This window comes from Oenanthe melanoleuca, chromosome 14 (genome assembly GCF_029582105.1).
Source record: "Oenanthe melanoleuca isolate GR-GAL-2019-014 chromosome 14, OMel1.0, whole genome shotgun sequence".
Lineage (NCBI taxonomy): Eukaryota > Metazoa > Chordata > Aves > Passeriformes > Muscicapidae > Oenanthe > Oenanthe melanoleuca.
The window spans coordinates 9936153-10201723 of record NC_079348.1 but is presented as its reverse complement, the minus strand read 5'-3'; the positions used below and the strand labels follow the sequence as shown (position 1 = coordinate 10201723).

At 40.4% G+C, this 265571-nt stretch overlaps 7 protein-coding genes and 2 long non-coding RNA genes across 15 annotated transcripts in view; 5 read left to right on the top strand and 4 right to left on the bottom strand.

Annotated features, from left to right (window-relative positions):
- EMP2 (epithelial membrane protein 2) overlaps positions 1-9421 on the bottom strand; it is a 21300-nt gene extending 11879 nt beyond the window's left edge. Inside the window, exon 1 of one of the 2 annotated variants that reach the window (XM_056503119.1) lies at positions 9130-9421. The gene's annotated coding sequence lies outside the window, so the exon portion shown is untranslated. Of the gene's footprint in view, positions 1-1383; positions 1460-9129 lie in introns of those variants that run through there. The other variant, XM_056503121.1, reaches the window with a different exon arrangement.
- Positions 9422-52792: 43371 nt separating this feature from the next.
- Positions 52793-58038, top strand: LOC130259272 (uncharacterized). Its single transcript, XR_008841604.1, has 3 exons — positions 52793-53243; positions 55090-55228; positions 55643-58038. It is a non-coding gene; the product is annotated as an uncharacterized LOC130259272 (long non-coding RNA).
- Positions 58039-64750: 6712 nt separating this feature from the next.
- Positions 64751-70313, top strand: NUBP1 (NUBP iron-sulfur cluster assembly factor 1, cytosolic). Its single transcript, XM_056503400.1, has 11 exons — positions 64751-64849; positions 64929-65030; positions 65301-65437; positions 65633-65701; positions 66218-66250; positions 67126-67216; positions 67384-67538; positions 68492-68602; positions 68724-68826; positions 69521-69604; positions 70110-70313. The coding sequence occupies exons 1-11, from the start codon at positions 64822-64824 to the stop codon at positions 70160-70162; spliced, it is 966 nt and encodes a 321-aa protein (XP_056359375.1). The 5' UTR covers positions 64751-64821; the 3' UTR covers positions 70163-70313.
- An 814-nt stretch (positions 70314-71127) lies between these two features.
- TVP23A (trans-golgi network vesicle protein 23 homolog A) lies at positions 71128-79761 on the bottom strand. Of its 2 annotated transcripts, none has more exons than XM_056503401.1 (6): positions 79323-79761; positions 76150-76294; positions 75108-75197; positions 73341-73466; positions 71702-71831; positions 71128-71303 (listed from the first exon to the last, which is right to left on the bottom strand). In XM_056503401.1, exons 1-6 carry the CDS (start codon positions 79472-79474, stop codon positions 71245-71247), a joined length of 702 nt encoding a protein of 233 aa, XP_056359376.1. In that variant the 5' UTR covers positions 79475-79761; the 3' UTR covers positions 71128-71244. The 2 variants fall into 2 exon arrangements, with proteins under 2 accessions (XP_056359376.1, XP_056359377.1); XM_056503402.1 differs by having other exon boundaries at positions 76258-76294; positions 79323-79753.
- Positions 79762-89611: 9850 nt separating this feature from the next.
- CIITA (class II major histocompatibility complex transactivator) lies at positions 89612-117332 on the top strand. Of its 2 annotated transcripts, XM_056503646.1 has the most exons (20): positions 89612-89690; positions 94782-94923; positions 96605-96718; positions 97154-97213; positions 98585-98668; positions 99212-99274; positions 101985-102134; positions 103304-103444; positions 103579-103635; positions 105591-105656; positions 106104-107811; positions 107925-108098; positions 108925-108996; positions 110298-110378; positions 111376-111468; positions 111802-111885; positions 112627-112710; positions 113180-113263; positions 113939-114031; positions 115271-117332. In XM_056503646.1, exons 2-19 carry the CDS (start codon positions 94797-94799, stop codon positions 114009-114011), a joined length of 3315 nt encoding a protein of 1104 aa, XP_056359621.1. In that variant the 5' UTR covers positions 89612-89690; positions 94782-94796; the 3' UTR covers positions 114012-114031; positions 115271-117332. The 2 variants fall into 2 exon arrangements, 1 of the variants encoding a protein (XP_056359621.1); XR_008841630.1 differs by lacking the exons at positions 113180-113263; positions 113939-114031; positions 115271-117332 and having other exon boundaries at positions 111812-111885; positions 112627-112640.
- Positions 117333-119152: 1820 nt separating this feature from the next.
- On the bottom strand, positions 119153-128066 carry DEXI (Dexi homolog). The gene is made up of 2 exons (XM_056503568.1): positions 126655-128066; positions 119153-119799 (listed from the first exon to the last, which is right to left on the bottom strand). Exon 1 carries the CDS (start codon positions 127195-127197, stop codon positions 126916-126918), a length of 282 nt encoding a protein of 93 aa, XP_056359543.1. The 5' UTR covers positions 127198-128066; the 3' UTR covers positions 119153-119799; positions 126655-126915.
- Positions 128067-128607: 541 nt separating this feature from the next.
- On the top strand, positions 128608-191299 carry CLEC16A (C-type lectin domain containing 16A). 4 transcript variants are annotated; one of them, XR_008841583.1, is made up of 24 exons: positions 128608-128816; positions 134974-135102; positions 135727-135860; positions 136604-136752; positions 137416-137521; positions 139361-139484; positions 140395-140569; positions 141513-141566; positions 143853-143966; positions 148853-149081; positions 150429-150558; positions 154618-154718; positions 155461-155586; positions 156929-157038; positions 157556-157600; positions 158829-158879; positions 159573-159701; positions 163305-163425; positions 167692-167843; positions 168556-168760; positions 169385-169552; positions 174585-174731; positions 180337-180543; positions 184336-184417. XR_008841583.1 is itself a non-coding variant. In XM_056503168.1 (24 exons), exons 1-24 carry the CDS (start codon positions 128737-128739, stop codon positions 184668-184670), a joined length of 3234 nt encoding a protein of 1077 aa, XP_056359143.1. In that variant the 5' UTR covers positions 128608-128736; the 3' UTR covers positions 184671-191299. The 4 variants fall into 4 exon arrangements, 3 of the variants coding, with proteins under 3 accessions (XP_056359143.1, XP_056359140.1, XP_056359142.1); XM_056503168.1 differs by having other exon boundaries at positions 180341-180460; positions 184336-191299; XM_056503165.1 differs by lacking the exon at positions 180337-180543 and having other exon boundaries at positions 184336-191299.
- A 46831-nt stretch (positions 191300-238130) lies between these two features.
- Positions 238131-241160, bottom strand: SOCS1 (suppressor of cytokine signaling 1). Its single transcript, XM_056503170.1, has 2 exons — positions 240974-241160; positions 238131-239103 (listed from the first exon to the last, which is right to left on the bottom strand). The coding sequence occupies exon 2, from the start codon at positions 239026-239028 to the stop codon at positions 238405-238407; it is 624 nt and encodes a 207-aa protein (XP_056359145.1). The 5' UTR covers positions 239029-239103; positions 240974-241160; the 3' UTR covers positions 238131-238404.
- A 342-nt stretch (positions 241161-241502) lies between these two features.
- LOC130259453 (uncharacterized) lies at positions 241503-262392 on the top strand. The gene is made up of 4 exons (XR_008841635.1): positions 241503-241514; positions 247194-247261; positions 253780-253849; positions 262311-262392. It is a non-coding gene; the product is annotated as an uncharacterized LOC130259453 (long non-coding RNA).
- Positions 262393-265571: the final 3179 nt, after the last annotated feature.

The following is a 265571-nucleotide window of genomic DNA, read 5'->3' as shown; positions in this document are numbered from 1 at the left end:
TCAGAAGCTAGCTCACATTTTGCCTGTACCATTGTCTCCAAACTTGCACAAAATTCCCTGGTTTATGAAGAACAGAGTGATACTATTAGCTTTCTGCTTTTTTTTTTTTGCTTTGATTTTTTTTTTCTTTTATCAAGTATAAAGGATTCTATTTTTCTTGTGTGATTCTCAGAACTGGAACCACAAGTGAAGTTTAGACAGCAGACTTTCTCCAAAGCCTGCAAGAGCTTTGAGCATTTCAACAATCCTCTAATGCCTAAATATCAGATGTTATAAATAAATATTATGGTATTGGCTTTTCACAAATATTAGGGTGGATACTATATGTGTGGTGCTGAAATGGTTTTTAAGATTTAATTTTCTTTAGGAGTAACATAGGCTGATAAAGTGTCTTTGTGGTAAGTGAACTGCCTGCTTGGTTAAATAACACCCAGTGAAGACACCTGCTACTGATACACCAGGTACCAGCACTGACCATCTGTCGAAATTGAAGACCACAGCCCAAATTAAAACTGATAAGAAAAATTAAAACCACAGCCAAGGAACATGCATGCTCTAAACAGGTGGACTCAAGGAGAGGCCATGTAAAATGGTTCTTGGAATATGGAAAATAGTTTATAGAAAAGTTTGAAAATGCATGATAGGTCTATGAATATGTAATAGGCTGATGAATTTAAGGGGTGCCTCCAAAACAGCAGGTGTGCTCTTGGCTGAATGCCGAGCACCCGGCTGTTATAACCTTTTGCTTTATTGTTTGTCTCTTATTGTCTTTTATTAAATCTTTTAAAATCTACCAGAAAAGTGAACCTTGTTTTTCACATCAAACAACATAAAGGATGAGAAAATCAGGAAATGTAAAATCAAGAGAATAATCACAGCAGTTGAAACAACTTACTCCAGTTTCTTTATTTCTTTTGTCTGAGCTAATTTAACAGTCAGGAACACCAACACTCTTCAAGTGTACATTCAAATTGTGACCTGTTTTCATGCTCAGGTGTTACCCAGCTAGCAGTCAAAAAAGAAACTGAATGTCCTCCTTCAACCAGTCTCTGCAGCCAGTGTGGAGACCTCCAAGAAGCACTGGCTGGCTCTGACTACACCTCTACAAAACTGAATGGGGACTCAGGAGGGAAATGCCAAGTACAAGTAACAGTCTGCATAGCACATGGGCTCCTCCTCAATTTCTTCTGGTGTGAAGCTAAGCATGAAAAACGATGTGTATTCACAGCAGGGCTTTGGAATCAAGAGGGCTAAGTGTCCTGTGAGCCCCTAGATGGCACAGAGACCATCAGCTCTTTTTGTTTGCTTAACTGAGAACACACTCAAGCCCACAGCTCTTTATGCTACCTATTTTATGTGGAAGAAAGATAACTTTTCACTTACACTTCCACCTGCTTTCAAAGTCTTTCCTCACAAAGCAAGGAAATCAGAAGGAAATGAATCAAAGTTCCCCGCACCCAACCACTGTATGAAGAAAAAAAAAAAAATCAATACAGAAAAAAATTAATCCACATTCTTTTCTAGAGGTCCATTTGAATGACAACAATTTTTTTTTTAACACAATGGCAGAAAATAAAGTAGAGTCATCCTATCAGGTCTAGATATATTGGTGCCCTCGCAGCAGGCTGTATTAAGACCCAGCAACCTCCAGCACAATTACAGCAGTCAATTTATTGTGTTTTGATAATGAAATACAGGGGCTTGGAGGGAAACTCATGAGACACAGTATGACCTAGTTTTTATCAATTTTCTTTCAGAAAATCATGCCTTGCAACCAAAGCCCTGAGGTCTGCTCTTTGTGTGCACCACAACTAATACAAATGTGCACCTTTAGCTTAATAAAACTTTTGTTTATACAGTGTTTGGATGTCTGTCCATCCTGCTGGTAGTGATGGGACTGCCTGAGCAACAGCAGACTTAGAGTGAACAACTTATGTGCCTGGCCTCCCTATCACCTGGGTGTGAGGGGATGTTCAAGCACCCTTTCAGCTCTTTCTCAAGCAACTTCATAAACACTAAATCTGGTCTCCTCTTCAGAAACCCCATCTAGTTACTAAAAGTGAAAGAGACTCTGATTACAGGTGGGTCTGGCAGATCATCTCCACACTTCCTCCCTTCTCACCCTGTCCTCCTCATTAAATCTATGCTACCAAACCAGAACTCCAAAGTCCAGAAAATTCTAACCCTGCTGCTCCATACATTTCCAAACGAAACCAAAAGCAAATTGCAGCAAAAATACAACATGCTAGCTTTGAGTATCAAGACCCAAAGAAGCTGATGTTTCTAATTCCTTAGGAATGCTTTTAATAAAATTTTGACCTAGGGATGCCAGCATTGCTGCCACTTCTGCAACTCTGTCAGTCATTTATTTGCAAACAAGTTTGGACTGGGTTTAGACTTGCCCTACCACTCCTTTCACTGTGGCCCTGCTGTGTGCACTGCAGAGCAAAGTCACTCTGCCATGAAGCCTTTGTGGGCAGACTCAGCAGAAGAAAACCAGCAGGACCTATGGGAACACAAGGACACAATACCCTGTTGTGGGGTGGGGAAGTGTCACTGACTGGGAACATGAGCCTTGTGCCATCGTACCTGAAAATCCTAGTAAATAGCCTGAAGCTTAAAAACTTCAAGATAGGTGTATTCAAATACACCAGCAAAACCTGGAAGAGACATTACTAGCCACTAAATGCTAAGAAGACAATTTAGCAGCTACAGAAGTCAGCTGCCTACACAGACAGACATATTTGAAGTAATGTCTTTAAGACTTCATCTTCTTAAAACTGCTTTTTAGAGAGTTTTGTGTGGTCAGCAGAAAGAGATTGTCTTCCTCCTCCAGCAGCACAAATCACACCTTCCTCAAAGTAAATCTTTTACACATTCTGGAGCACTTATCCTTGTAACTGTACTTTTGTACTAGATAATAATAATCTTATATTTAAGAGGTTGTATATCTTCATCTAACCCAAACACAACCCACAGTGGTGTAAGGTAGGCTGCCATATTACTAAATAGCACCTAAAAAGGTTGCAATTAATCTCTGATCCCCATCATAGTCATCCACTCTTCCATCTTCAGATTATGCTGAGCATCACATGCCTTTGGCAAATGCTAACAAAACAGTCTTTAATCACAGACACCCCGTGGTTCAAGGGTCAAAGGGCACATATTGTTTGAGAAAACCCAGCAGTAATCTGAAAGAAGTAACTGCTTTTATATTGCAGTTTCTGGTTTCTTACAAAACATAAATGTATTCTGTCAGTTTTTACAAAGGCATGTGCATGTTATAAAATGTTTGCTACTTTGATACTTATGTATGGGTAGAGCTTAACTGTATTCTTGAAAAATGAAAGAAAGCACACATCTTTTCAGATTTTTTTTTGTTCAATGCATGCTTTCTGTTCAGCTAGTTTGCTTGTGCACCAGATACCACTTCAGTATAAACAAAGCTGTGGTGTACATTAAAACCTTCTTAACAATCAAGCTGGTCTAAAAGTACTTAAAGCTTGTTTTCCTAAGCTTAAAAAGACAAGAACTTCTCGTCCTGACTTGCTCATTTTCAGAGATCAAGACAGAATGGGGATATACTTGCTTGCAGGTCAAGGCAAACACATGGAAGGAAAAAGAACTGTTTAACCTAGAGATGAAAATAAATGGCTATAAATCAGATGTGAGTACATTTAGGATGTAAATTACAACTCTCAGAGCTGTCATATTCTGGAATGGCCTTACAATCACCATAACATAGGAAAAAGAGAGCTCCCCAAGACTCTCCAAGAAGGGATTTCTGTGATGCAGGGAGTGTGCTAGCAGGGCGACAGACCCGCTGTCCTGGGAGGACCCTGCAGCTCTGCTCTCCTGGGAAGCCTCTCAACAGCTTCATTGAGGTCTCTGTGTGTTTCACAACAGGCTTTCTGCATGATACCCCTGCCCTTGGTACTCAGCTGGATTTTCTGCCATGCTCCCAGGGCTGCTGGCAGTGCTGGGAGCAGTGCTGGCTGTTGGGCAGTGCAGTAACACCGTGGTCATCGTGACACACAGCCAGCTTGGAGGGACCTTCTGTTTCTCAGCTGGGCAGCAAAGCTTCCAAGAGTGAGCATGGCCTGTGCCCCTTATCTGAGGGTGACCTAAGGGCCACCACTGCCTGCCAGCCCCCCAGGGCAGTGGTCAGGGAGCACAGAGCCCTTTGCAGCCCTTGGCACAGCCCTGCCTCTGGCTGGGGAAGCAATGGCTCCATGGAGCCGGGACAATGACACAGGGCTGTTCTGATAAGCTATTCAAGCTATGAAAACCCTCCTGGGAACCTGCTCCTGAAACAAACAGCTGAACTGAGGTGTGGCCTGGCCTCACCCCTGCTCAATCACTGTGTGGCCACATTTCAGTGTCGAGGTGTCCCTGTTCAATACTTTGGCAGGGCAGGGAGTAACAGACCAAGTTAAATACCAGACCTTTATATCAGGTTGACAGATAAAATGTGTCCTCAGTCAATGAAAATGAAGAAAAAAAGCACACCTGCAGCACTGACTACACGTTAACATAGTTCTGAGTGAACCTCAGACACTGGGCTCTACTGACTACAGACTGCTGCTTATCCAGAGATTATTCCAGATACAACAGAACAGCTCAAGTGATTTATGATGTTCCACCTAATTAACCAACAAACAAAGGCAGAAAAGATCTGTCTGTCCAGATTGAAAGCAATGCATTTAATTCTGAAGAAATAAAAGCTGATATTGTTTTAACTTTGGCAGATGCTCTGTGGAAATTGCTAGCAATTAAATGTGTTGCGTTCACTGTTGTAAAATTTTCAAACTGCTTGTTTTGATTTGGCTTTGACTAGCTCTGTGTTGAGAAATTTTGGTTTTTGTTATTTCAGAGTTTACACATCATCTATCAAGAGTGAAAACACATTTCTATTGGTGGTACAACAGTTGGTTACAAATAAAAAGCTCAAACTCTCCACAACTACTATTACTACTTTGTTTGTAGAACAGGATTACACTGAATACTCAGCCTACCTCCAGAATACAATTTTTACACCATAATTTGTAATCAGTGCAACTAAAGTTGTGGACTCTGCAAGTCCAGGTAGCAGGATTTCTATGCCTTTTTTGAGCACACTCAGTGCATAACTCTTCTACACTGGCTGCCCTATGGAACAGCCCAGTCCCCTCAGCCCCTGGGTCACTCTTGCTGCACCTTGACCAGGCTGGACAGTACCACAGTGCAGGGTCACTGCACAGCCACAGTGCCAGGTAAGGGTACACCAAACACCCTGACAAATGGGCAGGCTCAGACAGAGCCCATCAGTTGTTCACAGACTGTTCTGCAGTCTCTGGACTTGGGTTTGTTTCTGCCTTTGAACTAAACAGCGGGTTTGTTGCTTCAGTGGATTGAGCACTGCAAGCCCTGGAGAACAGGTGAGTGTGCAGCACCCACCTGGCAGCACATGCACCTCAGCAGAGACATCCAGGGCCTTTGGAAGGTCTTTTTCTGTCTGGAAGGAGGCCAGAATTATGATCTATTTTGGGACACTAAACACCTGCACTAAACACCCAAGGGAGTGTTCACGCTGCCCACCTCGGCTGTTTGCGGCCCATGCAATTCCAAACATAGCACAGTGTTTAAGAATCACTGAAGCAAACCATAAATACATATCCTATAGCCATCTCTAAGGGATGTTTGAGTCAGTCCACTTTCTGCTCCACCTACAACTCCTGTGAAGATCTCTACACAGCCAGAGGGTTGTATTTTAAGGTCACACCCAAATTATGAGGCTTCACCTGGCATGCACATACCATCATTAAACCTGCCCATGAAACTTCACTGGCAAAATAAAAAGGTGCAATTACATTTTCCCCATTCAGTGGAGAAATAATAATTCCTTTGATGGATGAATTCAGGCTATCAGGTTTTCTTTTGAGTCTCACCCACCAAGATATATTTTCTAATAATTATGATGCTTATCTTCCTAATGAAGTCATAAGCATCACCTGACATTTTGAGATATATTTTATGAAATTATCTACTCTCTAAAAAGTGAAGTTTTTAACAAAAAAATCACCAAAAACTGGAACTCCACTGCAAAGATAATTATTTGCTCTGAGCATCCAAAAAACAAGCAAACCCTAACAAACACTGAACAGCTCCATGAATGGAATTCCTTAGCGCTGTGCTTATGTTCCCCCTGCATTCCCTCTGAGACTAATGTGATGTCAATAAAAGCTGTGCATTCCTTTCTACTTTCAAATTTGGCTGTGCTGAAGTACCGCATGGATTTTACATAAGGTGTTTGCTTCACTTCAGAGTAAATCTCTTTCTTATTAGTTCCTGTATAACCCAGTACCTCATTCTGCTGGGTCTTCTTCCAACAGGAACATGGAGGAGGACCTGGAAAGTACATCTGCCAGCTAGCAGTATAAAAGACCTTGTCCCCAGACACCTATTTATCTCTTTAATTAAACACATTCTTGTCCTAATTTACGTGGGGATATCATGACTTACATGATGCTCAAGACACAAATAGAATGTGAAGTGCCAGTGGAAAATCAAAATATACTGAAGCCACTGAGATGAAAAGGGGAGTCTCCTTGTGCTGCCACTGATCTCATTTTTAAATGACAGGGAAACAGCATTATGAAAGGAGACAGCCTACACCTAATATACTTAGCAAAAGTAGAGGAAGGTCTTGCTTCTCTAAATACCCATATGGGACTCATCAGTACGATATTGTTCTAATCACTGAAGGAATGTCAAACCTGAGATGCGAACAGCCTTGAGACAAACAAGACAACAAAATAAAAGCCATAATAATGGAAGTAAAAGAAAGACACAAAGCAACTGTGAAGTAGGAGATGCTAATAAATCAAGATGAGTTAAGTGCAGTAACTGAAAGTGGGTGTAAGAGGGAGACGTTCATTTCTTCTAAGCAGTGTTGGCCAGCAACAATTACTCCAGCATCTATGAACAGAGACAGAAACTTTGTCTAAGATAATAATGTTGCTGTAGTCTTCAGTCTTGACCTGCTCAGTCTGTTGAACAACTTCCTTTATTAACAAGGTTTTAAATCTGTGTAACCAAATAAAACTCACTGTTTTTCCTCACTGGCAGATCCACAGCATAAGCAACACTGTTTGTGTGTTTACGATAGAAGTCTTTCCAGACCACAAATAAAGAATACAACACCAGTAGTGTCTTGTCTACTGATTAGAGGTTGTTTTTATTTGAAATTACATTAATGCACCATTTACCTTCCCAAATGAGCATACTAACAAGAAACTGATCACCTCCTAAGAGTGTTCATGGTATTGCTGCATTTCAACTCGTTTCAACTGCTGCATCGACTCCAATGTTGATGGCTATTGGCAGAGTAATTCTTGGATTCCTGACTGGGCAGACGACTACCTGGTAACATCCCTGTCAGCCACGAAGCTGGCCTGATACAATCTGTACACTTCTTTATTCAGCATGGAGGATGAATCTTCCCTCAGGTATCCCAACAGTCTGTTTCCTAACTCAAGTCTACAAGTTCACAAAGAGATTCAGAGAACAGCAGGATTGCCTTCTTTCAACGACATTGAAGAAAAGGTGAAGTCCTTAATAAATCTTATGCTGAATAAACTCATATCAGCTTCTGGTGCCCATGTTTACCATATGCCTTTGTTTCCACTCCCACTTTGATTTCACCAGCTGTGGCAAGTACCTGTACCCCAGCTGCATTCCTTAGGATGGCATTTGTCACGAACTCTCTTACAAAAAACTGCAGCAAACTCTCTCCAGCAAACTGCAATTCCCGTTTCTCCCCCCAGTGAAACTCATGCCCAATAGTCCCCTACTATTTGTGTGGATTCCTGCCCGCCCATGTCTGCAGCCACCTGGCACCTCAGTCCCAGCAGCCCAGCCTCACAGCTCTTTTCTGAACCACATGGACAGCAAAGCCTTCAACATTTGAGAGCAGGTCTGGATGAAGGAGTCACTATAGACTATTTTTATTTGACAGAGAAAACATCTGCTCAGGCAGGCAAGAAGGCTCATTTTATATAGTTAACACACCAGCACTGTATATACAGAGTCTGCAAGTAAATGAAGAGAAAGAGCTACTTTTCGTGTTTCTGATGATGAGCCAACCATAGCTGTTTACTTCCAAAGTTCCTAAAGAAAAAGCCAACAAAATTCAGCGTGGATTTCACAGCTATTTGGTGGGTTTCTTCACAGCCCTCTATCAAGTCAGAAGATACTTCTAAGATGCTCTACTGGAATAATTACTGATCATTCATCTACTATTCCCAACTGCTAGGAGGGGAAAAAAATAATAAAAAGGACCTTCCTGCACCATGGATTCCTGCCAAGAAATTGACGGAGAGGCTGAATTGCAGGTTTCTTGATGGCAGCACTCTGTGGGTAACAGCAAGTCGTGGATGAGTCTGTTGAGGAACAGACAGCACTGCACTGTTCTTCCTAGAAATGTCCAAACAAGGAGCTGACCTCTCAAATTCAATACTCAATATTGCAGACAACCCACGTTACTGAGAGCTGCCTATCCAGCATCAGGCACACAACGTCCCCGATGTAAGTGGGGCATTACATATAGAAAAAAACACGAGTGAGTAAAATGGCAGTTTGACTCAAGTGGAAAAACGTTTAATGCTGGCAAAAGCTTCATAAACCGAAATCTGCACTGAATTACATCTAAGTGTATTTTCCTTCCACTGGGGGGGAGCTGCCAAGAACTGCTACAACGTTACTGCAACACACACGAACTCCGCTGAGAGTTCATTACAGAAAAGAACAGAAAGAAACTATCCCGTCAAGAGCGCGAACTTTCTGCTGGCTTGGCCCAGGCTGGCCTCGCTGGCGCGGAGCCCCTCGTCCCGCCCCGTCCCGCACCCCGACGCCCGGGGCGAGACAGCGGGGCCGGGGCTCCACGGGACCGGGACCGCTCTCCCCGGCCGGCCTAGCGACGGCGCAGCACCGCGGCCACCGAAATGAAATGTGCTTCGTAGTAAACAAACACTTGCTTTTAATTTTTCCCCATTTCTGGCGGCTTTTTCCTGCCCTGGGCGGCGAAGCTGCCCGCTCCCCCCGTGGCCGCCCCGCTCCCCCCGCGCCCCCCGCCCGGCCGAGGCTACTCACGGGCGCGGGCCGGCGGGCAGCTCTCCGGGGCTGCGACCGTCTGGCGGCGGTGCCTCCGCCCGCCCTCCTGCGGGAATGATGTCAGCGCGGCTGGGTGTGGAACCAGAAGGGCTTTCAAAAGTGCCCCCCGGCCGCTGGCGGCGGGATAGGGGTGTGAGCGTGTGTGTGTGTCTGTGAGAGTGTGCGGGCGCGGAGGGAGGGACGGACGGACGGGGCGCGCACAGAAAAACTTTCCCCGCCCGTTCCCACTCGGCGGCGGGCGGGCATCCAGGCGCACCGCCCGGCCCTCCCCGGGGGCGCTCGGGCTGCCGTCCCCCGCGGCCGGGGCTGGTCCCGCAGCGCTGCCCCCCGCCCGCCGGCCCCCTGACAGGGCGGACTGAGCCCGGTGCACGGGATGCCAGCGGCCGGGCGCTCGGCCCGCTGCCCGGGCGGCCCCCGCCTTCCGTCTGAGCTGTCCCGCCCGGAGGAGCGGGCGCTGCGTACCGAGCGCGGGAGGCGGCGGGGCCCCGTCCCGCGGAGCCGCGTACAGCGAGGGACGGCGGTGCCTCCCGTCACCGTGGGCAAGGGACGGACGGCAGCTGCCCGATGGTAGCTGGGCGAGGGCTGCTCCCGGGAAGGACAGGGCGAGGCCCCGGGCGGAGCCCTCTCACGGGAGCCAAAGCGGGGCAAAACAGCCGTGATTCCCAAGGCGGCCGGGGACAGCTGCGGTGGCCGCGCCCGGCGGGGAGCCCGTCCCGGGGAGGGGGCCGGGGAGGCGCCATTTCCAGCCGGCCTTGCTTGAGCCGCTCCAGCCAGGGCCTCTCGCCCCTCAGCGCCGGGCCCAGGGCGGGCCGAGCCCCTGGCCCCGGCGGGATGGGCCCCTGGCCCCGGCGGGACGGGCCGAGCAGGACCGGCCGACCCGAGCCCTCGGCCCCGGCGGGACGGGCCAAGCGGGACCGGCCGCCAGCGGCGCCGCTGAGGGGCGAGCCCGAGGCAGCAGCGAGTGCCATGTTAGGGCAGAGCCGCCCTGGCCGAGAGCCCGGCGCGCCAGGTTCGGCTCGCTCGTGCCTGGGCATGTTCGTCACGGAGGAAGACGTGTGTGTGGAGCTGAGGAAAGCTGCTGCACACAGCCGGCCCTGGGCAGCGCAGGTGAGAGCGGGGTCACTGCCCGCGCCTCTCGCCCGCCGCTCTCTGAGGGGTGCCCAGCCGCCATCGCCAGTGCAAGCGTCAGGCACCAGATCTGCCGCTTTCCAGCTTGGTTTTCACATGGCCTTCGTCAGCGGGGCCATGGTATTTACCGTGGCTCACGGTCAGGCTGAAGACCGTAATTCCGCTTTTTTGGCTGCCTTGCAGGTTTGGGTGCTGGTACATCCTCTTTGCTTACTCAGAGGGCTGAAAGGTCTCACCTACCCTTACCACAGTGCGATGTTGGCGAAGACATCTGGCTGTTTCCCTGTGACTGCCAAGCTGTCTGCTTTACGTTGTTTTCTTTTGTATCTTGCCCTCTGTTCTGCAAAAGTTGCTGTCAACATTTGTTTTGGATGTTACCTAAAAATCCAGCAGACCGTGACCCTTTCGGTTCACACTGTACGTGCAAGTTTATGAGCAGTGTTTCCCAATCCCAGAGATTACCTGTTCTGTAAGCACTGTAGTGAATTCCAGCAACACCATCCCTATTCCTAGAGTCTTTACACAAATAGCAACTATTATGCTGAGGAAAAACACTACTCAAAACTCAGCAGCACGGCCCTACTTCATTGCTCCTTCATTTTTTCTGAAGTGCAGCATTAATGCCTTTGTACAGCTGTTAGGAATCTTGCACCTTGCTAAAAAGCAGAATTACAGGAACACTATGGAAGGGTTGCTTTGTCAGTCTGTGCACCACCAACTCCACCAAACACTGCAAGCAGTTTGACTGGGGTGGCACTTGGTGGCATGGTAGTCTCCTATGGTATCTTTGACACTCTGATATTAGCTTTAGCTCTGTTGTAACTCCCAAATACAGTGTGTTCACAATCACTTCAGAATTATGCACAAGAATCCAGTGCCATAAACAATTCCCACTGTTCACTAAAATACACGTTTCTCTATGCTCATGTATTCCAAGTTTCTGGATAGGAGGGACTAGCACTTAAAGCAGTGGCTGCTTCTTCATTTGTACACTTAGTTTCTGCTAATTGTCTTGAGGTTAGACTGGAGTGGGAATTCAAAGTGGCTCTCAGGGGAGATATTCACAGCTCTGTGGCTGAACGAGCAAAAATAAGAAGCTTATGAGTGAGTATCTGTGGAGGAGACAACCCTGCTTGTCAATTGCCAGGGATTTCAGAAAGTGATACCTCAGGCTGAGCCAACCTCTGTAAGCATGACAGCCAGACTTCCACTGAGCAAAGTATTAGAGCTGAAGTCACTTAAACATTCCCCTCACACAGAGGTAAGTTTGCAAGTGAAATATGACAACAGAACACTTGATTTTTAAACCAAAGATGTTGCTTACTACTCAAGGAACTAGAAAAAGGTTAATTGCTTCATCATGCACTGCATTTGAAGTGCTCCTTGCTAATTAGTGCAGAATATTGTCCCTATAAGAAAACATTTACTGTTAAAAATAGTCTCCTTTCTTTTCCCTCAATGTCTCATACTTGCATTTTTAATTGTTGAATAGTCATTACCCGTATTTTATCTTAGTTGGAAGCTGAATAAATATTTTAAAAGCAATATTAACACACTGCCAGATGAATACAAACTTCTTCTGGAAACAGATTCTCTAGGTTCTGCTTTTCAGGCTTATGTTGGACTGAGTGCTTTGAGTGATTTTTTTTTTTCCACTAATGCCATGCTAAGTATCTGAAAGAGGAGTTTTCCTTTTTCCTGCCTTTCTCTTCTCTAATTTGCATGAGGGATGCATGAGGGAAAACGTTATATCCTGATGGATAAGTACCCCCTTCTACTTCACTAAGTTGACAGCAAAGCTGTTTGAAAGCAAAGTCACTGACAACAGAATTCCTGGTGTGTAAACACAAGATAAGTCATGCCATTCCGTGCCAGTTCTTCCTGCTAGTCTTACCATGTCCTAGACAGTATCTTTGAAAGTAGCCAGAATTAGTAATTGAACAAGATGTATCTCCCACTTCCCACTACCAGCTGCTATGCAGTGAACACAATTTACCTGAGAACCACAATTTATTTGAGATAAGCCTTTTTTCCCAGTAGTTACAATTCCCTTTCACACAGAGCAAAGTCTGAAAATGTAGGCTGAGTAGCTATCATGACCAGGAGAGGCTGTATAATGGAAATATGGGCTCAAATCTTACTGGCATTGGATTGCAAAAGTTCAATGTGAAACATTGATTTACAGACAATTTGCAGATATGTAAATGGACCAGCAGTAGAAGTGTTGATATCATTAATTTGTAATATGTCAAGTGGACTAATAATTTGGGTTGGTTTTTTTTCACTCACAGTGATTACATAGCTACAGTTTATGCTTTATTATGTATCTGTCAAGATGATGAACATATTCAGTATTTTTGTAGCTAGCAGGGCTCAGGGTATGCTCTGTGCAATAAGAGGCTGTAAGTAAAACCAAGCTAACAAGATCTTTGGATTTATCTGACCAGGAATACAAGTGACCCTTGAAGAAAAGAACCTCATGATTGCCACTGACTCCAAGAAAGAGAAGCCTTCAGACTGAGGGAGCTGCTGATCAGTAGGGTAATTGTGTAATTACTTGTCCAACTGTTAAATGGCTTCTGATAAAATATCTCTGCCTAGACAGGCTGTAATCTGACTTCTCCCAAAATGGAAAAACTGTGACAAAACTTCTAATAAGAGGAATATAAGGCACTATCCTCTGTAGGCATCCTTGTAATACCAATCTGTTAGTTTGTCACAATGAAAACCAATGTACCAAGGAAAGGCCTCTAGCACAGTAACAAAACTGGCACTGCATTTTTCTTCAAGAATCTATGTAAGAATCCTCCAGATTATTGATTCAGAGTATACAACACTACTAGACAGTTTCTGTGCTTACTTTTGTACAGTACAGAACTTTTCTCTTACATAAAAAGAAGTCACATTTACTGCCGTGCCTGCATAAATAATACTGATGAACTGGTGCTGATTGGGAAGTGGTTTCATCAATGAAACTGGGTTCAAATGTAGGCTTGTGTGGCAATGCTGCCATGTCTATAATTGAATAAATAAGAACGGTGCTGTAGGATGATTTTACCAATGGACAGTTTAATGAGGGGCAGGATGGAAGAAACAGTGAGAAAGAAAAGAGTGACATGGACTTTTCCTGTTCATGGCTCTTTTAAAGTCCATCCAAAGGAGCTGCAATGCCACAATTTCATTAGTCCCCTAAAAACCACTGAGCCATAACAAAGTTCTCACACCTTTGTCTCCCTGTTCCTTTTCCTTTCCCTCTGCAGGGATCAGAGGGTTCTTTGCTTTCATCCCTAAGAGCCCTGGTGTGCTTGTAGAAAGTGTCTCAGATCTGTACAAACCTTAATGTGCCCTTGGTAAAGAAACTGACTTACATACCCCTTCCTACTCCAGCCTTGGGAATGTTTCCTCCTCCTCCTCCTCAAAGACACATTGGGAAGTTAAGCAAGAGCAGCAGCTTCCCAACAATTCTTAACTCCTTGAGAACTGAAGTCCTTGTTCAGGCTTGCTGAGTCTAGAAGAAGGAGCTTGGAAGGAGTTCTGACAAACTTATGAAATCCTGAGGGATGAGAAGACATTCCCTTCTTCTCCTTCCCTGCTTCCATCAGTTATTGTTCTTCACTGCCTCTTGCACAAGTCCAAAACATCCTGAAAATTAATGTCTGTAGTTGGCTGCAGTTAGGCTGTGCCAAAACAAGTGAAAGACTTGGGCATAAACAGCATAGCTTTTCAGGGACCTAGTTCCATGGTTTAAACAGCAAATGTATATAGGAGATATTGATTCAAATGTTTGGTTACCATGTTCATCTGCAGGATATGCAAATCTGTGGAGATGGTATTCAATAAAAAGGAAGAGCATACCCTTCCTTCCCTTCTTGGGTGCTCTCCTGGAACATTCTCTTTTTCTGTATTCATGTTATAATTACTTTAAGAAAATCAATGACAATTTCTGGCAAAAAGTAGCCAAGGCAGACTGTAGTGCTGCCTCTGGATCAAACAAAGCTCTTTGCCAGTGCAGTGATCATACTATGAGAACTTCCTAAAACCAGTCCTTCAGAAAGTGGTTATGGATGAGAGTAGCAAAAGCATTGAGTCCAGGGACCTTTAAATGAGAGGGTGTTTTGATGCTATTGGCTACTGGATCATCTCTTTAGCCCATTTGCAGAGTTTTTCTATTTAGTCAAACTTGGCCAGACAATGTTAAATTAAAAATTAGCTTTGTAACTGGATCTAGCTATTAAAATGCTTTAACATTAGGATTTAACAATCCTAGCTTTGTTTGGAAAAGAAAAGGAAATAAATTGGCAAGGACTAAAGTCAAGCTAAAAAAAAAAAAAAAAAAAAAAAAATTACAGAGCCTCTGAAGTTCCATGCAGTATGTCAAGGGCTTAATACATTACAAATAAACCTGTGTGTTGCTTACCATCCTGCCAAAACAATTGCAACAGCAACCCAACCCTCCAAACAGAGCTTTACAAATCAAATACCATAGAAAAGAGCTTCTAACTCATCCCTCTGCTAGAGATAGGAATACAGGAGACTAAATAGTATTATTATAGAGGGGTAATAAGACCTTGGCCACAGAAAATTTGCTGTTGTTTGAAGTCTGAAGGAGTGTACAGTTGGAGTGGCAGGACCAAGATTTAATTGTACAAACAAAATACAAAAGAAGGTCAAAGTACCCTACAAGAAGGCACTGTTTTGAAAGTAGACACTTGAATTGCTTAGAGGAAGAATGTATTTTGTCACTTTGGCTATTGACCTTGTAATCTAAAAAAAGCACAAATCTTTAAATCATTTTAAATCATTTAGAATTAATTAGAAAATATGGTGTTTGCCCCTCCAAGAGAACTCACTCTCAATACACTCCAAACAACATCACATATTTAGAATGCAAGGAGTTAGTAGATTTTCATCTGATCTGTAAAGCAAAATAAGCTACTTAGCATTTTTATTTCCTATAAGTGGCCAAACAAGAAGACTTACCCATTTGCAGCCGAAGCTCAGTGACAAGCAGCCCCACCAGTGAGGACACTCTGTATGGACCTGTTCTGCAGAGTACACAGGTAATAAACAGGGACTCTGAGCCATCAGTGGGATGGTTCTGCTTCCCTCCCATGGAGCAAACCTCAGCATTCCAGCAGAATTCTCACTCAAATGGCAAGCCTGACATGCAGATGCACTTCTCTCCATATAAATGTGTGCACATGTACATTGTACACTATCAGATATGTACACATAGAAATTCAAATCCAGGAACTGGATAATCTGAAAAGAATTTTTGGGTTAGCATATTTTCTGAGGACTGGCCCACATTGCAAAGATTCTAATTCTATATATAATTTGGAAATCCATCTTTGTTTATTATTACTATGTCTCCATGCATGCTGTTTCTAAGTTTTCATTAGAAGAACACAATATTGTTACTCCTACTGAATTCTTATGTAATTTTAAGTATTTGAATGGCAATTTAACTAAATCCCACAGGAAAGCAGCACAGAAAAGGAAGAAAACAGATTCGGTTATGTCAGTGGAATATGCATTTAACTCTTCATGAGAGCATTGAGGTGCTGTATGGGACATGGACATGGCAATGGACCAGATTCTGCCTGCAGATATACATTCTTTAATCTCATTTACTTAAGTGGATGTTGCCACAGGCAAAATTTGGACCTGTGTACTCTTGAACTAGAAATTGCTTTCATAGTGATTGCAAGTGTCAATACTATATGTGCACAGCATGAGCCCTATCGTTACTAAGATCTAAGCTTTTAGTGTGTTAAAATTTTAATAAAAACATAAATTTGAAGTAGTAATGATTCTTACAAATTTTGCATTTTAAATCCAGCTAAGTAAACAGTGTATAAGGGTATCAGGAAACAGCAGTGTGTTGTAACTCTTGCAACATTATTATGTCTCAGGCATTTACTGTTTTCTCAAAGGCAGTTATACAAATATGAGAAAGCCTTTTACCCTCATATTAAAATAAAAACAAAACAAAACAAAACAAAAGCAACAACAAAAAAAAACCAGAAGAAAATGTATTTGTCATCTAAAAAAAGCTCAAAATTTATTTTTTGAAATCTATATTTTTTTATCATAAAATATGCTATGGCCCGACACAATGTTTTTGAATGTAGGCATTTGCCAATACTAATATGTTATCATAAGGGTCTCCATAAAAAAAGAATTTCACAAAGCATCTGCATCTCTATTATAATAGCTGGGATTTGTAAATGTATTCTGGTTTGGGGACTTTGGGAAAGAAGCAAAGACTAGAGCATTGTAGCAGACTGTAAAGATCTGGTTGATATAAAGGGAATGAACAAGAGATACTGATTAGGTTGAACAAAGGATCCTTCAGTCACTACTGGAAGATTTGAAGCTGAGGAGAGGACTGTGGGGAGTCAGATCAATCTGTACTGGGCTTGTGGAGCTGGGTGTGTGCAGCCCTCCTCCCTTTTCCTTCTGGCCCAATTCCTACTTCCACAGGAAGGAAGCACACACAAGTCAGTCAAAAGGAAATCTGAGTGTGCTCCTCCAGGCTGGCCAGTTGTCCAGAACTGACATCTGCTCTTCATTACAGCAATGGATTAGCTGGGCAGTTTGAACAGCATCGCTGGGAGTGATCTCAACAGTATTAGTATTTAGATCAAGGAGCAGGATTTTGTTAAAGGAAGGAGCAGCATTCTCAATTTTAAATAAAAATTATTAGAGTTGTATTTTTATTTTTTTTTTTTACTTTTAATTTGTAAAAAATATTATTAGGATGTTCAGGAAGGGAGATGGCATCTGTCCAAATAAATTTTAGATAACTGAAGATGCATCAAGTACTCTCCTAGCTGGGGAGAGCAATAGTTATAAGGGCACAATCTCAACAGTTTCCTCATTCCTCAGATTGTAGGTTATAAAAAAATTAAATTATCATATTATCAATATATGGGGCATAATCTCCTGCTGATGGGAGTCAAATTCTTCTCTGGAAGCAAGTGTTTTTCTGCATATTTGTCCTGCAAACAGGACAAATCAGCTCCTTCCTCACTTCCACAATCTTGTAGGACTGCTGCAGTTTCACTGCAGTGCTGCTCTGCAGGAGGTGGTGGAAGGTAAAGGTCTTGTCCTTAGAAGCCTTTTATGTATGTGGACACTTGTAGTTACCAGATCAAACAGCCTTTAGCTGTTGTGAAAATACAGACCTGACAACACTTTGTAGGTGCAAATGGTTGTGGGTTTGGTGGGATTTAGCAACATTCTGTCATCAGCACTGAATTGCTTGAGTTCAAAAGCTGTACAGGACTTCTGAATTGTTCCTGAAAGAATATGTGAGGTCTATTGGGATGAGTCGTTTATCCAGTGTGTGTTCTCATCTGAGCTTCCCCATTAGTCTTATCCACTGCTGTTTTTTATTTTGAGTTTTTTTATTCTAGTTGGGATGGTGTTGTCCTGGGCAGCTTGTTACCACATCATAAGGAAGCATTGCATTGACTCTTCAGTTTGCATACTTCTGGTTTTAGGTATATTTTTGTATATTAGCAAGCTTTGTCTATTTGAACTTATTTTCTCCAGTAAGGCTGTACTCTAAGCAAGGAACTTCTACTTATTAGGACAGCCATCAGCATTTTAAAAATCAACTTCATCTTTGGAGTTAGTTACACTTAGTGTGTGCTTCAGGTACAGACTTAATCCAAACATGCACAGCAAGGACCTCTATCTCTTTTTTGCAAACCACAATGTCCTGTACAGTGCCCGTTTAATGTCTTTAGCCCAAAGCATGCTGCTTATGTGCTAACAAAGTGCACTTGCAAATCATTGCTAACACCTGAGAACAAAAATTACTTTGGTTCCCCCACTAAGTTAAAAGTACAACACTGGTATTAGGGAAAAAAAAAAAAAAAAAAAAAAAAAAAAAGCTTTAAATTAAACACTTTTTTACCCGTAAATAAGAGTCCAGCTTTGAGTGAGGGTATTGTGAAGATCTGAACCCATATTCATGTGCATGTTGAATGCCATAAACTGCTCATTGCATTCTGTGCAGGATGATTCACTTTTTCCAACTACTTCAGTGTTACACATATGGAATCTGTTGTATATTGTCAGCCAGTGCTGCACTTTGCTTCATCCCCTTGTATATATAAGCCATTCTGAGTAGTTCAGTCATTCCTGTAATATCCTTATTTCTGCACTGTTCCTCTCAGGAGAGAGAAGGCAAGGCTTTTTGATACTTTGTTTTGCAGTCTAAGTATGGAATCTAATAATATATTTAACTTTATCATAACAGCTGCTCTAAGAACACAGGACATTATTTGATGCCATGTTAACTTGGACAGTTTAACTTCAAAGCACTTAGATTGTGATCCTAAAATTGTTCCCTTTTGAGATTGTGTGTTCTGCTTTGGGTTTTCTTAGATATAACAAGATCATCTTTGAGCTCTTTAATCCCTTACAAGTTTTGACCACCACATTTGTGGAAGATAAAAGCATCTTCCTGTGGCATAAGGTCTTCTCATCTGCCTTAACCTTTCCGTGTTTGGCAAATGGGATGAAAGCTTTTATTTGCATCCAAACAAAGGTTTAAAGCAATCGACTGTCAATGAAGCTGCTGGCAGCTATTCCAAAATCCTTGGGACAGTTTATAGATAGCCAAGGCTGATTGGCACTGCTGCTGAATTCCTGAGAAGGGTGGAATTGCAAGTAGAGCTAGTGGGCGTGTTGTGAGGAACGAGGGGGCCACGTGGATGTGCATCTTCTCATTTCTTCTGACATCTAACCCAGGACTACAGCAAGCTTTCATTTTGTATTCAAACCTTTAGATGTTGCAGTTTATGGGGTTTTTGCTTTTTTTTTTTTTTTTTTTTTTTTTTTTTTTGGGTTTGGTTTGGTTTGGTTTGGTTGTTTTTTTTTTGGAGGGGTGTGGGTTTGGTCTGTACTGGAAGCAATAGCAGCATCACCTCTCAGATTAAGCCATTTTTCAAACTCTGTGTGAATAGCCTTTGCAATCTCCTTCCTTTGGTTATGTTTGTGACAGACAAAGCACTCCCCGCTTCTTGTAGCTGTGTCCAAACAGAGAATTCACAAATATTTGCCATAAATTAAGGCATAGCATAATGAAACATTCAACTTAAAATGTTGAATCACTTGTGCTGAAAACATTGAAGACCAGGACTGGAGAGTCATTCCCTCACCCTCCTCCCGCACATGACCTAAAACCAGCCTGACAGGTGAGAAACAGGCTTTCTGGTGTGGTTTTTTGCCTGCTTTGATAGTGCCTGCAGCCCTGCCAGGTGCAGGGTGTGGCTGCATGGGAGCTGAACTGCCTTGTGCTGGGTTGTTTATCTTTGCTGGGAAACCTGCCTTTACCAACCTGTGGTAGGGAACTTTGGGCTCAGACATTGTGCTCAAAGAAGACCACCTGTGGTGAAAGGAGTCCCATCTGCTGCAGTGGAGGTGTATCAGTTAATACAGAATAATTATACCCATAATGTAAAAATAAGGATCTATCCATTTGGAATATACCTTTTTTTTTTGTTCTATCCTAATGGCTAAGTGTAAATATTATGGGCTCCAGTAGCACCAGAGTGAATAATGCTCTCCACCCTTCCAAAAGCAGAATTGTGACTTTGTGAACTTCCTATACTTCCTACTGTTTTCTGCATTTTTAGAAGAAGTAGTGATGTGGGCTTTGGAGGGTTTTTTGTGTACATCTAAAGAATCCCACAGTGCTACAGCCTTGAAGGCCACATTTGCCAGACCCATGACCAGCAGTACAGCCAGCTGGAAAACACTGCCACTGTATTAAACCCTGTACTAAAGTACTGCAAGACCTTTACTGTTAAACAGGGTATTTGCATGTCAGTAGATGTTGGGATGCAAAATTTTTATTTCATAAACAAAATAAGTTTTAATATAAATAGACTTCCAGGTTTTGTTGTGTTAATGGACTTGAGGACATTGATACCAGCCCTGAGGAAGAAGACGTGTGGATGCTGGTGGAAGAGGAGCTCAACCTGACCCAGCAATGTGTGATCACAGCCCAGAAAGCCAAACAATAGGACAAGGGGTAATGGCTTTAAACCTTAAGAGGGAAGACTTGGATTGAAATATAAGGAAGAAATTCTTCCCTGCAAAGGTGGTGAGGCACTGACTGGCAAAGGTTGCCCAGGGAAGTTATGATTGTCCCATGCCTGGAACTGTGCTTGTTTCAGCCTGGTCACATGGAAGGTGTTGTAACTCGATGATCTTTAAGGTGTCTCCCAACCCAAACCATTCTATGACAGGAATTTATTTTTTTGTTTTTGTCTTCTCTGTGTTATTTGTGTCCCATCTCCTCCTCAGTGTCTTATTTAATCTCTCATGGAAAGTTAGGAACACATTAGGATAAAAGTTTTCATTTCAGAAAAAGGAAATAATTCCTTTTTCGTTTCAGAAAACATTTCATTTTTCTTTTCAGAAACATGGGGAAAGCAGCCTTATAAGTTAATCCGAAGACATAAAAAACTCCTGCAAATTACTTTATATAGTGTGAGGAACTGCAGGAGGCTGTTTCTTTTGAAATCTTGCAGAATGCAGTATTGCCTTTCAGATCTTGATCTTCCAGTGGAATACTAATGTGAACTCTTCTGGGGAATTTTCCTAATGGCTTTACCTAAAATGACTGCTTTACATAGAATGCATAAGGGAAAATACTGACTTGTCAAAATTCAAATCATTTTGTGGGAACAAATAATTTTCTTGAGGTTTTTGACAGGGAAGCAACTTCTCAGTTGAATGAGGAATCCACTGAATGCGCCCCTGTCCACTGATTTTGGCTGTCTTTAAGTCTCTGCTTGCAGTCCTGTGGCAGCCTTGCTTGGTAACTAATGTGTGTCAGGTTATTATTCTCACCTATTGAGGTTGTTTCATTTCTTATCTGTGCTAGAAATGCTTCAGGACAGAACTGAGATGGAGTGTTTGTAGCCTGCTTAAGCAACTCCACTGGTTCAGATTGCTGCCCTGCTATTCCCAGTGTCTGCCAGGTATCTGCCTTGGGAAGTGTTTGCCAACCACCTGGGAGATGCATGGAGACAGGCTGAGGATAAGGCTCCTCTTCTGAACTGATCCACCAAATTCTCATTGCATCCTTCCTCTGAGCAGCCTCTGAGGATGTTTTTCCTCCAGGCTGGATCAGCATATACATGTTTTGTTTTCTTTCCTGTCTTCCATTTAAATAAATAAATAAATAAATAAATAAAATAAAAAAGAGTTTAGTGTAGTGACACCTGGTTCATCTGCATGGAGAACAGGGCACTCAAATCATGTGGTGTGAGACCATTGTCCTCTCTGCAAAAAGCATGATGCCACCACCTCTCCAGTCTTAGGCAATTTAGTAAGATGCTGTAGCAGGATGCTTTCAGGATGCTGTCAGTTTATTTCTGTCTTTTTGGACTCCATCCCAGAATCAGAGGCTTGAATATTCAAACCTTTTCATACAGTGCTTGTTTTCAAGTTCACAAAGGTAGTAGCTAGTACTGTTTTAATTGAAGTCACATGGTAGAATATGTTCAATAATTTGGGACTGCCCAATACTTTCTGGTCTTTCAAGAAAGATTCAATCTCTTGGAACCATTTGCCTTGCTGTCAGGAGAACTTTGCCAGTAAGCTGGTTTATACATTTCAACATTTCCATTTTGCAGTTCTTCCAGAAGATGCTGATTTTTCCCCCCCTTTCTTAGATGAATAGAAGTGAAACACTTGAAATGAAACCAAAGCAAAGGAATTTTAAAAGCTGACTGGAGCAGGAATGTTTGCTTTCAGTTTGTTGCTTCCTGTTCTGATCATGAAATTTGATTAAAACTTGGTTTAAAGATAACAGCAACCCCACAAATCAATGTATGGTATAGTAATGTCTGCTAGCACTTCTTTTGAAGAAGATATGATTATAAACTCCGTCTTTTATGGGTTTTTAGTACAGAGGAGGCATTTCAGTTGCCAAGACTCTTGTTCTACTTTTTCTCTTTTCCTGTTTTTCCTTTTCCTTTGGATCAAGCAAAGAATGAGTCTATACTGTGTAGTTCTCACTGAAATTCACAAACTAAGGGTTCCTTTTTTCCTGGGGGAAAGATGGTGAAGGTATTAGTCTGAAAGAACAAAAAATTATTCTGCTGTACTGAGACTGATTATACTGAAAAAATAGCTTAAATAGTTTTGAGTAAAAAGACCTATTTTATTATCATTTGGAATTTAAAACTCCATTGTTGGTTTAGTAAGATTCCCCTACGCACAACTTTGTAATCAGAGAAGACTTGTGAGGAGATTTTAAAAGAAATGCTAATGTTTGTCACAGAAGAGTGAGAATTCTACAAAATGATTGGTTTGGATTGGGCTTCTTTCCCCATAAGTCATAGGAATCTTTCTTGTAGGATCTTCCTTTTTTTAATGTATTTGTGTTTCATGATGCTCAGCAAGACATGAATTTAACCCCCCTAAAGGCATGTGAACCCAACATTTACTGTTTTCTAGGTGTATGAGTCAATAAGGATCAATAATTCTTTTTCGCAGTACTTCCTTTGGCAGTGGATTTTAAAATTCTGAAACTTAGAATGAAAGATGAATTTGGCCACAACAGATTCTGCTTTCAGAAACTTTGTGTTTCTGCAGGGTATGTTCACACTTCTGTCTAAAATTCAGTTGACCTTGCTTGGTTTGAGAAAAATCCTCACAGCTTTGCCCATCTCTAATCACTGACTAGGAGAAGTTTAGTTCAGTCTTGAATTGTTGCATTGTAATGTCTACTGGCTGCAAATCAAACGTTTTATAGTGATAACCACCAAAAACTCATTATCAAGCTTTATGCATGTAGTGAAACACTACTTTGTTGTTGTTGTTGTTGTTCTTGGTTGGTTGGTTGGGGGTTTTTAAGTGGAAGAGAACAGGGCTGGGCTCCTGTTTGTGTTGCAAAGGCAAAGTGTGGCTTTGATTGTGTGTGTGACTGTTGAAGGACTGGCTTGGACAGCAGGTGTGGAATTCCTTCAGGCAGGAACAGCATTAGCATGAAGACTCCTACTGGTTGGTTTCTAGATATAATAATTACATAGTGAAAGTTGTCTGTGGTTGCAGGAGAACAAAGAATGCTTCCTTGCTCTTTGCCAAAGCTCCCCCAAAATACCTCCCTTGAACTTAATACAGATATTTGTTCAAAAATAGGCTTAATTTGAACTCTCAGCAAAGAAGCCCAAGCCATGTGTAGCAGTGCCACCTAGTGTAGACTATTACTCCTTGGTTTCCCAGAATTTTACTGTTCTTGTATCTTGAGTCTATAATGTTCATGAAAATAAACATTACCTCTGCATTGTAGAAAATGCTTTAAAGGTGAGTCGCTTGAAACGTGGGCCAGAATATCTTCTTCCATAAAACAGCTCTTACCTGATGGCTGTTTCACTCCTCTTTGCTTACTTAATGACAAAAATAGTTTTAAGTTATCCATGCACAACAAATTATTTTATTTATGTCATGTTTAGATTTTAAAATGAGATGGACAGGTAGAATAGAGCAGCAACTGGAAACTTTTGCTCAGGAAATACCAGCTTACATTGTGGATTTTTCATTGAGGATTGATAATACATTAGAATGATAATGGAATAAAGTAGCACTTATTATGACAAAAACTGGTAAAATATGTCTGTCAATCTATATGACAGACTTGATTTGGGAAGTGGAGGAGTAGAAATTAGGATTATGTTACAGATTCAAGCAAGTAAATGGTTTATCCTGTGTGAGAATTCAGAAAAGAAATGAGCTTAAACTTGCTGTGGGTCTTAGCAAATTGTTGTTATTTATAAGTCTCAGCCAAATGGCTGTTCCTGCTGTTGAGTTTTGCCTCCTGACTGGCAAAGAATAGTCCTCACAAGTCTGAACTTTAGTTATGACAAATAAACAAAGCCATGGAATGGATTTTTATTTTCACTATGATTCCTCTAAAGATAGAGTAATGAAATCTAAAGAAGTTTTTCTAGATTTTCACTGGGATTAGAAAAACAGACATTTAGTTCTGTGCACCTCTAACCTAGAGGAAGTTTATCACTGCAGCTGGAGCTGCTGGGAATTGCATGTTTTTTCTAGATTCCCAAAGGAAACACTGTCAGCCAAAGTCAGAAATGGCAGGAGGACAGAAAGCAAAAGGCAGAACGGCTGGATTGATACTGACATAGTATTTGCTCTGCTCTCCCTTCCAAATCAGCTGCTGAAGCTCTTTTCCAGTTAAGAATTGTTTATCTATCACTGTCTAGCTTAATACACAGAGGCACTTCTGAGGCCATCCAGGGAATGTGAAAAGCCCTGTCTCGAGTTCAGGTGTGCACATGTGCCCTGTTTGACTGCTGATTCCAGACAGAGGAAGTGGAGAAGATCAGCAGGATCCTTGAAGGAACAATTTATATGAAAGGCTGTTACTGAGAGGATAATCTATAGTGCATTGATACTCAGTGTCTTGAAAAGTTGTGCCGTAAAACAGCGCACTACACAAAGATCTCCTCAGATAATGCTGCCTTGGAGTCCTTTCTTTGAGGGGAAAATGAGGTTGTGACTACTCCAGTGCCAAGGTCCGATATCACTGACAGGGTATGATGCAAATTAACCAACATGCATGGGCATATCTCATGTTTCTCAAGAAAATCAGATTAAGACTTGAAAATTTGGGCACCCATTAGACTGTTTTTATTCCTAGTGGATTTGAGGCAAATCTCTTCACAGGACTTCTCTACCAACAAGGGTTTTCCATTATTTGTGTTAGTTGGACCAAAGTGCTGTAGAAACAAAGTTCCAAATTATATCAAGAACATTCTGTCTTCAGTACTCTGAGCTGCATAACTCTCAAAGGGAATTAATGTTTTGGCTGTTATCATTGAAGGGAATGGACAATGTTTCTGACTGAGATGAGCTTGGTATTTCCTCACATCATTGTAAGGGGTTTATATTATTAGCTATAATTCGGTCTCTTACTGTATAATTTTGGAAGCCCTGGAGTGGAAGGGCATTCAGGTAGCTCTAAGTTTATGGTAGCCTAAGTTATATTTAAAGTGCATATCATATATTAAGGCATCCATGGCCCTTTAGCTGGTGATTCTGAGCAAATGTTGTCAATGGCAGGAATATTTCACAGTGCTTCCTGGCACTGATTGACAAGAAATGGCTTTGAAAACCAAGGTTGTTGAGTGGAATCTGGAGCATTTTGGAAGAAGCAACACCTTTGCTGCTAATGATTGTGAGTTATCTCACTCTGATTTATTTGCTAATCTAGTGGGGAGTCATGACTTGTACAGAAAAGCAAGTCATCTGATGTAATTCCTCCCATTTATCTCTGTTAATATGCTTCTGTGATCTGTGGTTTCTCTCACCAAGTGGTAGAGGAACATTTCAGGGACTCCATGTTAAAATGTTAGCATTGCATCACAGGCACCTTTTCTGTTTTCCTCCCTTGGGTTATGCAATAAAAAGTTTTGGAAGTGCAGCAGAGGTGGAGATATTGATGTCGATGTCTTCCCAGCTCTGTATTAGCCAACCTGGTTTGTTTTGGTGCTGCAGTCTGCATCAGGTCCTTCTGCAGACCCCTCCAGGGCAGTCTTCTGCCACAGTCAGCAAAGGCAGTGAGCTTTGGAAGGGGATTGCTTGAAACCCCATGTCAATGCTTTGCTTTAATTCTCAAGGGGCAACCACTTCAAATGGCAACCATACACAGTTGCTTTAGATCCAGGGCAGATCTGTGGATGCCACACTGACAAACACAATCAGAGGTAGGTGTTTTGGCCCAAGGAGAATCAAAACAAAACTAAACTGCAAGGGCAAGGTAGGCAGCATTCCAAGGGAGTCCAGGATAATGACTGGTGTGTCCTGTATCTCACTGGCCTTGCATTGCCAGCAGCAGAACATATAAGCTACTCTGAGCTGGCCTTGTGCTGAGGGCTGCACTCAAGATTTCACCTGGTGATATATAACTACAATATTTGTTTTATTGTTTTGCAATAGTAAAAAACCTTCATGGGAACCTAGCAGGAACCTTATGATTTGAAAAGTCACCACTGTTGTCAGGCATACATGAAAGCTGGAAAATAGGTTTTTCATTTTCATCCTTTCAAATGAAAGTTCTCTGACCATTTAATTCCTAATGATGTGTTGGGCCTTGTGGCCTTTTCGCTTTTGTTATGCTGTTTTAAATGAAAGCAAAATACTGATGTAATCTTAGCAGCAGTAGGACTGTTTTTAAGGATTTTAAAGGGAAAGTTCAAATAATATGCAGAATGAAGATGGTAGAGCTGGATTGGAGTGGAGCTGAATCTTTGAGGCATTAAACACGGAACTTGTAAGGAGCTGGAACTTGCCACAAGCAGTTTGAGTGGCAGCGTCTGAAAAGAGAGGCCATCCTTCCCAGAGAAGGGAACAGTTTAATTCTGACTACAAATGAAATAAAGCTGTAGGAAAATAAATGCCTATGTCTATTAACAACTGCACTTGAATATTTCACAAGCAGATCAGAATCTGATTTATCATTTGTAATAAACTTCCCCTCATGGTCCTCTGAAAATCAACACTTTGCAGAGCTGTTAATGCCCAAAAATCGAAGTGAATGGTCCTATGAGGCTACTCATGTAGTGAGTACTACTACTCATGTATTGATTTTATAATTTTATGAATTTACAGCTGTGCGTTACTGTTACACGTTTCCTTTCCCAAAAGCATATAAGTTACTCTGTTCTGCTCTTGTCTGAACAGTTTTTTGCCTTTTGAAAATCTTACTCATCAACTCAGATATGCCAATTAAGTAATTAAAAGTTTTGACAGACTTCTCTTTGTTCCAATTCAAATATTAGGGGAAGCAGTGAGAAAGCCAGTAGATCACACTGAGCGGGAAAGCAACTGCAAAGTATAGTCTCAGATTAATGCCCTGCTTAAAATCCTTGTGGTTTCCTGTATGAAACAGGGAAGGTGGATTTTCTGGAAGAAAATTGCTTGCTATTTAAAAATTCATTTTGCAACAGCAGTTTTCTTTGTCTGAAAGCTCTACTGCATTTCAATGATGATAGAGGAGGTCACTGTTGTTCAGTCCCTGCCATATCTTATTCTGTTGTAGTATAAAAACCCAAAGCTTCTCTAGTTGTTAATAAATTAGTATAGACACAAAACTCCTTCTATTTTATAAAGAACTTAGGGTATGATATCAAATAAGGCTGGAAAATATTTTACACTGAAAACCAGATTTTTGCTCTCCCACTTGTGAACAGCAGAAATATAATTGAAAAACTAGACTAACATGTTCAACAAAAGGCAAATATTCCTTGCCTATCATGACAGAATTGGGCATCAACAAAAGGAGGCAGTGCCAGTACCTAGAATGCACTTCTTTCCTCTGACCACCTTTGGTTTTTTTCCTCTGGCTGATGCTTTGATAAAGATGGTTATAATAAGACCTCACTCTGACTTCAGAGGGAGCTGCCACAATCCTTGTCTTTGGCTGATCTCCTGTTGCCCCATCTGGGCTGTGACCTGAACAATTTGACGATTTAATTTTTTTGAAGCGAGCCCAGCTATGGCACTGATGTTAGAACTTAACTTTATTAGCTTTGTGTATTGGCTCAAGCATCAGTATTGCCTCAACATCAACATAAAAGAGCAGAATAAGGTGCAGTGAGTAATTCTTCCCACTGAGCTGGCATTACTTGCTTTCTATGATATCACACTCAACTTTATACTGCCTAACTTGGGCACAGCTGTGCTTTGAATATTTTTTTTTTTTCCTTATGGCATTACCATATCCTTAGTCACAGCATCTTAATTTGAGATGCTGCTATGCATTCCAGTTGGGTGGAATTTAACATTTAGATTTTTAGCTAAACTTAACATCCCTAGAGGGTTTAGAGTTTGAAGGCTTTTTTTTTTTTTTTTTTTTTTTTTCTTAGTTAAAGAATTACAATGCCAGTCAAGCAATATTTTCCCAGGCTGTCTGCTGCAGATGCAAAGTGGAATACTCAGTTTGTTGATAGCATAGAGCATTGCCCTGCTCAAGGAATTGCCCAACTCAATGGCAGAAACTGAGGAGCACCTTGATTATTAGTCAGCTATGTTATGGAAACTATTTGAAATCTTGGCTGCTACTCTAAGGAACTACTTAATAAAAATAACTATGAATCAAACAACAACACCCCCACCAAGCCCCCACCACTCCCACAAAGAGAACCCAGTTGTGATACTGAGAGTGTGGGCAAGGTAAATGTATTTTGACTTCTCTGTCCTGAATAGGTCACAGAACTGCACTTCCACTTCTTTTTAGTTAGATAAGCACAGTTGCGTTTATTATTCTGAGTACAGAAGTCAACACACTTCACCTTTCTGGAAAACATTCAAGGATTTGTATTCCGTGCAAAAGGGTTTAAAACAGAATGTGCTGCTTGTAAAAAACAGCCTATCCCAGTTCCCTCTCCAGCCAGCACTCCAGAGCAGGGGAAGCCAAGCCAGAATTGCTGAGAAGGAAAAAAAAAGGAGGAGAAATCTAAATAACAGAAATGCATCCGCACGGTTGTCACATGATACCACTGAGAAACATCTGTGCATAAAGCAGAGTTCAGCAGAGAGTCTTAATGATTAGAAATCAATCCATTTGTGAAGGAGGTTGTTTTCCAGTGTGTCAGGCACTGAATAGTACAGCAGGGTGGGAAGTAACTCCCATTGTTTATTCTGATATATTAGCCATAAGTGCAGCCTTCTGTCAGTTGAAATTTTTCTGAAAAAGTGCAACTTTGTCCAAACAATCATGAGTAAAAGGAGAAAAATGGCAAAAAATGGGAGAAGTCATATAATCCCACACAAGAATTTGGTCTGTTTCACATGCCCTAACAGTATTTATGCTACTAGAGGTGGGTAAATGCTGCTGAGTCGTATGAGACCTTCCATGGTTGGTGGGAAGCTGTGGCAGTTCTCCTCAGGTTTTAACCCAGTGGCTTGCTTGCCTCTCTTCTTACAGATAGAGAGTATATTTCTGTGGGAAGTTAATTTTAATTTTGATAACTTTCTGCCACAGTGCCAGTGAGTCATGAAATCAATGTCATTAGCATTTACAGGAAACATGAACAAGTACAGAGATAGAAGTATATTCAAGCATTGAGTCAGCGATTTTCATGTCTTTTGGGTTTTTATCTTGCATTGTTTAACACACTGGCAAGACATGCTGTGTGGGGGTGTTCTCTTTATAACATGTCAGAAATCTCACAACCAGTGAAGCTGTCTAAGTTTGCAAAAGCAGGCAAGCCTGTGTAGAAATGTGTGTCATAAATGAGATTTCCATATATCACAAGTAAGACGCGTATGCTTGTTAATGATAAAAATTAATCAAATAAAGGTGACTAATCTAGCAGCATGCTTTCCCAAGGTACTGAATGCTCTCATTTGCCTTTTTGAGTGTCTCGTGGAGAGCAGCAGGAAGAATGTTAGGTAAATCTAGAATGGACTAGAGCAGAAAAATAACTTAAGGGGTTTCTAATTCTTTTACCATGAAATACATCTGGACAATGTGCCTAGGTAAGTTTGGGAATTTTCACAATTCTTATGTTCTGAATATTTTAGTGGTAAAGTTCCTATAACACAAGTTTCTTCAAGCTCTGTGGTTTAAAATGCAAGTAGCTCATGGCTTTTAAAAACACATATGAAATGCTATAATAAGATTTGTCCGTCATCATGTGTACTTAAGGAAATAAGAGCAAAGTAACTGAGGTTTTGAACTTGGATTCCTGTTTCTGTTTATTGTTGTAAGTTGACCAGCCAGTGAATAGTTTAAGTTCATTATGCTGATGTATGGCATGTGTTGAGAAACTCCTGATGCTGTATTTCAAACCAAGGCCTGAGTAATGCTAAAATTTCATCATCATTTTTCAACAGGGGATCAGTGGCAAAGAGCTATAAAAAACTTATTGGTAACCTGTTGAAGAACCTGAATGCATTCAGGTTCCAACAGCACTGCTAATGCTGAATCTCAATCCCTATTTCTGTTTTATGGCAATGCTGTAACCTGGGCTGGTTATTCTGAGTGCTCAGACTGGGCCAGTTGAGATTATTAACAGATTTCAGTAAATTAACGTGAAACCAATGATCTGTGTTCAGTATGGTCTAAGAAATGGAAGGAAATAAAAGATAAATTAGCAGTAACTACTCTCCATTGCAAAGCAGCCTTGAAAATCAATCTAGAATTTGGCTAAGGGGACTGGTTTGTTGTTGGATATCGCAGTGAGGGTGGCTGTGACAAACCTCTAAGGTTCCCTGACTTCAGGTGAGGGTGGCAAAAATACAGCAGCAGGAACGCTGGAGTTGCCCAGAAAAGAAACTCTTTAATTGAAAACAAAACAGGGACAGCGCCCAGAAACCGAGTGCAGTGTGGGGATGAGCTCCAAAGACCAGGAAATGGGATAGGAACAACAATGTATAAGGCAGGTCTGGGGAGGGGCTGAGGGTAATGGCTCAATCACAAACTGGGATTAGGAATATGTAAAACAATGAGGAAAATAACAAATCAGAGGAGAGAACTTGGGCTACTTAGCATAACAACCTCAAGACTTCTGGGAGGAAATCTCTGGCTCACCCTGACTTTGATGTTTCCCAGGCTTTGGAGTTAGTCCCTGGTTTGTAAGCGGTGTAGTCTGGCTGACTCTAAGTCCCAGCAAGGCCCACTCCCTTGGTTGTTTGTTTCGTTTTGGTGCTTCTATTGGGGATGTGGTTCCATGGAAATACAGTGGATGTGCTCTAACCCAGCAGTTGTCTAACCAGGCATCCCCACTACTGAGCTTTCCGACAAATCTGTCTTGCTTTCCAAGCTGGTGTTTTTAGGATTATCTCCTGTTTGGACAGCCCTCACTTTCCCACATAAGCAGAAACATAGAAGCTTATAATACTCCCACTTTCCCACATAAGCAGAAACATAGAAGCTTATAATACTCCCCATGGGAAATGTCTCCAGAAGTGCCATGGTTGATAACAAAACATTAAAAATTCTTGTCTGAGTTAAACAGGAAATTTAAATATAAATAATTTTATATTCTTCAGTAGAAAGAGGCTGTGATGGAACTAAATGTAGTTTAAAATAAATGCAGTTCCTCCCAAAAATTACCTAGATATTGTATTGTCTGTGCAAATGCATAGTCCAGGTCCTGTGAGATCATCTTAGAATGTATTACTTCTGTCACACCCACCATGCTTTCTTCTCTTATTAAAAAAGATTTCTAGATTCCCCAAACTGCTTCCGTATGTTATTTTTACTTTTAAGCACTCAAATTAAAAATTTGGCTTTAACACAACACTTAAATCTAGGAGCTGAAAGGAACGGGTGGGTTTGCTTTCATCAACATAGTAAATTACTTTTTAATTTCTGTATTTCTTATCTTGCAAATTTTATCACTCAGATAGAATTTTATTATTGGATTGGTGGAATCAAGTCAACATATTTAATATACACTAACTTCTTCATATGATATGTGGTTTAATGAACTATTTAGTGGTGACTCATTTCTCTGCTGTATTCCTTTGCCACTGATCCTCTGTTGCTGTTGTTGAGCAAGACAAAAGAAGGCAGCAGTGGTTTGGATACCAAAGCCATTAGGGAATAGTGAGGAGGGTGTGCAAGGGTATCCAAGTAGGAGCTGAGAGTGGAGGCCAGAGAAAAAGCTCCAAAAGCAACTGAACTTGTAATTGAGAACATAATAAACCCTTAAATAAATCACTGTGGCCTTGGTACTTAAATGGGACTCTGAACTGCAATTTTAAAAATCGTACTGCTTTAGACATATGTATCAGTCATTGTGATTGCATTGACAAAATAACTGTGATGTTCATAAACTGCATGTTGTAAAGGAAAAGTCAACCAATTGCCAATGAAAATAAATTGCAGTGCAATGAGATAAAACCCCTAAAGTCAGCGCTCCCTCTCATGAAGATTAATTAGTTGCCATCAAAAACATCAGAGAACAATGTGCATGGGCTCACTTAGGTCTTCAGGGCATGTGGGAGGATTAGTGGCATACATTAAGTGTAATCATTTTCATTGAGCAAGCAAGAATGTTCTTTTCCTTATCAGAACAGTCATCCACCCCTTTCTTTACACACTCTACCCATGTGGACTCTTCAGCTGTTTCTTCCATTAGTCCTCTTCCACCTCCGCTGAGGAAATGATGAGTCTTGCTGCTCTGTCTCCTAGCATGGAGCTGGAGCAGACAATTCTCATATGACAGCCAGTAGCTAAATAGCTTCTCAAATATAACTTTTAAAGTCCACCCACTAGTGTGCATCCAGTGCATTTGGACTATCAAAGGTGGAAACTGCTATATATCCACAAGAATCTGTTTAGATTTTTTAGTATGTAATTAAAGATTTTTTTAATGGTTAGAGGATCAGTAGATCAAATTATTATTTAGTCTTTCTGTCTCTTGACAGGTTCATTCAGTATTAAACTGCTGTATTGAACCTGTTCATGCAGATACTTAGGTAAGGAAACAGAAAAGGTAAATACTTTAAAACTTCAGATTTATGTTATCCTTCATTAATGAACTATTAAATAGCTTTAGATTTATTCTTCTGCCAAGTGATATGACTCATGCCAAAGAGGGTTTTCTGCACTCTACATCTGTATGGATACAAAAACAAGTTTTCATCATCAAATAGAAGCACTATGAAAACTTGGGTAAAGTTTGTCTTCCATGAACTCATGATTCAAATGAAGATTTGGATTCTGGTTCGTATTCTCTTTGTTGGCTCCTCTTGAACACAAATCCATCCCAGGCCAAAGGCCTACAAGATAATCTGCCACAGGGTTGGTCTAAGTGCTTCAGTGTTCAAAGATCCAGTGGTGGCTGCATTCTGCTGGAATTAGGGAACTGCCAGCCATCATGGGGAATGCTAACACAAGGAGGGAAATTAATTTTCCAGGTACATACTTAACCTGTGAATAAAAGAAAAGCAACTGGTTCTGTAGCTTTCAATAATGAATCAAAATTTATTTCTATCACTTTCAAATAGAAGCTTTATTGTCGACACTAATTTTAAAAAGCAGACCTATCTCCATATTCTAATAAAAGTTGATTGTGCTACTTCAGGCGACTGCAATAATGCTGTCTTAACTTCATTTCATTTAATAAAAAATGGACCTTGATTAGAATAGAATAAGATAGAATAGAATAGAATAGAATAGAATAGAATAGAATAGAATAGAATAGAATAGAATAGAATAGAATAGAATAGAATAGTACACTTCAAAATTATTTAGTGTTAGCAGGGAATAATAAATATTGTGGCTGTGTATACTGTATTGTTGAATTCTAAATGGCTTCACTTCCTTTTTAAATTTTAATTTGTTCATGTTGTTCTTGGTTTAGCTACTGTTATCTTTGTTCAGTAAAACAGTCCCTTATTATGAAAACAATGTAATGGCTTTTAGATGAATGGGGGGAAAAAACAGATGTACAAAATATTACCAAAGAGCTGTAAATATTTCATGAAAGGAAGACGAGGTTCAAGTGGAATAGTTAATGAACCAGGCCATGATAGCATTAAAAATACAGAACTGTGAATGTTGCAGTGTGACAGCAGCCAAAACGTTCAGCTTGTGGCAGTGCCAGTAGTGGATGTAGAACTGCAAAGTGGAGTGAAACCAATGGCACAAGGCACTTGACAGCAAGATCTTTGATTTGCTGGATGGAATGAAGCACACTCATATTTATGGGACTAGAGATATGAATGGAAAGTACTACTGGCCCAACCTCTAATGTGAAGTAGGACTATTGCTGTCATCAGATCAGATCTGCCACAGCAGAGTCTTGAAAATTCCAAAGGAGATGTTTCTCCTTTCCCTCCAGAGAAGAGAGTCCTGCTGGAGCAGGGGGTTTGGACCAGATAAACCAGATCTCCCTGCCAGCCTCAGCCATTCTGTGTTAGGGGAAGTGGGACACACTTTATTTGAAGGTTCCTTCCCTTAAATGTTAGATTGGGAACACACATTCACATCCAAGTATAAAATCTGTATGATTAACGTTCTATTGTGACCCTTTGAAGATAAAATTACATATTAAAGTGTGTTCAGTTTAAAGAGCAGGTATAGAGATCTGACTTCAAGTGCTGTATGAACCTGGAAGAATATTATCCTTCTTGAAGATTGGTTAAGCTAAAAGTATGTACAAAAACACTCTATACAGCCAGAAAATCACCCAGGCAGAGAAAATGTTAATGCCATTCAAGAAGGGGAGGAAATGGATATTGTATGAAGTGAAGAGAGTGGTATCTTCAGCTCTCAGCCACCTTAAACTTGAGTTTCTGTTTTCGCAATAATGGCAAGTTATTTCTAAAAGTCAAAATTTGTAATGCAGTTGTACCAGTTCCCATCTTCTCCCATATCTGCTCCTGGAACATGACTCAGAGAAGTCTTAAGACAGCTTGGAGAATTGAACTGTTTCAAATATGTTCTGTGTCTTGTTTTGGTTTTAATAACTTTTAATTTCCTACTTTGTAATCAAGAATGTAACCCTCTGCCTTGCTAGACTAAACTCAATTGCCTTTTTGGATTTGTCTAGCATTAATGATAGCCTCATGCAATAGTGCCAAGTATAAAGCATCTTGTCTTTTTCCCAAAACAGTGCTATTTATATCAGGTCATGGAGAATTTGAAATCCAGAAAATGTTCAGGAAGGTAATTCAGGGTGACTTTCCCACTGAACTGCAGAGTTTGATTTGTTAGTTAATAAAACCCAGGTTTGAATCTGAGGGAGAAATACCAACCAGTAATCATTCTCTGATAAGGCCAGGCAGAATACAATTCCTCTGACTGCCACTTCGTGGATCTTACACATCCCAATTTTTCCTACACTGTAAACCCCAGGCAAGGATGTGCAGAAGGGGAGTAGTTGTTTCTATTTCCTATTCCCAAAGATTTTCCAACATCTTTGCCTGATATTTTACAACAATGTAGACACAATTAAGACTAAATTAAGCAGAATATTCAGGTAAAGACTTGTTGGGAGGTCTAGAGGAGCAAGAGGTACTGAATGATCCTATCACTGAGTGAAGCAGCCCAGGAAACATTCCTGTATGTGTGGGAACAAGTGTTTATACCCCTGTATGGTGGTCTTCCATGTAACATCTACCTCAAGGCAAGACTAAACAGGAACAATCTGGAGAGTGACAAAGAGGATGGTTCAAGAAAGTTGTTTTCATCCCCCTTCCTTTCCTTCCCTCTTATTAAGTTTTTTGCTTAACCTTTAATTTCAAGCCATGTTTCAGTGGACAGAACCTGTTGTGGGAAATAAGCAAACATGCTTAGAGCTTGCCTGCAGTTGTGCATTCAGTGGTGCTTATCAGATCAGTCTAGGCACCCAGGGGTTTTATCACTCATTAGAATGACGGCCTATGTCTAAAAATAAACATAGGCATTGAGCAGGAATGCAAATTTCTGCTGCAGATGGGAGTTGAGGGAGGGATGTCCCTGTAGAGGGAACCTGCTAGATAAGACTGCACTGAGTTTTAAATAATAGGGGAAGCATATAAGAGTCTGAGATGTGTTTAGATGCAATGAATCTTAGTTTTTCTGAGACCTAATCCTTCTATAGGAGAGGACTGAGTAAATCACATCAACAGATACAGGAATTTATTCCTGGCTTTCTGGATAAGACTGTTGTTACTTTCTGTTGTCCCTTTAACCTGATGTTAAAGGTGACAAATTTCTAGGTATCAAAGAAAAGCCCATGGGCTACAGATTGAAATCCTGAAAGACAACCTGTCAAAAAGGTTATGTGAAAAAAACACATTTTTTTCTGTGTTGCACTTCTGTGGGGATATTTACAACTGGAAAAAACTCATACTTGTGGTATCCTACAGTATCACTAAATATATTGTAATCCTGTTCTCTGTAAAATCTTGTGTGCATTAGTGCTGCTAATGCAAATTAAGGTTCCTGCTCCTTCCTTTTAAGAAGAAATTTAACCCATTGGATTGAAAGAGAACCCCTGCATCAGGTCAGCCTTGGAGTTACAGGTAACAGTGCAGAAGTTCAGGTCAGAGGGTATTAAGTAGTTAACAATATAGGTCCCTGGACTGCAATGCTGCTTTTCAAAACCATTAAACAAAACCTGTATAAATAAAGAAGATGGCAACACTACAGACACCACATGAGGATGACGTTTCCCACAGGTTCTTGGACCATTGCAATAATTGTGAAATTTGCTAAATAAAATTTGGAATCTTACCAATTTCCTGTCCTAGAAAAGGCATCTGTATGTTTATCTCAAATCTCATCCTTAACTTCCAGATTTTTAACTACAGAGCAACTTCAGTGGCTTTTCTTTTAATTATTATACAGGTAATTTCTTGACTTGCAAGTGATCTGCTGTATGTCAGAGGTCTGTATATATTTTGACTACTTTTTCTCTTTTCATCTGAGAAGAAGGAATTCAATCCATAATATTTCTCTCACAGCACCTCAGTTTGTGTCCTGAAAACTGCATGGATTTCCTGCCAAGTCATGCAAGTATAAGATCATGGCAATCAGCAACAATACTTCTGTTGTTTGAAGCATGAGGTTTTCAGACTGTTAGGAATGCTGGTGGTGCTGCTTCTTTTAGTTATTTAGCTTTTTCTAAAGTCAAGATAAAGTTGATATCTATAGTATACTAAAAAGGCAGCTGAAATACAATCTTAGTCTCTGGTTTGAATATTGTCTTAGTTTGTGATTCTCATTTGAGTTTACAAAGATGGTAGTGTCACTCTGGAAAGAAAAAAATTGTATTTTAAATTTGTTCTTCGCTGATCACTGAGTGACGTCATTTCATGGTTTTCTTTCAAGTACTGCATTTGTGATTTGTTAAGTGCTTTTGTTTTGGGTGAGTAGAACCTCCTTATGATCAGAAAGATATAGGATATAGTAGGTAGCTGGAGTCAGGCCCTGCTTCTCTGGATGCTTCTTCAGATGTCTTTGGAGGTTCTGGCTCAGTGTTTATGTGTTTGCTCTTTTCTATTAAAACCATTTGTCCCTGCACTTTCTCTACCAAATCCTGCTGTACAGGGAACAGCAGTCTGTAATTTAGTGGACCCAGAGGGAGAAGTTAAGATTGTAGAAGCATTAGGTTATAGGATTTGTCAATCTAAGTAGGCCAGTCATCACAGCCTGTCAGTACAGACTACCCCAGGGGTTTAATTTGATTATCTAATGTGTGTATGCATAATTGTACCACTGACCATGCTAATTTTGATGTAAGGTTCTTCCAGTGGAAAAATAAAAGATCTAAGAGGTTGCTTTGCTTGACAGACTATGGTTAAGTGATGTGCTATTAGGATTTGCATAGGAATGTATAGGTAATATGCCAATGGAGGTTGCTGTGCCTGAAACCATCCAGTGGTATGTACTGACTCACTGTCTCACCATGCTGTTAGTAAGTCTGCAAGAATTGTAAGGCTATGCCATGTTTCTCACCTCATTATTGCATATCGAGCAGGGCTCAGCCTGTAAGCAGTTTTATCAAAGGGAATATAGGTAGCAGTAAGGTTCTACTTACAGGTAAACAGAAAGGAGAAAACCATTGCTTAAGAAAGGATAACTTCAGGTATACTGAGATCTGTGAGATGTCGGACCTGGAAGACACAAGTAGACCCCAAACAGTACAAGGGATTGGATTTATTATGGGTTTTGTGTGTAAAAATCAGATTTTAAGCCCAATCTAGGCTATATAAAGTGATGTTTTGAAAAACTGGATGCGTCATTTTAGTGTTAGCAAAAGCAAAAAGCAATTTAACTTAAAGCATATCCAGACTCAGTCTCATTGCTGTTCTCCAGAGTGATGATAGCCAAGAGGCACAGATACCCCCTGCCCCTTTGCATACAGCCAGGGCTGCCATCTTGGAGAGGTGGCAATGCCCCAGCAAGTGCAGACAGAGCTCTGTGAGCAAGGGGCTGCTGGGGGAGCACAGAGTGCCCAGCTCCTGAGCAGGCTCCTGCTCTCAGTGCTGTGGCCAGGGCTGCAGGGCAGGCACAGCAGCCTGGGGAGGAGTGGAACCATGCCAGGTTCTCCCTGCTGCTCACTCAGCCCTGACCTCGGGCTGGCCAGGCTGCAAGCTCTGCTTTGGTCTGAGGGCAGCCCCAAGCAGAGAATCACTTTAAGGGCAATGAGTACTGATTTTATTTTCTTTTCCTTTTTGTAAGCTTTTAATGCCCTGTGTATTTCCTTTTCATTTTCATTTCTTGGTGTAAGTAAAATAATTGTCCTTTCTGCTTTTCTTTTCATGAGTGAAGCATCATATTAAATTAGATATTAATTTTAAAAAATTAATATCTAGTTTAATTTAAGATGATACTTGGGTAACAGTTAACAGGAAGAGCTCTCTTAGAATCATAGAATCATGCAATCATCAAGGTTGGAAGTGACCTTTCAGAAATGAGTAAAACTTCAGGAGAGTTTGGGGTTTTTTAGGTGTAAAACAAAATCCTAGTTAGTGGAAGGTGTGAAATACATAACATTTTGATTAACTAATCTTAGTTGTGAGTCTTTTCTAAATATAACCAGTTGTAATACTGGACAAAAAGGTAATGGTATACATGGTGTAATAGTCATGAACTTGAATCTAACCTCAAGATTTTGTCTGGATAAGAATTATGAGATACTCTTCCTGTAACCTTTGCCATTAATACTTTCAGCTTTGTGGGTTAATACCAACAGAGCCCAATCAGGCTTAAGACCTACAAAAACATTCCAAAATAAGCAGAATGTAGACAGTGTGAACCGGGAAGCGGAAGGACAGGCTTCAGCTCTGTATGAAATGTTGATTATATTAACTGCCCCAAGATATAAGGCACTATGATTTTTAATAAAACAGCACAAGTAGTAATCAGTTAGATGTGAAATGGATGGCTTGTATTTTGTCAGAGGAATGCAAATTTTAAAAGAACAATAAAAGGTTTGATTTTTACTTTTGCTGAAAGGCTTTAGCAGAAGACTGGAAAGGTCTGAAGAGGATACAATCCAGTCTCTGGACTAATAGTACTAGAGCTTGCTTGTTGTTTTCTGAACTAACCATATGAAATACTTTTTGTTTAGAAGCTTCTCATACACTTTATAGATGAACCTTGGCCAGCGATTCTTTTGAACAGTACATTTTGAATGATAATTATAGCATAGAATCAGATCACCTTTTCTTTGGTTTAAAATTCTGGAAGAGTTATAGAAAGCTATAGAAATCCAGTGGGATAATATGATTTTACTGGTGTATATGTAGTGGGCTGACTTCTGTTCCCCTAGTCTTGGACAGAATTAAGTGGCAGAAAAAATAAAACCTTCAAAATCCTCAACAAAATACACTTTATACAATATTCCATGAGAGTATTGTAATTATTAAAAGGTAGATAAGCCTAATAAAAAATGAGTGAGTGGACAGGCATAATATTGCTTTGTATGTTAGCTCAGTCTAAATCCTATAAATCCCGTTTTTCTTCTACTGAAAGAGATTTTTTTTTAAATGTGTCTGGAGGTTGTCTGTTCCCCTGGCCAACAGATGACAAACAGCTCTTGGAATTTCTCTGTGCAATGTTAGATATCTTTCTGTTACTAAGTTTTTGTCCAGTTTACTTGACCTGGAAAAGGACCCAAATCCCACCATGCAAAAGTAATCTGGTAGCAATGCTGTTGTCGATCTGAAGCTAAGCTCTAATCAGGACAGAATGCAAAGATGGGGAGATAAATTAGGTAGTGAGTAGAAGGCAATCAAAGAAAGCGAAAGAACATGGCAGCCTTCTGTGTCTAACCTCGATTGTTGGAGAGGCAGTGAGATACTTCTGCTGTGTGAGAGTCACCTGGAAATTGAGAAGCAATAGCCTGGCATCACAATGGTAACTCGGTCTCACCTAATTACTACCGCTAGCAAGAGTAGTCAGCCCTTCAGGAAGAGGAAAACTGATTTCTATTTGTAATTTCTTTTGTTTACAACTGATGGGAGCTGTTAACATCTGTATCCTCAGGCTCTGATAGTCCATTAGAGAGCAAGGAGGAATGGCTAAAATGGAATTGCAGCTGGGAGGAGCATGTGGCAAGACAGCGAGGACTGCCAGGCATCCTGTAATGGCATCAGCACGGCAGCCTCCACAGATCGGCACTGCATTCCAAAATAGATCCTTCAAAACACACTTTAGCCCTTATTATAGATCAGAAATGAAAATGTGGACGAATCACCCCAGACATTTCTTGGCTCACAGTATTTCGAGGACTGCTTTGTTTTCTTCAGTGGTGTGACCTTTCCTCTCAGTGAGTAAATTGCTTGCTGCACAGCTGAGCCACCCAAATTTCAAGACACGAGGAGACAGCATGACAGCCTGAGAAATCCAGTCTGATAGTGCTAAAAATATGAAACTACCTGATAAAAAAGTGCCTAATGCTTTCTCCCCCATCTCTTTTTAGTTCTGGATTGCAAGACAGCCAAGAAAGCATTCCCAAGAGCTCTGCTTAGTCTGAGTCATTTGCAAATCTGTTTTAACTTCTTTAACAGATTTAAAATAATGTTTGAGACTATTAATCTGCCAAAGAATATAGTGCAATAGTCATATAATATGTTTTTAAGAAAGGTTGATTTGTTTTTTCTTATCTTGCATGTATGTACATCTTACATGTTTGAGGAAGGAGTGAGAAAGCAATGCTGTGGTCACTTTGGAGGAAATGGCATTGGAGCCCTTGTATTTTTCATTGCAGGAAGCTGCATGAATCCAAATAATAGAAAGAGTAAAAGCAGAGAATTGGGATTTTGATATATACGCCATAGTAATTAGGCAATTTATACTGATTTAGGTTAAGTTTTCATTCTGAGGAGAATTTGATTCCTGACGATACCTGAAACCACAGAAGGGAATTGGGTCCTCAGAAGTTTGCTGAATGCTCAAATTCTTATAAACCGCCAGCTTCCAACTTTCCAAATTTCCAACAGTGGTCAGCTATTTGAAAATTAATCTTTTCCTAGCAAAGGACTGTCCTAAATATTTCCCACTTAAACTGTTATATAAATATTTGCATTTCTTCCATGATACATGTTCAAATTTGCATGCTGCTGGTTTGATTACTCTAGTGTAATCATAGCATTAACATAAATATGCATGAAAGGCACCATTATTTCCTCCCCTGTGTCTCACATGCTTCAGATTTATCTGCCAGGGGAGAGATGTACACTGTGCAATTTTGCTTAAGGAGGGTATGTTGCCTGCTCTGGCATCACTTTCAGGATGGAGGCAGTATTTATACTTGCCCTTCATCTGTGTTTATTTGGACAACTCATTGTGAACACAGCTGACCCTCTCTCCTGCAAGTTTTACTAACCTGAGTTTCATGCAGCCCTTCCAGAGAAGGCATTTATTTTTATCTGTGTATTGTGTGCTGTATTCTCATCTTTTCAAAATGGCAAAAGTACAAAGAGGATGTGCAATTAGTTCAGAATGTGTATGCTCTCCAGTTTCCTTTTAAGTCTGTGTGGACAGATAAAAGACTTTTCTAAACTATCAATGGATTTGTTTGCCAGATGCTTTCCAGATGAGTACAGTGAGGGTGGAGAAAGCATGACTTTTGGCTCAACACAATTCCTTTGGTTCCTTTCATATTTCTTTCAAAACAAGCTTTTGTTTGTTTTTTAAGGAACAGGAAAAAAAATTGGCAAGTACAAGTCATTTTAGGTGGAAGATTAGTTTGCATAGTATTGTATTGAAAATCAGGCATCTTTAGTTCTAGAGAGATGGAGGAAATCGCTCAAGGCTTTTTCAGACTTGGAAAGATTTTATTTTTTAAATACATGGGTTATAGTTTTGCTAATGTTGCAGAATGTTTTGTATGTAAGAAGTCTGAAAATAATAGAAGCATAATTTTTATTACTTTTATCACTTTTTTCTCCTGTCCACAGTATGTAAGAGGGCACTTATTCAGTGCACTCTGGGAAGCAAAAATGGAAACAAGCTACTACTTTGTTTTCTGTTTACACCCTGACATTTCTAAACAAGAGAAGAATGCAGAACATTTGTAGAAGAGATTATTTTCTTCTAATTTTGCAAGAAATAACAAATAGGAGTTTGATGATTTTGATTTGGTAATGATGTGTTATATGAGAAATATGCAGAGCAATTAGAAATGCCAAGAGAGTCAAGCATTTTAAACCTCCCTACCTGGTATAAATGGCTAACTGTGCTTCTTTCTGAAGAAAGAATTGTCACATTTTCTGTGTGTGACAAACTACTTCAGCATTTGGACTACTGATAACTATAGCACATAAATCACAAGGATTGAAGGCTCCAGTGGGTAAAGAAACAATTAAAGAAGCAATTGACTTGTCATCACTGTCACTAGTGAAAGTGGAGGACAATTAAACAAAACAACCAAGCAAAAGACTCACCTCATTCCTGTATAGCTTGTTCACAGGTTTGGTGCTGAGGGCCTGTAACAATATTAGAACAGGACTTTCCATCACAAAAATGTGTTTCCATCATGGTACTCCAGCCTATTGCACCCAGAATGAATATTCAGCAGCCAGGAAGAGAGACTTCAATAACCTTGTGTGTGAGTGATTCTCACTGATGAGCCAATACTGTCATCTCATTCTGCCCACAAAGGAAGGATATATATTCCTTTTTAAAATTTGTACTTCATATCATTGGCCCAGTATATTATCCAGATCTTCAGCTTCAGCATGCCTTGGAAGTGCTTTAAATTCAGAAAGACTGAGCGTAGAGGTTTGGCACAGCCTGATTGCTTTGATGTGAGCAAGTTTGCAAAACCAAATCAAATGTTAGTTTCCCCCCTGAACATATTTTTCATAAATCTTTCCAAAGGATAGATTAGTTTTTTTGGTAGTGGCCTGGGAAAGAGCTGTGCACCACCTCAAGACAAAGAATCGTGGGCTAAGGCCATGGTCTGCTGTTTGCTGTACAGAGGCAGGCAAGTGAGGTATCAGGGTGGACATAATATAGCACATATGGGTTTGCAATGAGCATGCTTAGCATACCTCTATACCACAGAGTGAACTGCAGGTCTGGAATATTTCACTGTCAGTGCCTAAGACTCAAAAATCAGTATATTTATGCTTGACATAAATAATGCAGGCTAACTAATGCCGTTCACTGTCACTCTTTCACTTCATTACTGAGACAAGTTGAAAAGCAAAGGTCAGCTTTGCTTCAGGCAGGAAGGAAATGCCTTCTGCAAAAAAAGTATGTGGATGGTAACTATTGCATGACAAGGTTGGAACAGAGATCCTTGATGTTCCCTTCCAACCTGGTATTCTATGATTCCCTGCTTCTCTCATGTATGTGGTAAAATGATGCAGATTCCTGTATCTCCTCTGAGCATCTTTCCCTGTCCCTGCATTGCCACTGTACTTTTTCCCCCATCTTGTGCAACTTGTTCCAAGTTACTCTTCCCACTTGGTAAGAATCTGTTTCTTTCCCACCACTTGTCCTTCAAAGGTAGTAGTGCACATGTTTGCTTCTCTCCTAAAAGCCTTCTCAACAGTTCCTATGCTCTGGCTGGCAGTCACTGCTGGCTTTGGCAGGTCCACATGCCGGGGACCTGCAAATCCATGATGGAGAAGTGTGTTTCTATTGGGTGGTGAAACCATTTGATCCATGACTCCAAATATACTACCCCACTTTTAAATGAGTAGGTCCCAGTAGTCTGTCCTAGCACCAGAGATAAAGGGAGTTTGCAGGAAGATGCTGAGGAAAGCCATGGATGGGCAGTTCAGAGTTTGAGTGCACTTTAATGTCAGTAAGAAAATTGCAGCTACTGAAACAATGGGAGGCAGATACAAAAGCAGACTTGTCCCTCTCTCAGGCTACTCCAGACTTCATGCTGCTTAATGAAAAACTTCCAGTTTCTGTTCTTCTAAATCAAAGAATCTGTCCCCAGAAAAAACAAAGCTGTAAGGATAATGTTTAGAGCAGCTTTAGGAAAGTTCCAGCATGTACTGGGGTGGGTACTGGTGCTGTGGGGAAGAGGATGAAAGGGGGGATGTTTCCTCTAAAGCCCTGTACATTGCACAGCTCAGAAAAACAAGCCTGTCACTATCTCATCAGTTGCTCTCCCTTCCCTTCACTGCACCTTGAATGAGTGAGAGTCCTGCCTCTGCTTTGCTCAAGATATCAAACATCCTTGACAGCAGGCTCAATGCCTCGTGCCAGAGGACTCTGCATGGCTGCAGCAGCTCTAAATACAAAGTGAGGGCCTTAAGTAGGCAAATCTGGAGGCATAAACTCTGTAAATGTTGTCATACTGGCATAGTTCTTCTGCTGCTCTTGAAATATGGAAGATAAATGAACATTAACATGCTGGAGCTATCTACAAGTAATAAATCACAGTGCCTAAATGTTTATGTATGGAACTTGTGCTCACCAATGCATAGCTCTGATTTATCTGCCCTTGGGGAGAACCAGGTAGCAGTTCTTTTGCCTAAGTGCTTCCAGTTGGGGTACCAAAAAAAAATGTATCATTCAGGGCTGTTTGCTTAGACAAGACTGTACAAACTGCAGATGAGGAATAAACTAATATTTTTCCATCCATATCTGGAGGGCCTGTTTAGCAGCAAAGCTTTGTACTTCACTCTCAGTTAACAAACAAGCTGAACCAACTCAGCAGTCTCCCCCGACACAACTTCTCTGCTAGGCAACATTATTCCCAAGTTTTTCTTTTGTATAGAGTTGTGCCTTTAGTAATGTGCCATTGTTTGCTTAGGCACTTCTTGTCTATGCAGTGTTCAGAACACAGGAAACCTCAGCTATGCCAAAAATCTTTAATGAAGTATTCAGAGTACATTTTTAAAAGGCATTACCCTATCTAGCTGTAAAACTGTAGTCTCTCTGCTCAGACTAACAGCCACGAGGACAAATATATATATTGATAATTTTGTTCTGCAAATCAATTCATATGTACTCAGTCCAAGGCATAAAACTAATTCTGCAGTAGGTACTTGTCCAGATGAAGTCTTCCTTTTTTTCCAATAGACTCAAGGAATAAGCTCGGCTTTAAGGATCTGTACAAGGGAGAAATATTTGATAATTTTAGTACAGAGCATCCATTAATAGTTAGTTATAAACTCCCTTATTTTGAACATGGATTTTGTGTCAATTAATCCCTGAGCCCACATAGCTCGGAGTGACACTTTCTAGTTACAAATTTCAGCTGGAAAGACAAACACTCCTTGGGACTTTTCTCTTCATAGGAGTAGGTCCGTGCAAGCCTTGAGAGGCTGTGTTGTGCAGACAGCTTTTGTGACACTGGCATGGGACAGCTTTGCCCCCAAGTCTGTTTGGTATGTCTTTTCCTACCTGAAACAGAGGCACGGAACTGCCTTTTCTTTTTCGTCTGGGATGTCAGTAGGGAGGGGCCTGCCAAGGGTTGTACTCAGCCTTAAATGAGAAAGGTGAAGTGGGGACAGAGAGCCTGAGCAAGCAGAAAGGAGGAACTGCGGGATGGGAAGCGCTCCCAAGGAGAGAGGGCAGGGCAGGGTGCATGGAGAGTGGCACGGAGCAGAGCTTGCCGAGTGGCAGAGGCATGTTAGAACAAGCAATTGCCATTTCAACAGCCAGTTCGGCAACTGATGGAGGTAATGCAGCAACCACAGCAGCACGGAGCTCAGTTCTGGCTGTAAAACGTGTACAGAATCCTTGGTCAACACGTAACAGCTCAGTCCACGGGCTGGAGTCACAGCAGCATCTGCAGTGCAGGAGCATCTCCAAGTGCCTGGGCAGAGGGCTGGGCTCAGCTCAGGGCTGAGAGCAGCACGGTCCTTCCCGAGAGCCTGGGGGCACGGCGAGTTTGGATCCCCGCGCCTCTGCAGCGCGCGCAGACGAGCACAGGGATGCAAATCGCTCTCCCGAGCCCGATTTATGTTTACCTTGTTTTCCTGCATGGCGTGTTTGCAAATGCTTGCGAGTTAAACACGGCTAGGACTGCGTAGGAACACGAGGGGATCACGTACACAGCCCTGGCAGCGTGTCAGGCTCCGGGAGAGCCTGGGCTGAGACAGTTCTAGGTGGAGCTGTCTGAGATAGCTGCAAGTACAAGTTTCACAGACTCCTCTCAGAACATTGCCTGCAGGGCACAGATGTGATAGGAGGGGATGAATACACTCCTGTCTTTGTTGCATGTTTGTTTTTGAAGCTGAGCTTTTAAAACAACGTCACTCTTCCTCCTACGGTGCTTCAACTACACCACAGAACACCAGTGCCTGGGTATTGAGCCTGAGCCCTGCCACATCAGCTGCCTGTTCAACCAATCTTCCCTTCGTGCCTGCTAAAGCAAGGGGCCAAAGCAGGGCGCACGGCAGGAGCGCTGTGCAGGGGCTCCTGCGGGGTGTCCGCGCTCTCGGCGCCAGCAGTGTGCTCCTTGTGCTGCTCTGTGCTGCTCTGTGCCCCAGCACTGCAGCTCCTGCTCTGCTGTCCCGGCCCCTCTGGCTGTGAAAACTGTCCTGCTCTTTTAGACCCTGCGGAGTGGGGACCCACAGACACTCATGGTCCCACCACCTTCCTGACCACACTTTGGCTGTTGCCCTCCGTGGAGGTTATTTTCATCACCATCTTTTGTTGCTGTAAAGCCTGGTTTTTCTCAAGCTGAGTTCTCTTATGAATATTTGTTTCTCAACACTAAGAAATTTCTCACAAGAATACAAACTCTGTCATGCTTATTTAGACATATTTCCCTTCAATATTTTCCACTTTAAAAATTCCATTTGATTTTGGAGAGTTTGGTGATAGTCCTATGTAGCATATGCCTTTAAAAAAATTAAAAGTACCACACAACAAAAACCCTACAAACAACTGGTGGGAAGTCTCTCTTGTACACCATAGGTCTGCCTTATATTAAATGCACCACATCAGCATGGGTATTTAGTATAAGTTTGAATTTCTTTGCATTGGAAGCCAATGATGGTTTGCTTTGGTGTTTATAAACACTGAGGGAAAATCCAAACAAAGGTTCAGATCACTGTGTCATCTCTTTTACTTATTCGTCCAATATGACTACAGGAATGTTATCTGCGTTTTTAAAAATAAAAACCCCTAAGAGATCAAAGGACATCATAGGAAGACTGGATAAACATTTATGGATTCCAGCTGAAAAAACTAGAGCAATAGTCTAAAAACTTAGGAGGGTCTTTCCTTTCATCAAATAATACTTGTACCAGTCTGACCTGTATCTTATTCTCCTTATTATAAGTTATAAGTTTTAATAGAAGGTTTGGTTTGCAGCATGGTTTTCAGCAGCCCTGAGGCCAGGGAACAGATCTGAACTGGTAGTGCCAGCAGTTATTTTATGGCTTGAGCAGGCATGTTCTCACATGATGTGGGACCATAATGCAGTGATACTGAAATTTCTCCCATTCTTTAATACTTCAAAACAATTTGCATCAGAAAAAAGTTTTATATCCTCTCTAAATTCAAATTCTTTATTGTACAATAAAGCATTGGTTATTTGCTATTGGTTATTTGTTTTTCACTGTTGGAATTGGTTGTGCCTTTGCTTTAATCCCTTCATTTGAAAAAGAAGCCTGTAATCCACTTGGGATGGGTCTCCTTCTTAAAAGAATTTGGGCCTGCAGAACTGAGCTGAAAATGTCATAGTAAACTTTGTAAACTACTGCTTTGGTGTCAGAGTCCAGATCCAAGTCATCTGATTTGCTTGTGTTTGTCACTGGTGCATCTATCTTCACTGTATTACAATTCTCCTGAGCCTCGTCTGCAGAATGGGTTGCCTGTGCACTTTCCCTTGCAATGAGTCAAAAAATGTGCCAAAACCCTTGTGTGCAGTGAGGAGCAGTTATCAGAGCTGCTTATGGTTAAAAAATCAATCATCAGACACACAGGTCTCCTATTCAAAGGTACAGGGATTTGAAATCTCATCTCTGCTGAGAATAGTTTAGATGCACTTTGTCATTGTTTCCAAGAGCTGCCAGTTTTGTTGTACTAGGAAATGCATGATCATGATACTTTAAATTCATGCCTGTGATGTTATGGATGGGAGGAAAATCCCAGAAAATCCTTTTTTGTCAGTTGTATTAACCATCCTAGTCCTGGGCTCACCCTGTCTGCAGTCACTAACTGCTCCAGGTGTTGGCTGACATTGCCCATTTTTAAGAGGGAGAGTATCTTTAGGCCATGTACTGATTAATGATAGTGACATTATGTCCGTATGAATGTAGATCTCATTGGGCTTTTTGTGTGCTTCTGCTGCACAATAATAGGCTTTGCTCATATTCTGAGACAAAGGTAGTGTCATGGATTGGGGATGTGTAAGAGTTCAGATTATCTCTTGATTCAATTCAAATTTAAAAAGCCCAAGCCCATGTGTTTGAAAAGGTTGGACTCAATATGGTATCAGAAATGGATCTTCTGAGAGGTTATTATTTTTCCAAGTAGCTAGTTCTTAGGGTTTTATACTAGAGAATGAGCAATATTTCTGGTTAAAAACTTCCAAGCTGACACATGAGAGGAGGAAGGTCTTTGAAAGTCCTGTCATACAAACACCCTCACATATATTGATTCACTGTGCACACCACCTGTACAAATTCTGCTGCTTTGCTGTTATTTTAAATTTTATAAAAAAGTGCTGCTAGCAGAGTTGGGTAAAATAAATTGCCTTCACTGCAATCAGTAATGTTATTGCACCCAACTGCTGTTATCATTAATGAAGATACTGAGAGCCATTGTTTTCTTACTCTATTTGGAATTTGAGTCCATAAACTTTTATGAGCTATAGTTTAGATAATGTTAGGAAATGGCTTGTCTGGAACTAAAATTATCTCATTGTTTCAAACAGGCAGGGACAGGTTTTGGTCTTTTCTACATTACTTTATTTGCTATAAAACAGATCTTATCTTTCAAATGTTATGGAATTGCACATTAAATTTCTGGGTTTATACATGGAAATGCAGTAGATCTGGCTTCTTGATGTCTGTGGCTCCATATGAGTACAACAATTAATGATCTAGTTCCCAAAGAGAGATATCTATGGAAAAAAAAGTGTTATTTTCTCTTGGGGGGTTTTATAAGAGATTCTCAGGTTTATCTGTGTGAGTATCTTTATGATTGTTAGAAATGTGTTTCCTTTGACGTATTCCCATCACAGCTGGGATTAACTGCATTCTGGAGGCTGAGTGTAAATTTGTTTACTCAGTAAATCAGTGGCAGAACAAGATTTTTCTGCATTATCCATCTATCTTGGCTTCTAAGGAGCAAATAATGAATTATTTGTAGTCTCTTGGGATTTATATAGCTTTATTGCCAAAGTCCATGAAGGTTTCCTCTTTTTTGATAGCCTAAAGAAAGCCATTTACTTTTTTAAAAAGGATTTATGCTATCAACAAACTGAAATGTGCTGCATGTGTGGATACCACTTAAAAAAAGACAAGAGCACTTTTTTCACTGAAGGTTTGTTTTCACTAGGATAATACACTTCATATCTTCTGCTCAGTTATATTTAGGGAAGAAGATGATTTTTGTAGAGTGTTGGTTTTGCAATTCTCACTGAAGATTTGTTCTTGCTGCTGGTAGGTGAATCTCAGGGGATTGCTGTATCTGAGTGATGCTCTCCAAGAACAGCACAAGCTGTCGTGGCTCCCTGGCTTTAGGCAGCCACTCTGAGTAGGAATTCACACTGTGAGCAAACTTTAGTGTTGTTTGCACTGACAATGTACCAAGTGAGGTCTCCACCCAAGAGCAGTCAAGATCTTGGAGAGAACATTGCTGAACAAAGGCCCAGTCAGGAAGGAATTGGAATTTTTAATGTTAAGAATTATTGTTCAGCCCTACAGTCTTTGGGATCAAAGTACCCGGATTTTCAAATTCAGGCTGGCTCTTCACTTGTGTTGATTGCTTTCAGACAAAGATTTTTTTTCCCTTATTTTTTTCTTCTGTTAAGAATGGAAAAAAAAGTGAGGTCCCTTAGAAGTGCCTCCCTTCTGCTATATATTTCTTAATTGAGTTCTTGGCATAAGGAAGGGAGAAAATATGTCTAGCTATTAGAGTAGCTGTGTGAACTGGGAAAGCCTCCAACTTCCAGAAATATATTAAAGGCTTCAAGAAGATCCAAATTTCCAAATAATTTTTACTCCTTTGCTGGGTCAGCTGTCAGTATTTGATAAATAGGGTGGGACTATTGTCAATATTTAACAGTTCAACGCAAATATTATTCTTCATACACTGTAAAAATAGTATATGAAATGCAAATAAAGTACTTTATTCCACAGTTTGGTAGTAACACAAGCAAGTGATAAAATCTCCCTTGCCTCCATACAAAGGCATAGAGAGGGAGAAAAATGTTACCAGTGGAAACAATCTTCCCGCTGGGAAACAAAACAGTGAGATTCCTCACTCCTCCCTAAAGTCACATCCCAAGGGGCGTTCTGTGATAGAAGTTTGTTGCAAAGTGTTTCTGAGCAAGAAACAACAAGGTAGGACTGGTAATTCAAACCAGATTCCTGTGAAGTCTGCAGAAACAGAGCTCCTCCTGTATCCAGCAACACATCACCAGGACCCCTTGAATTGCTCTGCAGTCAAATATTGCAATACAAAACTCAGTTACTTCTGGAACTTTCCCTACATTCAGAAAACTGCCTCCCAGAAAGCCACCACTTAGCATTACATTGCTGGATGGAGCAGCCTACCCTCTCCATAGCCACGTGCAACCTGTGGCTTCATCATGGGAGAAATCAAAATGCAGCATGGTCTTTGAGAGATGGGTTTAATGAGTACCAGAAGGAAGCCTGGATGTCACTTTCCAAGTTTGTGTTCTAAAATGGTTTCCTATTATTTAAAATCTTTAGGGACTTCGTTGCTGCATGAATGGCTTGACACAACAGCCCGAGATGCTGATTTTTCAGCAGAAGGGAGAAGCTGCGTGTCAGGCACACTGTGACAAGCTGGGCTGGCTGCAGGGATGTGTCCACATGGTGCAGCCCAGCTGCCCCTGCAGGGGCACTTGTGTTGGTGGCATGATTCAGCCACCACCAACACAAAACAAAGGATAAGGAACAGAGCCAGTTTATTCAGAAAACTTTCAAATCTCTCATTGTTTTGGATTTGGCTTCTGTCCAATGCAAAATGCATTTTGGTCTTCCTACAGCTGCCATGTAGAGTGGACCCTGAGGTAGTAGGAAACTGCTCAATTACTAGAACTGTAGTGTGCCATTTATTCTGTAAATGAGTGAGTAAATCCAGGAAGAAATACAAACACTAAAATGTTATTATTTTATTTTGTCCAAACCAGCCAGGATGCTTTACCAACTAGCTCTTCCTCTAATCCTTTACTATGATTACTGCACTGTTAATGTGTTTCAGCTGTCATCCAGAAAAATCACATCTCAAAGCCAATTCTGTCCTTCTCCTGTCCCTCCCACAAGGTAGAGCTCCACTGAAAACCAGAAGTCTTGACTGACCAACCAAAGGACAATTTCAGGGCACTTTAAGAACATCTGTTCCTGTATTTTGTCATGGACTTATTCTCTTAAAATAAGAGAATAAGCAGGTTTCCCAGGCCCTGCATCCAAGCCTCTCACTTGTGCAGCCTCTGTAGGAGCATCATGGCTGGTTTGAACACTTGGAGAATACATTTGGCATGGATGGTACCAGCCAGTCTTGTAGTTCATGGTAGCTTAAATTTGTGGGGCAGGATGTGCTGAAGAGTTTAGATTTAGCACACAAACATGGTAATCACAACTTGTCAGAAAAGCCCCTGAATATGAAGCTCTGAAATCAAGAGCAAATATTGGCCACAGTGCTTCCAGCAGTTTATCAGTGGAGATGTGGCAAATCCTTTCAGTTGCTGATCTGATAAACTCTTCATACTGACAGAACTGTGCTTCTGTTATTTTCTACATGCACTATGGACTGTAAGAAAGATTGATTTTTCCAGAAACCACTTTTAACTGATTTTGGGACAGTCACAGTTGTTTAACTACAGAAAAGTAGACTTTAGTAATTTGTTTTCTGTCTAAGTCCTTCTACTATAAAGCTGGCAGCACACACAGAGAACAAGTGCCAACATCAGCACTTCCTTTAAAATAAACAGCAACACAGATAACATTTACATGTTACAAAGAAGTGGTTCATTTGGTATTTTCTTTCTCTATTGTAGCCAAGCTATAAGGCTGAAATATTCTTCCTTGAAACCATGAGAGAAATAAATTATTTAAAAGTAAAAAATCTCTAGAAAGTGACGTAGCAAGTGGTTTTACTTTCTCAGAATTTTGGCTGTAAGAAAACACATTTTAAGCGGTCAACTCAACCAAAAATTCTGATAGGAAAAAAGTGACCAAATTTCAAATACCCTGTCAGGATTACAATTTCTAATTTAAGATCTGATGAACATAGCTTGCAAGGATTTGGATCAGCTAAAGCATCCAACAGAACCTGATCTGGATTAGGGAGCTGTAGTAGAGTAAAATTCATATGCATTTCAGGAAGGACAGGATATGCTAATTATCTGTCAATATGACTACTTCTAGTAAACACTGTACTTATATAAACATTTGGGTTAAAATATTAGAAATCATATTAGACTGACAGAAAACTTGTAGCTATGTTAAGCCTAAAATAATTCTGAGTATCTTCATTTTATGAAGCTCTTACATAACCTAGGAGCTGGCAGGAGTTAGACTGACTCAGAATCCCTGGGTACTTCTGGGTTTTAAGTATGTCATACTAGTGTCCTTTCACTCCAGCTGAAGAAAAATGATTCTAATGTTCCAGTGACTTCAAATGAAGTTTCCTTTTTTTTTTTTTTTTCTAGACAGGACCCTTTAGAACAGGACTAGCAAATGTGGGAAGAAGGGATAAGTAACACTCTGCCTTTTTTATCCCTATTAAAACATGGTTGGTATTTTAGATATATGAAATCCTGATGACCAGACTCATATCAATCCTAATGCTGCTGACAGTTTTGTGGAGGAGATCTTTGGAGATAACATGGAAAACAAAACTCAGAGTGAGTATAAAACTAGAGTTGTCTATTAATATTTAAGACCATCTTGTTTTGTTCTGTTTGTTGGAGGTTTTTAATAAAATCATTTTACTGGCTAACTTGCCAATCTAATTGATTGTGTGGTGGTACCAGAAGTGACAAATGATCTGCTTCCACAGTAAATGTATCTGCTAAGTGATTGCTCCAGAAGAAGGGGAAACATGTTTATATTTCCTAACCTATAGATTATTATGTTACCCTCACTGATCAGGATGCACTGTACAGCCAGTGGTGAACACATTCAAGCTTTCCTGTAGGTAGCTTTAGAGTGGAAGAGGTCAAATTGAACTAATGTAGTTTCTCAGCCAGTCTACTAAAATCAATGCAACTCGAATTTCAACAACCACTAAAAAGGGCATAATGTGATTTAAATTATATTGTTATTTAGATCTTGTCTACACAATAAGTTGTACCAGATTTGCTAATGATGTGTGTGGTTTGAAAATTGAATTAGTTTCTGCTGCTGAAAGATTATTTATAGACAAAACCCAAAGAGTTAAGAATGCCAGGAGTCTGCATCCCAGTCCAAATCCTTATGGGCTTGTTGACACTGTGTAGAGGAGCAATGGGAAAGATCTCCTGGCTGGCACTGCCCAAGCCCACTCAGCCCTTACAGCAAAGCAGTTTTGCAGAAGATGAATCACCTTGGACCCTGGAGTGGCAGTCTGTGAACATGACTAAACATTTGAGGCCACATTTCCACATTGTACTGAGCCCTTTGTGTCCAGGGTATTCTCACAGAGATGCTTGAGAGAGCCTTCACCCAAAAGGAAACCTTTACAGATTACAGACTGCAGGGAAAGAAATCTGGTTTGATATGGGGAAAACACAGAATGGAAGAAAGTGAGTATAATGGCAGTAAATTTATCCTTATAATTTAATTCTGCAGTGATTCCTTCTTAATCAGATAATCACTGTAAGCTAGCTGTGATTTAGAGGAAATATTTATGTTGGTAACTCAGTGCAGTTTGGTAGCTACTTGCTTTGCAGAGGAACTGCTTATGATAAAAGAGTATTGTTGGAAACATTTATTTCTTGTCTACAATTCTACTGGTTATGGAAAGAGACTTAATGACATTAAATATTGATTATATACCAAGCCCACATCCTTCCTTTTCCCTGAGAACACCAAGGATTTGGGTCTTCTGCTGTTCAGAAGCAGAGTTTGAGAAACCTGTTCTGTTGTTAGGAGTTGATCATTTTATGTGCTCACCTGGACAGCACTGGTGAGTAGATGTCTATCAGGGAGAGGTTTACAAGCCTGTCAGTCCCACCCATTGCTCCCACTGTCCCCCTTCACTGCTGACCAAAGCCTGCAGCCTGTGGGGATGTACCAAGGTTGTGAGGCAAAGAATGCCCAGTGCTTTCAGAGATCACACACTGCTCAGTAGGCTCCTCCTTTCCTGTGTTTATGTTACACCCCCTGTCAGCACAGCCGTGCTTCCCATGCTACGCCTTGATGCCTGCAAAGGAGCCAAAGCCTGCTCTGGTGTGGATCTGTTGTGGGGACTTGTGAGGATGTTTGCCTCTTACATTAATGCTACTTAAAACACGGAGCACATTGTAAATACATTTGTTTTCAATAAAAAAGTATAATTCAAAGCAAAAACAATGAAACAAAGCAGCACATTTGTCAGCCCAGTAAGAACTGGGCACAGTTATGTCTCAGTTTTAGAAACTATTGAATGGGTTATCTATTTTCTACTTCTAGAGGAACAGCAGACTTTTTGTGGTTCAGATTCTGGGTAGGACATTTGTGGTTGAGCCTCTGGTCTGTATTGGTAGTAACACTTTCTTTCTTGGGCGACAGCTGGAAATGATGATTCATCTTCATGAAGGAAATCTGTCAATGAAACAGTATAATTAAAACAGTCCATAGCACAGGGTTAGCAATGAACCAGGACACTGAAACCAACTGCCAGAGCGGTGCCACACATGCTTGTGTTATGGTAAGTGTGTAATGCAGTCACAATGCTGATATAGCCTGGCCTGTGATCATGAGTCTATGAATTTAATTGATTTGGGGGATGGGGATAGGTTACAGGCTCTCTAACACTGAATTATTTCTAATGAAGTTAGAGAAGAGGATGAAATTAATGCTTCTAAATTAATGTTTCTGTTTCCGCAAGAAAATGTCTACAAGCACATTATACAGAACCAAGGAAATTGGTTAGCACTACAGAGCAAACTCCTTTCATTCATTCATTCATTCACTGAAAAAAATATTGTTTAAGTTGGGCTGTGAACTCTAAATTGAAACATGTAAAGATGCACCTATCTTTAAGCCTTGCCTGGCTGCATGTAAGTGGATGTGGCTTAGGTTCATTGTTTGTTCTTGAATTTTTCTTTTTTTTTTTTTAAAGCACCGACATTTAAGACATACAAAGAAAAATGGCCTCAGGGGAACCACCTCCAATGAATCACAGAAGGTTTGTTCAAACAGTTTTCGATTACTCACTCTGAGCACACATTGGCTGAAGAGGTTTAGATAATCTGCTGTACAGGAACGGATTGGTGGGGAGGATCACCAGACAGCATTGCACCAGCCCACGTCATTTCTGGATGCCCTCCAAAGGCAGGACGCAAACACAACTGCTGAGCAGCCTGTTCCTGCCAGAGCGTAGGGAGGCACTGGCCCAGCAGTGCCCTGCAGGAAACTTTCCCTTCCAGGACACGGGGAAGTTTTGTGCTGCAGCATTCATGGGAGCATGGAGAAACCTGCTCCTGCTGCTCTCTCGTTCCACCAGCTGTGGATTTTTGTGGCTGGATACAGTTGGACAGAGAGCAGTCACTCAAGTTCCATCATGTACTCGGGGCAGGCTTACGTACAACATAAGCACTTCTAAAATGCTGCAGTCTGGCTTTGCTTCTTTTTTGGTTCTGAGGTCAGTTCACTGTTTATTATCTGAATGCAAAAAGCAGCAGACAGGTAATGTGGGAGGAGCATACTTGTGCCTTCTCAATTTTAAATCCCTTTAATATTTTGCTTCTCAGTCAGATTTACTAAATAATTCCCACCCATGTTTCCATATTTTGCCAAATTATTTTGTAAAATTTAAGGTTTATTGATGTTATTCTGACTGAATAAATAGTGTACTCATGACTGATTTCACAATTAATTCTAGGATATATGCCACGTTATTTCAAAGTACTATGATAACTTGCAGTATTTAGACTGCAAGCTTAATCCAGATCTGGAATCTGAAATTAATTTTAACCTGATCAGTTTTATTGTCATGTCATAGACACCTTCTGAGGAGTAAGCTACTAAAACAAAATACCGTAGGCTCTTCTGGTAGAGAGTAAAAATACAGGCAAAAAAGAAAGTGAGAGTCAAATTCCCTCATATATTGATTTAATAAACTGCCTTTTCACACCCCAGGGATAAAAAATCCCCAACACAATGAAGCTGTTTCTAAAAGTATTCTTAGTGAGCTGAGTGGAAATACTCAGAATCATGATTACTTGTTTATTGGAGTGGGTGGTTATTTTTTCTTATTTTATTAATAGGTACATGTTTTTCTAGCATCTTTCTGATCCCTGTGCTCCCAGCCTTGGAACAGCAGGGCCTGCAGGAAGGGTGGTGCTAGGCATGGGAACACCCCTGAGCACTGGACAGGTGTTGGAGCTGGAAGGGATAATCTTCTGTTTAGACATGGTACCAATACTGGTCTAGGTAAACATGTCACTTGCTGTCTGCTCTGACTGATTCCCAGAGCTCATGTCCATAACATCCTGGCCTATTGGTACTTCCAGGAGACTGAAGCCAAGGTAACTATTTATGCTAATATTAACTTTGTGGAAAGCAGATGCAAACATATCAATGAGGGCTGACATCATGATTAAAGATTTTCCTTCTTTTCCTAAAGATTTGTGTACTTTTACATCAAATCTAAAATACACTTACTACAACATCTTTTGGCATAAACTGAGTGTTTCTTGGGGCATGTTGATGGCCATATACCACCATCCTCTTCTACACTGACTTGTGCACACACACTGTTTTCTGTTCATCAGTCTGAGGATGTGCTCCAAGAGCAGCTCTGAGTCTGAGCAGAGTCCCAGGCTGTGATTAAACTCCTCAGAATGTTTGCATCCCCAAATGACCACGCGCTCTGAGCCCAGTGATGATGAAATGCAGAAGAGCTGTAATGCCTTCTTGGTTTTGGGACCTAACCCTTGCCAAATACCTCACTAGGGCTTCTAGGCTTCTGTGTCCAGCATCTCAATTTCCAGGGTTCCACTATCCAAACTCTGGATGAACCTCACATTGTTATGACCAAGATTAAGCCCAGAATCAAGTAAGATAAATCAATCATAGGCTTATATGTGCAAGGGATATAAACAGAAGAAAATGTGCCATTTCAACATGGGATCTTTTTTAGAATAGCACCATATTCACACTATAAAATTCTTGCTTGTGTGTCCATGCACTTGTGCTCCCTCCTGCCAGAAATTATTTTATAAAGTGGCACTTAAAAACAACAGAAAACGCCAACTGAAAATGTGATGCAAATGTTCATGCATTTAAATCCATGAGAAACTTAGATGGATAGCCAGTTCAAGCATAAAGTGCTCAGATGGCCAGACCATATACAAGCTTAAGTACACAAAAAAAATTTGTGCTTTGTAGACAGAGGAGGGAAAGAAAAAGAAAAAGAAAATGTATTTATGTGCTGTGAGCTTACACATATTTAACTGGTTAGTCTGAACTTTCCTAAGGGTCCCTAAAAATAAACTGACAACATCTTAAACTACTTATGACAAATAGAATTGCAGGAAAACTATTGTTTCCAAATGTGCATTAAAAAAACAAAAAAACAAAAAAAAAAAAAAAAAAAAAAACAAAAAAAAAAAAAAAAAAACAAAAAAAAAAAAAACCAAAAAAAGAGAGAACATGAGGCTGTTCTGTAAGAGAAAGAATCTTAATGGAAAACTTATAGAACTCTGAGTTCTATATGAACTGTATATGTATATGTTCTATATGAGCTGTATGAAAGGAGTAGATGAGCCTTGCTGCTTAACAAAATTTTATCTGTTGGTAACTTCAGATTAACTTCAGAATATATGTTTCAATTCAATTCAAAAATTCAATTAATATACTTCCAACTAGTGCTTATTTTACTGCAGAGGCAATAGACAGAGATTAATACAGGTCTGTCTTCTTCTTTGCCATTTCTGCTTTGTGTAATAGGAAGACAAGGGCAGAACAAATGTTTGAAAAGTTCACTGTGACCCACTTTGAAATATCAGACTGTTTCTGACCAGAACCAGGCCAACATTCAGGCTAAAGATATGGAAATGTATTTATCAAAAGGCAAGGAAAACTTTGAACTTAGGTGTCAGGATAGACTAATGACATTCTGTATATAAATGCTTCTAAATTTTAGTTGATTTAGGGCTCTTCCCCAGCTGCTGCAAAATAAAAGTGCAAAAGCTTAATCATCTCCTTCCTCTAAAACAGATAAATGTTCTGTTTGTGGGCCTCTTTATTTGCATACTTTCCAAAGTTTGTTCACTGTTTAAGAAAAAAAAACAACCCTAATGTACTATTTCTACATCAGGAAATGGTCAGGGAGTATCATCAATTACTGTAAAATAGAATAAAATACCTTCTAAAATATCTTTCCCCAGTTTAAACATGTAAGTTGCAAATGAACAATCAGTGTGTGGTTCTGGGCAGATGCTGCGAGGTTCCTTGTAAAACCCTGACATCTGTCTCTGAGCAAGCTCCTCTCAGGCTGGGTGTGAGCCACACACAGTTCCAGGGAAGGGAATCCAGGTGTAGCTTGTGAGGAGATGCTTTGTCAGGAAGCATGTAAGTGCTACAGGACATTTCTGTGCCTTTTGGATATAGTAAGATAATATGCAGCAACCAACTTTTAGTGAATCTTACCTCAGTTTTCTTTGGAGTTTGTCCTTGGCATCTGCTACTTCGGCAACATGATTATTAAAGCTCAAGTTAATACAGATTCAATTATTCCACCTCTCCTAAGCTGTGCAGTCCAGTCCAAGTCTGCATGCTTTCAGAGTGTGCATGTTGAGAGCACTTGATATTGTCTCCACTGAATTTAGTCCATGATGCAGGAGCTGAAGCACTCATCAGGGATTTCAAATAACTTGCAGCCTGAACCCCTGGCTTCAAAACTGCTGCTGTGTTGTAAGCTACTGTCTTTGGTCTTAAATTCACCATTTATTTAATGCCCTGCTTTGCCTGCTAGATCATCCCTTTATTCACCCAAGTGTTTAATGTATTCTATGAAAAGTACATGTATTTTACTCACCAAATTGAAAGGCTGAGACAAATATCTGTCTGCATTTAACTTCTTTTGCCACACAAATCTTGATGCTAAGAATCAGTCCTGCACATTAAACTTCTCAGGGATAAGTCACTATTTTTTGAGTTTCACATTTACTCTAGATTTTAATTGAACGCTGAGAGTAAATATTAAAAGATGCAAAAAGAAAATGATAATTTTGGTTATTTCAATGGTGTTTTCTCAGTAGCCTTTTTTCCAGTTATCTGTAAGGTATTTCTGTCTCCAAACTGAAGTACTGACCTTCCTAAGTGATTTGGAGTTCCTTAGTTCTGCACGCTTATTTAGGCAGCTGCCTTGAAAAGTTTCAGGTAACCAGCATGATAAAATAGTAAAGTGTATAAATCAGTGTACTGAACCTGAGATGGCACTGCTCACAGCTACTGAGCCAGACAATCCCAGTCTATTTTCTGCAGGATATTTGGGGTTGGGGTTCTTTCTCCTTCTCTATCTGATGGATTATATTCATTTTCTCATCAGAAAATTAAATTTCTAAGTAGGTTTCCATCTTGACTATCTGAAATACTTAGCACTTAATTTGTTCTTTAACACTGCTTTTTCAGACTGTAATTTATCTATCTGGGTCTGTTGAAGAAGAAAGCACTTGCTCTGCTCCTGAGTGCTGCAGGTATGTCTCAGACTGCCAAATAGTTTCAGGAAAACTTTAATGAAAAATGTCTTTTTCTAGATAATGGATGGTGAGAAAGGCAAAGGTCTGCAAAACTTATCCACATGAATCTGCTTTTTACTAGAACTGACAAGAATAATTTTATTCATTGCTAATCCTAAAAGTAGGTAGTGGTACTAGAGTCAGCAGAATGCTTGCCAAGTTTCCTTCGGATATGCCCTCATTTCAGTAGTGAATGAGGTGATCTTTTAATGAAAAACAGAACATAAATAAACAAGTAATTCTGATTATTTTTTCTCCTTCCAACAAGACAGAGTCGTTATCATTTGAGATTGTGAAGTACATTCACCATTGGAGTCCTGCTGTGTTAGTGATAAGGGAACTGACAAGGCATTAGCACAGCGATACTGCCCTCTATTGCAAACTGCTCTGCTGCTGCTGCTGCTGCTACTACTACATTGACGAGATCAGTGCTAATCAGCAGTTTCAAAACTGCAGACAAATGGGGCATTTTACTTCAGTCATTTTCTATCAGTCTGTAACATTAAGGCTGTGCCAAATGCACTAAGGTCCCAAAAACCCAAGCTTTTTTACAGACAGTACACGAAGTCTGTGGCAGACTTCATTGTGTGCTTCATTGCCCTTATCTGCACCTCAGGTGGATTTTGATTTGATTTGATGTGGGTTTGTAACCTGAAAGGCACAGAACAGAGTAAATCAAAACCAGAGGGGACACTGGCAGTGGAGCTGGAGGGTGGGGAGCTGCTCAGCACAGCCCTGCTCAGTGCCACTGCTGCTCTCCACCAGCAGCCACTGGCAGCAGGCAGGGAATAACTGATGGGAGAAGATCTCACAACGAGGCAAAGCAGGGCCCTGGGATAGAGAAGCCACTTCTCCCTAGATCATTCTCAGATGTGAGGGGAGGGCCTGGGCTCAGGCAGGCTCCTACTACAGCAGGGAAGATGCAAAGGGAAGGCTATAGCAGCCACTCAGTCTCAGCAGCTTTTTCCACTGCACTGATGTTGTCCAACATCTTCCTCAGGTTAAGCACTTATCATTAATAAAATGGGCCAGAGTTTTGTCAGAAAGATCCTGCTTTAGGTCATCTGTGCATCTTTTGATGCTGAGAAGGGGAAAGACCTTAATCTAAACAACATATAATGCTGTTGTGCTAAATAACGAATCGTTTTCATTAGCTTCCTAGAATGCTTCATGTTAGAGTTTGCTGGTTTGCTTGAGAATGCTCAGTGCTGTAATTTTGGCTAGAGGGAGCTGCTCTACCATTCTTCTCCACTGACCTCTAGTGTGAATTCACTGAAGAAAAGTGTTTAACACAAAGCTTTTAATGTTTGTCATTGTAATGACAGACAACCACAAGGGTGAAAAACACCCAGTATTTGTGTGGCATGAGGGAAAGTCTCAATGCAAAAAGGAGGAGGTGTTCAGGGGGAACCTTCATGCCAGCACTGTTGTAAATGAGAAAGAAAACAGCAGACCAGAGTTGTGGTTTCCCATCCCTTCTGTTTTGGGAGACAGATTCACTTAGCATCATCCAAATTTTACATCATTGCAAAATATGTTTAAGCATTTCTGCTCACCTTGGTCACAAGGTGGGCAATATGTTGCTCCACCTCTGCTTTCTTACTCTCAAGGAATTTTTGGTGTAATTTCATCTCCTTTGGCTCTTCCAAAAGCAAGGGAGGCCTGGCAGGCCTTGGGCTACAATCAGAATAATAAGGATTAAGAAATTCAAAACTTTGCTTTCCAAAGCTTCAGGAAGACAGCAGACTTATTGACATTTTTGGTAAATATTGTCATATGGACTTGTCAATTGGTGTTACCATCAGTCTGCCTGATGTGGAGATAGAACTGGATCAAAGATGACCAGAAATGCCACCCTAAAACACTAAAGTCTGTTGTTCATCCAGAGAGCCCTGCACGGGGAGCCTTCGCTGGCTCAGAGGAAGAGGGGTGCTGAGGAAGGAATTCACTTTTCCTTTTTGGTGTTTTTTTGGGGAACATTCTGTATAACCTTGGGAATAGGGAATGATCTGTTAGACCCAAAAGAAAAATATTTGGACATGTACCTCAGTTTAAAATGTGGAAAGTCTTGCTAACATGAGTGAAACTAATCCATATGTTGGACAGGAAGCACAGACCCAGAGTGCTGTACTAGGTGGTGGTCTCACACCAAGACAGTTTTTTCAAGGCCAAGGTACAGTATAAACTTCTCAGATATGTCTTACTGGCCAGTTCCTCCTACCACAAACATCTGAATTTGCTTAAACATTTGGTTCCACTTCCAAACAGCATTTTGTTCATTAGTTTCCCATGGAAGGTAATTACAGAGCAGTAAGTGCAGGGGCTGTACAAATATCCAGTGGTCTTATATGGCTGCTGCAGGTGGTCACAACAGAATCAGACCAGCTGGGAATCCATGGATTAATATATAGAGAGACAGGAACAATGGAGTTGTCTCAAAACAAAGAGCTTTTAATGTAAAAATAACAAACATAGAAACTGCATGATACAAGGGACAACGTCCAAAGACCCCAAACCCAGAAAGCACAGAGGTACAGATGGGATGGAGGGTACAGAATCCAATCAATAATGAGGATAAGGAACAGAACCAGAGATGTAGCTGGCAATTAACCAACCATATATCAAAACCAAGAACAACACCCATTTGTAACAAACTGGTTAATGTTAGTTCCCATGGGACAACCCTGCTCTCTATTCTCTCACCACCATGTTAAAAGATGTTCTTTCTCCTAGCTAGGCGTCTCCCAGGGTTTGAAGCTGAAGCTATCTCCATCTGCAGGTAAAGCCAGCTCCCTGTCCACCTCAATTTCTACCATCTTGGGCTTTTACTGAGATAAATACGCTTGGAAGCTCCTGAAAAACCGTAATGAAATGTATTTTCACTTGTTTTTCTAGGTGGGTCTTTCCGTTTTGTTTTGAGGGGCTTTTGTTTTGCTTTGTATTGTGGATTTGTTTTGGTTTGTTTTTTTTTTTTTTTTTTGGTAGATGGACAGCTATGGGTTTTGTGTTTGGCTTGTTTTCTGTTTGTTTTTTTTTTTTAATTCCTAGAGTGCTGTTTTTAAAAAGCTTGCAGTTCTTGAAGTGCTGTGTCCTAAAAAAGGTAACTTTGCAGTATAATTCACTCAAAAAGACAGATTAAACACTAAGATGTGCTGGTACCTTTCCAAAGATTACCAGATATTCTTTTCAATTTCCAAGGTGACATCACCTCAAATAGTAACTTACACACTTTATGTTAAAACAAGCAAGTTTGGTGACTAATTGGTCAGAAATGGGAGTACTTGGGACTCATATCTGAGAGAACTGTGCTCAGATCAGGAAAATATCCTTTTTACAGCACCTAGGCTGTGATGTTTATGAGCAGAAGAGACGACAAGGCTGTGCTCAGGCAGCTATGGGAGAGAGAGTGAGAGAGCAGTGACTGGGATAAGGTGGTCAGGAATAGGGTCCAGATCGCATCACCAGCTGGTCATCACACACTTCCTTGGCTTGGAAAATTATTTTATTATTTTTTACATACCAAGCACAGGGACTATCTAATTGTTCAGAAGTTGATTGGCCAAGTTAAGGCAGTATAATCTTCCAAATAAATGTACCCATTAAATTAATGGAAATTGTCTCTCAGCAAGATACAGAATTAATATACTCAGAATTGCCATGAAGTACTCCAACAGCGCTATTGTACTGAAATGACACATAACCTGGGTATGAAACCTGTGAAGCACAACAGTGAAGCGTGCTGCTGTGTGATGCCTTCTTGGGCAGCGGGATAGCGCCGTGCCGGGAGCTGCAGCGGCTCCTTCCAGCGGCCGAGCGGGGTGCGGGCGCACAGCCCCGGGCGGGCCGGATCCGAGCAGCCAGCCCGAGGTACCGGCACGGTTCCGAGCGCCCGGCCCGAGGTACCGGCACGGCTCCGAGCGCCCGGCCCGAGGTACCGGCACGGATCCGAGCAGCCAGCCCGAGGTACCGGCACGGCTCCGAGCGCCCGGCCCGAGGTACCGGCACGGATCCGAGCAGCCAGCCCGAGGTACCGGCACGGCTCCGAGCACCCAGCCCGAGGTACCGGCACGGATCCGAGCGCCCAACCCGCGGTACCGGCACGGATCCGAGCGCCCGGCCCGAGGTACCGGCACGACTCCGTGCCCTTCCTCGTCAATCGCTTCTGCCTAAAGCAGAAATGCTTTTAATAGCGGAGAAATGTCACCCTGCCTTTAAAGCACGCCGCTGCCATAGCCGCATCTGCCGCAGCTCACGGAGCGGCCGGGCCCCGTAGCGGGCGCGCGGGCTGTCGGCAGGGCAGAGCCCGCGGGGGATCAGGAGCCCCCCGCGACAGAGCTCCGGGGGTGTCACCGGGTCCATCGTTGGTGTCACCAGGGTTCTCGTGCTGTCACCAGGGTCCTTGCGGCGTCACCCGGTCCCTCGTTGGTGCCCCCGGTCACCCGAGCCCTCAGCGGCAGCGCCCCCTGGCGGCAGCCGTTGCGCACTGCGGGCTCAAAGCCCTGTCCGGGGGCGGTGCGGAAGTGACACGGTGTTATGGCGGAAGTGACGCAACGCTATGGCGGAGGCGCCGGGCGCACCGGAGGGTGAGCGGCGGGGTCGCACGGGGCGGGACGGGCCCTTCGCCCGCCACACTCGCGGCCCATCTCTCGCTGTCCCTTGCAGAGTGCCCCGGGACCGGCAGCGCCCAGGCGGGCAGGGCGGCCGCCTGCCAGGGATGCCCCAACCAGGGGCTGTGCGCGGCCGGCGCGGCCGGGCCGGACCCGGGTGAGTGCCGCGGCCGTGAGGGGGGCGGCTCGGGGGGCGCGGTGCCGGCTCGGGGGGCGCGGTGCCGGCTCAGGGGCGCGGTGCCGGCTCGGGGGGCGCGGTGCCAGCTTAGGGGACCGGTGCCGGCTCGGGGGACGCGGTGCCGGCTCGGGGGGCGCGGTGCCAGCTTAGGGGACCGGTGCCGGCTTAGGGGACGCGGTGCCGGCTTAGGGGACCGGTGCCGGCTTAGGGGACCGGTGCCGTCCCGCTGACAGCGTGGTGTCTCCGCAGCGGAGGCGGCGGAGCTGCGGGCGCGGCTGCGGGCGGTGCGGCACACGGTGCTGGTGCTGTCCGGCAAGGGCGGCGTGGGCAAGAGCACCTTCAGCGCGCTCCTGGCGCACGGGCTGGCGGCGGACGAGACCAAGCAGGTGCGCAGAGGGCGGGGACAGGACGGGCGGCGGGGTCCCGCAGTGGGCAGGTGCCGATCGTGTGCCCCTGCTCGTTAAAGTTCGACTTTCCTGGATGAGCCTTGCTGCAGTGATTTCAGTGCATGAGATCACCTTTAGAGACGCCGCTGTGATACCTTATTTCCAGTGGGGCAGGTTGGCTGGTTTGTTTTCCAGGTTGCTCTTCTGGATATAGATATCTGCGGGCCATCGATTCCTAAAATGATGGGTCTAGAAGGAGAACAGGTGAGCGAATGCTCAAACGCCTTGTTTGGGTTTTTTTTCCTTCGTTTTTCATTAGCATATTCAGGGTTTTTGGATGTAGAACTTCTAAAAGGATTGCATAATGGGAAATGTGAGGAAGTGGGTAGGGAAATGAGGTGAGATGGAGAAGTTCAGCATAATATATCTTGCAAAAGAGTCATCTGCTTTCAGGATGAGCAGTTCTGCAAACCAACATTCATTGCATATTAGCCATATAATGCTGACAGCTTGAAACTTGAGTAGTATTAGCATGATGTGATTTATCAGCCCTTGAATATTTCTTACAAATACATAAAGTAATGAGTAAACTTGCATAATATTTGAACAGTTATAATTCACTTATTATTGGAGATCTTCTGCTCCTGCATTTTTACCTCAGCTGCCCCACTGAAGCAGGATTGTTCCTGCAGGCAGGAGAGTTCTTTGCCCAGGTTTGACTTATGTTCATGTTTTATGTAATGTCTGCATCTGTGTATTTGTGTATTACTTCAATTTTAGGTTCATCAGAGTGGATCTGGATGGTCTCCAGTGGTGAGTTGGTGCAGCTGTTTCATAAAGTTCACTGGGTGTGTTCATTGGGATGGTTGGGCTCCATCTTCTACAATGAAAAATACGTGAGGGAGGAGCAGGGGATACTATTGTTAATTTTTCTTCTAATGACTTAAATATGCAGATTATATAGAATCTACGTATATAGGGTGTAGAATCTATAGTCTATATGTCCAGATTCTGTACATCTATATAACCTATATCCATGTTTTATAGAATATCTAGAGAATGCTATAGAATATATATCCAGGTTCTATAAAATACAGAATTTATCTATAAAATAGGTATGCATAGCATATAAAATTAGGATATAGACTGTGTAGATCAGAGTGTGAAATTTGGTAATACTATATTTCTAAAATTGTTTTATTATATTGTATTTACTGACTTTGCTATATGGGCAATAAATATAAGTTACTCAAGTTTGTTATTTTGGGGTATCATGCAGCTGTAGTGTGTCATCTTTTCTATGACAGCCAAGAAGTATCTTTCACCCAAGAAAAACTTTACTAATCTTTAGAATATGCAGTGAAGATTTTGTAGTAGTGTTTGTCTAAAGATCCCCTGTAGTGTGCATGCTGTTAGAAAGGCAGCTATTGCTGATACAGAAAGCTGCTTTTATCCTTACACTGTCTCCAGCAATTCCATAAACTGCTGCAACAATTTCATTTTTTCAGTCTTAGTGTAGTTGGTGAGTGTTGCACAAGATGCAGTTTTGAATGTCCTATGATAAATGATAAAGTTCTCTGCCTTTGTTTAATTGACTTCTCCTTCATCTGCTTTTTCTGTAAAATAGGGGTTTAGAGTTGGTTTCTCTACTCTTTTTTCACTATTATGTTTCTTTACTTTTCTTTCAGTATGTTGAAGAAAACTTAGGTGTTATGTCAGTGGGGTTCTTGCTTAGTAGTCCTGATGATGCTGTCATCTGGAGAGGACCAAAAAAGAATGGTATGTGTTGACTGTTACCAATGGTAATTTACATACTTGGAAGATTCCAAGTGTGGAAATAACATGAACTTTTTTAGTAATGTAGATAGGGTAGTTAGCTAAGACCCTGAAATTTGAAATACAAGAAGATACTTCTTTCTCTTCTACATTCTTATCCTTTCCTCTAGGGCTGATCAAGCAGTTTCTGCGTGATGTGGACTGGGGTGAAGTGGATTACCTGATCGTGGACACGCCCCCAGGAACATCAGATGAGCACCTGTCCATCGTGCAGTACCTCAGTGCCACCCACATCGACGGCGCTGTCATTGTCACCACCCCCCAGGTGTGAGCCAAAATTCCACCAGAGAAGCATCATGGCACTTAAAGGCAGTCCTTGGGTTACAAGCTGTTGATTTCACAGAAATCTAAGGATACAGAATCTCAGGGAAATTACTTTGTTGTGTTGCCCCTGCAGCTGGCTGGGCTGTGGGTTAGATGGTGTCTCAGTGGAGCTGGATGAGGATCCACATGGGTCACTAAACCACAGCAGTTCCCAATCAAAAGCTTGTTGGGACCTGTGTGGTGAAAGGAAATGCAGTGTTTCACTTCCTCCTTCAGGATCAGTTCACATCATTGTGGATCTGTAATTTACTCACCATTCATTAATATTCATATATTAATATTCAGAAGAATGTTCATAAGAAGAAACACACCCAGTTCAAACAAAGGTTTTCATGTCTGGTTTGGAACAGAACAGGAGATCAAACTAGCACATGACATGAAGTCTTTCTACAATAGGTGAAAGGATAACACATAAAGAAAGCAAAGTGTCGAGGACAATACCAGAGAGGTGGTGAAGGAGGAAGGGAACAGAATGAATGAAATCAGTCATATACATGAAAAGTCTGAGGAGAGGATAAGGTATTTTAAATTTAATTTGAAAAGAGGTAACTAGTGTAAGCCTGGTGGTTCTTTTCCTCACTCTGTGGAGAATACCAAGGGTTCTTATGTAAGAAGAAAATGTGAAAAAGTTGCATTTAAAAAATATACGAGATGAACATAGGAGATAAAAACCATAAATGTGGGTGAATCTTGACTAGAGTCAGATTTCAAAACAGAATCACATCCAGTAGACTTGAAGTGTTGTACCTGCTCTGTTGATAGAGCTTATAGCACAGGTTTGTGTTCCTACAGACAGCAGTGATCATTCATTATAAAGTAGCTCCAAGGAGGTAACTGAATGGATTTGGCATGGGACATTACAGTTGACATACCAGTGTTTGCTAATGTGTGTAGGAAGTGTCACTTCAGGATGTTCGGAAGGAGATCAACTTCTGCCGCAAGGTGAAGCTGCCCATCATCGGTGTGGTAGAGAACATGAGTGGCTTTGTGTGTCCCAAGTGTAAGGTAAGGCTGGCTGTGTACTACAATGTTCTTTCCTTGGCATTGCTTGGATATCAAACATCTCTCCAAAAATGCCTTATTCTCATAACTGCAGTATTTTAATTCTGATTTTCCTGATGTCCAGAATGAATCTCAGATTTTTCCCCCGACTACTGGTGGTGCAGAGAAGATGTGCCAGAACTTAAGTGTTTCTCTCCTGGGTAAAGTGCCTCTGGATCCACAGATAGGTAAAGTCACTTGTTGCACTGCACTTAAAGCAAGTTGTTCCTCCTGTATTGATGTTACTGCTGAAAACCCTGATGTGGGCACTGATGTCTATTAGCACTTTTAGACAGAATAGTTTTTTGAATCAAAAGTTGCTAGAACTATGACATAGTTTGGTGTGGAATGAGGGAATTGCTGGGGTAATTTCCTTAAACTTTCCTTGATCACTTAAGATTATATGTTGCATCTTTTCAGCTCTGTAATCATACTTGAAATACAGCATGTCTTTCTCTTTGGTGTAGTCACCTGGAAATGCAGAGTTCTTCAAAGAAGAATATTTTGTAGATGTTAGGCATTAGAACCAGTGTTTTAACCTCACTGTTACTGGCACTGCCCAAATTCTCTTGTGGGTCATGAGGAGGCATGGTTCTTTGCCCACTAGCTGTTACCAATTAATACCTGAATTAATGATATCAAGGAGCAGTTCAGTACTCCCAACAGAAGGTTTCTATTACTAGAACTAGTAATATTACTAGTACTGTTCCTCTGTCAAACTACACACTGTATTTCTAGTCTTGTTACTGACTTTACGGCTTCCTAAAAGGAATAGATGCAGGTGGCTGTGTGAAAAAGTGTAATTGGGATAGGATAAAAGCTACAAAAAGGAAAATTCATCTCCTGTTGCTTTGTTTCTGTGTTTTTTCTCTGTCCGTCAAGGAAAGAGTTGTGACAGAGGCCAGTCTTTCTTGGCCGAAGCACCCGAGTCTCCAGCTACATTGTCTTACAGGAAGATCATTCAAAGTGAGTCTGAGAATCACTGTGCAAATGAATCCCCTCAGTTCCAAGCACTGCTGCAATATACAAAGGTGTTAAACAGGCTTGTGTTACTGTGCCACAAATAATAAAATCAGGAGAGGTGCACAGCAATTCTGAAAGTAGCAGGTGCAAAGACGGTTTGTTTCTGGGCATCACTTCTGACTGGCGGCTAAAGTGCTAACGAAATTGTATTTGATAACTGGTTTCAATGTTTGACTTCAGAGAAGTCAAAGGTGCTCTCCATAACCCAGTGGGAGGCAGCTGACTGACCAATGCCTCCACTTCTACCTATAGTTACACAAAAAAAACCCCGGCAAAAACTCCCTAAACAGCGGGTCCTGTGCTGTTTAAAAATAATCCTAAAGCCACGTTCAGTGTAAGAAAGGCCCAACTTCAGATATTTGGACCCTCAGGGGACAGATGCAGCAACAACAGACTTCTGATGTACAGCTGAAATGGTACTTACAATTCTTTTTTTCCATCTTTGCAGGAATTCAGGAATACTGTGAACAACACCATTTGCAAGAAGAAAAGATAATGTAATCTGTAAACGGAACAAAAATGTAGTTCATTTTTGTTCATTCATAATTACAGAAAAGCAACGTACGCCTTGATTTATTAAAGGAATGCATTCTTTTTGTATATTGCAAATAAATTCTTAATATAAAGGCCTTTGTTTTTTCCAAAAGTTCAAGATTTTTGTAGTTCTTCCTTCACTAGAAAGCTGTGAGTCAGTCTGCATCTGGATTATCAAGTGCATTATGCCTCCAGTGTCGTGGTACCAATAACCTGACTGTGAAGGTAGCAGTTGAAGAGGTGAGGATACAATCCACATTTTTAGGAGGTAGAATATAAAATATGCTGGGTTGACACTGGGGCATGTGTAGCAGCCTTTGTCCTGCCTGCTGCACAAGGATGAGCTGTAATGCCCATTCTCTCTCCCTAATAATTTAAGTGTCTCCTTTCAGTGGAAAAGATCTGTATCTAGAGTGAAAGCTGGGGTAGTACTATAGTACAAGTGCACTGCTTTATTTATTTTTTTCCAGGTATCAAAATAAGATTGATTTTTAAACTATGCATACTGCCAACTTCACGCAAATAGTGTTTTCTTGTATTTGACCCTAAGCCTGAACATTAAAAAATAAACAATATTTTTAAAATTAAATACAATTTTTCAGGGTTTTATAAATTAAATAAAAAATAAAAATAATCAGTATTTTTAATAACTAAGAGGGCCTTTGGGATTGCAGCTTGAAAGCTCTGAAAAATCAGTATTGTGTACAAGAGGGAAAGACAGTTTGATTTTGTTTATTGTAGTTCCAAAGTTAAACAAATTAGCACTGTCTTTTCATTACATGTAGTTCCTGGTTAAGATAACAGTTTGAGGTTAGTTGACAACTTTTCTGAAAGCAGCGAGCCCCTTGTAAACCATGAGCAATGCCTGTGCTCACATAAACAACTTTTTGGTGAAGCTTTTAAGTAACGAAGACATTAAACCTTCCAGGATGTAAAGACTCAAACACAAATGACTTTATTTCATGCAGGCATAATTCTAGAAGAGCTTTATGTAAATACCTTCCCATGAAGAACAACTTTAATGAATTACTTTTTTTACTGCTCATCCTTTAACTCTTCCTTGTGCCATGTTCTTTTGTGCCATCTTCTGAAATTCTCCTGCTCTGTCCTGTTGAGGGAACAGAGCACACTTGGCTGTAAGCATAACCTGGGACACAGGGATCTCTTACAGAAGCAGGGAGCTGCCAGCTGGAAGCCTGAGGGTTGAAGATGGCTCTTCCAGCTGTGCTTAAGCAGAGGCATTAGAATTATAGTAACTCCAAGGATTTAACTGAAGGACATTCTTCTGGAGCTTGGAAGCAGCTCAGTTGTGGAGCTCATCAGGCTTCCAGGCATGGAGCAAAGTGACCTGGGGTTACAGCTCTTCCACGTGTGACTGCCAGAGAGGCTTGCTGGAGACTCGGGGTCACCCTGGACCCACTGCAGGAACAGACCTGGGAAGAGCCAGCACCAGCCCTGAGAGGCAGCTGGGCTGTGCCACCCCATGGCCTGAAGCTCAGTACTCACTCTTGGGAACATCTGTGGTGCCAAACAACCTTGAGGTTACTCTGCTGATGGTTTTTTGTCCCCCTAACTTGCAGTGGATGTAGCCATATAAATTAGCAGTCTGGAGAGAGATCCCAGCAATCACGAGAGCCTGTGGACAAACAAGAGTTCAGCAGGAACAAATCCATGGCTATGCATTGACTAGGATATACATGTGTGTGTGTACACACTATCCACATAATGGGGGGACATTCCTTCCAATAATAAATGGCCTTCAAAGACATCCAATCATGTCAAATATAATAGTTCCTTCCTACAAAATACCCCTTCTTATCAAAACACCAATACCAGTTTTGTCATTCTGTATCTTGAAAGATTTCATTACTTTCCTAAAAGTACTTATTTAAAAAAGGACCTACTCAACAGATGCCAGAAACATTTCACCTTTTTTAAGTCCCATTCCTATCTAAAATTATTACATCCAGATACATGGCACACTTGCAGGTCTGTTCAGCTGACAAGCAACTTATTATAAATAAATAAGATCTGTAATTTACATATTTACAAAGAACATCCATAGATAGATTCCCTATCCAGCATTGGCAGGCAGTGAAAATAATTGGCTCCTTTTGTGGTACTTTAGGTTTAGCTGCAGGTGGAACCAATCTGTCTAATACAATAACTTATAAAAATGTTTCTCTCAGCCTTCAGAAATAGTTTCCCAGAAGTGATTTTATTTTTATGTAACTTGCCTTTTACAAGCACCTGGCAACCTGCCTCCTATTCCAGTTAAGAGTTCTGTCTCCAAGCAGCTCTTGGCTTAGCAAACAATCTCTGCTTTTCAAAAATAAAGGTGGAGCCATGAACAAAGAGTGCTGGTTTAATTTTAACTATTGCTTGTTTAGGGGCACCAGAAAGCAGTTAGTGATTTGTAATTATTATTGCAAATGCCCATACTGAATTTCTTGTTTAATTGAATGATAATATGCAATCTTGGCTGTTACTGGTTATATAGCTGCATATGTTGGAGGTGCTTTTTATCTTTTCAAACTAAAGTAAGAAATGGTACTGAGCATGGCTGGGAACTTAACATAATGAATAGTGTAGCAATTAGCCACAATGTTTACAGCACTTAATGTTTAAAGGGAAAAATGTGAAGATTTTATAGACAAAAATATCTTAATGTAATGCAAAATATGGGGTAAATTTCCTCTTGTGTTTAGAAAAAAGTGTTGGGTTTTTTTTTATGTAGGTGACTCATAAGTAGAGTAATTATAAAATACTTACTTATAGCTCAATTTATTGAAATTTTAAGATCTAATGGTGCTGTTCTTTCAATAGGGAATGATACCAGATATCCCCGTTTTTTAGAGTAAGTGCATTTAAATTCCCAGGAAACCAACTAAAAACTTGGAAACCAACATCACTGGTTCATTTTTTGTTGTCTCCTGTTAGTTTCATTTGACTGAAGTAAGTTGGGGCAGAGTAAGTTGCTACAGTTAAACAGAAGCCCAGAATTTTGCCTACCACTTGAGGTTCCCTAGGGGAAGGAGATGACATCTGATAACCCAAAAGAAGTGCAGCTAAAAGTTACCAATCTGTTAGTAACAGATCTGGGTTTTCCTTCTACCAGTATTGTCTTCAGTGGCCTCTGACTCACCAGCCATTTCAGCTTCAAGGAGAACAAGGTGCTAAAGAGAAACGTAGTCCAGATCACTGGGCAGATGATGAGACCGAGCCAAAAGATTCGGGCTTCAGCTTCAGTTGAGGCAGCTACTGCAGGTACCTGCAAGAAAAAATTCATTGAGACTATTAGTCACAAAGTCAAAACCCACAATAAATGACAAATGAACAGAAGAGGAAGATTTCACTTATCATATGCATAGAAGATTAACTAAGAAGTAGCTCATGTTGTTTGCTTCCTGATACCCTGGTATAAATGACAGCATTTTCATCCATTGGATTTATCAGTTGGTTCTAGTTCAGACTGGAATTCTCATAAAAGTGCGCATTTTCCTAAAAACATGTCGTATCTTAGCTTAATTTAAATTTTGCATGAAGCTTACTTTCCTATTATATAAACTATTATGTATTCCTATTACATAAATACTTGGGTTTTGCTTCTGAATTCTGCTGACATTCTGTGAATTAGGAACCATCGAAAATGCCTCTTGTGTCATGCTGGATTTGGGCACACTGTAACTGCAGAAGGCAGCCTTATGCCCTGTGCTCTGTCTGTTCTGGGAGAGCAGAAACTTCAGAGCAGGCTGCAAAGCCCTGCTTACAGATTTCTGCAGGTCAGCACAACTCACATGTCTCTATCTACACCGAAGGGCTCATCACTCACCACACTTTGAAAAGAACAAAAAAACCCCTAAAGTAAGATAATTGTTCAGAAGGTTCTGACCTTTCCAAAATTCAAAATCTCACTCAAGCCCTCAGACCACTCAACAACCACTAGTGCCAACTTCTGAAACAAAAGCATCACAGTTGGAAAAGAAAACCTCTGGACTCTTCCTCCTGAAAAGCTTTTGAGTTAATTTTCAGTATCTTGATTTTTCCATGTATTCTTTCCTGCAGAGTTTCCTCTGTTCTGTGTTCAGGCCTCCCTTAGACTCACAGGGAGCACGTTAATTTGTGTTCTGTGCTCGGGACACCCCGGAGCCGCAGCCGAGGCTGCAGAGGGCACTGCAGAGGGCACTGCGGCCCCGCTCACCGGGACAGCCGCGGGACAGCCCGGCCGGGCTGGAGGCACGGCTGGAGGGCTCCAAAGAATGTCCTGGTGAGCAGCACCTGGCTGCTGCTCTGCCAGGCTCCGTGGGGCTGTGGGGAGAATGTCAGCAAGTCAAAGCAAAACCCTGAGTCTTGACTCTGGCAGTGATGCCAAATGCTATTCTATAGTGCTTTGCTTTATTTTCCCCCTCAGTGTGTTTGGAGGGCATTGGCAGTATCAGAATGTTCTGTGATCCAGTTCTCTTTCCTACCACATTCCATGAACATGAATAAAATAATAACTTCAAAATACTAAATCTGAACTATCAGCATGGCTTGCCACGTAGATCTTTCCTGAAGAGGATTCTGTCTGTGTTGGGATTACCTATGTGAAGATGTGTTTGTTACAAGATATTCACACTAGAAAATAAAATAGAACTACCAGAAGTATTTCATACCTACGGCACCACGCTATGAATATTTATTCTGTTGATCCATATGCTGACAATGTTGAGAGACCTGTTTTGCCCTGAATACTTCCCGGATGTGACAAACCAGTGTTTGCACCTAAATACTGACATTGTTTTCTATGGAAGGTGGATAAAAAGTAACTGTTACAAAGGTGCTCTATTTGTTACTTTATTTGACTTGGTATCAGCTTTACACATTTCCTATGGATTGTTTGCCCTGTGCCTCCTTCTATTAATATATTTACCCTTTTTGCTTCAAACACCCAGTGACTTTTTCCATCTTCATCAATCTGGTTCCACCAACGCAAACCAACCAAGAGTCTTCCTGTCACATTCTAGTGATGAAACCATTATTTACATTAATCAGTAGCACAAGTCAGTATAGCAAGAGAAAAAATTTAAAAGACAAGCATATTCAAAAATCATCTCCTTTTATCAAATACTAAAATTACTTCTAAAAGCTTGAGTGCCAGCTTGAATACAACAGCCATTAATGATGGGTGAAGTTACAAATTTAGAGGCTTCTTCTCTTTCAATATGATAATGTGCACAATAGCACTTATTTAAATAAGAAATTACAGGCTCTTTTTCAAGTCACTTAGTTGGACAAGCACCCAATAAACAAATAAACAAACTTCCTCAGTAAAAAAGGAATAATGAGACCAAAACACAATGAAAAATGGGACATTAATGGCAAGCAAGTAAGCTGTGTAGGATGGGGGAAACAAACCAAGAGAATATTTCTGCACCTGCATGAACACCTAAAGCTTTCAGAATACTGGAGTTGCATCAGTGCTTCACTTCTACAAAACAAAAGCCTTGCTCCACATGTGGAACCCCTGGATCCTGAGCTGGCCTGACCCACCTACCTGCATGGGATTAGAGCACCAGAGCTATAGCTGGGCTTTCAGGAGTCTTCTGCAGCCCCTACTGTGGGGTCTGGGCACAGGGTTGCAGATCTCAGCATCCTTGGGCATCCACTACTGAAAGCCAGTATTACTTTAATTTTTTAATTTATTTTTTAAGGGGAAAAGCATACAAACCTACCTATGGCAAAGAAATTTTCTCACTGTATTAATAGACCTTAGTAGTCAGGCATAGAAAACATGTTGCTAAATAACTAACATATGTGAACAGTTTCATTAAAATGGCTAGACATTTAATAACTTAACAAAATGCAATGTTTTTGTCACTTCTGTCGTTATACATATTTTTTTTTTTTTTTTTTTTTTAATTAATGACAAACGAAATGCTTTCCAAGGTAATTACTATTCAGGGTTATCTTACCTTGACAGACCAAAAGTCAAAGGATAGAAGGAGGAGAATAGTGACAAAACAGGCAACAAAGCTGTTGCTGAACCAGTCACAGAACAAGTAGGTAACAATGGCACTCACTCGGAAAAACAGGTGGAAAAAGGTGGCCAATGGGTGCCTAGAAAAGAGAAAACACAGAGCATATATGAGGTTATGAGACTGGAGGGAATGTTACAGTACTTGCTGACAATATAGCACAATGTAGCTGTTTCAAGTTTATAATGGTATTTTGGTTTGCAGCTGCTACTATTTCAATGTTGGTGTATAACTTCATTATCAAAGCAATTTGATAATGGTATTTTCAATAGCCAAGCTTCAGTCTAAAGCAAAAAGACATGTGGCGTTCCTGTCAAAACCTTCTCAAAGACAGAACAAAATATGAAGGCTTTCAGCAGAATCTTTGGTACTCTGTGAAGGAATTTAGTGGTTGTGTGCAACCCAGTACCATAAAATCCTCGTTGTTTCATGAAGTGAATCAACATTGCAAAGCACAAAAGAATTGAGAGAGCTCTTATGCCTCTCAGAACAGTTTTGAAAACAAAATATGAGCTCTAAAAGAAAAAAAAGAAAAAATAGCTGCTTGCTCTAAGATAAAATGAACTTTCATATTTCTTGTCTAAATTCAAACACTTCCTTTTAGACATGCAAAATGAAGGAATCTAACAGTTCTTCTGAATTATTGCTTATTAATTTCACTAGTATTTACACTTTGCTCATTGAAAAAAAATTTGTCTGTAACAAAATAAAGGGAAATTTCACTGAAAGAAGTAACTAAGTATCATGGAATATTGGCCTGCACAGTAGGATGGGGAGGCTGGAGAATGCTGTAATGAGCACAGTACAATGTTCAGGGTAATATGCCAGTAAAAATCTTACTCTGTACAGTTGTTGTGTTAATTAGTTGAAAGTGAGAATTAACTACAGGCTCTTGCAGTTAAGTAACTTCTTCCTTGAAGCTTAGAGAATAAAATAAAATATAAGATATTTAAATCAACAATAGTCTCATTAAGCTCCTACACCTCTGTGAATAATTAACAGTAGAATGGCCAATTAACAAAAGTAGGGCATAATCAATTATTTTACTATTAAATGTTATTCTGTTATTGTGTTTAATAAAATGAGACATATAAAACATACACAATTGCTTATTATAAACTTAAACTATAACTACATATGTATAATAAGTATTATAACTTAAATATCCTTGCTGTTATATTATTAGTCTATAGCTGTTTAACTGCTCTGGTGTTTATCTTTCACTAGCAATACTATGTTTCTAGTAGTACACACATGACTGGAGAGGGAAGAGTGATGCACTGGTGTAGTTTATATTTACTCCTGGTCATGCCCATGTGAACTTCAAACTTTCCAAAAACGTCTTCTGACTTAGAACTGAACATGTGACATTTTAAGCAAAGGGGCTTTTTCTGCCATAAGCAGCCAGGTGGGTGGAGTGGATGCTGTGAACTGGCTGAAACAGACATTGCCTTGCTGCTTTGAGCCTTGATCTTGGTCAAGAAGATCTAAGAGTCAATTATGGAAGTGGTACCCTTGTGTCCAGAGCAGCTTTCACAGATCACAACCCAAAGCACACCAGGGCTGTCTGAGCTTTTCTAATGGATCAGTGCTTCAAATGTGGCAGTAACCTTGGAGAAGTCATGTTTCATTTTGGAAGGCAGATTACAACAGGATTACTGTTTGGATGCTGAATTTTTTCAATGTCAAACATTAAAGGGTATTTACTAAAAAAAAAAAAAACACACACATACGCATTTAAAAAAAAAAACCAAACAAAACAAAACAAAATAAAACAAAACAAAACAAAAGAAAAAAACACAAAAAAAAATCTACAAAAGAAAAAACCCCAAACCAAACACATGAGCAAGAAGCTCTCATTTATTACAGTGCTGAGCACTTACTGAGACCCTGGAAAGGAAAAAGGAAACTGCAACACTGCCCTGGCTCAGCTTGCATACATTTGCTCCTGAAAGTACAGAAATGCACTTGCTTGGACTTCTAGTTTTCCTGTTGCATCTAAACATCCATTTGATGTAGAAGTGGAGCCTCAAGGCTCAATGATTGCCATTTACCTTGTTACAATAACCTCTGTTCAGTTTGTGAGCACCATGCCTGTTAGGATAGGAATGAGCTGTAATCAATCAATTTATCTGCATCCCATGTTAAATAATCAAATTTGGGTCAGGCCTAAGCTATGCCAGTGAACTACAAGAGAATCATTCCAGGTACCTGCTCAGAAGTGCCACAGCAGCACTCTACACTAGTTTTTGGGGTTTTTTTTGTTGTTTGTTTGTTTGTTTGCTTTTCCTGATACTTCAGGATGTATTGTTATCTCAGACAATGTTGTTCCAGGTTTACTATCTATTTTATAATATCAATATCTATTGTTTACACCTACAAGAAATATTATCATTGTAATGGACCAAACCAAACAGGGGCAAGGAAGAAGAAAGCAATCTAAATCAAAGCTGATTATATACATTATTGATCAGTGCATGCCTAATTCCTTTTGACATAAAACTCTTCCTTTCACAATCTTTGATTGGAGATTCTTCAAAAGCCACTGGTTGAACAGCTCTGTCACCTGGGACCTCTGTGTGTCCAGAGCTGCAGAGTGACACCTCTGGTGAGGGTAGACTGCTAAGCCCAACACATGAGATGGGTTAACAGGTTGGGTTTTTTCAGGTAATGTCTACAAGTATAAGGTACTTTATATTCCACACAGCATCACATCCCTGGTAGGAAATCAGGACAGTTTTATTGCAGCTATCTGGCTGTTCAGCCAGGTGTGCACTGAAGTGCCTGAGCACTGCTGCACAGCGGGCTTTGCTGGAGCTGAGATCTCCAGCTCTAACTAAAGCACTGTTTGCTCGCGGTTTGGGATGCTGGATGTGTCAGGTTTTCATTTCCAGTGACCGCGTGATGCCGGGCAGCGGGGCCCGGCCTCGCCTGCTCCGGCCCGGGCATCTCCCGGGCAGCGGCCCCCCAGCCTCCCCGGACAGCCTGTTCCAGCGCTTGACCACTGTCCCTGTAAAAAACGGGAATGAAGCGTTTCAATGGAGTTTTCTGTGCACCGGAACAGCCAGGGCCGCCCGGGCGCCGCGATGCTGCGGCCTCCGCGCCGTTACCTGATCCGCGCTTTCCGCAGCGCCAGCTCCTCCTCGCTGCCGAAATCCAGGGACACATCCTCGGTGTCGTCCACCAGCGCCTGCGGCGGGAGCCCGTCAGCGCGCAGGGCCCGGGGCGGCCGCGGCCCGCCCGCCGCCCCCACCTGCTTCATGCCGGCCGCGGCTGCAGGCCCGCACCTGGAAAAGGGGCCGAGCTCCGGCCCGGCCCTGCGGCTGCAGCGGCTCTGCCCCTCGCACAGCCCGCGGCGGCTGCGCCTCGCCGGGCAGCGCTCGGGAGAGCCCGGGGACACCCCGGAGCGGGGCTGCCTGCGGCCGCCCCCCGCACGGGCCGGGCGGGCTTGAGCAGCGTGAGGGGCCCTCAGCGCAGTCAGTCAGCTGTCCGCCCGCGGGCTCGCCACACGCACCCTCCGGTCAGGGCCGCTGGGTCTCATGCTGAACACAAACCCTGAAAGGAAGAAGGAGAGGAGGGAAAGGTGAACGTAGGTGTACAAGTATGGGCGCACACCTGCCTGTCGCGTTTGGCGCATACCCACAGGCGGGCCAGCGCTGCCCGCGCTCCCCGCGGCCCTGGGCCTGTGGGGGCAGCTCTGAGGGCAGGCGGTGGCACCACAACACCACGGCACTGTGGATGTGCCACTGGCACAGTGGGGATGACACGGCCCCTCAGAGAGGCTGAGGTCACCCGGCTTGTTCAGCCTGGAGAGCAGACTGAGGGAACACCGCAGTGTGGTCTCCAACATCCGCTCAAGGGGAAGTAGAGCGCAGACACGGATCTCTTTGTGGTGATCAGTGACAGGACCCGAGCGGATGGCTGAAGTTGTGTCAGGGGAAGTTTAGGTTGAATATGAGGGAAAGGCTCTTCACCAGAGGGTGGTTGGGCACTGAACAGGCTCCCCGGGGCAGTGGCCACAGCTCCAAGCCTGACAGAGCTCAGGAATTGTTTGGACAAAACCCTCGGGGTGTGACTCTTGGGCTGTCCTGTGCAGGGCCAAGAGCTGGACTCAACAATTCTTCTGGGTCCCTTTTAACTCAGGATATTCTATGATTCCGTGATAAAAATTTTTCGTGCCTTAATTTAAAGTGCAGGTGGATTATGCAGCAGAGTTAAAGAAGTGAAACAAGACAACCAAACTTCAGGATAGGGGTAAGGGTTCACAATAATGGGGGAAAATAGTCTGGACAGCTTACTATGAAGTAGAGGGTGAAGGAGGATCTGATAAATCACAGTTAGGTGTAGATCTAGTTACTAGCATTAAATAGGCCTGCAAAATAATAAATTCCTAGACTTTTCTAAAACATTGAACTAAACCAGATTGTTGAGTAAGTACAGAAGCTACTGAGGTGAACTTTTCAAAAATATCAACTGGAAAGCGGCTTTGTGCAAGACTTAGTGGAAAAAAGCAATACTTAATAGGTAAGAAAAAGTAATAAACTGTTACTAGTAGGATTATAATTGTAAGGGAGAAAAGGTGTATTTTATGACTAATGAAGTTAACATTTTTATATTCATATTTGATGTTAATATTTTGTCCTTTGTAGTGTTAAAACAACTTGTACAGTGTGCTAGTAAATACATTAGACTGCCACTAAAAAAACTGAATAGGCACCTGTTATTTGATGGGATGGCTCATGATAACCTACAGTATGAAAATACTGAAGTGAGCTTCTACTCTCCAAGGAGATATAAAGAGATAGCTCTCTTTGAGAGCTCTCATGAGATAAAATTATTAAATAATTATGTGCATAGCTGAAGCTGACCTCGACTTCAATTCCTGTATCAACATGCATTTCTGCCTACAAGCCATAAATGACAGTAACTCAAACAGAGCTGGCTCTGACTCGGAAGCAGCTCCCGGAACTCAGTGACAGAAGCCTTCAGCAGTGCAGTGCTCTCGCATCCCCCTGGCTGCCAGATCACTCACCTCAGCTCCTGCAGCAGCTCCTGCAGCAGCTCCTCTTGCACCTCCCAGGGCTCTTCTGCCAGCAAATCTCATAGTTCGAATTTAGTCATTCTGTAATGCTGCTGTATTGTCCAAGCCATTGCATTTTCATTCTAAGGCACCAGAAGATAACTGTGTCCTGGATCCCTTACCATATAAACAGCACTTCTGTGGGAGAGGGGCCAATTAGCCTGTCACAGCATTAGGTATCTGATTTATTACTCTGCTGCTGCTAACCGATTTCATGAGTGATGAAATAACTGGAAAAGAAGCAGGATCTGTGTTTTGTGTTTTGATTTTAAAACAGATAAATGTTTCTTAGTTTTCCCTCCTTCCTGTGCTTATCTCCACTGGCTCACTGTAGAGACTATCTATTTTCCTAACAAACTATATTAGATAATCCCATGGGAGATTGTCACATGCAAGTGGTTTTGATAAATTCTCTAAGAAGCTATATGAAAATATGCTGTGTGATTATTCAATTATTATATGAGCCATATATATTATATGCTTATTCTTTTAGAAAAAATTGAGAGCTAGAAAGAATCCTTAGCTCTCTAGAGGAATCATTGGTCAAACAAATGTCTTCATTTGGGGTTTGCTAGAAAAGAATGCTTCCTTGTTTTAAAATTAATACATCCAAAAGAATCCTCATTAGGAGCATCCTGTGTTTTTTAGGATTTTACAGAACAAACTGTCCTATTTTCAACACTTTTTCTGAGTTGTAATTTAACTACAAGTTATGTGAACATTGGGAAAATTAGCAACACCCTAAAGGTGATGTAAGTCCTCAAATACTGCTTCAACAGCCCCAGATGAAGAGATCATTGCACTGAATTTATGAATTGTGGTTTGGTTTTCAGGTTTTTGCACAGGACAGCCTAGACCAATTATAGAATATGTTAAAATTTCACTAATTGCTGACTGAAGTATATAGCATAAAATAGTTCAAAAATATATCACATGCTTCTCTGTCCTTGCCATTACCTTACAGGGAATTCCCTCCCCACAATAAATAGTGGCATTTCTATTGTAGAGCATTATCAGAGTGAATATGAGAATCAGAACTATATGAATATCTGAAAAATCTCTCCCATTCTCTGTTTCAACAATAAATAGAGCCTACTCTAAGATTAATATAGTGTTTTATTCACATGATTTCCAAGAAGTCAGCTGGTTTCTCTTTCTCCTTGGAACACTTCCCAGCATCTTGCAGAGACTTATCTGAGACTTCCCCTGTAAACTGCCTAAGGATATTGTGAATAACTTGACTGGTTTTCTCTGGTTTAGACATTTCAGTGGGATTTACAGTTGAGTATTCTATTCCTCTGAATATTGGAGAATATTGTTAATCCAGTAATAACTGGATTATTTTGCACACCAAAGCAAAGTAATTGGCTGTCTTCCAGCCTGGGGTGCATTCCCAGAGCTTGGATGCAGATTTTTCAGTGTGTTTAGCTTTATGTATCTCTTGATATGTTCAACACTTCAGTCACTCTCAGCTGCAATTCTTGGTAGTTGTTCATTTTGCGAATCACCTCTCTCAGATTGAGAGCTCCAAAAATAAGGAACTTTGGCTGTCAAAAGTCTGGTTTAAGCAACTTCATAGATCTACTTCAGTAAGCAGAGCTTATCCCTGATCCCTGGGATCCATTTCCCAGAGTGGAAGTGATTTCATCAGAAGAGGTGCTTAGAGTCCCATCTCTCTTTTGATACATGAACTTAAAGTGCCTGTACACTCTTACACAAGTATCCAATAGCTCTCCTGCCTTAAGCCTCTATAGTCTTACTGAGAAAAAAAATAATCTGAACCTATTAAATAAAAGACCCTAACAGCTATCAAACAGTTGAGAGGTTTAGTACAGCAGGAGGTTGATAAGAAAAATTGAGCAGTGTTTCTTCTACTGGTTTATCTGCAGAAATAAAACTTAAATTTGATAATGAAAGCTGTAAATTGCTTATTCATTAGATTTTTTTACATGTTTCCTTTTTCTTTTGTTCCCCCTGGCTCCTAGTACCACCTACACAGCCTCACTCAGCTCCCTGAGAATCTTGCTGGACAGTTCTTCAACCATTTTGACTGGCAATTTCCACTTCTAAATTGGTGTCAAGGAGATGGCAAAGACAATTACTTTATCAGAAAATATGCAAAGAGAATATAGACAAAACACAAAGTAAGAAAGGGTTTCTAATCAGGTGATGCAATGAAATGAAAAACCTGTACCTACCACTCTTAATTCTGTAAATTTCTCTGTGAACCTGTGAATATTTTTGAAGCAGCCTGTGGTCCCTACTTCTATAGCATTATTGTTCAATAGTATCTTTCCTAATTTATTAATACTTCTTTTTCTAGTTCACCAAATAGCTTCAGCTTCCTAATATTCCTTATACTGAGGCATGGAGAACTTGAGGGGAAATCTGAGGTATTAAAATTTCCAAACTCCATAGTTTCATGTAGGTTTGAATGGTATAAAGAGGAAAAGGTGCTCCAGATTGGTCTGTAGGTCCCTAGATCACCCAGATAAGCTGTAGGGATATTAAGTGCTTTGGATGGGGTCTGGTACATTGACTGATTATTCTTTACAAGATGCACCAGGTGCTGCTGGACATAACTCACTCTCTCTGGAGCTCTGAACCTCTCCTAGAGGCAGGGACCCAATATTTTGGCAACACTGAAAGCAAGGTTCATGTCTGTGGCCTATGAGCCCATTTTAAAAACAAGGCCATGATTTAAGAGACCACAGTTTCCTCTATGGCCTGAAAGATGACGAGCTTCAACCTCCCAGCCTAGAAGTGGAGGAAGTTCCAGCCTGTGCTGGACATCTCTACAGCTATTCCCATGTTATGCCTGACTTCCCAACTGGAGGATGTTTCTCCTGTGACTGGGCCTGAATTCATGGGGCACACACCTTCAAAATCTAGAAATAATCACCAATTAAAAATACTAGAATAAAGCTTGGATGAAAGGCAAGAACCCAAACCTGTTGGTTTCTTAGAGAATACACTGACTGTCTGTTTTTAATCCTTCATGCAGAGCAGAGCAGTTTCAGCAGAAGGGTGTGAGAGCTCTCCTTTTCCACGGCAGAGCAGCCCAGAGACCACACTGCAGAACTGTGACAACATGGACCTGAAGCTCCTGAAAAAGAAGATGCTGTGACCTTTCCATGATAACACAATCACTATGTGCAGCTACAGTAACAGCACAACTACTGGAATGGGGGTCATGGTAAGTGGTCCTTCACTCAACTGACTGGTGGCAGAGCTGCTGTGTCTGCTGTGGATTCTGAAAGCTTTTGCAGCTGGTGTGTGTTTTAGTTGACAAAGATCATAAATGCTCCAGGGAAGCCCCTAAAATATGTGGTTTCTTCAACTGTCAGTTTATCATTTTTGCCCAGTTTTTTTGCTTCAACCTGAAACTTGACACAGGCTGTGGTTTTTTGCATGCATCCTTTTCCTTGCTAGTTGGAGTTTGCATTTGTGTGCTGTTTTCCATTCTTGCTCTGTTTTATTTCAGTGTAAGGGAAATTACCAGGGATTTATGTTGCATGCTCCAGTGTGCCCTTGTATTGGACTACTCGTATGAATTCCAGTGGCAGTGAAAGGAAAGATACAAATCTCTTTTCTTTTCTTTTTTTTTTTTTTTTTTCTTTTAATGCTCTTAGCTATAGATAAATGAAAAGTCTTTCTGTTAACAGGATGAATAGTGTTGTGCACTGCCTGTCCGAATTCTAATGCTAAGGGATCTGTGTATTTATGATGTTCACAGACTACTTGAAAACCAAGGGAATCGTAAGAGGTTTTCTCAATGCACCTACAGGCCAGGCAGCTGGCACATGCTGGTGGAAATGCTTGCTCAGAGCTCCAGGACATGTGACTGGCTGTGAGGGGATAAACTAATGGGAGAGTGGTAGACTTCTTGTGGAGAAAGAGCTCCACTCCATAGGATAGTTCCCTCCAGAAGCAGACAAGCAACTGAGCAAACAGCTTGTGGTACATCATCATGACTGACACTTAAACATGAGAAAAGCAGATTTTCTGCAAGAGTTTCACCCCTTAAGCAATTTTCACCTGCAAATGTGCCCAGGCAGTGTTCATCATGACCAGGAGATTGTAGGCTTTTCAACCAAAACAATGGATTCTTTTGTCTGTTATGTCTAGATTGGAGACAGATCAAAAGCAAGGTGGACTTTGAATGAATGTTAAGATATAAGAATTTCAAGTTTGTTCCTGTTTTACTCTTCCCATGTATTCCTAAAGAGTTTTCCAACAAGATCTGCAAGATCATAACTTGGGAGGAAGCCTAGTTTCTATAGAGCTGTCCCTGCGTTTTGCTGGGCTATAGGCAAACATACCAAGCAATAACGAGCTAAAAGTACTCTGCCTTTGAACCCAAAGCTGATTATCTTGTAACTGATACAAGATAAGGGAAAGGGGACTACAGAGGCTTAAGCTTTGAAGACTTGTTTCAAGTTCTTCTACAGTTCTAATTTACAATAATCAAATGTGATTTCTATTTCTGGATTTGTTTTTGCATTTGTAGAAACAAAAAAATTTTCTTACTGTCTTGACACCAGATAAAATCTACAGGGTTCATGACATACCCAAATGCCATGTGCTGAAGAACATAATGTGGCCTACACTGATACACTTTCATCTATGTCACTGCCCCTTGGAAAAATAGTGGCATTAATTACTGGCATTTTACTAATATTATTTGGGTTCCAAAATTAGCAGTAGACTTTGCGCAGCACCATATTTACTTAGAAGTGATACTTCCCCTCAATGCAGAGAAATCAAAAGCACAAGTTCTCCTTTTCAATTCACTTTCCTCTTTACAATGTGTCACAGCACAAACAATCTGTGTGAAAAAGAGAACTAAGTCAGGCCATGCATTTTTACTGTTTGGTGCTTCTTATGTAGCTATTGCTTTGCACTTTCCATAGTTAAGGCATGCATTTTCTTTTGGATCTTGAGAACACTACCATGGTAATCCCTAAGAGAGGTCCAGCTGCGATGAAACACCCGTCTTATCTACAAAAGCTGCATGTGAGTTAAAGAGAATCTGTAGAACAGGCAGGGAAGTCATTCAGTAATGCAAAGTAGTGAATTGCTGATGTCCATATATTGCACAGCTTGAATCAGAAAATAGGGAAATTAAATAGACTTTCCAGTCTATGAGAAATTGTTCAATCAGCAGTAGCTCAAAGCTATTCATCCTGGACAGAAAGAATCCAAACAAAAATTCTGCTATGGAAACCAATTTTTGGCCAGAGAGGCTAAAGACAGTAGCTGACTGGAAAACCAGAGCTCAGATACAGAGCCAACATGAAAGGAATTTTCAAGGAAGCACAGTTCCTTGTTCATAAGACAGTACTGAATTCCATAGGGACTTTGCAGCAATGTCCATGAGCATCAGAGAACATGGCCCTCAGTGAATAAGCACCAGCCCATTACTGAACTGTGCAAAGCAGAACTGCAGGAACATACTTTGGGTAAGTCTAAGGAAACTTTGGTTGCCAATGTTGTGCCTTCCATCACATATACACACTTACACAGGATTTCCTCAGCAGCTCCACCAAAGCTTGCAGCTCTTAATGCAAACCTTTCTATGTCTATTGTGAAACTGAATTCCTGTAGGAAAGTAAGGCTGTGATATTTTGGAAGATGTTTTCAATGTGAAAGCTCAGTCTTTTGGATTGCAGGGGTGGGGCTTTTTCTCTAGAGTTTGTTTTAAAAGCTGTCTGATCAAATATTTTCCTTACTTGCTCACCTCAGAAACTGACTGTGCTTCAAAGTCCTCCAGCATCCTTCCAAGCCTACATTTCTAGTATTACCTACTGTATTTCTTCCCAAATGCTATGAGGAACCTCAGTAAGGCAGCATGAAACACTGCAGGTGAAACACACCAAGATAACACTCTGCAATGCTGCTGATCACACCTGCAGCTTCCTCAGAATGTCATTTTCTCAAGTGAAGTTAGGAATTCATAAGGTTCAGAATTTCCAATCAAGTAAATGCAAAAACAGATTACAGCCTCAAATATTTGTGGTCATTCAGTATCTCACCAGACTTTGGACAAACATTCTCAGAGCGCTGATGGAGCAACACTCAAAAGGAGAGTGAGACTGAGAATACAGACTAATTAGCATGAGAAGTGAGGGAAGCTTTTAACTAATAGAAGATAGAATACAAATTAATAAGAAATCTATGTAACTTGCAGCCAATGAATATTCATGCCTTTGTTTGCCAAAACGTATTAATAATGAAATAGCTGTGGTGCTACTTTTGTGAATTTGCCACCCAGTCTCCCTTTCTGTGCAGAACTGTAAATAAATCAAATACCTTGACTCTGTGTGGAGATTGGCCTCTCAACCAGATGAAAAAACATTTTGGGACAATAAAGGCATGGATGAAAATATAGGAGGGAATCCTCAGGATACAAATTAAGACAGCTCATGTGAGGGCAAAATACTGACCTTTATCATCATATCCATTCCAATTAAGGCCAAGAATTAATATTTTAAATGTAGAAAACCATAGAAAGTACCCTAGTATCACTTATGCTGGTGCTTCCAATACTACTAAGCATGTTATGTCTCCTTCTTTGACAATAGGATAGTGTCCCGGTCAACATCAAAGCAAAGAAGCTGATGGTCACCTTAAATGCTTAGGCAGTTCTCAGCTGTCTCTTCTTTTCCAGTCTGCTTTTCCCTCGAAGACCACCCTTATAGACTGCTCCACTAGATGAACTATGATTTTCTCCTTTCTGCACTTTTCAAACAGCTATGAGTGTTGTACAAAAGGTGGACAACCAGTCTTCACTGCAGTCATGAACTGGAATCACAGTAATAAGCTGAACTCTGGTTCCCCAAACTTTTGTTCTTGATGTGTGTAGGGATTGCCTCGTGGATTTCAGCCTCAGAAGCTGGAGAGATGTGCCTGCAGGGCTGCTAAAGGAGTTTATCACTTGAGGGGTTGTGCTGCACATTAGAATAGAGCTAACAAATAACCATGTGAAATTTTGTACAGATTTCTTATACAGTGATTGTTTTATTGTCTCCCATCAAAACAGAGCACTAAAACACAGAATCTGTATTTGTGTAGCCTTTCATTATTTTCTGCTCTGAGTGCTGTTATTCTGAGATGTTGCTTTTCTTTAAAAGTGCACAGAGGAGGTCCAGCACAGCCTGGGTGTGAGAGAGCCTGAAGATACTGATGTTCTGCAGCAGAGATCAGGCCCCATGTCTGGAAGTACTGGGAAGAGATCAGCTGCTCCCAGGAAGGAAACAGCTTTGTCTCTTCTCAGTGAGCATACTCCCTTGGAACCTGGTAGAAGTGGATCTCCTCTGCAAATAGAAAATTCTTACACAGGTCAGCATCTACTTGCTCATAGGAGCTGCTGTTTTGTGCAGAAGCCATTTCTTACTGGCACTGATTAAAATCTTGCTGTCTGAAGCAGGGAGTCTGGATGTCATTGTGTTTATCAAATCCTATTGCCTTTCCCCTTCAGACTCTGGTGGAACTTTTGTTAAAAGCTCTAGCCAGAGGAATAATACTACAAAGAATATCTGTTCACTCTGGAGTACAGTCTCTTTTATGATTAATTTCTAATTTGTGTAGGTCTATGCACAATTAAAAATAGAAAACTAAGCAAATAGGTTTGCAGTTCACCACAAAAGCAGCTATAGGCATCATGAGAGGAAGCTCATGAATGAACTTGGTTTTCAAAAGATTGTTTGTCTTAACACCAGGTAGGCATGGCAAGGTAAGTGATGATTAGATGAACAAACATTCTGTTGGATGCTGCTACAAGCAAACTGTGAACACCATGTGCAGCCAGACACAGAAGCTCCTGTTTCACAGGACATCCTACTTGTCATTTTGGGCCAATGGCAAGAGACTTTGAATGAGATGCAAAACTGATTTTGTGTTGGTAGAGTCTGTGAACATGTGAAAGACACTTTCACTTCTGTTACACCAAGTGGAGCTGCAAGGTAAGTGCCCCACATGCTCTTGGTTGTATTCTTACTGATGAACTGTTTAACAGCATGCTTTTGGGACAGATTTGAACTGGAATGGAAAAGGAGAGCAAGAATTTGGGGAGCAATGGAAACTGTTACTGTCAGGTGTCATCCAGCTCTGGTTTCCAACCAAATAAATTGATCCTTTCCTAATTAGTGACAAGATCAAGCTCTTCTTAGCAGGGACAAGTGACCAGTAAAGGTAACTCTGCTTTTATACTGGGGCTGCTAAAAGGGAGGTTCCTTTTAGTTTTCCTCTTTGGAATTCCCCCTCTGAGTATTCTGATCTATCTTATTTCCTCCTTGCTGCTGTCACTTTCTGTTAGCCCTGGGCAGGGCTGGCAGTTCTTCTCATTTTTTGTTACTGAATCCAGAGTGAAAGAGAAGGAACTGTCCAGTTTCTTAAGGTCAGTTTTTCCTCAAACCTTGAATACATGCTTTTTTTCATGGCAAATTCATCCTATCTTGCTTTTTGTACATATTTGTAATTGCAGTGTGTCAGTATCTGGACTTGTGTTGCTTCAAATATTAGTAGGATGATGTCTGAATGTGGGCGAAATGTTAAAGAATTCTTTGTGATTTTGTTTTGTGGTTTGCCCTGCTACTTGCTCAAAGGGTTGCTGTAGTTTATTTCAGACTTTGTTAAGAATATTCTTTTTTTGTATAAATGTTGTTCCTATGGAAAGTGGAACTGAAAATCACTTAAACTGGCTTATTTCCATTTTTTCACAACTCTAGCAAAACAACCTAGAGCTTTACTTTCCCATGAGGTGGGCTGAAATTCTGTCTTGGAGAAAGCCATTGAGCTAAAATGTAGACAACTGTCTGCTGTGATGCTTTACTTTATCTCACAGCTGGGGTGGGAGACCTGGGCACACAGCTGGGCAGAGCTGTGACACAGGAGGTGATACTGGACATAAAAGGCAAATTCTGCTCTAAATCACAACTCAGACACCTGCAGGGCACTTGTTACAGCTCTGCCTGGGCTTGTCTATCTCCAGGACCAGTCAAGTAACATTGTTGGTTCTAAGCTAAGCTCATTGAAAGGCAAAATCTCCTTTTACCTGATATTTATGTTCTTTTAAACTCCTTTAAACTCATCTCTAACTGAGACAAAGAATAACATGTCAGGATATAGATCAGTTTCTTTTTCAGCTCCGTCTGTTTTTCTTTCATTTTAGACTATAAATTCTGTGGAAAGTAACATCGTTGCATCAGAAAGATAAAGACTCTCAGCAAAAGTAGTGTCTCTTCTAGAGCTAGGTAATATAATACAAAAAGTATTTTCAGTGTATAAGTTTTTCACAGATCTGTAATAGAAACTAAACATTCAAAGCTAAATATAAATTGAGCTCCATTACTTGCATTTTTCAAATAATCAGAGCATTTCTGAAAGGAAAAAAAATCTATGTGGTACCTATGGAGCAGAGGAATTGTTAGTAATTTATTTGGGAAGAGGAAAAGAAGGTAAGTGATTGGAAGGTGGAGGGAATTTCATCCTTCCTCACTGCTGGGTTGCCCACCTCCCAGAGAAGCTTGTCCCGAATCATTGCCTGCAGCAAAAGCCAGGAAACAGGTCTGCCTTTGGGGGAGTGCCTTGTGCACATCGACATAACCTTTGGGGGGGACAGAAAATGAGAGAAAACCTTCTAAAGTTGATGAAAGAAAACAAGCCTATAAAATTGTAGACCATTGTAGCAATATTGAACTTTTCAATCAAAGTGGTTTAAATCAAAGTACTGATGTTTCACTGGAGTCCTTATATACAGCTTGATATAACCTCCTTTTTGTCAGATTGTTTCACTTAGACTCGTGTAGCACTTAATAGGTCTGGGATGTTGCAGGAAAACAGCATTTGTTCAGCAATCTTTGTATTTCATTTTTCAACTTCTTGTCTTCACAGCAATCCCACTCTTCAATTTTTCTGTATTCTAGGACTTGAATGTTGTGAAAGACTTGTATGTTATGTCATCCTCTGGTTAAAAAGTATATGATTTGCGTGTCACTAGTACTCTTTTCTTTGAATTCTCCTCAGCTTCCTAAACTGGTCCAAAAGTTAAATTGGAGGGGAATTTCCTCTGTTCCTAAAATGACTTTACAAATTTTCATTTTCTTAACCTCTATATTCCTGTGGGAGATTTATTGCCTGTTAGTTCATATGTCAACAGAGGTTTGGGAAGGAAATCCCCTAACAGCTCTCAAATCTTCTCTCCTTTACATTATTATTGAAGTAAATGTTACATTTTGGCCTTTACAATCTTTGTTCTCTTAGATAATATTTGATTTCAATTAGCAGCAGACCCCATTGCTTGGAACCTCTAACATGTTGATCCTTTAAAATATAAAGGTCAATTTATATATAATATAAATTGTTTGGGAAAAATGATAAATCAAAATGATCTCCATTACCTTTAGAAATCTAAAATGCCCCATCTAGGTCTTTATGTGATTTAAGTGAACATCTACTCCTTCTTTGTCCTTGTACAATGGTGGTCGCTGTTTCTTTCTCTATTTTCCCAGCATTTTTAATTCATGTATCACTTGAACTCTAAAAGAGCACTGGAAAAAAAGCACTGTGAGTCTTGGAAGTGAACCACATTGTCATGCCATGTATGCAGGATGCAGAGTTGAACCAAATGTAGAGTAGAGACCTGCAGTACCAGATGTGCCCAGAGTCACTGCAGAGGGCAGAGGTGGCACAAGGGCACACAGGGTGCTGGGTGCACAGGCTGTGCTGCTGGAACGTATTGGCTGCTGGGGAAAGGAGGTGTTATTTAAGGATTTAGAGAACAATATTTGTCTTAAGCAGTGTCCAAACCACAAAGGATTGAGCTCTCTGAATGGCATGGAAATACATTTGGAAGTGCGTCCTGTCTTGCCTCCGCCCAGCACGTGCCCTTTGTGCGTGGAAGCCTCGCAGGTGGCCCTGGGGGCTCCTGTCCTGCAGGTCCTTGCTCCTGCTGAGAGCTGGCAGTGACCTTCACAGCCCTAACACAGAAATCATTGCAAAACTTGTTATTTCTCTGGCATGAAACTCTGCCAAGTACCCATTTTGGCAGCATCGAGTCCCATGAGACCCCAAAGGGAACGTAATATCAGTAAACTAAGTTAAAATAGTGTGTGAAACAACAAAGAAATGCTGAGAAGTACAGAGCTTATTCACCCTTCACCTCAGACCAGACTGCTGGGATGCTGGGACAGAAAAAGGGGAAGCTCTGGGAAAGGAGTTGCTGCTGTAAACAAGCTTAGTAAAGGTCTGGTTTCATTCTGTGTGCTTCAATTACAATATACAGCAAAACACTTGCTGTCCCTGATGTGTAATTTTCCTTGCTATGACTCCTCTACTTGGAGAAATTTCCATCTTTCAAAAACCTGCTTCTTTATTCACAATATATTTTCCATGGTGGGACCATGTTTTTAATGCAGCAAAATACAGCTGCGATTAAATTTATTTTTGTTTCAGGTTAGAAAGAAATCCCAGGATCCTAAATCCAGTGTAATCAATAGAGAGACAGCTATATAAGGACTTGTGTCAAAAACAAAACAATGAAGAAAAAAATACCAGAGTAAGCTGAGGGCCATTCAGACTAGTGAAGCAAAAAAAGGCAAGCAACCAAATTTTTCATTTTTGACAGAGTGGCTATCTTCATCTTGTTAAGGTAGAAGAGTATGTTTCACTCCTGTGCACCTGAGCTATACCATCTTTTGCATTCTAATTTTAAGCTCTGTAGCCAGACTTGGCACTTCCAAGACTTTCCCTTGGTTGCTTCCTGACTACTTGCCCATTGTAGCTTCAAACTTTTTGCATTACTTATGTTTTTATCCACAGTGAAATTCTATTGAAAGAAAAGTTTAAAGATAGAAAAGCTCTTATGACTATAAATTAATTAAAGCTTAGTATTTCCATGAAGATTAAGTAGGCCTACTCAGTCTCTTTCCCTAGCACATGCCCTTTTCTTTATGCTGTAGTCAAGCAGTTTGCAATCACTGATCTTGGAGTGATTGATTTGTCTGCCTTGCATTCCCCTTAAGCCTTCTGCCCAATTTCTTTGACTCTAATCCCAGAATTATATTGACTCAGAAGTAATTTTTCAACAGCTTTATTCAGACAGTCTGGCAGCTTGGTCTTCTGAAAGGCCCTATTTAGATTTTCTGTTAATTCAAAAAATGGAAGAGGCAAAACAAAGTGTTGTAACGAACTAAAAATTTAATCTGGTGTGTTTATAACATCATTCTTGGTTTTCAGGCAGGTTTCTCAACTTCTGCTTTCCATTTATAACTGCCAGGCAATAATATCAAATTTTTGTAATCTTGGTAATGTAGCAAGGCTATAAAATATGAAAAAGGAGAACTATCTTAATGCAGGCTATTTCTACTCATGGAGCCACACCATGTTCACCTACTTTTCAAACTTCTGGCTCTAGATTTTGGCATTTTCTGCTAAAAATGCAGAAATATCCATTTCCAAGCTGTTCAGAGGCACAACCCTCTTGAGGGGTAAGAGGAATGAATATGAGTTTATAACAAGGCAGCACGTGGTAGTGTGTGATGGGGTCTGCTCTGCCTTCTTTCATCACAGCTGCAGTGTTAGCTGTATTTCTCTTTTTCCATGTTGCAGGTAGGTTTCATGGGGCAGCAGTTGTTCCATGTTTGCACACCTCAGGAACAGAGAGGTGCAAACAGGGACATCAGTGGCCTTCTGCTAAGGTCAGAGTACTTGGGAGCTGTTTATTAGATATTCTTCATTGCAAAATATAGTGCTTGATGCCAAGCTGAAACTTTCCATGGTTGTGGAGTGTGGACACCTATTTTAACAGGATAGAGTCTGAAAATTTTGCTGGTTGCTCCTTTTGTCCTGGTATCTCAGTATGATGCTGAAGTAAGTCATTTGGATCACCAGCTCAGGTGGCATTTACACCAGTGATCTATAAACAATGAAAAGCAAATATTTGGGTTTAAAATAATGTGATAAAGTTGATGAATAAGTAACACACAGTGTTATTCTATACCTGTGGAATATCCAGGAGGAATGTTTGAACTGATTCTAGTGTCTGCTGCAGTAACTGGAAGGAAATAGAAGGGAATTTACAATGATGTAGAGGAACCGATAAACTTTATGAAGAAGTGTTGCTTCTGATTCTCCCATCATATTCACTGCAGTCTTCTAATTTCCCTGGTACCTGCTGGATTTGTGCATCATTTATATCCTGATAAGATACTGGGGTTGCCACTTACTCAATACTTGCCACTTTTGGTCCAGGTGGTCCAGGAGTATCCTACTCCTCTCACTGGAGTAAAAGAAAGGTGAGTCTCACTGCAGGCTGCCTCTGGATCTCTAAGTAATTATATAATTCAATGCAGGACTTGGTAAGAAATTCCAGCTCTCCAGCCTCAAGATCTGTGTCTTGCCAACAGAAAGTCACAGTGCTGGACTTGTGGATTCGACTAACAAAAGCTGTGGCTGTGTCATAGCTGACTGCTGTGTAATTTGATTTCAGACAAAGAGACAAACCATGGATTCAGTATTCGTGCCTGAAAACGGCTACCTTGATTTACTGCACAGTGATATTGATCCATTGCATCTGTGTACTTTCTTTGATCCTAAATCATCTGGAGATGAAGAAGGTGACTTCTCTACAGGTTAGTAAAACACTAAAAAAATACTTGACTAGTTTATTCCTCATGCTGTAACTTGTTGCTATCTCCTCTCAGCTACAAAGCCACCTCATGGCAGTTTATCATGGTGGCTGAGTTAATGTCTACAAGCACTTGATATTAGGATGTGGTAAGTTTGTCTGTGTCTGTAGATAGAGTGACTGCTTCCAGGAACTGTCATGTTTTTAAATTGTAGGTATTTATAGCATCCTGCTCAGTGAGTCTAACAAAGCACACTGTACTGTCACTCATCAGAGCATGACAGTGTCTTTCATTTGGATATCATTCCTGTAAGTAGTTTATTTGCAAATGTTCCTGTCATAAGCTGGCCAAGTGTAATTGCCAACACCTCCGTGGCTTGAAGCCAGAAGTTTTGCAAAGCAGAGACTTTTAGATGAGTTTGTGATGAAGACAGTCCACAAGCAAACAGCATTACATTGCCTTCTGAGATCCTAAGGCACCAAAACAATGGATTTGCATTACCAGATGCCATTTTCCAGCTTTTTGGGACACAGCGATTTTATAATTCTATTACAAATGAGAAAGCAGAAGGGCAAGAATATAAAGTTGATAATTTCTTGCACATCAGTTCTTACAGGTAATCAGATCAGGAGGTTGCCCTGGATCTCAAACTTCGTCCTCCTGACTTTGTGTGGAAGTTGTGGACTGTTCTGCTCTCCCTTCTCTGAGTGTTCTGTTATAAAAGTATGAAAGTGTATCTGTGCTATGGAGCATTAGTTGAGCTTATTTTAAACAAATGAGCTAAACCATGGATTGAGAATAACAATGAGAGGAGAAGAGCTGGTGTATGCTAGATAGGAAGTCTCACAGCTCTGTGCCAAACAGGTGGGAAATGTTACCAAATTGAAGCATTGTGGCTTTAATGAGTGGAAAATGCCAGCAGGCACATCGGCAAATTAGTGGAGAACTGAACACCAAAATCTGGAATCATCTTTGTGATTGATCATTTTCCTAGGCTGGGCTTTTCCTTCTCAACTTCTGACTGTTAAAAACAGCTGCAGGAGTGTTTTTTACCCATGACCTCACTTGCTCAATGACTGAAAGTAAGATGAATTAGGAGTTAAGCAGTGTCGTGTGCTATCACAGAAGTTTCACTGATTGGCATACTTTTGAGTCTTAGCAATGTCTGAGATGATGTGAGTAAATCTAACATTATCAGGACATGGCACCAGTTACTGGAAGCTGGGCTTTTCTGCTGGGAAGATGTTAGCATGGTCCCCAGCAAGGTTTTAGCCTTGGCCAACTGGCGATTTCACAGGCAATTTGCAGCACAATTCAGGGATTAGCATGGACGCAGTATTGCTCTGAACAGAGCATCTGGGTGATACCACCATATCCTGAAGGATAAAAAAGTTTAATAGGCTGTATGAGTCTGGGCTTCATTGTCATAGAATGGATTCAGGAAGTATTTTATTTGCTAGGAGAGATGAGGTCTCAGAGTTCAGCAAAAGAAAAGTGCTGATTGCCAGGTGACTGTGAATTACTGAGAGTCCTGTTCTGTTCCTTCTTAGCCAACACACAATGAAAAGCCAAAGCCTTCTGCTGAAGTAACAAAACTGCCTGTTCTGCATGTCCTGCTATCTAGCTTTTTTACTGCTTGGTTATGGCATTCATTGAGCCAATGTATATTCCTTATTAACTCTAGATCTTGAATTTGATGCCAGCAACTATGAACAGGTAAATAATGTGGATTTCCCATATGAAAATGGAGATGGGTTCTACCCCTGTTCCAACACCACGGATGCTTATGCTAAAATAGGTATGAAAGCAGTTTTTGTTTTTTAAATAATTATTTTACAATCATTTGCTATAGCTATTTATTATAAATTCTGTTCTCAATCTAAAGCCATGGCATTTACTCAAGTAGCCTTTCCCTCATGTGTGGTAGATTAATTTAGAATACCTGAACCTGTGCAATGTGGGAAAACTGAATAACAGTAGCTGGTGGTTGTTATTAATGTCTCCTTCTGCTTAATACTTCCTTTCTCAACTTCTCTTTTCTTGTGATCTTTATTTCCTGAACAAGTTACAAGAAAAACTTAATTTAACTCTTCCATTTTACTTACACTGCAGAGTTCTGTTAATGAGGATAAGCTTACAAGAGTTTTGCTGTAACATTTACTCTGTCATTATTGTGTTCCTCTTTTTTTTTTTTTATTTTTTTTCTTTTTTTTTTTTTTCCCTTTTTTGCTAGCTGAATTAGTAGAATATGTGCTCAAGGATCAGCAGGAGAAGCAGGTCGAAGACATTTTTGGTAAGATTGATATAGCAAAGACTTAACTTTCTCCATGACAGTGTTCTCTCTAACATGTGCTTCATGCCCCCAGTTTGAACACTAGTAAAGTTTCTATACCTCTTGTGTCTTCTTCTTTCCCCCTGGGTACAGTGTCTCGAGATTTTCTTGAAAACTTGAGGATTATATGCATTTTTGCAGGCCTTTCTCAAAGACGGCAGTTTTGTCTCTGCCCAAACTGCTGATCATGTCACCATAGCCATAGAATATGCACAGCTTCACTGTTCATGAATAGTCTCCAGTAGTATCACACTTACTCTGGGCACAGCAGAGATGATACACATAAGTCCCCAGAGCACTTTGCATGTGTATAAATACAGTTCACACACACTAATTTCTGTCCCGGATGCACAGAGCTCTCTGAGGAAGTGTGTCAAGCTTTGCTTCTCACACTGATTAGTGCAGCAATGCTAAATGCATATATATATATATATATATATATATATATATATATATATATATATAAAGTAAATCATTCTTGCATCCATCCTTGACTGGGACATTGCTTGGCTTGTGGTACCAAATCATTGTTTTGGTAGCAGCACAAATACAGCTATTTACTACTCCAGAACAGATATATCAGTAGGTGGCTGTTGAGAAATCCATAGAACAAGAAGGTTCACAGAAGATTCACAGAAGGTTCACAGAATATCCATATATCCTGTTTTATGTTTGAGCAAAATAATTTGGACTTATTTACCAAAGGTCAGTCCTTCCCTAGAATAATTTTGGCTGCAGGAAGCTCACATGGCTTTTCAAATGATTTATGCTCCTCTCTGGTGTGTTTAGAATTCGGGGGTTTTGCATTGGTTTTAAAAAAAAAAAAAAAAAAACAGGATACAATAGTAGTGCTTAAGTATTTTCCTGTGAAAGTATGGTGTGGATAACTTCACAGATAACTTCACAATTCTTGTAACACAGAGTATAAAATCTTTTTAGAACCCTTTATTCTGTCTCTAAAAGGATCTAATCCCTTTAGTACATAAATTGAGTGGTACTGAGATCACACTGTGACACAGCAGCAATGTTGTATCCTTTGCTCATCATTAGAGCATTGAGAAATACTTATGTTTTATTAGCCACTGCCAGTAGATTAATAGATTGCAGTTGAGAAATTAACACAGGGTGACGAAGTCTTCATTCAGAGCTCTGTGGGCTTTCTAAATCATCTGAATCTAGATACATCTTTTATTGCATGACTTGGTTTTTATCTTTTATTTGGAGCATATTTCATCTTTGCTCTCTGTTGGTGTGTTTCTCTTGCTTTTACTCCTCTCAGTAATTTTTTTAGGAGAAAAAAGTTTGACATTGGACCATATTTCATGTTTTTAGCAGGGAACCTTATTTTGGATGACATTGCTGCTGAAAACACTGAGAAATTTCCTGACATAAAGATGCAGACATGTCTTAAACGAAGTAAGTGTAAAACAGTGAAAAGCTTTGTGCCTGAGTTCTAAACTTTCATTACAACCCCTTGGCTTTAGCACAGCCCCAATACACTTGTCAGGCAGTTCTTCACTGACACTAGATGTGCTCATGGGCGGAACTGAAAGCAGCTCTTCCAAGCGTACAATTTACAGTTTGCAGAATTTGTTGTCCTGTAACACAGCATTAAACATGTTATATTTCTTTGCATTTTTGTCATCCTCATGGCAGTGCTGACTTTGTTTTCAGTGTCTCTATAGCTTAGTAAGCATTGGCTGAACAAGTACCTCTTCAATAGTAAGAACAACAGCATAATCTTTGGCACAAAAATTTGCAGTCTAATTAAAACTTCACAGTCAGAGTGAAATAACATGAGGCTTTTCACATTCATTTTTATACAACGGAACTGTTCTGAAATAGCTGAATTGAAACTGTTAACACCCCCTTCTACTTTAAAAAGTTAAAATAAGTTTTATGGGGTAAATTTCAATTTACCAAAAATTTTCTCCTTACTATAACTTTGCTTTCTTTCAGCTTTCCTAGGGTCTGCAGCAGAGAGTTACTGTGATGCTTCAGAACCCAAATATAAGAAAATTGGTGAGTCACTGGCTGAATAGGAAAAGGTTATTGAACTTATATTGTCTAAATATTCCAAAATATCATCCTCTGTTACATATTGTAACTCTACCTTCCAGAAAAGTTTGCCCTTACAGATTTGGTCATTTTGATCATCATGCATTTTCATGCTTCTGCAAAAATCTCACTTTTAGATTCCTCTGACTAATTTATGGTAGAACAAATACACATCCTTATCTGCAGCTACTAAATTGTGAAACTTGGGATCAGCTACATGGTAGTCTAAGAACAGTTGGATCCTTATGCTTCAAAAGCACATGTTCCTGCCAGGTGATAGGAAAATTACTTGCTTAACATCAGCAGAGGCACAGTTGACCTTTTCTAAATCCACATGAGAGAAGAAAGGAAAATAATGGACACCTTAATCAGTGCCAAATTCTGTAAATTTTATCATGTACACCTTTTTTTTTTCACTGGATTTTTGGAAGATGTCTCACTTGGAACAAAAGGATCAAAGCAAGGAAATGCAGAGCTATGACCTGAGTCATATTACCCATCAGGTCATATCTCCGCATGGGTTTGATCCTCTTTCTTCCAAGTGTAACATCTTCTGAAAGTCCAGTGAAACATCCTAGTAAAAATAATTACTGTGAAGAGTTGATTTCTTGGCCCAGTCCATGCTATAAAGTTCTTTACACTGAAGAAAGAATTGGAGAAAGGGAAATTTCTAGGTTTTGCACATCATTAGACAAGAGAACACCTGGGGCCAGCAGGCAGGCTGGAACTTGTCCCCTAGGTGTAAACTGGTGCTAATGTTCTTACCCAATTGTAGCCTAAAAGGATATGTCAGGCAGAGCTGAGCCAGCAAAATACTCTTCCAAAATCCAGGTGAGAGCCACCAGTTTTGACTATTTTGTATTGTGTTTCAACTGGACGTCTGACTCATTGTATGTCACCACACCTCACAAGCCTCCTAAAGGACTCTGACTGTACCAAGCCCCAGGGGCCATGTACACGTTAGGGAGGGCAGCCAAAGCAGTGTGTAATCTAGAGATCCATCCAGAGTGCTGGGATCTGGGACTGCACCTCAGCACAGTTTAGGTAAGGGACTGGCACAGACTGCATGAAAGTCAGAGAGAACATACATGTGCACCATGACTGTGACCCAAGCTAGTTTTACAGTGTTCTAGTTTTACAGTGGGGTTCTGAGGGAGTGGGGAGGGAGAACTGAGTAGAATTAGCTGTGAAAAGCATGTTTGCTAGCTCTGGGAAGGTTGTCAGTGTTTCTGTTGAACTGGTACCTGCTGATTGCAGTTATTTAGACTCAGGTGAAGTTCCTGGCAGTTAGTACCCATTAAAGGTGGATTACTTTCTATTTGCTTAAGTTCCTTTATAGATTTGGCACTTTTAAAAGCCTATGTTATGCCACACTAACAATAATAGTTTTCCATAAGGAAATGGCACATCAGTTCCAAATTCCTCACCCTACAGAACCTGCATTCCAGATGAAAGAATCATCACAGAGCTAAGAGGTGCTTTGTGAAGTTGCACCTATCCTTTTCCTGGAAGTCTTCAGAATATTATCAGTTTCTCTACTGTCCTTGACACAATGGAGGGGCTGAAGAGGGAACATATACATAAGATATGTGCATAAGTACTGTGTAAAAAACATATACTGTAGGAAAAAAATATGCATAAGTACTGTGTAGAAAAATCTAATTGACAAAAGATGAGTTACTTGACAAAATCAGTTTATTTAACCTGTCACGGGTGTCACAGTATGATTCTGCAAAGGCACATGTATCAGCTCTTCAGAAGTGCAAGACTACCTACAGCAAAGAGAATAATGTGTACTAAAGTTCAAAGTAGTAAGCCAAGGATGAGATTCTTGCAAAGGAACTGAATGAAATAGTGGCCCAAACCACTCCTGATAAAAACATCAGACCACAGAAAGTGATGAACTATATACTTACTTGTTGCAGCTAGACAGGAGAGGAAAGGAAAATGCAAAATCAACTCTGAGAATAGGAGTGTTGTAAAACCAATGAAACTAACAGACTAATTCAAATAAGCAAGTGTGTCTTACTTGATTTGTAGGAATCTTTTGATAAGCAGATGAGATTATACCATGCACAGGCCTCTCTCCTCATTTGTTCTATTCTTGGAGGACAAAAATGTGTTGTGGAGGTGATGCATCTTTAAAAGCTCTGGTGTTTGTGACTGTTCTTTGAGAGACACACAACACACATTATTTGTCCTTATAAGCACTGTAGTGTCTAAGTAGGGAGTCAAGGTCCCCAGTTTATTGCTTGTAGGCCTCTTTGTTCTTGTGCAATATTGAGACAACAAAATGTGCTTGGAAAATCGGTACAGCCAATGTAAGACATTGTTATGTCTTATCTGTCAGTGATCCATGTCTAGGGTCATTTACATCTAGATACATCTGAAAATAAGGCAGGCCAGGAAAGATGAAGAAAAAAAAATGAAAGAGAGCTACTGAGAAGGAAAAGTGAATTTAATACTACTATAGAATTTAATGAATACATTTTAGATTTTGAGAGCTAAATAGTTTTCAGAAAGCTGTTGTGTGTTGTTCCTGCTTTTGGAAAATCAAAACACAACTGATCAGAATCAAGTGGTTTAGCCTATCTACTGAGACTTCTTCTTTGGCTTCTATAACTTCTGCCAATGAGATAACTTTATCCTTTTGTTTTGCCATTTTATTTTAAAGTGGAAGACCCTGCAGCACCTGCAGGGAATGGCAGTTTCTTTCCTATGCATCTCAACAGCCACCCAGTGAGCTGCACCTCCCTAACTAACCAGCACATGTCCTTTTCTGTTCCTGCTTCCCATGGGCTGGAAAGAAGCCTCCTAATTCCTGGTACGTAGAGTACAGCTGTGGGTGTGCACCTGTACATAGGCTTTACATATGGGGAAAGCTCTCTTATAAACCTTGTCATTGACCATGAGCAATGGCAGGAAAATGCAGGTACAGCATCTGTCTCAGTCAAGCCCTTAAAATTGTGGCACTCACTAAAATAATGAAAAATATTCAAGGGAAATAAATTAAAAGGGCATTGCTCCTAATTGAGTAGAATGAACCTTTCATTTAATTGGTGCAGTTTTAAGAGAACAGTTATTTACTATATGCTAATCTAGGCAATTACTTATGTGTTTTAAGAATAGGAAGTCACAAAATTTTTGTTATTAAACTTTAATTTACTTCCAATTTCTTTTGCACCCAGAGGTTTGTAAAGGACTGAGGGATAATTACATTTGCAACAGTAAAGCAAAATCTAGGCTGTGATTTTGCTCATGAAAACTGACCAGTAATCCCACTGATGGGCTCTCTAGGCACCTGGCCTGGGCCTTGCTGGGTAGCAGAGGGTGCTCATGGTACACTGAGAAGTGTTAATGGCAAAGGCCCAGTTCAACACCTTTCACTGTTAAGACTGTGCTGGAAAGGAACAAAAAACAGTGTGTAAGTTGAAAGTCTTGAAGTACCTCATGTGAGCTGAAGCAGCATAAAGGAGAAGAAGAAATTCTGCCCCACCTACAGAAACTCAGAGCTATGGCTGATTAAATTGCAAGCACTGAATAATCAAAAAACTTTCCCAGTGTGGGTTGAGAGGGAGGATGCTTGTTCAACCTGCTTGATGTGCAGTTATGTGGGAAGGATGTAGTGCAAGGAAGGTAAATTTAAGCAGATACATACTATTTACACATTTTCTTTTCTCTTGATCTCTGACTATACATTTACAGACTTTGCCTTAAGCACTTTTCCGTATGGTAATAGAATTTCTCTTTAGACTGTTGAAAATAGTGGCTGCTAAAACCTGGGTAATCCCTTGTATTTCATGCTCATTGTACCTTGTAAGAGTTCTTTTTTAATGGATCTCATGTGATGCTGTGAATTCTCCACAGGAAAGATTTGTCTAAAAGCTGCCAGAAAGGATAAGTAGCTGTGAGAAAGCTCTTTCTCTCTCACAAAGCTTTAGAAAGCAGAACCCTATAAAAAATAGAGGAGCAATTATTCTGCACTCTTTTCAGGATTGTCAGAACCTTTGACCTCAGAGTGCCTACCAGTCAGTGTGAAAGGGTACCAAGAGAATCCAGGCTTGGCAGGTCCTCCTCAGCAGATATTTAACTTTGTTCTTGAAAATGGCACATCTGATGTTATAATGTATCCAGGTAAGAGCAATAGCCTTTTATCCCCATAAAGAGGCATAAAGTGCTAAAAAATCAATGCTTCCAACAGCAGCATTGATTAAATTCAGTTACTGATAGCTATGATAGGCTGAAAACTATTCTTTGTTTCTTACCAGTGCTGACATCTTCCATGGAAACATTCATATCTCCAAGTTTTCCAGTTAATTTATGTGGTAAGTAGAAAATTGGGCTTTATATATGTACAGTACTTTTAACTGGGAGAGAAACCATATTGCTTCTACTCAAAGCCAATTCTCCCTGCCAGGCTTTACTCATATGGACCTTAAAAAACCAAAAATGGATGGTATTTCCTTCTTTGTATAGATCACTGGCTGCTTAGTCTGATCAAAAATGTACAGATAAGAGTTGTAGAGCTTCAGGTTCAGCAGCCAATCCTCTGTGTTGGCTGTGACATCCAGTTTCCAGAATAAGTCAGGTTTAGTGAAAGCAATACAAAGCCCAGGGTGCTGGAGCACCCTCAGAAAGTGGGAGATGATCTGATGCTGGTATGGCCTGAGCATCTTGAGCATCTGCTCAGTGCTGGCAGCCAGACTGCAGCCAGCTCCTGTGGAAGCCCCAAAACCAACATGATGATGACTTTTTTTTAACTGAGCAATATGGAAATGTAATGCACAGAAAGGATTGTAATGAAATCAGAGCCTTGGTCAGGATTTACAGTCCCACTTAAGGTGACAAACTTTCCTGAGACATTTCTTCCAGCCCTCAGAGAGCTGTTGCAACCCAGAGTATGAAATCAGTGCCATTTCTGGTTCCTTTGCCCAGTGCAGGAGTTTGTTGCCCTCTGGTGGCTTCCACTGCCCCAAAAGCAAAAGTATAATGTAGAGATTAAGAGGCAGATATCCCTAGGTGTGGGGAAGTCTTTGTAAATTGTATTTACTGTTTATGTGAATAAACAATGCTAATAATTCCAACTGATTTACTGCAGCACAATATCCGTATGCCACAAGCCCCGGAATTCCAGGTGCAGCAGCAGACAAATTAGCATGTAAAATGCCAAGCCAGTTTATTTTCCTTTTTTAAAAGTTCCTCACTCCTGCCTGCTTTGACCAGTTTCCCATCTAAATGTTTCATTAAGGATTGTTTTCTCTGTTTTCTTAGTTAATTAAGTAAACAATAAATCAAAACCTTTATTTAATATCTTTCTTACTGGAAGCCTGTAATGCTTCCCTTTTAGAAGCAATTCTGAACTCAAACCATTCTGAAGGTTGCTGGCATGCAGGATATGAATTAATTTCCAGAGGTCTGAAACTCTAAAATTTGTATTTCTTTTAGACCACACTCTACATTGAGATGATAAAGATGATATAATGGTATGAAACACATCTGTACATATTTAGGGAGATTAATCAGTTTCGGTTTGGATAATTTTTTGCACATCTCTAATGTGTGTGGTTATGAGACTCTGAGTTTGAGTTTGTTACAGCCTCTGTCAATTTAAATTCTGTCTTGCATCTGAAAAGCTCTTCCTACCAAAAGTTTTGTCAAAACTGATACTTTGCAATTACCAGTCTGTAGAAAATGTGTTCTCTCTGAAAAATTCCCAGTTTATTTGTGTGAAGGAGACACTGTTCACCTGACCCAACTGCAAAAGTCTGCAGTAGTTTGAAAGCAAACAGGTGAAAAGAAAGAAAATTGGACAGGAACAGGACTTTGTCAAGAAGAGTGATAGGTAAATACTGTTACCAAGAATCACTTCTCTGACTTTCATCCTTAGTGCTTGGTTACAAGGTGTAGAATAACAAAAGGAAGCTATTGCTTTTGAAGACAAAAAAGGTACTATGTATGAACATGAAACAAAACACATGATTGTGCAAAACACATTTGAAAAGAACAGTGGATGTCACCTGGTAGTGGTACATCTGCTTCCCACAAATGTCAGAACAGCCATGGTCTTGTTTGATGCCATTCTGCTTCCAACAGGGCACATCAGCAGAATTCTACTTGTGGGCGAATTTTATTCATTTTCCTTGTAAAATTAACAAAATATATCTTACTCTGAATATATGCTACAATGAGCTTGGAAGTTTGCATTAAACTTAAAATTAATAAAGCTGAATCCGTGATTATCTAGGTATCTTTATCAAATATATTGGGTTTTTTTCTCCAGATTTAGAAAAATTTCAAGAAGTTCAAGATTCTATAATTCCTTCTGAAGAACTTTTAAAAAAACCAGGTGAGTTTAGAACTCTTGAATGTAAACCTTCCAGTATTTTTTTTAAAAACACCCTGTGTTTCTTTCCATAGAGAAAAGCTCCTTGTAGGAATCATTCAACAATTTGTCAAGCTTTTCTGAGGGTCTGAGCACAATTCCTGGTTTCAAGATGTTAGACTTGACTTCCTTTAGATATCTAGCTGTAGTACCTACTTAGCAGCTCAGTGTACTTAGGTAGTTTTATCATCTGTACAGACAACTCCACAATTATTCAGTTCATAGATCTGAAAGTGTCTGTTGTGCCTGCACTTCTCAGCTGCAGTTGCATGGGGTAAATCCAGCCCTATGGCCTTTATGGGAATGCCTGTGCTTTCACCATATTGCAATCAGCCACTTAAACCACCATGAAAAAATTATGTAGTTTATGGACTGGTCCCTTCAGTTTGTGTGTACTCTTTATTTCTCTAGGGCAAGTGGAAACTTTCTGTTCATCACTTAAGGATTATTTCCGAGACACATGCAAATCTGTGACCATGGAGCAGGAAGTAAATCTGGATCACCTGTTCATTGATGGAACACTTGTTCAAAGTCAAAGTGAAACCAAGACTGGAAAGAATAGTGCAAAAGCAATGGAAAAGGAGCTGGTAACCTGCAGCCTGCAAGAGAAAGAAAAGCTAGCCATTGATAGAAGCCAAATATTTCAAATCCCACAGCGTAAAGACTTGGAGACTAAAGTGATTGTGGTTCTGGGAAAAGCAGGAATGGGCAAAAGCATTCTCATTCAGAAGATCTGCCAGGACTGGTCCAATGGAGAGTTTTCTCAGTTTGAATTCGTATTTTGGTTTGACTGCAAACAAATAAGCTTGCCTGAGAAGCAATACAGCCTGAAGGAACTGCTGCTTGATTTTTTTGTAAAACCTCAAGAGGGAAGCAAAGAGATTTTTGAGTATATATTACAAAATCCTGATAAAGTCCTTCTGATTTTTGATGGTTTTAAAGGATTGCATGATCACGAGAATTTTCCTCGTTGCTCAGCCAGCCAGCCTGAAAAGGATTCATGCAGTATAAAGGAGATGCTTTCAGGACTCATCCAAAAAAAGATACTCAATGGCTGTACTTTATTATTCACAGCAAGACCAAAAGACAAACTGTACCAGTACATGTCCAAAGTGGATAAGGCTATTGAAATTGTAGGATTTTCCCCTCAGCAGAGAGAATTGTACATAACCAAATACTTTGAAGAATCATCCTACTGTGATAGTGCACTGAAATTAATCAAAGAGTGTGAGTACTTGTTCAGTCATTGTTACAGCCCTGTTATGTGCAGATTTGTTTGTTTTCTCTGTGAGACAGTGCTCGAAATGGGAGAGAAAAGTCTTCCTTCAACTCTTACTGAAGTCTTCCTGAAATTTTTTCACCAGAAGATAATGTTTATGCAAACAGATGTTACAACCACAAAAAATCAAGAGAGTCTTGCTACCCTAGCCCGTGTAGCATGGTGTCTTGGAGAAAAGCACCAAAGTGCCATGAAAAGTGATCATTTCCCTTCTGAGGAGGTTAAAGAGTTTGCTCTGAAGTATGGGTTTTTCCTGCCATTTGCATTCCCCAGACATTCAGATAGTGAAGAAGAGGAATTTGGGAGCACATTCTCTGATTTTGTCATTCAGAATTTCTTGTGTGCGCTTCACCTATTTTTAGCAGAAGAGCTCAAGGATAGAAATCTAACAAAGTACCTGTCTTTTCTATCCAAGAAGAAAAAACCTTATAACTGGTTAGATTTAATGCCTCGATTTTTAGCTGGTTTGGTGTTTCTCCAGGGTGACCCCTACTTCTGGTCTCTTTCAAATGAGGATGAAAAACAATCAACCAAGAAACAGAAGACACTCTTGAAATATATTAGAAGGCTGCAGATTAATACTCTCTGTCCAGAGAGATTGCTGGAGCTTTTACATTGTGTTTATGAAACACAGAACAATTATCTTCTTCAGCATGTGGCCTTAAGACTCGAGTCAGACTTGTCTTTTCTGGGCATAGTTCTCACACCACCTGATGTCCACGTACTGCACTCTATTTTGAAAAGGTCAAGAAAAGAGTTTTCCTTGGATTTACGAAACAGCAGTATTGACATACAAGGGCTGCAAGCCTTGGTCAGCCTAAAGAATGTGATATCATTCAGGTTGGTCACTCTCTGTACCCCATAGCATCATCCATAGCACTGTATGTAGATGACACTTTCATGCAACAACAGCAATCACACCTGGTGCTTTTGCATGTTTTGTCACTTCACAGGGCCTCCCTCAGTGACACAGTCGGGCTCTGGAAATCTTTAGAACAGACAAAAGACTACGAACTGCTGAAAGCATCCACAGAGAAATTTGTTCTTGATCCCTTTAAGGCAAAGACAATTAAGGACATCAGTGACCTCTCCAACCTTGTAGAGATGCAGGAGAAGATGAGGAATTGGTAGGATCATTTATGATCAAAACTCCTCTTACACGAGGAATTTATGAAAACAGGGTTTCACCACCAGTGCTGGACAATGGAATTGTCTGCTTGTCCACTGGAGAAGTACATAAGGCAGTGCAAGCTCCTGGGTCATCTCAGGGGGTTCTCCTACCCCAGTGTGAGGTGGCTGTCATGGCAGGGAGCAACAATGACAGCACCATGCAGAGCAGTCATCACAACTGCAATGAAAGAGCCAGCTGTCATTCTCTTTAACCTCTGAGTATGCCATCTTCCAATTGCTTTCAGTTACATAACTTGGGCTGATTCCTTCTCCCTGTAGAACCTGGGCATAAATGAAAGCCTGTTTTGCACTGGTCCCAAATGGCCTGAGTCAGTCCTTTAGCCCAGGAGGTAAAAACTTGTGTTACATGGTCTAGAAACCCTGTGCTCCATCCCTGCTGCTGATGTAGCTGGGGGATTGGTTGCAATCAAAACCATGCAAAAATAAAGTTTTGGTTTTTTGTTGTTTTTTGTAATGATGACTTCTATTTTAACATGGGTGGAGTATTTTGATTAAAATATAAACAAAATAATTTAATGTTTGATAGAAAATAGTTGATTTAGAAAAATGTGTTTTTAAGTTTTATTGGGAAAAGAGCAAACAGGTACACTATGAAAGGCAATTATTGGATTGAAATTACTCAGTTGAAGAAAGGTTGGAGCAGAAGTTACACTGAAGTTTCTGGTTTATTTTCTGTAAAGGTTTGCTAACAAATTATTTTTAAAGCACTGTTTTGGGTGATAAAATGTTTATCGTAGTCTGGTTCTACTGTGATTTATTTAGTGTGCAAGAAGCATCTGGTTGCACCAGCTATGAAATTCCAGCCATCAGGAACCTCAGAAAACTCGAATTTGCGTAAGTGCTGAACTTCTACTGACTGAGATTGTCATGTTTGAGTAGGAGCAGTCATGGGTGTTGGCTGCAGCCCCTGCACTGATGTATAGTCAGCTTAAAGCATTAAGTAAACCCCATTAATTGCTATCTTGCTTTTCTCTGAACTAGATTTATTAACGTATGGCCAAAACTCAAAAAGCATAATTTCTGGCACCTGCAGCAATACAGATCAACATGGCTTTACCAATTTTGTTTGGTTTTAGTACAAGTTACCTCCTGACCACAAGGTATTCATCTTGTGCCACAGGGCATAAAATAATTTTACTGTGATCCAACTACCTGGAAAATATTTCCTCCCCAAAAAAGCTGAATTTTTCTATCTGAATCTTTTGCTATAATTTTCTACCCTATCAGGGCTAAGGCCACAAGAGGATTACATCAGAAAATGCCTCCCCAATAAATTATTTAGCACCCTTTTCCTGGAAGATAGAGGGTTGACTTGGTAACACTACTTTAAAAGTGAGGTTTTAGTAATGCTTCTTTTTTTTTCCCCAAACTGTAAGCAGCCTCCAAGGCTATTCTATTGCTCAAAACATTCTGCCATAGCATGTGAATTAGTTTGGGCAGAAACTGCAGAAGTGCAATGGAGAATTCTTATCAGGTGTTCACCTGTTTCCTGCTCTGCAGATCTAACCCAACCTGGGACAGCTGTGCTTGGCCTCATTTCTGATTTAATGCTGATTTTATCTTCTCTTCTCCTTTTCTCTTCCTATTTCCCTTTATTTAAATTTTGTTTACAATTCAAATCCTTTTAACTAGTTGGACTTGTTCTGATACCAAAGAAACTCCAAATAGTATCTGAGAGACAAATGCTTAGAGAATGAATATCAAAGTGCAGTTTATGCCTTAGCTGAAATAAAATGTTGATCTTAAGTCAGACTGAACTATTAGTTGGGAGGGGAAATAATTTTGTTATACTGAGATATATATTGCATTTTAAGATTATACTTACAGTGAAAAATCTGAAAAAGAGAACAGAAATATAAGAATCTAAAACAAATGAGATGAGTCTTGCAAAGAGGAACGAACAAATGGCAAATGCCTGACCCAATGCCACTGTGCAAGCCCTGTCCTCCCTGACCTTAGCCTTGTTGGGCCTCATCTGGAGGCTTCACAGCAGAATTCCTTGGTGCAGATGGTAGGGAATGGCTGCTTCTGAGGAGTGTAAACTACCTTGCATTGGGGAAATAATTTAAAAATTCATAAGTTTTGCTGCTTGTGAGCATGTAAAAAACCTGCTGCATGTCTGTGGTTTTTTCCAGGCTGGGTCCAGCATGTGGCCTTCAAGGATTGCTAAAACTTGTGAAAATTCTTGCAGCATTTCCATCACTTCAGCATTTAGAGTGAGTTCTACTAAAGACTGACTTTGCTAACGTTTACCCTCAGCAGCCCTTGATGATGGAGGAGCTCTTGTACACAAGAACCATTTTATTTGCCAACAAGATTCCTTGTTTGATAACCAAACTGAGCAGCAGAAACATTCCCAAACTGTAACAGCAGCCTAGAAGGTGATACTCCCTCTCCCTCGAAACACCTGGTGCTGCTTTGTTCAGAACCCTCAGTCCCTTCCTGGGGTGTTCCTGGGTGGATAAAGGTTCCTTTCCCTCCTGCCCCACCACTGATTAACTGCCTGCAGTGACTTCTGTCTTCACTGGAGCTTCAGAACATCCATGACAAACCAACCCTCTTTTAGTTTTAAGCTTTACAGTAGAAACAAGTGTACCAGCAGCAGTCAGTGCTGTGCCATGGCACCTGTGGGAAGGTTACTGGGTTTTGAGAGAGCCTTTGGCCTTATGTAGCCCATTGGCCATTTGTCTGTATTGTAGCTGGTCTTTTAATGAGATTTCAGGAAAACAGTAAAGCTTTAAAATATATCCAGTATATTCCAGCATTATCTGTCAGATTAGATGGGGATCCAGTATCTGAAATTGTGACTAGATATGAGGAAAACTTCATTTTTAATACTCCCTCTCTGGAGAAGGAGCAGTTTAGGTAAGGATTTACAGAGTGCTGGATTTTGTCAGTTCTGTATTTTTGTGTGCACAGGAAATCTCATTTCAGCTTAGCTGGAACACAGCTATTTCATAACCATTTTAATAATCTTGCATATCAAAGGAAATGGGTCAAGACATTCAACTAGTAAAAAAAAATTCTTAGGCTGTAAATTTGGGCAGCAGAAAGCTGCTTATTAGAGAGGCTGTAATTTGTGTGATGCTTCATGCTGATTAAGGCTGCTGCAGAGAAGAAGCTTTTCAAGATAGATAGAGTGGTCTCTGAGGTGAATAAACCACAAAAATTTAGATTAAAAGGGAAGTTAATTCTCTCTTTGTCATCACACAGCCTTGATGCTCTGAGTGAAAATGGCATAGGAGATGAAGGAGCAAAGAGTCTATCTGAAGTCTTTCCAACCCTGACATCACTGGAAACATTAAAGTAAGTGCAAGGTTAACAGCTCAGGGAAATTTTGAGAAGAAATAGATTAAACCTAGAGGGTTAAGGAAATGTGTGTTAACAATTATGGGCAAAGGTATCCTATGGGCATGGAAGACTAATGAGTCTATGGAGATACTTAATGGGTACATTCATTAGACAGATAGATTAATCCTTCCTGACTTCCCTTCAAGGGCTCTATATTGTCTTTTTCTCTGCATTTGGTCTAAACAGACTGTCAAAATTGTATTTTTTTAAAATTGAAATTAATTTCCCCCTATTGTAATAAATTAGAATAAATGTGCTCAACTAACAAAGTGATCTCACTTACTGTAGTTTATCACAGAATAAAATAACAGATCTGGGTGCGGAGAACCTTGCTACAGCTCTCCCTTCCTTGTCTTCCTTAAAAACACTAAGGTAAGTAGTTGTATCCTGTTAAGTTGTTTTGAAAACATACTTTGCTGTCTCTGTCAAAAACTACTGAATAGGGAACAAAGAGTTAACACTGTGCAGCAAATAAGCTTTTGACTTCATTCTTGCATAAAGTCTTCAGAAAGAAGTATGACAGCTATACAGAGGGATATCCAGGAATATAGGAAGGGCTAGACTGATGTTTAAATCCAGTTCATAATACCCACTTATTAATCATGCCCTGCACAGATGTGCACCCAGGGCCACCATCTGCTGCAAACCCAAAGCTGTCTGTTTGCTGATATAGGAACAAGGGTCCATCCCACTGCACTGGGATATCTGGCACAGGACTGAGTAAAGCAGGGAATGCAAGAAACCCTGGCCTTCAATTCTGGAATAGTTTGGTGGTGTGGAAATCTTTTGAATGCTGTACTCCAAATATTTGAGCTTCATTTTTCGGGCAGATTTTTAATTTGATCTGTGTAGATAGAAATGTTCTTATTATCCATAGAATAAAAGAATAATAGAATCTAGACCTATTTTTGCTGTACCTGTGCTAGGTGAAGAAGGATGTGGCCATTTGCCTTACTTGATACAGGAAATATGAATTTGAATGTGTATTTTAAACTTTGCAATAAGGATAAAATGAAAGTTAAGATATACTAACCATGTTTGAAAACTCTGATCTAATATCTATGTACATTATCTGTTATTCAATTGTGACTATTCTGGTTTGGTTTTCTGCAGCTTGTACAATAACAACATCTGTGATTTTGGAGCAGAAAATCTGGCAAAGGTTCTTCCTGCAATGACATCTTTAAGAGTGATAGAGTGAGTATGAAATCACCTGAGATGGCCCAGGAAAGCTTACTTCCTTGGAGACTGAAAATACAAACGTTCCATGTTTGGTTTTAGTGGAGACAGAAACTGAGGAAGATGATTTTGGGGAAATTTCACTGGGAAAATGTGCTTCTGCAGAGTCCAGATAGTCAGTGATTAGAAAGGATGAAGGAACAGTTCATCATAAACCCAAAAATACTGGTGTTAAGGTTGGAGAATAAGCTTATGGGGGAACTCAGAGGATAACCTCAGAAACATGGAAAAAGGAATCCCTCAGATGAATTAACTGACCTTCTGAGTATATTATTACAGGTTTTTTAAATCTACAATATATTTTGGTTTTTTTCCTTTTTCTTTCTTATCCCATCTGCAGATTAACCTATATATTATTTTTTACTTTGAAAGAAATGTTTGATTACACTATTTGATTTGGATTAACAAAGTTGTTTTTATTCCTTAGTGTTCAATATAACAAAATAACTGGTGTTGGAGCCCAGCAGCTGACTGACAGCCTACAAAAATGTCCCCATATAAAGAACTTGTTGTAAGTCTCTTGACAGGCTCTTTGCTGCACCTTCATCCTGTAAAACTGGGTTAGCGATCATGCTAAAGCTGCCTTCTGTATTTGTCAGATTTATAAGAGGCACAAAAGAAGACATCACCAAAATACAAAAGCAGAGATGTTAAAAGATGTTGGCTCTGTTTTCTGCTGCACTAGTTCCCAGAGGTCCCAGGCAATCCAGCTTGTTTTGCCTGAAACAGTTTCCACTGAGCCTCCCTTTGTTAATCTTCTACCCTCCCAGAGAATCAAACCTACTCTGTGCTGCACCACTTATTTTTGAGGGATAAACAATGTGCAGCCATCATTAGAGTTTAAATAGACTGAAGGTACCAATACACATTCAGAGGAAGGGAATTTGATGGAAGGTTAGAAAACAGTTGCAGAGACAGGAGTGCAGTTGTGTCCTGTAACGAGAGTCAACAAGATTATGGAGTACTGAACTGTTCTTTTCTAAATCAAAATGCATTTTCCTTTGCTCCATAGCTTATATACTTTTATAGTATGATAGTCAAAGGGAAAGAAAACTTAAAAAAAAAAAGTAAGAAAACAACAGCAATAACAAACAAAAAAAGCCACAAACATATCAAACACACCAAAAGAAGATGAAATAAATGACATTTCTTAAAATCTCTTCCCTTTCTGAATTTGCCCTTACAGGATGTGGAATCCCACCATTCCCTATGGAGTTCTTGAGCACCTTCAGCAGCTGGACTCCAGGATCAGTGTGTAGATTCAGAGGATTCCATAAAGGTAACAAGCCTTGGCTCATTGAGACGAGGTTTGTTTCTGTGGGAGCTGTTGATTCCAGGCTCACTGGCAGCAGCCACAGTAACAGCATCCATGGGTCCATGGGCAAGATTGGAGATGGTGCCCTAGAGTGGCACAGAACAATGTCACATCAGGCCCCCTTTCCCTGCACTCACCTTGCATCCCTCACCTCCCTGGCACCTGCACTAGCAGACTGACAGTGATTTATTAAGAAAAATGGACTTCTAGAACTCCCAGTCCAGCCCAGTTCAGTGACTGGCAGCTGCCCTGCTTACCTTCTCTTTTCTGTGTACTTCTCATGTTTAATGGATGAGTTCTGTACTCCTCAGAGGTTGTTTTGTGTTAATTTTTACTAGGTCCTTTCACTTTTCCTTTGTTGAATACAAATCCTCAACAGCTGCTTGTCTGACTATGCAGCTGTACCCATACTGTACTCAGAACAAAACACTCCCTCCTACTTTCCTTGTTCTCAGTGTCATTGTGTGGTTCAGCCACTGACAGCCACTTTCACTTCATTGATCCTGCCTGCACAGTTTCAAGGATCCTTGAAGTATTTGCATTGTGATGAATTTAATGTTTGTCAATGATTACCAGGATCTGACTGCCTTGATGGTCCTGTGCTGAAGGAGCTGCAGCCAGCATGGGAAGTTGGGGGCATTTGTGAAGGATTTCTGTTCCCAGTTTTCTGCCATGTACTTCCTCTTGTTTAAAAAAACAATCATGCATATTGCATCAGTTAACTGATCCCAGTGAAGAATAAGATGCCAGAGTCAAGCCAGATATCAAAAGTGCTCCAGCTTTTGCATGACTCCTGCTCTCAGTGCAGTAATCACCAGATGCGGACTGGGCTATTTGTATGGTACTGACCTGGCTACAGGTAGTGGAAGGTTCAGGTGCCACAGCAGCTTCACAGACTGGCTTTATACAGCAGCACTGAAAATTGTGGTTCTCCTTACTTGCCTACAGTCAACTAAATCTTTGTCCTGTTGCACAGTCCTACAAGACACTAGGGATACGAACACACTGTGAGGAAACCTGCATTAGCTCTGAGGATAAATAGCAGCAGGAAGTCTGGATCCTGTCTTCCAGCTCTGAAACATTCACCATCCACCAGTCACTGTTGTCTGTTTACAGAGCTTTTCAAATCTATGATTTTGGTAAACTTAATGGTGGGTAATCTGATGGATGTACATCTAATGTTCTGTTTCCATTATTTCACAGGTGTCATAAAGAAGAGGGGATGGTGTCCTTTCTGCTTTCCTGTCTTCTTGCTGCTTTATGAATTGGTGTTTTCATGTTTGATACAAAAAAGAGTCACATTTAAGTTTCTAAGCAATACTTAAATTGGGTGAATGATAGTTTTAAAATGCTATTTAAAGACCCAACTGTATTTCTACTTAAGTGGTAAAAGAATTAAGTAACATCAAGTTTCAGAGATGAAAAGAGCATCTGGATACTGTAACCACCATTAAAGGAGACCAGGAACCACCAGATATTGTGAATATAAAATTCTATCATCGAGTCATTGAAGAGCAAACTGAAAGCTGCTCAACCTGCAACATCTGAAGCACTGACAGATCAAACTTGATTGTTTGTTTCATGGTGCCAGTGGTAACTGCCATCAAATTTGGTCTGATGATTGTGGACTTTCAAAGCTCAAAGTGACAGGTTTCACCTGTCTGTATGGACTAATTGGAAGCACTTGGGTGAGTAGCATAAAAAAGAATCATCAGCCCTAGAAAATGTTCTGATATTATAAGATTATCCACAAGAATCCAGAAGTTGCTCTTTTCTTCACTGATAATCAGTGCTGCCTTAAGGGGTAGAAACATATCTTCTATGGTTTGTTACAGAATCCTTCAAAAAGATTGGAAAAAAAAAAAAAGAAGTAATGGCAAGTAAGGAATTGAAAATTAAAAACTATGAAGGGTTTTTCTAACATTATTGAAAAAATCCAAATAGATGAAAATAACTAGTTTATTACATACAAATCCTCAAACAATCTTTGAAGGTTTTTACTTTGTCTCAAATGAGAACTTTAAATTCATATACCTGGATTGGTATTTAATTTCTTAAATGCAGCTGGCAGCATACATGTTTATGCTTGTTTATGGTACCAATTTTATACTTGACAGTGATATCACTACTGTGTGTGGTTTATGTGGCCTTCTGGTACAGAGTTATGAGTAACCAGGCAATCAGACAAAAGCACTATCATGTCTCTGCTGCTGGTCTCAGTCATATGTGGGCCAAATATTCATCCTGCTGACTGCAACAACAAACCCATTGTCTCTTTTATTATTTTATTTCTGCTCTGTGAACATGAAGAGAACTTAAAATTGTGCAGAGGCAATTGTTGGGTCAGGAGCACTGGCTTTCTATGCAAATACAGTCTGAGACAGAACAACAAAAAGGGATGAAAAAAGCTCAGAATGCTCAAAATGCTACAAATTGGGAAGTCTTTACTTCACAGTTAGCTCAGGGTTAGGTCAACAGCCTCTTTGAAATCTCTTCTGCTAGGAAGCACTGACAATACTGACCCAAGGATCTGTGCAAACTAAAATCTCTCAACTAACCTCTCAAATATTCTGTTTCTTGATCTTTAAAAATTCTCAGATTTAAACAGTTCAAAACCACAACATTAATTTTCTTTCCAACAAGGGAAGGAAGGAAGGAAGGAAGGAAGGAAGGAAGGAAGGAAGGAAGGAAGGAAGGAAGGAAGGAAGGAAGGAAGGAAGGAATCAGACATTACATGCGATGGAACAGAGAGCAAGGTGGAAAAACTCTGTAGAGAATATGATTGTAATTAGAATGTGGTATTTTAAACTACCTGCATGGTTCTTCTCCCAAGCCAGAGTCATGGATAAAAAATCTTATTTATCCTCTTCTCTTTGAGCTGCTTGAATGGGAGGTAGTTTGAGCCAAATCTGATGTGATATTCCCATCAGCCTGTGGCACTCCAGCCATGCACATCCATGGTGAGCCCTTGTCTTGGCTTCTCCTAACTAAGCTTTGGATGACAAATGCCCCCTTCAGGGATATATTCTGCAGCTGCACTTTACTATGACTGAGTCTAAGAATGTGCTAAATATTCCACAGGCAGCTGAATGTTACAGGATGCTGTCTGGACTGCTAAAATCATGTTTGGTGTACTGCTGTTCTCTGAGTTAGTGGAAGATGTATGTTTATAATGTACAGATTGTATATTTTGATACAGTGTTTTGGTTGTCTTTACACATCTTCTTTTAAGTATTAATAAAAGTAAGTATTCTGTTTAACATTACTTTGTAGTACCCATTGAAAATTATTTTTATTTTTCTCGTGGAAACTACAAAACCACACAGCAACTGCTGGCTTATGCCACAATGACAGACTTGGGGCTTCATATTGCAGGTTAATGGTAACCACTGTGTGTGAGGGAGACGAGATGGTCCTGCTGGCACTGAACAGTTCAGTGGGCTGGAAATGGAGAAATAATTCTTTCTTAACAGGAACAAGTTGTTGCAATGCCAACCAACAGACTGTAAGTTCAAGATCAGGAGATACAAATGTGCTGACTGAGGCTGCCTGCTAATCAAAGCAAAAAGGGGTTTTCATCCTTTCTTAAATCTTTGCAGTTAAAAGTTCTAAAATTAATCTGGGTTCAAAGTCTGGATATTCTTATGGCACCAAGCTCCTCCAAAATGCTTTTGTTGAATGAGTGCCTTGTGTATAGAAACTGAATTCACTGGCTACCCTCTAGGAAGCTGTTGTGATCAAATCTTTACTAAAAAATTATTTTAGAGTGAGAAAAATGCTGCTGTCTTTATGTCCATATCTTTTTGTTGTCAGCCTTGCTGAAATGCCAAGGATTATCATGGTAGTCAGAGCCTGTAACACTCTTCCATCCTTTAAATGCATGAAGCTGAGCTGTTCTGAGAAATCAGAAATCTTGATCTAAAATCCAGAATCTCCAAAGTGACTGACTCAGGGAAATTTGTATTGTTTTATTGTGCACTGTGTGGCACAAACCCAGTGCAGAGAGTTTATTACAAATTTCTAGGTACTGCAGTAAGTACCAATATTGACAAACTGAACCATGTTCTTAAAAAGGTATATGTGGGACCCTGAAAAACTAGTGAAGCCATCTGTGTGAACACTATGAATTAATAATTATAGAGGCAGCAGGAATGCCCCCTGCAGTAGCAAAATTCAGCCTTTACTGTATTAGGACCAAATGGGCACATGAACACAAGCTTGACAAGTTTTTAAACTTGGTTATTCTTTCTATAGGTACCTGAACAGGGACTTGTCTTCCCTAAATGTATCTTTATGTGTTAGAATTTGTGCCCTAAGTGACCTCATTCCTGAATTGCTCTCCAGGGATTGTGTGGAACAAAACACTTGTCAGTGTTTAAAGATCCTGAACTGCATGAAACTGATGAAACCTATCTTGGAGAAACACTACTTAGTTCGGTGTCAGTGCTTCCCCTTTTGCAGGAGTGGCTGAAAATTGCATTTGGAGCACAGAATTTTGGGAACTAGGAGCTAATTTCTACTGCCTAGAAGATAAAATACGTTATTTGAATGCAACACACTGGGAGTATCAGGATACACAAGTTTGTCATTGTTTCATGGGGGATCTAAACCATCAGCCTCTTGTTCCCTCATACTGGCTGAAAAGAGACTCCTGACACCATCTGTCTGCAGCAGGGAGCCCACGCTGGGAGCAGATGGCAGACAGACTGCAGAGGACAGACATCATGCAGAGAGTGTCAGCAGAATTGTTTTCACTTCTGCTTTATCCAAAATGTTCTTGATATATCAACTTGGTTTGAAAATTGCATAGTTACAAAAATCAGACTTTTCTAAAAAGCATAATAACAATAAAACAAAACAGTCCAATGCCTGTCCTAATAACATGTGGTCCCCCACACACAGTACCTGATGTTTCAGTTCAGGTCTGATTTTTTTAAGTAGCTGTTCATGAGACAGATTTCCTACCTGCTGGCCATGTCAGCAATCTGGAACTACTTGCAAGTACCTGCAGGAAAACTGGAATTCCTCTGAAAGCATATTTCAATTATATCCTTTTCTGAAGAAGAACAACTCCAACACAACTGCTTAGTTTTTCATGGAAAAGGTCAGTCTTTATTGTATTGCTTTCACATCTGTACATAGGAACATAAGCTTAAACTATCTGTGAGGGATCCTGTGTTAAATAATGAATCCACCTGACATATAAAATTCACTCTCTGATCTATTTCAAAACTCTCATTTTAAATAAAATATCTTGCTAGCACAGTTCTTGCTGTTATACTCCCTGAACAAAACCTCCTTCAGTCACTCCTGCATATTTTCCCCTGAGAAAGCACTGCCTTTGAACTACTGGCTGGTAGAATTTTCAACGTGTGATTGTAAAACTGGCTTAAGCTATATGTAGGGTGTGTCCATTTGGGTAACATGTATCCATCCAAAAGTTTATCAAATCTGGGTAGTATCTTGATTTTCTGTTATAATGTTATCTTATTTTTTCATATAGTCCATCCCAGAATTACCCATGGAAGCCCAGCATGGTGCATGAATCACTGCAGTAAGTGCACACACAAGAGGCAAAGACCATGAAGAGAAGTCACAACTGACAAGGTCTGATGACAACTCTTCTTCTTGTTCTCTTGTCCTTATTTTCATCTCTACATTTCAGAGTATAGTTTCTTTCCAGGACTTGATCCATTAGCCTGGTCATAATCCGTTTCAGGTGTTTAACGAATCTGTTTAAAAGAAAACACATAAATACAGAGTAATTCTCCATACCTAAAATGAACAGAAAAGTCGCTGAGTATGTGTCACATACAGCACCATGTTGTTGACTTATTAGAAAAAAAAAATTTAAAATCAAACTCTTTTGTGACTATGGGTAATAATTCTTTGAGAAGTGAAGACCTGCACAACCTTTCAGAGAAATCAATGTCACAGTTTCTGTTATTGTCAGAGCACACCAGTCCTTAGGAATTTTAACAGAGCCATGAAATTACCAGTGTAAGGGGTATGAGAGTAAACCACAGTGCATAACATCAATTACTAGGGGATGTTCTTAAGAGTAAAAACAGCTGTGGCATACAGTGGGATAACCTATTTTATCCAGATTTGGTATCATTAGACCTACTAATTAAAACTGATGTTTGAACTGGCTATATTATCTTGACTAGATACCGTTCATTAGAGTGTTTTTATTTTTTTGATCGTTGTGTTAATTAAGTATTGCCTACATTTGATGTAGTCTCTGACTTTGGTCACTTTCTCTTCTACTTTAGAGTTGCATTGTTCCAACTATTTTGAGTTCACTGCTAAGTAGTTTTAGAGCTAAGTAATATTTTGGGGTAACTTCTTGGTCTTAATGCCAAGAATAAATTACTGTTATATTGCTTTATCCTAGTTTATCTAATTTGCCTTGACTGAGTCAAAGTATCCCACTGCTATTAGGAGGTGATTTTTTACAATCATCAGGGGTAAATACAAGGCTGAGAATATTCCTTAAGTAGAACCAGAGCTGTGGATTAGAAAGGTGCTGGGCACTAGTGACAGTATTCATCTGGTCCTGTGATTTTACAGATGACTAATTATTATAGTGTAGAATGGTGCAGCTCTGAGAGGGGATGACTGGGGATGAGTCTGTGTTGAGGAGGAGTTGAGGTAAAGAAGACCATGAGCAGGTCCCCTGGCTGCCTGCAGACATTTCTGTGTTGTGTGCAGCTAGTCTGAATGGACAGCTCCTCCCTCCTTCCCCTTTATGGGTCTGAATGAAGAATGAAATCTGATGGTCACATGTTCTGCATGAGCTTGGACAGACAGAGCAATAGTGTCATTAACAAAGGTGTTACAGGAATCCAAAAGCAAACAGGTTGACACAGGACTGGGGGAAAGGCTCTTTTAATGGATTGAAAGCAGATTAAAAGATTGAAAGCAAAGAATAAATCTTGGTAGGAAAGAACTCAGTAGCAGAATATACCAGGGACCAATTTTTATTCATCACCATTACTGACTCAAAGAAGAGGATGAATAGAGGAATCTTCAAGATTGCAAAAAATAAGCTCTTTCAAGTATTCAGATCATGTACTGACAGGAAAGAAATCCAGAGCGATTTTATAACAGAGTGGGCAAAGGGTGGCAGGTTTGGAGAACATTTGCTAAAGGGCTAAGCAGCAATGTGCTTTCTAACATCCTGCATTGTGCCTTGTGGATTTGGGACAGCACAGAGAGCAGCCTGCAGATTTTGGTCAGGGACATGAGCTCTCTTAGAGGTGGAACACAAGGCTTTGAGATCGTGGTCTGACTCATCACAACACTTCCCATGTTCCTGTGTGCCACTTACTGCAGATTCTAGGTCAGAAACAAGAAGCACTTTGTGTCCAGTGAGGCATTTCTGTCAAATGTCTGTCAGCTACAGTACCTGCTAACAGAACACATCTGCTCAAAATCCTTTATCTTAAAATGAGAACACGAATAAAGAAAAAAAGCAGCTCTACCAGGTTGCTCATTTCATGTTTATCTGATTGCTTTCCAAATGGAACTAAAAACATCTACAGCAGACAGTTCAGTGCAGTTGTCAGTATTCTGCACTGTAGATCAACCCTAGGATGACTTTAAAATAGCACAGCAAAATGTATTGGGCCTCCAAATCAAAGTGTAAAGCTGTCTAATGGTAGTTCCAAACACTGCTGTAAGGCTGCTAGTCCAAGACTGTAATTTGTTGTGGCAGATAATAAATGGGGTGTAAATTATACAATTGGTCAGAATATTAAAACCTGTCTTCTAATTTTCAGATTAGAAATCTCTCCTTCAAATTTAATGAGAACCTATTTTTTAACAGAAAACTTCAAAAATTTCAGAAAACTGGAAAATCAAGAGGTAGAAAATATTTTAAAATATTTTTTAAATCTCAGCACTAGAACTTTCAATAGCCTAGAACACACCTGCAAGCACTGAAGTATGACTCCAGCACCAACAGCTCAGGCACGGTATCTTTGTTAAATCTGCCTTTGAAGTTACTGTTCCTCACAATGCAGGCTGGAGCAAAGGACACATGGTGTGGCTCTGTTTCACACCCTGGCACTGTCTGCTTTCTGTTTCCTCACTTTCTGCAGCACTGTTTCAGCTCTTGCAGCCTATTTGGCTCTACTGCCTGAGCCACCATTGGGCCTTTCGGGCCCTGCAAGGAGTATTTAGCCTTAAGTCCGTGACCTTACCTGGAGCTTCCCCAGCAATCCATCATCTTCCATTATATCATTATTTCCCATATATGGCTCCTATTTGTCTTTGCCCTTTTTATCACATACATTAGACACATGCTTGTGTCTTCAGAAAGCATCATTCAAACTATTCAGCTATTTTTTTCTTTCCAAATCTGTAGCCAAAGTAATAAAATTCAACCGCAAAAAGAAAGACAGTCTGACAGTTTTCCTGAACAACTGGAAAGATTTAGCAGCTTGTGCATATTTAATCCTTTGGGACAGCTGTACTCCTTATAAGCTAGGATTATTATGAGGACAAAGAGTTAGAGACTAAATGTCTCTAAACAAATTATTCTTTTCTTCTATTTTAGGACTGATAGTTATTAGCTGAACTATAATGTCACTTTGTCCCTCCTCCAGAGAAAACAAACATGAAGAATTAAATTGGATTAGTTTCTTAATTCCTTTGACAACTTAAAAGTGGTAATTGGCTATTGATGCCTATTGAAGCAAGTTTGTTACAGAAAGCTTGATTTTTATAGGAAAGAACCACAGACTTTAAAAAAAATTATTCTTTAAAGTTACTTGTGGCTGAGGCTTTTAACACCTGCAATTCTCAGGCCTAAACTATGTCTACTTGAATGTCTCTCTAATATCCGTGCCTTACTCTAATTCACATTGTTAACAGAAACATTTGGATAACTTTTTTAAAAATCTGCTTACTCTCTTGCCATTATATAAATAAATGCATTTGGTAGAAAATCGCTTAGAACTGTCCATGGCTGTGGTTACTGAGTCTGTATGGACAGCTGAACAGTTAACCATGATTTTGTCTTCCTTCCATCTAGAAAGGAATTCCTGGTAAGTACACATTTCTTTAAAGCAGAGCTGTCAGGTGAATTTGAACACTGGACTTCTATTATTTTTAATAATATCTAAAACTTCAAAACACAGTTCTAAAAATAATAGCAATTGCTCAATCCTGTTGCTACTGTAACTCATAAACCAGCCAACTGATCTGTATCATGGATCTGTATCTGTATCAACAAATCACCTTGGCAATATATACAAAAAGGGGGAAAACAGTGAAAAATGGCAAGATAAATTAAGTAAGAAACTACTCTGCTTGTTATTTTTAATATTAAAGCCTGAAAAGAAAGATGTCAAATGCATTTAAAGGTATCCTGACAGTGCTAGTGACATCATTCTTCTGATCTGTCCTTTGCAGGACATCTCTGCTTCAGAACAGAAGCACAGGGGGTGGCTGTCTCATAGGCACTGAGCCTGCAGTTCTAATTGGCACTATATTGATGAGCTGGGGAGTTAAGCTATTTTTTTATTCAGAATTTAGATGCTGGCATTCATTAGAAGTGCTGAGTCACAGGTTTTTGAGTGCTGGATTCTGCTCACTGAAGATATTAATCATAATTCATCTTATGAAAAAATACAGGTAAAGCATGTACTGCAAGATTACATAAGTTCAGTCTTTCGTATTCAATTTTCATTATTGATTACTTTTGCCCATTTTCTTTCTGATAGGAGCACTTTCTGATGAGTCACATCTAATTTTATGAAAGTATGAGAACATTCATATGACCTTATTCCAGGGGGCTTCAAATATAGCAAAAAACCTGGTACACTCACACAAGAACAGTAGATGACATGAATGAGCTCAATTCTGTTCAGTTCACATATATTAATTTCTTCATTTGAATAGGCCAGGAAACATTTTTCAGCTGCTTACTTATCTGTCTGCCTTCAATCTCTGCCACCAATTATGCTCAGAAACTTGGACATCATTTTGCTTCTATTGAGTTTATTCAAGTGAGGGGTTTGCTGCCAGAGAGCACAGAGCTGTTCTGATCCACGTGTTCTTTTATTTTTACATCTAAATTAGCCTTTCCACATACTGCAGAATGGCTCCTGGGATTTGCCCCCTCTGTTTTCCTGTCACCCATCACTCACCCAGGATGGGAGGCACTGCTCTCCCAGGCACGGAGGACGCTGCAAGGTTTCAGCTCAGGCTAATCATAGCTCTTTGGTTGTTCTCAGAAATCACTGGTGAGTCACATGAAGAACCTGCTCTTTAATGCAAAGAGTAGGCCTACATATTTTTCATCACTGCTGGCAAAACAGACCCATTCTTCCTGCAGTGTCTTGTGAATCCTCAGCACTTCTGGGTGCAAGCAAACAGGGCAGGTGGGAAACCTTCCCAGGCCAGGAGAGCAGGGGTTAACACTCACAGGGAACTCGGGTCACTGCAGGCAAAGCACCACAAGAATTTAAATCTTCCCTTTCAGAGCCTTACTGCTGCTCCCAAAGCAGAAAACACAGCTCCAAATTAGGGCCATCTTCTGCCTGCTTTGCTATTACAGAACTGGTGAGGAGGAATGGCACAGAATATTGAAGAAACCTGTAACCAGGATATTAACTCAAATCCCTCATCACGGGGATAAGGCTGTGTCTGGTAGTTAAATAATTATGCAGCTTATGGCCTCGCTGCTACATCTATAAGTATAATTTAATATATAAATAAATGAAACACAGTAAATTTTGTGCTGCCTAAGGACTGATCTAACTTTTGGGATTTGTGATTTGATTCTCAGTGGAAACCACTATCTACCATGACAGCTTCCAAATAAAAGATCAAGGTTGGGGCTGGTACCTGCACAGAACTCTATTAGCTCATGGTAGATATAGACTGAGCCTTACTTCTGAGCTTTGAGAAAACCTCTGCATTTTGATTTTTGCATTTGGAAGAATTTATATCAAGAAGTTTCCAGAGCTGCTAATCTTATTAATAAAAAGAAAAATTTTAATAATTCATCTACACTGAACAGAATTGTGCTCATATCAAATTATGTATTCATATAGTAGGAAAAACCCACTGAGTAAAATTGTGTCTGGTGCTCTCCTTAGGTCTTCCTGAAAACTAGAAACTATTCATCAAGATACATTCTAGACAGAAAAAAAGTGAGTTTAAAAAAGTATTTTTAATCCCTCTACTAAACTGCACTGGAGCCACTAAGATTTGGAGTTTGGGGAAAGGTATTTTGGGGAAGAAAATTGATATGGGTTTTAGCACCAAAGATTTTGCTTACATTACCATTAATTTTTAGGAATTTCCTTCCTGGAATACAGAGCATGTGTATTATTTGTCTAGCTGAAAAAGAAGGAGACAACCACAAAAGTAGTCAATCATGTTTTGTGGGGAGGATTGTTCTGCTCCACACTTTCTATCCTAGCAGAATTCATTCTAATCCAGTTGCTTGGGATGGGCCACCAAATGTTGGCATAGACACTTCCATTTGCAGTGACTATATGCAGTGGGATCTCTTCTGTAGCAACAAAATCTGTTCAATCCCTCGTTAGGCTCCCACATGCCTTTGGCCAAGCCTTGTTCAGCTGTGTTTGTTCAATCAATATTATTCCAACACCAAAAAAGTCCAATTTTTCCTTCTAAACTATTGGCCAAAATCAGCAAATACTGCTTACAGATCTGACTAGAAATATTCAGGGCATAATTTAAACCTATATGAAGGACAGAACTACAGGAAAGGTTTGTTTGTGTTTGTTAAATTAGAAGACTGCTTAAAATAGTTTGATATTAACTGGTATTTGTATAGTGTGGTCACCGAGTTTATACTTGTAACCCTATAACTGAATTTTCTATTGGATAATTTCAAATAGAAAAATAAAGATATCCTGAGCTAGTTTTCAGATTTACAGACAATATTTTGCTAAAAAATCTGCTGGCAGATTTGCTAACACATTTTAATTTAAACTGTGAATGTTTTCATTAACATACATTTGGCACAGAATGTCCTAGCTAGAAATAGTGATTTTTCTTCCCAAATGCATTTCAGTGTTTTAAAATGCTAATTCCTTACATTTCCAGAGTTTTAAAATCACTCAGAACTACAAAAAAAAAAAAAAAAACAACAAAAAAAAAACCTGACCAAGCAAAGCCTCGTGCTACAATTAAAATGTGAAGAATGTTGAGCTGGGTAGTTTGTCATTATCTGAGAGAGTGATGTTAAAGGGCAGCAAACTAAGATGTATTTTTGGCTCGAGGAAGGTCTCTGAATTGTAATCAATATTAACCGGGATGCTCGTTTCGATTCAGGGCTGCTTTCAGGGCCGGATCAGCAAAGTTGCTGCTCGGCTGTACAGGCAGCCCCCGCAGCAGCACCGCGGCTCGGAGGATGAGTCCCGGGGGCGAGGGTCGCTGTCCCCGCCAGCCCCCGGGCGCTGCCGGCCGGGGGAAGCGGTGGGGCGGCCCCGGCCCTTCGGCCGCAGTGCTCGCCCGTGCCGGGAGCTGCGGCGGAGCGTGTCCCCGGCGCTGTGCCCGCTGCCCCGGCAGCGCTGTGCCCCGCCGGACAGTAAATTACTTACTTCCCCTGCGAGCCCTCTGCGTCTCCGCGGGCCTGCCGGATGGCAGCGGGTCCCGGCTGCCCCTCTGGCCCTGGCCCTGGCCCTGGCGAGGCGGGAGTCATTTGGAAGTGAAGATGCTGCGCACAAGGAGCCGCGACGCAGCGAGGGCACCCCGGGGCCGCGGCTGTCCCCGAGCTGCGGCCATGCGGGCACGCCGGGCCCCTGCCCCTGCCCCGGGCCGGGCGGCAGCAGAGCTCAGTTGCTTCGGAGCGCCCTGGGGCGTCACTCCAAGTACCCGTCAAACACATCCAGCTCGCTGTCCGTCTCGTAGAGCACGGAGCCAGGGTCGGAGAGCATCCCCAGATCCACCAGAGCCTGGTCCATATCCTCGGGCAGGAAAACGATGCCCACATTGAGGACGATGTACTCCATCAGGAAGGCATAGTACAGGATCAGCACGTTGACAAAGAACAAGCCCACGTAAAACATATAGGGCAGCACCAGCAGCGCATGGAAGGCCCAGGACTCCACCGAATCCAGACGTGCGGAGACCGCGGCGGTCATGCAGCCGGGGGGGGCTGCGGGGGCAGCGGGCACCGACCCGCCAGGCCGGCGCGGGGGACGGACGGCAGCGGCGGAGCCGAGAGCGGGGCAGGACTGCACGCCGCAGCCCCGGCGGCAGCGAAGGGCAGAATCCCTGAGGAACCGGATTCGGAAGGCGGGAATAGGCGAGCCCCGCAGGGGCGCGGAGCGGCCGGCTCGGTTCCTTCAGTTCCCGAGGAGGAGGAAGAGGCGCTCCGGCGGGCGGCCAGCGCGGGTTCAGCGGCGCTGCCGCAGCCCCGCCGCTGGCAGGAGGCTGCTCAGCGGCATCTCTAGCCCGGCCACTGCAGTCCCGTCGCGGCTCCCTCCTCCTCCTCCTCCCGCCCGCAAACTTTGCGGAAGGAGCCCGCAGGCGCGTTGGACGGTCGGCGCGGAGCACCTGCCAGCGAGCCCGGCCTGAGCGGCAGGACCGTGCTGCCCGCCCCCCCTCGCTCCCCGCCCCGCGCCCGACCTGCCGCACGCCGCCGTTGTTTACAAGCGCCGCGCTGCTGCTGCCGCGGGCCGGCCGTGACGGGCGCCGGCGGCTTCGCCGCGTTGTCGACATTCGGGTCCCGCTGCGGCTGCACGGGGGCTGCAGGGCACAGGGGGCGGCTTCCGCTGCGCGACCCTCGGCTGCGCGCTCCTGCCTGCCCGGGCTCTGCCGCAGCCCGCAGCCTGCGGGGCGGGCAGCTCTGGGCTGTACCTTCCCCCATGAAAGTTGTTTCACGACCTCTGCTGTGACCGAGGCCCTCCTGAAGCAGCACTGCGGGCCCCGGTCCCTTTCGGCTGCGGTGCAGGTGTTTCATTGCTGACCGAGGCTTTACCTATACCAAAATATAACCGAGGGCGGGATTCTAACCTGAGTGCATTTTTTATACCGGCTGACAAACTCTTCAGCTTTTACATAGATTTAGTTTATTTCTCTGGCTAAAGCAAAAAAAGAAAAAATTCCAAACTAGATCAAGACAGTCAAGTGTCCCCTTCTCTTTGTTCTTCCTTAATTTTTAAGCCGATTCAAAATCCTTACTGGAAAAACCTCAGCAAGGGGAGGTCAGCAGCTGAATTTCTGATGCTGCATCTTGCAGTACAGGAGTTGACCCCACCGACCAGCTTCGTTTGGGTTATGAAAGCCGAACAAGAATGTCAGGAGCCAAATTTTACTTCAAATTACAATGCATTTAGGAAGTACACTGACACGTTTAATGTTTGTTTTTTTTCTGACTCGCATTCCGTTTACTCTCACGTTGTCTAAGCGAGCCACCCCCAGAGCGCGCCGGACGCAGGCCCCGTCCCGCCCCCGTGAGGGCTCGGCCCCGCCCCCGCGCTGCCCCCTGGGACTCGCAGTCCGCGGCCGGGGGCGGGGCCGGGCCGGCTCTTTCCGGCGTGCCCTGCCTGCGCATGCGCCGTGTGCGCCGGTGCCGCCGCCGAGGCTCCGCGCCGGTCCCCGCCCGCCGCTCGCCCGCCCGCCCCGCGGGGCTATGAGGCCGTAGGGCCCGCGGGCCGGGGCAGCCTTCCGCCGCCAGCATGTTCGGCCGCTCCCGCAGCTGGGTGGGCGGCGGGCACGGGAAGGCCGCCCGCAGCATCCACTCCTTGGACCACCTCAAGTGAGCGGGGGGCGGCCGCGGCGTCGGGGCGGCGGAAGGTGGCGGAGCTGTGAGGGGGCTTGGAGGGGCGGTTGCGGCCGGGGTCCGTCCGCGGAGCTGTGAGGGGCAGGTTTCCCTCGGAGACGGCTGCGGGGTCGGGAGGGGAGGGGGCGACTCGGCGGTCGACGCTCCCCGGGCGCTCGCTGCCCTGGCCGGGGCGTTTTGCCGCAGCTCTCCCGAGAGGGAAGCGCCCGAAGCCGTCCCCGGTGGCGGAGGCTCTGGGCCTGGTGTCTGCCTCACGGAGACCGGCCTCCTCGTCCCAGAAGGTCTTCTGGGCAGACGCAGTTCGTCACGTACTGTCACTTTGGGCTGCCATACGTGTTTGTTTTGTTTTTAGTAATGCTACAGAGTCTTCGGAGGAGTAGAGAGCGAGGCATGATAAATACAAGAAATACCGCATTCCTCGTGAGGGAGAACTTTGTTTCCTGGTGGTGGCAGAGGCGCGGGGCTGGTGCCGGTGTGTGAGCAGTGCAGCTCAGGGTGTGTGGGGATGTCGGTACCAGCAGTGAGTCACAGCTCTCGAGCCGGGAGGTGCGCTGGGCTGCGGGACGCAGCAGCTGCTGCAGAAGGAAAGCTTTGAGCTTGAGAACCATAACGTGTGGCTCCGGAGCCCCACAGCCCGGTGGTACTGCTGGCCGCAGAAGGTGGAAGAGTTTTTTCCTAGCTCTGCCACTGGAGAGTTGGAAGGGTGGCAAGGGATACAAAATTTAATTTAATTTCCCTGTTCCATTTTAAGTGTTCTGCTATTGCAAGAAAAAGAAGAGCCACCTTGATAGCTTCTCTTTGTACTGAACGAAAAAAAGAGGTCATTAAGAGACGAAGCACTTTCTAAATGAAATCACTTTGAATATGTAACTCATTGAGAAAAAGTGCCTGGTAGTTTTTAGTTGTCTTACAAGGAGAACGTGAATGGGTTCTGATAGTAATGAGCAGGATGCCCTGTACAAGATTTGGATCTTGCAGTTGCTTTATCACGATGTTTTATGGAGTCCGGTCCTTGTCTCTATACTGGAAAAATGTTCAGAATTAACAAGACTAACTGAAAGGCAATGCTTTTTACCAAATATACAGAAATCAAGTCCGCAAATACAAAACTAATGAGGCAGTAGCATTGCAGAAGTAATTTTGAAAGCATTGTAGGTCAGACTAGTAAGTCAATGTAGTCTGGTTTTACAGGAAAAAGGGGAAAAGTTGTGCTCATGTAAACATAGGAATGTTCTGTTGAACATACAAGAAGTAGCTATTGTGTACTACTCAGCATTAATGGAGCTTTAGCTGTGTCTGGCTTTGGTATTTGACTTGAAGATAGAGCAAGAATGCTTATGTGTGATGAAATTTGAAGAAACTGAATCTTAAGTTTTTTCCTAAACTTAAAGGTTAGTGAAAGGGAGACTTGAGACTGAACTTTCAGGCAAGAAAAATATGTCCATATGTTCTGTTGAGGCCACAGAGAATAGAAAAATGACACCCTATCTCATTTGTAGTAAAAGGGAATTGGGCTGTAAGTTTTGTGGCTTGTGCTTGACTTGTTATCTGAGAGTTCAAGTGCATAGTTATCTACTAAAGTATGAGTTTTGGTCTTTTTGCTTTTTTGCATGTGATTTCTATAATTATGAATCTGAAATGGTCAAATATAAACGACAGATGAGACCTTTGACCTATTTAGACTATGTATATTTTAAGTATTTGTTTATCCAGGCTGTGTGAATTTCAGCTTCTAGCTGGATGCCAGCAGGAAAGGTGAAATTTAGGTCTTTTTTTTAAACGTTGAAGTGAGTAAAGTAACAGAAGGAAAAAGGGCAGAGAGCCTTTCTTTTGGGGTCATGAAAGAAAGTCTTAGCAAGCTCACTTGATAAGCTGTTTACCTTCTCATCTTTTCAACTCATCAAAGCCCCATTTTTTATTCCATATGAAGGAGCTGAGTACAAAACACCTGCCTTGCTATTACAGGTTATCTCAGCCTGTAAAAGGTATATTATGCTATGTTACTGTTGAAACCAGTCTGGACTGATTGTGTGGGCACATTTTTATTTTTAAACTTGCATAAGGTAGAGTTTAGTCTAATTTGTAAACATGTCCTTAGTGACACCAGCAGCGTTACTGTTTTTTGTCAGTAAATGCTGGATCTTTCCCATCAGCTTTAAAGCAGTTTGTTTGAGGCTTGCTTTTGAAATTTTACTACTGTCTTCCTGCAAACACGCCAGAGAATGGATTGGCTAAAGGAAAATTGTGAGGCTGTTTGTAATAAGTGTTTTTATATCAAGTCTCTTGATCGAGTGAAAACAGTTAAAATATAATCCAACTTCTGAAATGTGATATAGGGAAGGATGAAACAGTGCTACTCACTGCCTGGGTGCTTCCCAGACAACTTGATATTTTTGTGTGTCTGTTTCTGATTCAGACTTTTCCCTCTAGTTTTCTATGCTATTTTACATAGCCCTGTTGTTACTGTTAAGCACATTTCTCATTGTTGCTTCTGCACTTGGTATTTTAATTGCATTGTGATTGCTCAAAAGGTTGCATGCCATTAAAATTGGGTGCTGAACATTTCCCATGCCTTGGTCAGATGCAGTGTCCATAAAGGTGTGCTTGAAGTCTTTTTTCATGGGTGACTCATTTCCTGAGGCCCTGTCCGTGCTATGCATCAGGTTTTCTCTGTGAGAATAATATGCAATTACCTGATTACAGGCAGAGGGAAGGAGCAAGCCTGTTATGGTCAAGTGTGGGCTTTTAGAATTCGAGGGCTTGACTTCCTAAACTCTTACCTGTTTTAGTGTATTTTTTGTAAGTAATAAGTCGGAAATTCATTAATATGCACTTAAAATATTCATGAGTTATTATGTTACCCCTTTAAGCATGGGTTCTAACCAGAAGAATGTTCAGAATTTTGTTTGGTTTGGTAAGTTGCTGGCAACATCTCCTGCTGATTCTGATGGTATTGGGTGCTTTGACACTTCCTGCATGATGTGTTTTTGTTTGAACCCAGTCGTCAGATACAGAGATGACAGAAATCTCATCTTTGATGGTTTTGTGTTTTGAAGCACAAACCTGACCCCTCTAATCAGCATTTAGAGACAGCCTTTAAGGATTTAGCTAAATACAAAAATACTGGATTTGTGTTCTCATGATGCAGTATTTCACGTGCCTGTAAAGAGAAACAAGTATGTGTTTCCTTTCTTGTTCATTTTCAAGCAAACAGGATGAATAAAAAATGAAATACAAAGGAATAGCTTGTAGGTGAAGCCCAGATTTCCTCTAAGTGCATCAGTGCCTCAGCAGGTTAAAGAATTGTGCAGTAATGCTGCTATTAAGTAAATAAATTTGGAGATAAAGTATTCCTGACTATTAAACGATTCTTGCTTTTTGTGTTTGTAATGCTCTATATTCCATAGCCTCCCAAAATGAAGTAATAGCTTGTTATTCTTTCCAAATTCTACTGTTGGAGTAAACTTTAATCCCAAGTTTGTATCATGTAATTTATTAATGAGAAATACGTGTTCACAGATGCAATAATTTCTATGTGACTTCAAATAAATAGGCTAAAATATGTGAAGTAATATAGTATTAATTACTGACTGTGTCAGGAAGTTCTTCACATTATTGTGGAATGAACTGATTTAATTACCATCTCTTCAGGTGTTCTCTGCTCCATTAACTGCTGCATCCTCAGAGCAGGGACTGAGTTTGTGCTGTCTTTTGATTCACTGTCCTGATAATGCACATAGTGCCCTAATGGGAAGTTTTTCCAGGGCTTGTGTGCTATATGCTGATTTAGAAAACCTGGGAATTCTCACAGCCTTAAGCTCTTATATCTTCACTGTGAGTCATCCCACTGTCAGTCTCCACAAAAGGAATCTTGAACTGTGATCCTCAGATTAGTGGAAGAGGATTTCCAGGTGATCTCTGACTTGCTATTTAATGACTGATATGGTACAGCATGTGACCAGGCAGTTATGACTGTAGGACACAGCTGAGATCAACTTTTCCTAGAGTGGCTTCAGTGTGATCAGTGACTGTTTTGGAATTGAAAATGAGTGTTGATTTATGAGGGGAGGGAGAGAATTTTTTTTACTGAAGAGAAAGATTAAGAAAAGACAGTTTCTCCTCCTCCTCTCCCCCCCCCCCCCCCCCCCCCCAAATTCCCTTTTTTCTCTTCTTTGCTGTCTGATGATATGTATGATATGATAATGGCTTTGGTAATGTGGTGCAGGCTTTGTTGCATTGCTGACTCGGGGGGGGGTGAGAAAGGGAGCACGTGTTATATCAAGTGTATTAAAGCTGTGAATTTCTGAGGGCTGTTTTCCTTGTGTCCTTGTGCAGTACTCAACACAGCAAAATTGTTGTTTGATGGTTAAGTAATATCAAGACCAGCAAGTACAGAGTATTTTAGCGTGGTAGCACAGAGCATTTTATCAGCTTCTCTAAAATAGCACCTGTTCCCTGCATGGCTTGTGAGGACAGCCTGTGTGCAGCAGGTCCTGTGAAACTGCCCAACTCGGTGGCAGCTCAGTGGTTTAAGAAGTCTCCCAAAACCAAATCTGACAGATTTTAAGTGAACTGTAAATATGATCAAAGTTCTTGTTTGTTTGAGGGAGGTTTTTTGAATTCAAGCAAAAGGTGCTGAAACTAGTCAATGTCTTATCTTTGTGAGTCTGATAAATAGTTGGAACAACCTCACGTGAGAGTTCAGTTAAATGGCATTTTAGTCTCTGACTATGTGCTTGCCAGAGAGTCAATGTGCAGTGATTCAGTTTTTTAGTGTTTATAACATGGATGGGAATTCTGTTTTTTGAAATGCATTTTCAAGTCTGCTTTTTTTATACTAACATCTTATTTTAAGCCATGAACCAGACACTCCAAATTTTTGTTACAGAAATGCACTGTATTTTTTGGAACCTTACCAGAAGCTTGGCAAAATTCTACTAATGAAATTCCTAAAATTTCAATCTGAATCACTGAACAAACTTTCATGGAATCCAAAACAAAAGTGAAAGGCTGCCCTAGGGTCAGGACACAGGCTATTTTCACAGAATTAGATGCTTGGAGTTTTGATTAACTCCACTAATTATGACAAGATTGATAATATGGGAAATCTTCCTTTCCAAACCCTTGTGCATATATTGCACAGAAATCCTGAATGCTGAGGTGTTCCTCCTGGTTTTCAGTACGATCACAGCATAACAGTATAGGAGTTCTGGTTAAGAATCTAAACTGGTGCAGTTCTAAAATTACATTAAATTTCCCTCATGTTGGCTTTTTGTTTCTATTTGGTGTTTTTTTTTTTTTTTTTTTTTTTTTTTTTGTTTTTTTTTTTTTTTGGTGTTTTTTTTTTTTTTTTTTTTGTGGGGCATAGGAAAGTAACAAGACAGAAGTTGGTACTTTGATGTGACAACTTATTTGGATAAAAAATGCTTCCCTGAAGAGTAAAATTCTGAGACTTAAAATCTGAAAGGCTTGTATTCTACAGCTTCCTATCACGTGTGATATAGACATACCCCTTCATTAGACAGTCTAAAACTCTTGCCCTTTGAAATAATAAATCTGGGCTTTACCCTCTTTCCAGTCAGTATTTCTGCTCTCAAGAGAGCAGAGACCTGATGGTGGAGCTTTGCTAAGGTGAATAGTCTTTGAGAGCCCTGTGTTTGATATTAAACATCAGAATTGATGTGAGTTTGTAAGGGATCTCTGCAGGCAAGAGGAGGGATCAGACTTCCCTGGTTAGACCTCATGTGCCACTTTCCAAAATCAGCTACTACATGCTTACCTGCTTCTTCTTTTTCTATTTTCTTGCTCATTGCTCCTTTGACTTCAACATATTCCAAACAAATTCCCAGAAGAAGCACTCGGGACCAGTTGCACAGTTTCTAATTATGTTAACATATGCATAAGCACTCGTTATTCACTTGACTGGGGGTGGGGGAGGGGATTTGTTTCCATTGTCACTTACTCTGTTTAACAATTATTTTTCTCTCTGCATCGGTATTTTAGGGTTTTAAAATTTTACGATTATTAGATTTAGTATGTGCAAATATATGTCTGCATTGGTACAGTGATGAAAGACAAACATGGTGTGTGTGGAAGTGGCAGGATAGCACATTGTACTTCTTTTTTCTTTTAGGTACATGTATCATATTTTGACTAAAAATACAACAGTAACAGATCACAACCGCAACCTGCTGGTGGAGACCATTCGTTCCATAACAGAGATCCTGATTTGGGGGGATCAGAATGACAGCTCAGTGTTTGAGTGAGTACTCCTGAGCCAGTTCTCTCTGAGACTCTCCCTTGAAGAATGCTTGGAGTTATACTGAGTTCTGTACATTGTTACGGTTATCTCCTTCAAGACTGTATTTCATGACTATATATAAAAAGCTGTGTCCTGTGGTAGATGTAGATGTGTGAGCAGGTTCATATTCATAGCATACAGGAATTTGCTGCTTCTAAATAGTGTTTAGACTCCAGAGCCCCTTTCAAGGACTGCTTTTGTTTGACTCTTCATTCTTTTGATATAAATACAAACTCTAACCTATTCTAGAGTCCGGATTTACTCAGTATATCTATTAATATCACATTGCTTCAATTTACCTAAGATACCACAAATATCTTATTCTAGCTGTGGTATCTAGAGCTGATAAATTGAATATACTAAAAATACAGTAAGAAGGACCGTGATTTCCTGATACCTTTTTTCTGCATAATTTGAATTTTTAGCCCCCTTGTTTAGTATTCCAGTACAACTTTGCAAAGTAATTTTTTGTAAAAGCAAAACATGCTGTTTGTCAAAGTTACCTAGAATCATCCCTGCTCCTAGCCAAATTATGTTCCTGTTACTTACAGCATGTGACTTAATGACATCTTTATTTTATTTCAGCTTTTTCTTGGAGAAGAATATGTTTGTGTTCTTCCTGAACATCCTGCGTCAGAAGTCTGGTCGTTATGTGTGTGTGCAGCTGCTGCAGACTCTGAACATCCTTTTTGAGAATATCAGCCATGAAACATCCCTGTGTAAGGATACATTTCCAGGCTGCTTAGGATGAAATTATTGAGATTTGGTTGGATTCTCTTTCATTCAATGAAATTTGGTCTTAATATCCCTGCACAGAACTATATGAATTACTAACAATCTTTTAAATTGAACATTACCAAAAATATAGTGTAGACTGACTCCACAATAGCTTTTAATGTAAATTTTCAGTGGTGCGAAAATAGTTTTTTGCTACAGCAAGCATTTAGCACATTTCAAGGGGTTCTTTAAGTCAATTAATTGTCATCTGAAATATTCACTCGCTGCCACAGGTCATGTGGTGGAACTCTGGTGTGTAATTTGTACTGTAACTGTTTTGACATCATTGGTGCTGGCAGTCAGCCATGGGGGCTTCCCTCAAGGTTTTTGGCAAAATATGTAGAGGATGGAGAATTAATAATTTGAAGCACTGTTACGAAAGTCGTCATCAAGCCTTGGGTAGTTGGGACTTTGGGAGGAAAAGGATTAAGTGTAATTAGCTACAGAGCTTACCTGAATTGAGGAAGATGGAGTATATTCTCAGTTGACTTGTACTTGGGAGTAAAGACATTTGTAGGATGCAGATCCTTTATATTAATACTAAAAGGCATTACTTGAGTTGTTTGGTTCAAAGTTGTGATCTTCAAGTATCAGGATGTTGCTTTCTAGCTGGCACTTTAAATATATCCTGTGGTTTTTTTGGTTAATCTGTGTAAATACTTCTTTTTTTGTTGTTTTTTTTCAGACTACCTGCTCTCTAATAACTATGTGAATTCTATTATTGTCCACAAATTTGACTTTTCTGATGAGGAGATCATGGCATATTACATATCATTTTTGAAAACTCTTTCCCTGAAGCTCAATAATCATACTGTACATTTCTTTTATAATGAGGTAAGTAAAAAAGGTTGCAGTATAATGATAAAAGGACTTGAATGAGAAATTGATGAGTGTGGCACATACTCTGTTTAGTCTCTTGTCTCGTAAATGTCTTGCTTTTATTTTTATAATGGCCATACCAGTGGTTGTGGATTTGTTTGTGAGGATCTCTGCACAAGCATGGCATTATCCTCTTAAAACTATAATAAACTGAAAATCTGGAAGTTAGTGTTATATTGGATCATTTCAGTTTTCAGATCAGTGTTAAAATATGTTTCCTTGAGAATTCAATTTATTTGTGCCTTGTTTTCTTGTGCTTTCATAAACAGGATCTTTTCTGTTGCATGATTTGGTTCTAAGAGGTTTAGTCAAAGTCCAAAAGGCTGAGTCAAAAGGGCAAAGTGGAAATGGGTTTTTCCTCTCTGCACTCTTCTTTCTGCCAGAAGAGGGCATGAAAGTACTGAGTATGTGCACAGTTATCCTGGGAAGCTCTGATGCTTAAAGCAGTTTATTTTAATGCAGGGCTACAAATGCAGCTGAATGTGCATTGTAAAATCATTTTGATTACTTAAGTAGAAGGTAAAGATACTGAGTTAATACACAGAAAACATATTTTATACAGAATCCCATATTCTGTACACATTTAATGAATAAATATTTTCTTTCCTCTTGTTACAGCACACTAATGACTTTGCTTTGTACACTGAAGCTATTAAATTTTTTAACCACCCCGAAAGCATGGTCAGGATTGCTGTTAGGACTATAACTTTAAATGTCTACAAAGGTATGCTTTTTATATATTAAAAAAGGCATGTGTGCAAATCTTGTTTCATTATAGTTAATTTTCAGTTATTTGCTTGTGAGGATTTTCTGTCTATTTTATAAGGTTAAAAAGCTTAGCATGTTGACAAGTTCCAGATACACATTTTGACTTTTGTGACCACTATCCCAAGCCTGCAGTATGTACTTGTAAATAGTATTATTTTCTCACCAATGAAACTGGCTTTAAATAAAACCCCAAAAGTGTCAGGCATACACAAGGTTCTTTAGTTTCTCTTCCAAGAGAGGTCAGAATGTGACTGTATTTAAAAAGTAAATAAACAAAACCCCCAAAATCAGTGTTTTAAGAATATGAATTATCTTGATGAAACTGAGCTTTCTAGTGTGTGAAGTAGTAACCAACATCACTCCCTTTTGGATTGGAAGTGCATTAAAATGGCTGTAGAACTGTTAGGTGCTACAGTCACTCCAGTCTCACAAGGAGCTGGACCATTCCCAGAGGTGCTCGGTGAAGGCCAGGATACTGCAGTCTCAAACTCCTGTGCAGGGCATTCCAGTAGGATGTAAGGAAAGAACCTAAAGCTTCACTGTGAGAGTGAACCCCACTGCAGTGGGGTTTCCAGAGAAACTGTGGCATCTGTATTGTTTGAGGTCTTCAAAACCCAGCAGGGAACTCAGCAACCTGGTTGAACTTTGAAGTTAGCATTACTTTGAGAATGTCTACCCTAAACCCAACATCCAAAAGTCACTTCCCCCTAAATTTTTTTTTGGGATATATAACATTTTTAATAAACTGAAAATATGACAATGTTCTGTGTAAAAAATGGTTGTTTATTCTGAACTTCTACCTCTGAAATCAGCATGATTATAAGGTAATGTGTATTATACAATATGTTCAGGCAGGGTTCCTTGTTCTTTAGTCCATTTTAAGTTAAATTGCATGTTAAATTAAGAGAAGAAGTGGTTTGACATTCTTCATAGAAGAATATGTAGTCTTTTTTAAAGCAATGAGCAGTTAATGACTGGATAACCTGCATAGCAAGTAGGGTCTTTACAGTGTTGGCTGCAACACTTTTTATTCTTGTATATTGAGAAATGGGCACTTGGTACTTGCTTTCTAGTTCAAGGAACTGTAAATGCAAATATGAGCTCACAAAAAAAAGAGCAGATTATAGGCTTCATATTCTATTTGTGACATAGTTATACAACTAAGAATTTTAAGAAAAAATTTACTTGTCTAAATTTTCATTGAATGTTGTAGTGATATAATGGCTAGAGTTGAAAAGGCAGAGCTTTCAGATGTTCAGGTTTGATAATTTTCTGACTATTTTGCATATATTCTGCTCTAACACCTACCCTGTATGTTTTAGTTTAGATGCTTTGTGCTTTAGCATTTTAAACCCTTTTAGAGGATGTCACTATCCCGGTTCCTAATCCTGTTAACTGTTGTCTGTTTCTTTTGCCCTTCCTTCACTGATGATTCCTGTGTTCCTTAATGCAGTGTCATGTAAGTCTAACTAGCTTGACTCTCAGCATTGCTGCTTTATTCTTGTGCTTCTCTCTTCTTTTTAATAAGTAATGTGCTAAAAGAACCTTTCTGAATTCCACTAGATCTGTTTATTTTCAGACATCTGTAAATATATCAACATTAGGCTCATTCAAGCCAGCTAAGTACTGATGTGACATTTTTATAGATTTCCATTTCATGCCTAAGATTGTGTCAGGTGTATACTTGTATGGAAAACTAGCATGTAATCAAATTCAAAAGATATTTTGTTGTATTTCTTAAAAAGAAATAAAAAATACTGGCAACTGATTTTTCTTTTTAATGATTTCTCTTCAGTGGATAACCAGCCTATGCTGCATTACATTCGAGATAAAACTGCAGTTCCTTATTTCTCCAACCTCGTCTGGTTTATTGGCAGCCACGTGATAGAGCTGGATAACTGCGTGCAGACTGATGAAGAGTAAGCTTTTACCAGTGCTGCCTATTGAATGGGAATGCTTTTTCCAGATGTCAATGATGTTCTTATTTTGTCTGTAGTAGTCCAATTAAGTTAGTTTCTAGATATGTTCCCTTGTAGACTGTTCAGACTGTTACTCTTTAATGTTTTTTAGTGATTCTTCAAGGTAACAGTGCTGTGTGCCCAGTCTGTGCTGATATCCCTACAAGTAAATTAGTGTTTGCAATGAACCTTTTCTTTCTTTGTTTTGTTCTGCTAAAAAATAGCAGATATCTGGAAGACACAACAGGTATTTTGTGCTTCTCAGTCTTATAAACTTTGTCTTTCTAACGTTCCTTTTCTATGTGTCGTCTTATTAGAGGAGCTTTCTGAAAAGATTCCAGGAAAAAGATTTAAACTAGAAAGATGGACTTCAATATGTGAATTGTCAGACATAATATGGCAGTGTAATATTCCACTATCAACTACAGAAATACTTCATTGATTCAGGTTGTTCTTGGTTTGTCTTGCCACCCCCACCTTAGAGTGGGTGTGTGTTTCTTGCTTTCCTAAAGTGAAGAGGTAGGTGTTAAATACAACACCGAATTCTTCTTCCATTTTTGGAAAAAAAATCTCTCATTTTTGTAGTTGACTTGTGGAAAGACTGGCAATGGAAAGCAAAGCTTTGTAAAAACAGTCTTGTGAAAACTTAGGGGGAAAACCTGATATGTGCATCCTAAAGAAAATACAGGCAACTGTTTAACAGTTGCATTAATTGACTTCACTGAAACATCTAGTTTGGGCAGTCTACCTGAGCCAGGTGATCTGTGCCAGGGTTGCACATTGATTTTTTTTTTTTTTTTTTTTTTCCCCTAAGTTTTTAAGTCTTTCACAGTTGATCACATATAATTTTTTATTTCTCCTCTCTTTTCAGGCACAGAAATAGGGGCAAACTGAGTGACCTGGTAGCAGAACACCTTGATCATTTGCATTACCTTAATGATATCCTTATCATTAACTGTGAATTTTTAAATGATGTGCTGACAGACCACCTACTTAATAGGCTCTTTCTTCCCCTCTACGTGTATTCATTAGTAAATCAAGACAAGGTAAGCTAATACCTACAGTTAATTCTCAAAGGTGCTGCTTACTGTCAGTGTGCAAAGTGATTTGACCAGTAGGTGTATGATACTTCTGGTATCTATGTATGGTTTGCATGAAACAGCTTAAATAAGGTGGCTGTAGAGGAAATACCCTGAGATGGAATTCAAGAGCACAGTAGATCAAATTTTATTCACCAAAAAAATGTTTTGGGTGACACGGTGATTAAAAGCTCACAGGAGTGGAGACCAAGAAGAGCCACAGATTTGGAATAGGGTTTAAATTTCTGTGACACTGGGAGATGTGTGATTTCCTGTTCTGATAAGGTAATTTGTCTTCTGGCAAAAGCAGAAAAAGCAAATTTGCCGTGATCTAAAAATCTGTCCAGGTAGCAAATGAAGACTTTGGGTTTGGTACTTATTTCTTCTATTTGTAGAGAAGCTGTGTTTTAATGTGATGTAGCTGAGTTTATTTTAAAGCATAGCCTTTAAATTAAGTGGAAAACTGGTTTTTAGTAAAATAAAAACTTTTTTTTTAAACCTGCACAGATTCCTACATTCAGTTGTCTGTTGTGGGTAATATTTCATGCTAGTTGAATAGCAAATTTTCAGAGCAGTCTTTAATGAATGTTCACTGAGAAGAAATTTTTGAACCAGTAGTAGCATAGTGGAAACCAATGTACTTCTCAGGTGCTCACCTGTTTAAGTTACTGAAGTGATCATGAGAGACAGTAATTAATTGCAATTTTTTAACCAAGGAAGAGTGAGGGATATGCTTATTCAGAGTCTTCATTTCAAATAGTTTACAAGTAGTGAATGGTAAGGAGCATGATGCTTTCTGAATATTTTGTAGCAGAATGTGAAACAACACAAGTTTCATTTTAAATAAAACATTAAGCCATATAAATTCTTTGTGTAAGTAAGTAAACCATTTTTGTAACTTCTTCTGTAGGGTGGAGAGCGTCCAAAAATAAGTCTCCAGGTTTCTCTGTATCTTCTTTCTCAAGTAAGTATTTTAAGTATTTGTCCTATTTCAGAACAAATTTTGCAGTACAGTTGTGGTTATAAAGTAGTACATTTTCATAATTTTGGCAAAACCGTAAAAGAAAATTTGTCAGAACAAATTTTTAACCTTGCAGTTTCCATTAAGAAAAAAATAAAACTGCATAGAGTCCCTGACAAATGAAGTATAATAGTCATGCAGCATGTGGGACAGAACTGGTACAATGGCAGATGAAATTTACCTAGATGCTGTACTGCATTTTGAATCTGCTTAAGCTATGGAAAATTTCAGGTTTGAATTTTCCTGTTTGAGAACCCAAACCCCAAAAACCACCACTATTAAAATCTCACTTTCTCACAATATGAATTTCATTATGCCTATAGGTTAAACCTGTCAATAAGTACTTATTTCTTACTCGTATCAGTTCCACCTCCTTTTCTTTCTGGAACTTATTTTCAAATTCAGAATTTTACAGTAGGTTTTTTTGTATTGTAGAGAAAATGCATTTGTTCTCCCGTAGTCTTCAGTGCATTCCTATGAGACTAATTTTCTGAAAATAGTTTTGACTTGTGTTCATAGAATTTATACTTCTTTTTCTTTGATCTTAGAATTTTTCAATGCTCATTTTATTATAATCTGGCCCATAATTTCATCTTTTTGCTAGAAGTATGGAGTTGGGGTTTTTTACCTAGGAAAATATAATTTGATGCTCCTTAATTTAAACCTAAAAAATTTTAGTGGTGTGAGGATTATTACACAGATAAAACTGTGGCTGCAGCAGCTTCTTGTAACCAAAGGGATCTGCATCATACAGTTGTGTATGGTGACCTGTTTTAAAGTTTTTGCTTTTGATGGAAGTATGGACCGGGTATCACTTCAGGATTTGTATCTATGTCTTCGTTCTCTTTAAAGAAGAAAATGGAAGTAGTCATAAAGAACTGAGAACAAATTTTGTATATCAGAATGGGATGTGATATAGAAAAATGAAGCGATTGTTTCTGTGACTGGCAGAAAACCATCTTTTCCCACCTCTTTTAACCTGGAGCTTGTCTGTGGTCGGGTGAGACCTGCCAAACCTTGCTGACTGTTTTTGTTCCTGACACTGGGCATATGCCCTAGGCACTACTCATATTAGAGACAAGTGCTTGAGAGACTTGTGCTTGCACCTGGAAATGCACTGCTGGGACTTCTCAGCCACTGTTACAAAGGGAACACATGCTGTTCTTGCAGCAGAACAGGCCTGTGGACAGTCACACAACGCTTGCTGCATTGGCAGAAGCTCGAGTGATTTGGAGGCTGTTCAAAGCACTTTTGAAGGGTGTTGTGACTTAAAAGTTGTATATAGATCACTACTGCATGCTAATAATCTCTTTACTTTTGGAGGTCTGGAATGCTTCTGACTTTAATCAGAAAAGCTGTGGAGAATATTTAGCTAAATATTGTCAAAGTGATTAGATGTAATGACTTAGAAATTATTTGGGAATTTTACAGCTAGAATCACTGATAAGGGATCCAGCCTTGATGTTCCTGTGCAGAAAATGGATATAAGCTGGCAGAAGGCTATTGTAGCTGGACCTGAGCTGGTTCTGTCCAGGAGCTAGTTGTTTGCTGGCCCAGACTTGTAAGCCTTGGCTCAAAATAGGGTAGTCGGTGTAAACACAGAGCTCTGGTAAAGCACCAAAACACTTAAGTTCAAATGTTTCAATGCTCCAGGCATTATGGTCCTTACTCTTGTGTTCTGTAGCCACTGTGTAGCTGACACTGATTTTCTGCAATTTCAGAGCCAGAAAAGCTGCTTCTGATCCAGATCATCCTAGGGTATAGCCTTTAGTTGTGAATCACTGCACAGTGATTGTGTGCACAGAACTTTCTGGAGTCTGGCCAGTTGTTGGCACACAGGAAGGTCTGGGGATGCTGTGCACCATAATCAGTTTGTTATTTCTAAAAAAAAAAAAATGAATTTCTGGAATGGTTTTAATGAGCTCCTTGCTGGAATATCATACAGCTTTCCTCTTAAAGGTATTGAAAAGAGAATTTACACTTCTCAGAAGGAGGAAAGAATATAAAGAATTAGTAAAGCTAGGTAGCTTCAAATGTAGAGAAAGGTCAGATACCCATGTCTCCTGTGTTTTGAAGTAGATTTAACGAGCTCTCAGTGTTATCAGTTGTACTTATATGTAAACTAAAGATAACACTTAACCAGGTCAAAAGTGTGTTCAGCTACTGAAATTGTGAAACTGTGTGTTCTGTAAATATGTCTGATATTTTTTTCTGCTCTTCTTTCAATAGGTTTTTCTGATTATACATTATGCTCCCTTGGTGAACTCCTTGGCTGAGGTTATACTCAATGGGGACCTCTCAGTGTTTTCTTCTAAGGTTGAGCAAGATATACAGAAAAACTCAGTAAGTGGCCAACTGTCTCTAATTTTATTTTTTTTAAGGCAAAGAAAATATTTGAGAAATAGAATCAGGTATCTGGTAAACTAAGGTGTTTATGTTTAGTAGAGGAGAGCAGCAGCAGACTTCAGCTTTTGATCATTTTCATCATTTTAATGGGACACTTGTGTAACCCAGTCTGTGTTCAGTTTTTGTCTGCCCTTTGGTAGTGAAATAAAAATGATTCAGCACAACTTTCCTGTGAAATTTCCTTGTGCAACTTGTAGCAGATATGGGAGGAAAAATACCTAGAAAATACTTAGAAATAATACCTGGCTTAAGATTTTCATCTGAATATTCCCAGTGATTATCCAAGGAAGTTGTGCATTGGCGAGCATGTGAGAAGAGTGACCAGCCACAGAGAGAGGGGAGCATATTGCTCTTTTACCTTCATGTTTAACCCTGGGCAGATGGTGCTAGATGCTGATGCGATGTTTTCTAGATATCATGTTTATAATATATTCCCTTTTGTTTGTGTTATGCTTACTTATTACCTTTTGAAGGCCTATTTTGGGGATAGTAACAAGTAGGGGGGCATGACCTTACTGTAACAGACCTCTGACTGTAGTCCTGTCTAAAAATTGAACATGCTCCCTAGTGACTGGTCAGCAGTTGCTGACTGAATGTTTAATTTATTACAAGCAATAGATTGGTTCTCATGCACCTTCCTTCCTAGCAGTGTCTGTAGCTCTGGGAGTTTCAAGGCGGGAGATAATTTCAACTCTTTGAGATACATCAACTCTTCAAGATTTCTAGTCACTGGGTATTAGAAGCTCTGTGGACTGATCTTAGACAGTAGCTTTTGGGTTCTGGTGTTTTGTTCTGTTGACCTTAATATTTAGAATCTAACCTTTTTATAGAAAAAACTATGGTAGAATGGTAGAGTCGACTGACTGCTTTAAGATAAAGCAATCTCATACTTATGTTAGGAAATGTCTGACATTCTGCATGCTGAATGTTGTGTGTAACTTGTGCAGAAGCTTTGTTGCTAGGAAATTTGTGGCAAGAGGGTGGAGTACCAGTAGTTACAGAAGTGAGATTTTCTTTTCCTGTCATGGTTACTGTACAGAGTTACAAAATACCTAGAGCATGTTTGTGTGCTTGCACTTATGTTAGGAATATTAGGTGTTTCCTATAGACTCCTGTTCATCTCTTAAGTTTGTAATACAACTTAGGTTGCTGCTCCTTACTGGCCTTAAAGTTGTATCCTTTTAGCATATAAATTAGGGGCTCTGTTGTACTTGAGCAGGTACTAAATAGGAGAGGTAGTGGGCTTCTGCAATAGATCCTTAGGGAAGCTGCCAGAGGTGGAGCTGTGTTCCAGGGAGTGCAGAGCAGTGGGTAAAGAGAAAAACTTCAATGGGAGAAACCTTAATCTTTAGTAACTTCAACCATATTGTTCAATGAAAGCATGGAGGGGAAAGCCTGGACTGCAGAAGCACACTGGTGAGGCTGGTCCTGTGCAGAAGGAGGGGTGTGCAATTTCCAGCAGAAGAGCTGGAGGGGAGCCATGGAGGGAGCTGCTCTGCAGGGCTGTGTGGGATCAACTGCTGCAGGCTTGGCTTAGGCTTCCCTGCTGATACACTCAGTGTAGGGAGGCTCAAGTCAATGTACAAACAAAGACACAGCCAAGTAAAGTGAGGCAGTTTCTTGTTGCTCTGTGATGGGAATTCATGGGGTAGGAAGTTGATTTTTGAGCATTGTTAGCCATTCCAGGGGCCGTTCCCTGGACTATGAGGAGAATCGGGATCATTGCAGGGTTATTGCTGTGGTGTTTTCTGTTGCAAAGAAATTGCAAACTTCTATTGAATACTAAAAGCTACTTCAGAAGTTAGTTTAGAATTGTTGAAGAGAAGTGATGTGGAAATCTTTACATTTACTTTTAGTCTGAATGTAGAATTGTTATTTTTTCTTAAATCAGACCCAAATTTATAATTTATTATTTCCTTTCTGTTCTAATTTGTCATGATAACTATTCTGATACTATCCTAAGCTTGTTGTTTTGGGGCTATCTGTGTATTGTGGTGAACTGCAGCTATTTCTAAACCCCTGTTCTGTACCTAACACTGGCTCATGTGTTGCAACTGAGATGTCTTGATATGTTTAAGTTGAAATGTAACTGTCAGTTTCTAACTAGAACATAGTTTCTAAACCCAGAAGTAAGTAGAACCTCATATCTACATTCATCTTCCTAATAAGATAAAGTAAAATGAGGTAAAGAATAAGGCACAAAGGCACTAGGCATAGAGTCTTGTGTCCTCTTGCTGGGACACTGAGTAAAGAACACTTAACAAAAGCTGAGAATAATTGCACTTGCTGTGTATAAATGCAAAATACCCTGAGTTATTTAGTGCAAAGAGCAGTGGTAGTTGTCACAGCAGGGGCAAGTGATACTGTTCACTGGAAACCAATTTATGGAAAAAATGACCACCAATTGTTACTGCTGTTATCTTCTGAATTGGCAGTAACCTACCCATGGAGATCTTCTGAACATCACTGGGCAATAGTGATTGCCTAAGCTCCATTAAACAAGTTCTTCACATCATTCTGTATTTTTCCCTGTGTTTCTGGTTTTAGGCATCATCAGAAGTAGTACAAACCCTTAAGTCACAATGAGAGTTGAATATGTGTAGGCAGCAGAATGTATTTAAACTTGTCAGATATCACATTAAGGTTTACCTTACTTCCTGTGAGATCTATTTTCCTGCATCATTCAGATGTGGGCCAATTCTCCCTAGTGCATATTTCTTTAACCTACTTTCTCCTTCCTGTAAAGCATGTTACTGGTATGGCCTTATTTTACCATCACACGTTGCACAAGATAAACCATTAAAATGTGGTGAAACACATTTTAAAGTTATAAACTAGCAGTACCTCAAGCAGAATAATCAACTTATATAATAAACCAAATGCTATCCAAATTAATTTTAAGTCTGACTTTCGAATATTTTAATTATCAAGCCTTGTTGCCTTTAGCAGAACAAAATATTTTTGTAGGGTTTTTTCTGCAGCACTTCTTCGTGGAGCAGACCATGGCTCAGTGTTTACGAGCACATCAATGTCTACTGGTCTCTTGTGTTACTTTGCTCATGTAGCTGACAGCATATGAGAAATGCAGGGATGTTAATTATAAGCTTTCTCCATAAAGAAGTAGCTACAAGATTCTAGGAAGCAATGCAGAAGTAAGAAGTGAATGCAGAAAGGGGAAAATGCGTTATGCAACTTGCATGCTACTTTTCTGTTTTTCCCTTAAATAACAGGACTTAAGGTGCTCTTCCCTTTTCTTACGACTTTTCTGGCCAAAAGTTATCAATAAAGGTAACTTGGTCGTTTTTATAACCTTCCTCCGTTGCAGTTGGATCACACAAAAAATGCATCAGAGACATTATCAGGGGACATAAATGTAGTAGTAAGTTTTATATTCCAGGGGTTTTTTGGTATTATAAAATAGTCTTCCTACCATGTGGTTTGTTTCAGTGCCAAGTGTAAAGTCACTTATGCAACATTTCTATAAAACATTTTAAGTATGTCAGAAGATTCAGAGAATCATTTTGGCCTTTTCACTTGTAGACAACTTCTTCCCTGATCTTTTCCTAATCACTTATTTTTTTTATGTATAGATGTTCTTAACTAGGTGAAGGGAAGGATTTTTCAAACTTTTTCCCCCGAAGTTTCTTTGATGCAGTCGTCTTGTGTGCTTATTGTACTGAGTCACCTAAGGCAAAAAATGTAATCAGATTGGTATTTACTCTAGTCTTACTTCTTTTCTCTTGCCTTCCCTAAGTTTTTAACCCTTTAGGCAGTGTCAGCTAAATGTGATTGAAGTATGGAGCTCTGGAGGGTGAAGGGGTTTCTGTAACTGTCTTGTTTAGTGTAAACCTGGCAGAAGGCTCCAAATCACGTGTTCCACTTTTCAGTAACAGAGAGGTTTGGCTGATCAGTGTTTGTATTGTGCTCTGGTGGTCAGCTGGCAGGTGCAGCCAGGGAAAGGGAAGCTCAAACAACACAGCTCAGAAACAAGCTGCAGAATTGTAAAATACCAAGTTTGTTATTCCTTCTATTTGCAGAGCTTCTTGTAGCATCTTGGTCACTTTCTACCAGAGTCTATTGTTCTGTGTTGTTAGGATGACACGCTCTTGGAAATAACTTAGTTTCTTCTGGGAGAAATTTGTCATATAAACTCATTTGCTTGCTCTATAAATTAATACTCAGGAAAACAAGTGTTGGTTTACCATCTTATCCTGTGATAACTTTGTAAAACAGAAGTAAATTAACAAATGAAGTTGTGTTTTCTAGACTTGGTGAGTCAATGTCTGGAGGCTGGAAAAAGGTTAATGACAGTGTCATTTGTTTCTAGTTGATACATGAATTGGTTTGATGTTGAGGAAAGCATAAGACTCCAAAAGAAGCAAACCAACCCAAAAATCTCAGTGTAGAGCACTGGATTTTGTCCTTTCTGCTTTAAAAAGGTCCTTGCACCTTTAAAAGGGTTATGTTTCCTGTTAATACACTGCTGTCAATACACATGTAGGATTTTGCTTTATCCTTTCTACAAAAGTTCTCTGAATTTCATGTGTACTGTCTCAACCCTTCAATTTAAAACTCGTAGTGGTAAAATAGTTCTGCATCATCTTGTCTCCAGAAGACCTACTTGTTAATGATAGATCTTTGGAGTATGTTACTTTGGAGATAGTTGTGCTACTGATGATTTGGTATTAATTTTTTGTATTTTAAAATGGATTTGAGATTTGTGGACAGTGTGCTGATTTGCATTTTATATGAACTGAAGTGAATTTATCAATTGCAGTTAAAAATGCTGTGCTGTAACTCAGTGTAAACCGTTAAATTTACAGGCGAAGTCAAGTATCAGGTGTTTCATAAAACCCACAGAAACACTTGAGAGATCTCTTGAGATTAACAAGCATAAAGGGAAAAAAAGGATACAGAAAAGACCCAACTATAAAAATGTTGGTGAAGAAGACGAAGAGGAGAGAGGATCTGAAGATAACCAAGATGACCTTGATAAAAGCAAAGGTACAGAAGCAAGTTCAAAGGGTGTAAAAACAAGCACTGAAAATGAAGGTGAGTATTCCAGCAAGAAAATGGTGCTTATAATTTAGGTACTTTGGTTTACTGATGGATCTAGTTGTGGTTTGTTACACGACTTGTTCTCTTGGTGCACTAGGTAAACATGGGCCTATGACATTTGTTTAAGGCTTTGGCTAGATTTTTTTCTCATGTTAAATCAAGCTGTGAGAACATGTGCATCTGATCTGATTAAAAACTATGAAAGTGTGTTCATGTCAGCCTGTAGGCCTTGGCCTTTATCAGAGTGCACCTCAGTGTTCGTGGTTATGGACACTTGATAAGCAAGCTTGACAACTTTGTAGTTTGTCCTTTTGTGGTGAGGGGGAGCTGTAGCCACTTCACCTTTGAAGATGGTCAGCAGTATCTTTATGCATGTTTCAATGATAAAATTCAACAGGTGTGCTAGAAGTGACATGATAGAAGATGATATTAAATAGTTCAAAACTGAAAATGTCTTTAACTCTTAGATTTTTATTTAAATTTGAAGTTTTCTGTATTTTTGATGTAGCACAAACCTAAGAATTGCTTTCATAGAATGAGTGGTCTTAGAGCACATTGTAACTGTTTATGTTATGTTTGCTAACTTTTAGAAGGATATATATAAGTCCTAGTAATTACATTTAACATAAATTGAGAAAAATGTGGCAGGGTTGCCTGCAAGTGATTGAAAACAAGAGTATTTTGCTTTGATAGTCCTGTCCAGACTGAGTTTAGATTTAGGTAAACAGTCTTTTTGAGAAGATTTTCCTTAAATGGCATCAAAAAGCTGATGGTGTATTTTCCACCATGATTTGAAAAAAAAATGAAATAATCTACTGTTTAAACTGGTGCATTTAATTGTAATCTTTGTCCAAATTCCTAAGGGAAGGCAAGATTTGTTGTTCTGCTGAAAGTCAGTAGGTATGAAGCACTGGGGGCCTGTTTGCTGCAGTTGTAGAGGCCTGTTTACACCCTCAGTGAAACTTGATGTCCACCCATGCCCCAGTCTCACCAGCTGTTTCACAAGTCTTTTTTTCAGAAGGAGGTTCTATGGCTTTTCTTCCTGTGGTTTGTGTGGGAAGGGAGCTTACCATGGCTTGTTTATTCACCAAAATTATATCTGTCTTTTCTTTACATATTTTATATTTATGTATACATTTCTTAGTGTTACATTCCTTAAAGATATGTAAGCCAAGTTCTTTACTGTGAAGAAAATTTACCTTCATCTGTTCATTAACTTTTCAGAGGTTACCTCATATTTATAGATGAGATGCTTTTAATACCAAACAGAAAATACAGAAGAGCTTGTGATAATTTCATTAAAAATACCAAATTTTGGTGGTATATTTTGGTTTTTTTTAGAAATAGAGATGGTAATCATGGAGAGATGTAAGCTGTCAGAGTTGTCTATCTCTGCTGTCACAGAACAGAATACAACAGATGAAGAAAAAAGTGCAGCTGCATCTGGGAGTGAGATAACAAACTGGAACAGGTATAAAGGAACTGTAAAAGATTTTGCTGAATTGCTTCCTTACCGACCCTCCCTTAAATCTTTTACTTTTCTTAAAGGGGTGTTTCAAATCTGCTCCGAATTAAAATTACAGGGTTTTTTCTGGATCACAAGTGAGTGAATCAATACGAAAGTGAGGTGTACACTCTCTACTGCTCAGTTTTAGAAATTATCCTGTTCCTTTGTAATTTGTGCTTTTCTTTATGGCAGCTGTGATGCATTAAGTTCATAAGTTACAGATTATTTACACAACAGAAATAGAATATAAATGTTTCCATCCTGTAATTTCCTAAGCCTCGAAATTAACATGAAGTTTTATTAATTATATTTATGGTTGCATTTGTCTATTTCGTATGCACTTATGTATTGGAGGAATTACATATAAGGAAAAAACAAGGAAAATTCCACAGTTCAGGGCTGAGTTGGGCAGAATTTTAGCAGCAGTAGTTATAGGCAAACCCTTGTAACCTTTGTACTGTTTCCAGGGTCCATTAGTATGTTTTAGGGTTATTGGAAACTTCTACTGGAAATACAGTTTATAAGTGTTTCTGGGAGAAGAAATTTCCCTGACTTCAAAATATAAGCTTGGATAAAATGAGTACCCCTTAGACACCTTCTCAGTAGGGATTTTGCATTTCTGTTAGTAGAATGTTAAGAAACCATGTGCCTGACACAAAAGTAATTGTAAATGTGTCCACTGGGGAAATGCACATGTTTGATAGGATTTAAAATTTATTTTTAAACTTGGGAAATGCTGCCTGGTATTCCCAGAATTTCATTCTGTCTCCATTATAGCTTTGTAGTTTAGATTACATTCATTAATAAAGATAACATTTAATTTCATTGTAAAAGTGAAATTGAACCTTGACTTGAGCTGGCTTTAAAACACATTGTTCTAGATTATTGATAATTTGACTAAAATATGTGCCAAATGGCTTTTAGAAAGAAATTGGCAGTGAGTGCATGGAATACTCAAGTGACTGGTATGCTTGGGTCTTAAAAAGTGCAGAATGCTTAGAAGTGAGCTGCCAGTGCATTTGGCAAATGTCTGCAGTTCAGGCCTCTCTTGATCTGCAAGTGTGGTCTCACAGCATTCTGCATCTTTTCTAAAAATAAGCTACATCAAAGAATGTGCAGAGCTAAAAATAGTTTTAAAATAAGGATATACCTTGTATAGGGCAATTCTGGCCTTTTATATGTGAATTTATTTTTTTTTTAACAGTGGATTAGCTGCTGTAGTTTAAGATGTCGTATTAGATTATATGCCAAGTATGGTATTTTAAACAGCAGCTAAATTTCTCAAGACCCTTGCTCCAGTATGTGTAGTTTCTGTCCTACACTGGTTGGAATCACTGAGCCTTGTGGATAAGGCACCATGTGGGAGTGGAAAATGCAGTGTTATCTCTGCCATGGTGGAACTGAAGCTTCCACACCTGGAATAATCATTAATGCTTGTGGTAACAGTGCTTCCTACTGTGTTGTAGTCTTCAGTTGTGGACACACTTCACAAGAATAAATTATTTAAGGAGCAGTTGTATGGCATTTGATCTGCTGCTTCTATCAAGCCCTTAGTAAAAGACTAGTAAAGGAAGCAAATGCTTACAGACTTAAGAAATAAATTTTAAAAGACTTATGACATAGCCTTTACTATAAAAAGTGGGGATTTTTTTTTTTTTAACAGTCCAGTAGTTGTTGAAAAATAAATGTAAAATAGCCCAGGTGGCAGTTAACCTCCAGCTGTAAAAGCTAAGTCAAGCTTTTCATTTTCCTTAGCCCTTTTCCTACTGTGAAAAACAAAAGAAAAAACTTAAGTATTTTAGGTGTTATGTTATTTTGATAGGCCTCACCACTGGAAAGTTTAAGCTTAAAGACATGTTTTAAATTACCTTATTTTATGAAATGCTGCACAGCAAAGCTTTTTTCCAAAGCATGTCCAATCTTCACACTGTATTGTGGCTTCTGTTGGTACTTTCTTAGGCTGAAGTTTTCCTGCATCTATTGTGTGTTTAGTCTAAATGAGGAACATTGGTGAGGGAGATTCTTGGAAGTTGTTTCAGCCTCAGGTTATTGTGGCTGAGACAGACAATGCCAGTAAGATGCTGTGAAGAAGCATCTGGAATAAAAATGGTATCACTTGCTGCTCTAATGATTTTTTTTTTCAAGTCTCATAATTTCATGAATCTAATTAGTATGTGGGAGAAAACAATGAAAAATGCATTGGACAACACAGAAGTAATTTAATGCTGTGTAATATCGGTGTTAATGGAACGACTATTGATATCTCAGCAGTTTTGACCTGGTAAAACACTGACTTTAGGTAAATTATATTAAATAGTACTTTTATATTATAGGTTAGTGTGTAGGTTGTTTACTATCTGCTGCTGGTCTGAAAACAAACCAAGTGTTATCTTGCTTTTAAGTATTTTAATATCTTAGTCCGCTTTGTTCTTTAAACCTTGAAGGTGAGTTCATTTTATGGAGTGAAAAGCCCCCCATCTGATGGTGGCATGAGGCCTGTAGAGTTTGTGTAATGCTTAAACCTGAAGGCCCTTTTGGCTTGTTTTCAACATTGGTTCTTTAGCTTGTTTTTCCTTGAGTAGTTACATTCTTTTGAGATCTGCAGTATGCGGGCAATTTGACTGCAGCACTTTGAGCAGTGTTGGACTTTGGGCAGAGGGATCAGTGGGGGGGCGGTGCAGTCCAGGCCCAGATATGCACAGCTGGGCAGGGAACAGCGTGGGCAGGAGTTCTGGTCAGTGCCTGGGCTCGGGAAGAGAGCACAGAGCACTGCTGAGCTGGGCCTGGGGCTGCCGGGAACTTCAGTGCATTGTTGTGCCTTGGGCGCCGCGGCTTTCCTGGGAAGAGCTCGGAGTGACCGTGAGGGCGCCGCAGTCTGCACTGGTGATTGCAGTGTCTTGTGTTCTGGCCTCTGACAGCCCTTCTCACCCCAGAACCACAGCAGTGACTTTGTAGTGCCTGCTTCTCATCTGCTAGGCCTGAGCACAGCAAAATGGGTTTGCTTCTGTGCCTTTGATGTTATTTTAATGTATTTTCTTTGAATGTAATTTAAATAATGTAAGGATATTTTTCCTTTCACTCTTAAGGTATAGTTTAAAAGATAGGAATAAACCCTTTCCACTCAGGCTTCCACACTGTTACCTTCTGATGACTGTGACATTTCCCCGGCATACCATTTATCTGGGCCAGTTGTGAAAATATATTTAGTTTCTGCTTGTGCTCTGAACTTGAACTGACTAGATGCAAGCCAGTTTAAGACCAGACATGAAGCTGCCTTGCCATCAGGCCTGTGCTAATATCAGATGAATCTCAGCCATATCTGTTCTGTCCAAATGCTTTCTGGATTACACTGACTTCTGTTGTCTTTCCAAGGTACAGGTGAAGAAAAGATGAATTTAGCACTGTTTGTAACTTCCTAAATATGTGTCATAGGTCACACATGTTTAAACTTAGGAAAACAGAGCTCATCTGCAATCCAGAGTGGGTTTTTTTCTCTTCAAATATTCCCTCCTAGTTAATTTTTCTTTCCTATAACTGGTAAAATTGGACAGTAAAATTGTTGTTTTAGAACAGCTTAGTTTCCTCCAAACTTCTGGTAGAAATGCTTACTTGTAATAGTAAGAACTTTTCAAATCTGTTTATCACATGAGTTTTAAAAGAGTCTGTTTTATACAGCAGTGATAGCAGCTCCTTAAATTTCCTTACATATGTGCTTAAAACAAGCTCTGCAATGCTTCTATGCACTTACTAAACAGGCTGTAAACAACCTAGTAAATGTTTGAACAATCAATTCTTGGGAAAGTATTATGTAATAAATCCTGTTAAAACTCAGAATTATTGTCAGTGTGTAAATACAAAACATAGCTGTAATCTGAGTACTCTGTAACAGAACTCTTGTTATAATGCCTGAAAATGTGCATTACTGTAAATTTGCCTCTTCCATTAGCTACATGTACAGTAAGATAGTTACCCATTTTTCTATAGATTTTTTTTTAACTGTTTCTAAATTACTCCTTTCCACAGGCCTTTTCTTGATATGGTCTATAATGCACTGGACTGTCCTGAAGATGATTACTATGCCCTCTTTGTGCTCTGTCTTTTATATGCAATGTCACACAACAAAGGTAAGTGCTATTATGTAGAGTTAACTGCAAGGCTGGGGTTGGAAAAAACTGTAAACCTCAACAGTCGTCTTCTGATTTATGGGGTTGTTTATTGCTGTTCTTTAGAATGAGTCAAGGAGATCCCCACAATCCATAATTGTGCATTGTTTTAACAGGTCTCACAGTAAACCAGTCTTTTCTGGAAATAACTTTGATATATTTAGGGGAATGTGTTAAAGAGAGATTGGATTCATTTCCTTCTATACCAAATCAGTGGAAATGTTGTTTGTGTTGGGGAGGATACTGAATGGGGCTACAACAAAATAAAATTCCCATTTCTTTTAAACATACATGAACAGATTACTTAACTGCCAAAGCAGAATTTAAAATCAGACTTTGATCTTCTCCCTTTTAGCCATTATGTTCTCAAGATGTATGGCTTGACTTTGACTTGATTTAGATGCAAACAAATAATCTGAGAATTTCAGAAGCAGCAAAATAATTTGCATTTCACCAATCTCTTTGGGATATGGGTGTCTTTACCCAAAAGTCCCCATTTAAGGCTGAGACTTTTCAAGGATTCATCAATATGTTTGGTCTTTGTTGTTCCTCCTTCTCCTTGTAATACAAAGTCAAAGCTATCTTGTCTAGTTTCCTACTGCTAATTGTTCTCTTCTGAGAAAACTGCTGTGGTCTATTAAATGCCTCAGAGCACACTCCGTTTTCTAATTTGCTTTTTTTTTTTCCTTCACCCTCATGAAAGGACTTGACTCAGTCAAGCTGGAGAGAATTCAACTTCCAGCTCAGCATGCTGCTGAAGAGAGAAATTCATATAATCATGTCCTTGCAGAAGGGCTCATCAGGATAATGAATTATGCTGCACAACCAGGTATTGCTTTTCCAGGGTTTGTTTTTCCTTCCAAGGTGAAATTTTTGATGATGGAAAAAAGCTACTTAGCCTATTGTCTTTGAAGGGAAGGTGACTGTTCAGCATGCTCTTTGATGAACAATATTTAGATATGGTTTGTGAAAGACAACTGTTGGCTTTTCCTTGGTTGGTGAGGAGCCACTCTGGATTTGTGCTGAGTAGTTGTTTTTATACTCAGAATTATACAAGGATCTGTTGTCTTAATTCCTACTTTCTGCACTTCTGAATAAATAAAAATTGCAATTTTGAGGGGTTTCACCTTAATGAATTTCATCTTGAAAATATGATCTGTTTCACCTTTGCTTGTAGAAATAATTCCAGTGAAGAAATAGTCTTGAAAACTATGGTGTCTTTTGCTTATAGCAGTCCTTTGTCTTACTACCTCTAGGTGGTAGCAAATTTCCCCATACTTTTTTTATCTCAGATTGTATTTTCAGTTCTGAGCTGTTTTGCAGAAAATGTGGGGTTTTATCGTCTCCTTTTTTTTTTTTTTTTTTTTTTTTGTGAAATGAGGTTTACAATGTTCCATTATCTCTTCCATGAAAATATTATTTTTGTTTAAGGCACACCTTTCCTCCTTGCATTTCTCCCCTTAAAACTTTAAATGGGTAGAACTGGTTTTCCCCAGAAACTGACAGACTATCAAATTTTTGAATGTCTGTAGAATGAAAATCTGTTTGACTTGCAAAACTGATCTGCAGCGTATTAACTTGTGCTTGTGTGTCAGAGATGAAAAACATGTTTATATATTAAGAGTTTGTACCTACAGCAGCAGGAAGGAGTGCAAATGAGGATATGTATTTATTTAAATAAAGGCATGTCTGGGGAGGGAAGTACTGGGGAAGAATGGACATGGGGGATTTTTTTATTCAACTTGTTGCATGCTGCATTCTTCTCTTCAAGGAAAAGCTGTGCCTTATTAATGTGCTATGTACAAAGCTTTCTTTCACCTTGTAACTTCATCCCAAATGTCTGGAATCCTTTTGTAATTTTAGTGTAATTCAGGCTGTGCTGCAGACAGCAAAACCCAATTTGGGGTTTGGGCACACTGTTAAATAGTATTAATCTTTGCCTTCTTATTGAATGGTTCTCCTTTAAATTTTCTTCTGCTTTAAATTATTCTTCCAGTTCTTTTTCTTTATAGCCAGCAGCAATGTAAGGCAGGATCAGTACTCATCCCTGTCAGATGGGGGGGTGTGACAGAGGAGCAAAGTTTGACAATTGCAGGAGTATACAAACATTTAAGAACATGAGAAGAGCTGTAACTAAACTGCTACTATTTTGTATATTGAAATTTTCACAGATGGAAAAATTCGTTTGGCAACTTTAGAGCTTGGCTGCCTATTGCTGAAGCAGCTTGTGTTTTCCAAAAATGGCAGGATCATAAAAAGTGTTCACCTTGATTGTCTTGAGGTGAGTATTTTCTTCCAAATTGCCAGTCACTGCATTACTGGTGTCTGAGTCCTTGTAGTATAGTGGAATAAATTTGTTTCATTTCTGATTGCAATAAGAAAATGTGAAATTAATTAATATGAAATTAATGTGAAATTTGAGCTTCTAGAGCATCTTTGTGTTGGTTGCTCTGTGCTGTGAACATCATAACTTATGTTCTGTTCTCATCTCTGCTGTTTTAACTTGTAACTTCTCCAGCAGTTTTTTGTTTCGTTGTCTCTCTGAAACTGGTATGTTATCCACCTCAATAACATCAAGAAAAGTGCTTTTGAAATAATAAACTCACATGAGTTGCATTTTCATAAGTGTAGGAACTGTTTTGTAACTGTAAGAACTGCAATTCTATGAAATTCTGGGATAAAGGACATGAATCAGGATATTATTAGTTTCATCTGTGTGAGTTTTTGGGTGGGTTTTTTAATGCAAATACTAAGTAAACAGTGTATGTATTCCCTGAAATGTATTTTCTGTTTCCTAGGGTGCAAGGGAGGAAAGTGTTCATCTCCTTCGTCGTTTCTATAAGGTAAATGTGCAAAATGCTTTAAGAAAAAGGCCCTTTACATATGGGGAATGTCTGCAGCCCAGTCTTTGGATAGTGACCAAAGAAGCACCTTCTTTAATATGAGAACTCCAAATTTGTGAGAGAGAGGGAAATGTTTTCTTGGAGAATTCCTCTCCTTTTTGCCCTTCCCATTACGCCATGACATACGTCACAAACGGCTGTTGAAAGACTCACAGGGTTTTTACTGGATTGGCATTAATATGGAATATGTTTGGTTTTGACATTATTTTTTGTTTGTATCATATCTGAAATGATGATCTAAAGTTTTCCTTAATTTTTTTCTTGTTGGAAACTTTTGCAGCTTTTTACTTTTGTGTGTGTGTTGTAAACAATGAAAGAAATTCCATTTTTTTAGCCCTAAGCATTAATTTCTATATAAGGAGCAGTAAATCCGTGACAGATTTCAAGTGTCTAAAATATCTTCCTGTTATTCTTAGAATTCTCTTGAAGGATGTTTGCTCAATGTGGCTTACAAAAAATAAGTAGCTTGTGGTGAGTTGACCTTGGCTGGCTGCTAGAGGTCCACTCAGCTGTTCTCTCACTGCCCTTCCTCAACAGGATGGAGGGAGAATAGAATATCTTGTCAAGATAAAGAACAGGGAGGTCTCTTGCCAATTACAGTCATGGGCAAAATAGACTCAACTTCGCAGAAATGAATTTATTGCCAGAAAAAAAAAAACAGATAGTGAGAAACAAAGACAAACTAAAACACTGCTGTCCCCCACCTCTGCCTTTTCCCACGCTCAGCTTCATTCCTGGCTCTTCAGCGTTCTTCCCCTTTGAGTGGTGCAGGGGCTGTGGGAAGTAGGGATTTGGTGTCAGTCCACAGCAACTTCTCTCTGTTGCTTCTCCTTCCTCAGAGCTTCCTCTGCCCCAGTGTGGGTCCCTTCCTCCATGGGCTGCTGTCCTTCAGGACAGCAATTGTCTCAGTGTGGGTCCTGCAGACTGCAGCTCCTTCAGAGCACATCTGCCTGCTGTTTTGCTGGTACCTGCTCCACCATGGTCCTCCAGGGACTGCAGGAATCTCTCCCTTCCCTAAGTGTGTTTTCCCAAAGGTGCCAGCAGTACTGCTGAAGGGCCCAGCAGTGCCCTGCAGCCCTGGCCTCCCTTCACAGACACTGTACAGAGCCAAACCTAACAGTGCCCCAAACTGCCCATCATGAGATGTCCATGTTCTTTCTTTTGGAAGGGAGAAGAAATCTTTCTGGATATGTTTGAAGATGAATACCGGAGTATGACAGTAAGTGAGACCCCTTCTGCCCTGGCAAATCTTCAAACACAGATACAGCATAGGAACAAGAAAAAGTACTAATAGCTGCTGAGGACACTGGAGTCCTTTTTTACTGGGAGTAGGATAACAAAATGTGGGTGGTGTATTTGTCTCTGAGAAATTGTCTATAATTACATAAATTATTTTATGTGACGCTTCACAACTCTTTATTTAATAAACTTTCATTACTTTCTAAAATTGAGTATACAAAAATTGCTTCAGCCTACTGAATGGGACACTGGATTTATTTTTTTGCCTTTAACAATATGAAAATCTTCCTATATCTATCTGAAGCTCAGCAAGTTTTGAGAAAGTTCTTTTTGGAGAGAAAAGTTATGAGAAACTTCCTTGTGATTGAAGTAACCACAAATTTAAGTCAAAACTTAAAATCAAACTTGGCAGAATTTGGGTTTTAGTATTTGGGAAATATCTTTTCTGTAATCTTCTGGAGTTTCTTCTATGTTTTATTTGAAAACTTTCACAGTGTGTCCAGGAACAATGAGATGCATGTAGTAAATGAGAGACTGCATGTAAGGACCTTAAATAAGACATGGTATTAAAATTCTCAGAATTTTAAAATACACAACAATGAGTTTTATGTGAAACTAAAGAGGCAAATGCTTATTGTTCTGGATAGTTACCAGTGCTAAAATATTTTTATAGATGAAACCTATGAATGTAGAATACTTGATGATGGATGCCTCCATCTTGCTACCGCCAACGGGGACACCACTGACTGGGATTGATTTTGTGAAAAGGTTGCCTTGTGGAGATGTGGAAAGAACACGAAGAGTGAGTAAGACTATTTTTCTTATTTGTCATTTGCTCATGGCAAAATGATGCCAAAATCATTGAGCAATTCTAGGAATACAAATACATTTCTTTGAAAACTGCTTGATTAGAAGCTTCATCCATGAAATCTTAAAATCTTGATGAAGACAGATCTGTGTAGAGTGTGTATATATATGTGTATATATATATATATATATGTATAATAATTACCTGCCTCAGGGGAGAAACTTTTTCTGTGATTTGTTCTGTCTAGTCAACACAACATGTTCTTGCACTGGGTTTTAAATTTTTCAGACCATGCAGAAAGCTACTTACAAAGGCATTTTGATGACACTCGATATATTGTCAGCTTCTTTTGTGATCTGCTATCTTAGTACATCTCTCAATTATATTCCTGTAGTAAGAATCTGCATGCAAGACTCACTGGCTTTGTATTGCTCATATTTTAAACATGGCAAAAAATTTAATTTGATCTGAGAGTTCATCTTGCCAAGGTAATTTGTGATAGAGATTTGAGGATGAGGAGAGAACCAGCAAAGTATCTATTTTTGTGACACGATCTGTAGGGGTTATACTGACCTGAAGGGCAACATCCTTATCTCCATTCTTGGTTAATCAGTTCTTGGCCCTTATCTGGCTGTTTCCTGGAAGCTTTGCAGTGTCAGTAAGTCTAAGAGATACGTTACTGCATAAATCCATTATTTGGAAGGTGCTGTTTTTGAGTATCTTTGCATTTATATAAATGTATTCTGTAAGTATATTTAAGTACTCTTGAAGAGAAATATATTTCCAGGAATCTTCTGAAGAGGTTTGTTTGTACTGCTTATAAGCCACACAGCTTTTGTTACCACAGCACGTTGTTTGATAGAATACAGGGAATTACTTTGAAAAGTATTATTCTTAGAAAGCAGAAATGCCTCCTGGAATTCTTTCTGAGGCATTTAACAGAAGGATACTTAGAAATGCACATTAGTGGGAAATGACTGTTCCAGGATTTTCATGTGCTAAATAAAGGAGTAGCTTAACTTCTGTTGGTGGAAATAAAAAAATCAATACAAATATTCCTGTAGATCTTTTGGGATGAAAGGGTCTCTATCACCAGCAGGAATTCCCAGAATGATTCCTTGTTGGCACTCCTTCCCCATTTACATTGCACTCAGGTTTTAGAATCTTCTCAGTTCCTGTGCTGCTTCCTCCCAGCCAGGCTGCCTCCCCATGCATTTCCCCATGGCAGAATGCTGGACTCAGGTGTACCTTGTGACATTGCTGCTGCCACTCAGCCTGCTGAGGTTCTAATGATGGTTCCAAATGGAAGCAGATTTGATTCTGAGCATGTTCTGACACGATTCAAAAAATTCTGAAGTTTTATTTCAATAGCAAGTGAACTTTGATTATATTTTGAGCTCTTAATTGTTAGGATTTTACTTCCTTCCTATAGAAAGTTCCTCTAAGTGGCAGCTCTTCTCTTTAATAACTTCAGGAGAAGCTCTCAAATCTCACTTTGTGAGAAGTTTTTGAAGTACTAAGAACACGTTTCCATGGGAATGTAATAAGATAGTAGTAGGTTTCCCTGCACGTTGCTGTTTCTTCGCACATGGAAAATGTATATAAATGAGCAAATTAGTATCATCGTGTATAATTCTTTAATGTAGGTAGAAATCCATATTTGTTCTGAGTTAACCAGAAAAACAAAAGTTCTAGGCCATAGAACTTTTCTGTTTTGTTGAGATCTGATAAAATGTGTTAGGCACAATATATCAATATATTGTTATTGGTAACAAACTGAGGGCTGTCAGTGTTGCAGGAAGCACAGCACAGTTCCCATGTCATCTGATGTTCTTGTTAATTATATTATTTTTGCAAAGGCTAAAGTTCTAATTTTATTCTCTACTCCTGTACTTTGTTCTGCACTAAACGTGATTATATGTTTGGAGATGAGTGCCAATAGTTTTATAGGAAATGAATGTGATAAAAATGAATGCAGTCTAGGAGGAAGAAGTTTGAGTGGGAAGATAAGTGAAAGCTGAGTGATGGTTGCCCTCCAAATTAAAAGAAAAACCCAAACAAAAACCGTATTGGGATTAGCTTTTGGTTTACCAAAAATGCCAATATTTTCCTGTTCTTGATTGAATTTGATAAATTTTAAAACAAATACTGTGAATTCTTCTTGAAGCACCAGGTAGGAAAACTGCTTTATAGTAATCCCATATAATTTCAGTAAATCCACAATGCATCAGAGTGCAGTCTGCCTAAATGGGAGAGATAATCTTGCATTTTAAAGTGACTCTGTTCTCATTAATTAATTAGCATTGTTATCATATTTTTGTTAGATGCCCTTGATGTCCTTTGCTCCACATAATCATATTGCCCTGTTAAATTTCAACAGTGTACCAAAGCTGTTGCTTTGAGGTCATTTCATGGAAGAACCTGATACATGGCTTCCCTCTCTTCATTCCTGTTCTGCCAGAAATTTCTGGAAGCACTGCCAGTAGTGAGCTGGCCAAACACTCACAGCATTTGCTGTGAGGCTCCCTCTGCTTCACAGAAGCCACTGTTCTGTTGATTTTAAAAATAGAGGAGTGGAGGGTTTTCCCTTACAGCGCTTTAGATTTGTTTTTCCTAATACTTCCTGCAATCTGGGAGTTTCTGAGCATTGCAGCTGTTCGTGAATTCAGTGATGTTACTGTAAGGCAGCAGTTAATTTACAGTATGCCACAGAATTACTGTGTAGGAAACTCTTAAAAAGCAGAACACCAGAAGTAATAAAAAATGATTTCTCATTTGCTATGCTGAAAATGCAGTTCTTGTAGGGAAAGAGGATTATAAATGGTGCCTTTCAAAATGTGGCTAACAAAATGATTGTTCTTTGACACTTTGGGTCTCTGCATACCATATGTCATGAATTTGTAAATCAAAACTAGCATATTAATTTCACAGAGCAGCTCTTGAAAGTTTCTTGGGACTGTTGCAGCTTTCAGAATGCTTCGCCCTGATGAAGACCTTCTGAGAATATAAATTAAGTGCTCCAAGAATGTTACATTACATGTGGCTAATTTTGGTGACCACAGCAAATTAAAATACAGAAATCCCCACTGTTTTTCTCTTAACTTGTAGATATCTTAGCTAGGCTTGGCTAGAAAAGTTTTATTACTGTTTTAAATTCAAAATGTGAGAGTCCCTGAAGGTTGCTTGTGTAGGTGTCTGTAGCATAGAAGTACTGTAAATAAAATCAGTCTTAAAATAACTAAAGAAAAATGTTCAAAGATGACTGTTTTTGCTTAAGCTCCTGGAATTGTTTCCCTGTCAGTCACAGTCTGTGTAAGTGTGCCAGTGAGACAAAAGCTCTGCTGCTTCTACTTCACTGAAAATAAATAGCATGTTTCAGCTTCTTTTATTTGTGGTTTTTTTTGACTAAGTTGTAAGTTATATTCTACTTTTTCAGTTTAAAAAATATTAAAATTTTAATTTCAATTGTGAATGTAATAAACAAGTTTTACTGTAGGACGGCAAACTTGGCGGTTGTAAAAGCCAGTATGTTTATAAGATTCTGTTAATATACGTAGTGTTAAAATATTCTAATATTCTTTTCTTTAATTTCTCAAGGCAATTAGAGTTTTCTTTATGCTCCGTTCACTGTCACTGGACTTGCAAGGTGAGCTGGAAACTCAGTTACCACTCACGAGGGAGGGAGATCTCATAAAGGCAGATGATGTTCTGGATTTGAGTAAGTAGCTCCTCAATTTCCTAAATAGTCTGACATGCAAAAATTACTGACTTTGTTTTTCTTCTAAAGTGTTCATGTCTGCTATTTTTACTTAAACTACCTGAATTGAATTAGTATGGTGTTGAAGTTCTACTGTGTGTTACAGCATAAAATGTTTTTTCCAGTTTGAGTCTTTTCCCAAACGAGACACAGAAGATTAGCATTTTGGCATAAAGCACATAGGATGCACATCACTGCATAGCTGCCATACCTTGGGAGGAGACTTTGCAGTGGGCAAAGTGTGACCCAAAAAATTACATTTGTGTGCCTTTTTAAATTATCACTCTGGAGATGTTGTTGATTTAAGAAATTTTTCTCAATCTCTGTTAGTACAAGGCTTTTAAAATTCTTGGGAACATTAGGATGCCTTCAGTGTTTATGCTTGTTTGTGTACATCTAGTGTCAAGAGTGGAGATCAACATTATCCAGTAATGGCTTCAGCTACTGTTTTGATTTGGAAAAATCCCATGAAACTGTATCAAAATGGCTTTTTTTTTTCCTTTTGCCTGAATGTAGTGATGCTGTTTTATGTGAGCTTGATGAAGGAGATTCAGGTTTCTTGTAAAGAAGCATTTGTAAATATTTTGATGCACATATGTTGAATGTGAGCCTTTAGGTGTAGTTACAAGGTTGTCACCAGTATATATGAATGTATGAATAGAGGATCAGGTAATTCCACAGTCCATTCCGTACTGCTGGATATGCTGTCACCAGAATTACAACTTCTGTTACTTTGCTGTGTTTTCTACTGTAAATACTTTTGAAGCAATTGTGTATTATGTGATAACTGTCTGCCTTAGACTGCCTGTGAGGCTGGAGGTTTTCAGTCTTATTTAGCAGCTCACTGTGTGAAGTCACTTGCAGGTCAAATTAACAGCCTCAGTGCTTGGTTTCAGGTGGTAACAGGGTTCTGTTAGTGAATGCCATGGCCAAGAGGTAAATGAGTATACATTTAAAGCTGTTATTTCTTTGCTGAAACAGAAAAAAGTAGCATTATAGTTAAGTTTCTTTGCTCACTCTGTCTAAGTGTACAGGCTTTAAAAGGCCATCACGAGCAACTTTTTTTTAAAAAAGATTTGAGAAAAATTTATGAATAGATGGAATAATTGAGGCTGGAATGAGCTTCAGAAGATCATGTAGCCTAACTCTCCTGCTCAAACCAGGGTCAGCTAGAAAAAGGTGCCCAGGAAACTTCTTATCATAGTTGTGACAAAGAGTAACCCAAAAGGTGGTGCAGGTGTATGATCAGGGACACATCTTCTAACTTCAACTAAATGTACTTCATGGGAGCAAGGTGGATTCATGATTGGTTGCTTTCTTGGTTAGTAAAGCGGAATATCATCCCAGATGGGCTGCCTGCTGTTGGGAAGAGTTCTTTCTGTGAAGTAGGAGGTGCTGCATTCACTATCTCCAGCCTAATGCTTATCTTGGGCTGCCAGCTGTGCATACAAAGGGCTAAAAGTTTTCTGTAAGAGCTTTTAATGTCTGCAGATCATTTCTGGAATTGGGATGACTGGAAATTATAAAATCATTAAAGATCAAGCCCCAAGACAGATCAGGTGCATTTAGACCATCTCAAGTAGCTGTTATATTCATAAAGATTTCTTATAGTACAATCTTTTCAGGCAAATATTTTCATAAAAACAGGCAACTATTCTGACTTACTTGCAGTGCTGAAGATATAAATTAACTGAAGTCTATGAACTCTCCTTATTGGCTGTATTTCCTAAAACTTGGATTTTCCTTGGAGAAAGTCCACAGAAATCTTGGATGCATGTAATGGAGGTATAGTGTCCAAACTGGTTGCAAGCTTTATTTTGCATGGGAAAAGTTACCCATTGTAGTTAATCTCAGAAAGGGGCTCTCCAGTTCTTTGCAGCAGTGTCACACCAGGAAGCCATCCAGCCTGTGGTTCACTAATCCCCAGACCAAATTTGAATAGTACTGGAGTTTACTGGGCTTGATATTTTCATCAGAATGTGGTTGGATATCTCTAGCTGTTTCACAGCATAGCTGTAAGTATTCTTAGATCAGTTCACTGAAAATATTTAACCACACTTTCTCTTCTGTTTTTGTCATCAAGGATGACAGTTTGACTCTTCAGCAGCTGTGAACTAGAAACAGTCATGTAAATGGACTGCATTCAATTGTATAGGCTCAAAGGATTCCTGTAACAGTTGCCTAGTAAATAAGTAACTTTCCTTCCTGTTCTTTGAAAGACTTACAGTAATGCTTTACTTCAAGCTGTTGTCAGGTCTAAAATAAGTTTCTGTTCTGGAAAGTATTCTCCCCTTTGAGTTCTTGAAGTAGTACATTTTTATAGTTGGGCAATTGAATGTATACAGCAAGTATTTTAACCTGCTTGCTATTGCACTAAAAACTTTGTAAATACTGGTCAAAAACTAGTATTAGAGAACTCCTCAACTCTATTTGGTGTTGTGGCCTGTTGAGAATATCCCAAAAGACTCGAAAGTCATCAGCCTGACATACCTTGTTTGGAAGAGTCCTAATCCAAGCACTTTGTGTCTTGAGAAGAATAGGACTGCTCCAGAAATTCAAGTCAACTGAAATAAATATGTTGATGGACTAATTTGGTTAAGGAAGAAAAGAGGCAAGAAATAAAGCATACCAAAATAAGAAAGTATCGGTTCTGCCTGATGTCTCAGGTCCTTCTCTAAAAAGGAATAAATCTTCCACAGGTTCCATAGTAAAAATTGCCAATCTTGTATGGCTTTCTTGAGCTTTCCAGGACTATGAGAAGGTTATAGCAATCAATCCTCATGTTAACTGAATCATGTCCTGTATGTATTGCATTTATTGATTAAACTTGTTTTCTCAAATTTCAAAAGCTCACAGTAGAGTCACACTGGTTAGCATTAATTGTCCTCTTAATTGTGTTAGGGTTCTATATTTCATGCCTTTCTTTCCTACCACCCAATCAATTTTGAATGGGTCCTGCTGGTAAAGGGTAATTGGTAGCTTCATAGAAATGTTAGTTGGAAAGGACTGCTCACTTGTGCTGCGGGGTTTTTTGGGGGGGAAAGAGGAAGTTGGTTTTGTTTTTGAACCTTGAAAACCTTTGGTGATGTAAATTCCACAACATCTCTGGGTAACCTGCTGCGCAAAAGAATTTCTTCCACCTCCTGACCATAATTTATGGCTGTTGTCTATAGTTGTATGACCTGCTGCTGTGTAGAGCTGTACACTTCCACTTGTAGCTTATCCTGCAGAAGTTTCTAGTATGAAAAATGATGTTAAATGCTTGTTTGGATGAATAAAAAAGTTCTTCTGTTTTGTAGAGCCTTCAGAATATTTTACTTGCTGTGAGTTGTACTAGATGAGAGAGAGAAAAAGACCTGTGTGCATCAAATATATGCATGAAAGTATTAGTATGAAGCAAAGGGAAAAACAACTCCTAGTGGAGTCAGTAGAGCTCTGCTAGGGGTTGGCACTGCTGGTTTAAGGGCTGCTTGGTAGATTTCAGCTGGTGATGAGAGGGTGATTTAGTCCCTTTTCATGAATAATGGGTTTGAACTGGAACGGGGCAGTGAGGAAATCCCAAAGAATATATTTGGAGGGGTTTCTGGAGTAGGAGAGGGTATGCTTTTTCAATATAAGTGAATGAAATATATGGAGAACAGAAAAAATGTCACCTTATTTAACAAACATAGTCAAAACGCTGCTACAGTCTACCTGGAGAGTCCAAATAATCTTGAGATTGAAGTGTGTCCAAGAGCCAGCATAGGTTTCAGACCTATACAAAAGTAGCTTGTGTCAGGAGCCAGAGTTTATAACAAGGTAGAAGTAATGGCCTGCAGTGATGTTGGTTAGGTGCAGGTGCAGGCTGACTGTGGTTGTTAGCAAGACTTCTTGAGACTTCCACTTAGTGAGAGAAATCAGCACTGTTGCAATTTTACCCCTGAGATGAAGGCAGCTGTTTTCTGAAAGGTAATGAAGATAGTAAGAGAAAGCAAGGTGCATATAGTACCCGTCTTATATTTAACTTGTAAAATGTCTGAACTACTGTTGTTAAAATCTCTCTTGCCTTTTCTATGTAACTATGATAGGGAAGTTAAAATACCTGTTAAAAATGTGAACAAAAGCTTTAACCATGTGTTGTCAAGGTTATTACATTTTCTTAAGTTAACATTTTCTGTTATGTAAAATACCCACACCCCAGAATTCTCAACTTCAATGTTATGTAACCTTTTTCCTTCCTTCCTTTAGATAACAGTGATCTGATTGCTTGTACAGTCATAACAAAGGATGGGGGTCAAGTTCAAAGATTCCTGGCTGTGGATATTTACCAGATGAGTTTGGTTGAACCAGATGTTGCCAGACTCGGATGGGGAGTAGTTAAGTTTGCAGGCCTTCTGCAGGTAAGGGAAGCTGTAATTTTGGTGGCCAGCTTTTCTGAGCTGAAAATCTACATTTTCTGTTAGATAAATAGTAAGACCAATATCAGCTTATATATTTAAGGTCTGTACTATGCTTCCTTGTTTCTTTGGTCACTAGTCTTTTTTCTGTTTCCTGCCTTTTAAAACATTTCTGATTTTCGGAAGAAGTTCACTAGAGTCACTAGGTAACTAGAGTCACAATTGCAGATGGGGTAACTTCCTTAACATACATTGGGCTCTGCTCATTTGAGCACTGAACATCCTGTTAGGATTGTGTTCCAAGCACTTTTCTCAAGTAGCACATTAATGAACTCAGAGTTCTGATTTTCCTACACAGGTAGAGAAGGTGACAGGTTGTAGTTCTGAAATGATCTGTGCTTATCTAAGGAAATTTTTCTCATTTGTCTTTTTCTTGCTTTCACCATCACTCATTGTATTTCCTGAAAATTTGCTGTGCTCAAATAATTTAACTCAATGTCTATGAATACTGGTTTCTGAAGAAGTAAGTCCAAATTGTACAACTTGCAGAGTCTGTTTTGGATTTATTTTGTTGGGGTTTTTTTAACACTGAAAATGTCTTTGTAAGAGCTTTAATGGTACATTCATAGGATTTTCTTTCAATGTTAATATTTAACCTGTAGTTTAGAAAAGCTTACTTTTTCTTTTTAACTACTTGCCTCCTGCTTCTCTTTAGGATATGCAGGTGACCGGAGTAGAGGATGACAGCAGAGCCCTGAACATAATCATTCACAAGCCTGCCTCAAGTCCTCATTCAAAGCCCTTCCCGATCCTCCAGGCCACGTTTATTTTTGCGGATCACATTCGCTGCATCATCGCCAAGCAGCGCCTGGCCAAGGGCCGGATCCAGGCTCGGCGCACCAAAATGCAGAGAATAGCAGGTGAGTGAATAGTTTCAGCTTTCCTGAAGTCATTCTGGGAGTCAAGACTTGGCTGTCGTTGCAAGTCACTCTGTAACATAAGAGTGATGCTCAATGAGGAGATGTGGACCACAGAAAGCTCTAAACCAGGGCTGAGTTACCAAGGAATAGGTTTGATTTCATATTTAACTCTACATTTATAAAGTGAATATGTCACACTTTTATGACTTTCTTCATACAAAAAAATTTAAAGCAAGTTTGAGATCTTACAATCTACTTGATATTAAAAATTTTAAGTTGAGTGTAATGCAAAGGCATTTGTTTTCCATTTTATTGTTAATAACTCATATGGTTTTTTAGTGTAAAGGGCTTCCTGTAATCCTGGGTTTTTTTCCTTCTCCACTGTATTTTGAGGTTTCCCTAGTGTGAATGTGGTGCGAACAGCAATGTAGAAAAGGTTGGCAGAAGCATTGACTCTTCAGCTTGTCAGTGCAGTTGTAACCATAATTAAGAGGCAAATGAAGGCAAGTTATGTTAAAATCTGGTTTAGTCTTAAGATCCTGAGCAAGCTATCAATTTTCTTGTCACCTCCTCTTCCTTTTATGTATTTGAGTAACAAAAACTATCAATTGTGATTAAACATAGCTCTCCTGGATCTTCCTGTTCAGCCTTCAACTGAAGTTATGGGTTTTGGACACAGCTCTGGAGCTGCAGCCCAGCACCTCCCATTTAGATTCTATGACCAGTCCCGGCGTGGGAGCAGTGACCCGACAGTGCAGCGCTCTGTCTTTGCATCTGTTGACAAAGTCCCAGGTAAGGTTAGCATTCATTAACAAGCAGTTTTTGCTTTGTGATTTCTTTCTGTAGAAACTTATTATAATATGTACAAGCAGTGAAAAGCTTATTGGGATGTGTTCCTGAGCACAGAACTCCAGGATGAGGAATAGTTTACTCTGAGAGAAACAAGTAATACCTGGTGAGCAATGTGGTGAGCAATACTTCCATGGCAGTTTCCCCAGATGTCTTAATACCTTGCCTTCCTTACAAATCAAGTTAGTTTAAATCATGCTTTGCAAATTCAGTATTTATGCAACACATCTCTCAGTTGTGTCTATTTCCTCCTTTAATTTAGTTGTGAATGTTTTCATGCTGGATTGTGAGAACAGCCAGGATGCTGTGCACTGCCTCATCTCCCTCAGAGTGAGCAAGACAGAAAAGGGCCATAGCTACTCCTAAAACATTAGCTTGGGACTGGGACTAAAGCAGTTATGCTAAATCAGTGAGCTCTTTGCTTTTTTATCTACTTATTGTCTGTTTCACAAATTGACTTCTCTGCAGAAATTCACTTCCAGATGGTGACATTTTTCTTTTTGGGTTGAGTAATTTTAAAGGGAAATCTCATACTGCTTTGAAAGTACTTTGCTGTGCTGTTATACAAAAGATCTCATTACCACTTGCTGCTAGTCATTTCAGAACTCAGCATTTCTCTGTAAATGTGATTCAGAATTCAAATTACTTAGTACAGTAAGCAGATGTTTTACTGCTTTAAGACTAAATTGGAGCTCACTTGACCAAGTCCCAACTGGGGAACAAAAACTATAAAACCACATATGTTTCAAAGACAAGTGTACATTTTGTGAGGGGAGTGTTTTCCTTATTTGACATGACTTCCACAGAAAAGGTGTGGTTGGAAAGATGCCAGTGTTGCTGTTTCAGCTTTCTCTTAGGAGAGTGCACTTTGTGTTCCTGAGGAATGACTTCATCTACTAATTTGGAGGGGGGCATTGGGGATGACGCAACATAGTTGTTTGTTCAAGCAACCACATACTTTATTTGAATCCAGGAAATGTAGTCTTCCACTTGCCGATCCAGAGGGAAAAGTATTTTGAAGCTTTCATTTGATACAAAGTATGAGAAATGAGGCACAGAACTTGATGTATTTCAAGTGCAGCATCTTTGGAATGCATTTTATGACAGGTAGTAATATAATAAAAATGGATTATCCCATTTTGCGTCTGATTATAAAACAAATATCAAATGTGGGTTTGTTCTCTTATGTTTGCTGAGGAATAAGTAATTTCTCTTATCTTTGCTGAGGAATGAATAAGGTTTCCTCATTCCTGTTGATTTTTGTAGGAATCTGTTTGTGCTTATCCCTTAATCAGGCTTGCAGTGATTTTTACTTTAAGAGGAGAATTTTGTGGCTTTGAAAAAATTATTTAACAAGTTGCAGTTAAATTACTGGCTTCATGTATTCACTTCTTACTGCTGCAGACTCTAGCTGGTGTTTGAGTTCTGCAAAGCTCACACAGTCAGTTAATTTGGTTGTACTTTTAAGAAACAAATTTTGCTTTCCCTTGATGATGATGTCCTTTGTATATTTAAAGGAGAGCTATGTTTTTCTGGCAACATTTTTAGAAGACTAATTACTGTTTTTGGTAGAACTATGTTTGCTATCAATGGTGCACATCCAGTGTGGTTTTTAAGAAATTAACAATCATAAATGTTTTCATTCCTTCTGCAAAATTTCATTCTGTTAAGAACTTTCATACAGCTATTGAATCAGTTCCCTGATTCAATATTGTCAGTGAATTTAGAATTTTCAAGAAGACTCATTGCAGTTGTCTGGTTGAGTTTCTCTCATAATGCCAACATGTTCCACAGTCCAAAGTTAAGATCTTGGTGTCTAGGGAGAAGAGGGTGAGGATTGTTATAGATTAAAATGGGGTTTTGTGCAAGGCAAGTGAAGGGCGATGAGAATGCTGCAGGGACATGCTGTAATCATCTCCTGCTGGACTGGGCAGTTCTCAGCAGAGAATGTATGAAAAATCTCTCAATCAATTTTATCATTATGAAGTCATGGCTGTGAGTATACTCCAAGGTCTATTTTAAGTTCCTGGCCTTTGCTAGAATGTTAGAGCATTTTGGGGACAGTGTAGTTGGCTGGACTGCTCACCATCTCATGTATTAGCTATGTATGAATGTAATATACTTCTGAAGCACTCTATGTAAATAAAGAATTACACTGTTTTCAAAGAAACCAGCAGATTTGGTAGGGGCCCTGTGAACAAAGGTCTTCTACTGGAAGTAAATAAATAATGACTTCCTCTTCAAGCAAACTCAAGAATTAGTTTCAAGTATCAGCTGTATTCTGAGATTTATATGCCCAGTGTGTCTTAAGGGAAATGTTAACGATTTCCAGCAAAAGATACGTCTAAATATTTTAACAAGTGCGGTTGCTTACCTACTGAGTAAACTTATTTTGAAAAGCAAAAGGAATCAATATATTCCTCTTACTATTTATCCATTGTTAATATCTTAGTAGATGATGATAAGGTTTTGAGGGGAAAAAAGTAGGAGAAAACCTTCTTCTTAACATTAGCATGGCCAGCAAGCTATAACCATCTTCCTTTTAGAGTCTGAAGAAAAAAATTATCCATAGCTTTGGAACCATTCATGTAGTATGAACTAATATTCCTGTCATCATCAGAAGAACCTTCTAACTGTTCTTTTGCTTCCTGTAGCTATGATTAATTCTGCTCACCTTTTCTTCACAAGTATTTCCTGAAGAAGTTCCCTGATTAGATTATTTTTTCCTGGTCAGTAGTTTCCCAGTTACAGTGTTTTGAATGATTTAGGCTTACTTCTCCCTCCTACCTAAATTAACTCCTGTTAGCACACTTAATATCCTTCCTTTGCTGTTGTTTTAGAAGAGAAAATATGTTGAGGTCATTTTGAAGCAAATGCTCCCATGTATGGAGTCAATCCATGAGTGCTGTTCTGCAGAAGCTTTGGGCTGGCAATTTTAATAAATAAGGCCAGCTTTCCCTATGACAGTCACGGGAAACCTTGTTTGCTGTTTTCTACTGTTCAGGTGAGGGTGTAAGGTTTCTTCTCCCTTGAAGTGCCAGCTGTTTGTGGACATGGTCTTCGGATGGGTATGGCTTTGACCAGCACTGTAAGGGGAGATAAATGTCTTGATGTAAGCTCTTCTACACCAGTGGCTTTAGAAACCGTTCTTAATTTCATTCACGCTAATAGTTGGCTTTGCCTCACTTCTGTGGCTGCAAGTCCACTGGTTATTCCTTGTTTCCCCATCCTAACTGGTATTTCAAACTATGAAGTGTATATGAAAAATCTAATGTACATTTTCTGTGATTAAAAACTATAGCACTCAAGGCCAGTAATACATGTGGAAGTCTTTCACATTTGAGGTGGTTCAGTTTGTGGTTAACTTTTTGCAGACTGTCAGGCATCACTGTGTGTAACCTCAGTTTAACTTTCCTAAATGATTGTAGAAGATCAATCAATTTGGTTTCTGAAATAAAATACGTGGATTTATTTGTATTTATGGGATTATTAGCTCCTCACCAATTATTTTGTTTTCACTGAAAGATCTCTCCTGCCTTGGTGGTGATTTAGTTCTTTCAAGTGATGTTCATCTGGAATGTAATCAATTATAATTTAACTTGGTAAAAGTGGCATTTAGATATCTATCTAAAACTCTGCTGCGGTGCTACAGAAATTCAGATGGCATTGTTTCTGCAAGTGGTTTTGAGTCTAGTTCTTGGGTAGGCGTGGGAGGTAAGATGTGGGACTGCAGATCAAGTCAGATTATTAACAGGACTGATGTTTGTTAGCTTTCTTCTGTGCTTTCTTCACTGTGTTGTTTTCACTTGTAGCAAAACCTGTCAGTGTGTGGCTGCTAATAGCATTTTTCTGACTTGTCATATCTTTGTTTTCAAGTTTTCAGAGCTTCTTGTAACCCATCCATTTAAACTGAGTTTTGGGTGGCTGCAACCTGTATGGCACCAGCATGTTCCCCATATGGGAGATTCTCTGAGTGAATCATCCATTCAGTGCCATGGGAGATTGCCTATAAAAAAGGATAAAGAACTGTGTGGTGCATTTCCAATCTTACCTGATTGTCAGATACCTTCCGTTTCCGTGTTGACTGTGCAGTAAAGGCAGCAAGTAGAGTATTGTTAGGTGTTTTATAGTCCACATAGTGGCTACTTTCAGTAATTCACAGGACTGCCAAAAAAAACTTTCCCATGGGAGACAGAGGAGAGCTGCAGAAGCAGAAAAGTTGTGTATCTTACCTGACCTATAGCCCGTGGTGAAGACACTTCTGTTGCTGTAAGAAGTGCACCAGCTTCTGAAAAGCTGCTTGCTATCAAAACCTGAAGAGGTGAATAGGTATGTAGTTATAGAAGAAGAAAGGAATTAATGCAAGGTGGTGAGGAAAGAAAAGGATGCTACACTGCAAAGAGTTTGAAGAAGTATTATTCTAGAATCCAGAAGATAACTCATCTGAGAACTGCTGTCAGACACTGTATAGACCTTTCCAGTCTTCAGACTAAAAAAAGTTTTGTTTGAGAGGCTGGATGGAATTCTATGCCAGCATTAGATGTTATTGATTAAAATTTTCTGGAATGACATCTAGTAAAAAATGTAAGTCTTCTATCCAAGAGGTTTTTTAATTTGCTTTTGACTTAATTTCCTTATCACGTTAAGGTCTGTGACCTGTGAATATATTGGCTGTATCAAAAGTTGAAGAGTTTTGATACATTTTGACTGTTTGTGCAATCTCTTAAGTTTTAAAATGCTTTGAATTCCTTAAACTCCACTTCCTTATTCATTGATCTTGTAGCCTGTTTTCAGTAAGGCACATTAAGATTTTCTGATTTCCAAGATAAATGTGGGGCACATTCTCTGGGTCACTACCAGTGAGGTTGGCACCACCTTGATACAGGATTTGCTTTTACCTTTTCACAGTTTATTCAACAGCTTAACTCTTTCAAGATAATATTTAACTTGTAAACTTCACTGTCCTGTTTTGCAGGCTTTGCTGTAGCTCAGTGCATAAATCAGCACAATCCATCCCCGCTCTCGTCACCGTCCCCTTCCAGTGGCAGTGGCAGCACAGGGCGCTGTGATTCAGTGACTGCAAGCTCGACATCCACTCCTTCTGCTGCTCAGAGCCCAGCAGGTATTCACTCACCACCTTCAGCCTAGGCACAGAGGGATACAGAGCAGTGTATTGTAAAATTAAGTTACTATGTTACTGGACTAAAAGAGTAGAGCTTTATGGTTTTAGATCACTAAATCACTAAAACTAAGCCATTTAAAAGTAAATAATGCTGTAAATTGCAGTGATCTCTTCAGCTTTCTGGAACTCTAAATACTTGATTTCTTTCAGTAGCGGCTTTAAGTACTTGTGAAATAAGGTCCTGTTTGTCTGACATCTCTCCTAGCACAAACAGTTTAGAATGTTGAGGGGTTTATTTGTTGGTGGTTTGTTTTAACCTGAAGTATTGCTTTGAATAAATCTGTAATGTAAACTAATAGTCTTTCACCATAGTGGATGAGTTGATTTCTACATAAAGCATCTTTTTTTGACCTGTGTGACATTTGCATTTGTGTGTTTGTGTGATCCTCAATTTAAGTTGTAGCAATGGGCCAAATATGGAGTATTTGAAAACAGTTATTTAGGATGTTAATATTGTAAAGTTTTTGCAATAACATCTTGTGGCTGATCACCTCCACATTTCAGGAGGTTGTTTCATTGGTGCAGAAGAGGCTGCAGTATAAATAGACTGTCAGTGTAACTTTCACAAATGTAGGTTGCATGTGTTTGCATTGGTCAGTATATTTACTGGTATGCTTAAACTGGAACTTCTTGTTGCATTGTCCCTCCTTTTTGTGTAGTAATTGTAGAGAATCTTGTAATGGTGTCTGTTCTGAGTACAAATTTTGTGAGGCAAAGCATCAGGCTGGAGACTAAACAAGGAAATCCTGAAGAGTGAATCCTGAAATGCTTTCATGCCTGAAGTGACCTACTGTACCTCATTTTGGTTATAAAACAATAGAGGTCACTTGAGTTTCAATACTTTTTTAAGCAAGCCCTTGTTTTAATGGTCACTTCCAATACTGATCACTCCTTGAGAGGATTGTTCTGGCTACCCCTTCTAAGACATGCCATTTTGCCTTTATTTGGAAAGCACATCTATATCTAAAAATTGTTGCAGTCCTACAGGAAATGATGCAACCTTTGTTAGGTATTGAGTGTTTTTAGGTTTCACTGAACAGTGTCAGCAGATCAATATGCATTATATGTTTAAAATGAGTATCCCTGCAAGAAGTACTGCTGGAAAGGGTAATGAAAGGGTACTGATGAAGTTAAGGAATAATAAATATGTAAAGCATTCTAGCACCCAGACTCTAGATTAAAAAGCATCTATTACCTTGAAAGATTAACATACAGTCAAAATAGTCATGCAATATGTTTAATTTCAGAATAAAATTTTGTGTTTTTCTATATAACATATATTCAAAATTTTATTTTATCTGTTGGCAAGAGACTGCTGTTACCCAGTCTCTTCATGGCCCAGGTAACATGTAGTTGTTGTACAGAGAAGTGCTGTCATTTGTCAGAACTCTCAGGCTGGATTGCCACTAGAAGAAGACATGAATCTGATGACATGTTCTCCTTAGCAGTGTAAAAAGGCTCATGTACAGTGTCTTTTGCTATATTTGAATCCTCTATGGTCAGAAAGAGTGACTAAGAGAAAACTGTGGTAAAGGAAATGAAAATAAAGAATCTATATTATTTCTGTAGGTATAAGCAGTATGCTAGTTCATACAAATATCAAGCAAGACTGTGTTTCATTTCAGACTGAGGTCTTTCAAGCACACAAAATTTAGCTTCTATTAAAAATACATAGATCCAGAACACATAATTAGTCATCAAGTATAAAAAAATAGTGAATTATTGAAGTATAATCCCAGACTGTAGTTAACAAAATTGTAGCCTACTTACACAGCATGTTGGCATTTGTGCAGCAAAGTTCTGTTTGTTATTCCTGCATTTTAAAAAGCTTGATGACAGGAGGCTGCTCATTGATTTCAAAAAAAAAACAAGGAAAACAAAAATAAACCCTAGATTTTTCCCTACCCTCCTCTCCTCCAAATATAAAAATAAAAATAATTTTTAAAACCCAAACCAAAAACAGACGGAAAGTAGTTTGAAATGCCTGTATGAAATTTCAGTGTGCACTTTACCAGTTAGGTTGCATGAACTGCCCACCTTGACCTTCACTGTGACTTAATCATAAAGTATATGCAAAATGACAGGTGTCATGCAGGAAAACTCTTTGGGTGTGCTTTGATTTTTTTTTTTTTTTTTTCATGTGATGCTTTAGCAGATGTAGCTGTGAGAATCCACTTCTGTGCCTACCACTGGACACAGTCACCTTCAGCCAATTCAGAGGAAATGAACCTGACAATGTGCATCAGCTGCTTCAGTACCAAATCAGCAGCTTGCACTAACCTGCTGCAGGGATGACTTTTGAGCTCAACACTTGGATTTCGTTCTGCTCAGAGGGCAGTTAAAAAGAGGAAGAGAGTGGCAGTACGTGCATAAGCAGGTGTTCTGTTGCAATAGGATAGCACACAGTTGGTGCTGAGGTACATGCATGTAGCTTAGGGGTTTTGCTCTGATCTTTAGGATCAAGAATCCCTGCCAGGGGTGTGGTTGTTCAAAGGATAAGTGCTCAGTTCAGACTAATATTAGTGTTTGAAGTGTATTTGGTGCATAGTTGCAGCATATCTTATAGTTTAGTTTCTTTGTAAAAGACTCTCATAAATGCATAGAAACTGTTCCTAAAATCGAACTAAGGCTTTAAGTGTGTGTAATTCTTGAAAGCTGCTGCCCTGATGTGTACCAAACTGCTTACTGCAGTTGCAGGCAATAATGAACAAGTAGTGGTTTAAAACTTGTAACTGAGTGTCTGATGGTGTCTCAAGGCCCTTATTATAGGCTAGTGAGAATTCTGAAATCCCTGGAGCTAGGTCTTTTGGGAGATGTGAATGTAGGAAGGGTTTTCCCCAACCCCTGGAGCTCTATTGACACTTTTTTTCCAACACTCAGTATCAGTTCAATAGTGTCGTTCTCAGGATCTGTCTCTGCATTAACTGATTAACCAGTTCACTGTGAGTTTTGTAGTACTTACACGTAATTGTGATCTGTGGTGGAAACTTGCCAGGAGCGTGGCATGGAAGTGAGGGTCTGTTTGGCATGTGCAGGTAGCTGTTCTGTGAGCTTGTGCATGTCAGAACTCTGCTGACGTAGGTGATGGTGTCATGAGCACAGTGTGGTTTATATCAGGTCATACTGACCACTCAGCTGGGATATGGAAACAATTGTTGGTATTCACCCACTTCTGTGTAAAGCAGTGGTTTTCCCTTAGCTTAACCACTTGAGGACAGTTGAAACTAAACTGCCTTACTCTGCTGTGAAGCAGAAGACGAGACTTGCATGATATGAAGTGGCTCCTTTGAGAAGGAAGTAACCAGTTGCTGATGAACAGCAGGCAGTTACCAAAATCTCTTTTATGTCCACCTGAATGCTGCTGCAGTCAGTCACATTTGACTCTGTCTCATTTCCCACTCCATTTTGAACATACACACACAAATTTGTAGGAGCTCTCTGCACCTCCTTCCCTGCTCCCATGTTGATTCTGGCACCTGCTCACGTGTTGTTGAGCATAAAAAGCATCCTGGGTTGCTCAGGAGCTTCAGACAAGAAGGCCAGACTAGATAAAGGGGAGATCCCTATCTGGACTTCAAGGAATCTACTCAACTACCTTCCTTAAGAGCAGCATCTTAAGCCACACAGCTTTTTATGATGATAGTGTTCTAAGCTACAGTTTGTTGACAGATTTAAACTAGTCAGAGTTTGATATATTTGACATGATACTTGTAAATCTTCACAGAGTTGTTTCAGGAAATAGGATTTGAAACATAGATATCAATTTTTACATAAAACAGTGATAGATGAGAACAAAATAAAGACGAATTGCATGTTAGTTGAGAGAATGTTACAACATAGAAGGTAAATTGATGATTAAGCAGCAAAAGAGCTTTCAAAAATGTGCCACAGGAAAAAGTTATGTTAATTCAGTGTTTTGTAAAAGCAATTTGTTATCACTCTAACCTGCATCAAACACTCACACAGTGTTGCATCAACTGCTTTGTCATGAGTGAAATAAACTCCTATGATTCCCGAGTTTACCAACTATCCTACCTAGTAGTTGTCACGCTGCTTTATGGCACAGATATTTTAAAGGCTGGCAATTCCCCTGTTTGCAGTGTTTAGGGATTAAGCTTACCCCTTTACAAGATTACTGTTCTTTGAAATTGAAAAAGCAGAAGTCATCCCTTAAAGAAAGCAGAATGCTTAGCAAGACAGAAAAATCAGTATCAGGTTCTGCGAGTGCTGCTATCAGGTTGGTTTTTTCTTTGTATTTGCATGATGGTTTTTTCTTTTAATTATTGTATGCTTTTGAAATGTTGCTATGCATAAGGTAGAAATGTTCTCTTGTTAGGCAGATTTTAGTCATCAAGTTTCAGAGCTTAGAATACAGTCATGTCTTGGCTCCCCTTGCTGGAACTGTGCATTTCTTTAAAGTGCTTATTTTCATATATGCCAAGGATTAGATATAGGTCTCTTACTGTAAGTTAGCAGTCTTCCAGAATTATGAATGTGTTAATGTCATCTGTGTTGTATTTTATTACTTTTTAAGCTGTCTTAACTTTTAAAAAGTAATTGGATTTAGTACTTAAGAAATGTTTACATCGGAGCAATAGGTAAGGAGGACTTCACAAGGCACTGATCTGTGCCACTTAAACTGTATTTTATGCTTCTGGCAGGTATTGATGATAAAAGATCTAAAATAAGTACTAAGAGCTGTCCCTTGTTGCGGAGCACATATTGGATTCCAGTCTGTAAAATTAAATTTCCATTCCAAGGAAAGGGTGATTAATCAAGCATGGAGATCTTATAAGAGCAGTGCCTGCCTTCCTATTGAAACCATCTCTGTCTCTTCTCTCTATAATCAGTAATGTAAATGTGGTTTGACCTCCTGCTCTATAATGGTCTAGTAATTTTCTGACTAGGTGAGGAAGTACTTTTGTTCTTAGAAAGTTTCTTTTCTAGGAACTTTCTATGCACCAAGCATCATCATCTGAACTGCTGTTATCTTTTCAAACCCTGTGTTTGGCTTTATTACAAACCAAATGTAAATGCTGCTGTTTGGTATGAGAATAGTAGGGCTGAACAGTCTGAAGTGTTGTCACCTGCACAGTACTGCATCACTTATAATTCATGGCCGGGTGAAATAAGAATAATTCTTTGTCACCAAAATTTGTGGTATATAACTTCTCTCAGTTTCTAAAGCAGGTGAGTAGATTGTAATGCAAATAAATACCTGTCAGCCCTCCTTGGTGTAAGTGCTGTTGGCATTGCCAGATACAGCCCAAACTTACAAGCTTTTTCAGATAGGAAGCAGAAAATAAAATTCATATAAGCTCATTTATTTCTAAAGAATGAATACTTCCAGCTTCAGAAGTATTTCCCAAAATTAGAAGCTCTTGGTGTGGTGTCAAATTGTATTCAAGATACCAGCAGTTATGGATGTGTCCTTGTCACTTATTCTTGTGCTGCTCTAACATTTATCCTTTGTCTCCATTCCAGTTTCCCTTCCCTGTGTCATTGTTGAAGGCTCTGTTTGATTTCTGGCTGTGTTTCCCTCTAGTAAGGTCTGGCAGGAAAGGACGCCGGCGGGTGTTTAGTCTGTCGGAGGCTGACAGTCACGGTGGACACTGGGTTTAGTCCTTCCAGCAGCAGCTGCAGCAGAATCTCCCGCAATACCCACTCAGGCAGGTTCCTCCATAAGACTTCATAAGCCCATAACAGTCACTAGAACATATTTGCTTTCCATGCTGACAGCAATGACAGTGAGGTAGGAAACTGAAGAAAGCATGATAACATGTCTCTACGTTTTGTTTTGGGAGAACTGTTAAGCAATAATGAGCTGTTTCTGAAAGCCTTGTCTGCAGCTTCTCCCATGTCTCTGGGCACTCTTGCCAAAGGTGGAAATTGTGCTATCAAGCCTCCAGCTTCAAAGCAGCCATGTCTTCATTTGCACAGGGCAGCCCTGGCTGTAGTGAAATTTAGTAAGTGCAGGCTCCTGAATGGACAGTAATGCAGGTCCTTGGCCCAGCAGCAAGAAATCTTTCTATAGCCCAGGTCAAATGGACAGGCATTCAGTGTAAGACTGTCCCTGGACTCTGACAAAAGCTTAATATTTCTGTGATCAAAAACTCTGGCAACTGTAAGTTCATGGACTATTTGATTGCCCTCAGGTGAGGAGGGGGAACAGATGCAAAAAAATATGGAAATACACTTCAGATGACCTTTCTTATATAATCTGTTTTAACTTGTATCTAATTAACTTCTTTTGTTACTATAATGGCATGAAGATACTTCACTCAGCTAGTAGTATATAAACACCCTTTTTCATCTTTCGGATTTAATTTGCAACTTTTTGCTCAATGCATGGTAACTTGTATTTTTGTTATCCTTTCATAGTATGTTACTGTACAGCTTAAGACACTTCTCTGTGAGTGATACTCATTCTTTCCCTTTTCTGTCCTTTTCCATCTTTCAAAATAACCTTTCTTAACTAAGTTAATATAACAAGTTGGGGTTTGTAGTTGAGATTTTTTTGCTGCAATGATAATCTTTGTAGCATTAAAGAATGCTGAAAAACATGTAAGGCTGTTGAAGGCTCTGCATCTGAAGACAGCTAATAATACCCCAAAACTTGGAAAACTACACCTTGTTTTCAGTAAATAAAGTAAGTTTGGAGATATGGAAGGCTGCTTGTTAGCACTCAGTGTTAAGATCAGAACCGATTTAAGACACTAACTTCAGTCTCCCTGGTTTTGTTGCACATCTGGCATATATTTTGTGCCAGAAGCCTCTTTCTTAAATGCATTGAGGCTAGGGGGAGACAAATAGAAATGCCGTTTTCTAGTATTAGGTGGTAACCTTTTGATATTTAAGAGCAGAGCATATCTCAATAACTGGTGGTTTTATCCAGGGAAAAATTACAATTCTTTTTTTTTTTTCTTTCTATCCAAAAGTCAAACTGCAACAATGTGTTGGGCATTTGGGCTTTTTGAAAGCCAGTTAGTATTTTTATGTGTAGTATTAAGGGAAGTTCCAGATAATAAGTAGAGAAATTAGTAGATAATTATAGATTATAAGTAGAGAAATCTGTAAATATGCCAGGTACATGAAGCTCTTTAGAAGCAAGAGCTTGGTACCTGCTTAAAGACAGACATTCTTGTGAGCTCTAGACAATGTTCAGAGCTCTCCCTCCTCCAGCCTTCTGTGTGTTGGGATTTGCTTTCTGGTCATTTTGACAGTAGTGTCACCATGGGTTGCAGCAATCAGGGACTATTCCTTGAAATTCAGTGCCAGAGTGACAGAACTGAGGCTGGCAGTGACTAAGGACATCCTTAGACGAGAGAGAGACTAGCTTCTAGCAAGAGTAAATAAAAGCTGGAGGGAAGCAGAGGGGAGCTCTAATCTTATATTCTCTACGAATGCTGCCATTGAAATACTGGCCAGTATATTCTGCTTACAGTTTTTGATATTTTTTCTTTCTTAATATTTTTTGAAGACTTTTGTGTAGAAAGTTTGGACTTGTGAACTCCAGATACTTTTTTTTGTTTGTTTGTTTGTTTTTTGTTTTTTATGGAGACTTTTTTAAAATACTTTTATTTTGTGGCATTAAGAAGGGAGTCACTTTAGCATTAACTTAAAACCTACCTGGAAGCATTTGGGGACTATCCAGCATAGCAAAAGAATATGTATGTCTTTCATTATTTCAGTAAATGCAAGTATTAAGAAAATATATAGATATTGTATTGGGAGAGGTAAAGGAATGATTTAAGAAATGAAGTGTGGGTTCAGAAGTTACATAGAACTGTAATAGCAATGTGCTTTATACAACATGCTGAACAGAATGCCATTTGTTGATAACACTTACCAGAATGCCTAACGTTTCTGAATCTTGAATTCATGCTATAGTATAAGTAAGATTAAAAAATTATGTTGGCAAAGAACATTTGATATACTTTTAAGATTTTATAGATTCAAAAAGCAGAAACTCACTGTTCTGTGCATACTGAAATGTTAGTGTTTAGCTTGGAATTCAGAGAAATGAGCCTGTATTTCATTGTTTGCATTTTCCATGTGATTCTTGCATCATTCCTCCATTATCAGTTGCTATGTTCTCACTAAAGCTTCTTGACAGATACAAAGATTCTATAGGGTTATTTTGGATCTGTCCTTGTAGTTCAAAAATAACCACTGCTGTCTCTCTTTAAATAAAAGCAGACTTTTTTACCATTTATAAATCTTGATTTTATCAAACCAAGAAGCTTTAGCACCAGTTCAGCAAAAAGTACATGTGAGTGGTTTCTAAAGTGAGAATACAACATTGTTTGGTTTATCTTACCCAAAAGGTTAAAAAAAATAAAAAAAAAATCAATAATTTTAGTGTTATCCACTGATACCTTACTGATACCCATTCCATTGTCTACTTTGTTGTTTTTTTTTTCTTTTTTTCTTTTTTTTTTCCCATTTGTCTTATGTTCATGCTTTCTGTTCTTTTCCAGGATTAATTGGAATCATATTGAAACTGAAATCTTTTTAAGGTCACTATGTATTAAAGCCATAACTTAATTCTTAGCTTCTGTATTCACTACATTGCCTTGTAGGCTTTTCTGCAGGTGCCTGTACACTTGAACACATGCTGTTTCTTACAAAAGCTTTTAAAACTGGTCTGTCTTGAAGCTGGATACCTGTTACTTTAATGGCATCTATTATTGTAGTCTGAAAAAGACCTGACTTTTCGGGGCATATTTGGTCATCTAAGGCTGCATCCCTCATCCCCTCCACCCACTCCATCCTGAGCCAAATAAACAACTTGCTTGACAGTTCACTAGGATTTTTAGGGGGAAAGGGCAGCACAAATAGCTGTTAATGTTGGAGGGAAGGTACAGTAGCATATCAGTTTTCTATAGCATTTATGCTTATTCTCAATTTTATGAGTGTTGGATGCTCCATGCTTAGGACAAAGCCCCCATGTCTCACCAGGCTGTGTAAAACAGGCCTCTTGCAGCACCTTTCAGTTGCAGTAAGGACATCATCCTCCTTCCTCTAATGCCAAAATTCTGCTTTCTCTGGTTGAGGTGTCACTTAAATGTGAATCTGGAGGATGAATTGAGAGAATGACTTCCAAATTTTTTGTAAGAAACAGGCCACCTTTTGGGAAAGCTGGCTGTAGAGTGGTTCTTACATTTTTTTCTTTTATTTCTAAATATCTTCCTGATATGGGGTAGTGGTTCATTTTAGTTCATACTAAATACTGGAGAAGGTTTCTTACCCTCAACTTCCTCTCTCTAAGAATATTTCTAATTGTACTACATATTATAATACTAAATGTATGTGGTTGTCTGATTCCTAATTTGAACAGAATCCTGCTGACATTTTAAGTTATGCTTTTACAGTATTTTGGTTTATTTCTAATTACTAAAATGTGGGTGTGTAAGCATAGTGCTTCACAGGACTGCATTTTCCACCCAGATATTCTTGAACACTCATGAATAATAGTGTATTGTTAGGCTCAATGTGCACAATGGCTTGAATATTGATTGTTCTTTGTGTTTTCTTTTCTCAGACGATGCTTCAGCTCCAGAGCAGCCTCCAATGGCCAGTCAGACAATGCTGACTGATGAAACTCTTTCAGCTGTTTCAAAGTCTAGCAAAAATGCTGTAAAAACCAGTGACATAGAAACAGCCAACCTGTCTCCCAGCCTGATTCCTGCACAGCAGCCCACGATATCCTTAATCACAGATGACAACACGGACACGCTGAGCGTGGAGTCGCTCACCCTGGTGCCCCCAGTTGATCCACACAGCATTCGAACATTCAGCTGCATCCCTCAGGCCTCTCTGCAGGCTGAAGCTGAAGCTGACATGGTGAAGGAGGTAGAGGGAGAATGTTCTGACTAAAGCCACCATGCAGACTGTAATAAACAATGAGGGAAGTGCAACCAAATTGTGATTTGTTTCTTCACTGGGAGTGCAGATACTTCTGGAGGCCTGAGAGGCCTCAGGTCCACACAAAAGGACCAACTGGCGACAGACAATGTCAGCAGCTTTGAGAGCCAACCTTGGATACTCACCATATCTGAACTGGAGAAGAGAGAAAACCCCCTGGACTGGTTCTTTCCTACCAGTTTCTGTTATACAAGAACATGCAAGTATTTCAGAGGACCTCTTGTCTTTCTAATTGAAACTAATTAATTGTAGAAGGTATTATGGCCAAGTGAAGACACTTTTGGATACCCAGCTTCATGGTACTGCATTATTACGTCTCTAAAATGGGAGATGTGCCATTGACCAGAAAAAATTATATATTATAGGACAGAGGTAAAACTTCCTTTTGAGTCAGGGTGTGTTTTTTCAGTTTGATGTTTGGTTTGGGGCTTTTTTTTGTGGAGGAGGGGGTATTGATGTTTTATTTGCTTTTGTTCGTTGGTTGGTTTTGTTTTTTAATCCTGATCTTGTTAATCTTTTGGAGGTCTGCACAATACCAGCAGGCTTGGCCACATTCAGTATTGTCTTTGTAGGACTCCAGACTTAAATACTATGTTTTCCATATGTAATATTTATTTCAAGGTTTGATTCAAAGTTAAAATACAATGCTTGTTCAAATTAGCATAAGGGATTTTTGAGACTACTTTAGTCTTTGCTTAGCCACCTAGAGAGTAATGTAAAATATTGCTATAGCTTGTTTGTTCACTTCTGACAGTCAAATTGCTACACATCTGAGGAGTGGTGATATCCCTGCAACTGAAAGACAACTTCAAGAAGCAGACAGAAGCAGTTTTACCCTAAAGAGGTTTTTAAAATTTTTCATACTTATGTAGGAATAGGGTCACCATACCTAACTGATAATTCCTTTGCAGGTCTGATCTCGAAAGGTATTGTGTAATTTTTTTTTTTCCTGTATGGGATAGTATCTTACTTAAACAACATTGCTGCATAAGTGATTCTAAGTTAACATTACTTCTAGATCCTGACACCAAGTTGACAGAAAAGGGAAAGATGTTGATTAAAGTTTGGAATGTTCTTTGCTGATTTGATACATAATTTAACATGAATGGAATTTAAGGTTTTTCATCAATTTCCAAGTAAGTTAATTTAAATTAAGAGTAAAATAAGTAGATTGTCATTGCTCGTTTGTTCACTTAGTTGGCAATTCCTCAAAGGAGAACTGCTGTTTACTTGGTATTGATTTCAGTCACCACTGCAATCTGTTTCCTCATTCTGTCTCTACTGACATTGACATCTTACCAAATAGGTGAATCTGCAAAGTTTTTACCCACTTCCCAATTGCTTATTGTACCTCTTCATGGCTGTTACAGGGAATACTTGAAGTGATTTTTCAGTGTTTTATATACCTATATATGAGGCTGACTAATTCACAGGTACCACTTTTTTCACTTTCTGTTGTCTTCTTCAAATACTTCAACTTGTCTTCTTAATACTTGAATCTTTGCCATCTGGGTGTATGAGGTATCTGCTACTGAATGCCAGTAATTTTTTTTCCCCTTATTAATTTTTTCATGCTGTTTTGATTTCTAATTTTCTGTGACTTTTTCTTTCTCTCAGATTGAGTTAACTGGTACTCTGACCATTCCAGAGTGGCCTAAACTCTAAATGAGCTCAGAGTTAGGTGTCCTCAGCACTGCAGTGGATTTTGTGTGAAAATCTGGCATTACTAATATAAGAGCCCACTTTCTGGATTTTTTAGTCTCATGCTTAAGATGAATTTGCACTCATGCAAATGAGTCACTCTTGCAGCTAATGTGCATGTACCTGAACAAGCCTACACATCAGTAACAATCTGGGCACAAGGACCACATGAATTTTTATTAGCTGAACTGATTGCAGTGTAGACTTTTTCTAAAATGTTGCAGCATTACACTGTACTCTCAGTAATATTCTAAAGACCATTATAAAAAATGCCTCACTTAATTGGAAAGCATTTTATGTTAGTTATTAACCTTAAATTCTTGACCTAGATTACACAAAATTCCACTGTGCGGGCTGAGTTCCCTTAAATAGAATTCATTTTAGACTGGAAAACCTTGATCTTTATTTATCTCGTTTCAAATTCAGTTCTAGCAAGATTAGACCCATACACAAGGAGTTTCTTCAATGCATGTGCATAATGTGACCCCTGAGCTGTACTGCACAGGAAATGGAGCAAAAGGAAAGAAAGGTGACTTTGTGCTTTTCATTACTTTTGAGTAGCTTTTAAATCTCATGATCACTTGTCTAGTGAGAGCTTCACAGGAAATGACTGAGATAGTTACTGTTATTAGGGAAATAGAAGATTAAGTCTACTGTTAATTTGCCTGAGCCACTTCTGAGGGAAAAACCTTTCTGACATCCAACCTAAACCTGCCCCAACTCAGCTCCAGCCATTTCCTAATTAAGCAGTAAAATGTGAGTGACTCTTAATTTCCACACTTACTGCAACTGTCTCGGGGTGATTACTTCAAGCAATCCAGGAATTCAGTAATTGCCCTAGAATTGAGTATCATTTCACTAGCAGTAAAATAAACTTTATGCTTGAACACATAGGTAAGCTATTAGGCAAGCTGGTCAAACTGTGTGCAAGAATGAAGGCACTTCCTAAGAGTAAAAACTTCACTCACATGGTGCTGCTGTGGCTCAGTGTAATCAGTCACTTCACTGCAGGAGACAGGGAACTCCAGAATAGCCTCAGGAGCAGTGGCACTGACCACCAGGGAGTAGTCGTCAGAAAACCACCACCAAGCTAAATATTCTGTTCTTGTCTCCACTAACCAGCTGATGTTAAACTTGTTTTTAAAAGAGCATTGTCCAGGCAGGCAGCTGCTGTCTGGGAAAACAAATGGTTTAGTCCTGTAGTTGAATCAGAGATCTGCAGAGACATCAGCTGGGGGCAGGCAGATGGAGGCCTTTTGACTCCAAGGTAATTAGTCTTCTCCTTTCAGACAATCTAATGTAGCCATCTAAATATATGTTGAAAATTCTCTTCTTTACTGCTACTGTCCTTCTTCTTGAAAGAGTTTTTTGGTGTGTCCTTGGTTCACCACCATTGTCCTACCCTAGAATATCACCCACCTGGGCACTGCTCTTCTATTGTCTAGCAGTCTTTGGAGATGTTCTTCTTTGCTGGCCTGCTGTGTTTCTCTTGATCTTTCCCAACATTTTGCAGCATGAATTAGAAACAAATAGAATAACTCTTGCCATTTCCTATTGGATTCTGAAAAGCAGAGGGTGATCCAAACAGGGTTTGCTAGGGTGAGATGTTTTTCGGGGCTGGGAGGAGAGTAGTGCTTGGGGGTTTTTCTGCTGCACAGGACTTGAGATGCAGTTCTTGACTGAGTCTCAAACAGAGGGTTCTTTCATATGGAAACATATTTTTATATTACATTTGTACAGAATTTTCCCTATTTTGATCTCCCAACATTTTTAGATTTGCACGTTGCTCAGATTTGATTTCTTTTGCAAGGTGTAAAAAATATATATTTGGTGTTTGTTAATGTATTATGAATGTAAAGCTAAATTTTGGTTGTCTAATAAATGTGCACTGTGGTGGTATCTGGTTTATTGTTTTGCTAAACTGAACTCATTGGTTCTTAATATGAAATGGAAAAACTTGTCATTGTTGGGACTGTCTTGTTAGCATAAATAAATGTATGGAGTGCATTTATTTTAAAAGTAACTAAAAATGGCTTAAGCAGGTAATGGCTAAGAATACTTGATGAAAACGTTAAGATCCATACTAATTCACAGGATTCTTTTAAGATCATAATCTGAAGATTTGTGAGACTTTTTAATTTTGTTTCCCATTACTTTTTGGTTATGGATACTCCTACTAAAGTGAGTTTAAGACACATAGTAATTGCAGTCTGATCACTTCAGTATGTATGAGATCTGGCAGTTAGTGTTTGAGTGTGTTTAAGGACTAACTGTGGCAGAAGTATTTACAATGAACATGAAGATAATTTTTTTAAGACTGGTAATGGATTCAAGTGTGCAATTTTATAGACTATTACAATGTCTAGGAGCTTTGCTTTGCCCAGGGACAGCACTGAATATACGTTGTCACAACTTCAGGAAGCCCTCTAGAAGCATTGCAAACTTCAGAAGATAACTTTAGGCATCTCCACTTGTGAATAGCTGTGTTGATATTTTTGTTGCAAGCTTTTTCCTTCTTTTTTAGCTGTTTTGTAAGTTTGATTGTTTTCAGTGCAAAGAGAGAGAAATGTATTTTTCTAGAAGAATGAATGTACCTGGGATTTAAACACTACAAAAAGCATTTAATGAACATGGACTGTCCTCCTATGAAATACATTTCAGTAAAGTTGTCTGAAATGTAGTTCATTTGAGAAAACAAAGTCCTGAACATGCACTTACATTTACATAGAAAAAAGCCCAAACATGTTGTGAATTGAATTCTGAAATGTCTTTCTACAGGCAATAAGTATTAATTACTTAATATAAGTTATGTTAGACATTTGGAGTAAATGTGATATCTTATGTTAATTTAAAGAACAATGTAACTAAGCATCTGGGAAGGGAGTGGAATTAAAAAATATTGGTGTATGTTTCTGAAATCCAGACTTCAGAGTCTGTATTTGCTGGCATTGATAATTTGTTGTGGCTATTGAAAACCTGGACAAGACCGAGGAATAGACCTTTCTTTGTAAATGGAACTTGGCAATAAAAATGGTGTTACTAAGAAAACTTCCATCCCTTTCATGTGCTGTTGCTGCATTTGATACACAAGGACATCCAAAAGCAGTGAAAGGCAAAATTTGGAGAACCTTGCTTTTATGTAGAAGAATGTTGTGCGTATGTGACTGTTAGGCATTTTCATCTTTAAGCCAGGGTAATTTACACTGGCTATGCAGGAAAAACATAGCAGGAGGGGGAGTAGAAACAAGCCTGGAAGGGCAATGGAAAGTAGATGAGACCAAGGGTTAAGAGGGGCTGAGCAACATCTAAAATATCTATGAATCACTTTGAAAGTGCCTTCCATGTGTGATTTCTTCCCCAAATATATATGCTTTCACCCTCTGCCTCTTTCTCTGGTGCATGTTGCCAGTTCAGTATATGGATTATATCCAACCAAGTTATTACTTAGATTCTTGTTAATTAGCCGCTACATCTGTAGGAATTCATCGCAGTCAATATACATTCCTTGGCAAATGTTATTTCTCAAAATAGTCATTGCTCCAGAAGCTTTCTTATGAAGAAATTCCACTGTATCATCAAATAAGCAAGCTGTGTATCAGAGATAGGAGACAATACCGTGATTTACTCTGATGCAAATATTAAATCATGGTGTATTGTGGAAAATGAGCTTAAATCTGCTCCTGGCAGCCGAAGTTTCTAAATTTTGCTGGTAGTACTGCTTTAAGGATGACAATTTGTGGCCAGGAAGGTTCCTTTCTTCATGTTTAAACTGTTTTGTGGCTCTGTATCCTGATGCTTCAGAACTCTTGCAGCCTTTCGTCCTGTCATTTTTCCCATGTCTTTGGGCTAAATCTTTCTAGACTCTGACACTGAGTCAGATTGAGCCAGTAATTAATACTAATGATCTGAGAGGGAATGAAAGCACAGCTTCCAGACTTCTTCTCATGCTGACTGGTTTGAAAATGAACTGGACAGAAATGCAGTGCCACACTAGTCTGCTCATTTTTCCTACTCCCCAGAAATATCTAAGTGCAGCAGTTTAGTCCTGTAGTGGGTAAATCCACATCTTTATAAACAAGATAATTCCAGCATCGTTATAAAAATAAGGAAGTGAAACACTGTCTAGACATATATCTTTGTCAAAGTGAAGATACAGCCTTTAGAGATGATCTCTTTGTTCTTTGACACTTAAACATTGTTTCCGTGTCAAGGAAGGAGTTCTTTGGGACTTCATGGATGCAGCTGCTGGAGCAGAAGAAATTGCATTTCTGTTCTGCCACGTTAGAGCCTGTGTGAGGACAAAAGCTATCATGGTACTTTCTGGTGATCTTGAATATGTGCTACATACAACTGGGAATTGTATAATTGTATTAGAGATGGTTGTTTTTATCAGTGTGTTCCCTAAAAATTCTGTTGAATTTTAAATTAATATGCTTAATCTCTCAAATAAGGAGAATTGCAGCACATGGAGTTGCAAATGTCCAGTGACAAAATTGGAAGAAAGGTTTCAGGAAAATGTTCACACACAGTTAAGGCAATTAAGCTGATGAGGAGTAAGGCAGTCTGCTTGGATAGTGCTCAGTTGTGTGTCTGCTTCTGGCTGAAGGATTTTATCAGCTTATCTGCAAATATGTCTGGGTCTTAAAATTATTACTGATTTTGGATGCCAGTTCTCTAAAGTGCATCTTGTGAGGTGAAGTTTTTTTATTATTAAGTGCCTTATTATTCAGACTTAAGATCTTTTGAAATAAGTTGAAAGCTCTTGCCTGGCCTCAGACACTCAAAAATGCTTGGAAATTTTGTGCTTGAGTGGAAAATACTGATCTGAGCATTCCATTCTCACTGTCTTGTCCCCAAATAAAGGTTTGTATTTCACATAGGCCACAGTTTGGTGAGTTTTTTGTTGTTGTTTGGGGGGTTTTTTTTGTTTTATTTTTTTGTTTGTTTGTTTTTTGTTAGGCTTTTTTTTTGCCTGTTTGGATTGCTGATAAGGACAGATGAATTCTTGGGCTCTGTTTCTTGGTTCCACAATATTTTTCTCAGCTTTAGTATGGAATAAACAGAGGGACACCAGAGGGAAAACAAGCTGATATTTTACTACAGAGACAAATTTTGTCTTTTGGTTAATTGAATGAAGACATCTTTGTGTAAATTTGTCCTCATTTAGGGGTCATTTATTTGAAGCAGATTTAAGCAGCTACTTGAAACTGCGTTGTTGATGGACCAGTGCATTGAGAAGGAGAATAGCCAGACTGGTTCACCACTACAGAGGTGCACAGAGCTGGCTCTGCCTCAGCAACCAGAGCTACCAGAGATAGAAAGAAGAGTTTTTGAAGGAGGAGAGAGGCAGATAACCATGTCTTAGGAACAACAATTTCTAGTCTGCAGAGAGAGGTGGGGTCTGCAAAGGAGAAAAGTAGTCTTGCTCTTCCTAATAGCTAATTTGAGGGACAAGAGGAAAGAAACATCATTTTATAGTACTTTGTATGAAATCATGACCTCTGTTCAGGATATCGGTTACTTAACTGATACTATGAAAAGCACATCACCTGTAAGAATATCAGATACAGCTGTCCATAGCCACACCTGTGTTCAAATTTTACTCATTCTTCACCACAGTATTAGCCTATGCAAACCCAGTTGCTTATGTGAGAGGGGCGTAGCTTAATGTCAGAGTTCTTGGGAACAAGATGTAAGCAGCTTTGCTTTGCTGCTTCTCCACTGTGCAGTTCACTTGAATTTGCTTATCACAGTTTATCAGCTTCAAGGCTTTCCTGCGAAAGTGGTTGGTAACCACTGTCTGTTAGATAACTTGTAATTCTTATGTAGCTGCCAAAGTGCTTTGGAAGGAGATAGGTTCACTCAGCTCGCTAAATTTTGGTTCAAACAGGCCTCTTTGAGAGTTTCTGAAAGATCTTCAGATGAGATGTTTTGTGAGGGAGGGATACTTGTCAAGTTTTGTCAAACCACAGATCTCTGTGAACGACAGTCTTGGAGCTAAGCTTCCTCTGTTTTGACTGAATCTGCAAAAAAAACCAGAGCTGTTATGGGAAATCAGAGGTGCCTTTTCTCTTGCTGTGTTTAGATCTGCTCACCCTGCACAGTGTGTGTTATGCTGGTATCAGCAGGCTTCACCTGTGCTTCAGCTTAACAGGATGTTGGACAGGTCCTTCTTGTTCCTGAGTTCACCCTTTTAGTTCACAGATTAGTGGTGCACTTGGGAAGCCTAGTTCATGTTTGTAAAGTGCTTTCTTATTGATGTTAAGCATTAATCTTTTTATCACCTTGTCATAAGGAAATGTCTTTAAAAGCATCATTCCAGTCTTCCTGCTTGCACCAGTTAACGTAGTTCCTGCTGAATACCTGTAATTTTCAAAGTGAATAATTTTGGTTTTTTGTTTGCACCATATCTCTGAGTAATCTGAACAACTTCAAAATGATAAGAAAACGTGTCTTTCTCCTAGATTCTAGGAATGTTTGATTTAAGATTTGGTCATAATTTGCAATGGTTCACTATTGTCCAGAATGATTAGTTCACAGGAATGGGTTTGCTTTAAAAGAAGCCTGATTTCTTTTGAATTTAGGAAAAAAAACCAATATACTTAAAATATTTTCAGTCTTTCCTGCTTCATAGTAATGATAGCAAGGAAATGATTAATCCTCTTAGACATCAAATTGAATGTGTGAGTCAGTCTTAGAATGTTGAAACCGTTTTAAATGTCTGTTTATACATAGGCTAAAAGAAACATGAGACTTAAGAAAGAGAAATTGCTGAGAAAAGCAAGAAACTGAAGAGTTTGCCTTCTATTTAACCATAGCAGCATGAGGAACAGACCACCTCTGTAAAAATCTCAGGTATTAGTTGCACAATTATTTGGAAAAAAATAAAATTGCAAGAATGGCATCATTTAAGACATGACAGTAAAATGCCAAGTCACTAAAAAGGAACATGGGAACACTTTTCATCTGCTTCAGTTGCAGTCAAATGTCTTATCTGAAACTGATAGGAAGTGTAATTGAAATAATGTGAAGGGTTTGGTGTAGGTGAGTAATGTTCCTTTTTGACAGCTCTGACTTGGGATGTGACAAACTTTTCTTCTTTGTTGTGTTAGAGGGAAGTGTTACATGTTGGTAATCATGAAAAAATCCTTAACTGCTTGAGAGTGATTGGTTACAGCACTGAAAACAAGGTAACTGTCAGCCTAAGAATCTCTAACGAAAGTCAGTAAAGAACTGTTTGTCAGAATAATTGAACAATCTCTCTTGGTCACTCTGTTGCACAGAGTATCTGTCAAAGATAGGAACTGGAATTGGAAGCTTAGTTTTGGTATGATTTTTCATGTGGAGCCTGTTTGTTAGAAAAAGATTTATCAGGAACTGGCTGGGAGCAACTGGAGTGGAAATAGTGTCTGTATGCAGAAAGAAATAGAGAATTCCTTCTAAAGCTTTTTTAGGTATCCCAAAATGAAGAACCAGAAGTGGCCAGCTGTGTGGGTCTTATAAGGCACTACAACAATGAGGCTTAACTGAGACTCACTCATTAAGTATTTCTTATAACAATAAAGTAAACATTACCTGAGTGAATGAAGGGAATTTATCTGAGGGAAACTAGTCTGTTGTTTTCTTAGTATTTTCAAGAAAATAAATGCAGAAGTTGCTGCAACCTGGTGCTAGAATGTACCTTTGTCTCTTGGCAAGATTTCCTCAGCTCCCTGGTTGATAATGTACCATTCATTCTGGAAACTGAAATTTCTGCGTAGTCTTGTGACTAACCTTGTTAATGTGAAACACTGAATGATGTATTCATTTTAATTACTTACTGACTCTGAGTTGGGTAACCAGAAGTTGATTCAAGAACTTCTCATTCCCCTCCATATGTCACAGACATTCCTGCTTGCACTGAAAATGCTGTAAAACAACAGATGTGAATTGACTCAAAGCCTATTACAATGAGTTTACAGTGTGTAAGGATGACTTGTGTGTAGGGCAGGTGTGTGACTTGTGCAAGGCAGTGGCACTGTTGCTTTGTTAAAGATAAGGAAAGCGTATCACAGGCTGATTGTACGTGGAGTCTGTGAATGACTCAAGAACTGAACAAAAGCAACTTCCTTTACTGATGACTGGTTTGAATTTCCAGGGGCAAGAGAGATTGTATGTAGTATTTGATCTTACGATGCATCTTCTAGACAAGATCTTTTTACTGGTATATATGAGGGAACTTTTCCATGTAATAGTAGTCCTCAGAATAATATGGTGACTAAATAGATGTTTTAAGAAAAATAATAGGACAAACCCAGAATGATTTTTCAGCCGGTCTGGATGAGAATCATCTGGAATACTGCCTCAGCTGTCTACGAGAATTGATAAAAGAGCAGTTTTGGGGACACTGAATGAAAAAAAAACCTCTGATTTGAAGCTTTTTGATAAGAGAAAATGGGAATGAAAAAGTTTCAGATTTTTCTATTAGAGGTATTTAATTCATAAGTGCATTAAGAAATTTCCATGCAAGCATTCCTTAGCCAGAATTACTAGAAGTCTTGCAAGAAGTTATCTCTTCTGCCTAAGCAAGCAGAGACACAAGGTGTCTTTCAGAATTCAATAGGATGCACTTTTCCTCTGAAGAGCTATTTCAGGGGAAATGCCACAGACAAACAGATTTAGTGCTGACTGGGGATTTGTCAGTGTTAGCTCCTGTTATTCTGCTTTACCCATGGAGCTGTGATGTTTCTGAATTGTTTCTAGATTAAGGAAACAATAGGAAAGAAAACCACAGTATTTCTCAACTCTCAGAAATAAAGTTCCGCAATTTGCAGACATTTCAGTGCAAATACTCTGCCTTTGTCCATGTTTGGGTTGTGCCTTGGGCTTGAGTTCTGGAGCAGTTATTAATTTACCATTGTGATGTTTTTTGTTTTGGCTTGGTTTGTCTCATTGTAATAAAGAGAATTTAAAAACAATCTGTCCCACCTGAAAGTAGAAAGCTGTGACATACTTCCACAAGTATGAGCTGGCCCATGTAAAGACACTTTTGTGCACTGGGGTTTAATCTGCAGCTGTATCCAGCTTCAGTCTGCCAGGAGAAGGAAATGTGCACCTTTTCACTCAGACACTCCTTTGTGAGAACAAGCCAGTGTTTGGCCCATGGTGTGGAGGGTTCATTTTGTAGCAGTTCCTAATCTGTGCCCAGTAATGTTTCCCTGTAAGATGTTTTATTTTTAGGGGGTAGATCCAGTACACTTCTGTATAGCAAAGCCAGAGGATCACTAGGAAGTCGAACCTGACAGGCAAATGGGAGCAGCTACTTCTTGTTTTCATAGCTTTCCTCCTTCATTCTCCAGGAGGCTTGGAAGAATGGATCCTCAGGTCAGTGTGCAGTGTGAAATCCTATTCTTTATATTAAAACAGGCAGCAAAAAGAGAGTAAAGTGAGAATTCAACCTGCTTAAGCCAAAACGACAAACCAAAATCTGGATGTGCAAGGCATAAAATAAGGGACCCTCAATGAACTTTGCAGTCTTGGAGCAAAGCAAGCAGCTTGTTGCTGCCTGCTGCTTCCAGAGTCAGTCTAGAACACATGGCAGTGGGAGGGTGGTTGGGAGCTCTGCTCTCTGAACAGTGTGCAGTGGCTGGTTTGTAAAATGAAAGGAAATCTCTCCCTGTGCAAGAGTTACCACAGTGCTGAGCAGCACTGCAGCAAGGAGGAGGCCTCCTGGATTACATGACCTACCATGCCAGGGAATGGCACTTTTCTGCTGCAACTTAGGCTTTGATTCTGCAGTTTCTGTGGCTGACAGATAATCTCATTTATAGCCCCACTGATTACAGGCCCTAAATGTGTACTTTGCACTTTCTCTCACAGGACCTAAGTATGTAAAAAAAATACTTTGCTGTGTCTCTTCCTTTCACTGAGGACTTGTTGCCTGCCACAGACCAGCACTTTTGGAGTGGTCCAGTCATACTGGAAGTGCAGAACCACAATCCTGCTTCCATGGTTTGTTTGCTGGCCTCCAATGTAGGATCCAGGTGCGAGATTTTTGTGAGAACATGAATTTCAAGAGTTTTATTAATAGAGACTGTATATTTGTGTTTATATTAGTGCACTAACTTGAATAGCACTTACACTTTTGCCTGGAGGTTATGTATCATTTGGTGCTTGCAGGAAAATCTGCACATCTGCTTCCAGTAAAAATACTGGGGTTTTGTAAGGAGTAGATTAATTAGCATGAGCATCAGTACATGTGTGCATATGGACTCGGGAATATTCACTGTGTATCTCTGACTCCATGTTAATTCAACAAGAGCTAAAGTAGAAAGCCGAGAGAGGAAGTGGAGCATTACCTGGTGCAGGTGTTTGGTACAGAACAACCACTGGCCTAGTTCTGTTTTTCATTGCAGAATGGAGACCTGCAGGACAGATCCAGGAGTGTGTTCTGCCTGCATAGCTACTCTGGAGTCTCCTTGGTTTCCTTTTTGCTGTTCCAACCTCTCTAGGATGTGGTTAATTCTCCAAAGTTGCAGTGTGGCTACAGGGCAATTACTGTTTGTGTGAAACTGGAGAGAAATGGGTGGTTAAGTCTGCCTCAGATGTAATTAAGTCTGAAATGTCTCAGTGGTCGCATTAGAAGCACTAATTTTAAGCTCTCTTATTGGTTTAGACCATAGCCATTTGTTATACAAAGAGGCAAAGGATTTTTTTTTTTTTTTTTGTCCTTCAAATGATTTTCTGTGGGAACATGAAAAAACCAGAGTTCTTCAGAGCATCAAGACAGTAATACCCACTACAGACTCCTTGGCCTGCCAAAATAAATTCGTTAGGAAACCTCAAACCATTTTTTTGAATGGAAAAAATATCTAATTATCCTTTTTAGTCCATTGGTGAAACAAGCCATGACTGCAAGCTCATCCTTTGGGTGACTGTTTCACTATCTGTGGTCCAGAGATGAAATTTTAATGTTAAGTTAGTCATGCAAAAGCTTAAATTGCTTGCTCTCCAGACTATATAATTCAAATATATTTTTCCATGCAGAAAATGGTCTAAGAAATCATTTGCTCCTGCCTTTATCTTGTAAAGGTATGTCCTTGTTTATATTGATGTAATTCATTTTGGGTTGCATGTATTGCAGCCAATTTTGATTACATGAGATGGACTTGAAAGTACAAAAATATAAAATATACTAGATGTGGAGGGAAAAAGGTAGGAGTAGCTTATACGAAATTGTTGATAGGAGTATTTTTGCCATATTCAGTCCACTAGGGAGAACAAATTAAACAACAGAAACAAATTTAGGTTAAGTAGGTGAAACTGTGTCCAGAACTAAAACACCATAATTTTTGTGTTTTGAAGGAAGACCAGAGCAGGGGGAAGTCTGATTTATGCATTCCTTGCCTTTGGACAGAGTGCATATGTGTCAGGAGTTTGCTTGTTCCTGGGAATGTTTGCAGAAATATTTGAGGATTCCTCAGCTTAGAAGCTCTTCTTGTCAGACTGCAGGGAACCTATGGGTAAAGAGACCATTTCTGGGAAACTGAAACTGATCTCCTCCCTTCCAGACAGGCACAGCAGAATGAAAAGTGAAACTACCGCTGTCCCACAGTGGTAATTAATTTAAAGTTAAACCACAGAGCTGTTTATTTAATTCATCTACCTCTGGCTCCCTGCTAATGCACCAGGTAAGGACCTTGAACACAGGACTCAACAGGTGAAAAGCCTGTCTGCAGACTGGGCTCTTACATGCCTCACCACTTCAAAGTTAGCTCAGTTCAAAGTTGGGGTTTTTCTTAAACCACCTAAGAAAATGTATTAAAACATATATTCCTTTTTAAAGTGGTGTTTGAATTCCCTACAAACTAGACAGAGACCTTTTATCTTAGCTCACTTTGAACCTGGATGGGTTAGGCTGGTGTTAACTTTGTCTGATGCAATTAAATAATCTAATTTCCCCAACCTTGCAGCTTTTTCATAAGTTACTTTCACTTTTATATAAGTTTGTATCCTGATGTGGTAATACCAAAATGTTCATTTAACACATGTTACGGAAGTAGGCCTAAGTATAAGAAACAGAATTGAGTTTATAGTAGTCCATCTAAAAGAAAGCCCTACAAAGCTGTCTGTTAAGCCCAGGTCTGTAATGTTACAAATACCTTAGAGAGATTAATCACTCAGGTGGTGGCAGCTTCTGTTTCCTTTCTCTCCTCTGTCAAAATGGAATAAACTACTGAATATATTTCTAAGAAGATAGCACTACCAAAAGATTAAAGAGTGAGATGGCAAATAAAATGAATTTGGCACAGTAGAAGCAAAGACTTAATGGGAGAAAGTTTAAGGAATGAGTGATTTTAATTGGGAGCTCGAGCTTCCCATTTCTGAGGTCTCAGAAATTATCAAGTGTGTCTGTTTTCAGCCAATAACCCCATGGAGACCCCAAAATGGAAAGTGAAGAATACCAGATTAAAGGAGGTAGTATGCAGTGCTTGGATTTACTGCAGAGTACCCAAACTCTTTCCAGAGTTTGATAGTGCCTGAAGACCTTGTAGAGAAGGATGTTCTCTCTCCATCCCTTGCTGTGTCTAACAGGCATTGCCAAGCCATCTTGCCTGTACCATTTATTCCTTCCCAATGCAGAATGCTTTTTGTGTTTTGACAAGAGATGTCCTTAGGGAGCACATTTTCATAATCTTGAAGTGGTTTGTTATTGAGAACACAGTCACATTCCTGGGAAGAGAGGCTGACAGAGGCTTGAAGTACACTTTCTGTCAACCATGTTGTTTGCCCCTCTCGTCATGCATTTGACAAACATGATTTGGCATCTTCCATGTCTTGCAGTCTTTTTCCTAAGAACTGGCTTCCAAGCTTTTGACATTTTCTGCTTAGATGTCATCTTCCCATAGCAGAAATTCTTCTCCCCTTATTTCAGTGTCCATTTGGTATTGAGAGCCAACCTGTACAAATCAGATGAAAAGCTTTTCTGCATCAAACTGGAAAATCTGAAGATAGTGTTGCAGTCGTTCAGTTTATTAATGCTAAGTGAGTTGGCAATGTTTGAGATTTTTTTAATACTTTTTCTAGAAGGTTGCAAAGAACTGAGGTGAGGACTTTGTGAACTTGTTTATTAGCAAATAGTACTTCTGTAACTGTGGTGAGAGAAATAATCTGCCTGAACTCTAACTGTAAGAAATAAAGTTCCAAAATACTTAATTTCTTCTTTTTTTTGCCAGACATTCTTGTTACAGAGCCACATGAGCTTTACTGCTGGCACAAGAGAGAGGTGGGGAGGGAGGGACAGGCATAGGACCACAGCATCTGGTCTGAAATTCACTTAAACTTTCATGAAATCTTACTCAAAGCTTTCAGCATGTCCCAGGTCAAGTGCTAGGCATGTGCTTTCTCTGAGCTACAGTCTTGGCTGCTGCTGCTCTCTGATGCCTTCTGATCTCTAATAAAGCCTGTCATTCACTTTGTGACTCCATCTGTGTCCAGTTTAAAGAAAGCCCTTCAGGAGTGTGATTTAGTCCTTGTCAGGACTTGGTATGTGCAGTAGTACTGTGGGCTGTAGCTTCCTTTTGGCTTTATCTATTGTACAAATATTTGCATAGAAAGGAACAGGATTAGTTCTGTTCTAAGTTTGAAGTGCTGAGTGAAAGGTGCTGAGAAGATCTGTGGGATTTGCACTGAGGGACCAAAACTGTACTTGCAAGCAGTAATTAATGGCATGGTGACAGTATCCTTTCCATTTAAGACCAGAGCTCAGAATATATGAAACAGATTTCTTCTAAATGCCTAGAAGGGGGACTGAGAAAAGCAAAACATCTTGTATTTGAATCACTATATCCAGCATCAAAGCCAGAAGAGTCTATATTCTTCTGCTCTTTCTGGTTTGTTTCCTTCTTTGGAGCATGAAGGATGGTCTGGGGAGGGAAGGCACTGGCTCAGTAGATACAGGGTTTGTGATCCAGGGGCTCAGTTCCAAGTGCAAAAATCATCTCTTCTCAAATGCTTCTTTCTGCACTAATGTAGGAGACCTGACTGGGCTTTGCAGCTACATTCAGGTTTTTCCCTCTGCAGTCTCAGCAGTGTCTCTGGGTGTGTACCACAGAGTACAGGCCCAGAGCGTTTGAAGTGTGCTGAGTTACACACCATGCTGCCAGTGCATGAGCACTGGAGATGTCTGACAGGTCATAATTAGTATTTTGCAAAACTAAATGCAGGAGTGGCAATATGGGCACATCAGTAATGCATGTGCTATTGATTAGAGGCCAAGCTTTTACGACTGTGTCCATAAATCACACTTAATCCTCTTTTTGTTCCAAATGGGGTAAAGCTCTTCCCACACTGAGTACTTGGCCCAGTCCTAGGTGTTGGAGCAAACTCCTACAGAGTTGTGATCTGTAGTGCAGTTTTGTTTCCAGGACTCGTGGCAGACTGGCATGGCTCACGCAGTGGGAAGGCAGTGTTGGACAAGAAGGAATTACAGGATTTTTTAGCAGAGTAGTTTCAGTACTGGCCCTTGGGAAGCCTCGGTACAAACCATGTCCACGGAAATTTGCCAGACTGACTCTGCTGCAGCTGTACTGACCTCAGTGTTGGTGACTTCTTGTCCAACCCTCTTTTCTCCCTCAGCACCAAGCAAAGCTGCTTCTATGCAGAAGTTTTTCCCGAAACTGGGGGTTGTTTCTCCAAATGTTTTCTTCCTTACCCCCTGATTAATTTAAGGTGTACCTTTGTGTCAGCACTGAGGTGTCTTACAGCAGCTTTAGTATGGGAAAACATGTGAGCTCTTTTGCAGCTGTTCAGAGGTGCGACAGTGTTCTAGTAAATGCCTCAGGTTATGTTAACCCCTGAGATAAGGTGACTGTGGAGTCAGATAACATTTTCTGAGACTGTTTCACTTTCAGGTCCTTGGTTTTACTGCTTTTCCCCGATGCAGTGAATGCATCCAGGAAATTGAAATATAAGCTTTTTTCTCCAGTTTTGAAACAGAAGTAGTAATTTTAAAATTTTCCGTTTAGTTTAAATAAATAAAAACTTGCTTTCATGAAATATAAAGATGGACCTCTTCTGAGTTCAGCATGGACATTGTATTTCTTTTTCTTGTAAAGTTTAGAAATATCTACTGCAGTGATATTTTCCAACTGGTTCAGAATGTAAACAAACTTTTATAGCCTTTTATTTCCCAATAGGGAATTTCTGAATAAACCTTACTTTTCCTGAGGCCCATCTCCCACTCTTCCTTTCCCCTACTGAAAGGTGTAGCTTTATTCAATCTCCTTGAGGGAGTGGGTGGAAATCTTGATGTTTTCATAGTTATGGGAGAAGATAGATGGAGAACACAGAGACAGCTTCATTAGGAGGAAGTAGTAAATAACCTCTACTATAAACAATGGCACACAAATTACCTGATAGGATATGGGGCAAAGGCTTGTTTGAATAGGGACAACCTTGTGGAAAATGGTTGATGTAGAATGTATCACAGGAGATCAAGTGCTCCAGAGAAATAAATCTGCTGGTGCTTAACTGTAAACACTCTTCTCCTGCTACATTGACAGCACTAGCAATTATTCAGATCTCTGTTAGAATCCCACCCTTAGAACCGGATCCAAAGCCAGCATGCTCTCTGAAGAGCATTTAAATCTTGGCAATAAACCCAAAAGTGATCTCTGGAGTTAAGAGAATCTTCAGAGCCCAAAAATTGCACAGCAGAATCACACATTTGTGAGCAATTTTGAATTTAGGAACCCAAAATCTGCCATAGTCTTGCTTCATAAATGTATATTTCTTTTCCAGCTTGCTGGAGGGAGGGTGTTTAAATGTCTTATGAGAATGGAAGTCTCATCCTATGAAAGAAAAACACGGACATAATTTATCTAAGAATTCTGATTTATCAAATATAAGCTAGGAAAGAGCGATTTTGTGAATTATATTCTGAGATGAAGTAAGATACTATTCCTACCGATTTCCATGCTTTTCTCAATTTTAACACACTTTGGAACAAGATTAAATAAATATCTGTATAACATGTAACTGAAGGACAGCAAGGAAGTAGTTGGAGAACTTAACCTTATCCTATAATGGACTGTCAACAGCAAGCAGGAAAGACAATTGTGAATTTCCTGTGTATTCAAGTGTTTTTTTCCTCTCCATGAATTTTTTGTTACCCCTGGTACAGTGAGGAACAAAATGAGGCAGTCTTTTAAAACTGTACAATTCTTCTGATGGTGATGCATTGGTATTTATGTAGGAACTGTTTTACCAGAAGTACACATGATGGGGAGGGAGGGATACATGCTGTATTATTCCCTCACAGAAAAGAAAAATCAATCCATTCTCATAAATAATCTACAAAATTCTCAGGAAGATCTAAATTGAATGCACTTAAGATGTCACCAGGGTTCTAAGCCTCACTGGCCAAAGAGCTAGCTTGGGAAGAGCTTTATTCAGTTCAATTAATAGCAGAATTTGGGTGGACCTGATCACCCTCACTGTCCATCACAGCCTCTGTAGAGAGGACACCTCTTTTCCCTGGATAACTGAACAATCAGTGCATTGCTGCAGTAGAACATTTGCAGGGGCAGGGTGGGCTGCTCCTACCTCCAGGAGATTAGGCAGCACAGCCAGGGGCATGGATTGTAGTGGTAGATTTTCTGCCTTCAACTGAAGCAATGTCTGACTTGTGTAAATACAGGAATTGCCTGGTTTAATTCAGGAGTTGATGTTTTCATTTACTTAACCCTAAAAGAAGTTTAATGTGCCAAGAGCTTTAGTGTTCAAAGTAAAAATTATAACAGGTCTTGTTTACTGGGGTTTGATATTTTTACCTTGCAAATCCACTGTTAATTCCCCTATTTTACATGTTTATATATTTATATGTATTTCCACTTTTCCTTTATTTGCAGAGCAAAATAACTGAACTATTATTATGAATATATTTATGAGATTATTATGAAAAGGCCATATGCAATGACAGTACTTAATTGTTTTCTGGACAACTGGCTCATTCAACACTTGAGTACATTCACATAGCAAAATGTTGACATTTTGCTTCTTCTGGATTTCAGTACCCTTATCTGAAACATCACTGGTTGCTCCATAGCCTTGCTTCTGATGTTTGCTTTTAGCTTGCCTTCTAATGTTGTAAAAACCTAGAAGCTTAAACCCAGCAATGTAGAGGAAGTCAGTACATCATAGGCTTTCCATCATGTAGTTTAATGTTTCTGCTGACTCTATGACTAATGGCCTGTCATGGCAAGTTAGAACCTAGGAGCATGTGGGCTCCCTGTGGGTCTGTGAGTTCAGGTGTTTCTGACAGGACCTTTTAACACTAAGTTGTTTAATGGTTTGGTTTTTCATGATCGCTGAACTAAGATTGTTGTTATTGGTGCTGGTTCCTGAGTGGTTAATCTATTGTTTGTAAGCAGAAGTTTTAACACAGCCCAAGTGACAGTCATTAACTTTTCAGGGCTAAAAGAAGGGGCCCTCTGCCTTTTGGGTGATTAGTGCAGTGGAGAGCAGCTCAGCCATTAACAGCAGACCTTACACAACTGCATCTTTCTGTGACTTTGTCCTGTATTTCTGAGCTCCTCCTCAGGTCTTGTATAAATTCCTACAGAGGTATACTTTTAACTCCCTTCATGTCAGTACCTAGTTGCCCAGCTTCCACCTTCTTTTATTTCACCTGCTCACAGGGCAGGGCGCAGCACATCCTGTGGCTGGTCAAGAGCTAAGTAGCTGCTGGCTCTTGCTTCCCAAGTAGGAGATGGGTCATCCCAGACACATCTAACTGGATCTGTTTGTAGTGCCCTCTGAGATTAGATGAGCAAAGAAAACGAAAGTAGTTCTCTCTTCTCAACTGTGCATATTCAGAGGGCTAGAGAGAGTGGGTAACTCTGGTGTTTTAAGATTTGTAGCAAACTGGATTAGAATCAACCAATCCATTGAAGCCTTCTGGCAGGAATAGGAGGCAGAAGAGGCACATTAACATGAACTATATTTTTTTTAAAAAATCAAGATAAAAAACCAGTGTGCTTTGAGAAAATTCTGCTCTGTGCGTCAGCAGCTGCTGAATTTAAAGCAAGGGAGCTGTTCCACTGAAATTTCCTGGCTGTCCCATGGAACCACAATTCTGCCTCCACTGCATTTCTACTCCAGCTGTTTTTCTATCCTAGGCATTCTTTCTAAAGTAAGCTAACCCTTCCCTCCTCAGTCCCCTCCCAAAGAAAACCAAAAGTAAACAAATCCTTCATCATTTTCTAGAAACAAGTACTCTGCGAGTGGTTTAAATACTAAGTGTCCTTCTATTTAGAAATTAAAGCCTTTTCCTTATCTCTAGGCTGACAGATCTTTGACTAATGGACTTTTTTCATATAATAGAAAGTTTTTCAAACTACTCAAAAATACTTTGGCAAATATTTCTCTGTCAGGCAGTAATTTAATAAAGTCTCAAGATGCTTGATGCTGCCCCTCCCTTTTCTCCTAAGGTTTTGTATGCATTGCTTTTTGTCTATAAATAACAGAGATATCTGAAAAGGGAAACCTCTTTTGAGAGGAGATATTGTCATCTGGCTGCTACCCAGTAAGGCCCTATTGGCTGCAAGTCAGTGCTGAGCTTCTCTAAGAAAAAGTATAATGTTAGTTTAGGAAAAAAACCAAACCAACACCACCACCACCACTCAAAACCTGACTGTATTGTGTTTGTTGTTTAAAGGGAAAGGAACAGAGAATTGTTTATCTTCCTGTATAAGTTGGCATGGACAGACTTCAATGCTGCAGCCAAGAAAACTTCTCAGTTCGTTTTGCCCATTCCAAAGCTGAGGATGGTCCCTTCTGGCAGGTACCTGAGAGCCAAGCGTCAGCAGCCAGAGCACAAAGGGCAGTGCCAGGTTTTTGTCTGTGCAGGGAGCTCCAAGTGCTGGGACTAAGAACTCCTCAGTACTCTGTGCATCTGCAGAGCCTGTCTCTGCCTTGGCTCAGTGCTTCAATTGTACCACCACACTTAGACTGAGGAACCCAGCAGGCCAGAGAGTTTTGTGATGTTTATCTGTGGGATATGTCTGTCCTGCCATTGTAACTGTGCTCAAAAATAATACAGTAAAAAACTCGTGTGCCTGTGTGCAAACCACAGAATGCAAATGAGTGTGTGTTGATGCCATGGTTGAAAATATAGCTGGTCAGCTCACTGCCACTAGTTATTTTTACTTGCCCATGCCTAGGAACTGAAATTGTGCAAATGTCTGTTCTGGCCAGCTAGGCATCCAAAGAACAATGCCTGTTTCCCACATCTTGTCCTGTTGGTTTCTTAGTTCCATTCATGCTATTTTTCTAAAACAGCCTGATCCAGTTAGTATTACTTCATCACATATTAGGATGTGATATTGGGGTCATCAAAACAGCGTTTTTAAAGACTCTTGAGTTCAGAAACTCCAAATTAGACTGAAATGGTCACAATAACTTCATATAAATGGCCTCCTTCCACCTTAAAATGTTAAAAGATGAAGCACCAAGGTTAATTACATCTTTGCTAGATGAGTTTGTTTTTTTTTCTTTTCTGTCTAGATATAATTCAATGGTATTAGCATTCAAACAGCCATAGTTTATATGTAAGTTATTGAGTTTGACGCCTTCTCTGACCTCTCCTTATTACATGGAAGCTTATCTGGGATTTTCAGTTACATATTACCATAGATATTTAAAGCTGTTTTTTCTGTTGTTATTTTGAAAAATGTGCAAGGAGCAAATAGCCAAACCTACTTTCCATTATAGACAGGATTCCAGCCTGAAAATAACTTTGTTTGTAGTTTGGATATAGCCAAAGTTTCCTTCTAAACTTAGGTAATTGTTTCTGTGTTTCTGGAAGCAAAAGGAAACAAACTTGAAATGAAATGCTAAACATTAAGTTCATAGGCTTTAATCAGATTTGAGCATAGTCAAACAGCAGTCCTTGTTAGAACTTGAACCCCTTGTTATTAAACTTCAGAAATCTGAAGCACAACAGGAAGCATGCACATAGAAATCAGGTCCATATGATGATTTACTTTCAAAACCTTCATGAGCTTTTTAAAGCTAATTTCCAGATGTCCCCTCCTATAGCTGTCCAGAGGTGTATGAGCTGCCACCTCCTTTCTCCCAGCTGTATCAAATTTGATCAGCTTTGGACAGTACCAAAGCCACTCATACTTTGCCTATATCTTGAACACAGCAGGAAGATGTACCCCAGGTTCTCTTACAGTCTATTTTCCCAAGGCACTTCTGGTTTGCAGCAGGAGCAGGTTCAGAAGTCAGGTGACCTGGAGGAAGGAAATAATAGACTGATGAGAAGTGTGTGGAGAAAGGCTCATCCTTGTACCCAGAAGGTAAACACATTTTAGAAGATGACTGGGGCTGTCACTTGGTGAGACTTCAACATAAAATACAGAGGCTTTCATTATTTCAAAATGGAATCATTGCTCCTGCTTCCTCTTTTCTGGTTAATATCACCAAAATTTCCTAGGAAATGTTTCACAAAGAAGGACTGCCTGGTTTCTGTTTCTGCTCATTGTTTTCCTCCAATGAAATAAGCAGTTAATTGCTCAACTGAAGCATTTGGAACCATGCAAATAATATCTGATTCATCAGAAGGTGAAATTTGCTTTTCTTAATTGCTGTTATGCAATAAAATGTGACTGCTTAAAGTCTTTATAACCAAATCCAACTACATGATAAGCAAATGTGGGAAGGCCAGGAAATTGTTGGAGATTTAGACTGTCTTTTCCTGGAATGATAAGGAAATAGATTTCTTGTTAAAGCTGGTACAGGTCAAGGTTTTGTAATAGTTCATGACATTGTAAGGACAGTGCTGAGACAAAACCACAGAATGGGTCAGGTTGGCAGGGACCACAAGGAATACCCAAGACTGTCTTAACATTTTTAAAGCTTTTGCTGCAGCACCCCAGGGAAACAATGTGGATACTGCTACTCTTTGTCTGAAATTCCAAAATTTAATTTCATCTTTGCAATCTGCTTCAAATTGGTGAATGAATCTTTTTTGCCTAATCTTTCTGTTATGGATCATTGTGAGGTTAAGTGTTAGCAGGGTAAGCCTCCCCAAGCTGTGTGGTCTGCCCTTGATGTGTGGTGGGATGGTGGGCCATGCTCTCTCTGCACAAATGAGAAAAATTCCTGATGGTAACTGTTGTGGGGAATCACTGCACCAGGAGAGAATGGGTGAGGTGTAACTACACCATATGCTTTCATTTCTGTAGACAGGATGATGGGGGAACATCTCACCACATTTTGCTCATTTCTTATTTTTTGCATGTCAATGCTTCTATGTATTTTTGTATTACTCCTATCTTATTGATGTAATGAAATTTAACACAAAAGTCCATTTTGACAGAGCCTAAAATTTCCAGTTCTTGGAGTTCTAATGGTGCATGGGGCAGGTCCCAGGCCCAGTAATCCCAGTTATCAACAGGGTTGTGAATCCATTTATTGTGAGGATGCAGTTGATGGATGGCCTCTTTGGTTAACAGCCACTGATCTGCTGGTAACCCCACTAAGCAGATGGAAAAGGGCTGTTTGGTGTAGCTTCTGATAGACACAGGGTTTCTTGTTGAGGGTCTTAGGTGCTGTTACCCAAACATTTTGCTTTGATGACATACTTTCCAGGACTTTGCAAGGAGCATGGCATAGATAAGGATGGCTGTACTGAACAGGAGTCCTCTAGGGGTCATGTTCAGTGGGGTAATCTGTGAAAAAACTTAAGAAATTAGGTAACAATTAAAAGATTAGGTGCCTGGGAAACTGATAACTTAGGGAGATTTTGCAGTGGGTAGGTGGCAGTCGTCAGGATGTCTTTTCCTTGGGTCCTCCTTGTGGTTCTTCTTGCTGGTGTTCTTGCAGTGGCTGTAAGAATGGCTTTATGTCCTCAGCAGGAACCCACCAAGGTCCTTTTCCTGTTGAAACACAAACATAATCCTTCCCCTAGGTACTTGTGGAATTGGACCTAAATTTTGATGTGTTTCTGTCTCCTTAAATAGCACTGGGGATCTTTGTTTTAGCTGTGCTCGTGTGGTATTTGAAAATGCCTGATAACTGGGGAGTTAGGTTCCATGAAGGAATTATTTTAAAAAATTAAAAACATACATTGCTTTACTGAGCCTCTCTATAGGGAATAGGGACTCTATTCTCCACTTCTTATTGTTCTAAAAGGCACTTTAGGGAAGACCTGTGTGGGAATGTGGGATACCTGTAGTGTGTCTTATTCCCCATAAGTTAGAGAATTACTGTACTTCCTGGAAGACACATTATCCATTCCAATTTCTTGTGGGATACCCAACGCTGAGAAAACCTGCAGGAAATGCTAAATAACACCTTTGACTGCTTCACCTAGAAAGAAAACTGCAACAGGTTGTAAATATTTAACAGTTTGAAACTATAGCCACACTCAGGGTTTAACTGAAGCAAATTTAGAAACACTGTAAAGTTGAAGTTACTTCAGGAGGTAAAGCTAATTAAGAAAATCCAGCTGTGGTAAAATCAGTACAATAATACGAGTCCAATCTGGGATCTGTCACTGCTGGAAGCACAGTTGTCTGAGAAATCAAAGCAGTTCATGATGAGTTGGTTCCTTATATTATCTGTCTCTGGTAAGAGAGAACTGCCCTAGAGCAGGTCTGGAGGTGTACAGCACCCTCAGTACTTTCCATTAGATCTACCTTTACTGACTTTCTCAGGGTAACTTTTTCTCAGGCAAACTCTTTTCATTCTTAACATCTTTCTTACTTCTTTATGGTCCATCCTATCACTGAAAAGAGTCCTTATCCTCTGGGAAGAAGAAATTTCACTGCAACTCAGACATCTTCATGACACAGTAGTGTATGGCTGATTGAGAGGTATCATGTCCTACTAGCCCAAGAGACTTCAGCCTGTGTGTTTTGTGTTACCTATTGCACTAAAAGTGGTGTGAGACCTGACTTTTTTTATGTCTCCTGAGTGCCTGCTTGATGCTGCTTCCTGTTAAATCCTGTTTCCTTCATTTGCTTAATTCTGGCTTCATCTGCTTCATGATAGAAGTCACACAACACAGTGCCAAAAAGGATTGTGGTCTCTAAAGGAAACAAAAGGTATTTTTATATCTTTATCTTCAAATCGAGGAAAACTAATACTCAAAGTGTTTAGAAACCTTTGGAAACCACAGAACCCTGTCTGGCTTTCCTGCAGGAGGCAGCATTTTCCTCCTCCCAGTGCTGCAACAGGAGTCAGATTTTGTGTCCTTGGCTTTTCTGCATTAGCAATCAATACTGCCCTTTACCTGCCATCTGCATGGCCACATTGCTATCCTTCACCCTGGTGTCCTCATGTTCCTTTTTCCCCACTGCTTGATGATGGCATCAGAGAGTATCTGCCTCAGTCAAGTACTAGTAAGAGGGCCACATTTCTGTTAAAACTCTTGAAGGCTTTTAAGAAGAGTTTTAAGGAACCATGGAAAATCCTCTTTGAAATTAGACTGAATTACAAAAATGCTTTTTATTTACTGGTATGGTGCAGTATCAGCACAGCCACCATAGCCATGCAGGGCTTTACAGACAGAGCATTGCACAGCCATGGGAAAACTTCCTTGAGTTGCATCACACAAATCAAGCATTTTATAAGGCTTTTTGTCATGGTTTGCTTTATAGCAACTCCAATGTGAAACCTGAAACATTTCATTTGTGAATGAAACTTTCTGAAGGAGAGGTTTAGAACTCAATGGAGAACTTTTTTTAACATCCTACACCCAAAACCTGGTAAGTTCTCTGCATCTAAACATAGATTATACAGAAAAGTGTAAAGATGTCCAGAGGAGTCTGATGATTCAGTCAATTACTGACTGGCCTGCAGTGTCTTTGGTTTGCAGTGACTTCGGATGTGTGAGAAGCAGTGCATTAATCCCTCCCTGCTGTCCTCCTTGCAGCAGAAAGAAGCCAGCATGTTGAGACACTGCAGAGCACAGGTTGAAGAAAGATTGCACAGCAAGTCCTTTGATTCTTCTGCTGCTTCTCTCAAAATGCAGCTGCAGAACAAGGTCAGAGTAAAAGACAACTTCATCTGAAGAAAGCAGCTGTGTGAAGCTGCAGCTCCTCCATTTGTGTGACACTGACTCAGCCTCTCCCCTGGGAGCTGGGAATATTTGCAAGAAGTGTGTGGAGCCAGTGCTTAGCGTAGCAGCACCCATCTGGGAACCTCATCCAAACACATGTTGGAGCTATATTGGTTTTCCAGGCCAGCAAGTTAGATTTATCCCTGCTCTGATCTGCTTCAATTTCTGGAGTCATTCAAGGACAAGTCTGACAGCAGCATACCTGGCAGAGCTGAACAGGTTTGAGGATGGGGAAATACGGAGGTGTGGGAAGAAGAAGGGAAGGTTGGGATGGAGCCTTTTCCCTTCATGTTGTGAGGCTGAAAGAGACCACTTCCCCAGACACAGTGAATCAGGGGTTTCCAGGATTTCTGAGGCTTCACTTCCTCCACACTTGACAAGTTAGAGTTTTCGTGTTGAGAGGTGTACACATAATGCTATGAATCATTTTTCTTCATTTAGTATTGTGCTCTTGTGGATCTCCCACACTAAGAACATACTCTCTGCTTTTCTCACTGGCTCAAGGCTTTGGCCCCTATTGGCACCTCTATTGAGCAAGGAAAGCACTGGCCTTGACTGCCCATCACAATTCCTGCCCAAGTGCAGTGTCTGGGGCAGGGGACAGGATGGTCCTGGTTTTCCTGTGCTTTGGCTGCAGTCTGCAAGGAATGGTTCCCTTGTAACAGATGCAGAAAAGTCCAAAAACTCCCTTCTCCTATTTCAAATCAAAAATCTGGCTCCATATTTTATTTTTTTAATGAATCCAAGCCCAACAAATGAAGAATTCTAACCAAGCAGCTGATTATACTCATGACCACAAAATAAGAGTAGGAACAATGCACTAGTGGTCCTCTGTACTCAGTCCCAAAAGACTGTGGCCTCTTCCTTATTTTTAACAAGCATATTTATGTGCTCCAAACCTCATCCACAGGAATGAAAACAGCATCAGCTTAAATTCAGGTGGTGTGAGCATGAATGACTTCATCTGGAAAAAAAAAAAAATTGTTTTGATTTCAAAGCATGTTTTACCAGTTGGCTAAAAAAAATCGCTCTTGCAGAGGAGAGAGGAGGCTTCATCATTCCACACCCCCCAATACAGGCACAGATCTCCTGTCATGTGAATGAAACAGGGCTTGATGCCCTGATGATAGAGATCCCAGCTTTTTCAGGATTTTCTCTAGTGTGGGAAGGGACTTTCAAAGCAGCTATGCTTTTGCAAGGATATGTTATGTCACGAGCAGGGAGAAGAATTCAGTGTTTGTCCAGGCATAACAATGACTTGGCATGGGCTCTGTTCTGCGCAGCAGCTTCTTGTCTGAGGCCAGCCTGTAAACTCAGGAGCAAAATATCTAATCAGCTGGTCCAACTGCTGTAGGGTGGTTTCTTTTTTAAAACTGCCATCATGTTAGAACATGTGATTTATCTTCTAATGAAATAACATCCCCACCCTTAATTTGTGATTTAAAGACACAGAGACTGTGATGAGCCTTTTATAAATAACATTCATAAAATCATTTGCATGTGTCATAAATATGCTGGAGGTTGCCAAGGCTTTGCCCTTCTCTAGAGAGAAAAGGCATGAGATAGGGTTAGAGTGTGCTTAGGAGAGTTACAGAGTATGCTAGAGTGTGAGAGGAGTGTTGATTTGTTGTACATTTTTTGTGTCCCAATCACCTGAACAGCTGTTGGAACAGCTACAAAACTCCATTAGATGAGTTCATGTACAGCAGTTTCAAGGGCTGCCTGTGCAGCACTCTTCTGTTTTCACTTATTTCCTTTCTCAATTAAATAAATTTTTAAAAAACTAAATGTAGGAGTTAAAAAGGGTAACTGACATTGTAAACACTAAATGAGCAATATTGTGAAAGCAGGAGTGCCCCAGGATGCAGGGAGGAGGATACACTCAGCAAACAAGCTTGGAAAGGAACAGGAGGTTTAAAACATCCTCTGTCTTGCTTAAGCCTGCGTGTGCACATGATCGGTGAAGGTAATGTGTGACTGAGCAGGCACACAGCAGTGTGCTACAGGCCAGGGATTAAACTGCTTCCAGCTAATTATTGGAGTAGTATCCTTTGGCAACGCCAGCAGCAGGAGGCTCCTCAGTCACTCCTGCCACGTTCTGCTGGCTGTGTTCCAGCAGCATGCAGGAAAGATTTCCTTGCAGAGCTCTAAGTGCTGTGCTGGTGTCTCAGTCAGGCATCTCCCCACTCAGGGTGACCTATTTCTAGCCCTGCTCCTGGTGTCCATCATAACTCATGTGCCACGGAAACCCTGAGTTTCAGGGAAAGGGAAATGCATTTGGCATTCCAGGCATCAGTTTTAGTCCCTCTAGAAACAAAATATTCTTCCCACCTTCCCAAAATACAAAGATTAGCGACTGAGGATCAGTGCCAGGAGCTGATCAGATCGCCCGAAGGGATGTTTGTGTGTGCCAGGTATACCTGTTAATGGCTTCCAAGGAAAACAAGGGATCATCAGTGTCCGGAGGCCCACCTAAGGAGTGGGTCATTGACACATCTTTGCCATGAGATCAGAAAACTTTTCAGAAGTGAGAGCAGTGTTAGCAATAGCAGTTTCCCGGGAAAGGAAATTCAAATTCCTGTTAATCACATGCTCTGACACAAAAACTGAAGTACACCTCATGCCTCTCCTACCCGTTTTCCTTCTTCATCTCAGTCCATTGTTTTTCAGAGCCCAAGTTTTCCTAAGGCTACTTTTTCTTTGCTTTTTTCTTCAATAGGATTAATTCTTTGTTTTCATCTTGGAAATGGCCTCACTTTTCCTATTCCCATTTTTTTTATCCTCTTTCTCTTTTCCTTCTCAAAGAACTGGTATCACCACACAATGCCTGCCTCTGGGATGCAGGAGAATGGAGATGGTATCCCCTCCCTGACACACAGCATGGATGTACCCTAAGCTCTCTTTGGAGTCAGTGGAGAGAAATGAGCATTTTGAGGGCAGAAATGCCCTGAGGTGTATTAGATTATGCTTTACGTTTAGATGAAACACACCTAGATTGTCTAGTGTCCAAATCAATCAGGGACATGGCTACATTTAATTAAATTAATGTTTAACCCCACTCTTTGAGTCAGCTAGTGACATAATGAATGACTTATGCAAGTCACCAACATGCAAATGTAATACTATTGTGATTTTCCTGAAGACTATAGCTTGGTTAAATCTTATTTTGGCTACAGAAGAATTTGGCTTTGTGCAGTGCTGTTATTCTATATTACTTTTGCCTTCTTTTTTAACCTTTGGACTCTTTTGCAATAGGAAGTTGTGTCATTTCTTTAATTGGCAAGAGCTAGTCCAACATCTGCAGGCTGAGAGATTAGAGCTGGAGTTTAAGACCCTCTCTTAGAGGCCAGGGCTCCTTTGTCCAGAGAGCAGCTAACCCCTCTCTATCCAGAGGGGTGTTGCTGTTTCGGGGAAGAGAGCAACAGAGGATGTTGAACTCTGTCCTCTTTGTTAAGGAGCAGTTTCTTTTCCTGGCTACATGGTGGCACTAGAAAGGTTCACTGCACCAAAACAGCCCTGCAGCCTGGACAGGTGGAGGAAGCAAAAGGCCAAGGTCTGCCCCTCTGTTCTTGTCTCCTTGAGGGAAGATGGGGATAGGACAGCTAGAAGCATCAGCAATCACAGAGCACCTGAACTCAGACAAAGCACAAGGCATTGGTGAAGGGCTGAGCAGAAGGCTCAGCAGAAAACATACCTGATGCAGTGGCTTTGGCAGTATTACCAGCTCTCTCAGTTTCATTATAGATTTATAATGTTTAGTGATATAAAATTCTCAGTCTGTTTTCAAAAGGAAACAAATTCCCCTACCAAAACCAAGCTTTCGTCAAGGAGAAAAAACTGGCAAGTATAAACAATAAAATTCAATCCTCCAGATCAAAAGAAATTGGTGACCAGAAGGATTAAGTTAATTGTGAAGTTGCACAATTTTACACAATCCTATGAATTTTTAGGGTCCAGTTCACAGATGTTGAGTACCCCCAAGCCTCCTCTATTTTCTGTTGTACTGAGACACATCAAGGTTGCCCTATGGTATTTTCTGTCTCACTCCCTGCTGTATTCCATTTTTAATTGCATCTCAAATCTGAGGTCATCAGGTGCAACTGTGCTTGCTTTTGCACAATTATTGAACTACACATCAGCACAATTGCTATTTTCATCTATGCTTTTTACCCAGAACATTAATATTCTTCATTTTTATATCCCACGGCTTTACCAAATTCTTTTGCCATGCAGTTCTCTGCTAGATTTGCTTCTACCATACATTGTTTCCTCACAGGAACATCTTGACTTATAAAGAGGAGGACAATTTGTCTTTCATCCTTTGCAGGTTGGATTCACATACTCTGTAGGCTGAGGTGCTGGTCGTGTCCTTGAAAAAAAAAAGCCTGCATGTTCAGTTCCATGACAGATGAAAGAACAGGATATCCGGTTATTAGTTTTCTTAAACACTTCTGGCTTTTGGTACAGGATGTACCCAAGGGAACGACCTTGCTCAGTCATTATTATGGTGACAGCTTCCCCCATCTGCCCTCTGTGGAGGCATCTGCAGTCACTCCCTGTTCTTTCATTTCTCCCCAAAATGCAAGAGAAATGTTCAGCTTGATGCCTACAGTCAGTAGGTGCTGTGCTGTTTTAGCCAGATGCTTTTGTATGTTGGACCAAAAGCATGAGAGTGGTCTTCACCTGTCAGGGCATCAGCATTTAAATATGACAGGATAGTTCTGATGTACTGCAGTACTGTGGGATAGCACTTCTCAGCTTGTCAGTTAGATGTGCAGGACCTTTGACCCTTGTTACCCTCAAGATTTACAATTTTCAAAGTGTGCTGCTGGAAAAATCTTATGCTGTGATGGTGTGAAAAAAAATTGCATGAGAAAGAACAGCTTCTCATAGCAAACCCCTTTGGTTACATCTCTCCTTTCACTTCCTCCTCACCAGCTGAGCAAAAGCAAGCAACAGCAAGGACCACAAAAGCAATTGTGGCACAGAGAAGCTGCCCATCATTCTGTTGTTGGCAGCTGAGCCCCACACAGCCCCTCGCTCATTCCCTCACAGTGGGAGGGAGTTAGAAGAGTAAAAGTGAGAAAACCCGTGGGTTGAGATAAAGACAGTTTGATAGGAAATGCAAAAGCCCCATGCAGAAACAAAGCAAAACAAGGGATTAATTCACCACTTGCCATGAGCAGGTGGGTGTTCAGCCATCCCAGGAAAGCAAGGCTCTGTCGTGCATTTCACTTGGGAAGAAAATGCTGTCATTCCCCCTTTCTCCTCCAGATTTATCAGATTTATGTGCTGAGCATAACACCCATATCCCGTGAGTCAGCTGGGGTCAGCTGCCCTGGTTGTGCCCTCCCCCATCCCCCAGGTTCCTCCACACCCCCAGCCTCCTGGCTGGTTGGGTGGGGTGAAGAGCAGAAAAGGCCTTGGCTCTGTGTAAGCACTGCTTGGCAGTAACAAAAACATCCCTGAATTATGAACACTGTTTTCAGCACAAATTGAAAACACAGCCCCACACCAGCTAAGTAGTCAAAACTAACACAAGTTCTAGCTCAGCTGCCTAGCAGTTCTTCCTATCAGAGCTAAAGGAGAAGCTGATGCAGAAGATGTTTTCTATATCCTCAGATTTTTGGCACTTACAAGCACTAAAAATACATATGAAAGAAGAGAACATAGTCTGAAACCAGCAAGGAGTGCCTAAATTTGTGATAGCAAAGTGACTGAGTTTCCCATATATCATTTGGGAGTGGGCATTAGAACAGGCTGTGTATGTTAGTTCTTTCTCCTATTATATTTGAACTTGTGGGTCCAGTTTTAAACCTCAGTAGTTAGTCCTGTTTGTGTAATTTACTCTGCTCGTACTGATCGATGCCTTTCCTCTTTCCCATTTAGTTCTGTGGAAACATACCCTAACTATGAATATAAGTTAACTTATATAATTCTATGCTACTTGAAAAACTGCAGCTGGCATATGGAGGCAGCCTTGAAATCTTCTGTCCTGATTCTACAGCTGTTTTTCCCAAGAAACATTCCTGGAATAGAATACATCAACATTTTCCTGCGAGACATTTGGCTAAAACATTTAGCACACAGTGCATATGCTATCTTTTACCTTATCTGCTCAGAGTGCTCTAAAATCTAGTGAGCTGCTGTTGCCTGCACAGAATGTACTCATTTGGTTGAAATTCTTGTTAACATCAGCTGAGCTCTGTGTAACTTGGGAACAATCTGTGTTTTCTGTAGTCAGACCCTACTTCATGTGCCTCAAAGGCACTTAGGCCCTTCAAAATCTATCCCTCTAGGACAGCTGGTGGCAACCCATTGCTTTTTTTGTTCCTGGATCTCCTTGAAAGAGGATGTATGGAATGCTGTTGTCAACAGATGTGAAAGCAGCTTTGAATTGATACCATAAATCATGAAGAGAAAGATCCATTCCACACTGATGCAGATATACAGCTCTGCAGACAGTGAAGAAAATGTTATTTGAATGGCACTCCCTGTCACAGTTAGGAGTGGAACACAGGAGTAAGAAGCATTGAGAAAAATCTGGGGTTCGGGTAACCAGTTAAAACAAAGTATTATCCCAGAGTGGTTGAGTCTGAAGCACATAGAAAGGTCATTAATAACATGTAAAGGATCTTGCAGCTGCCCAGGATGTGGGAAAATAAATGTGGGTTTTTTCTAAAGATTGTATCTATCTTTAATTCTGCAAGTATAAAGCCCTTGCTTTGTAGTTTAAACAAACTGGTACCAAAAGTTAAAAGGAAAAAGCTGTTCTCAGGCAGAAGCTTGCATAAGAGGAGGTATTTACAAGAAGTATGAAGCTATAACTCCTTTTGGTTTCTACCTCTTGTACTAGAATAGAGACCATTATCTCTCTAAAGGCAGAAGTCCTTGATCATGACTGTAGGGTTATAATGGAGTCCAGCAGCAGCAGATGCTTAGAAATGCACTGACTTAGTGGTGCCTTAAGGTAATTAAGGCAATTCCTACTGGAGTGGAAAGTGAACTTCATATTGGGGCATATTCTGGTATAACTATTTTGACCAAGTAACATTAGCAGTGTAAAACTAGGCTTGATTAGACCAAAAGTTAGTGTGGAAATTCATTAGTAGCCACAGACCTTTTAGGAGAGTTTGTGCTTCAACTCTTTGTTACTGCACAATTGTCTTTCTGAATTGTCACCTCATAAGGTTTGTAAGGCTCAGATTCAAAGACTTAGGAAACAAGAACTTAATGTATTTTTAATGTAGACAGACTTTTGATATACTTTTATCTTTGAGGCAATTAAGATGACTTCATGTTTCCTTGCTATTTTTCCCCCCAAGGCACAGGAGGGATTGTGGTTCTCTTGCTATGTTGGGCCCAGATTAAAGCCTGACACAGGTAAGGGATTCAAAGCTGTTAGGAGACAAAGCTGAGAGCAGGAAGATGAAGAGAAAAGAGTGTCTCATGTAAATGACAGGTTTGTGCTACAGTCCTCTTGTCACCCACAATTAAATCTCTGACCTGCCCTTTGCTAGCTGACAGTCATTAAAGGAGCAGTTTGGCTTGAGGGTAAGCAGTTTGGCTTAAGATCCTAGGATATGTTAGCCCTTTCATGACAACTTTGATCTTCACTGTGGGAGGTCAAAAGCCTGCTATCCATACCTAATATCAACAAAAGAGTATAAGCTTTATAAACAGTGGATTGTTTGCTGGTGTTATTAGTTTTAGCCTAAAACATTGGTCCTTAGCACCTTGGCTCTGAAGATCTGGGCTGCTGTCACACACAGGATTCCCCTCAGCGCACAAGCTGCGTGTCCCTGCACCAAGCAGCTGCTGCCTGTGTTTATGGGTACTGCTCCTGGTGGCAGCTGAAGGGCTGCAGGCAGTGTTGCAGTCCCTGCAGCCTGAGCAGGTGACTCCTTGCAGCAGTGGGCGCTGCAGTGAGGCCAAGAGCTGGGCCAGCCCACAGCTGCTGTAGGAGCCATTCATGGTTTGCTCTTGCTCACAAGCTCTGCTATGTCCTGCTCTCCCTGGGAGCAGTTTAGGAACTGGATTTGGAGCCATATGTCACCTCTAGCATGTGATCAAACTTGTGTCAAAATGTCTGAGCTGGAGCTCAGAACCCCCTCTCCACACACAATTTTGAAGGTTGATTTTTGAAAAGAGAAATGTCTAAAAGGAGAAAAAAATGTTTTGGCAGTTCTACGATTCTTGACAGTGTCTTACTTAATTGGCAAACACGTTCAGCAGATGCCACTGAGTTAACCTCAGCAGACTGCTGGGTGAAACTGCTAACAGCTATACATATTTCTTCTGATAGAGTTCACAGCAACTGACTATAGCATTCCAGAAATCATTTAACTACACTCTGATATATTTTCTCCACCAAAATCTTGTATATGTCACTTACCTAATACCCAGCTGAAGTTTAAGGCAGTTCGAGTGCCTGTGCCCTTTTAATTTTGGGCCCCCATGACAGAATTGTTCTGTTAATCTTCTTCCAGAACTCTGTGGTATACATTTTTCTTTTATACTAAAACAAATAGAGCACATTTTAAAAATAATAAAATAAGAAAATGTTTATACTAAAATACATGTGGAAAGTGAATCCTTGCATGGTTCATGGATGGGACACTTTACTGAGTGTTTTTAAATCAATATAGGATTTCATCTCAGATCAAACTATTTCTAGTAAAGGTGCCAAAGTAAACTAGGGATAGTAGCTTTACAATAGCTGTGTTCTTGTAAGATACTTCTTCCTAACCCATGGACTTCAATTTTTTCTGCACCTTCTTTCTTATTTCCTCCTTGCCCCTATTTTGACCATACAGGGTTGATATTCACTTTCAGCCCCCTCTAGCCTTTTTGGGGTTCACTGCAGACACTCCAATCTCACATCTTCCCTTTTTTCTCTTCAAACGTTTCTTTTTCGCTTCTCTGGACTTATGTGTATTTCTTCTGCTCTTAAAATATTAAAGTGGTGTCCTTTTAGATATAAGTTCACTAAAAGTACTGTACATTAGTTTCATTGACTATGCTCTATAAAAAGCTGTTTTAAATATAGCTTTTTCCAAAGGAAGTATAAACAATCTAAGAAACTGAGATCTGCCAGATAGAAATATAAATATCCACCTATATTAAACAGACTCAGGAAACCTTGAATTTGAGTATTTACCATGTGAGTGTTTTCATTTTGTGATTTACCAAAGCTAATCTTTGTGCAGGTTTTCTACTCAATTAATTGATCTTGATACTGACTGAAGGTGTGTGTTTTTGTCAGTAGGAGTTAGTGGCACAGTGCAGCCTAGAGTGAAAACAGAAATTGTGTTCAACTTCTCGTGGCATAGCAGCAGGATTTCCCCTTCTCCCCAGCATGCTTCCTGCTGCTTTTCCCAATAATTTAAACTACCAAATAAGGGCTATTCTGGGATATTTTCCTGAGCTAGTTAAGCTCATTGATAGTAAACCATATTTTCCTTTGGTGATGTTGAATTCTCTGCCTACTCTTCTATTGCTCTTTAATGTCCCCTCCATACCATTCATCCTGATTGTTGGTTCTTGTTTACTACAGCAGGAGCATTTGTTCAGGAGAGGAAGGGCTCTGTAGTCAAGGGGAGTTTCAAGCCCCAGCTGGGGCTCATTTGAATGAGCAGCCAGCCAGAACTGGCACCAGCACCAGGCATCTCACCAAAGTGGAGTGGCTGAATGGCTGCTGGGTGCTATGAGTACCCACCTGGCTGGAGAACTTGCATGGGGGACAGGATGTGTGTGCATGAGGTAAAATCTGAGGTCATTCACTTCCTGTTCCAGAATAGGTGAGTGACATGAGTTCTGAGGGGGGAATTGCAGCAATACGTTTCTGAGTATTCCTGGTAACAGCTTGCATAAAATGCCCCATCCTCTAACAGTGAATCAATTTCCTTCTTCCCAAAATCAACATATATGTAATCCACCTTTGAACCTTGTTATTACTGCTAAGATGTGGATTGTGTGTCTGGCTGTGGCCAATTCCTGTAATTGGTACTTGCAGCACTGAAGGAGTCAGTCAGGGGATGACCTGAGAAGAACAATACTATCAATAGTATTGTCTGCCACTTTTCATCACACTGAGTCAGTTCCACAGAGGATACATTTTTTCCAGTCTAGCTTTTTTGGTCATAAAGCAAACCTTTGTTTCATTACTGAGTAATTCTGGTGCTCAAATCCAGTGTTTCTTCTCTCCAACTAGTGAATGTATAGATCTCCAGAAATGGATAAGGGTTAACTGGAAATGGTGATTAGAACAAGCAATTTGAATGTAGGAAGAAAGTAAAATGTGAGTCAAAAATAAGGTACTTTTTTAACATTGGTGAAGGTGGCACTTACTCAAAACTCTTATCCTTGAAACACTGGATGGCATGAATTTTGGATGTGGGCTGAAAATAGCTGGACTTAAGTCCTGATTGAAGGGTTCATCTTAGAATCTATATCTTTAAAATTTCCAACAAGAAGCATTTCGGCTCTGCCCCAGTTAGACTGGACTGCAGAATACTGGGATGCATTTTGTTATTTTCTATGTTGCAGTTACCTCCAGAAGCAGGGGGGAATTCTCAGCATATAAATACTTTGCAATGAGATTATTGCTTAAAGAAAAGTTTCATGTGTCTGGATATGCTTCAAAATCCCCCTTTATTTTGAGGAAGAGCAGTGTAAATATGAATCATTGCTCTCAGTGAATATCAGTTCTGGAAGGCTGCCAGATGAGGTGGCTTTGGAGTCCTGTGTTGGCAGAAATCATCAGAGAGATGTTTAGTTTGCTGAGCTTTAATGGAGCTATTCTGGGACCTGGAACTCCTGCTCGTCATCTACACACATCTGGGCTAAATAATTCTCTCACCAGATTATTTTCAACTAAAGCACTGTCTCAAATGGATTCTGGGCACTGTAGAGTAATTCTGATTTGAATGGACAGACACCCAACTAAGTGACTTACTGCCAAATCTGTCTTTAGCTTTATGTGTATTTCTGATATCAGATCATACAGTCAGCTTGTGTGTAGGCTAAAGAGAAGTTTGCTGTTTCTTTCTCTTGTTTTCACCCATGAACCTTCTCCCAATTGCTTGACAAAGATGATGTTGAAGTGGCTGTACTCTCCCTGGACACTCCATCTCAAATGCAGCCTCATTTCTCTAGACTTAGGGAAACATTACTACAAGGGCAAAGGCACTTGTGAGTTGGCTTTAGCCTGCAGGACACTTGCTTCTGCTCTGTCATTTCTTCTCATAGAAGACACTGAAAATCAAGTAAAATACCAGGGATTACCTGGGCAGACAGGCAGCACTGTAATAGGGGGGTGAGAGAGATCCAGCATTCCTGTGCCTGCCACAGGGAGGGAGGGAGGGAGGAAGGAAGCAAATGCAGTCCATGTAGTGTAGTCATATCTGCTGCTGTTTGACAGTGCCATCATGATGAGGGTGTCTGCTTGCACGGAAGGGCTGTGAGAAGGAGGGAGTTGGGACAAAGCCAGTTGCAGTTCTCTGGAATGGGGGAAAACTTGCCTGGGGTTGTGTAAAGGAAGAAATCTTAAAATGCAAGCTGAGGGACACAGCCGCTGACTGGTTCTTCACACAGGCAGAAAGAAGGTTATAAAGAGGTCACTATGCAGCTGCAGCAAGGCTTTCACACACCCTCAGCTGCAGTGTTCCTGTAGGATGCAACTGTATCTAAAAGGAAAAGGAAACCCATTCTCTGACCAAGACTGATATGTATTTTTCCCTTATTTACCAACCCTACAGAGAGACAGCCATGTGTAAATCTCCAATCATGTTCTCACCAGGCCCTGGTTTTGTTGAAATTATGTGACATCCTGAAATGTCCTAATATGGACAAGTTTCACTGGGGTTCGGGACCCTGTGTAAATAAAGTGGTGTTCAGGACTCTTTACAGTACAGGTTCTTCAATGAGAGCAGTCTTTAGCTTGGGAGCGATGGTGAAGATTTTGTGGTGACTGTCACAAGGCAGCCTCTTAGCCAAACAGCACACTTGTAAATTTTGATTGGTTTTGCTCTTTGTTTTTCTAGCTCTCTGCTTATAAACCCAAGTTTCCTCTACACAACAGCAGAAGACTCTGGGGGAAAAGGAAAGTTATAATAATTTCTTCTTAGAATTAACCAAAAATAGCTTAATCATAAATTATGTTGTGGCAATTCTTACCAATGAATCCCTTAAAGGAAAACTTTGGATCTTTTTTAAAGACTAAAACATCTGTCTTTAGCTGCTATTTCTGCTCCTGAGAGTTCACTCTGTGATTACAACAGACGAGGTAAATGAAACTTAAGGAGACAGACCACACCAGTTGATGGTAGGGTAAAAGAAAAATATTTAGCTGGGTGACTTCTGTCCCATGGACATGCCAGAGGGACAGTTATGCCCATGTATATCTTACAAGGACAAAGCAGAAGGGCAACTAATTGCATTTATATTATGGTACCACAATTTACCACAAAGTCATCTCCATTTGCAGGATGGATGGATGGATGGATGGAGATAGATAGACAGACAGACAGACAGATAGATGGAATATTCCAAAGCCAGAAGAGCCAAACTTTCTTTTAAAAAAAGACCCAAGACCAAATAAAAAGCAAAAATTTGCCTTGCTGCAGTCCTTTGCCCACAACTCTGTCACCATGTTTCTCAGAATATGCCACTTTCAGGTTTTCCATGTCAATTTTACTGCGAACTCCTTAGAAGTTTACAGAAGTCAGCTTCTCCACAGTACTGACAGAAACCTGGCTTGTCTCTGAAGTGATCTGGTATTTCAGATAACTTGGATGATGAGAACTGTCAGCTGTAGCACATTCACTTTCAGTGCTCAGTTCTTTCATTTTGTGCTGTTCCCTCCCAGGGCTGTTCCAGGCCACCCATCTGCACAGCTCCAGCAGCACCAGGAAGGCTGCCCTGGATCCTCTGTGTTTGGCTCTGGCCCTGTCTGCTGGGAAAATTGGTTAAATTATGTCCAGATTTTTGCAATGACAGCTTTTCCTCACAAACCTGGCGCTTCTAGAGGAAGAGGGAGGGGGTTTCCCAAGGTCTTACATGTATCTGTCATGAAGACAAGTTTCTTAAAAAGGAGTAGGATTACTATAACCCATTTACAATACTGTTAAAAGTAAAACAGAAACTTAAATTACACATGCAGTTCTGTTAATGAGAGGTTTGAGGTAATTTTGGTTTAATTCAATGACCATTTGACAGGAATTAAATCCACTGACTCAGATCTGTGCTTATTTAGATTAAATACTTTTTAAAAGCTTTCTGAGTTTTCTTAGCCATGCCACTAACATGTCACTTGAATCCCTTGATAAAAAAACAATGTTGATCTAAACCAATGTAACAAGTTAAGAGTGACATGCTAGAAAAAGGCATTTTCTTTACTGGAAACCCTTAATCCAAGGGCTATTTCTGCCACACAGGCTCCAAGCAGCTGCTGCACGATATGACGTGATTATCTGAAAGGCTGTACTTTGGAGTAAAAGGAGCACTATTGATTTTCATTTTGAAGAGTTACTGAAACTGAGGAGGAAAGGGAGTGAGGGGTTGTTAAGTTCAGGTAAAGTAAAACAGAGATAATGACAGCTGCAAGGAAAGCAAGTGGATGGGCAGCCAAAATGTCTGGCTGCCTTTAAAGCTGCATAATTCTGTACCAGCAAACTTCGGGGAAACAGACAGGTTTGTTTTCCAGGAAGAGATAATAATGTAGAAACCTCTTTCTTGTGGCTTTCTTTAATCACATGGAGGGATGGTGTTAAAAGCCAAGCGTGTAGAAAGATGCTCCCTTTGAACTACAAAAGCACAATGCATCCCAGACCCGGTTCACTAAACGGGCACTTTACTGAAAGTTAGTCACTTCTCGTGTTGAGCTGACCTCCTGTACCTCTTTTAAAAACAACTCTTTTAGCAGCTTTTGCTGCTACAGTACTGTCAGAACAATTCAAGTGTGCAGAGAGCATGTCACTGGAACTGATGTCCACGTGCATGTGCCACACTGAATGTTTCTCTTCAAACATGTTTGAGCATATTTGACAAGAGCTGTGCAAATCTAGTTAAAATACTTCTACTAGCTGAGTAGTCATTTCTCCAGACCTGTGCCTGGGAACATTTTGTTGATGTACACCCTAATCCCCTCTTTCGTTTCAGATTTGTAGGTCACCTCTTGCTTCTAGTGAAATTGAGATGTTGTTTTTTGTGAATGTGTGGGAACAAATAAATCCCTGTTGCTTATTCCCTCAGTGTTTCCTGGGACAGCTGAATTCTTTGGTGCTGTGCATGCTGCATCTGAAGCACCTTCAGAAAGCACAGTTGTGCCAAGTTCAGCTGCAGGCAGAAAGAGACAGACACAGGATCCTGGCAGGGATCTCTGTGGCACAGAAGCACGTTGCAAGTCAGTGAACAGTGAAAAAGTTTATTTGTCCTGCCCCAGCCCTGCCAAGGGCTGATTCTGTTGCACTGAGTTGAGATGAGACTGTATTATAGCAGAGCAGTTGGTTTATGGCCCCTTTTGTTCTCCCTCTAGGCCTCATTAAATCCATGCCATGTTCTGCAGCCAGAAGGAGAAACTAAAGCACAGCAGGCTCAGCACCTGGCCTTAGCCCACAGTCCCTGCTGCTTTCTTGAGTGGGAAAAACATCCTCCAGAGAGAAACTAACCACTGCCCTGATGGGTTCTCTTACAGAGCTACTCTCTTACTTGCAAAAGATAAAATTTTAAAAAAGTATTCTGCAGCAAGATGAAAAGACTTAACAGCTCCTGTGCAAGAAAGTAAGCCTACTAGCCTAAAGCCTGCTCTTTCTTTTCAAGGAATTGCCAACAGGCAGATCGCAACAATCATTTTTCCAAATTATAGTAACCTACCACATTTTCTGTGAAAATAATTTTAGATTCTAGTAAGTTTGACTGTTGTTTTTTCCCCTCCTTTACTCCTTCCTCTTCCCATTTTTCCAAGAACTCAGTATTGTCTTGTATGCCTTTTTTGAAGCAGTGACAATGTGTATGTAACAGTTATCTGAAGGAAGCCTTGTGGTAGTCCCTGCAGGTGTCTGCTGTTGGCCAAGAGGCTTTGGTTCTCTGTGCCCTCAGACTCTGCTATTTCTTCATCTTCTGAGTTCTAGACCTCTACAGATCATTGGAAAAGTTCTCTCCATTGCCAGTATATTTTGGATCAGACATTCAGGCTCTTACTGAGCTGCAGCTCTGCCCTGAGGACAGCATGGTTTATGCAAAGCTAACATCTGATGGCCCTACTCATGAAATCAAAAATTAAATCCAATTGGATGCAGAAGGAAAGTGTAATTACCCAAATAAAACTGGTTGCTTTTCCTCCAGCCCCTCAATTACTTTATCCACAAAAGAAATTTCTTATGTTTTAGGACGACCTCCATTTTTTGGAGATTTCTTTGAAAATCAGTTTTGTGGTCACTATCAACTTTCTGCAGCAAATTCAATGAGAATTTTGCCTAATTTGAAATATTCTTTGATTGGTCAGTGACATGTTTTTTCTCTTGGGCAGTCTTTCATTTTACTCCATAAGTATTCAGCCTTAATTACAGGTATTTTATCTTAGTTTGGGATTGTTGGTTGGGGTTTGGGCTGTTTGGGTTTTTTTGCTATGAAATCTGTATTTAGTATTTAAAGTTTTAACTTATCACTCCTGGAGAATTAAGAGATAGGACATTTGTACTCAACTTTTTCTTCAGGATTTTCATATCAGAAAGGCACTTTCTGTGACAGAATTAGCAAAGTCAACCACTACATGTTTTTTGGATCCTATGTGTCACAATTAATAATAGACTCTGAATGATTTCTCTCAGCTATGGGTTATGTGCTTTCAGTTCAGCATTTTATTTCCAGTCTGATTCTTCCAAACTCATCAGCAGGTTTCTGCAATAGCTGTCCAGTGACTCTGCTCTGCAATGAGAAGTTTGTCTTTTATTGATGTTCTGCATGATGTGTTTGCCAGTTTTGTAAACAAACAGGAACTGGTCCTTCCCAGCCACATGCTCCTGCTCTTCTTGGCACCAGTTCCCACATTTCTTGGACACTTTTTTTTTATCCATTTTTTAACCTTACTGTAACATGACTGGATTTTTTCCCCCTAAAATAACAAGTTGTTTTGGCTCTAGAAGAGTCTGAGAGCCATCATAAAGCATCCATCATAGGATTCCATGGCCCTGGAGCGGGAATGGAGACAGGCCAGGTTGAGAGGGAAGCTGCTGGATTGTCACAGCTGTTTGTGCCACCATACTCTTGAGTTGTTTAAAAAACACTCCGCCTACCTTGTTTCTATCATGCAAAATACACAGCCAGCAGCCTTCTGGCTGTTTCTGGGACACAAAAAAAAAAAAAAGATAAAATTTTGGAGAAAAGTTTCACTTTCAAGAATACAAAATGGATTTGGACTGGTTTTACTTACCAGACTTGAACAGTTTTGATTTAGAGCAACTCAAAGAAAGGTTTTATCGGCTGTTGAGGGTCCCAGGTACTTGGACTAAATCGTTCAGGTTACCTTTAACACTTTCAAGGGTAAAAGTAAGGTAAAGGGTGGAGACAACATAAACAGTATGGATGAGTCTGGGTTTTCACAGCTTTTTTTAACCTGCTTACTAGTTTCAGCTTGGAGGATCAACCATTCAGTTACAGGAACAGACTGAGGGCACTGCAATGTTTATGTGGGAAATGGAAATAATTATCTGCTGCAGCAAGAAAGAGGAGTAGGATCTGCCATGCATGAATGGCTAAAGGAATTACCTTACAGCTCCTTGGATGAAATGAGATCCTTTTCCATTTTAAGTGAGCAAATGCATTTGCCCTACCAAGTAAGTACTTCAAAGTGTAACAAATCACCATTTAAAGGAAAATCATGGAAATTTCACATAGGCAACATCATAATGAGTGAACAGGCACCACTTTCCCAATGGTTACTGTTTCCATCATTACTTTCAAACAGTCCAGCAGCCTCTCCTTTGTTCTCACTTACCTGAGTATATTCATTGGCTCAACAGGTATCTTTGTGTGCTCACACCACACCCACCTCCTCTGTTTCGCCTTCCCCCAGCCACTGGCAGTGTGTCTTTCAGTTGACACGGTGCCTGGGACTCCTTCTATCAGCACATGGCACAGACATTCAAGCTTGCCAAGCATAACTGGGTGGCTGTACTTAGACTATTATCAGAATGACTAATGCTTGCTGAGAGCCTGAGTAGGTTGGCTCAGAACCAGCTCTTCCTCTAGTACAGAACTTCTTACTCGTGCCAGTATAGACACAGGGTGAGAAAGTCTGCCTACCTCTGTCCTTTGCTATCATCCAGCTCCAGCAAGTCCCTGCTTGCCCCCTCCCACTTGGAAGGGATAGGGCAGATTCCACAACTTGTGTAACAGCAATTTTGGAAATCATGCAGGAGGAGACACACAGGGAAATGCCACAGTAGTTTCCTTATAGAATTTTCCTTGGGAAGAGGAGGGAAATCCTCCACTTTTACTTACGGGTGAGGGCACGATCCCCTTCCCCTACCATGTATTTTCCAGCTTTTTGAAGGTGAAGGAGTCAGGACAGCCACACGTCACTTTTGCCTGTCTCTTCCTTGCTTACTTGCAGCCTGTTGCATTGTCAGAGTTTTACAAGGCTTCTAAGCCAGCAGAGGTTTTTTAAAGAGGGCTCCCATCTCCCAGATTGTCTGTGAGAGCAAATACTTTCCATAAGAACTGTAGCTAGGTATTGATCAAAAATCCAAATAATAGAATTATACTATATTAATGGAAATTAATACACAAGTTTCTCTCTGATTCCCAGGGAAATAATTTTTTCCAAGAAATTCAGTAATCAAATGTGAAAATCTTGACCCAGATATGACTATGACTTTTAGCTATGTCCTTTGGGATTGTCAAAGTAAAACAAAGGACAGAGCAAAATCCTGAAAAGAAATCTCAGTGTTACTCATATCAAGTGCCAAAGATCAGAACAAAGCCTCTAAGCATCTGAACACTGGCAAGTTTATCATTGATGAGATGGCAGATGGAAGACTAATGTTCTGATCTGCAAACTGATTCTCCTGAATTAGGTCGTGCACTTTCTGTCTGTGCAAGAAGAATTGGCAAGGAAACACTTCTGACTTTCTTGTACTCCTGAATTTTCTGTCAGTACTGGCATCCTGTTTCTGTTACTATCAGAGCTATGCAGGTACTTCACAGGTAGAACTGACCAGTGCAAGCCAGGTGATGTTATGTGATGGGTCACAAATCAAGACTCTTGGCTAATCCTAGGAGGGGGAGCACCTGTTGTATTAGCCTGATATGTGTGTCATCCAGTTCTGCTTTTGCTGCCTCTACAATCCACAGCAAAACTTCCCTTACTTCAGCAGAGATTTATGGAAATATTTAGTTCTTGAGAAGTTCTCCTTTTCATACTTTTGGTCTTGGGAAATGGTTGTCTTAGGTGTATGGATGGGCTTGGCCTTTCACAGCATTTCACAATCCAGCATGAGAGTCCTGATGTAGTAGTTGTATTTGCCAAGACTTTTCCTTCCCTCAGCAGCCAAACAGATCCAGTGCCAGGAGTGGATTTGGTTTTAGTCCTTGTTGCTTCCCTTAGAGGTGAAGGTCCTGCACTCCACAGGTTTCTGTGGCAGAGGGGAAAGTACTGTGGCCTCTGAAGGCTGTGCAACAGTGGGGCATCCCTGGGGCATCTCTGGCTGAGCAGAGGAGAGCAGGGGAGGTCTGCAAGCTGCTGCTTCAGTTGCTCCCTGTGCCTGAGAAATCCTGTGATTTAGTCATTGCTCCAGAAATATTTCTGGATTTTATTTGTTCACCGTTAAATCCTTATTCTGTCTCCTAAGAACACTCCTATGCAGTTTCCAGATGCTTAATTTATTTTCCTGGACTTAGTTCTGGGTTATCAGCTCCATTTCCTAAAATGGCTGAGACAAAAGGTTACAGACTGGAATATTTCCAAAGCAGGACTAGTGTTTGCTAGTCTGAGCTCCAAGCTGATCATACATTTTGTTCATTTAGACTTACAGTAAAATTAGTAAAACTGAATCAGAATTTGAATATTGACTAGTTCATGCTCCTCAGGCTTCTTTGTATTGAACTATATAGATCATGAATTGATTAATGAAGCAGAAACTCAGTTCAGTGGAAAGATGGTTGCTCCCCTCCCCCTCCATCCAATAACATTAGAAAGAATTGTTTGATGATGCTCTTTCCCTCCTCAGCCCTTAATTTCCTGGAGAATCATATCTGACCAGCAAATTTAGATGGCTGTGACTGGGAGAGACATTCTTTAGTTGTGGTAGAGCTGATGTAGTTATTTTACAGTAAGTGTGTCACTTATTGTACATCCTGCATGGAACAGGGCACGCTACTGTTTGTTCTGTTTAGATTTTTAAACATTATGTCTGTTTAAAATTACATTAATAGCAAAAAGGATTATTACCACATGCAATTTAGCTGTTAGTAGTTACCAGGAGAAGATAATATTTATGCCAGCTTTTTCATGGCAGATCAATTACTTTGTTAGCACAGGCAACAGAGCATTTGTATTGTGCAACTCTTCCTAGGAACTGAACTGCACTGGAGAACAGGAAATCATGGGAAGCCGGATGGACTTGAATTAAAAGGAAGGGATTTGTTTTCCTTGTGTTTGAATGCCAGTGCCTGTTGCACTAGTGATTTACTGTACAATCTTTACTTCTCATTATGTAACTACTAACTAAAAGAAAAACCTGCAGAAAATTAGAGTAGACTGTACCTATACTTACTTTGAATTTAGTTTATTTTCTCTTAATCAATTTTGATGTGGTGCCACATAGTCTCTGCAAGTCAAGGCTCTAGATTCTCAACAAATTTTCAAGGTGCTATTTTGAACTTTCTGAATTACACTTAGCCAGAACTATCCTAGTACAAACGTATAAATGATCACATAACCCAACAGAGAATGGTTAAAACTTCTGTATGTTTTAGAACTACTGAGACCAAGCTACTTTCATAATCTGTCTGCTACATAAACACTTTATGACTCAGACTAGAGGAGTTTCATAAATACTTTGCTAAAGGTTATTTAAAAAGATGCTGCCTTATGAAGGTGCCTAAAAGGTGTCTCTTCCTTTTTATCCTCTTCAATCAGCACATTATCTTAATTGTACCCTTAATGTGGATTAAGCTCCAATAAAAGGGACTGCATTCATTTCAGCTCAAGCACTAGAGGCTGTTAAAACTGACTTGCAGTCAGTTCAAGTTTTAAAAATTTAGACTAACAGTAGCATAAATTGTATGGAAAATAACTGGCTTCTTCAAGTCCTCAATAAAGGCTCAGGCCTTCACTGTTGTCTGTGGTAGCTGAGCAGTTTTGGACTATTCTGGATTACATAACAGGCCTGAATCTCAGAGTTAAAAGTTCTAAATTAGGTGTAGAACTGTTCTGCACCTAGGACTCCATTTTTGTCATGGAGTTTAGAGCTGGCAAGAGAACTTGTGAGAACAACCTGTATCCCCTTGCAGTCATTATTCCCTGTGCAATTCTTTCAAAACCCAGCTCATAGTTTCTCTCTCTCTTTACTGAGAACTCTATTACTGAGACACTTGTAGTTCTGTCTAATGGTCAAAAAAAAAAAAGGAAAAAAAAAGATGGTACATGTTCTGTTATATGCTGCTAAAATCAGCCTAAATTATCCATATAAAAGCTGGGGGGAGATTACAAGTAAAGTAGTATCATGCATAGAATAATTGGCTGGTAGAGAACAAAATGAAACTCAAACTATATAATGCAAGATTCCAGAATCACAGTGCAAGAGAAAATTTCTTGTTTGGAATTCAGAGTCCTAAGCCTCATTTCAGTAGCACTTCTGCCAAGGGCTGGACTTCTGTTATTTTCTATTTTCTTTTCCTATCCCAAGTACTTGTGTGCCTAGCTGGACCATCCTTTGTGCCTTACAGCTTCAGCAGGCCCTGCTGATTCACATTCCTTCTCACTCTCTTCTCCTTTATTTGCATTTAGACTCCACAGAAAATACCTCTGACCAGTATGAACATGACTCCTACTCCTAAAATTCAAAGCCAGAGTAGGCTACTCTTTCAATTTTGCATATTAGAACTTACCAAGTGCTCCAGGTATGTTCTCTACTAAGCTGGAAGTCCTCAGAACCTTTGTCCCTAGCACAAAGTTGAAGAGATTTAATCTCACCGGTGCTTGAGACCTTTACAACTGCAACACACAAATTAGGTGAGATGTTCTTATTTAATTCCCAAGGACAAATGAACACTGCAGCCTGTTAAGAAACCCTTAACAACATCCCTAAATGGCAATGTGACCTGGGCCATGACAGCCATGGACCTAAACACAAACAGGGTAGCTGAAAAGGTCACCCACACCACCCCATGAGGTGCTTACTGTGGCTGGCTTCTCTGGCTGTAGAGGAAGGTGGAGGAATCACTGTCCCTGTGTGCAAACACTCCTGTCTGAGCATCCTTCTAGACCCTTGTTGCCTCAGTTATCCACTCCAGAAAGGAGTGAAGTGCTTTGTTCAACAAGGTGAGCAGTAACAGCAGCACATGCACATCCCAATTGTTGGGAGTGCACCACAACACTGAGTGTTCCAACACTCTGCATGAATCTTGGGGTGCTTTAGATAGCTCTGCTGCCCAGGCCAGTAGTGATTTCCCTGCCAGATCAAACATTTCTCTCACTGCAGCCTTTTCTCCTTTTCTTTACAGACCAGAAACTCAGAGGAATCACTGTCAGCTGACAAATTAGAACAATATTGTTGTAAATGCCATTGTACATCTAAACCTTTGTGATCAGCATCCATAGAGAGGAAAACTATAGCAAACTCTGCTTGAAAAGCAGGTTGGAGGTATGTTCTGTTATCACAGCTTAGCCTGACAGAGCCTCAGCTTATTCTGTGCAGCAGTAGCAGTGAGAAAATTTACAGCAGCCAGAAACTTGTATGAAAATAAAATTACATTGCCAAATGTACTGGCCTGAGAATACTGCAACTGAGAATTTTTATTTAAGAAGGCACCAAATCTACTTTGCATATAATTATACAAATATGGTGCATGCTGAATACATGCAAGAGGTAACAGGTATGTGATGCAGAGCTTGGGCTACAAGAGTGTGCTTGTTGTAATGTCTTGTCTGTGAAAAACTTCTGTTGGCTGCCAGTTTCACAGACATTGACAAGAATTTTCTCCTTTTCCTACAAAAACACAGTATTTTCTGCTTCTTCAAAACAAAAAACCCTACATTTGCATAAGAGAGAGAATTATACATAATACATTTAGTCTTAGGCCAGCGATGGATTTACCGTTAATCACGTAATTGTTGTGAGAGATTAGATAAAGAAGATTCTGTACTTGTAAAGGGAAGATCTTATCTCAAGCTGAAAAAAGCTTGAGATACTGAAATATAGTTTCAGTTTATTTTAAACAGAAAGCAGTTGTATATAACACTGTAAACCTTTCTCACTTCATTTTACTTTGTATAGCTGGCCTTGCTGGGAACTAGGGAGAAGAGTGGGAAAGGGTTCACATGATGTATTTTAGGCACCTAGTTGGCAGTCTTGGCAGTTTTGCAACTTTCTGAAAGCTTCTGATTTTCATCTCATTCAGCTGTTTAAATTAGCTGGTGTGAACAACTTACCTGGTGACAGAAAATGAGAATGTAAGTGTGACAGAAAACAAAATAATTTCTGAAACATTTGTGAAAGCTATTTCTGAACAGATTGTGTATGTAGAATAGGTTGCAGGAAAAGTCTAGCAAAAAGATTTATTGTTTTTTCTCTGGGCAGAGCTAAGAAAATAGCTACTAACCTTACTTGTTGTGTAGCAGATGTATCTCCTAAATTCATCCTTATGATGATGTCAGAGACAATACCTATCCTACTTCAGTTTCTTGAGTCTCTAGGATATACCAGCTCCACCTCTAGATCTGTCTAGACTGTCTGAACACTGATGGTACACAGGCAGGTCAAGAAATAACCAAATGAGACTATTACACTGAGAATTACAAAATCTGTAAGCCTCAGTCTGTGTTGTAACATTTTGGGGACAATGTTTTATGTTCGCTTCTGTTTTCAGTGCTCAGTCTGGGAACCAGTTGTTCAAATCCCAGAGAAGATACCTAAAATCTCAGCCTGAAAGTTCAATCTGACTCAAATTCCAGTAATAATTAGTTTCTGCTCTAGGGAAGTTGATTTGGGGAAAGTTTAGTTTGAAGGGCAGTTTCAATTTGAAGGGCACAGGGTTGATTTGCAAATACTCTGCAGAGCTGCAAGGAATGGGGGTAGGAAATTGCACACAACCTTGTGTACACACTTACAGCATCAAAATAGAGCACTCTCAGCCTGTGAGTTTGTTGATGCTCTATCAACTAAGAAATCTTTGTGATGCAATCATAGCTCTTGCATTTAATTTTTAAAAGATACTTACTGTTATTTAATAAAACTGTCTGCAGAAAAGTCAGTCATTCCCTGGAAATTGATTTTGGTCAACCTAAAATTTTACTACAGATGTCTGGACAGTATCCTCTGTATCTCTTTAAGAGTGATGGCCAGATTTACCATTCTTTTACATGGCTGAGAGTTACAAAGAATAACTAAAATCAAGAGTGACTGTGATTAAAATGAAAACAGAAAGATGTTCCTACTTTGCCTTGCTAAAATTATGAAGAACAGAATGAAAGAAACTGGGGAAATGGGGCTTATGATGCAGTTAGTCATTTGCCTTATTGTGTTTGGCTGATATGCCATGTTCACAGTGTATCTGCCCCTCTCATAGCTGAAGACTATAGAGAAATTGTTTTGCTATGCATAATCATCTATCATTCTTGTTTTCAATAGTTACATCCAAAGTATGTCACTGAGCTGCAGAAAGAGGGGAAATACTGGCTGGATAACTCGGCTGTCTGTCAGTCAGGAGTTTATATGCTGACTCTTTGGCCTTTGCTGCTTTGCCCTACTTGAGCAGTGGTTTGTGTGGGAGAAGTTGGGCTTCTCTATACACTTCCTGCTGGCCCATGTTTCTGTTATTCCATGGTGACACAAGGAGAAATTGGACTAGAGTGTTGCAAATTTGGCTGCTGTACTGGGAAACAGCTGTGAAAACTACAGAAACAGTGACAGGATCCGAGTTATTCAGAAGTATGACAAGTCAGAGGCAATGAAAAGTCTTGAATGGCACTTTGTGGCAATTGGGAGAAACTTCCTGGAAACCTATGGCATGGACAGTTGTTCGCTTACTTTGCACAGAAAGCTGTGTGTTGTCCAAATTGAGTTCCTGTTACACTGCCTTTGTGGAATCAGTGGAATCAATGAATAAATGCATTGCTGGCACTGCTGCTGGCACCGTGGGCGGAGGGGGGCAGGAGAGGCAGGGCTGAACGCCAGCCCAGCACAAGAGGAAGGGCTGGCCCCGGACCCGAGCAGGGAGCTGGATGGGTGTTCAACAGAGGATTCAGTACGGGCAGGGTGAACAGTATTGATGGCGAGATACGGGCAGCCTGTTGCCCTAGGGGACACTTTTTTTCTTGTCTGTTGAAAATAGCATCAGTGCTAACTGCAGCTGAAGCCTCACTTCTTGTAAATGACTTCAATCATAACAGAATTAGTGTGACCACAGCGGCAAGAGCCCTGCCTGGCGTTCAACAAGTTCCTCCTCCTGAGCACTCACTAGCTCTCCCCGGCTTCAATAAACAGCTTTGGGAACTTCTACAGGTCTATTAACTGGCTCTGCTCGTTAGCAAGTGTTTTACAGCTTTGCATGGTGTGTCATTTAACTACTCTGAACATGAACATATTTCAGTCTGAAGGGTCAGGAGGGCTCAGTTGGAGTCCCGGAGCAGGGCCCTGCTCAGAGCCCAGCCCGGGGCTCCGGGGACACAGGCTCCTGTGGGTGATACAGCCACCCTGCAAATGGCATTATTTCAAAGCTGTCCTTCCCCACTAACTGGAAATATTGCAGCCTCTTCAAAAGCATGGTTTTGCCATGCTGAACACTGCCCAAATTCTCTCACAGTCCTTTAACAGATTGACTATTTACTTCACTTTTTAGCCACAGTCAAAAGGTCAGAGGCAAGAGCTGGGTGAGGGGAAGGGAATCACCACTCTTCATTTAGCAGGAGGGAGTCAAATCTGTTGCATATTTCTATTGCTTTAGGTGCAGAGTACTGCAGAATCCCTGTTTGACATTGCTGGTGGTCTGTTAAAACTGAGGATGAGTGATTTGACAGCTGAATCTCCTACAGAAATCTTCAGGAGATTCCTGCTATGCCCCTTAGATGTGACACCACCCTTAAATCAGAGTACACAGGTAAGCAGACATTTCAGAGAGCTCCTGACTTGCTCTTAGAAAAGTAAGGTCAGAGTGATACTGTGAACACACATCCTGTGGTTAGGATTTCCTTATCCTACTAGAAGGAGGATCTACCTGGTCATTGAATTGTATGCTGGGGAGAGAGAGACAGAGAGAAGGAAAGGAAGGGGAAGAAAAATAAGGCACGTAAAGATAAGGTAATTTAAAAATACAAGTCAGCTTTGTCTCCTCTTAAGAGACATTTTCTACAATTCTGACCTTCTTGTCCTTATTTATAGTTTTGGTTATCTATTTTTCTGAGCTATCTCATATTTGCATTTCATAATAAAGAGAAAATGAAGGTGTTTAGGCACATCACATGGGACGATATGGCTTATTTCTGCTAAACTTGCTCTAAAGCAATAAAAGAGAGAAAGAAAACAGGTTTGTTTCTGCCAGGAATAAAAGGAAATTGACTTGATTCTTAGACTTTTCATTCCACAACTCTCAGTGGGAAGCCCCATATTCTGTATCTAGATCTAGTTTTTCTTGGTTTTCTCAGAGGTAGCAAAAAACCTTCTAAGTTACATTGTACTTGTTCTACCAGTAATGCTGTTATGTGGACTCATACTCTTCTGTATGGCAGGGCAGGAGCCATTAGGTTGGAGCCTGAAGGGTTAAAAGAACTAGTGTGGAGCTGGGAAAAAGAGTATGGGAAAGGGATAACAATCTCAAACCAGTCTGGCAGCCTTCACTCTACAGAGACCTTTTTCCAATTTAACAGTGATATTCACATTCAGGCAGTAGCTTTGCTCCAGTCTCCTATCTGCTGCATAGCACAGCATTCACTACTTCCCAAATGTATATCTTTGGAGCTGCTGTGGGAAAATGTATCATTTCACAACTACATCCAGCTTTAGAATTAAGCAGAAATGCTTTCTTGTTTCAGGACTGATCCAAAGAACATTTTTAGGGAAGCAACACACCAGAAACTCACATGATACTGCCTGTGTGGTTTTTTTCCCTTTTTCATGATGTCCAGTCCATTGAGTGATCCTTAGTCATGTTTGAGAGAAAACCTATTTATTCCAAAGAAACATCAATGAAGTAAGGGCTGATGTGGTAAATATTAAACAAATGATTCAGTAAGGATCACTATAGAACATACACTCAGTGTCTTCTAAAAGTGGCTTTATCTTTAAAAGGAATGTGAATCACAGTAGGGGGAGAGACCTTTTGTCTCCCAAACTCTGAAGATGACTTCATTTACTGCTTGCAGTTCCTGTAAGCACTTGTAGATCTGGGCTGATAGAGTACATTTCTGTGAAAGACTCTGCCTTCTTTGAAGTGATTTGGTTCAGCTGGTTTTCTAAGTAAGTTTTTCATGGATTTCAGGAAATGCTTGGGGGAGAGGAGAATTATTTTCTCATAATGCAGGTTACTCTATGCCAAATCAGACATCTCAAGTCATTCATAGCTGCAGTTTCTGAGGGCACTGTTTTTGTGTTTCATGAGCAGATGGAAACAGAACAGTCTAATGCACTTTAACTTTCTCTGAATGCAGTTTAGCCACTAAAAATTACAGCTACAAATGTAGAGGCTTATGCTCTCTGGATGCTGTCATGGAGCTAACTAATAGATTCTTTTAATGTGTCAAATCTCTGCTCTGTAGATCAGGAGGAATTTAAGATGAGAAACATCTTTTTTAGGTCTAAGGATGTCTGCACCTTTGCCATTTGTGTATGCAAATTTTCAAAGGGAGCTAAGCTATCCTTTCCCCAGTGCACCACAATGATACAGCTTTCACAGACTTTTAAATTGTGTGAACATTTCTGGATGGTTTTATTTTTCTCCACTGAGGTTCATGGGGTTTGGTTATGTCAGACAGCAACTTCTTCTGGCTTAGGGCTTTGCACCTTTCATCAGAAATAAGTCAAACTAGTGTTGGTGCAGTTTGCTCAGCCAAAGGTTTGATTTACTCTGTCAAAAAGCATGCATCACTGCAGTCTTAATGCATTGTCCCTGCTCTCATGGATTTAGGAGAGAGATGGATTCTGGGGCAGATTCATCCTAAGTATATTTTCTACTTGCTTAGAAGGCTGTTTTTGTTGTAGGCTTTTGCAGGCAGGAATCCTGTGCCTGCTGGACTAGCACTAAGACAGACTAATTTGGTAGGGCAAAGAAGTAGGACCACATGGAGACCTGTCTGCACTTACACATTCAGTTAAGCAGCTAGTCTGCCAGCAGGATAGGTGCCAGAGCTTTTAAAACTAAAAACAGAGATGCTATTTTTTTAAAAACTGTAACAATAAAGTTTATTATGTTAATATCATTAAAAATATTATAAAATAGTAAAATATTCTGCTTGGCAGAAAAATTATGCCAGGGTTTTAAAACCCCAGGTTTGTGCAAACAGTTTTTGTAAACATAAGAAGTCAAGTGTTCAGGTTCCACCGCAAAATACAGTAAATTGCTACAAAAATAAGTTTGCTCACTGTCAAACATATTTAAAAACCCAGAAAACTGGATTTCGTTACACATGTCTAATGTGTCCCTATACAGTTAATGCTGCACTTATATCTGAAATGGGAAGGATTTCAGATAGTCCTTTAAAACAGGATTGAGTGGGATCTGATTTAAATTCTCTTTTCCAAAAGTCTTCACGATGCTTTTCCGGCAGAGCTCCTGCAGTGGCTGCACCCGGACCTTGCGAAGGGGGGTAACCAGTACCTTCCTTGGGGAGCTTAGGTAATGTTCCAGCAGCTTAAAAAGACAGTCAAAAGTCTCTTTGCTGCCATCCAGGCTGAAACGCCCACTCTGAAAGTTAATCCGGATACTGGTGGGCCCAGTTGCAGTCTTAACACTGATGGCAAAGAAGCAATTCTTTTGTGTGCTGTCCCTGATGAGGAAGGTGCCCTCGGGCTCAGACTTCAGCTTCTCGTGGGCAGCACTGACACTCAGAGGCCCCCAGTAGAAGCCACAGGCATCCAGCAGGCTGCTGGCTCGAGTGATGCTACTGAAATCCGCCTGGGAGCGAAAGGTTCGGAAGTGTGTGTTGCCCTGTGCCTGCACAGTGCCGGGCCGGCCGGGGCCCTGGAAGCCTCGTGCCTGTGAGCGATCCCGTGCCGGGGGATCAAGAAGCCGTCTTGGGTCTGCTCCAAGTGCATTATCTGCTGACACCTTGCTGTGCGCTACCATCCTACAGCCGAGAGCAGCCGATGCGGTCTTCCATAGCGTCAGCGGCTACGGCAGGGCGGCCCTCCAGCAGCTACTCTGAAAGGAGAGACACCGTGTGAGATCGATCCCCAGGGACAGGCTGCAATCGCTGAATGACCAACTCTTCCATTGATACACCTCCCACCCATTATAAAATATTCATTTTCCAATTTACACCAGGCAAACAACTGCCCTCTTCTGGACAAGATTAGCAGCCTATCACTAGGCAAATTCCAAAGCTCCAAAAATATTTAGCAAGGATCATTAACAGCTACAGAAGATAATACAGTTTCCCTGCAATGAGCCCTTTCAGGCCCTAGCAACTCAAATGGCTTCGCAATGAGAAGTCATCTCATGGACACCCTCTCCCATTCTCAAGTTTTTAAAGAACAAATCAACAAGGTTTTACAACTGAATTACCAACTTTTCTGCCTTCCCAACTACAATGTCAGAACTCAGCACAATGCTGTTATTTGCTGCATGCACTATGTGAAGAGGAGAAAGTGGGCGAAGGCTTCCCCAGATAACTGGGGAAGAAAGTGAGGTGCCATTGTACCAACTGAAGTGTAACTTGGAGGGGCAGCCTGTAACACGGTCAATTTACACAGTAATCCTAAAACTTACTTCCTCTCTCCTGTTAACCTGAGGCTCAGCCATAAAATGCAATTTCCCCCAAGTTTCCCTTGGGACAGTAGTGCTACAACCTACTAGCATATACAAATCAACCTCTGTGAACCCTTAAAGCATTACTCTGCAGTCTCTTTCTTTTTTGTATCACATGCACTTTAAGTGGCCCAATCTAAATTGCTTCCTATTGATATATCTTTCAACATGAGGGACTAAATTCATCCCTCGTGTTACTTCAAAGGAATTAGCCGTGCTGCACCAGGAATGAGTTTGGCCTGAAATGTCTGTCTCTGACAGTGTGGTTCAATACATCTCCGCTGGCTGCCTTGACCTTACTGGCAAGCATAGATTTTAGGATTTATCCCTATAGTCAGATATAGATCTGCAGCAGCAGCAGCTTATTGAGAAACCTTGAAGGATTCTCAGAAATGAATCCCTCAGCCGTCTCACTGTTCAGGGTAACATGCTAATGAGGATTTCAAAGAAAGCATGCCGCTTTAACAACTTGATGTTTGCTTCCATTTAGGTCATATTACCTCCTCAAGCACCTACGAGGGTTATAAAATCCTTAAGCTGGCAAGTAACAGGCTGAAAGTAGTACTGGGCTTGCTCTGAACAGCAAAAGGAAACTGATGCCAGTTTTTCCAATTACTGGGCCAGGATTATCGCTCAGTATTTAAAGTTTAAAATTCAGTTTCAGGGCACCTTGGGGAGAAATAAGCACTAAGCCGGAGAGCTAAAAATCAAAGGGCTCCCTAGCAGAAGCCGTAGGGAACCAAGCGAAGAGTTTGCAGCGCCTTTCCAAAGAACAGAGCAAACAGGAGACGCCAGCCTTCGGAGCCCGAAAGCCAGGGCAGGGATCTGGGACAAGGGTGCCAGGACTACGGCGGAACGGAGCCTTCTGCGGGGTCCGGGCCCGGGCCGGCTGGTCCCGGCTGGTGCCGGTGGTGCCGGCGGCGGCGCGGCCGCGCGGGCACTGCGGACTCGGGGCTGCCCCGGCTCCACCGCCGGCGCGGGGCCCTGCACACCCCGCTGCGGGTTCCCTTTAGTGCTTGTCCCACTATTTTACACCAGGCACAACAGGTCTGTCTGAGCATGGACACTGAGCCAAAAAGGGAGGGAAAAATGTATTTTAAAAAAATAATAATAATTTAAAAGGCAAAGACCTCCGAAGCCACCACGCTCTTGCACATCTGGCGGGGCTCCTCCGAAATCTGAGCTCATGTGGTTGCGGCGCCTGAGCCCCCTCGGTGCACGGCGCGGTTGGCGCGGACCCCCCGGGGCAGAGACCCTCCCTTACCTCGGGGTGCCGCGGGTGGGGGCCGTCCCCGGAGCGCAGCACACACTGCCAGTGCCAGTCCTGCTGCTAGTCCTGGTCCTGGCCCCGGCGGCCGGCCGAGCATCCTCTGGCGGGGGCCCTGCCTGGCGCCGCGGCGAGCCGGGGCTGCCGCGGGGCGGGCGGGCGAGCGGCACCTCTAGTGCTCTGTGGCCGCGCATCGCCCCGGCTTTCTATTTAACGCGGCCAGCTCGGCTCGGCTCCTCCCCCGCCTTCTCGGAAAACACATGGTACGTTCACTTTCGCTTTCCTACTAAGTGGCCCCGAGCCAGCGGTAGCACCGGCTCCGGAGAGCGCCCCGCGAGCTCCCCACCCCGCCGCTGGGGATGCTCTTCAACTTCTATCCGACTGCGTCAGGTTTACTCTTTTCTTGCTTTTTTTTTTTTTTTTTTTTTTTTTTTTTGTCGGAGCAGGCGGTAGCTTTGGGCAGGGGCGAGAGGTGCTGCGGGGGAAATTCGAGCACGGGAGCGCTCTGACGCCCCAGGGAGGCCAGGGGACACTAGAGGTAGGTGATGGGTGAGGCTCTGACTGACAGCTACCTCAAAACGTAGGGAGGGAAATTGCAAGAAAAGCAACCAACCAACCAACCACTGCAGGGGGGGTTAACGTGAAAATAGCTGCTCTCCTCAGAGGTAATAGGTCAGCACGGACATAAGAGATGAGAGGTTTAAAAGTATAACTTAAATGTTCAAGAAAGGACAAAAATATTAGATCCATAATCTCAAAGTGTGAAAAGCATTCAGACAGCCTTATGATCCTTCCACTGAGAGGGCTGTAAAGATGCTACAGTGAGGTTTGAGTTCTCAAAGCAGAAATTCCCCGGGGTTTTCTCCAGAGTAAACAGAACTAAAAGTTACTGTTCAAATCCCAGCTGTATTTATAATCTTGCCAGCAGCCAGTTCAGGAGACTTGGAATGCTCTTCTGCTCACCCAGAAGGATATTTGAAACCTCAAATACCACACCTGTGTCTTATGTCCTCTCCTTGAGCAAGCCCAGTACAGTGTACGTTCTTCCAAAAAGGATGTTTCTTAAAGTAATAACCACCATATTTTAAAGGCCAAGAAGTTTCCCTGCAGTTAACATAATGTTTTGTGATAATGCAAAGGAAATGTCTCTGTCAAATGATTAAGGGGAGAGGGGTTGGCAGTGCCTTGTGAGTTGTCCTGTGGACTGAAAAGTTGAGGGAATGTATTTCTTGCTTTGAGACTAAATATTCTTTTTAAAATCCAGTCTGCTCACAGACTGACTTAACCCGATGGTAATATAACAACTTACAGTGATGTGCAGCCAGTGTACAATAGGTGAATCTGGAAATTTCTGATGATGTTTTAGCCACCAAAATTTACTGCTTATATATTCTGTCATGCAAGAGCACAGTTGTCATGAATTTGAATAAGCAGTGTGCCATTAATTTTAAGACTTGGCACAGAGATTCACTTTATGTCAGACTCCTCTCTCAAGTTTTGAGCAACAGAGCTTTAGTCAAGACTTGGCATAAGCTGGTGGGGAAAGCTCATCTGCTTTACTGTGTAAAGCAAAAGCATGAAGGAGTGGTGGAACTGAAACTTTCCTTAGAATTCGAACATGTAATATTGCAATATTGCCACTCTGCTTTGGCATAGTGTGCTCCATTCAGGAGTAGATTCTGTGGCTGGTTTGGATACGGTGCTCTTGGTGTTCACACAGGTGGTACAGCTAGGCCTTGCCCTTAACAGCTTAAAGTCTACTTAGCCTAGACCCCTTCCTCCCTCTTACCCTTCAAAGAAAAGGTTTATGAAGTGCTTAACTCTGTCAAGATAAGGTAAATCAGAACCGAAAGTACATCTCAGATCCTCTTAACTCCTCCCCCAGTCCCCGGGGTGCCCAGTGAGCTCCCTCCCTGCTGCTGCAGCCTTGTCCTGCTGTAGCTGTGCCTTTCAGGGGCAGAGCACTTCATGGCTGTAATACAGTACTGTGGGGTGTGTTTCTCACATGAGATGGAGTTGGCTGAAGGTTGCTGTAGATGTGCCAGGAAAGCTGTTTCACTCTCATGTAATTTTTAATTTTGTAAGATCACAGGGGAAAGAAAGATCCTGCAGGTGCACATGCAGTCTGTCAGCCTTGGACTGAGTAGTGCAGCTGACAAAGTGTCTGTCCAAAACATCGTGTTCATTGAGCAGGAATGTGGTAATAATATTCAGTTGCAAGCTTCAGAGCTTGGCAAGGCTCAAATGGGTAAGTGAACTCCCAGTTACAGAGGAGAGTGATGGAGTGAACCTGCCAGCTTGGACACCAGAAGCCAAGTGTGTCAGGCTGCTGCTTATGGAGTTTGACACCATCCCTACATGAATCATAGTGAGAGTGGTTCGGGGTGCTCCATGAAGTGCCTTAGGAGAAATGCCCAGAAGTGTGCTTCAGCTGTAGTGTGTGAAGGAGATTTGAACAGTGAGTTGAAGTTTTTGTAACAGGAGTTGAGGGTTTAGATGTGAGGGTCTCACAAGTTGAGCTGTCCTGGGAAATCTTCATTTTCACCCACTCATGTTTAGTTCTTGCAACCTTCCATTCCCATTCTTCCGTTTCCTTTCTGCATCCTCTCCCTCCCTTACCCCCCGGCAGTGTGTGCCTTGCGAAGAGCTCCGTGGCAGCAGGACCCGCCCGGCCGCGGTCACTGTGCCCAGCAGAGGGCAGCGCAGAAGTGGGAACCGGGGCAGGGCTGCTGGACAGCACACTGGGGAACATCTCTAGATACAAGGACTGAAGGTGAAAGCACTGCTGCCACTCCAGGTGATTCTGATCTGTGCTCTGGCAGCTTAAAGAGCACTTGCTGCTTTTTTGCAAGGTGAATTAGACTTAGAGTCTGTTTGGTAAGTAAAGCCTTCCATGTGAAATGCCTATTTTTCCCCATATGGAGAAACAAGTTGTGTTCCCTTCCGTGCTGATGGTCTCAGAAACGAAAAGCAAAATCTGAAGAGAAAATTATTGAAAGACATTACCCCATCTTCCTTTCTCCCTTATTTCTAGAGCAGGAAAGCAAATGCTTTTGCTCTGAAGGTTCCTATCAGTAAACCTCCAAAAGCTAGGATAAAGAACAAATTCAGCTTTTTTTAAAACAAAAGTCCTTAGCCCTATTTTGTAAAAATTGTTTTGAAAAATGACAGAAAATTCAGAGGAATTGCTGGGCATTTGTGCAGCGGGCGCATGGCTTACTGGCTAGAAACAGGACAAAGGTGACAGGGAATCTGTTTGGAAAGCATTGGGAATAGGGATGCCAGGTAAGGTCTGCCAGGAGGCAACAAGAGAAAAAAACATGGTTCTGAAAATGGTTTTGAGGGCAGGAGAGTACTATGTCTGTTGGGGATATATGAACATTTGCCTGTTGGTTAGTTTTCCAAAGCCCACACTCTTATCCCACCTAACAGCGGAATAATCCAGGCAGAGCTTCCTCTATTTGTGCTCCAAGCCTTTCCTCACCCTCTGAAACCACCAGGAGAGAGGATGTTGTGATACCATGTGTGGTATTCCCCTATATAAATTCCATTATGGGGCATTCCACACCCTGCTGAATTCATCCCCACTGCAGGGACAGTCATCTGGGAAAAAAAAAAAGCAGAAAACCTGAAAGGCATAGGAAATCAGCAAGCACTCCCCATTTTAGCTTTTTCCTAGCTTTTGAGAATAGAAGCAGACACTCTTTCTTTTATGAATCTGGATTAGTGGGCAGCCCAATGTGTCTGTGGGACAGCGTGTTGTTTAGAGTTTGGTATAGCAAGAAGGTGATCAGTGTGGGAATTAATATAGAATTGCTATTTTCTTGCAAAAACAGTTCAGTAAATAGGGTCACATATTTTGACTATTCGTCTTTTGAGGTTAGAGCCTCTCTTGTATCTTGCTGATACTGTACATGGTAGCTCTTACATGAATGTGCTCAGTATCTAAACTGATCAAATCACCAACAACATCTTTAGAAAAGGGGAACTGAAGCACCAAGTGATTCAGTGATTTGCTTGAAGTCAGAGAGTGAGATAGTCTGCAGAAGGGCTAGGAATGGAACATAATTCAGGTCTTCGCAGCTCTATACTAGAAACTTAACCACAATACCATCCTTCCTGTTTTAGTGGGTTTTGTTTTCTTCTCCAGAATCTGAATTTTCATTTAAACGAAACCCTTGAAATCGGAATTCTTTGATTTTGCACGTAAATTAGACACCACACTGTCTCTGAGTCTGCTTTCAGATGCAGTGAAACCAGCAGCACTGAGCCAAGTGTGAACCTCTGACACCCACTTTGACAAAGTATTTGGGTTAGAGTTTGATGCATTTAAACAGGACGTGTCCAAGAGATGCAGCTATTGTGACAAGACATTCCCTCACACATCTCCATTCCCATACTATCCAGTCAATAATTTTCTAAGTTAAGAGGTAATAAAGTGGGCCTGATGAATACAGCTCATCTTCTTATCCTTTTAGTCAACTCTTCCAGGTGAAACAGCTACAGATGTGACTCACTTTACACTGGTATTAGTTATCATGCTAGGTATCACTGAAGAACAATGTGTGTCTGGCCAGGCTGTCAGTCACAGTAAATTTGTCATTATTAGAACAGAATACATTTTGAGGATGTCACCAATTTGTTATCAAGCCTTGATAAGCATCTACCTAGACAAGTCAGTTGGTACAGCAATAATGAACTGAAATTTGTGCTGTTCTGCAGAGAATATACAAGTCAGATCCCATTCAGAAGGGATGTATGAGAGGAATTAGTGGTTTTGTCTTCTAAAAAGGATGTGCACATATGTGCTGGCTGGAATGGAGAACTGCAGGTTTTGGAAATTAAGCAAATTAAGCTTAATTGTGAACTAAGGCTGAGTAACAGCTGAGCCTCTCTGTCCCTTAAGTTCCATTGAATACTTCATGTTGTCTGAAATACTTCACTGTAAGAAATATAAAGTGCTGTTTTTCAAATAAGCAATAACTGTCTGAGGCTATGAGGAAAGTTTTTCAGCTGGATATTCTGGAATTATTTATTTGAAATGACGTTAATTACTTTCTCAGGGTAGTTAATACTGGTTTGCTTGAGCCCTAAATGAGACCAAATGGATTCTGTCTGATGTTCAGTGGAAGTTCCTTGTTGATATTAACCAAGTCAAATCAAGATTCGCAGTAGTCTCATGAATTCAAATGCTGAGCACTTAACCACATGAAAATGTGGTTTGGGCTTTCTGCATTTCAGTAGTTTAGACATCCTTCTTTGTATTTAGTTGAATTTGGGGAGAGGGTGGGGGAAAGGGAAAGTCTCAAATTGTTGGTAAAAATATTGTGAAAGGACAGCCTGCTTTCTGGTGGTTTTTGAACGACAAATGTTGTCTAGCTGGATTGTGCATGAGTGTGTCTGTATGTGCATACTCCACAATTGATGAAGGAGCTTTGGATCCCTAAAACTAATGTTGGTGCCAGTTGCAGAGGTAGCAGGGTGCTGTTCAGGGAAACTGCAGCAGTAAATACTGGACTGGCCATGTTAAAGCAGAAGCATATGAAACTAGTTTACAGATACACCTACTGGACTACAGAGCTTTCAGTGCTGGCTAGAGGAACGCAGCCCTGGAATTTCAGAGCCAGTTGCTAATTTTATTCCAGTCTGGCTGAAATAAAACACTGGAATAATCCTTTCCAGACTGAGTCAGTACAGAGCTCTGCTCCCTTTCCACTGCTTCACTTGCTCCCCGGCACTCTCTCCCTTGCTTGAAGCCACACTGTTTCTGCAGCTCCCTGTTCTTGAGATTTTTCAGATCCCAAGCCCATAAAATGAGAGTGGTAACTTGGCATAGGAAAAATCAGCTGAGGTGCTGAACTGTGCTGTGGGTTTTGGAGCCAGGGTTACTGTTGTATGTGCAGTTGGTGTCCTCAAGAAGATCCAGATCCAGATCCATGAAGTATGGGAAGTATTCTGACTGTAGAGAGTGGATGGGAGAGGTCATGAGCTTCGAGGAAAAGTTATTTTTGAGTGGGAACATTGAGGATACCAAGAAAAACATCATTTAATAATCCAAAAAGGATATATTTTTCACTACTTCAGTGGTACCTTCACTCTCTGCTTTTATAGTTTCCTATTCTTTCAGGCATTTTCTACCACTTCTCTTTCCTTTCAGTGCCAGTTTAGATTGTCCTGAATGATTTACATGATTACAAATTTTCATTTACTGCTGCAGGTGGACAGTGTTGATGATCTTCTTGGTGCTTCCATGATTCCAGAGGCAAATGCTGAGCTTCTATTGAAGTAAGTCAGGGATTGTGAATCAGTTTCTGATGCATTTTATTCTTGGGCATAATCAACACATGGGGAGATTTTTATGGTTGGGGTGAGGTAAAGGAAATTATTCAAGTGTTCCTTCATCTTTGGTTTTCAGTCCACAGAAATTGAGTGGAATTCATTCTTAATATGGTCAAATGGATCTAAATCTCAGTTCCATTTCTTTGAATGCAGAAAGATTCTACAGTCCAAATTAAAAGGAAAAAAGTGATCTTGTTCTTAAAGTGAACAAAGACCAATCTGGTGCTGTTACAGGAGACAGAATTAGCACACTGGAAGTTGAGAAGTGAGGAGGTGATGACAAAGCAGTGTTTTACAGCTTCTCAGAGAGATTCAGGTGGACAATCTTATTTCTTTCACAGTTCACTGAGACACTTTCAGATGATTTGATTGGATTTTTAAAACTTGAAGCCATCAAGCCTGGATGACTAAATCTGAATAGATCACCATTAATACTCAAAGATATTCCCTGGGCATGGTATGCTCACCTCTGTATTCCTACTGTGATTGTAATCCACCTTCATTGACAGATCTTTTTTCCAGTTGCAGTCAAATCCCAAATCATAAACCACCAAATTCTTCTGATGATGGAATACATTAGGTTCTGCAGTATCTAATAACTCCTATACCAAACAAATAGAAACTACTGAATGTGCACCTTTTATTCTACTGTACAGATTGATCAAATGTAGATTTTATTATTGGCTTATGCTCTTCAAAGTATTGAGAAATTATCCAGATTTCTGTTCCTCCTCTGTCCCTGGAGAAAGGATAAGTTCTGATAGGTGGATCAATAGTTTTCTTCAGAGTACAAATATTAATTCCTCATTTGCCAGGAAAAGAAAAAGGAAAAAAACCCCACCATAATTGCTCTTGTGGAAAAAGAATTGGATTTTTTTCTTCAGACATTTTCTCTCTCCAGATTTATTGCAAACCTCAGCCAATTTTGCATGTGAACTGAACAAGCTGAGTGCAAAATGGATTAGCTTCACCTATGTTCCAGCTCCAGGAAAATTTCTAGGAATCAGGAGAATAAGCTGACAGTTTCTGATGAAAGATAAAAAAGTCTTTTAAATGTAGAATTTTTGGCATCTGATGTTAAAGAAACATCACCCAACAATATTAATGAAGCATTTTCTAATTTTAGAAATATCGTTATTAGTTATATACAGACCTCACCACACACACTTTTGGATTAATTAAGAAGAAATATTATGTTATGTAAAATTAGTGTAGCTTAGCATGCAGGCCTTGATGTCCTCTATCAGGAAATTAGGTAATTAAGAATATGAAAGTGGGAAGAGTGCCCAGCCTGGAGGGTTTCCTGCAGGAGTTCTGGAGATATCTCATGAAGTTGCTCTTGTAGGGAGGGTTTTTATCTGTGGTGACTCACTTTTCCAGGGCCACTTTGTCCTCTGAGAGTGCAAGAAGTCCTATTGTCACTTGTGTTAAACTGGAAATGAGTGCTGTATTTCAACTGCAGATCTATTTCAGTTCACAATAACGTCACAAGAAAATACTGGCAAAATTTCTGATAATGAGTCTAGAGGAAGCCTTACCCTTAATCACATAAATTGAATTGAGCTTGCCAAGATGACTTTCAAAATCGTACTGGACATGTAGGAAGCGGCCTGTGATGCCTGAAATTCTAACAGGTAATTCTAATACACCTTTACTGATAGAAAAGCCTTTTGGAAAGGTAACTGGAGCTATTCTTACAGGATAACAGTTCAAATTTGTACTTCTTCTTACAGCTGCCCTGTACTGGCTCTGTCTTATACCAGTGGAGTATGGACTGAGTTACCTCTCTGTTTTTGCAGCAGTACCAAAGCTGTATCTGCGACCTTCAGGATTTAATTCTAAACAAAATCACCTGTATATTATTGGCACTGCAACCTTATCCGACATAAATTAATACAGCCTTCAGGTAGGTGCTGATTTAGTCCATATCTAACTGAAGTTTCCATAATTAGATTTCTCTAATTACCAGTCTAAAAATTCAGATTAGCTGTGTGATAATTTGTAAAGAAAAAACAGATATAATTCTTCCCATGCCAAGTGTTGGGACTTTTTCCCTCAAGAGCTTTTATAGGCAAATAGATACAATTAAGCATCTACTACAATACTAGCAAGAAATACCAATGAACATATGAATGTAAATTTAATGTAAATTTAAATATTGTTCTCTTTCTCATGACTTCCCATATAAATAGGTTTATATAATCACTTCTTGGGTCTGTAAGAAAGGTTAAATTACAGGGAGTACTTTCTACAATTAGATCCTTTGTAATCCTCATACAGCGCTGTCCTTAGCCGTGGCAAAGGTGGAGCAGTTGCAGACAAGGTCTTGCACATCCTGAGAGTTTTTCTGAGCGTCAGAGGCCAGCCAGACACCCAGAATTTCCGGCTACATTAAAAATGCCCCAATATCTTCCCAAGTCCATGCTCAGAGTCAGTGCTCTGGTCAGGAGGAAATTTCTGTGAGTTTAGACTTCTTCACTAAAGACTTGGCAGGAGTTTCATCAGAGCCCTTCAGAAGATTTCCCGTTCCAGTGATGCATAAACACAGCAACAATAGTACAGTGGCTGTGTTCTTTGGAAGTGGCTCAGAAATTGTTTTCTTTGTTGTGCAAGGTGAACATTTTGTTCTGTAGTTGGTGCTGTTGTGCACGTGGTGCATCACATTAGGAATGTGATGGATGTGCTGTGGCTATAGGAGGATGCAAATGTGACTTCACATGCAGACTTGACTTCTGCAGCCAAAATGCTATCAGTGGCAGTTGGGCAGAGATCTCCAAGTAGATGTTTTTAGCAAATGGAAAAGCAGGATTGCACCCAGAATAGAGCAGTCCTGACCTTAGATCTACTGCTAAAAATAGCCTATTTTTGAAGAGATTAAGGACAAAGACATTCAAAGCTCTCTTCTAGATACACTTGCATTACAAATTTTGAATTAGCTGCCTAACTTCTCCAATTTAGTTCTGGCTTTATTTCCTTTCATATTTTATCCTTCCTTTCTTAGTGTCCTGTTTTCCCCAGGACAGTCATTGACTGACCATTGGGTCAGAGACCAGGGGAGCCCCAGGCAGGGGCTGCCAAGAGATCCCTGCACTGGAGAGTTTCAAGTATCAGGGATGGAAAAAGCAACTTGCCTGGATCAAAAAAGTCCTCACTTCTTGCTTGCTCATGGGCAAGGCTAAATATACTAATATACTAAAAATAGCTCACCACTAATAAGGGTGCATTGTGATATTCCAGCAGTAAGTCATAGCATTCCACACTTTTCCTCCTCTGTTTCTATGAAGTTCTATTAAAAACTTGGTCCAATACACACACAGCCACACACTCAGAAGAATGCATTTAATCTCAGTGGCTGCATTTACCATCAGAGTTGGTAATGTTTCCTGAAACTGGTTTCTGATCCCCCGAAAGGCTGTGGGTTTTTCTTCTTCTTTTTTTTTTTTTTCTTTTTTTTTTCAAAGGTTAATTTCAGGGAAACTGAACTACATACATGAAACTCTGTGCAGATAAATTGTGGCATCAGGGGCGTAACCTGTGTGCGACCTGCCTCCAGTTCCATGAATTCCAGTGAATTCCCAGTTTCTGCTAGCAGGTGGCAGGCAGATCTGAGTGTGGTCATTTTCTGTTCATTTTGAACCAATATGTGGTTGTGATGGTGGAAAAAAGTAGGAGGGCTGTCATCTGGGGGAGAGGGAGACACTGGACTGGAGTCTGGGGAGGTAAAACCCATTGGCTGTCAGGGTGTTGCACTCATTGAGTTGTTTCAGGTCATATATGAATCTTCTTCATGTGACAGACCTGCTGCACAAAACACCAAGAGTGGTACAGCCTGCAGGGCTTTGGCAAATTGATAATCTCTCATGATTCATACAGCATCCTTTCTCTGCTCTGCCTAAGATGATCTCTCAAATGTGATCTTCAAAGGCAGGGCTAAAAGCTGAATCTGGTTTCAAAAAATGACCCACAAGCGGAGTTTTGTGCAGCATAAAAAAGAGAAAGTGATCCCGAGTGTCTGAAGCTGCCAGTGTAGGTTGCCAAAGCAGTTCTTGCTGAATGAACTGCATGTTTGTACTGGTTATTTAGAAACAGCTTTAAAAGACTTTCTTAGTTTCACTCATACCTTAACTTTGAGACACTGACAGTGTCACTGGCAACTTCCCAGAAGCCCTGTAGCTGATTCTAATTTACATAAACTATTCTGCATAATGCTATATGCAGACAGAAACGGGTGTCTTCTTGGGTTTTGTTTCTTCCCTTTTCCCTTCCCAGCCCCTTTCTCAGGGCTGGGGAAATATGACAGATGCCTGTACAGGCAGAAGCAGATTTGGGGTGGTCTGTGCATTTTTTGCCACTGGGTTTACCACATTGAGGAGCACTCCATGACTGGAGACAAGTCCTCATCACTGGGGATTTAGTAGCCATTCCCCTCTGAAAATGGGATTTCAGTGCAGTCATGAGGCTGTGCAGAGAGCCCATCACTCTTACAGAGAATCATTACTCCATTTCTTCTTCTGTTCTCCTAATTAGGAGTTTGCATTTCAGTAGAGCACATACCACAGCCTTCTTGCCATCCTGTACCCTGGTACACACACCACACCGATGGTATGTGGTTACAAAGCCAAGAACTGAAAAACTGGGCAATATCAGATTTATATTTGCATATGCAACCTAAAATCTGCCCACTCACACATGTGTGCACTGACTTACACAGGGGTGCTGGGGAAATGTGTAATCTCAACTCTCACAAAACTAGGACAGAATTGGCAGGAAACACAAGGAAGGCCCTGTCTCAATTTTAAGGGCAGGAATTTGCAAACAATTAGGTTTTTTCAACACGGTTTTCTAGATAACTCTGTGTTCTACAAAGAAGAAACTTTGCTAGCATTCCAGAATAGTTTTTTAAAATACAAACTTACTGTTGTTTTAATTATGTTAATTGCCAAAAAGATAATGTGCTGCACGTGGGAGAACAGGACTCTCCCAAGTGCTCAATGTGGACATCACTGAGTTGAGGCAGGATGGGCTGGTAGAGGTTCCCCCTGCTTTTCTGGATCTTGGAACTCCTGCTTTACTTAAAATTAATCACAAGACACCAGAAGTGTTCAAATTTTGAAGACAAGTGCTTTTGTACTACTGCATCTGCCTGTGCTCACAAGGCACACACTGCCAGCGTGCTGGTCTCTAAACAGATGAGCTGAGCAATGCAAAGCATCTGTGCAGGTCAGAGATGACTCAAACAAATCTGAGTCAATGGAGAGAAGGAGGCAGAAGGGGCAATATTTCTTCCATCTGAAGTGAATGTATTGAAACCTCACAAAAAACCAACGCTAAACATATGTGGCCTTTTGGAAAGTGTCTCTGTGCAACTGCATCCACAACATGTAGAATGATAACATCATCTCCTGAGCTGAGTCGAATGGCAGAGCTGAAGGAGAGCTGTAAATAAAGTGGTAGGCGGTTTCCTGCTAAAACTCCCCTGCATGTCCATAACCCACTGTGACTCAGCCGTTGCAGTCATTGGGAACTCAGCACAGACACCCTTTTCTACTTGGGTGGTTTTACTTCTCTTTTTGCACCATACCAAGAGGGGCTCCATTCATCCCTGGAGGAATGAAATTTGAAAATATGACCCATTACTTTTTATTGTTTTAAGGTAATGATCTCACAGTAGATTCAACAGGACTGCTCAGACTTCTTGTCTGGCTAGCAGTGACCCCAGCCATGCCTGCAAAATGATGTGCCTGCATGGATCTTCCATGTGAAAATTCTTGGGACTTATATTCACATACTTTTACTGGGCTCTTACATGCGTCTCTTGATGGCCTAAAAATCAAATTTTTGTTGCTTTCATGTGCAAGAATACTCAGAAATTACCTGTTTTTTTCCTTTTTTTTTGCTTTTGCTTAAGCTCCTTATGCTTCTTTCTTTACACTTCTGTTTCTACCTTGTCTCTTCTCCTCCACAGTCCTTTTTCTTATTTTATTTATTGTACTTCATCTGTGTTAGTCCCAGCTAACTCATTGGTTTCCTAGTGCTGGAACGTTGTCCCATCTGACCTTTCTCTGTGTGAACAAATATCTATGGACCAGGTTTAATATTTACTCCATTCTGGTTTTTTTCCAGCCTGATGTTATCTAAATGACCCTTTAATTTCTGTTTAATACCTCTTTTAGTTTCAAGATCCGGTCTGCCTTTTGCTTTCTTTCTCTCTGTTATATTAAGTATACTTTGTACCAGGGTTTTTTTTTTTTTTTCCTTCTGAGAATTGTCTACTTTCTCCAGAGTTTTCAGTTTGGCATCCGAAGATTATCTGTGGTTCCTTGTTAGTGAACTTCCTTTCTGGGAAGTTCAGCCTCCTTGTATTCTGACTCAAGTCATTAACATCAAAGTACATTCTTCTTTTTCTTGCAAATTCCTATAACTGCCCACTTTTTTTCTCTTTTCTCTTCCCCAATCCCCTCCAGTGCCCCCCACAGCAGTGCTCTGCAGGGCATGGCCTTACCAAAGCTGACACTCAGCCAAGTCCTCACAGAGGTGAGTGATGGAGGATTTGGTGTGTTTTGCAGCCCTCTCTGAAAAGCAGGAGTCAGGGTTTTCCTAAGTGCACCTGAGGAGGGGATACCCGAGGAGCTGGTGCCAGGAGGGAATTCAGATTATTGCAGAGGCCAGAGGGAGCTGAGGGGTCTCTGGCACTGGAGATCTGCCACTGGAGAAGTGGGGTGAGGGATACAGAGGACACTGGGTCCAAAGACAGGAGGAGCTGAGATCGGTACATGGAAGTGCTGGAGATTGGCATGGATGAGGGGACTGAAAGGCAGAAGGGGCTGGGGCTCACCATCTATCAGAGCTGGTGACATCAGCTGGGATTCTGGCTTGGGGACCAAGGACACACAGTGACCTGCCCCATCCTGCCTCCTCCCAATGAACTGCCCTAAACTCCTTTTTTTCCTCCCAGAAATACCAAAAATAGTGTCAGCACATAGTACACCCACTTCCAAATAGGAGGTTTAATAGACAATCTGATCACTCTGATATCCACACTACATAATAATTTTATTTCTTCAGATGACCAGAACTCTCTTCCTTCTCCTCCTCCTCTGCCTCCCCAACATACTCTTATTTTGAGTATTTTAGTAGTTAGGGAAAATTATGGGGCTACCTGGGTGGCACCCCACAAATCTCAGTGGGTGCTGAGATCCTGCCTTCTGAGAAAAGCTCACCAGAATGACCAGTGAGGGCAGTGAGTGGGCAGAGCCCAGTGCTGGGAGTGTTGCACCTTCCAGCATCCTGCAAGGTACTTGCTGCCTGTGGCTGTGACAGGACAGCCTGTGCCCACGTCAGAGAGGGAAAGTGCTGCACCCTTACTGGTCATGGTGAGTCATTTGCACCTTGTGCTACATCTGGCATGAATTTCATTTTGAGTTACTCCTGTGCATCATTATTTTCAATATTTCCTTCACCAGAAGCTGGAGCCACAGAGGTGAAATTACATTTACCAGAATCTGTCATTAAAACTGACAGCTAGTTCTCATTAGAAGTAAAAGAATCAGGTTTTGAACAGCACTGAACAGTGCCATTTTCAAGTAGTGCATGTGGAGTAAGACTATTCATCAAAAATAATAAAGATAATATAATCTCAGGTATTCAAATGCACCTGCCTATACTTTTCCCCTATTAGAGCAGAAATCAAACAAGGAAACAGTACTTGGAGGATAAGTCCAATTAACCATGAAAAAGGGGAATTTACCAGATGACTAGCAAGCCTGTTTTAATTTAAAGGGAAATTTGTGTCACTCTTTTGTGTTTACATAACACTGTGTGCAACTCAACACTAAGCATTAGCTCCAGGGCTTTTGTTCCACCTTGGATTACATCCACAGTTTTGGTCTCACCCATATACTGTGAGGTTGCTAGTGTCTCTTTTGGCCATCCAGATTTATGTAAATTGTTTAGGGCCTCAAATAACTGTACTGTAAACTCCTGGAGTATTCAGAGGACATGCTCTGCCTTCAAATACACACCTTTGTTGTGGCTTGGAAAACCTTCAACCAGAACTTTACCTTAGTGCCTTCTCTGTTTTTTTCTTGTATTGAAGTATTGTACTGAAGTTATTTTAGAGGGACAGATTTAACAGGAACTTGGACTTGGGTTTTCAAAAGAATTAGGAGCAGAACTTTCTTTATTTGCACACTGCAAGGGCTTTCTGCTGAAATAGAAAATTTCACTGAGAAATAAGGCAAATTAAGATAGCCAGACCAACACTAACTGGAACTGTGTCTGTTTATATTTGAATCTCTTGTTTGGAGGAAGTTCTGTTTTTACCTATAATACTACGCAAGTTCCTACATAAGTCAGTTCAATGTTAGTATTATTCAATTTCTGAAGAAATTATTTGGTTTGGTGTTTTGAAAACTTACTGCCAAGCCCCCTCTGCTGGAGGGAAAAACCATCTTTTCATCCCTGCATGCTGAAGACATCTAGTAAAAACATTCCAGCTTATTACTGTGCAAGTAATTACAGGCTCAGAGTTCACAAGATCTTTACTAGCTTTCTATTATTATCTATCATTATCTGTCATAAGTTGTGCTTTAGAGAAGAGTCTGGATCTCTGCAAATTTATTCAAATTATTCCATCTCAATGAGTCAGTGTGTTGAAAATTCATCTTCTCAATTAATTCTTTTATCATCCAAGTTATTTTCAGTAGTGTCCACTCTCTTCATCCCCCTGCAATATAGTATGCATTATTTACATCCTTTGTCAGCAACCATTACACACTGTTAGAGCCAACTCACATAATACAGCAAACAGGAAAAATCTGACTGCAAGAAGTCCACATGCTCTTCCAAGGCAATCCAAACTGCAAAGGTGTGCTTGTCTTTCTGACTGCTCTGCTTGTGTCTCAAGTGTGACAAGAGCAGGACACTGGGTGAAAGACAAGACCATGTGCTGGTTAAACCACACTTGTCATTTGTGTACAACAAACCCTTTTGCAAGGACCAGCTTTACACTTACAGATCAGGAAGCAGGCACAACAAGGAAAAACAAGCCAATAGCTGCAAGAATTGAATGAGGACATGGATTTCAGCCCTGCTCTGAAATACACTACCTGGTGAACTTGTTCTAAAACCTAGAAAATAAGTGTGTCACAACATTGAGCAATGCCCAAGAAAAGTTGGAGGTTTCTGAGATGAAGTGCTGGACCTGTATATTGTCCTCTGTGATGTACATTGAGAGCACTGAGTTTCTTTGAAAGGAGATCCAAAGCAGACAATATGCCATGCAAGCAGCCAGTAAGGAAATATTGCCTACAGAGCTGAAGCTTTACCCCCCTTGAGACTGTTCAAAAATCGGTCTCTGAAGAAAGGCAGTCTTTTAAAAACAGAGCAAGCCAAAAGAGCATTGCTGGGACAGCTGATTAGTGCTTAGACCTCCTCAGAATGTGGAAAAGTGAGATTTGGGTCCCTGCTTGGTGGAGAGCAGTCAAACTTCAGTTTCTCCCTTTCCTTGCAGTTGTCCTAACAAATTAGTAGCAGTCTCCTCTCACTGAGAGGGAATGAGGAGTATTTGTTAAGTATTTGGGAACTTAACATCTAGAGCAGTCACTTGTGGCTGGGAAACACTGGATTCTGGTGATCCCTCTGAGTGCTGTTAGCTTACTGCACATTAATCAGTTATTAGATAAGCTACTTAAGTGATATTTGAAGCTGAAACAGAAGTCAGGGCTCACCTCTGTTAAATCAAAGCCCAAGCCTGCAGGCCTAAAGGCAAGGCCCATTCTTTCTGTAGATCAATGGCTCTTGAAAGCCTTTCTGTGAACTAAAGCAAGTTCACAGGAGGACCAGAAAATGTTTCCTTCTATGGGTTTGTGGTGTGAGGTCCTAATTTCAAAATAAGCTTGAGAAGCATGTTCTTGAGTCCATGCCAGTGAGGGGTTTGAGCCTGATTCCCCAAACTGAAGCCTGAAGCACCCACATTCTCACAAAAGATCTCACTAGTAAAGTGCTGGATAAAACTGAGGAGGTTGAAAAGATAATGATACCTCTTTAAGAAAGTGTCTCTAATGAAGTCTCTGAAGGGATGAGAAGTACTTCAAACCTCTACTATTTAATTCAGTTTGAAAAAATAGTGACAATTGTTCCATAAACAAACTAGCAACTAGCAACACTGAGGAAAGGAAAACCATACTGAATTGGTGTTTTATGTTAGAAAATATTGTTTTAAAAATGTAACTGTATTTCAGACGAAAACATGAACTAATTAAAGTTTCCTAGAATATACTTTAAGTACAGCATGTGAGGTTAAATGAGTATTCAGCCTTAACTGTAGTAGCAAAATAAATATTAGAGGTAACAACAGAAAGAACTAGCCCTGAGTTCTAGGGAAGTTAGAGAACCCAGCCCATCTTTGGAAACTGATGCCCAACAGAGCAGAAGGTTAAAAACAAGTAGTCTCGGTTCTCCTATATGCAACATTTTATGACTAGCAACATTTCCTGGCTAATGAAATGCAGCTGCAGTACCTCCCAGGTGTAAGTCATCTGTTGGTTTATAATTTCAATGCAATAAAGAGTTCCCTTTCCTTCTTACTGAGAAGGTTTTATTGCAGGGCCTGTGCATATTGAGGGAAGAAGAGGGGAAGAGGGGTGGGAAAAGATATCAGGAACTGCTTCAGTCCCAAGCAGTAGGTAACTAGAGTCAGCTCTGCAACAGGAAGAGCACCGTCCTGCTGAGGCATTTGGACATGCTTAGGTACACATCAGAGTTTCCAGGTCTGCAATGTGGAAGTCTCATCCCACTTTCACAGGACTCTTGTGCTTGTATGATCAGAGCTAGCCTGCTTCCAGATAGCAAAGTTGTAGCACTTAGTAAAGTGCTGGAAAAACAAGCAGAAGTTCCCTCCTGCCACTCAGTGGGATGTAGAACAGGATTGACCCAGGTCACAACTTGTCTCTTTCCAGAGGCCTTTTCATGCAGAGCCTGCTCATTTCTTACCATCTGAAATGCACAGTTTGCCCATTTAGGCAGAGCTGCAACATGAAGATACAACTTGAGAGCTATTGAGGCATTACATATCCAGACATTTATAGACAATATAAACATGTGAATGAAAAGCAGCAAATTAAAACCAGGACAAAAACTTGTTCTTCAGTATGAGCCTGCAATAGATGGCCACTAGGAAAGATGAAAGCATTGCTCCTAAAGCATGTATCTAACTTTTCTGATGAAATAACAAATACACTCTTTCCTACTCATGTACCAGGAATTTAACCAAGCTTAGTGTAAGATTACAGGCCATAAACTATAATTTGAAGACATTGCAAAAGACATTGCATGGAAAATGCTTGGAATTCAAGGACAGAAATTTTTCCTGCCATTTATGAGTAAGTATTTCATGGCACTGCTCCTTTTATGACTTTACAAGTACTCTTTACAATGTTATCAGTTCACAACATACCACAGCTGTGTGACAGAAATTGCAGAAGTAGGAGTGGAGGGAGCTTTATTGCTTTACATCTGGGAAAGGCAGCCTTTAGGAGAAAATACATCTATCTATTGTACAGATCAAGAGATGAATGAGAAAGATTCGCCAGTTGCTTTCAGTTCTGTTTCCTTTGGCTGGAATTTTTGTTTTCCCCAGACAATCATGTGTCCAGCCAGAACTCAGGGTAGTACAATGACATTTCTAAGAAACAGAAGAGAAAGTTGCCACAAGCAAAAGGGACATTCACCAAACACTGCTAGTTTTGAGTAAAATGTGGCACTATTTAAATGAACACTCCTGTGACTGTAAACTTCAGAGATTTTCTTAATAAGGACTGTTCCTCCCAGTTTTGATTTTGCTAGTGACCATTACTCGGGATGATACCACAGGAGGCCTGAAGTGTGTAGCATTTTTCAGAAGGCACTGTGTACCCATCAAAAAAGGGAATCAGAAGAATCAGTGATTAACACTGAGCAGTACTGGTTTTATGAGCAGTATACTGTTGTTTAAGTGGGCCAGCCAAAGTGTTTTGTGAACTATCCACATTATGTATTCTGAATCTGCCTAGATACTTGAATGCTTAATTTTTCCAGGCAGGGAAGAGGAGTGGAACTGGAGAGTGATTTGAGCCAGCCCAGTTGCATTTGAAAAATGTCTGCCAAAGGTATTAATTCCTTCATCAATATGCTTAACTGCTGTTCACAGACCTGGATGGAGGTAAAAAAGGGGCCTGGAGAATATTTTTGCTATCCCCAGACACCCACTCAAGTATTTAATTTGCCAGAAATGAATGTAAAACTGATTCCATTAAATAGCAGCATGAAAGCAGTAGTGAGTGTGCTTCAGCCTCCTTAGCTCCACTGGTGAGTGCTGGAAGTTCTTGCAGTGTGGAGTGGACTGAAACACCACTGAGTTCCCAGCAAAGGGAGAGCCAGAGGTATCAGAATGCAAATAAACCAATGGTCTGTATCAAACAATAGGGTCAACTGTTCAAGTCTCCCTCTGCCTTAAAAATACCTAGCCCACATTTATAATGGTTATTCGTAATCACAGTATTATTTTTATAGGAGTCTAGATAATATATTGGCAAACCAGAGATATCTGCAGGTAAGAAAAAGAAACTTGCATGTGCCTTTCACTTTCACCCATGGTGATTTCTCATAAATGAAGCTGTAACCGGCAGTGGAGCCCAAGATCTGAACAGCTTTGCCTTGCAAATGCAAGGTCATGTGTTGCCCTTTTCTGTTCTCAAGTGTCTATTGTCTGACATCCATAGTTGTTCAAATTGTAGCAGAGCTACAGCTCTTGAAATGCTCCTGTGTAAAATTTGAAATTACTTGAATACTTGAATAGAAATGCTTGATGTTTGGAATGTCAGAACTTCAAAGGTGCAACCAAAAATGTGCACAGTGTCCTGCCAGCTCTGCACCGCCACTCTGTGACATTTGCATGAGTCTGAGGCACCATCTGCACTGAACTGTAAGAGCCTGGTTGGCTCTTACACTATTGACAGTTTCTATTTTGAACAAACAAGCACTGATGGCTTATGCAATAGAGTGCACTACTGCAAGTCTGGGTTTGTGGGCTTGTCAGGTTTTGAAAATAAGGCACACTGGGTCTGCATTCATCATTTATGGCTGCTTTTCATGACACGCTGAAAGCTTGCTAAGTTTTTGGCAATATATTTGGATCCCTGATGAGTCATTTTTTTGGTTGTATTTGAATTTCAAGCCTGAGTTTTGTTGTTTAGTGTGGAAGGCTGTCCCGTATACAGCTACACTCAGAAATAACCATTGTGTTGCACAACTATGTGCAATCTTCTAGCCTTCTATAAAAATAAAATATTTTCATATGAGTCATTAGTAACTATTTAAATACATTCAGGTAGATAAATGTTCTTACATTTGACTCACTGCACACTTCAAATAACCATTAATTCAGTAGGTCAGCTTACCTGTACATAAAAAGTTATTTTAATATTTTGCCTTGAAGTAGGTCCTTTTCACAGTTTCTTTATATGTTCCTCAGCTTCATGTTATTTTCCTGTTTCATTCATACCATGAAGTTCTAAAGTCTCACTGGAAGGAGCTGATTAAAATCTTGGAGCACCAGTAGGTAAATATACCTACTATATATATATAAATATACAAAAGCTGAGTTCTGAGATGGTCATGGATCAGTTGTCAGTGATGGCTGTTCAAGATAGCAAATGCCAGCAATAAAATTCTGACCTTCATTCCATTAAATTCATATTTGACCTTGCATGTTCTGGTGATGCCTAAAGAGGCTACCTGGAACAGAGGCTAGACAGTGTTAGAGGAATGAAGTAGGTATTCATTAAAATGCCTTCAAAGGATACACCTTGGGCAGTGCAAGAGCCTGGCTGTGGCTACACCCAAGATGGACCCAAGATGGACCCTGAGTCATGGATGTTCACACTTTTGTATGTTTTAGTCCATTTACATGGGGTTAATTGTCCAATTACAGCTCCAGGTTATGCAGTCCCATCCTCCCAGACTGCTTTCCTCAATTCACTATTGTTTACACCTTTTGGGCCTGAAGCTGCAATGGTGCCCTTGGTTCTCAGGCTGGAAAAGGATTGTTTTGTCTAACTAAACTCTGAAGAGAACTTGCTAACACTTTATATGAAGTTCAGAGTTACATACTAATGCAGTACAAAATGTGGAAAATATGAAAGCTAAAACATAAGGCATCACTGGGCTTAGTGGAAAGAGATGGGTCTAAATCAGACTTTCAGCATAGTGCTATACAAACTACAAACTAAAACCTGTGATCAAAATTACTTAAATCAAGAGGTAGAGGCTGTTTGTGACATTTTAATGTCAAATTGTATTTTAAAATGTGACATTTCCCTATGGCTTGTAGAGGTCTTTCTGAAATGAACTGATGAGATGTCTTCCCATTGGTTCATGCAGTCTTGTGTCCTGACTTTTTAAATAAATTAGAAAAACCTAAGAATGTGAAAACATACTTCATCAATTATACATTGAGTGTTCTGATTTAGGAAGAACTCTGTGATTTAACATGACATTTTATATCTTCTCTTAGACCTATTAAGAGATAAGTAGGCCTTGTATATCCATATACTAATGTGACTTTCATCCAAAATTATTCGTTCATTCACTCATGCCAGTAGTTGTGGAGCAAGCTGCTATTTGTAGGGGGTATGGCAATAAATGCATTCTGCATCCAGGACTGCAAGTACTTCTGGGTTTGAATCTTGCCTTACAGAATGCACACTATAATAAGAAACTGGAAACTCAAGCTTCTTTAGATCCCAGTACACCTCTGCAGACAAAACCATTTAAGTGCTATTGCTGAGCAGCTTCAAAATTTCACGACTGTTGATTACCTCTTTATATTGTTTTTGCTTTTTCAGTCATTCAGCTGTTTGTTGTAAATCCATGCCTGGGGTTCCCCTGCAGAGCAGCACAAGGCCAGCTGCTCCTCCAGCTGTGATTTTTGCTTTTTCTTTCTTTCTTTCACTTCCAGGGCCTTCCTGCTGAGCCCTTGGCAGCATCCTCCCCTCCAAGGCCATTCCTCTCCCCCTCTGGCAGTTACTGGCAGGACCAGGTGAGTTAGGACACCATTGCTCATAAGCACTTGCTGAAGAAGATGCCACTGCTGATTGGTGCCCTGTGTCCAGTCCAGGATCCTTTTTGTCTGCATCCCTGGGCAATCACATGTACAAAGCTTTAATCACAGCTTCATGTAGAACTAAATGCAGCCATTCTACACACAGATTCTCTGATCTCAGAGCAAAATTTGGTTAGTAAAGGACAGTCATGATGTGTGTCTGAGGTGATACTCCATGGGAATACAGGTAACAAACACTGGCCAAAGCATAGGGAGTAGTGAGGACAATTCACTTTTCACATGAATTATCAGTGATTAGAAACAGCTGTTTGGTCTGCTTGGTTGTTCAAGCTGCAGCTGCCACCAAAGCTGCTATTAAATATGTGTAGACTCTGCAGAGTAATACCACACACAGAGGTGTGGGCTTTCTCTTCTCTGGCTCCCTGTAGCTCTTGGATGCTCACTTCAAACTTTTCTCATCATGTAGCTTGATGCTAACTTCTGAAGGCTTTTTCCTAAATTAATGCATGTGTATGCTGAATGTGAGATTGGTGTAAAATTCTTGAGTTATTATATTAAAATTCTGAATTCCTTTCAATTGTGCTCTAATATTTTATTAATTTGAGATTACTTTAATTGGTGGTGCTGTAGCTGTGAAGTTTTTAGTTTAAAAAAGGTAAAGTTCATAGGGAGAGATGGTCTTTTTTATTGAACCTGAGAAGGATCTTGCCTGCATGAAAATTTGACTATTAGTAAAAGCCAGTTCCTACTAAGCACCAGAAATTAATTTCATGAATCTTTGACGAGGCCTTGAATATTGCAGAATCCTGCCAATGTATGATCTGGAATGGCTGTAACTTCTCAGCCTTACTGGCTTCTATGTAGGTTTCTATTTGACAACTCAGATTTTAAGTTTTTGGAAGTAAAATGTCACTCTTTTGCTTACTGTTCTTTAGGGAAATTATTCTTCTGTCACATTGCTTAATGGATGCTGACCATGCCAATGTCAGAATGTATTTATGAAAAGACAGTAGCTGTCAAGGGAAGGCACTGTGATCTGCACTCCCCAACACTGGTTATAGGGACTCTCCAGTCTTGTTAAGCTTTTGCTAAGTATCCAATTCTTTTATAAAGTGAAACTCAGTCACAAAGGGAGTGACTGAAGTCTCCTAGCTACTGGCCCAGCTTCAGTCGGGATGAAGATCTAGTGCTTTTGATACCATTCATATTTCCTGTTTAAAGAGTTCTTTTTTTCTTGTGCAGGAGTTCAAATAAGCCCATCTGGAAGCCAGCTCTGCAGACTATTTCCAGAGCAGCAAGCAATACTGGTAAAGACCAAGCAATACTGGTAAAGACTGATTAATTAATTTTTTTCTTTAATCCTGTCATAGTCCTATTCCACAGAACACTGACATTTAATTTACATGCCAGCATATTTATACCATAGAAAGAAACAAACAGGTGACACCCACTTCTGCAGAACACAACTCTAAGTACTTCCTCTAAGTATTCTTTGTAAATGAAATGAGTCAGCTATGCAGGACAGCATCACCCTTCTCACAGCCTGCAGGCTCTGTGGCAGGGATGTGTGGCGAGTGACAGGAACTGGGTAAGTTTGCATGCCAGTGGGACCAATGAAATAATTTCTCATGCTAAGGCTGGCTGTACAAGCTGAGGTTTTCCCACTTTCTGAGGAGATGCTGTTTTTCTTCTCCACACGCTGGGTGCTGCAGCTGGCAGCTCCTGGCAGCTGCAGGAAGGCTCTTGCCATAATCCTCTACTGATTCCACTAAGCATAAGCTCACATGCAATGAAGAGCATGTATCTTAGGTTCTCAAGGAAAAAGAGCACTGGGGGGTGCTTTGCTAACACTTTAGTTGATGGTATTTGGCACAAAAGTTAGGTCACTGTATCTTGGAGTGACTCCTCTGTCACTCTAAGTGCACATTTTGGCTTGATTACACCATGGGAAATGCCAGACTCTTCTTGTTGTTGCAAGTAGTGCGATTCTGATGTTTATCACTCACATTTACCTGCCCTTTCCAAGTCACAGCTAAAATACCAGTTATTCAGAGCCACCTCCTAATTAAAACCTTGGCAGGTTGCACCTAGAGTTTTTTTGTTTCAGCATATGACTTTGCTGGCTCCAGGTCTTTTGAAATTCCTGGTCAGACACAATTTAGTATCCATATGCCAGACTGCTCTGTCCCAAAGCATAAATTACAAGCAGCTGAAGTTCATGTTAGGGATGTAAATACAACTGACTTCCAACCCATTAATTCCAACTCATTGATCTATTAATTTCAAATCATTAATTAAATTCAGTGGTGATGAGATAATCTAAAAAAATACCTTGAAGGATGAAGATGTTTTTCCAGACTTCAGTCAGCATGTCCACATTGCATCTTTTATGCAATACAAAACAAACACCAGGAACCACTGAATTTTATATTCTTGTGTTTGTGTTATATTGTTATGTGTGCAATGTAAGATAATAAATCTAAATTAGGCCAGATCTCTTGAAGGTCAAACCCAATACTGTATGTGTTAAAAGCTGTCCTTCAATGAAGTTTCATATGAATACCAGAGAAAGGAAGACAGTCTCAGACCCCTCACTTGCACAGTAATGCATTATTGTAAAGGATTGTTTTCACGGTTTTCTTCTGTAATGCTGAGCTCCCGTGTGCTGCTTCTTGCTGCTGAGCAAGGATATGAAAGCCTCAATCAAATCTCTGCAGTTTACTCTGTGACTGAGGGCAGGCATTATTGCTGGAGATGCCAGAATAGAGCAGGTGTTGAACTGTCCCCATCACATCTCTGAGTTTGGAATCCTCTTTTGAATCCCTCAGAGTTCTGAATCCTCTGAGTTTCTGGGCTGCCAGGGACAAGGTTTTTTATGATCTGTTTTATGGGTATATGTGGGCCATTCAGACATAACCATTATGATCCATGTATTTTTCAGCTCCACACTTTGTGACTTCTCTTGCAGTCAGATGTGGAGCTCCCAGCTAGCTCTATTTCTAAAGCAAGTGCTTACAAAAGACTAAAAATAAAATTTAAAAAACCCTCATGACTACTCGTGCGGGGGACTCCTGGACTCTTTGTATCAGGGTGGACGCGAGGAACAAGACTCAGACGCTCTGTAAATGCTAAAAGCTGCAGTTGCAGTTTATTATA

Excerpts from the sequence above, each read along its gene's own strand:
- SOCS1 (XM_056503170.1), bottom strand. The coding sequence starts at position 239,028 with ATGGTAGCGCACAGCAAGGTGTCAGCAGATAATGCACTTGGAGCAGAC.
- TVP23A (XM_056503401.1), bottom strand. The coding sequence starts at position 79,474 with ATGAAGCAGGTGGGGGCGGCGGGCGGGCCGCGGCCGCCCCGGGCCCTG. Across the intron at positions 76,295-79,322 it reads CTGCGGAAAGCGCGGATCAG|GCACCCATTGGCCACCTTTT; the intron begins GTAACGGCGCGG and ends TCTCTTTTCTAG. Across the intron at positions 75,198-76,149 it reads TTGACTTTTGGTCTGTCAAG|AATGTGACAGGAAGACTCTT; the intron begins GTAAGATAACCC and ends TTTCATCACTAG.
- DEXI (XM_056503568.1), bottom strand. The coding sequence starts at position 127,197 with ATGACCGCCGCGGTCTCCGCACGTCTGGATTCGGTGGAGTCCTGGGCC.
- NUBP1 (XM_056503400.1), top strand. The coding sequence starts at position 64,822 with ATGGCGGAGGCGCCGGGCGCACCGGAGG. Across the intron at positions 65,031-65,300 it reads CGCGGCCGGGCCGGACCCGG|CGGAGGCGGCGGAGCTGCGG; the intron begins GTGAGTGCCGCG and ends GTGTCTCCGCAG. Across the intron at positions 68,603-68,723 it reads TTGTGTGTCCCAAGTGTAAG|AATGAATCTCAGATTTTTCC; the intron begins GTAAGGCTGGCT and ends CCTGATGTCCAG.
- CIITA (XM_056503646.1), top strand. The coding sequence starts at position 94,797 with ATGGATTCAGTATTCGTGCCTGAAAACGGCTACCTTGATTTACTGCAC. Across the intron at positions 98,669-99,211 it reads GCAGACATGTCTTAAACGAA|CTTTCCTAGGGTCTGCAGCA; the intron begins GTAAGTGTAAAA and ends GCTTTCTTTCAG. Across the intron at positions 113,264-113,938 it reads CCCCATATAAAGAACTTGTT|GATGTGGAATCCCACCATTC; the intron begins GTAAGTCTCTTG and ends TTGCCCTTACAG.
- CLEC16A (XM_056503168.1), top strand. The coding sequence starts at position 128,737 with ATGTTCGGCCGCTCCCGCAGCTGGGTGGGCGGCGGGCACGGGAAGGCC. Across the intron at positions 159,702-163,304 it reads ATGTGGAAAGAACACGAAGA|GCAATTAGAGTTTTCTTTAT; the intron begins GTGAGTAAGACT and ends TAATTTCTCAAG. Across the intron at positions 167,844-168,555 it reads AGTTTGCAGGCCTTCTGCAG|GATATGCAGGTGACCGGAGT; the intron begins GTAAGGGAAGCT and ends GCTTCTCTTTAG.